Source organism: Astatotilapia calliptera, chromosome 4 (assembly GCF_900246225.1).
Source record: "Astatotilapia calliptera chromosome 4, fAstCal1.2, whole genome shotgun sequence".
Classification (NCBI taxonomy): Eukaryota; Metazoa; Chordata; class Actinopteri; order Cichliformes; family Cichlidae; genus Astatotilapia; species Astatotilapia calliptera.
Genome location: NC_039305.1, coordinates 26,262,366 through 26,507,518, shown reverse-complemented (window position 1 = coordinate 26,507,518; position 245,153 = coordinate 26,262,366). Strand labels below are relative to the sequence as shown.

At 41.4% G+C, this 245,153-nt stretch overlaps 9 protein-coding genes, 1 long non-coding RNA gene and 1 other non-coding gene across 20 annotated transcripts; 8 read left to right on the top strand and 3 right to left on the bottom strand.

The window, feature by feature from the left end:
• The first annotated feature begins 57,363 nt into the window (after positions 1-57,363).
• junbb (JunB proto-oncogene, AP-1 transcription factor subunit b) lies at positions 57,364-59,209 on the top strand. Its single transcript, XM_026165818.1, has one exon. The coding sequence runs from the start codon at positions 57,719-57,721 to the stop codon at positions 58,706-58,708; it is 990 nt and encodes a 329-aa protein (XP_026021603.1). The 5' UTR covers positions 57,364-57,718; the 3' UTR covers positions 58,709-59,209.
• Positions 59,210-71,090: 11,881 nt separating this feature from the next.
• rtbdn (retbindin) lies at positions 71,091-83,079 on the bottom strand. The gene is made up of 6 exons (XM_026165826.1): positions 82,818-83,079; positions 81,760-81,921; positions 81,541-81,640; positions 80,614-80,742; positions 79,674-79,770; positions 71,091-72,495 (listed from the first exon to the last, which is right to left on the bottom strand). The coding sequence occupies exons 2-6, from the start codon at positions 81,917-81,919 to the stop codon at positions 72,148-72,150; spliced, it is 834 nt and encodes a 277-aa protein (XP_026021611.1). The 5' UTR covers positions 81,920-81,921; positions 82,818-83,079; the 3' UTR covers positions 71,091-72,147.
• A 3,545-nt stretch (positions 83,080-86,624) lies between these two features.
• Positions 86,625-89,387, bottom strand: LOC113021274 (uncharacterized). Its single transcript, XR_003272274.1, has 2 exons — positions 89,057-89,387; positions 86,625-87,671 (listed from the first exon to the last, which is right to left on the bottom strand). It is a non-coding gene; the product is annotated as an uncharacterized LOC113021274 (long non-coding RNA).
• Positions 89,388-107,673: 18,286 nt separating this feature from the next.
• Positions 107,674-162,592, top strand: LOC113021230 (microtubule-associated serine/threonine-protein kinase 1-like). Of its 3 annotated transcripts, none has more exons than XM_026165764.1 (27): positions 107,674-108,586; positions 116,743-116,771; positions 133,082-133,176; positions 134,824-134,899; positions 137,381-137,453; positions 140,357-140,517; positions 141,594-141,669; positions 142,366-142,575; positions 145,755-145,856; positions 147,714-147,846; positions 148,309-148,376; positions 148,758-148,834; positions 148,954-149,162; positions 151,479-151,617; positions 153,235-153,367; positions 154,157-154,322; positions 154,454-154,555; positions 156,709-156,831; positions 157,020-157,129; positions 157,236-157,396; positions 157,518-157,777; positions 157,885-158,106; positions 158,192-158,421; positions 158,632-158,754; positions 158,855-158,988; positions 159,078-159,265; positions 160,157-162,592. In XM_026165764.1, the coding sequence occupies exons 1-27, from the start codon at positions 108,548-108,550 to the stop codon at positions 161,755-161,757; spliced, it is 5,040 nt and encodes a 1,679-aa protein (XP_026021549.1). In that variant the 5' UTR covers positions 107,674-108,547; the 3' UTR covers positions 161,758-162,592. The 3 variants fall into 3 exon arrangements, with proteins under 3 accessions (XP_026021549.1, XP_026021548.1, XP_026021550.1); XM_026165763.1 differs by having other exon boundaries at positions 116,740-116,771; XM_026165765.1 differs by lacking the exons at positions 107,674-108,586; positions 116,743-116,771 and adding an exon at positions 123,868-124,028.
• A 2,208-nt stretch (positions 162,593-164,800) lies between these two features.
• Positions 164,801-173,679, top strand: LOC113021251 (cysteine protease ATG4D-like). 4 transcript variants are annotated; one of them, XM_026165808.1, is made up of 12 exons: positions 164,801-164,990; positions 166,723-166,814; positions 166,883-166,973; positions 167,079-167,162; positions 167,277-167,450; positions 168,860-169,148; positions 169,231-169,298; positions 169,520-169,647; positions 169,832-169,910; positions 170,007-170,080; positions 171,768-171,887; positions 172,089-173,679. In XM_026165808.1, the coding sequence occupies exons 4-12, from the start codon at positions 167,129-167,131 to the stop codon at positions 172,257-172,259; spliced, it is 1,137 nt and encodes a 378-aa protein (XP_026021593.1). In that variant the 5' UTR covers positions 164,801-164,990; positions 166,723-166,814; positions 166,883-166,973; positions 167,079-167,128; the 3' UTR covers positions 172,260-173,679. The 4 variants fall into 4 exon arrangements, with proteins under 4 accessions (XP_026021593.1, XP_026021595.1, XP_026021592.1 ...); XM_026165810.1 differs by lacking the exon at positions 166,723-166,814 and having other exon boundaries at positions 166,872-166,973; XM_026165807.1 differs by having other exon boundaries at positions 166,723-166,973; positions 167,280-167,450.
• A 983-nt stretch (positions 173,680-174,662) lies between these two features.
• On the top strand, positions 174,663-189,880 carry smarca4a (SWI/SNF related BAF chromatin remodeling complex subunit ATPase 4a). 5 transcript variants are annotated; one of them, XM_026165766.1, is made up of 34 exons: positions 174,663-174,915; positions 176,536-176,798; positions 177,048-177,180; positions 177,807-178,256; positions 180,312-180,410; positions 180,502-180,757; positions 181,192-181,318; positions 181,460-181,633; positions 181,761-181,934; positions 182,072-182,245; positions 182,331-182,381; positions 182,490-182,620; positions 182,764-182,827; positions 182,905-183,017; positions 183,122-183,269; positions 183,402-183,565; positions 183,678-183,744; positions 183,866-183,976; positions 184,075-184,317; positions 184,397-184,510; positions 184,624-184,731; positions 184,822-184,908; positions 185,044-185,090; positions 185,174-185,340; positions 185,422-185,585; positions 185,692-185,958; positions 186,532-186,609; positions 186,704-186,922; positions 187,290-187,552; positions 187,651-187,756; positions 187,884-187,985; positions 188,118-188,250; positions 188,346-188,485; positions 189,187-189,880. In XM_026165766.1, the coding sequence occupies exons 2-34, from the start codon at positions 176,577-176,579 to the stop codon at positions 189,217-189,219; spliced, it is 4,929 nt and encodes a 1,642-aa protein (XP_026021551.1). In that variant the 5' UTR covers positions 174,663-174,915; positions 176,536-176,576; the 3' UTR covers positions 189,220-189,880. The 5 variants fall into 5 exon arrangements, with proteins under 5 accessions (XP_026021551.1, XP_026021554.1, XP_026021553.1 ...); XM_026165769.1 differs by having other exon boundaries at positions 174,664-174,915; positions 185,692-185,919; XM_026165768.1 differs by lacking the exon at positions 174,663-174,915 and adding an exon at positions 174,947-175,159.
• Positions 189,881-196,559: 6,679 nt separating this feature from the next.
• On the top strand, positions 196,560-205,072 carry ldlra (low density lipoprotein receptor a). Its single transcript, XM_026165781.1, has 18 exons — positions 196,560-196,820; positions 199,251-199,376; positions 199,481-199,603; positions 199,687-200,067; positions 200,174-200,296; positions 200,376-200,498; positions 200,613-200,732; positions 200,937-201,062; positions 201,942-202,113; positions 202,197-202,424; positions 202,509-202,627; positions 202,742-202,881; positions 203,012-203,153; positions 203,396-203,539; positions 203,683-204,027; positions 204,130-204,210; positions 204,299-204,456; positions 204,599-205,072. Exons 1-18 carry the CDS (start codon positions 196,763-196,765, stop codon positions 204,653-204,655), a joined length of 2,766 nt encoding a protein of 921 aa, XP_026021566.1. The 5' UTR covers positions 196,560-196,762; the 3' UTR covers positions 204,656-205,072.
• Positions 205,073-211,498: 6,426 nt separating this feature from the next.
• Positions 211,499-218,482, top strand: kri1 (KRI1 homolog). The gene is made up of 18 exons (XM_026165789.1): positions 211,499-211,784; positions 211,922-211,998; positions 212,094-212,196; positions 212,282-212,384; positions 213,245-213,302; positions 213,386-213,435; positions 213,514-213,616; positions 213,712-213,789; positions 213,896-214,008; positions 214,097-214,325; positions 214,431-214,601; positions 216,170-216,245; positions 216,406-216,521; positions 216,620-216,782; positions 216,857-216,987; positions 217,504-217,568; positions 217,651-217,746; positions 217,830-218,482. Exons 1-18 carry the CDS (start codon positions 211,700-211,702, stop codon positions 218,317-218,319), a joined length of 2,307 nt encoding a protein of 768 aa, XP_026021574.1. The 5' UTR covers positions 211,499-211,699; the 3' UTR covers positions 218,320-218,482.
• On the top strand, positions 217,319-217,417 carry LOC113021583 (Z30 small nucleolar RNA). The gene has a single exon (XR_003272316.1). It is a non-coding gene; the product is annotated as a Z30 small nucleolar RNA (small nucleolar RNA).
• A 624-nt stretch (positions 218,483-219,106) lies between the features above and the next one.
• Positions 219,107-222,999, top strand: spc24 (SPC24 component of NDC80 kinetochore complex). Its single transcript, XM_026165831.1, has 6 exons — positions 219,107-219,189; positions 219,683-219,857; positions 220,021-220,165; positions 220,246-220,350; positions 222,628-222,704; positions 222,806-222,999. Exons 2-6 carry the CDS (start codon positions 219,692-219,694, stop codon positions 222,910-222,912), a joined length of 600 nt encoding a protein of 199 aa, XP_026021616.1. The 5' UTR covers positions 219,107-219,189; positions 219,683-219,691; the 3' UTR covers positions 222,913-222,999.
• Positions 223,000-224,490: 1,491 nt separating this feature from the next.
• Positions 224,491-226,930, bottom strand: s1pr5a (sphingosine-1-phosphate receptor 5a). The gene has a single exon (XM_026165828.1). The coding sequence runs from the start codon at positions 226,807-226,809 to the stop codon at positions 225,673-225,675; it is 1,137 nt and encodes a 378-aa protein (XP_026021613.1). The 5' UTR covers positions 226,810-226,930; the 3' UTR covers positions 224,491-225,672.
• Between the last annotated feature and the right edge of the window lie 18,223 nt (positions 226,931-245,153).

Here is a 245,153-nt window from a genome sequence, read left to right as displayed (position 1 = left end):
ACATGGTCATTTGATATTTCAAATTTCATCTTCTCACCAAGCTTCTTCCAGTCTTGTGCAGGTCTACAGTCTTTTCCCTGATCTCCCTTGATAGCTGCAGTGGTGGTGGAGAGGTTTGAATGGAAGACATTGATTCTGTGGACAGGTGGGCTTTATGCACATTACGAGTTGAGATTAGGAGTATCTGTGATTGATTGCAATCTTAGTGCACACAGTCAATCAATAGAAACCAGTAGTTTGGCTGAGTGTAGGAGATCAAATATTTATTTCACCAAATGGCATGCAAATCGAATTGCAGTTCACTTTTGTATCACTTTTTTAGCACACATCGAAACTTTTATGGCTTGATCTAGTTTCTATGAAATATGTTTACATTGAAAGAATTAGAGTACTTTGAATTTCTTCTGGTAGGATGTGCAGGAGGAAGCTTTGGCCTGTGGCTTTTCTATGGAAATCTGGATCTCCCCCAACAGCAGATGCACTTGTGATGAATCAGCACTGATGTCTAAAATTTGTGGATCCTGCACATTAAAATGCACGAGCTTTTAATTATACCAAATATAGTTTAATTATGCTTTAGTTAAAATTACTAAATAGAAATAGAACAACAAAATTAAAAATAAAACAATCATCTTCTCATACCTGCAATTTAAACCGGATTTCCATGTTCTCCTGTTTGAGTTCCTTTATATCCTTCTTCAGGTAGCTGCAAAACCTTTTCATAGTAGCATCCCATTCTTCCGCTTCCTTTCACATGATATCATCTAACAAGTCATCACAGAGTTTAAGCATGGCAAGAATTTCTGGTGGTGTGGGGACTGAGTGCACGTTGATCAGATCGTACATTTTGCATACTGATTTCAGCTCTTTGTTAGCAAAACGAGAAATGGAAATATGGAGTTGAGTAAATCAGAAAAAGAAAACAAGCTGCTGTGTTTTGTTGGTTTATCACATTTAATTGTTAAACAGGAACATCTCACCGTCTCCTCAATCTCATCCAGAAATGTGAGAAAGTCAACCAGCTGAGCTGTAGTAGAGGGACTGATCTGTCCTTCAACTTTGGCCTCACGAACGTCAGTGATTATGGCCTCAGCTTTCCTCTTAGCGAGTTGGGTGAGCGTGTGACTGATGACCTTAAATCACATTTTATGGTCAAAAACTTTCCAAATTTCCAAAAACAATCCACAGTAAAATGTAGGAAAAAAACAACAAAAAACAAAACAATAATGACAAAAAATGTAAATTTCAATGGAATAAGTAATAAGTTAATAAGCACTGCATCCAAATCCAAACTTTCATTCTCCTTATAGATTCTCAGAAAGTGCTCAAACATGTGTGAGTACACGTTCGCAGCAGCAAATACAATCTGGAATGGTTTTTGAAGGAGAAAAATACATCAGGGCAATTCAAAGCTGTCAGGCATCTAAGGAAAACAATGCAGTAAAACCACCCGGATGCTTTGCTTGATACTTTGCAGGTAGACGTCATTTTTTAGGTTGACTTTCAAAGAGGGTGCGTTTTCATATTTATTGCCTATTTATATATGCCTTCCAGACACATATAAAAACATACAAATATACAAATAAAATCCCATGTTAATTTCTAATTAAAATTCAACATAACCAGAATAGTTCAATCATATCCAAAAATCTGACAATTTTTCAATGCATCTGAAAATAGAAATACAAAACACAATTTTTTTTATAGTGACTCCATGGCCAAAGTTATCTTTTTGGCACAAACATTTTTGTGCCAGACATCGAAGGGTTTCCATAGTCTGTAGCGTGCAAAGAAGGGGATGCATAGCAGCTTGCACTGGATATTTTCCCACTGCTTCACAGTTAGAAATACTGCATCATCATCATCATCACACTGCAAAATCACAGCTTGACTGTCGAGGTCAGTACTGATGTACTCGTGAAGTTGACATTTGAAGGTAGGGTCCTGCTGTATGGGAAACAGCCATCTGGGGAGAGGAGGGGTTGACATCACATCCTTTAAGGACTGAGAAAGGAAGGGAGAAGGTACGTGTTCCTGTTATAGTGGCAATTATGACAGAAATTTGCTTTAGACATACTTGGAACTACCTTATCACTGTAGACTATATATATTGTTTACTGATTGACTACAGCACTATATTGTTTTTTATTGTAAAATATGCTACCATGATCACAAAATTTCAAAGATCTGGTTACAAATTCCTCAAATTCTTTCTAGCAGCCTCTTTTTTTCAAAGTATGACACACTAGTTACTTTAAATAACACAATTTTGTAATGGCAAGCTTTTCTAAAATCATACCTCATCTCATACCTGTTGGTCGACATTTTTGGTGGATGGCAGAGGAGGTAGGTGGATAGCATCATGGTGCCGTTGCTTCAGACCTTTGGTTTGAATGACTGCTCACAGGCTTTCAGGCTTTGGAGACTTGGTTTCTTTGGTTTTACAAGTCTCTTTGGCACTGTCTACATTAAAGGTAAGCAAAGACCAAACTGGTTTTATTCAGCAAAGACAAACTTTTGAGAATATAAGAAGATCACTACATGCACTAGAACAAACAGCTAGGGACAAAATCAAGGCTATGGTTGTGGGCTTAGATGCTGAGAAGGCTTTCGACTCAGTTAGATGGTGATTTCTTTACAAAGCACTGGAAAAATTTGGTTTCAAGCCAAATTTTATAATTTTAATAAAGACTCTGTACAACAAGACAAGCGCCTGCATAAAGATAAATGGGGATCTTTCGGATTCTTTCATCCTGGAGAGGGGAACAAGGCAGGGCTGCCCGATCTCTCCCTTCCTTTCTTTTTGCCCTATATTGAACCTCTCGGTCAATTAATACGACAGTGTGAAGCTTTTAAAGGCATCACGGTGGTGGGCGGGAAACAAAAAGTGGCAATGTTTGCAGATATAGCATGAAACTTAAATATATAAAATGAAACTTGCATATATAAAATGAAACTTGCACATATATCTTCTTAATATACTTAGTGAAAATGAAATGTGTTTTTATCTCTTATCTTGGCCTTCCTCTTTGAGATGTAAAATGGTATAATGACCCATACCATGTGCTTCAGCTTCTGCTTGAAGTGTTCTCTCAGATGACATCTCCATCAGTGATTGATAAATTCCCTCAAGAATTTTGCATAATCTCCTCCCAGAAACATTTTGTTGAACATTATTCATAAGCAATAGAAATTTTGCTGAATGAATATATGATCTTCAAATTGACGCAATGCAGAATCCAAATTATTTGTACCATTTGTAGTTTTAACAGCTATTGCAAAATAGTTGTCACAAAAAACAAAGCTCTACAAAGTACTGACATAGTTCATCTGATGAAATTTTGTAATATAAATAATATTTTCTTAAACGGCATTCCATAATTCATATATATATATATATACACACACACACACACACACACACACACACCTACCTACCTACCTACCTACCTATCTATATATATATATATATTAGGGGTGCAACGATACTCGTATTGATATTGAACCGTTCGATACAGTGCTTTCGGTTCGGTATGCACATGTATCGAACAATACAAAACATTTAATTTATTTTATCAACTTTTCTTCTGACGATGCTGTCTGTGTTGAGAGCTCAGTGGATCTGCGTTCGACTACTCCGCCTAGGCTGCACTGTCGAGAGCAGATCCACTGAGCGCAGCACAAGCGTGTAGCTTTTATTTTGGAAAGAGCCATTTCTCTGTAATAAAGATGAGTGATTTCTGGATCAGATAGATTTATTTTTTTTATTACTTTGTTGTTTCAGCATTTGTTGTTTAAATTTAAAAACTGCACTTTTGAGTTAAAATATTTATTTGTAATTTTAATAAATGACAAATTAAAAAAGCATGAGCATTTTTTTGTATCGAAAAAATATCAAACCGTGACACCAAAGTATCGAACCAAACCGTGAATTTTGTGTATCGTTATATATATATATATATATATATATATATATATATATATATATATATATATATATACACACACACACACATATACAGGGTGGGCCAATAGGAAGAGGGTTTCAACGTAACTTTATTCTTTCATGAGTTATTTACAAGGTTCTGACCACTTATAAAATGTGTTCAATGTGCTACCCATTGTCTTGGGTTGTCAATGCAACCCTCTTCTCCCACTCTTCACACACTGATAGCAACACCGCAGGAGAAATGCCAGCACAGGTATCCAGTATCCGTAGTTTCAGGTGCTGCACATCTCTTATCTCCACACCATAGACAATTGCCTTCAGATGACTCCAAAGATAAAAGTCTAAGGGGGTCAGATCGGGAGACCTTCGGGGCCATTCAACTGGCCCACGACGACCAATCCACTTTCCAGGAAACTGTTCATCTAGGAATGCTCGGACCTGGCACACCATCTTGCTGGAAAAACTTAGGGAACGTGCCAGCTTCAGTGCATACAGAGGGAAACACATCATCATGTAGCAATTTCAAATATCCAGTGGCCTTGAGGTTACGATTGATGAAGAATGGACCCACTATGACAGCAATATGTGAAGATGGGAGAGTTTGAATCGGGGTATTTGGGCATTAGCTGTGGAGTGCCACAAGAATCAGTTCTGGGACCAACTCTATTTAACCTTTATATAAACGACATATTTAATGTATCAAAGTTATTAAAATTAGTTATATTTGCTGACGACACCAATATTTTTTATTCTAACGACGACCATAGTGACCTAGTACTTAACATTAACAATGAGTTAAGGAAATTAAAAATATGGATGGATGTTAACAAATTATCTATAAATTTGAGCAAAACCAAGGTAATGTTCTTTGGGAATTACAATGTAAATGAAGATACTGTAATAAAAATAGATGGTGTAGTCATAGACGTAGTATCAGAAATAAAATTCTTGGGAGTAATGATTGATAGCAAATTATGCTGGAAATCACACATCAGACATATACAAAATAAAGTGTCCAAAAGTATCTCAATCATAAATAGAGCCAAGTTCTTCTTAATGCCATGCAATGTTTTTGTTATACTGTGTACTAGTCCTACCATACTTGACTTATTGTGTAGAGGTGTGGGGCAATAATTACAAAAGTTCTCTGCATCACCTGCCTATACTACAAAAATGTGCTATAAGAATAATGTATAAGGTAGGATATTATAGTCACACTAATATTTTGTTTTTGCAGTCAAAACTATTAAAATTGATTGATTTAGCTGAATTCTCGACTGCTCAACTCCTATTTAAGGCAAATAAGGGTATACTGCCAGAAAATATCCAAAAGCTCTTTACACATAAAGAAGGAGGTTACAATTTGAGGGGATGTAATAACTTTAAAAGGCAGATAGTTAGAACTACCAGGAAAAGTTTGTGTGTGTCTGTGTGTGGAGTGAAACTTTGGAACAGAATGGATGTAGAGCTCAAGCAATGTCCAAATATTCATCTGTTTAAATCGAGGTACAAAAAATGTAGTTAAGATTAACAAAGACTAACACTGAGCAGTGCTGATTTTCTAACACTGGAATATTTCTAACATTTTGAGTTATTTTCCAGTGTTAGAAAATCAGCACTGCTCAGTGTTAGCCATTGTTAATCTTCAAAACTGACTAGGTTACTTTTAAACATATAACACTGTCAAAAGTGTTAATTTAACACTCAACAGTGTTTTATTTAACACTCAGAGGTGTGGACCCATATAGACACTCTCTAGTGTTAATTTAACACTGGAGATTTTGCTGTGTAATAGGTGATGTGAAATTAAACTTGCTGGAAAAATGCCATTATGAAATTAAAAGAAGCAAAGAAACCACTGCACATCTGAAAGAACAACCCCATGCACGCTGAAGACAAAATTGCCACAGAGAGGATGACTGAGTGGTGGATGAGATCACAATAACTTCATGAAGCATCTGTGGGAAACAAAACATTAGCAAAAACAGCAGGAAAAAACACTGCTGGCAGCATCCAGGAAATTCAGGTCAAAGGTCACTACTGAAGGAAGACCAGGAAGGACGTTTTCACGCCACTGACCAATCGAGTCATAGGCAAGTTGGGGGAACGTGTAGATGGAAATCTACACGTTCCCCCAACAGTCCCTGAGTCTGCTTCAGCAGGAGCTCTCCTTTGAAAATGGAGTTCTTCATCCCTACTGTCACCAAATGCTTGCTCCTAAGGCATCTTCAACCGTTCTTTTCCTAATATCACAGTGCCCTGAGATAACTGTTAGGTTTAATGTTTCTTTTTAAATGAAAATAAATTGAACTTGGGGAAAATAATGCCACCTGCACTTGCATTATTTGCTGATGATAGCAGTGAGATGTGGTTGAAAGCTCTAAAAAGCTCGAAAGTACGCCTCGAAAGTATGCTGTTCTATATTTGGAATCTCAAATAACCGTTTAAGTGCTTTGTAAACAGTGTGTTTGTGCCTCGAGGCATCAGAAATGTCTGCAAATGCTATAGAGGTCAAACAAAAAGGCTTATAAAGTTGCCAAAGTGGTTTAAAACAGTCAGGTCTATTGAAATCTCTTTAGGAAACATAAAACTAAGCAGCTCGTTTCAGCTGATCCCACTTATCCGGTTTAGATTAACAGTGAATTAATGCGGCAGTTGGTAAATCCAAACCCTCACCAGCATAAATCACTGGTATAAAAGGCCCGGTTATGATGAGGCACAAAGACTTATCTGTTTCACAAATGAGCACTCCAGCTACTCAAGCCCTCCCCCGCACCGCTAACAAACTTTCACGTCTGCCTCACATAATTAAACACGTTTGCCGGATTTGCCCCTACCGAGAGGGATGAAACAGTCCCACAGACAAACATTAACCCAGGCCCTGACCCCGCAGCTTGTCAAGAAGATGAACGTCTGAGACTGGAGGGAAAAAAAAAACAAAAAAGCAGCATTCCATTTCCAGTAAACCAGGAAGGGGGAGGGAGAGGGGGATTTTGGGAAGTTTGGTGAGTCATCACTTTTTCTTTTCTGCCGACTCTTCCCCCATTTGGCATCGCACCGCGGAGTTTGAATACCTCCACGGCAGATTGGCCCATCATGCTTTGAATGACTCCCCTCTTAAGTTTTGACAAGTGCCTCATATTGTACGCTTCTGGTAGGGGGCTGCAGCTGTCGGCACGGCTGTCAACCAACGCGAGAGCTCTTTGTCGGCGCCGGCGGATGCCTCGCTTTGAAACCCGAGGAGATAACGAGGCTTACAGTGCTAGGAAAAAGAATGTTAAAAAAAATAAATGATACAAGCAAGAACTTGAACCTGTGCTCGCGCGTTCCTGTTCTTGTGGGCGTGCGCGTGTGAGTGTGTTCGGGAGGTTTTTAAGCGATCGGGTCAAATGCAGTGGGTGAGATGAGTCAGTGGATGTGTCTGACCGTGCACAGAGTTTATTACTCGCTTAACTTCATCTTGTGTGACAATAACATGCTGATGAAGGCTTGTAAAAATGATGACAGTGCTTAAAAATAGGAGCTTTTGCAGCAGTTTCAGGAGCGCACCATAATGGAAAGTAGTGAAAAAAATCTTGTGGAGAAAACCACAGCTTTTATTGCGCTACTCTCTTCTCCTATTTTTTTATTTATCCCTTTTGTGTGACCACTCAGTCATCATCAAAGCCCTCTTTCCCACTAACTGATCGTCGACATCATTTTGTGGTTGGGGACTCTCCCCAGCTGGCCCCCTGCACACCGCACAATAACACCCTCAAAACCTTCTATTAGGGGCCCTTTAGCGCGAGGGACCAAGCTCCTCTCTCCCCTCCACTCGTTACACACGCACACACACACACACACACACACACATAAAAGGACATTTATCACTCTTTAATGACAGACTTCACAAAAGATGATGTCACCAGCCGCAACACAACAACGTACAACAAAAGGGTGACTGCCCCACTCTCCTCTCAGCTGGACCGCAGTGACCTCACGTGATTGATAGGCCTCAGTCCTACTTACTAGGGCTCTTTGTGCTGCTGTGGTTGTCATGGTATGTGGTGTTACGCCCCTAGTCTAGGCGGGTAGGGACGCACATAAGGTTGGAGGAGAGAGAGACCAAATCCCCGCCCTGGTTCCCAAGCCAAACATCCAAACCAGTTGTAAGTAAAAAAAGTGATTTTATTTAAGGACAAGAAGCATAGCTCCGGGGTGAGCCCAGGCCAAAATAATAAACAAAACCAACTAAGTCCCACCAGAAAAGACTAACTAAACCCTAAGAAAGAAAAAAAGAACAAACAAATGACAGAGCTATCCCTCGCTCCCTGACCAAGAAAACAGGAGAAAACGATTCCAAAAGAAAAGGCAGCTCACCCCTTCCGCTTCAGCCCACGAGTGCCTAAGCTTACAATTCACACTCCCACAAATACACAAGATAAACGCAGGCTGGGAAAACCAGGGTCAGGACTGCGACGGCTGTCAGGCTACTCGCTCGTTCCACACTCTCTCTCTCTCTCTCTGGAGCTGTCAGAGCGGCTTTTTGAATGTGGTCACCTGTTCCATGGTCCAATCAGCTCACTACTCTTCATTAGGGGAGGTACCTGTAGAGAGTCTTAAGCACAGTAAAGAGACACAGAACAAACAGCCCACACAGTGTTCTTATGGCCACAGCCGTAACACCCCCCTTCCCAAAATCAAAGACATCTCCTTTGTAGATGTTTTGGACAGTCATGTTTAAGGGAAAACACGGGATAGGGCATCCGCTAACACATTCTCTGTGCCCTTTTTATGACGGATTTCCAAATTGAAGTCCTGCACCAGGAGGGACCACCTCATCAGCCTTTGGTTCGAGTTCCGCATCCGCATTAGGAATACCAAGGGATTGTGGTCGGTATAAACAATCACAGGCGAGGGACTGCCACCGACATACACCTCGAAATGCTGCAATGCAAACAGCAGAGAGAGGGCCTCTTTCTCAATCGTGCTGTACCCTCGCTGATGGACATTGAATTTCTTTGAGAAATAGCCGATTGGGTGATCCACACCATGATGGTCTTCCTGCAGCAATACGGCACCTGCCCCGTTTGCACTGGCGTCCACTTCCAACTTAAAAGGGCGTGCAAAATCAGGGGCGGCCAGCACTGGCGCACTGCACAGGAGAGTCTTAACAGCCCGGAACGCACTCTGACACGCAGAGGTCCACACAAAAGGTCTCAACACACTAGTGAGGCTAGTGAGAGGCGCGACCACGTCCGCGAAGTTTTGACAGAAACTCCGGTAGTAGCCCACCATGCCGAGGAAACGGCGAAGCTCACGCCTAGTCTGAGGGGCAGGAAAATCCAGTATGGCCTGGATTTTGGCCGAGATAGGGCGCACTTGCCCCTGACCCACCTGCTTTCCTAAGTACGTTACCATGGCTTTACCAAAATCACACTTGGCGAGGTTGAGGGTGAGGGATGCCCTTTCCAAGCGATGGAACACATCAGTGAGTGTCTCCATATGCTCTGACCAGGTGTCTGAATAGACGACAATGTCATCCAAATACACTTCACACTTGCAGACGCCGCCCAGCACGATATTCATGAGCCGTTGAAATGTGGCGGGAGCGTTGCGCAACCCGAAAGGCATGACAGTGTACTGGAGAAAATGGTCAGGAGTAACAAAAGCAGAGATTTCAGCCGCACGTGATGTTAGGGGAACTTGCCAATAGCCCTTTAACAAGTCCAGCTTGGTAACGAAGGTCGCAGAACCGACCCTATCAACACAATCCTCCATTCTGGGCAGAGGATAGGAGTCAGGCTTGGTCACACTGTTCACCTTCCGAAAATCTGTACAAAACCGTGGGGTCTTATCCGCTTTAGGCACTAGGAGACATGGGGAACTCCACGCACTAGAGCTAGGGACAGCAAGACAATTCTCCAACAGATAAGAGACTTCTGTCTGGAAAAGAGCACGCTTAGTGGGATTCACCCGGTAGGCATGCTGTTTGATTGGAGGATGGTCCCCCACATCGATATCATGCTCCAACACGGTGGTACAGGATGGAGTGTCCGAGAAAAAATTAGGATGATTTTCAATCAACCGACACACGTCATTTCGGACATCATTGTCTACCCCAGTTAAATGTGACCTTAAATCACGTAGGATTTCAGAACTCCTAAGTCGTGCGCAGCCCACAGCACAACCGAAAACCAAATCGTCACCTACTGGGTCATACCGAGTTTCGGAAACCGGCACCCCCACAGTCGCAACTGTTGACACACCACCAGCAAAGTAGGGCTTCATCATATTAATATGACACACACGGCACTTTTTCCTCCGCTCTGGGGTGTCGATGACATAATCTGTGTCACTCAATTTCGCCTGCACTGTATACGGACCACTGAACTTGGCCTGGAGGGAAGATCCAGGGACTGGTAAAAGTGTTAAAACTTTATCACCAACCTCAAATTTTCGCTGCACAGCCTTCACATCAAACTTCCTCTTCATCCTACCTTGTGTTGCACTGAGAGCATCCCGTGCAATTGCGCACGCTTTATGCAAACGCTCTCTGAAAGAGCTCACATAGTCTAACACATTTTCCTTAGGGGCAACAGTGTCGGACAGGAAGTTCTCCTTAAGCAATCGCAAGGGGCCACGCACTGTGTGACCGAACACCAGCTCAGCAGGGCTAAATCCTAACGACTCCTGCACACTTTCTCTCACTGCTAAAAGAAGCAGCGGCAACCCCTCATCCCACTCCTTTTGAGACTCAAGGCAAAATTTCCGCATCATCGATTTCAATGTCTGATGAAACCGCTCGAGCGCACCTTGCGACTCCGGATGATAGGCACTAGATTTCCGATGTTTAATGCCAAGTGACTGCAAAACCTGAGCAAAAATCCTAGACATGAAATTAGAGCCTTGGTCAGTTTGAACAGCTTTTGGTAAACCAAAGATAGAGAAAAAGTTCACCAATGCCTTAACAACTGGTTTAACCTTAAGGGTGCGCAACGGAATTGCCTCGGGAAAACGGGTAGCAACACACATCAGAGTCAAGAGGTACTGGTGACCCGATTTTGTTTTAGGGAGCGGACCAACGCAGTCGATGAGGATGTGTTCAAAAGGTTCCCCTAAAACTGGAATAGGGTGTAATGGAGCGGGTGGAATGACTTGGTTAGGCTTACCACTAATCTGACAGGTGTGACAAGAACGACAATACTGAGCGACGTCATTCTTCAATCCTGGCCAAAAGAAATGACGCAGAATGCGGTGATAGGTTTTCCTAATACCTAAATGTCCAGAAAAACTGTCATGGGCAAGACCAAGAACTTTGGGTCGGTACTGTTGAGGCACCAGAACCTGTTTAAACACATTCCAACCCAAATCACCAGCTGTAGGCGGATACCAAGTACGCATCAACACGTCATCCTCGACACTATAAACACGAGGGTACTGGTCGCTAGAGTTGGCCGCGGAAAAACAACTCACAAGAGTTGGGTCACTCTGCTGTGCCGAAACCAACTCCTTTTTGTTGATTTCCAAAGACAGTTGAGGTGTCACTGATGGGCTAATAGGCAGCATCGCCTCAGAGTCGCCCGTCAGTGGAACACGGGTTTCAGATTCAGACTCCGGACCACCACCAGCACAGAGAAAAGAATCAGATAAATCCACGTCACCGTACTTGCGCCTATGCGCACGAGTTACCGCGCAAGCAGGAAAAACAGAGGAGGAATGCTCCTCAGCGACAGGGTTAGGTAATGAAATATCAGGCACCGGTATCTCAACCACTCTCGGGGTAGAAAACACTTTTCCGTTAGCCAAATCATTCCCCAGAATCATCGCAACTCCGGGCACTGGCAACTGGTCGCGCACGCCAACCGGTACCGAACCCGAAACGAGCGGCGATTGAAGAAACACCTTGTGCAATGGCACACGTAGTACATCCATTTTTACACCCCAGACAAGAGCATCCGAACCACAAAAAGAGTCATCAGAAAAAGGTAGAATACCCTTCAAAATAAGAGTCTGCGCGGCCCCAGTGTCACGCAGAATCATGATCGGCACCCGATCCTCCTCTTTTTCATTCAACGAAACAAACCCCTCCGACACAAAAGGGCGGTAGCTCTCATCAAAGCCTTCACTTCCCACTCCATTGCTAGGTGAAGTGGAAGCTGACATAGAACGAACGAAACCCACACTTTTCGGCTTCCTCACCGTGTTGGCCTGCTCCCTGCGCTGTAGTGATGGGCAAGCAGCAACGAGGTGCCCGATTTCATGACAATAAAAACATTTGCGATCTGACATAGGAATAGCAGCAGAACGTGTCTGGCGCTTAGGGGAAACCCTATAACTTCTGACAGGACGAGGTGAGGAAGTGTACTCACGGCGCTCTGTCGAAAGTGCAGCACGATGAGTTAACACAAACTCGTCGGCAAGGACCGCGGCTTTAGACAGTAACCCCACCTTCTGCTCGTTAAGATACACGACAATGTTTTCAGGGAGACATGTCTTGAACTCTTCCAGCAGGATCAACTCCTTTAGCTGAGTAAAGTCCTCCGCGTGACTGGCAGCCACCCACTTGTCAAATAAGACAGTTTTCTCACGTGCAAATTCCACAAACGTTTGACTATCAAACTTGCGACAGGCACGAAACTTCTGTCGATACGCCTCTGGGACAAGTTCATAAGCCCGCAAAATAGTGGATTTGACAACCTCATAATCCAAGCTGTCCGCAATAGAAAGACTCGCACAGACCTCCTGCGCTCTTCCCATTAATTTGCATTGCAGCAACAGACTCCAGACGTCCTTTGGCCATTTTAAAGTGGTTGCGATGCGCTCAAAAGCAGTGAAATATGAGTCAACCTCTCCTTCCCTAAAAGGAGGTACCAAAACAACCTGTTTGCTAGCGTTAAACTGGTCTATGGTGGGAGTGTCGGGGAGGGTACTTACAGGAACGGGAGCAGCGTCACTCGCTCGGGAACGATCAAGCTCCATAGCTCGAATGCGGAGATGCATGAGCTCGACTTCCTTAGCCTTAGCCGCCAACTCCACCTCCTTCAAGCGAAGGGCAAGCCTGAGATCCTCCGTCACCAAACCCGCCCCAACCTGGCCAGCCGGGTCAAATACAGGAGACTGAATGGCGACAGGAGCTTCCGCCCCCGACGGCATCCGCCCCTTGGAAGGCTTCGGGACGGCCCCAGCAGCTTCCGCCCCCACTGCCGTCTCCAAACTCCCAGACCCACTCGGCGAGGTTTTCTGCCCCCCAAACACTCCCCTGTCCACCAGTCTCTCCACCAAACAGTGTTTAATTTCCGCCTTCTTAGCATTCAACGGAACATCCACCCTGAATAAGTTAGCCACTACCAACAAATCTGCTTTTGTGCACCGCTCCAACTTTTCAATGGAGGGACGTTGCGCAAAATCATCCATGTCAAACGACATCACGAGCAAAGCGAAAAAGGAAAACACAACACCGCAGACACCCAACCGCATCCGCGCACTCCAGAGCCGCAAAACTCGCGCACGACGTTTCCCCCCCACCACAAACGCAAAAAGGAAACGAACCAATCACACGAACGAAAAGGGACGAGCCCCCATTTATGTTACGCCCCTAGTCTAGGCGGGTAGGGACGCACATAAGGTTGGAGGAGAGAGAGACCAAATCCCCGCCCTGGTTCCCAAGCCAAACATCCAAACCAGTTGTAAGTAAAAAAAGTGATTTTATTTAAGGACAAGAAGCATAGCTCCGGGGTGAGCCCAGGCCAAAATAATAAACAAAACCAACTAAGTCCCACCAGAAAAGACTAACTAAACCCTAAGAAAGAAAAAAAGAACAAACAAATGACAGAGCTATCCCTCGCTCCCTGACCAAGAAAACAGGAGAAAACGATTCCAAAAGAAAAGGCAGCTCACCCCTTCCGCTTCAGCCCACGAGTGCCTAAGCTTACAATTCACACTCCCACAAATACACAAGATAAACGCAGGCTGGGAAAACCAGGGTCAGGACTGCGACGGCTGTCAGGCTACTCGCTCGTTCCACACTCTCTCTCTCTCTCTCTGGAGCTGTCAGAGCGGCTTTTTGAATGTGGTCACCTGTTCCATGGTCCAATCAGCTCACTACTCTTCATTAGGGGAGGTACCTGTAGAGAGTCTTAAGCACAGTAAAGAGACACAGAACAAACAGCCCACACAGTGTTCTTATGGCCACAGCCGTAACATGTGGCACATGGGGCCTCAGCGCTGCTGCTGCCGCTGCCGGTGCTGCTGCCGCTGCCGGTGCTGCTGCTGCTGCCGATGACTAAGAGTGAGTAATCAAAACAGTCGTAGAAACTGGCCTGCCTCACAAAGATGGTTGTTACCATCAAAATGTCATCAAACACTTGATATAAGGCCGTGTTTGTGCTTGCGGATAAGCGTCTATCGCCTTTGTCAGTTGTGGTATGCTGCCAGGCTGTTTGTGTTGTGTCTGTGCAGTTAGTTAAAAGCACTACGTGCGCACAGGCAAAATATGTGGCTTGAAATCTGAACATGTGTGTGTGTGCTCTATGTTAGCCGGTTTAGATGTGACATGTTGGTCTTATTGGCTTTGTGTCACCTGTCGGGTTCCATTAGCAGACATGCCAGTTGTTGTCATGGGGAGTTTGTCCATCATCAGTCCCAATAACACACTGTATTCATAACAACAGCTTATATGGTGCCCCAGCTTCAAAATCCCCTCTCCCTCTCCAGTGTATCCACTTCAGAGAAGTTATAATAAACAGACATAAAAAAATACCCTTTACACACACATGGTACCAGCCTAAGACTTCCATCCTGGCAACAGTTCCCCCTGGGCAGTCCCCAAACGCTGGCAGTTTGATCCTTCCAGTAGGATCTGGGGCTGTGATTGAATGTCCATGCTCACTGGAAAACCTTAAAAAGAAGGCACTGAGAAAGCACCCCAGATTTCTGAAACTCCTGAAACTAACTCTGACCTCCAGTCAGATATCGAAACACTATTATTGATCAGGTCGCTAAGTAAAATATCTCGACCGTTTGGTAAGTGGTTGCTGGCAGTTGAAACTGGTAGGGTGTTGCACTGAAAAACCTCCATGCGATTTCTTTGGTTTTTAGAAGGGAGTGTTTATTTTGTTGATCAATCATTTTTGCGAACAACCTTTTTTCCTGATGAAAACAAGACGATAAGTTATAACTATGTAAAAACTAATGGGCGAGGACAAAAACTATGATGAAATGTATTCACCCAATGAATCTCAGTGAATAAAAACTAGATGAAAATGTTCTGGAAAGATAATATCCAATCAGAACTAATTCATTTGTGTAGAAAGGCGGGATGAGTTTGGAAGGGATCCAATCAGATGTATTCTCCCTGTACAGTAAGCCACAACTTTTACTTTGAAGGTGAGCAACCACTCTCCAACTGATTGGGGAGTAAAAGTACCAAAGGGACCAGTGGTTGCTCTGTGAGGCCTTAGCCGTCTCATCCTTACGGATTTTACCCAGAGCTCCTCGAACATAGACTGACTGGTAAATTGGAATCTTTTCGCTTCAGCCCAGCTCTCTCTTCACCACAACCATCCATTAATTCTTTTACCATCACCAGAGAACAAGACCCCAAGAGGCCTGGAGACAGCAACTCTCTGACAACCGAAAAGGAGCAATCCAATGTTTTTTTGGCAGCGAACAATGACCTCAAACTTGGAGGTGCTGACGCTCATGCTGGCCTCTTCACACTCAGCTAGAAACCGCCACAGTGCATGCCAGAGGTCATGTTCTGATGAAGCCAAAAAATCCCATGTCATCTCCAAAAGAAAGCAGAGAGGTGCTTCTGGGTTTCTGTAACTAGACACCATACTCACCCTGTGAAAAATAAACTTATTTTAGTAGAAATAATTTAGATAAGGTTCTCTTTATGTCACAGTTTGTAAGTCTGCACAAATCCTGTCCCACAGCAGTTACTCACGATCTTCCATCAGTTTCCAGTAAATGTAAATAACCTCAACAGCATTTCTTTGAATGAGTGTTCTTATGCATAAACACACATATTTAACAAATACACTCATCAAGACTTTCCGTTTGAAATATATACAATACATTTATATATATGTAAAAAAACAACAACAACCTTTTCTGTGGTTTCCCTTCAAACGGGTGCGTTGTAAGCTGACTCACTGGCTCAACTACAGCAGATTTCCACTTCCACTTTGGCCCGTTCATCTGAGACGCTGCAGAAAAGCAGAGAGACAGCAAATAGTAATGGAAGGAGGAAGAAAAGGAGATCTGGAAGCCATTAAAAGCTGGCAGCTGCGGCCTGGAGTGGCTGATTCAGAGGACGAGAGAGAGGAAGAAAGAGAGAAGGAGGGCACGCCACATGATTGCCATAATGATTGTAATATCTGTGCATGTGTAGGTCATTAATGTAGAGCCTTGTGATTTAACAGTAGGGAACATGAAGACTGTAAAAAGGCATTTCCAAAGGAAGTCTTTACTCTTTAAATCTCATACGGCTCTGCCTGCATTTCCTCTAGGGAATTATAAAGTCTTATCTGTTCGTGTTTATCCATCCTCTCCAATCAGATGTCTTTTTTTAAAAATCTCTTCCTTCCTCTCTCGAAAGGTTCACAGCTACCACATGAGCACGCACACACACACACACACACACACACACACACACACACACACACACACACACACACACACACACACACACACACACACACACACACACACACACACACACACACACACACACACAATCTCTCTCTCTCTGGCAACCACCGCTGTGTCTTTACTGTACACAAAAAGGAGAGAGAAAAAGAGAAATGTAAATTGTCCATGTAGATGGGATCATTTGTTAAACCTCTCCCCAAAACAGGGGCTGTCCGATTATATCCTAGTAACAGTAACCAGGCACAGCAAAGCTGTCAAGCTTTAGGTTTTCAAAGATTTCAGCAACTGTGTCTTATTTCAATCATCCATTCAAAAAGACATCTGATAAATGGTAACATACCTATGCTTATAACATGATATTTGTCGTTATAGAACCGACAGTAATGGACCAACTAATAGAGTGTTTTCTGGGCTGATGCTGAAACTATTTTTATGAAGTATAAATTCATGATATTATCATATACAGCGATATCCTTCATGTCCTCTGGGAGTGGTCTGGATTTACAGTAAAGAGAGAAGGAATGGGTCAGTTCCAGTATTTAGTGTTATCTGTTACAAAGCAGAGTGTACCATCAGATTACTTTTTCCTTGTGGAGGAAGTGATGGCTGTAGCTCAGGAGGTAGAGCAGATCAACTATTAATCTCTGCTAATTGGAAGGTTGGTGCTCGAGTCTGCCAAATATCCTCAGGCAAGATGCTAACCCCAAGTTTCTCTCTGATGCATTAAAGTGTGAATGTTAGATAGAAATCACTAAAGCATAGAAAAGGTGCTTGAGTGCTCAGGTAGAGTAGAACCAGTCCTGTTAACTTGTAACAATTCATTTTTAGTAATTGTGTAACAAATGCCTTTATACAAAACACCATCTGTTTCTATTAAACTGTTGCTGCAGTGGTGAAATATATTCAATCCCGTGGGTGTGTCAGTCAGCATGTTAAGGTCAGACAGTGGTATTTACATTATTTTGTGTTGGAGTGATGCTGTCAGCTGTTAAGGAGCTCTATTTTATATTTTGATAATTCCAGAAGCTTGATGAAAAGAAGAATAATGCTGATGCCAAATTTTCAAAACTGCAAGAGCTAGTTTTTAGTTAAAGCTGTCACTTTGAGAGAAATTAATAATTTTGTTGTTGGGAATTTGCTACCAATATCAGTTTGCTATGCAATAACATAAAGTCAGGGCTATCAGGGAAAAGGTAGGCTACACACCCTTTGCACAAGATAACCAGGCTGCACCAGCTAAATGCAAAGGTATGTAACAGATTCCTTTTAAATGACAGTATTTTTGTGACGCAACAAGTCACTTCTAGCAATATATACTGATCAGGCATAACATTATGACCACTGACAGGTGATGTGAATAACACTGCTTATCTCTTCATCATGGCACCTGTTAGAGGGTGGGATATATTATGGAGCAAAGAAAAAAAAATCCTCAAAGTTGATGTGTCAGAAGCAGGAAAAATGTGAATTGTGATGACTAGACATCTGAGTGGGAGCTTCCCCAAAACTGGAGCTCTGGGAGTTCCCAGTCTGCAGTGCTCAGTATCTCACAACTTACAGGACTTGAAGAATCTGTTGGTAACATCTTTGTCCAGACACCACAACATGTTTTGATGTTAATCTTCTACATGTGCTGCAGACTGTGCTGAGAATATAGTTGGTATTGGAGTTCAAGGTAAACTGTGTGACGACCCTATTTCTAAATTTAAAAACGTTTTTATTAATATGGGATATACATGAAAACTATTTGCGATGAGCTGTGATCAGTCAATATATTGGTTGGCTTAGGTTAGCACAGCAGTTCTGTGAAGTGCTATTTTAGGCAACTGAAAGTCGGTCTTAGCTTATGGTACCTAGCCAGAGCTGATAAAATCTATTAGCAACATTTCTCACTTGCCCTGATAGCATCTTCAATAATCATCAGCTAACAGTGAAAAGCATGCCTTTGTTAACTGAGCGGAATAATTCCCCCCCAAACCATTATCATGTGTCATAGCAGTAACTAAACTAAGCAGGGCTCTCATCCTGTAACAATCATCACGTACATTCAACTCCGAGACTGATCAGTAAGCATAATCCGGTGCATCCATGTGAGTCAGGTTAGTGCCAGGAGAGGAAGTGCAGCGGGTTGCCATAAATAGAGAGCAGACAGATTCCAGAGGAACAATTCCAACTCTCCAATATCCTGTTCAAAAAGCAGCGGGTTAGCCACCTCGTATGATAGGGGACTCTGGGTTTTCACCCATGACTCACTGCGACTCACTCACACGGACCCACATCGCTCGACTCATCCCAGATTCAAACACATAATCTTGCATATTCAAATAAGGGGTAAAGCTAATATTGCATGTTATGTATGTACATATGCAAACAAAATTATATAAATACACACAAAATATGGATGTGAGTCTTCATAGTGATATCAGTTTTTGTGATCCAACACAGCGACAGTCAGTGATTAATGGAGAAAATCGTAAATGTTTGTTGCAGGTCTGCCATCAAAACTAAAAGAACTGCACACAGAACAATTCCTTTATTTGGCATGCTATCTTCATCACTATCTCAACTCAAGCCACTGCTTTCAGCCTGGTTAACCACTTTGTTCGGTGGTGTGCAACATTAAAAGCTGGGTCAGTCCCATTTCATTGGACAGTATCTACTTTTTAAATGTGCACAGTCAGCTTCTCTCCACATGGCCGATTTTCAGTTAAAAATCAACTGAATGAAGCACTTCTCTCCCTCTGCACTTTTTTTTCACCTCTTTATTTTCCCATTAAGTTTTTTTTTTCCTGTTTCTCTTCACCATCTCTGGTGGTCTGACATTAACACTGCGGTGGTCAGACAGCCATGTGATCCACCAGGTCAGCAAAGGGAGAAGGCAGACACTGACTGGCTCACAGAGCACACATACAGAAAGAGAAAGAGAGAGGGGTTTTCACCTGTTATCTAGGAAGAAGAATATTTATGCCTCTCAGAGTGAAAGCTAAAATAAAAGCCACAGTTGTAGCTGTGGTAGAGTAAGTATGATCTGTAGATACGAATAACATGCTTACTTTACATTCTGTAACGATTAAGGCTTTTTAACCTTTTGATGTCATACAACTCCATCCATCCATCCATTTTCATCCGCTTTGTCCGGGGCCGGGTCGCGGGGGCAGCAGCCTAAGCAAAGAGGCCCAGACCTCCCTCTCCCCAGCCACCTCCTCCAGCTTATCCGGGGGAATACCAAGGCGTTCCCAGGCCAGCCGAGAGATATAATCTCTCCAGCGTGTCCTGGGTCTGCCCCGGGGCCTCCTCCCGGTGGGACATGCCTGGAACACCTCACCCAGGAGGCGCCCAGGGGGCATCCTTGTCAGATGCCCGAACCACCTCAGCTGGCTCCTTTTGATGTGGAGCAGCAGCTGCTCTACTCTGAGCCCCTCCCGGATGGCCGAACTTCTCACCCTATCGCTAAGGGAGAGGCCAGCCACCCTTCGGAGGAAGCTCATTTCTGCCGCTTGTATCCGCGATCTCGTTCTTTCGGTCACTACCCACAGCTCGTGGCCATAGGTGAGGGTAGGGACGTAGATCGACCGGTAAATTGAGAGCTTCGCTTTTACACTCAGCTCCCTCTTCACCACGACGGACCGGTGCAGCGTCCGCATTACTGCAGCTGCAGCCCCAATCCGTCTGTCGATCTCCGGCTCCCTTCTCCCATCACTCGCGAACAAGACCCCGAGATACTTGAACTCCTCCACTTGGGGCAGGAACTCATCCCCGACCCGGAGTGGGCACTCCACCCTTTTCCGGCTGAGAACCATGGCCTCAGATTTGGAGGTGCTGATCCTCATTCCCGCTGCTTCACACTCGGCTGCGAACCGCTCCAGTGCGAGCTGGAGGCCCTCACCCGATGAAGCCAACAGAACCACATCATCTGCAAAAATCAGAGATGAGATTCTGAGGCCACCAAAGCGAAAGCCCTCCGCCACTTGGCTGCGCCTAGAAATTCTGTCCATAAAAATTATGAACAGAACCGGAGACAAAGGGCAGCCCTGGCGGAGCCCATCACCCACCGGGAACGAGTCCGACTTATTGCCGGCAATGCGAACCAAGCTCTTGCAACGGTTATATAGGGATCGAATGGCCCGTAGCAATGGGCCAGACACCCCATATTCCTGCAACACCTCCCACAGGACACCCCGAGGGACACGGTCGAATGCCTTCTCCAAGTCCACAAAACACATGTAGACTGGTTGGGCAAACTCCCATGCACCCTCAAGTATCCTGGAGAGGATAAAGAGCTGGTCCAGTGTTTCGCGACCAGGACGAAAACCGCATTGTTCCTCCTGTATCCGAGGTTCGACTAACGGACGAACTCTCCTTTCCAGCACCCTGGCATAGACTTTCCCAGGGAGGCTGAGGAGTGTGATCCCCCTGTAGTTGGAACACACCCTCCGGTCCCCTTTCTTGAAGATGGGGACCACCACCCCGGTCTGCCAGTCCACAGGTACTGCCCCTGATCTCCACGCAACATTGCAGAGGCGTGTCAACCAGGACAGCCCTACAACGTCCAGAGCCTTCAGGTCATACAACTCAAACTGCAGATACTTGAAATTTGAGAAAATCCAGATTTTTATTTTGAAACTAGATGGACCTGATTAAGAGCTTGTATTGAGCTCTGGCTACTAAACAGCATTAAGTGCATGGCCTATATCATAAAAAGTCACCTGGGCCCTGTATAATCACAGCAAGGCCTTAGTTCGTGTTGCTGGGTCAGGCTTGTCCTCACCGAGTGTTTAACTCCTCCACAGCTGGAGGGTGTTGGGTTCAGGATCTCTTATTTGCTCACATAAGGGTGGGTGGGGCAATGTGTCACAGAGGTATCACCTATTAGTCCGGGTGACGGGAATGATCTGCATCCTTTTTCACACCTTGTCTCATGTGAGAACTCATATTATCGATAGTGGGTTGACGACCCTCAGGAGCATCTGGGACAGCCCCAACTAGTGATTTATTACCCGGGACTCTCCACCAGTTGTTCTAGCACTGTAGAAGCCTGTTGGATGAGAGGCGATGCATCCTCGATAATCTCAAGAAGTCCAGTTGTCTTCTTTTCAAGCTCTCAAGATCTCATCTTTGCTTTTTGCAGATGATGCACTTCTGTCAACAGTGACCTCCAGCTTGCACTGGGGTGGTTTTAGGTTAGGAAAAAATGAGCACCTCCAAGTCTGAGGACATGAGTGGCAGAGTGGAAAGAGGCTGAAGTGCTTACTCCAGGTTGGGAACAAGTTCTGACCATCATCTATTTTGATGAACTTTGGGACAGTGACCGAAGAATGAGACTGCATATACAAGCAACACAAATGAGCTTCCTCTGAAGGGTGTCTGGGCTCGCCCTTATGGCTGCTTTAGACTTAATCTTGAAGAGCTGTGGCCGATATTGTTGCCAGCATTAATGCTTGTGGTGCTGATTACCTTGTGGCTGTGATGATGTATATGCTATGTCAGCCACAATAGAAACGAATAAAAAAGTTGGGACATTTTTCCTTGTATGGCATAGATTACATCGTAGGGTATCAGAGGGCCCTGCAGTCAAGTCAATGGCATATTTGAACACAATAAGAAAAAAATATATATATTTTTGTTCTTGTGGTGGGGTGTTCCTGGTCTCCAGTGGTCAGTATTTATCCAAAGTGGTCAAGGAAGGAACGGTGATGAACCAGTGACAGGGTAATGGGTCGAGTGAAGGTCCAATCCAACAGACGAGCTAATGTAGCTTAAACTGCTGAAAGATTTAATGCTGGTTCTGACAGAAAGGTATCAAAATAGACAGAACATCACAGTTTGTTGTGTATGCGGCTGTATAGCCGCAGACCAGTCTGTGTGCTCATGCTGACCCCATCCACCATCAAAAGCACCAAAGATGGGTATGTGATCATCAGAAAAGGACCATGGAGCAATGGAAGAAGGTGACCTGGTCTGATGAATCACATTTTCTCTTACATCATGTGGATGACGGGCTATGTGTGCATAATTTACCTGGAGAACACCTGGATGCATTATGAGAAATTGTGATGCGTTTGACAATCTTCTGCTGGGAAACCTTCGGTCCTGCCATCCATGTGAATGTTACTTTGACATGTACCTTAACACGTACCACCTAGCTAAGCACTGCTGCAGATCATGTACACTCTTTCATGGAATCTGTATTTCCTGATGGCTGTGGCCTCTTTCAGCATGATAATGGACCCTGCAACAAAGCAAAGATAGTTCAGGAATGGTTTGAGGAGCACAACAACAAGTTTGAGGTGTTGAGTTGACCTCCAAATTCCCCAGATCGCAATCCAATCGAGCATCTGTGGGATGTGCTGCACAAACAAGTTCATCCATGGAGCTGCATCTGGTAAACAAGAAGATTTGGCATTTGGGATAATTTTGGAAGGTTGTCAAGCATAGGACTTTCACTCAAGAGACTACCTACCACTGCTACCACTATAAGATGGATGTAAGACTTGCAGTGATTCATTTCTGTTGCATGAAATTTGGTGGAGCTGCACAGATTTTCAGAACAGGTTTAACAACATGGCTGACTCACCTTTTTATGGCTGGTATTTACTCTCTTGATTACAAGAGGAAAATTGCCACGATAACCGATGATAAACTGCATTATAAACGCTTCCAAGCGTCCTTAATGCTTTAAGCCTGGGGTTTTGCAGGTGTTACTGAGCATTTTAGTTTTTTTTTCCCAACAATGACACATTCGAGCTTAAGGAAAACAGAATCCCCCAATACTGCAGCTATATCACTGCATCCTTTTATTTTCAGTACAGTTCCGTTTACGTCAATAAAATAACATGATCCCCCATGAACAAACACCTTTAAGCAGTGGGAAGGAAGAACTCCACTTGAACAGTGAGAGACCTTGGGCAGAACTGGGCTCAGCGAGGGACAGCCGGTTGGCAAAAGAAGAGGAAAAAGAGGACCATGAACAACAAACAGAACAAAACACAATCTCTTGAAATATACAATATCCCCATTATTTTTGACCTAGAATATCTCTGTGCTGTTCTAAGAAGATAAACAGCATATTTGTGCGCCCAAACAAGAGGTGCACTGATGACCCTGAAAAATGCTTTTATTACAGTGTTTGAATGCTTTGGATGATGTAAGCTAGTCTGAATCATTTTAAAAGGACATTAGGAACAAAACATGCCAAAACAAAACATGTTAGTTATATGTAAAACTTAATACCAGCCACTTCAAAAAGTATTCAGATTCCTTTGGTTTCACGCACATCTCATAGATGTGTAAACTTATTTTCAAATGAATAGAACTGGCATTTTTTTGTTCAAAGCCCCCTTTGCTTTCACACTCCTAATTGTGGTCATTTGCATCTTGTTTGCTTTAATCAGTCTTGAGGAATTCAGCAGAAGAAGATTCAAAGCTGCTCGGGTTCAACTCCATGTCTGCGCTTCCAGTTCTATTTCCTCACAGTGAATATATAGGTTTAGGTGCATGAATAGATGTGACAGACTGGTTGCTACAAGTTTCAAATCTATGCCAGTAGATTTGCATATACTGTTCTGGCATGAACTGAAACCAGCAGCTTTCTGCAAACACCATTTGCAGGCAACCATCCAGATCATGGAAGAACATTCAAATATGAAGCATCAATCAGTAAGTCAATAACTTTATTTGTGCAACACCCAAAGCATGGTAAGATCTTGCATAGATAGAAAGATTACAAAGAAAAAGACAGCAAAACGAGATAAGACACAAGTGTATAACCACAAACTGCACCACAAGGCAGCAAGACATGTCGGTCATAATGTTAAGGACTTTTTTTTTTTTAATCAGTCACTCATTGCAGCATTTCTTGAGAAAATTGGGAAAAAGAGCAAACTATTGAGAAATATAAACACTCAGCCGCTACTGATTTCGACTACGATAAGATGACAAAGCTACTGACAAAAGGAGTGTCTTGAAAGTACACTTAGTATGTTATATGAAATCTTTCTAGATTTGTGTGATATGTGTGAAACTGGTAACAAATGCTTATGGGAGTTTAAAAACAGCATTTTTTTTTATTAAGGTTTATAACTCAGAAGATGTGTACTGAGAATATAACCTGGAGACTAACTTTGCAGCTCTCACTGCTTTACACACTTGGAGCACATCTGCTGTTGAATGTTGAGTGTTTTGAAAGCGACTGGAAACCATGCATTACTTAATTTTTCATATGTTTTTCTTTTCTTGTTAATGTTTGTATCGTTAAAGAAAAGAAAGAAGAAGAAAAAACGCTGAGGGCTGAACTGAAAAGCAGCCGGTCTGATTGGTGATGGGTCAGTAGGCAAAGAAGCAATCATACCTGCTGACATTTAGAAGGTGTTGCCATCTGTTCAGAGGCTGTATTGATTAAGAAAGTAGGCAGGAGTCATTGAAGCACCTCTAATATGTTTCTCCCTTTGTCATACACCCTTCCAGTGGTACAATGGTTACGTTTCAGGATTTACTCTTTTCTTCTTTTTCTAATGTTGGCTTTCTGTAATGTCAATGAGGAGTCATCTCAGGAACACAGGTGTGGCTGTGAGCACATCATCCCCAACCTTCTGTTTGCTAGTGGCAGCTATTCAGAAAACAAGATACTGTCAACATCTGGTGGTCTGACATCTGGTGGTCCTCCAGGTCAGCGAAGGAAAAAGACACATTAACTGGCTCACAGAGCACACGTACAGAAAGAGACAGGGGGTTTCACCTGTGTTGCCCAAGTTTGTTATCTAGGAAGATGAATATTTATGCCTCTCATAGCGAAAGCTAAAATAAAAGCCACAGTGGTAATGGCGGTACAGTAGCTACACGAGTCCACAAGTTATCTTGTATCTACAGCTGCAAGATAACTTGCATACATAACATTAGCATTTCTGTAATGACTGAGGCCCTTTAAGCACTTTAAGTATCTCTGTATGTGTAAAGTGAAGCTGTGGAACAGACTGACATCAGCATGACTCAGTTAAAAATGTTGTTCAAAGATATGTTGTTTTTTTTTTGCAAGGTAAACACTATGTAAGCATACAAGTGTATGTATGTGTATGTATATATATATCTGTAAATATGCGTCTCTGGGTGTGTTACTGGGGTTATAAAACCAACTATATGTAAAGAATTATAAGGGAGGATTTATGATTGGATAAAGCATTAACAGGAAGATGATTATTAGTTACCAAATATCAAAAAGGGGTGGGATTAAATGAGCTAATCCTTCTTCCTACTCCTTTTTGACCATGTTACCATATTTATTATGATTATTATTTTCCTTATAAACAAATATTTACCCCATAAACCCAAGTCATACAGTACACAGCAAACTAGTTCACCTGCAATATTGTCTCTGACTTGGTGTAAGTCTTTGATTACGGTTAATTTCCAAGTATGGATCTTTGTGAATTGTCAATCATGCCAAGCTGTATTAGTATGGTTCTCAGATTAAAGATACACAGCTGGAAATCAGCAATAATAGGACCCCTTTAACACTTGTCAGCAGGTTTACTTTAATAATAATAATAATGGATTGGATTTATATAGCGCTTTTCAAGGCACCCAAAGCGCTTTACAATGCCACTATTCATTCACTCTCACATTTACACACTGGTGGAGGCAAGCTACAGTTGTAGCCACAGCTGCCCTGGGGTAGACTGACAGAAGCGAGGCTGCCATATCGCGCCATTGGCCCCTCTGGCCAACACCAGTAGGCGATAGGGTAAAGTGTCTTGCCCAAGGACACAACGACCAGGACAGAGAGCCCAGGGATCGAACCGGCGACCTTCCGGTTACAGATACGCTTCCCAACCCCCTTGAGCCACGGTCACCCCGTAACTCTTTAGAAGAGTTGTAGATTCAGATTAAAACTAAGAGGTGGCTCCTCATAATTCATTTACTATTTGACTCTTTAAAGAAAGGGTGGAAGACATATGACATGGGTGACCTTCTCTTTGTATTGACGTTGGTGCTGAGAATAGGAAAGATATCACTTCCCTTTGTGTTTATTATTAGCAGACTCGGTCATGGAATACACCAAAAATAACTTTGTTATGGTCAGATGCACCCATGATCTTCGCGTGCTGAATAGCGGTTGGTGCGCTAAGATGATCGAATGGTTTATAATCTTTTTATTAAGTCATTGCTGTGTTGTATTTTTGTCACCCCCCCCCCCCCCCCAAAAAGAAACAACAACAAAAAAACAAACAAAAACCCCCCAAGAGATCATGCCACACCTACTGTATCAGTAATTAAGTAATCTGGAGTCATTTTCTTCTGAAGTACAGTGGCCGCATGATTTACACAACGCCAGGCTATGTGCACACATTTTTAGGCAAAATACAAAACTGTAAATATGTGATTAAGAAAGTTCCCATCATTTGCAGTCTATGACTACGTGCCTAGTGCCACTCTTTTCTCTTGGAAAAATACGTCTCAGCAGCCTGATGATTATAACGGGAGGCTAAACCTTGCTCTCCTTTCTAAACGGAAACATTTACGCTACACTTAACTTTGTACCGTGACTCTTAAAGCTCTCTTCCTCTACTAGTTTGCCCGAACCTGAACGAGGGTGAGGTCACGACTTCCATCGGTTGTGGTTTCTGAAATGATTGAGCAACAATGTTCATTGACGCAGATATCTTTAACTGTGATGACTCGACTACTGAAAAATTCTGGTGTGCCTGTGTCAAGTCCAGCAGCGCATCACAAAGGATTTAATCAGGAGGAGATAGTGAAATTCTTGGTAGTGGAGGAAAAGAAGCTAAAAAAATCATTAACTATGATCATAACAGTGGCAGTGACATCATCATTGTCACATCAGTGCAACTATGGGTAGAAATGACAAGCATTAGAAAAGATGGTCTAGATATGGTTCTTCTGGGGAAAAATGCTGCCGTACCGTATTCGTCACACTTACATGTTTCAGATCACCAAGCAAATTCTAATATTAGTCAAAGATAAACAGAGTAAATACAAAATCCAGTGTTTAAATGACTATTTAATTTATCGGGGGGGGGGGGGGGGGGGGGGGGAGCTATCTAAACTACCTGGCCCTATGTGAAAAAGTAATTGCTTCCTAAAGCTAATAACTGGTTGTTCCACCCTTGGCAGCAGGAACTGGCAGTGAGTCTTTGACATGGCTGTGGAGGAAATTGGCTCACTCTTCTCTGCAGAAATGTTTTAATTCGGCCACATTGGAGGGTTATTGAGCCGCAACGGACTTTCTGAGGTCACGTCAAAACATAATCATTACATCTTCCTGAATATTAAACCAATTTCCACGTGGGTGGTTGGTTTTTGTTTCTGATATCCCCGTTTTCTACAGTGCACCCTAACTATGTTTTTGCTCCACCTCCCCAGAAATTCCTTTTGGAATTTGAAGAATGCTTCAAATTCAAATTCAAATTCAAATTCAAATTCAAATTTTATTTGTCACGTACACAGTCATACACAGTACGATATGTAGTGAAATGCTTGGACAACTGCTCGTGACCTAAAGAAAACAAAAAAGGAAAAGGCTATGAATAAGATAGGAAATAAATATGAAAAATTAAAAAGGGTAAATTTAACTAGGAAGGAATAGAATATAAATTAAGGTTAAAAATGAAATAACTGTACAACACAAATTAGAATGAAGGGTAAATTTAACTGGGAAGAATAAGATAAAGATAAATATATAAATTAAAGTTGAAAATAAAATAACTGTACAACAAAATACACAATACACAATATAGAACTATATAAGAATGTATGAAGAAATCTAAATATAAATAAATATATACACAATAACAGCAGCTGTACAAGTATTAACCGGAAATGAAGAATATAGTGACCAGTGTTGTGCAAAACCAAAGTCCAGAAAGTCCAGTGTGTGTGTAAGAACTGTATGTGTGGGTCAGTACTGTGTGGTGGTGTGATTGAGAGACCGTATCGCCTGCGGGAAGAAGCTCCTCCTCAGTCTCTCTGTGTTGGTCTTCAGGGAGCGGAATCGCTTTCCTGACCTCAGCAGAGAGAACAGTCTGTTGTTGGGATGGCTGAGGTCCTTCACGATCTTCCTGGCCTTGGTCCAGCACCGCCTGCTGTAGATTGAGTGCAGGTCAGGGAGCTCGGAGCGGATGGTGCGCTCAGCTGACCGCACAACCCTCTGTAGAGCTCGTCTGTCCTGCATGGTGCTGTTCCCGAACCAGGTTAAGATGTTTCCCGCCAGGATGCTCTCTATGGTGCACGAGTAAAAGTTCCTGAGCACCTTGGAGGGCAGTTGGAAGTCTCTCAAGCGTCTGAGGTGGTAGAGACGCTGTCGGGCCTTTTTCACCACGGTGTTGATGTGACAGGACCATGACAGGTCCTGCGTGATGTGAACTCCGAGGTATTTGAAGCTGTCCACTCTCTCCACTGGGCACTCGTTGATGACGGGGGTCTGGTAGTTCCTCTCCTGCTTAGTGCTGAAGTCCACTATCAGCTCCTTTGTCTTACTGACGTTTAGAAGGAGGTTGTTCCTCTGGCACCAGTTCTCCAGATTCCTAATCTCCTTCAGGTAGGCCGTCTCGTTGTTATCAGAGATCAGGCCCACCACGACGGTGTCGTCAGCAAACTTGATGATGGTGGTGGAGCTGGTAGTGGCCACACAGTCATATGTGTACAAAGAGTACAGCAGGGGGCTCAGAACACACCCCTGGGGGGCTCCAGTGCTGAGAGTGGTGGAGGCTGAGACATGTCCGCCCATCCTTACTGCCTGTGGTCTGCCAGTTAGGAAGTTGGAGATCCACTGACACATAGATGAGCTGAGTCCCAGATGCTCCAGCTTGGTGGTGAGTGTGGAGGGAATTATGGTGTTAAATGCAGAGCTGTAGTCTATGAAGAGCATTTTAACATAATTCCCCCTTCTAGTGTCCAAGTGAGTGAGTGATGTGTGGAGGAGATGAGAGATGGCATCGTCTGTGGAACGATTTGGACGGTAAGCGAACTGTAGTGGGTCCAGTGTGTCTGGTAGTGAAGAAATGATGAAGTCTCTGACCAGGCGTTCAAAGCACTTCATCACTACTGAGGTGAGGGCTACAGGGCGATAGTCATTGAGAGAAGCAGGGTGGGGTTTCTTCGGGACAGGAACAATGATGGACTCTTTGAAGCATGTGGGGCATGTGCTTTACAAATATGCTTCATATCATTTGATGCTATGGTTTTATCACTAATAAGGAGATGTTAGCATGCTGTCATGTTAAATTACAAGTGACAAACATGAGGCTCAGGGGGCAGATTTGGCCCGCCAAAGACTCCAATCTGGCCCACTGAAAGGGGCAAAGATGTTGGACGTCCAACTATATTTTTGAGTTGTACAGCTTTTCTTACTGATTGAGACAACCATTATGGTGATTCATACTATGCTGCAGTAGCTAAGTAACAGAGAAACGTTTAACTGACAGAGTAGTTCCTGTTTTTCACCGTCTGCAATGGAAAATTCTAGTATATCCACAGTAAAACAATAAAATAAATGAATAAATAAAAATAATTAAATGAAACAAAAGCAGATTTTTTTGTGATTTGACAAAAATCTGACAGCCAGAATTTTTTTCTGTGATTTTAATTCATCTATTTCAAAAAAGATTTCCTCAATTTATCACAACAGCACTTCTCTATTTTGTAGAAAAACTAAGACGTAGTGCTGAAACTGCAGCTCTCTTTTCTTATATGAAGCTATCGCAGGGTTTCAATGTGTAGTTAAGCTTATTTACACTGACAGAAACGTGGGTTTTACTGATCAGGCCCCTTTTAAAGACAAAGTGAAAGTATGTGAACCACAATGTGAAATAAATTTGATATCTCTCTGCTAAATCTTGTGGCTTTTCTTCGACATGCTATCATTTTCAGCAAACTGTTAAAAAGCTTGAAACCCCATCCCAGATAGACATAATTTAATTTCAAAATAAAAGATGAACATATATTTAAACAGAGCCTTCAACACCCCACTGATAAAATCTGCTTGACCATCAGCCACACCGCTGACAGAGTCTGTGCCGATGGTGCGTTAGGTTGTGTTACTGTCAGGTGAATTATTTCTGTTTTGTCCTGCCATCTACACAACTCTGTTAACTCTGTTAACTCTGTTCACACCAAAATGTTTTCGCCTTGGAGCATGCTGCAGTCGCCTTTGCTAAAGTGGCAGTGGGAGTGAATTGAGCTCGGCATCCTGCCACGGGAGCTGCTGCTTTCGGGGCCTTTCTCGTAAATCCATTGTGAAAGCTTTGGGGAGTCTGACCGGGCGAGGAAAAATGAAAGTATGGTTCGGCTGCTGTTTGAGAGAAAGACGGAAAAATACAAAGACAGGAAAAAAAGGGTATTTGCCAGTAGAAGGGGAAAAATCCTTGAGCTCTGTTCCTGTGTGGTTTGAAGCAGCGCTCGGCTCCCAAGGGCAAGAAAAAAATGCTTTTGATTGAAGTCCTTTGTGAATCAGTGATACTATATACAGTAATACATGACATGGTGATACGGAGATCACATGAGAAATGATGTTGTTTGAGATTCCTTTCCATGCTACCTGATTCTCACATCTCATGTTCTTATGTTCGTGTGTGTGTGTGTGTGTGTATAAACCCAAAGCTTTAAAGTGCTTTTGATAGACTCCTGTTTGTTTTCTCGGCACGAGATCAAGGTCAGGTAGCCTTAATATTAGCTCTGAGGGGTTTGTATTGTATGTCACCGGTGAGAGAGGAGAGTGAGCCCTTTAATGTCGATCCAAAAACCAGCCTTTCCGCTCTGTAGCACCATTTCACAGGTGAAAGCCGTGTCAGCCTCCACGAAACTAATTACCACAGCGAGCCCTTGCAGTAACACGGTGAATGCTAAGGTTCGTCCACATTAACTTCTGTGGATAAGTGCTCTGAATTCCCGTTGTGGATGAAATGGGAGGGCTGCGGAGGCAAAGCTATTCTCAGTGACAGAATCGGATTATGTGACGATCCATATGCAATCACTTTATGCCAAGGGAGAAGACAGACGTGGAGGAGAGATGGTGGAGAGGAGGCAGAGGGATGGGAGATGAAGAAGGAGGTGTGGGGGTGGGTGATGGGGGGTGATGTGGAGGGGAGGTGTGGGAGAAATAGCAGGGTTGCCAGGACTCTGAAGCTTGTCTGTCATTCCGTGCGTCAGTCAGCCTATTCCCAGACTCAGACGCAGGTAGCCCACAGTATTTGCGCAAATGTGAGTATATTTACACACACACAAGAAGCACACAAAAAACACTCTTTCTCACTCCATCAACACAAGCTGGAAGAGGGAAATATTCTGTTTTTTGTCCTCTGTCATAGACTAATTAGATTCCACCACCACAGCAATGCTTTTCCTCTCTCCACAGTTTTTTCTTCTTTTCTTACCTCACTAACACTCTCTGCCACACTGTAGCACTGCAGACCTTCTGGCTGTTTCCCTGGCAACAGCTGCTTCCTGTTTGTCTGTCTGTCTGTGTTGCCATGGAGGAAGGGGTAGGGCGATGTTGGCGGCAGCAGGCGGCTCAGTAATGACAATAAAGTGGCACTGAAGTGGACTTAGGGTTCACTTGATAAACATTTGTTAGAATACTTGCATCACACGGAAGTGGCACCAGGGCCTTGTTCGTCTATTCTAAGGAGTAATTAAATCATTCAGGAGGGAGCAGTAATACACTAACCTTCATTTTCTTCCCCCCTTTGTTTGTGAAGATCCCATTCACCCTGCTTTACAGCTCTGCCTTCAGTTTATATCAGGGTTTCTCAGGGCCGATTAATTCTCCTGACCCAAAATGACTGCCCAGTACTCCCTTCCCCACTTGGATACTGTTGCTATGTCTGTCAAAGTTTTCTGATTTTGCACAGTACACGTGTCACATTTATAATTCACTCGCAATTCTTGACTAAACAATAAATCTCCACATATGAAAAAAATCTTTCAGCTTTCAGCTAATTCATATCGAAAAAGGTTAATAATAATGCCAACAGACTGAGGAATCTTTACCAGACAAAGATCCATGTAGTAGAAATAAAAAATGGAAATAAAGGAACAGGATTAAACAAGTATAACTTGTTTAATAGGAGGATCAATTAATAAAAGCTACTTTCAGCAGCTCTCTTATTCAGAAGAGATTACCAGAGTGGGTAGCTCCACATATTTCATTTTTATGCCCTTACTGACACAACCCTAAAGGAATTTGGATCTCCTTCCAAAAGCGAGCTTTAAATGCTGGGCAAATGTGTACATGACTACACTATGTATTTTACAAATGCAGCAGTGTATTTCTTGGAGTAACAGATGTGTTGTTTTTCTCATACCAACAAAACTCTAATATTAAGAAACACCAACTCCACTCAAGGCTGGCACTAAAAGCAGTTGAATTCCCATAAACTCTAATGTTAAAACATCCATGTTTACAGGAAAAATAAACAATACACATAGCTCAATTTTAAGTTAATTTAGAAACATTTTTAACAACTGTTTTAATTAATTAGTATTAGGATCAGAGATGGGCAGTACCGCGTTACTGTGGAGGAAGGGATTACTTACTTTCTGTGGAGTAAGGGATTACTTACTTACTTTGGAGTAAGGGATTACTATTGCAAAAACGGTAATTAGATTACCGTTACTTTCCTGTAAGCACGCTGCGTTACTGTGTCACTAAAACCGTGATTTTTTTGCAAGAATGTCTCATGACAATGACGTAAGCGAGTGTGACGTTCGTGACAACAGCTGTGTGCAGATCAACAATGGATAATATATCGAGTGCGGGAGAGAGTATGAGCGTGCAGCGTTTAAAGCGTGGAAGTACTGACCTTACTTTGAGTTTGATTCCATAAAAAGTGACAAAAACATTGGTGTCCATTGTGCGTGGGAAGAAAACTTCTTTTTACAGCGATGGGAAATGGGAAATTCACAGAGAAACTCGTGGATTCTTCCACTGACCGCTGCGGCACACCTGCACCAGGGCAAACATCCGCCTACCACACTCCTGCTTTACAGGTGAAGATAGAACAACAGGACTGCTAGTCTGTGATTTTATTTATTTTCCGCTGTGTTTTACTTGCATCTATTTGAAAGAGTGAGTGTAAACACAAAAAAATATTTTATTTTATGTGCTGGAATGTGCAGAAAATAGGTTTAAATGTTAAACAAATTTCTTCCAGTCAGAGAATGTTGCATATAATTAAATTTTTGCTTGATGCATAAAGTTAAAAGATTAAAACTAATAAAACAAGTTTTAAAAGGAGACTTTTCCATTTGATTACATTTTGTATGATGGATTATGCAGAAAAAGTAGAATTGGGCTGAAAGATCTATCACTTTATCACCTATTCAGGTTGTAAATCGTGTTTTTAAAAAGTAACTAAGTAACTAAGTAATTAATCACTTTATCACCTATTCAGGTTGTAAATCGTGTTTTTAAAAAGTAACTAAGTAACGAAGTAATTAATTACTTTTGAAAATAAGTAATCAGTAATGTAACAGGATTACTTTTTGGGGGAAGTAATCAGTAATTAGTTAACGATTACTTTTTTCAAGTAACTTGACCAACACTGATTAGGATAGAGGTTGCTTTGAGCAATTGGTGTCTGTCTCCAAGAACCACAGCTAAGCAGTAAAGGAATACAAATTTTCCATTTACTTTCATTACGGCAGACAAATCTTGAGCAATGTGAGCACGAGATAAGAAACCTCAATACTGTTGGTCATTTTAATTGAAACCTGGTGCACGGTTAATTTAACAAAAGCCAGTCGATGACCTTTTGGTGAGTGAAATTCAAGCATTTTAATGGTGCTTGTTGGTATTACTTAGGAGCTATCTGCAGGTTATTAGCATTAGCTCATAACTTGGCATTGTCCAGATGTGGTTACTTGTGATCAAAGCCTAAGCTCTTGTGCAGTAGATGTTCCATGCCTAAACACGTTTGTGTCAACTAACAACGCTCAATTTGCGTTTATGGTCAGTTGGAAGCTAGTTAGCCAAGCATGCTAAAATTTTCAGCTTGGGTTAAAGCAAACAAACCCACTGGTTGTTCTTTAGCGCTTATGTTTTTAGAGAGAACCAGTGAAGGAAAAAGACAACATGCTTCATGCTTTTTAGTATTTTGTATCCTTGTTTGTGAGGTTTTTTTTTCCATCAGATTAGAAATCAGAAAACACCACATGACCGCAAAGTTTAAAACCCCCATTCTGTTATGGATGACTAATTACAGGATGTGTTTTGTGATTTGTCAACAAAACTTTGCAATTTATTTGAGATAAACCAGCCTGTGATATGAGCTGCGTAATACTCCAGTGATGCACAAATATTGTCCTCTTCTACATAGCCCACACAGATCATCAGCATAAATAATCATTAGTAGCATCTGTGCTCTGGATACATAAATGCAGCACACTGCTGACAAACCAGATGAAGTAGCTTATTGGAGTGAGGAAGGTCAGCACAAAGTCAGCTGGACCAAATTAGACCTCACAGTTCTTTTAAGAGAGCAGGTCATTTCTGCTATTATTGGCTTACCATGCAAAGTATCTATCCAAAGTAAAGGATCAAATGATGTAGATGACCTGCTTGATGAAGACTCATGTACAAACACTGTATATTATTTGTCAGTCACAGTTTGGATAACTTCCATGTAAATTTGTATGCTCTGTTGACAATGCCTAAATCCTTGCAGTTCCCAACACGATGTTGGCCTCAGAGTTTATTTAGTTACTGCTGCATTGTTATCGGTAGCCAGCTGGGAATTTGCACAACAACCTAATTCAGTGGAACAGTCATCGTAATGTTGCAACACCTACGTCACAGAGCACATTTGATTTCTCGTCAACCTGACCTGTGTCGAAATTTTAATATCTGAAAAAGGATACGTCAGCATTAGTGGATTGTTTGTTCTTGCATGTTTGAAAAAAAAATGAAAGCATTTCTCATAACCTGTTTGTGAATCGCTTTTATGTGTGTGAGCGGAGCTGAAAGTCTTGCCGACAGATGAAATGAGCGTGTCTTTGTACAGCAAAAAGCCAAGATGGCATCTTGTCTAAGCATACCAGAGATGACTGAATGCTGCTTCATCTATACAAGTTGTTCGGAAATTCGCCCAGAACGATATCAACACTCTGTTCCCGAGGCATTTGTTTCAAGTACTTGAAAACCACTGCCATTTTTTTTTTGTTTGGCAAGAGCTGGGGGTATACCCGTATCTTACAAGAAACAATAGCTTCTATTTGAGAAACAATTCAAGTTCACAGGTACAACACATGGTAAATAGAGCATGTGGGCCAAGTATCTTGTTCCACACTGGCCCGATTCCCTCCCAGCTCGCACACTGTCAGAAGATAAAAGAGGAAACACAGCAGAAGGAGAGTTTGAAACACAGAGCGACTTCAAAGCTGGAGAAGAGTTTCTTTAAACGTAGTTCTCTGAAGACCACATCAAACACAGGGAGAGGCGAATGGGGGAGGGAGAGAGCTGTGTTGGGTTCATGTACACATGCAAGAAGATGTGTGTGTGCGTGTGTGTGTATGCATCACAACAAAGTTGAAGAGATGCATCGAGGCTATGCTGGTCCAACCCAAGTGTAGAGAAGAAAAAGAGGCTGTCAGCTCTGATAAAGAGTTTGGAGTGTGTGTGCGTTTCTTCTCGTTCTGGGAGGCCTCTTCAGCACCCAGAGAGCACTTCAGCACAGCGGCTGCCAAGGAGATGATCAGAGGGTGGCCCCTCAGCCCACACACACGCTCACGCATACTCACCCTGCCGCATCAGGGCTCCCATCATGTAAGCGCAGAGTCGCACACACACATGAAGCCACACAATTCATGCTGTTTTATTGTGTATAAACCAGAGTGGGTATTGATTGTTTTAAACAGAGCGTTTACGACGCAAATGCTATTCCTAGGGCTTCGAGCACACCCACACATGTTTTCCCCGATGGTGTGCATCCACAAGCAACATTAGCACAAATGCACACACATACACACACACGCACACACATAGGGACACATTAAAACAGGCATTCTTGACATTCCTGTGAAAACCCTGTGGTATCATCTGCAGGCAACACCACACCATCACCTCTGACTCAATGAGCCTTTGTCAGAGAAAAACATGACCTTTCTCCTGTTTTAGCTAAAGCTGCCATGCAGTTCTGTAACCAGTAGTTACAGTAGTGGGAAAAGACAAGCTGCTTTAATTGGAAACAGTGTAAAATATTCCAGTCTGGTGTTTGTGTAATGTCTGACCCGGTGGCTCCTGTCTTTTCCTTTCTTTTAATGGTGTTCTTCCTATTTCTTCCTTATTTTGGCACTCTTGCAGAAAATTCATTGTGGACTTGCCTCCTTCCTGTCTGCCTTGTTCTCATCTAGGCTCTGCCTCCCTGGTGCTGTCTCTGCCCATCGGTCCGTCTGACTCCACGTCTGCCCGTCTGTCTGTCTTGCTTTTGTGTTCGTTTCCTTCTAATCTGGCAATGATATCTCCACCCACCCCTATCCCATCTAACTGATTACACAGCTGTGGGATCAAGCTGATGTTTTTAGATAAGCTTAAAAATGTATTTAGATTTTTTTTTTGTAAGACTTCTAGTTTACATCCATTCTAGCAGCTCAACAACAAGTTTCCCTGATTTATATCGCACATGGCACCAGTGTTGGGCAAGTTACTTTGAAAAAGTAATTAATTATAGTTACTAGTTACTTCTTCAAAAAAGTAACTGAGTTAATAACTGAGTTACAATATTCTTAAAGTAATTAATTACTTGAAAAGTAACTATTGCGTTACTTTAAAAAAAAAACCTCTGGGGTCCAGGGTATAATGGGCCATTTTTAACTACTTTTGATTTTCCCTCCACATTTTACCTTTAAAAACTATTTACTTTGCCTTGTTTGGTATCATTCTTTTCAGCACAACCTCACAGAGGTGGGACCAAGTCATTGTTTTGCAAGTCTCAAGTAAGTCTCAAGTCTTTATCCTCAAGTCTCAAGTCAAGTCTCAAGTAATGTCAGGCAAGTCAGAGTCGAGTCTCAAGTCACTGGTGTAAAAGTCCGAGTAAAGTCACAAGTCTGAAATTTTGAATTTCAAGTCCTTTCGAGTCTTTAAAAAACCCCCGAAAAAAAGCATGTTGCAGTTATGCTAAATGTAAATATTAGACCATGTAATTTTTAAATCTGTGTTTTTCTCAACACATGACAAAATAGTGAACTTAGAAAATATACACAAATTGTGAAATTGCACCTCTTTAAAATGCAGCTCAATTAAACCTAGCTCCAAGAATAATTTTCACCGACAGTTCTGAGATAAGCTGCATGTTATTCTTGGATGCGGTTGTAGGACTGGCTTTAAAATCGCATGACAAAAATATCATACATAAATAAATGATATTTTTTTTAAAATATCATTTAAAAAAAACTGCATCACCAACGTAGACTGGAAAACATTTGCTAGTTAGATGAAGTCAGCTATCTCATCGTAGCATATTTATATGCATATTTATAATTATATGGTTCTTGGAGTGAGTGCATACACTCATGAAGTTTAGTAACTTCTGGTCACTGCAACAAGCCCAGGTACAGTTTACCGACGGATGGGTGCAGGACCTTGAAATGCACCGTGTAGAACGAAAGACCATCGTACGTATCATAAGTTTACCAGTCTCACAAATCGTCGTCATAAATACACATTCGTTAACCGTTTATTAATAGGACCTTTGAGCTCAACGGTAATTAATTAGCAGTGGAAATAATTTCTGGTAGCATCACAGAAATGTAGCAGTGACAATAATATTGTATGCTGTAATCGCACTGGGCAATTAGTGATACAAAAAACCTATTTTATCCTGTGAATAAAAGTATATGTTTTTGTCAATGTACCATAATAACAGAAGCGAAACGCAATATTGTGTCAGGACAATTCACTATTTATGCACAATAAACACAATAAATAAAGGAGCATAGCGCGACAATTTCTGTTCAGCGCCAGACTTGCTTGTAACCTATAGGGCTTTGGAGTTGACGTCACGCCGCAATGCATTGTGGGAGCGCAGCTCCATTTTCGGGGTCTACGAATCAAAACAAACACACTGTGTTGGAACAACGACGACAAGAAACATGCTTAAAAGCAGCTCAAAAGAAAACGGACGGTATAGAGACTGATTGCGTCCAGAGGCGAAGCAGCGGTACTTGGAAAAAAAATAGAGTGCATCGCAAATCTGGACCCATATGAAATACGGCAGTGGAGTAAAGACCCAGACGACTTACCGCCACTGTCCTACCCCGATATCTTCACGTATCTTGTTTGTGGAGTAAGCGCTTACAATGCGAACCAGTTTCGTAATTACAAGTCACTGGAGGCGCACATCCAATTTACAAATGGCTGGGTGCAAGATTTGGCTATTTTCAAGCCGCCAAACTCTGAGTACGTCGTCAAAGTAAATCAGCTGGAGTGCATCGAGTGAAATAGCCATTTTCCACCCCCCACCATAATTAATGTTACACATTTATCATTGAACTGCTAAAATATCGTTATCATATTATATGCCCATAATTGTAAAGTACATGCAAATTAACACATTGATAATCGGGCAAATTATTAACGCCAATTTGTGTCCTTCCTGTCTCATTTCATTTATTGTCTTTACATCAACCAATCAAGTCACTCCATTCTATGTTTGATCGCAATTTCTATAACTTCCGAGACCACCAACGATGATATTATTCAGCTATAAAGTGTGATGTGAACATATTTAGAACTTACCGGAATGAAAATGTCTTGAGCACACCAACTGATATCTGGAGACGTAACAGAACTTGATATCAGCTCGTCTCACGGCTGCTATCCAGGCTAGACGCCTTCGTTTGGTAATATCCAATACATGAGCTCCTTCATGTTGCTTCCAGGTTGGGAAAGCATAAAAAGACAATCGAAACTTATTCCCGTGCCGGTCGTAAGATCGAACATTGCAGCCGACCACACAGCAAGTACGAACCATGGCTATGCTTTCGCTCCTTACTTAGACCCCCAAAATGGCGGATCGGGCCAAAATCCTTTCCACCCCCGTGACATCACGCTCCAAAGCCCTATATCACCAATTATGTTAAGAAAAATGACGCATTAACTACAACAGCAGACTGACCTTTGTGTAAATGCTTGGAGCAGACTAACCTGTGAGCTGGAGTGTTCTAGGACGTTATATTTGGTCTTTGAATGGCTGCAATCCAGTCGCCTCTTTGTTACTTCGGAAACATGGCTCGAACAATTTCTCTTCAACGACGTAATCCGATAACAACCGATCTCTTTACTCGTCGGCTTCCCGTGGCTGTCATTCGACCGGCTATTGCAGTTAATAATACAGCAGCTTCTTGACATTTTTGTGTTTCTTTTTATCGCTGTATAACTGATTTTAATTGAAAGCCTGCGTGCGCTAGTACCGCTTGCCACGAGTTCCCAGAATCCTTTGCGGTTCTACCCGTGAATGACGTCACATTTTCAATCTCTATATAATATGCATGTTAAATTTTATATTTGGGGTAAAATATCAAGTCTTTTCAAGTAAACCGGTTCAAGTCCAATTCAAGTCCCAAGTCATTGGTGTAAAAGTCCAAGTCAAGTCACAAGTCTTAGAACATTTTTTCAAGTCAAGTCTAAAGTCATAAAATTAATGACTCGAGTCTGACTCGAGTCCAAGTCATGTGACTCAAGTCCACACCTCTGCAACCTCAAGTGTCTGAATTTACAGTTATGTTTTCATTGTGACGTACTTTTGACACAATTGATCTAAAATCAGACAAAAAACATAAAATCAGAGTAGAAAACGTTATATTTTTTACTGTAACAACCACAAACATGTTTAATGAATCATATTTCACAACTTTAAATGCAAATATAAATTGTCAATTTTAAAATCATATGCACAAGTTTTGCAAACAACAAAGTTATTTGCATCCATTTACCTTTTACCTTGATTTTTTAAATAACCATTTCAAACTATTTACAGAACAATCAGCTGTTCTGCATTCAATAAGATGCCACACAAATTATTTGTGCCACTCCAAAACAATAATTTCTGTCCACTATAAAGGAGAAAATCACAGCCTGATACCTGCAGGTCTGACAGCAGCAGGTGTATCACTCCTGTTTCTACCTGGAGACAGCAGTCGCCTCATTGTTCTGACACACAACACAAAACTATCCACAACACTAAACACTAACTACACAAGACAATACATTAACTACACACTCCAAACACGCTAAACGTCACAAATCTCTCACATCTCAAAACACTCTCTCTCTCTCTCTCTCTCTCTAAAACTTCCCCTGTTTTTTTGGGGGTTTTTTGGCTCATAAGCAGAGAGTGCTCGCTGCGCTGTCCTTAGACAGTAAACGTGACAAAACTATTGAGGAAAAACGCCGCATATATATTGTTTATCATGACTCTGGTTTTACGTGGCTTATCAACACAATTTAAAAACTGGTATATGTCACCTTGTTGCTTTGTCTTTAAGTGGTCATGTGATTTGCTTACCACAACTACTTTATTCTTCCTCAGTCAAACAGCAGCGCTCATGCGATTGCTTTGCCCCCCCTTAGCTCCAGGTGTTGTGCTAGACCAGGGGTGGGCAACTCCAGGCCTCGAGGGCCGGTGTCCCTGCAGGTTTTAGATTTGTCCTTGAACCAACAGACCTGATTTAAATGACTAAATTAGCTCCTCAACATGTCCTGCAGTTCTCCAGAGGCCTGGTAACAAACTAATCATGTGATTCAGGTGTGTTGACCCAAGGTCTGGAGGCCTGGAGTTGCCCACCCCTGTGCTAGACAGTGATCGTGATTACCGTCCGCGGGAGCGCGCACAGCTGCTTAAAGCTGTAGCGTCCAGATTATTTACGTAGTCAGCTACTTCCATGCAACTGATATAAGATGCGGTAAGCTGAACACAGCTTCAACCGTCTATTTGTGGAAAAATAGTAATGGACTGCATTTCCTTGTTAGTAACTGTAACGATAGGAATAGTAATTAGTTAGATTACTCGTTACTGAAAAAAGTAACGCTGTTAGTAACGCCGTTACTTGTAACGCCATTATTCCCATCACTGCTTGGCACAAGGCCTAACAGTTCACTAGCGATCCACATCACACAGAATCACACAGTTTATCCCAAAAAGAACAACCCCATGTGTTGTTAGTTGACTGACTCTTGGGCTTGTATGAATAATTACATGTAAAGTGTTTCTGAGGCCTCACCTTTAAATACTACTGAACTCAGCACTTTGATAATATAAAAAATGTAGCGTTGAAAATATAAACGTCTCTAGCTTAAACCAGGGGTGGGCAACTCCAGGCGTCGAGTGCCGGTGTCCTGCAGGCTTTAGATGTGTCCTTGATCCAACACAGATGATTCAAAAGGCTAAATGACCTCCACAACATGTCTTGAAGTTCTCCAGAGGTCTGGTAATGAACTAATCATTTGATTCAGGTGTGTTGGCCCAGGGTGAGATCTAAAACCTGCAGGACACCGGCCCTTGAGTTTGAAACCCCTGATCTACACAAAACAGATTCATTCAAGCAGCGTTGGGCCTAGTCAAGTCACTGTGCCCCCTCTGCTGAAGTCTAGTGATACACATGAACTATAAGTTAAACTGATTCATACAGTTTGCTTAAAGAAAAAAACTGAACACCCATAATTTTTCAACAACAGTAATTTCGTGCTTCTGCAGCAGTCATGGTAACCAGCATGGCCGAGGAGGACACTGAGCAGATGGGCCAGTGCACGTCAGACTTTGGGAAGTACCCCTCATGCCTCTTTAAGACTAAAAAACAACTCATTCAGCTTGTGAAGTTAGTCTTAAAATGTGACCCTACTCAAAAATTGCAAAACAAATGGAAATGTGTTGAAGTTACCATGTGCTCACAATCAGCTGCCCTAGTGTGTGGTGAGTTTACTGACCCACTTCTGCATCGGAGAAATTGTCGCTGCACTGTAATCTAAGAAATATTTTTTTACACTTTTATAACTGTGCTTACATTTCTCTATGAGTATGTCTTTATGGTTGTAAATATACCAAAGAGAAGAATAACTTGAACCAAATTCCCCCATGCCATAGGCGGTTGCCCTTCAAGTGTATATGATCTGCTGCTGACCCCGTTCACAGGTACCAAGTGTGTTTAAATATGAGGCCAAGAGTCTATGTGTGAGAGCTTTGGAATGCAACCCATCTGGCCGTTGCCTCGACTTGGTGTGTCACAGGTTTGGGCAGTGGTTCTCAAACTGTGGAGTAGGCCTCACTGGTAAAGGCGGGACAAGATTTGCAAAAATATGAAGTGAAACTGACTTGAGCAATCTCATTCTTATTCTTTTTTTCTTTTGTTTTTAAGGAAACTGAACCAACAGGACTTTTTCTGATACTATTGCACTGGTATTTATTCGTGCAAAATTCAACTTCAAACCCTTTTTAATAGTTCTTAAAAATTACCGGGTGTGAGCCATGAAGGTCTTTTTTTCAGCATCTGAATTGTGGCATGCCAAAAAATCTTTTTAAAGCCACAGGAATTGCATTAGATAGGAGTAAAGATAGTTTGTTCTGATGCATGTGTAAGTCACATTGACATACATGTGGGCATCGATGCACATACTAGGCAATGAAATTTTAAATGTTCACTTGGGTAATCGTGCTAATTGAATTTGTTAGCAAAATGCAGCTCTAACTAATGAGAATGTCTTTGAGTTGCAATTATCTGATCGCAGATGATCATTTTTTTGACAGCTTCTGCAGATAGTGGTTGCAGCCTATCATGGGCCAAGAAGTAGTTGACCTGAAAATGAACTCCATTACATTGTTAATATCAATATTTCTGTCCCAGTCTCCTAGCCCCGACAAACATGATGATCACGTGACTACAGTTTCAAAGCTGTTTCTGATGCTCCTGTGCTTATTTTGAAGAAAAGATAGTAACTCATCACCCCCAACCGGATGTGACAGATGGCTGCTCCTCCATTAGCCTGGTTATGTTGAAGGTTTCTTCTTGTTAAAATGAGTTTTTCCTTTCCACTGTCGCCAAGTGCTCGCTCACAGGTGGTTGATTGATTGTTGGGATTATTTATCTGTTATTGTAGGGACTTTACCTTACAATATAAAATGCCTTGAAGTAACTGTTGTTGGTGCTATATAAGTAAGATTTAATTGAGTTGACCACTCCAACATGAGCTCCACCTCTTGACCCATGACAGCTGAGATAGCCTCCAGCTGCCCCTGACATGACCCTGAAGTGTATAATTGGTTAAGATGACGGATGACGTTAACAAGTACAAAATCCTTGGTTGTAATTAACAAGTAGGAGTCGGAAAGACTGACCTGTCTTAACTGAAATTCAGTGGCTTCATAAAGTGAAACATCTGTCTTTGAAGTCAGCAGCGAAACGCTGGAAGCTTATCACAGGCACAATCACTTCACACGTTCGACTTTACGTTTGCCATTTATCGTTTGCGTCTTCCACTGAATGAAAAACAACACAGCCACAAATACACGCAAACATTTTCAACCACAGGATGCGATGAGGGTTCGAACATCCTCTCTGCCCCCTCAACATCCTGTATGAAAACCTTACTACCGCAGCAGCACAGGAAGTCACGTCTGTGAAGAAAGGACATTGGGGTTAGTCGGGACATGAGAGAAACTAGCGGGCTGAGCTGAATGAAAAAGCTGATGCATACGTTCTGATCAATATAAATACAGTTTAAGTTCAATACAACTTCCTGCTCGCAACAAAACAGGCCCGGAGATGAAAAGTGTCTGTCTAGAAAGCATCTATTCATTACCGAATGAGACACTGAGCCAGCCGAGTGTAGTAACCTGCGTGAAAGAGTCTTTACTAATGTGATTAGGCTTGATGCTGCAGATGATTTGCCTCGGGACATTGTTTTACTCTCTGATCCTTCATAATTGTTGCACAGATGTGGGTGGCTCTGGCTAGTTAGCGAGGCAAGGAGGAGGAAGATGAAGAAGAAGGAGAGGAAAGAAAGGAGGAATGATACACGCGGTGGAGACGGGTGAAGAAGCACCTGCTGAGTACACATGGCTTTGAATGACCCAGTTTAAGTGGCTGCACTCACGCACGCATCAGTCTGAAGTGCTGCCCCTGCTGCGAGCAAATGCGGTTGCAAGCACATGGTTCCTCTGATCAAGGCTATTGGCAAGATGGTTTGTATTATCCAGGGGGCAGAGCAGAGATAGTAAGCCGGTTGTTTGGTCTGAGAGAGTTGGAGTGCAGGTGCATGTTGTAAACAAGGATAGTTAAAGATGAAATGGGGTGGAGAGGGACACATTCCACATTATGCAAAGTCCCGTCTGACCTTTGTAAAAATCTGTGCACAGCACTATAGACTGTATATAAATGATGCACACATCCACCGAAATGTCAGTGGTTTGTTTTGATGCAATAATGTTAGCAATTTTGGTGCTACCATGATGATTTCTTGGATTCAGAATGAAGGTAGTAACTTAGCTAACTTAGTTAGCATGGTGCATGTCAGATTTAATGCTAGTGTGCAGCCCAAACGTCTTTGGCACCACAAACACAGATGAGATTTGACTAATGAAAGGTGAGGACGAGCAGTCAGCTACTGGCTACAGTCACTGAATCTACTGACCACTGGAAAAGCTAACTTTAAGTCTCAGCTAACATTAAAAGGCTACGTTTCACCTTCCAGTGGGACAGTAATGTTACAAGTAACAACCTCTTAAAATGATTTTGATATTGTTAAAAACAATGTTAATTTCACATGATGTATTAATGTGGGAGTCTGTGAGGATTGACTTGCCAGCTTTCTTCATATACTTTCTTTACGTGCTCATATTAGAGACAGTAGCATGAATTTATCAGCAAGCATCACTTCCTCTGCACTGAGGGATTTTTCCCCCTTGACAAAAATACCGTCTTTACACCACACAGACCTACAGTATCATTAACTCTTTAATAGTCATCTTCCAGCTCATCAGATTTAGTATTCAAATACTAATCTGTCAGCCTGTGCTGCACTGTGATACTGCTTCTTCAAAGGGAATCTTTATATGTAGTAATGTGAGGGTATGCAAATGTGTGGGTGAAAGAAGCGGATGGGGGAAGATAGCCGCCGTATGTGTGTGTGCGCGCACGCGCTCAACACTCTCAACAGAGAGAGAAACATCTGTGTTTGTATCCCCTTGCATACAATAATTCACGCACAGCATCCATTTTTTGTCAGCATCATAAAGAACTCAATCTGCTTATACAGCACCACATTTAAATCCCCCAAATTCATCCCTTACCAAACGTGTGCCCATATAGTCAGGATCAGATATCAGATTTCCGAGTTACATAATATGAACGCGTGTTATCTTGGCAAGAAGTCAGAGCTGCACAAAACAGATGAAAGTGTACAGTATACATGCAGTAAAGTATCCAGTATACACATGCAGCTGGAGCAGTGCCCTGGGTGATTAAGTGCAAAAAGTCAGAGTCAGTTAGCCACACGCTTGAAGTGGGACGAAGACAAATCTAACTGACTGTGAAGATGCTCGGCCACGTTTGCGCTCAAAGCTTCCAGTATATATGTGCCACGGAAACTCGTTTCCCTCTTTACTGTTATGGGGTGTTGCAGCTTTTCAAATAGATGAATGAAGATACTCTCAAACAGTCACTTTACACCGCATCCTCGTCTCAGAACGTCAATGGGATGAGAGAACTTTCGTTATTACTCACCGCAGAAGAGAAAGTTGACGGCTCCTCGCAGACGCTCTGTTTTACTGTGACGAGCCGAGATGCAAGAATATAATATATTCTTACACGTATTCTTGCAAGATGCATGGATCTGTCGCCGAGTGAGATGCAAGCCTACGTGCTTGTAAAAAGATGAATAAATAGAGAGCAGCTTGGCTTGTAGTGTAGTAAGTTTGTGAGTTGATGATCAGAATCAGTCTCCTCTACTACTATTACTGTGAAAAACCCAAGAAGCCATAGAGAGTAAAGATAATCATAAAGTAAGAACAGACTTTCTCAGTTATTTTAGCTGCTTAGTACATGTTTAGGGTCATGTTGTGTGTTTAACTATGAGTGTCAAGAAGTGAAGCGAAAACAGCAGCAGCAGTAGCAGCGCATACACCGCCAGCGTGCTTGTGTGTGTGTTGTGCAGATTGCGGGGCAGCTGTGTGTGTGTGCATATGCAGTATGAGGAGAGTGCTAGGGGGAGACCACCTACACTTCCACCTGCTATGCCTTTTAGAGGGGCCTCTTCAATCACAAGGCGGGGGTCATTATAGATGCGAGCCTGTAGCCGCCAGGCATTGTTTAGCTATTTCTGTCCTTGCGCTTTACAGCCAAACATCGAGCAAAAGCTCCATTAAAAAACCTGCACTTCAAAACATGTGCAGGAAGCATCGTGGCCCCCGAACACGAAGCTCTCCCTTTTTTCTTTTCTCGTGAAAAACACAAGACCGATCTGAATAAGATAATTCTTCAAAATTTCACAGCGACAAACATTTCTCAGTCACGGAGGTAGATGTGGTTAGAAATACGGAGACCTCTTTGCCCAGGCTGACACGGCGATGAGGAATGACAAAGCAGCAAACTGTTTGACAGGCACTGTGAAGATGACTAAGTCCAAACTTTCAGAGTGAGATATGAAGGGGGAAGATGTTGTTTGTTCTTGACTTCAGGGAAAACTATCTCAGGGCTTCGATTTCTGTCTGTTGTTCTGGTGGTCGTGTGCAGCTGGTTTTCTTAAAGTCCCTGACATTTTTTTAAATGACTTGAAAGGTCTATGCGAGTTGAAAGGTTAAAGAAATGTATTACATGTACCTCCCACATTAAAGGAGTAGTTTCACATTTGCTAAAAAGCCAGACGAGAAGATCAAGCCTGCTTGTGTATACTCTAAATATGAAACCACAGCTAACAGCTGGTCTGGTTTGTTTAACTGGAACTGGAGGGCTGGTGGTGGTGGTGGTGGTGCAAAGCAAAGAAATTACACCCAGACCTCTACAACTGAAAATGTCAGTAATTAACAAGTCTTGTTCGTTAAACCTGAATAAAGTATAGATAAAACTGTTATTTCCATATGTAGTAAAATATAATGGGCGGTATCCCTCTGTTCTGGGACCTTCCCACATTTGCGCAGTCATAAGTAGAAAGCATACAGCAGGGAGAACAGCAGTAAGACCCCAGAGCGGGCATCAGTAACAACAGATATGACTGCAATTAAGTCAGACAGGACAAAGCAAGGAGCTGAGCTGGAGGTGGGTTGCAAAGCAGCTTGCAGGGGCAGCAACACCTATGCACAGGCTAAAGCAGCTTAACTAGAGCCATATAGGAGATTAGCCCAGTGGATGTGCATGATGGTATTTACCTGAGCCAACCAGAGGGTGTGGGCTGGCTATGAAACCAGACTGACTTTGCAGCTCACCTGAACTTATGCTTTGCTTGATAAATGTCACACTGTGATGTTAGCTGATGATAGCTGAGGACTCAATCTTCTCTATCTACAAGTCTTCTCATCTAATCGATCTAATCTAAAAGTTAATCAGTTCATTTCAAAAAAATGTGCAACTGGAGCATCCTTTAAATCTTTCAGTGTCAAAGGAAGCCAGACACCACTCTCTGTCTGAAAACTAGTAAACAAGCGTGCCTTGCAAACAATTAGACAGTAATTTGTGACTGAAGTAGACTTCCAAATAACCCAGTGAGAGTCTATATTTGGTTCAGGGCCTCCTAAATGCACTACTTAAGGTAAACTACATTAAATGTGAGAAAATTAGTGTGCCACTAACAGACCACAAAGTGCTAATTGTGCTGCCTGTGGCTGCCTCTGCCTGCCTTCATCACAACCTGCAGACGGCTCTTAATACCAACCCTCCGCTTCTATTTAGCAACGGGATCTTTGTCCAAGTGCGGCAAACAATAATTGTCAGCTGAGGGCGAGATACAAAAACATGCCTGATAGCAGGCTGAGCTGAGGCACAGGGCGCTGCGATTGGTCCAGATATGCTTTATATATCTTGTTTTTTAAAAAGAAAAAAACCAGGTGTATTTTAATTTCTGCTTTGAGCAGATCCTCGTAACGTTGTTTTTGAAATGTGCCGTATGAATACATTGTTGCTGTGTGAGCATGTGTGCTCAGTTCAAGCTGTGTACAAGGTGGTGCACCAGCAAAAGTGCATTTACATATGTGAGTAAGAGTGTGACTGTGAGTGAGAGCGGTGTGCCGCGTGTGTTTGTGTGTGTGTGTGTGTGCACGTATGAGTGGATGAAATATGTGGGTGTTTGTGGGGGAGTTGGATGATTTTTGCAGGCACTGATTCACTCCAGGGCATCCATGTCCAGGCTTGTTGAAGACATGCTGGGTCCTGGGCATCGGGAATGGTGCTCAGTTACAGGATCACGCAAAGGCTCCCTGAGGCTTAACAGGAGTTGCAGACGCAGACAAAGTCAGAAAATCTGCGGTCTTTTATGTTGACAGTAAAAACTGCGTGTGAGTGTTTGCCCCAAGAAAGTGCTGTCACTGCAGCTTTTCTCTGAGCTGCTGCTATCCTGAGAAGATCTCGGTGGATTTCTATCAAACAAACACCTGCACACAAACAAACTAACAGCACTAATAGTTGCATGTTAAAGAGTGGCTGTGCTGTTGTTCAGGTGTGACATATGAAAGTGTTTGTGTGACTACAAACTTACTCACAATATCTGGAAGCTGTACCTCTCTGTTCTCAGTGATGTCATTCCCATCAAGGTTGTGACCTTCATTTATAACCCCTCCACCCTTCCCTGAGGGATTCCCCAGTCTGGCTTTAGCCACGTTATGACGTCCCGCTGTCTAGAACTGCAGAGTTGTTTTTGTTAGGACTGGGAAGGAAACCGGGAAGTAGATCAGACAGTGAAGATGAGCCTCGGCACAGACAAGAAACAACTGCTGACAGGCAGCAAAGTGGAAAGGGGAGTTTTGGGAAGCATATGTGATTATTCACACACACACACACAAAGATTTCTGAAGGAGAATTTATTCGTTATCAAAGTGAGAGCGGAAAATGATGGAGTAGCGGCTTTCCAATTCCAAATGATGATTATGAGCTCCAGGGAGGCCGACATGGCAACGCACAAGACGAGTTTTGTTTTATTAAAAGCCAAAGCCATGTTTTGACCATGTGGCAGATAAAGAACCAAAGGAAAACACACACTCAGCCGAGCCGCTGCGGCTGGCTTACTGAGCCAAACCATAACTGAGAGGACCCACTCAGAGAAAATCTCAAAGTTGTTTGGCAGACGGCAAACACACTGAGATCAAATGTGTGTAGACTTCGGCAGAGAAGAGGAATTCATGCAGTATATTTTATTTGCCACTTCAAGACTGTGAGGATGAAATGTCAGCTACCCCCCCTTCCCCACCCAACACACACACACACACACACACACACACACACACACACACACACACACACACACACACAAGATGAACAGATGCACTCGCACACACACAAGAAGCAGTGAGGAAAGATCTGGAGCCAATTGTTCTCTCATGCCACAACACATTCACCCCCGCATTCCCCTGTGTTACATTAAATGTCCTGGCTTTTAACTTATGACTCTGAATAGGGAGAGATTATTAAGAGCGCACTCAACATTCATTACCGGGGTTGCGCGTTCCTGCACTGTAGCCTAATCAACAGAGAAGGAGGGCAGGGCAGTGTAAACAGAGCAAAAGAGGGATGAGTGGAGCCAGGGGAGAAAGGCGAGGCGAGCGAGTTGACCTCTGGCGCTAACATCGGTGACCCACACTTTTGACCAACAGCTTTTTCTATCACTTCTTGTCTCTGCATTACATGGCCCACTACCTGCCAGCAACTCTGCACCCCGTAGCTCCGGTCGGCTACCTGACTCACAGCTCCAACAGGCGGTTTCAGGTTCACTGAGCATGACGGCCATGCGACCTTGCCGAGGAGGTCTCAGAGTCCTTTCGATTTGCATGGCCAAGGACGGCCCTGCGCACAAGACCGTGTGGCTGTATGCCAACAGGCTTTTTGCCTCCCTCCTTTTATCATAAATAAGAACAAGGAGGCTGTTCCCAGTTTGGGATGACCCACACTGATGTTAAAAAGTCTTGCAGTCTTGTATTTGGGGTAAAAAAGAAAAGAAAAGAAGAAAAACTAGCTTTTCCTGGGAAACCGTAAAACGTGCAGTGGTTCGGTGCCAGCATGGATTTCCTGGCATACATTCGTTGTGAGGAAAGACGGACAGTCTTTTAATATTAGTGACATATAATGTACAACTTGTCTTCAAGTGATAGATATACAGATTTTTCCACTCTGGCTCATTTGGACTTGTCATGCACTCCCTTGGTACACTGCCTCGGGCATGGGTGTAGGCGCGAGGCTTCTTCCCTCCAACTATTTCCTCATGTAAGATCAGCAAGTTCTTTTTTTTTTTTTTTTATTCTGCTTTTGGCAGTAGTTTAAGTTTTTTATGTGTCTATCACCAAGTCTTACATATATCTGGTGTTAAACCTGGTGTAATTGATGATTCCAGAGCAACTTGTGTTAGAAGCGAGTTATAAATCCTATTTATAAAGTAGAAATAAAATACTAAAGAGTTCGGCCCTGGGAAATAAAATATTCCATCAATAATTTAGTTAGTCTTTGTGAAATGCATTTTAAACGTGGTGAAATTGTGCCGTGAAATAGGCACAGAGTTTCTGAAGTGCAAACAAAGCTGGAAATATATTTGGTGAATAGTACAGGAATAGTACTACAGTAATTTATTTAACGACTGAACGAGCTTTGTATTTAGTTTCTCACTGTTGGTTTAATATCCATCCATCTGGACTGGAGCCTATTCCTGCTGTCATAGGGTGAAACATGGAGGTACACTGGGTTGTCTGTCTATCACGGGGCTTCATATTGGTCTGTTATGTGAAATTAAACTAAATAATCTAAAGAAAAATGCTGTATATTTTACGTAAGTTCTCTAAAAATAATGGGATGTTGCAAAACCTCGATCTTTTATTGAAGCTGCCAGGCAGCGTTGGACGCAGTGATGCGTCCTCCGATAAAAAGTTCATGAACTCTAGCCTTCAAATTAGTGGCTCATGAAAAGGTTGAAGATGAACCAATAATAGATCAAAACAGGCCATTTGGGTTTGACAGAGTGAAGAGGAGGAAAACATCATCAGACCATCATGTGATGCTGATGATGATGCAAATGATGATGATGATGGATCACTCTATTAATAGACCTGGCAGTGAAGTGACCATAGTCACAACAGATTAGAGCATCGCCTTGGATGAGAGGCCCCATTATGTCCAGAGGAAGGAGTCAGCTGCTTTGTCAAGAGGGCACCTCACAAACAAACCTCATTTGACTGAGCCCGTCTTTCTCTTTCCCCTCACCCTCCCGCTCTCTCAGCTCTAACCCCGACTCTTTTTCTGCTGAGTGGGTGTTTTTGCGAAGTTTTGAAGGTCAGAGAAAGACTCTAAAGCGTGGAGCGAGCTTGGGGCTTTGACCTCTGATTGCCACCCCCCGCCCCCCTTCCCCTGCTGCCCTGTCTTCTGTGAGTCACATAGACGGAGCCATCTCGCCCAACCAAAAGGACGACACGTTGCGGAGAAGCAGACGACAAGTAGGCTGGCAACCCGGCTCTGACAAAAGAAGAGTTGTGCAGAGGTGGCGAGGGACAATGGGACAGTTTGAGAGGAGGAGGTGAGGAGAGCTCAGTCCTCACAATAAGTAGGCTTATTGTGAAAGCCTGCTCTGTTGAAGGACAGAGTTTATAGGGTGAAGAAATTATGGGGATTATCCAAGGTAAGATTTGTGCACTAATAATGCAAAATATATCTAGAAATCTGCATAGATACACATCTACTGAATCAAATATTTCAAATGCACAAAAATGACTTTCAGTCAAAATCACAAATCTGAAGATTTTCACTGTGAACACCTTAGTCTTTGTTATAGCCTCCCTTCTTGCAGATGTTCACATTGTGGTTAAAAAAACACCACACACTCATACTCCACCCTGAGTGATATACGTGCTTGTTCACACACACACACACCACACACACACACACACATACTTAAGACACATACACTTTTCTTATTCTTACCGTAAACAGCTTCCTCCCACCCTCAGGCTTTGCCTTTCCCAAACTCACCCAGGAGCCCGAGCAGGTAACACTCAGTTGGTTTTGGCAGTCATCCATGTGATCCTGACTGTTTAAACCGAGTTTGTTGCCAAGCAGCTCGTCCTGCCCTGGAACTCTTTGAAAGTTTGCCCAAAAATATGCATAAAAAAATATGAACACTAAATCGTAGAGCTGGTTTGGGGGTATTAGTAGAACTCCTGTACAAAAAAAAAAAGCAGAACTTGAAGGAATTTCTATACTAGAGTACACAGAAGAACTCACAATCTAAACAGACTAAACAGAGATGTGACTAATCAAGATGTGACTAAGATGTCGGACACGTTTTTTTAAAAAGATTTTTATTGTTTTTGCAAAAGATGCAACCTGATCCCTTCAACTAATCACCACGTCATCGCTTAGAGCTAAATCGACCCAAATTTCACAGCTCTTCTGTTTAGAATTGAGGGCGGTGATTAATAGAGATTGTTCTGAGCAGAAACAAAATCCCATATTAGACATCTGTCGCAACGTTCACACGTTTGTCTCTCCCACTGCTTAGCAAACATTAGTGCTTTTGACTAACATTTGGCAGGATGGCACGGTGCCACCTCACGAGTGTTCCCGTAAACACTCACCGCTCTGGACCCTGTGCTGTTGTTCTGTGCCAAAATGTCACTGGAAGTGTGGTCAACCTCAAACCTCAGTGCTGAATAAAACCTAAACCCAAGCAACAGCAGAGCATCAGAAACAGAGGACAGAATTTATAAGGGAGGTGGCAAAGTGGAGGCAAGACACTGCCAGGAATTGTTGTTTTCCTCTGTTTAGCCATATTCCCATGGATACTCACAAAAAGGCATAGAGTTAAAATAGTTGTTCTGAATACCAGCAAATTACCTGAGATGAGGTAATTACAATCAGGCATGGAGAACCTAAAAGTAGTGATTTCAGTTAACTTTCCCAGTCATGTCAAGAATATAGCAAACGGCTGTCAATGATAAACATTCTCCTTTCTGTGACAGGTTTAAAAACTCTCTCCGCTTTAGGCCTAAACAACACGGATGATGAGTTTTTAAAAGGCAAGTACGTAGTATTACAGGGTGGTGGCTGTCACTATTCATACCCAAAGGGAAAACCTGTTGAAAGCTTGATCCAGCCCCTTCCCCCTGCTCTGGCACAGGTCGGAAATACACTGAGAGGTATTCTGTGGATGAGAAAGTCACAGATTAAATAATCAAAGGTGTGGCTGTGCTTGTTTTGAAATATACAAATATGACTGTACTCTTGTGTAATTCTTGTGCTGGGTTTTGTTTTTGTTACACAGCACAGCCTAAACCACCAAGGTGTAAACTTATACTTTTCTAGGCATGCTCGTGGGAAAGTTCGGCTAATCAACTCTGTTTTAACTAACAGATGGAAAACTGAGAGCAGGGGTTAGCTTGCTGTCCCCTCACAGCAAGCTAAGGTCCTGGGTTTGAATCCACCATCTGGCTCGGGCCCTGGGAGTTTGGATGTTCTGGGTTGTCTCCAGGTACTTCCACTCACAGTCTAAAAAAAAGAGCATGGGGTTAGGTTAACTGGTGATTCAAAATAGGCCGTAGCTGTGAAAGTGAGTGCGAATGGTTGTCTATGTCTTTGTTTTGGCCCTGTGACAGATTTGCGACCTCTCCAGGTGTGACCTACCTCTCTCCCTTTAACAGCTGGAGTAGGCTCCAGCCTCCCTGTGACCCTGAAGCGGAGAAGCAGAAGCAAATGAATGGAGGGAAAAGTGATAAGAGTAAGAGTAAGCAAATGGTTGATAATTGCAATAATAAAGGTTTGTGTTAATGTGACGCATAAACTGTTCTATATAGAAACAAATCTATACATTTATTAAATAACAATAAATAGAAACAGCTATCTTACTACGATGGATAAATGGGTGAAACATCCACCTTTTCCAGATTTAAGAAGTAGTCACAGATCACTGATTTTAGACTGCCTGTTAAAGTCTCAGCTTAAAGCTGAGTGTGTCCACACAGGAAGTGACTAGCAGCTAACTGGAAACCTGAGACCACAGAAAGTCAATGACATTCGGTCACTTCAAGTGAAAAAAACGGTTGAAAAAAACCCTTGTGACGCACAGTGGGCGCGTCCCAAGATAAACATTTCTCAAATTCAACATGAGCTGCTAAAGCTAGCTCACTTGGTTACCAAACTGCAGATATGAACAATTAAAATGCTATTATTTTTCTTACCAAAAACTTGCACGGTCCTTACCTTACAGAAGGCAATATTATTTATCAGGCAGTTCCATTAAAACTTCTTTAAAATGACATGAACAGCGAACACAAGAAAGCTGTTAGCTAAAGCTGCCAATGCTAGTACACTCATTAATATGAGCTGTCATAACTTTCATAATGCAAACGGATGCGTTATGAAAAAACTTAACAGTACAGATGTTATTTATGTGGAAAGTCTCCATAAAGACCAGTGCCCTTCGTTATACCAGGATGGTTTTTAATGTTGTAAGCTGGGTATTTTAACATGGAGGTTTATGGAGATTGGGTCACTTTTAGAAAGCGCCTCAAGTGGCCATTAAAGGAACTGCATTTCTGCACTGTCATTCTTTCTGAGCCCTGGAGGTTGCTGCCTGGTAGATGTAAAAATGGAAAAAAAAAAAATTATATATATACATAAGTGTGTTGTGGTTGTATGTCTCTTTCAACAAGTCAAGTTTCAGTTTAAATTCAGGTCTGTCCAAGCACATATAAATAGTAACATATTCAAAGGAATTTGACACTTTTGGCACCAAACTTCACGTCCACGTCTGAATATCTGACCAAATCTGAAATGCAGTTACAGTCTCCCTTTCTGTTCCTGAATCACGAAACTGAAAGATTAGAGGTTATGATCTCACACTGAGGCTGACCTCTGACCTTTTAGAAATTAAATGTCAGAATAGCATCCCATCAGACATTTGTGTGCCATTTAATATTTCACCTTAGAATTCTTGAGTTTTGGCCAAGAATGTGTTTTTGCGAGATCGCCAAATTCAAATCAGGTGAACCTTGAGTCCAAACGGATGTTTGTGCCAAGTTTGAAAATACTTCCTCGAAGCACTTCAGCAGACAATACCTGCCTTTATTAATTGTTAAGTAATATCTATTTTATAATCCTTTTAATGGGAACACATCTGGAGCATGGTGGGTGGTGTGAATATTTGATAGGGTTATAGGCGGTTTGTCACACTGATCATCTGCACATGTTGATGAAGATTCGAGAGCCAGTTTTTGTTATATGCTTCTGTTATTGTAATATACATTCTGCCACGGCCTTGTCTTCAGTACACAAGATCAGAGATTCATCCCTCAGGAGCAGCCAGAGGATTTTGCAAAGCATCCTACCTGACTTGATTTGTGTGTAGAGGGATGTGGGATACAGTAGTGAAGGCAGTGGTGCTTGATTGTGTGGGCGTTGGAAGAAGTACAAACAGGAGACAAAGGTTTCCTTCTCTGCTACTGAGACAGGTGCTCTATTGAGGAATCATATTTCTTTTCTCTCAACGCCAGATCCTACCGAGCAAATCACAGCAACTCTACTTGTAAATCTAAACAAAAAAAAGAAAGAAAAAAAGGTGGTTTTTTTAATGGCCTTCTGACATCAAAAGGGTAAAACACTATTTGTGAATCTTGCCCGGTGTAATCCCCCCTCTTTGGCTGTGTTGGACAGAATTTCCTCAGTTTCCTCTATTTCATGATCAAAGCTGTTTACTTCAGGCAACATGGCCAACATCAGCATCCTATCAGATTACTACAGGAGGAAGTGTTTGCTCTGTGGCTGATCACAGTTTTCTGCTCTGCTGATGTGTGTCACTGCTGTGTGCTTTCAGGCGTCACTTAGAAGTGGAGCAGTCAAATCATTTGAATATATCATATCAATACCTGTGAGCACCCCCCAAAAATATATGAATATTAACACAAGTTAGGATGTTTATTTTTATTTTTTAAAGATGGTTCATATTAAATAATTAATGTTATTTTTCTAGAAGAACTGAACTTATCGTCTGAGGCAGAAAGTCCCTAACTTGCCTAGCCACATGGATTTAGACTGGAGCAGGAATGCTGCTGGAATGAGGCCTGGAGTGGGCCTGGCTTCCCGGTTGTCCAGAAGAGGAACTTATACGTCAGTGTGCCCATATAAGGAGTCTCGACTTCCTCCATGGGACCGATTGCAGTAAACAGCTGATGTTTGTTGTATATTTCATACCCAATGGATCCAACAACAGATTGCGCGTGAACTAATGGGCATCCCATGAAGCTATAATGACATAAAATGAACCCAAACTGGCGCATTTAACGCAGTTTTAAGACACATTAAAGAACCTACAAATGAATTAGAAAAGCAGCGACTTGCTCTAACGGAATAATCTCACCTCCTCGCTTACCCAACAACCACTGATTCAGCCCATAAACGCGCAAAGTCGTGCATAAATGCATCGGACTTTTCTATTTCTGACATCGGTCTCCGCTGCGAGCCCTCCTCGGAGCGCTCTCTTGCCTACAGGCTTGTTTACAGTCGCCTCTTCCCGGCATTAGCGTCACTTGACGACGCACTCGATGGGCGCGGAGACACAGACTCTGTCCAATGACAAAGAAGCACCGTATATAAAACGGCGCACATGAACCCGCCTGAACACACCTCAACAAGCACCAAGACAAACACAGCGGCAAATAGGAATTGCGAGAAAGAAGTTTTGTTTCACAGGATTTGAAGGAAAAAACCACAGCAAACAGGCTCCGGGAAAGACTTTTGAAATCCGCTGATACTGAACTCTTGCTGGACTTTCACTAGTTTGTTTCCTTTGCTCTCCATCCTCGAGTGATTTTCCTTTTTTTTTTTTAATTTGGAAACACTGTTTAAGAGAGACTACAAGTGCCCGATTTGATGCATGCTCTCTGCTGACACTGACTTTTGTTGATTACCCAGAGACTGTGTTTCTGTAAGCGGCCGGTAAGCTCACTTTTTTCCTACGACTTTATGTCTACAAAGATGGAACAGCCTTTTTATCATGACGACTCTTTTCTGTCGGCTTACGGCCACTCAGACGCGCCAATGCACGACTGCAAACTGCTAAAGCAGAATATGAATTTGAACTTGACAGAGCCCTATCGCAACCTGAAATCCCAGCTGAGAGCCGAGACAGACCTGTACCACGGGGGCCAGCAAGACGTGGGGTCCCTGAAGCTCGCATCCCCAGAGCTCGAGAAGCTCATCATCCAAAACAGTAACGGTGTGATCACCACTCCCACCCCGGGCCAGTACTTCTACAACCGGGGCATCACCGATGAGCAGGAGGGCTTCGCTGAGGGTTTTGTGAAAGCATTGGACGAGCTCCACAAGATAAACCAGATGCCCCCCCCTAACGTGTCCATCGGAGCCGGTGGAGTTACGACGTGTTCGCCGGCGGCCTCTAGCGTCTTCGGCTCCGCCTTGCAGCCCGAGCCCCCCATCTACACAACACTGAACGCCTACTGCCCGAACACAAACTTATCTTCATCATCCAGCTACCCCACAGCCACCATCAGCTACCTGCCGCCGCACCAGCAGAGCCACCACCAGCAGAGCTCGATGCACGGCGCGCATGCTTTCCAGCATACCCTCCCCGTCTCCGGACTCCATCCGCAGCGGCTGGTCTCTCTGAAAGAGGAGCCTCAGACCGTGCCCGACCTCCTCAGCAGCGACGGCTCGCCTCCGATGTCCCCGATTGACCTGGAGACCCAGGAGAGGATCAAGGCGGAGCGCAAGAGGCTGAGGAACCGACTAGCCGCTACCAAATGCCGGAGGCGCAAGCTCGAGCGCATCGCGCGGCTGGAGGAGAAGGTGAAAGTTTTGAAGAACGACAACGCGGGGCTCTCCAACACGGCGTCGGTGCTCCGGGATCAGGTGGCTCAGCTCAAACAGAAGGTCCTGACACACGTGAGCAGCGGCTGCCAGCTGATGCTCACGAGCAAGCTGGAGGCGTTCTAAACACACCAGAGACTACTAAGAAGAAGAAAAAATGACTGAAAAGTGATAACACTGGAGTCATGTTCTGCATGCGCAGCACTGGAATTACCGGCTCGTGTGTAGTCAGCATCACAGGGCCAAGGGCCAGGTGTGGACGATACTAAAGGCTGTTTTTGGGTGAAAAGACTGATTGTAATGGTACTTCCGGATGCTGGACACTCCTCACAGGACCATTCAACCCTAGAATCCAGGGCAGCATCCAAACTGAGCAGACACTGAGCAACACAGTGGGCACACATGCCCATAAGTCGGGTTTACTAATGGTAGAAAATGGGAATGATTATTTGTTTTACTTTGTACCATCTTCCTTTTTCATTTTGTTTAGTTTTTTGTTTGTTGGCTGCATTTATTCATTGTGTAAATTATTTCATGTGTCCGGTTGATCCAGACAAACTGATGTCCAATGTTTACAGTGTCTCTTTTTAAAAAAAAATAATTTGTGTTGTATATTTAAGTAAAGTGTCTCAAAAATGAAAAATGAAATGGTGGAGTTGAGCGTTTTTGTTTTCACACATTTACACACAATTTAGAATAACAACAACAGCAGCAGCGGGAAAGAGTGGGAAGAGCAAACGAGGTTTTCTTTCCTACCATACTGTAACCATAACAGTTACTATAGCTCCCAGTGAGGAACTCTTACACAAGCACATTCTGGTTGCGGTGTTTTTACGCACAGAGCGTAGCTTGCGTATGTAGGCCTTTCCTAATTACGCAGGGGCTGTCCATATATGGGCATACTGGTGACTACTTCGTCACAGGGGAGGATTTCTGGGAACCCCCGCCCAGGTAACGCAAACAGGTTCCTTCTCACTCCCTCTATATACCGTATCGATAAGATTTGCGAACTTCATGAGGGTGGCGGAATTTCCTTTTGGTTATTGTGCAATTGTAAAATAAAGTGTTTAAACGGGAAGAGAGCAAAGTACGATCCTCTTATCTCTTATCAGCTAGACAAGCTAAACAAGAGCTTGGCGTGATAACAGGAAGCAGTAATAAAACGGCTGTGATCGTGGTGCTTTTTAATATTGTTATTTTTTAATATATTAAATGAAGATTCTTAAACTCATACGCTAGCCAACTATCGGCGGCGCTCGAGCCTCAAAGTTGTTGCAGCATCTTTTAGGTGTCAGTGTAATTGAAAGATCGCACACGACGGAAAGTGACAGTGACTTAGTACCTTCAGGAATGCCGGGGGCGTCTCAAGATGCCACGCCGGTTGGCAGAGCAGTAGGCGAGAGTGGGCGTCCGGAGCGCGCAGGAGCATCTGTGTGGATGGATAGGGCTGTGCGCGCTGCCAAGGACAACATTCTGGTGGGACGCATCAGCGGCCAAATATGCGCGGCAGCAGGATCTCAGAAGATGGAGAGAGAGCGAGAGGGGGGAAAAGTCCCGTGTTAAGAGGATGTGAATGAATCATTAAACACACACACACACACATATATATATGTGTGTGTGTGTGTGTGTGTGTGTGTGTGTGTGTGTGTGTGTGTGTGTGTGTGTGTGTGTGTGTGTGTGTGTGCTATAAGGTGGTGGGTTGAATGGTGCGTAGCGAACTATCTTCAGCTTCCACGGAAACCAGGTCTTGAAAAACTTTCCTGACCATGAGACTACTGGCCGAGAGAGCAGCTGTGTACGACGTGGTCTCAGGAAAACCGAAGGGGGATTTCTGTCCTGTGAACACACTCGGTGACGTACAAATAATCAAGACAGTTGGGCGTAAATACACGATTTCTCTCTCTCAGTACTCACGAAAGCCACTTCAAAAGAGTCTAGGAGGTAAGGTTGCGGTTTTGTGCGCGCACTCTCACCTCAAGCTGTTTTGGAGAGGTAGCCCGTATTTTCTTTTAACTTGACACGTATTTGAATACTTAATTTCCATCAATAACAACTCCACTTGTTTTTTGCCGTTTGGACGTGGAAACAGAACCGGGCTCGCCCACACAAGTTCTCCTTTTTCTGTGACTTTTTGTTGTTGTAATTATTATTATCAAGAAACCTATATTCAAGGGGATGTACAATGAGATCAGTACATGTTTCCTATATTTCAGCAGTTTTGTGTACAGTTACATATGTACAGTTATATATAAAGTGTGAGCAGTGAAACAGACCATGTAACATCACACCGCTATTTTCATGACTTATATACAGCTCCAACTCTCAGAATGAGTACTTTTAAATATCACTCCAGCGCTTAAGTCTGTATTTACGCAGTAGGCAGGCCTACATATTACAATGCAGGCACACACAGTCCAAAAAAAGAAGAAAGACAAAAAAAAATAAATCCAATTTCAAGCCATACTGGCTCTCCACACGCCTCGGCCCACAACCCACACTGAGTGTCTGTGGGAACATCTGTGATGTGAACGGTGACGTATGAAGAGCCCTGGGTGGGTTTGATTTTCCTCTCCACGAGCCCCCTTCCCCTCCCACAGACACTCGCAGGCCTGGCTTTCTCTCTCTCGCTCTCACTCATTCTCTCCCTCTCTCCGATCTTCTGTTATCTTCTCGAGAACCATGAATATTCCTCCCACCTTTCGGTGGCCATCTGAGGATCCCTCAGAAGTTGCGTGGCTTGTTTTGGATGGGTAATGAGAATTAGGAAAAGTTTGTGGCTGTCATAAAAAAGCACTCGGATTGTCCACATAGCGTTTATTTTTTTGTTTATTTTAGCTTTGTAACGTGTGTGCGTACACCTGGAAATGACACAGAACTGGCATGGTCTATGATATAGTCTATACATTCATCTCTTAAAATAACAACAACAAGAAAAACCGTGATTAATTAATTATCTGTGTCATGTGTGCTGCCATTAACAGGACGGTAACAGGGCCTCACAGAGGAGGCCCTCTGTGTTACATAAGACAGAGCTGTGAAGGTTGTAGCACACATATACGGGGAACGTTTAAACAGCTTTGGCTGGATTGTGCTCATGTTCTGATATACTGTATGATGGCGCGTTAACGCTACAGCAGAAAGGTGGCCTGGAAAGCAGCTCGAGATTCACACATGCACCGAGTCACTGTCGTGACGCTTCTGAGGGGTTTGTAGACGCACATCTCCATCTACTGGAATTACAACGGAAGAGCATTTGAAAGCAACACCGTCCTTCGTGTCTTTCCCTGGCCAATGAAATTCTTACTTAACAGAGGTGTGGCCATTATTTTACCCTTACCTTAAACCTTTATAAAGCATAAAGCATGGTTTCAGAATCAAATGAAAAGAGGTTTATTGTATTAAAAATGATACTGGTTCCCTAAAATGTAACTGTGTAAAGAGCAAGGTGCCCACAATGTAGCAAAAAGAAAAACACACAATCTGAGGTACACAATGCAGTAATCTACACATTTTATATCAATGCAAAGAGTATTATCCATCTCATTTGTTAATGAGTTCTCGAGCTTTTTTTTTTATTTAAAAATTGACTTTTGTCACATTTACATACGTCAGATCATCAAAGTAATTTTAATATTACAAATACAATCTGAGTAAATGCAAATTGCTGTTTTTAAATGATGGTCAGCTTTTGTCTCGTCAGTCCACGGAATATTTTCTCCCAAAAGTCATGGAGATCTTCAGGATGTTTTCCAGCAACTGTGAGATGAGCCTTTGTGTTGTTTTGGGTCTCCATTGGTTTTCTCCTTGAGCTCTCACATGGATGCCAGTGTCTTTCTTATTGTTGAATCATGAACTTTGACCTTAACTGAGGAAAGTGAGGCCTGCAGTTTTTTTTTGTTGTTGTTTTTGTTTTGTTTTTTAATGCTGTTCTGGGTTCTTTTGTGGCTTGTTGGAGTAATTTTGGTTCACCACTGTTCAAAGTTTTCTCTATTTGTGGGTAACGGTTCTCACCGTGGTTCACTGGAGTCCCAAAGCCTTAAAAATGGCTTTGTAAAGCTTTCCAGACTGAAAGATGTCAGTGACTTTGTTTCTCGACTGTTCTTGAGTTTCATTGGATCGTGGCATGATGCATTGCTTTTGGAGATCTTTTAGCCCAGACTGGTTGTATCTGGTAGTAATCAGGCCTGGTTATGGCTAGTAAAACTGAAGGCATGCCTTCCTTTCCAAAAGAGTGGGTAAATCACAGGTAATTTATGATTTAGCAAGGTACAGAATAGTCTAACACTGATACTGAAATTTGTTTGATGATCTGAAACCTTCAGGTTTCACAAAAGGGCAAAAAACTGAGAAAAATTAGAAAAGGAGCAAACCATTTTCATTGCACCAACCTTTTAAAAAGTGTGGTTTTGTCTGTGACTATATATGTGTATTTTGTCACTAACACGTCCTTATTTCGATTATCAAATAAAAAACATCCCTGTATAGAATTCAGCATCTTCTTATTTATGCTAGCCAAAGAAAATTTCCTAAATAGAAAAAAATTTTTGTATGTGCATTTTGCAGAAATCAAAGTGGAATGTTTTACAAATAACACATGTTTGTACCTGGTGCCGGACTGTTTGATCAGGAACGAATGCAGTTTAGAAAACTGGTGTATAAAACAGCTTTGTGCATGCCAGTGCTCTTACACAAATAGTGTGAAAATTGATTGTGTGCAAGAGGGCTACCGCAGAAAAACAGACAATCACAGCTACAGCCAATTTAGTATTGCCAGTATAGCTGAAGAGTTCACAGAGAGAACCCACACAGGCACGGAGAGAGCGTGCAAACTCCACACACAGTTGGGGAATTTGAACCCAGGAGCATTTTGCTGTGAGGCGACAGCGCCAATCATTGCACCACCAGGTGGTGCAGTCACAAAGCAGCTGTAGATTACTATAATTACAAATTTAAATAGATATTTTGGTGCTCCATGCCTTCTTTCTTGACACACCCCTGGATGTGCAGTAAAGGTCCCACCCAATTCATGGACTGCTGCTGAAGGTGTTTTTGCTCATATGGTCAACCCACTGGGTTCTGTAGAAGGATGTCTGTTCATTACCATCTCAGGTCTGAACACCGGTCTGTCAGGATATTTATTAAGCACCTGATTTTATTCTAATCAGGTTTTTGAATGAGCACATTTTGCTTAATGTGTCCAAAATGGTGTTATTTCCTATAAAGATGATATATTTGAAAATGCCTCTTCTTCTATTAAATATATATTTATACAGAATATCAATTTATAATGTAGACATCATGCAACTTTTAAGTTCTGATTACAGAGTTATTCACTGACCCTCCCAGACCTGGGACACTTGCTTGTAATATAACACCAGCAAACCCGCCTGTGTGCAAAGTGTCAGGATTACAGCAGCTATTTATTTTCAGTCAGAAACAATGTAACAATGTAAAAACTGTTCACAATCACGAATAAGAAAAGTCTTTGCTTTTACTGTTCAGCATGTTTTCCATTTTGTATTGTATGCAGCGTTATATCAAACGCAGCTCACCACAGAAAGTTTCCCTTTGATGTCAAGGTAATCCACTGTTAGAGGGTGTGAATGGAACAGGGATGCACAGAACTGCCATTCAGCTGCACCGTGCATGTATTTCTGAGAGAAGATGAACTTAAGTGATAGGCAGAGGAACAGATAACTTGTGTTCTGGCCTTTGAAGGTCAGATTTTGATTTTGCGAAACAAAACAAAAAAGATAATCTCATTTATGTTACAGTTTGTTTCAGACACGAGCCTTGTCAATAGTCAGTAATGACCCAAGCTGAAAAGATAAACACCGCCGCAATTATGTCAAAGTTTATCTTATCGCTGAAGTGCTGGCACACTTGCAGTCATCAGCTCAATTCCACGCGGAGTCATTTGTGAGCCTCTCTGTTCTGCTCTGTCATTTACTGTGATGATGATGACTTTCACAGAGGACATGTTATTAGCTAACATCATCAAGAGGCACCAGTTCACCGCAGAAATAGCTGCAGTGAAGAAGTGAACAGCCACACACACAGTCGCTCACATTGTGCCTCATTGTCTGGAGTTTCAACAGACAAATGTCAAGTGCTGTGTGGCATTATCGACATGACGCACAGATTGTGTTCTCTCCATTTTCACCTGCAGAGGGAACCCACTGTTTGACAAAAGATGATTTATGTGTGAAATCCACAAATTAGTCATTTTAAATTAGACAGTGTTATAGAGAGATACGCCACAGTGTCACCATAATCACCTGGTTCTGATTGATGTGCATAGTCATGGTAAAAAAGAAAGTACAACATCTTCCAGTTGTGAGGTTTTACACATCAGGATTTTGTCTTTAGCAGGTCTCAAAATAAGGTAAATAGAAGCTCAGATGAACTAAAAAATATGACATATTACACCGTGTCATTATTTATGCATTAGAAAAAAGCCAAACTGGAGAAACAGTGTGTCAAAAACTTGTAGAACCACCTTTAGTAGCAACAATGTGGAGTTCTTGTTTTCTGCTGGACTTTTTTAGTTTCTTACTTTGCAGTGGAGCAACTTTGGCTCAGTCTTCTTTACAACATTCAGTTCAGAGTTTTTCAGGTTCATTCATGCAAAGCTCTGTTAAGGTCCCACTACAGCAGTGAGTTTCAGCCAGATTGAGGCGTGCACGTTGACTCGACCAGTGCAGCACCTTGGTTTTGTCCCTTGTCAGTTGTCCTGTTGTGAGTGTGCTGCTGTGCTGGGGATCATCGTTTTGGTGCACGATCCACTTTAAGCTAAACTTTATCTGCTGGACAAATCGCCCCACGGTTGTCTCAATGTGCCCGGGCTCTGTAGCAACAAAACAAGCCCTCATCACCTTTGTGTTTGACGGTTGGTAGGAGGTGTTTGTGCTGATAGGCGGTTTGGTTTTTGCCAAATGTGGTGCTTTTCATTTGGTCTGATCTGTTTTGGTGGTCTAATTTGTTCAGATGCAACTTTGTAAACCCAGTCTGTGCTGCCATGTACCTTCTAGACACAAAGATGCTGTATTGATGCAGCCTTTTTCTAATTGGACTGTTATGAACCTTAAAAGAGTCTGAGATGTGGCTATGTTTTTGTTTCTTTTCAGTTTCTCTGAGGATTGCGTGGTCGTGGTGTGACCTTGGGCTGAATTTGCTCCACTCCTGTAAAAATTGTGGCTGCAAACCAGCAAAGTGACAGAACTCCTGCCTTATATGGGTGCTCACACATGCTGATCATCAGTTAATCAAGTGCATTTCATTTGTTGCACTAATTCCTAGAGAAAAGAATAGAATAGAATTCAACTTTATTGTCATTGCACATGCACAGGTACAGGGCAACGAAATGCAGTTTGCATCCATCCAGAAGTGCTTTAGTGATACAGATATATTACAATATATATTAGCAATAATATAGATATGTGAGTATATTACAGAAATGGGTCTATTATGGCATGTTATAATGTACACGGTATGAAGTATGTTGTGAATATTCTATAACTATAAGTATGTACAGGCTGTAGTGAGTACAAGCTACTGTATGTACAGGATATGAACAGGATATAAATATGAAAAACTATACAGAATATGAAATAAATAACTTTACAGAAATCTGAGATATACAGCTATACAGAAATGGGAACTATGCAAGTTGTAAACAGTTGTAGGGTTAAAAATTATCGAATGTACAGAATGATTATTTACACAGAGCTATACAGTAGTGCAGTTAAGATGAGTGAGATATAATTCCTACAGAGGCTATATAAAGTGCTAGTGGTTGTGAGTGGTGGTTCAGTCCATGTTCAGTCCAAATAATTATGTACTTAGGTTTTCATAGGTTTTAGCTTAGTTTTGATTAAATAATTCTATGGTATAATTAGTCATATTAAAACCTGTCAAGAACTGCACAGTTTTTATTTTGTCCTAATGTGTAAAACCTTAGAATCGACAGACTGTACCTTGACCATGACCAGTTCAGGCCTGAATGTTTTCTGTTTAAATGTTTCTAGTGCTAGAAACATTGATGCAAAATGTAGAAAAGAAGTTTTCAGTATATGGACTGCTCATATTTCTTCAAAGAAACTGTCTGATCTGCAGGATCAGGACAGCTTGCTCCAAGAAACAAGATCTCGTTATACTGATACTCTTGGAAATGTCCTGGAATCAGCACTGGTGAGAATATCGTTTAGATGCGTTAGATGTTTATCCCTTAAGTTTCAGCAACCCCAGATATCTTGTCTCTCTGGCAAGTGTTAAGATGTCCTCGCACTTCTAAAACACGATAGTACAATTGCACATGAAATAAGGACATAAAGGACACTGACATCAAGCACATGACTAAAAATTGTTTACTAAGTAAATAATTATACCACTTGTTTGTTGAGAAGCACTCTGCTACATGTATTCATTATAAGAACATTTGGATTCCCTCAAAGTGATGGGCTGGAGACGGGTGAGAGAGTGACAGCTGTCTGGGTGGGAGGGTAACCACACTTGACACGAAGCATCAGCAAATTAGGGGCTCACAGTGGTGAGAAGACATCTCACAGACAGAGCGGTGGAGGAAGAGGTGGAGGCCACGCTTTGAGATGCTGATGCTCCAGGCCTGCGGTGATGAATGCTTCTCCTGGGTTGACTTAATGAGTTCAGGGACAGAATGATGTGAAAATGAATCTTTATTTAGCCAAAACAACTTTTCCTTACTCATGAAAAATTAACACATGGGAATATAATTGGTGATGCGCGAGAAGGTAACGCTTCAGCTCAAACATCAGCGAGCAGCAAGAACACAGAAGGAGGAAGTCAGCTGCCGCAGGCTGTCTGTTTCCAGAGCTTTGAGGTTTCCGATACACGACGCAGAGATCTGTGCGTAGCTCTGCTCAGTGGGGGTCCTGGTATTTGAAGGAAGGATTGCACTGCAGTATTTATTCACAGGGATACTAGATGCAAATTTAACCTCCTCTGATAAAGGCAAGAAATGTTCTGTGACACATTTTTAAACTTTCCTCCATCAAACCACAATCACTTTATCACAAGTCATCCTTTATAAAATGTTAATAAGCTGTAATTAAAGTAAATAAAGCTTTACTTTCCCTTCATAGACTGATGTTGAGCTATTGATATTTTTTGAAAGCTTGTGGAAAATCTACTTCCCCAGAAATCTTTGTGTTATTTTAGTCCTTTAACCCTTTAATCAGAAACCCAGCGAGTGGGCATAATCTAGAAAAGGGCTCCAGGACAATGGTGTTGATATGCATGCAAAACTTAATATAGTAAAAATGCATAACACTACAAACCCTTAAGCACAAAGTAATTAAAAAACATTAAAATGCCTGAAACTAAAAACTTTTTTTTTTTCATTTCTCTGATGATTTCTTTGTTTTTGAGTTAATTTAAGGGCTTATTTATGATCAAGTTGAACTAATTCAGTAACTGTGATTTCTCTATCATTTTTTGTATTGTTTTCACACATGTGACACCATCGTTAATGTGTGTGGTGATGGGAGATGTGAGTCTGTCAGGTGGAAGAGAGTATTGCATATACAGCCACTAAGGAAAGAAGTAAGACTGGAGGAACGGGAGTAAAGCTACCAGCAAGTGACGCCTGCTTTTCAGCTTCAGCCTTCCCTGCCCAGTAATCCTCTGTGGGCTAAGTCATCACACCCTACCCTACCCTAAATCTCTATATTGGAGAAAAGTGTGCAAGACTTTTGTGGAAAAAAAAAAGTTTTTGAAGTGTGTTCCCTGATTGCCATGACTCAGAAGAACAATTTAATCAAAAACAAAAAAGACATCATCTAATAATGACATAAAGGGATATGCATGCCTTTAAAATGGACCGCTGTAACACGCTGTTCACCAGAGTCAGTCAATCATCTCTTGTCTGTTTATTATTAGTCCAAAACGGTGCAGCGAGATTGCTGATTGGGACATAAAAAGAGCGATCGTGTTACTTCAGTGTTAGCAGCCTCGCACCAGCTCATTACACAATTGTATAAAGTGGCATTGCTTGTGTTTAAAGCTTTTAATGGTCCTGTACCTGTGTATGTGGTACACAGGCTGTGCCCATACGCTCCATCCAGATGATCAAGGGTATCTTCTTCATCACTCCTGATCATGTCGTGGCTGAAGCTTAGTTTAAAAGGGGCTCATGCTTTTGCTGTTGTTGCACCAAAACTCTGGAATGACCTCTGAGTGACCTCAGACATCAGCTATGACTGCTTTTAAATAAAAACTGAAGACAAACTATTTCTGACTAACCTTTGGAAAGAGTCTATCTCAGCTGCTAGAAATCTATTTATTATGTTTTATTTTAGTGTAAAGCAGTTTGATTTTAAATGTGCTAAAGAAATAACATTTACTAACTGACTTTCTTATTACCCCGATTGCCTAGGTTTAGTGTTAGGGTTAGGGTTGTACCCTCAGTGGGCGTGTTTGCGGAGTTCTAGAGTGCTCTGTGCTTTTCAACGATGAGAGCAGGTTAACCCTGAGCTCATGTGATAGACATGAAAGGGTCTGGAGAAGTCATGCTGCCTGTAACACCATTCAGCATGAACAATTTTGTGGTGGATCAGTGATGGTCTGGGAAAGCATATCGATGTAGGGCTGCACAGACTTCTGCAGGGCTCTGTGCCATTCGAACCCTGTCTCTAGCTGCCTTTTGCAATGTGAAGTTTATTTAGTAGTGCGTGATCAAAGATGGGACTTTATAGAACAGCTAAAATATGGTTTTCATAACTTAACTAGCCAATACTTTAGTTTAATTTTTGCGTTATAGAAGAAACCAGTTGAAATGTCATTAAAAAATAATTAAAAAAAAAACTTTAATAGCTTTTAAGATATTTATGTTCAAACATTACATCAGATTTTAATGAGCATGAAAAAGGGGTGCCTGAAAACAGCTGGTTGGAACTTTGTAAAAAAACAAACAAAAAAAAAACAATATCTTGAAAAGTATTTGATACATCAAGTACCATAAAATGGGAAATGGTATATGGTCGAGCAGAAAGTGAATGTGGTGCAAGGAGAGAATTCCAAAGACGAGAGGCCACTCGACCTAAAGTTTCGAAGCCCGCGGTGACCACTCAAGCAGGTGGTGTAATAGGAGTAACAGGTAAGGAGGATTTCAAAATAGGGAAAGGAGCGGCAAAGTTTATGGAGAGACCTGAAAGAGTCAAAACCTTAAAAGCTTAAAACTAAAAAAAATGAAGATATGAAAAGACCTGTTTCCAAGTCCCAAGGTAATCTCCTTCACCCATAGTGAGCGAGACAGCCCTGGACAGGACCCCAGACCATCACAGGGTTAACACAAGCCTACAGTCGTAAATATTAATGGTTAGTTTATACAGTTCCCTGTTTTTCCACATTAGGGACTCTTTCTCTGACGGTTGATAATGAGTATATTGGATTTATTTGATCCCTGTTAAATATAAAAGAGTCACTATAGCTAAAAACTGTTAAAGGAGGACTTTTCAATAACCTGGAAATCTCGAAATTGTTGATGATATATCACTCCAATAATTCCCAACTCTTTTCTTAACTGCTCATCTAATTCTGACCTGTGAATTGTTTGCACATTTGCATGAATAAAGCCAACACTTTTCTAAAAGGCGCTGTGGATGCAGATACAGTGGGGCAAAAAAGTATTTAGTCAGCCACCGATTGTGCAAGTTCCCCCACCTAAAATGATGACAGAGGTCAGTAATGTGCACCAGAGGTACACTTCAACTGTGAGAGACAGAATGTGAAAAAAAAAAAATCCATGAATCCACATGGTAGGATTTGTAAAGAATTTAATTGTAAATCAGGGTGGAAAATAAGTATTTGGTCAATAACAAAAATACAACTCAATACTTTGTAACATAACCTTTGTTGGCAATAACAGAGGTCAAACGTTTACTATAGGTCTTTACCAGGTTTGCACACACAGTAGCTGGTATTTTGGCCCATTCCTCCATGCAGATCTTCTCGAGAGCAGTGATGTTTTGGGGCTGTCGCCGAGCAACACGGACTTTCAACTCCCGCCACAGATTTTCTATGGGGTTGAGGTCTGGAGACTGGCTAGGCCACTCCAGGACTTTCAAATGCTTCTTACGGAGCCACTCCTTTGTTGCCCAGGCGGTGTGTTTTGGATCATTGTCATTTTTTTTTCACATTCTGTCTCTCACAGTTGAAGTGTACCTCTGGTGCAAATTACTAATAATAATAATAATACATTTTATTTAAATAGCGCCTTTCAAAGCACCCAAGGACACTGTACAACAGATAAAAACTGGAAATATACACAATGATAAAAATAGAAGATAAAATTACTGACCTCTGTCATCATTTTAAGTGGGGGAACTTGCACAATCGGTGGCTGACTAAATACTTTTTTTGCCCCACTGTACCTGCTGTTACCAGAAAGCATGTATGAAATCTCACCTACTATATAAAGTAAACTAAAAGAAAAAAGGGAGAGAAACCACAAAAAAGGCACGTGAAACATCGGGAATGTTTAGAAATGTTTTTATTGAGAATGAAAAGAAAAGCACAGAAACACCCATTTCAGCAAGCTTATGGTAAATCAAACAAATTAGTTCTCCCTTTTTGTTTTCTTATAAAACATTTACATCTAACAGTTCCCAACTGTAGAAACACATGGCCTACTTATAAAACACCCACAGTACATCAGTGATACATGACCGAACTACCGGAGCAACCTTATCTGGCACGGATACGGCCCCTGCTGATTTACTCCGATGTTGTTTCTGAATACTAAACCTTCCCCTCAGGTATTAGGCGCTGTTGTTCTCATACCAGAACACTTGCTTTCAGGTCAGTTAACTGTGTTGGAAAAATCTCAGATACATTCAAAATTATGATTAAAACTTTTGACGTTCTCCACTATCATAAACTCCATGACAAGCAGACTGCACATTATGGAATCACAGGACTAATTAATGCATTTAACAAGTGACTAAAGCACAAATCAAAGCCAGCTAGTAGACAGTTGAGATACGGTAAGTAGCGGGATGGTGATATATTGTTTTCAACATTGTCATGAAATGTAGTACTTTGGGTTTGACATGTTTGACTCATGCAGAAGTGCTAATACTGCAGGACTTTTACCATGTGACCACATGTTACACTGAGCCATAAAAGCAAATTCCCACTAAAGATGCTCTTGATAGCTGGCAATAAAAACATTTTGCAGCCATCATGGGATGTCTTAAGTGTATTTGTTATTGAGCCCTTTCAAAATATTGAGACTACTCAGCTTTGAGTAGTCTTCTTAAATTCATTTGAAAAAATTTTCTTGGTGTTTCGTTTAATCCTGGCTGTTCAAAGAATCGATCGGGTGTTCATAAGCTTGTCACTTAAATCAGATTATCAGATCATTTTTGTAAATCAAAGAAGTTATGCCTGCGATTTGAAGATAGTAATGAGAGCTTAAATTTGTATGGTTTAGTTTAGTTAGAGGAGAAAGGATATAACTCCCTTTCAAGGGATTGATTTTTGTATATGACGATCTAGAGGATTATCACTAAGAATACATGTATCACCATCTACAAACCGCTGCCACTCCCCTCCACGTCTTCCACTTCCACCGAGCGCTTACGCAGCACGGAGTTTCCCATTCTGGGCTGCACGGGCAGCTTGGCCTGGCAAGGGGCCCGGTACTGAGGCAAGCCGGTCTTGGTGGTATCCAGCTCCTCCGGGTCGTCTTGCTGGGCTCTGAGAGCGGCGATCACGTCCTTGTCCGAGGGGCTGAGAGTCAGGCAGCCGCAGGGACGAACGCCTTCGACATCCACTCCGATTTCTCCGGCCTCTCCAACCTCCTCCGGCTCATCCTCGACCGTCATGAAGGCATCACCCCACAGGCTTTCGCAGAGATCTCTGCCGTGCTGGTACATCTGTAGGTGTGCAGAACACAAAATTTATGCAGATTATTTTTCTCTGCCATCCACAGAGATACAACCTTGACTTTTAGTGCCAGCATTCAGAATTCAGCTTTAATACCAAATATTAGAAAACAAAAAGCAAGTGTTTTATTACATCTTTATCATTTCTGCTGGTACCCTCAAACAAACCACAGAGAAGCTTTATACTGCCTCTCTGCACTCACCTCCAACAGAACTGAGGTTTCATCCTGTTAAAAGGGAGTTTTTACTTCCCACTTTTGCTAATTGTTTGCTCATTTGATTGTTGGGGTTTTTCCCTTTGCATCTGTAGGTTCTTTACCTTACAATAGAAAGCTCCTTGAGGCAACTGCTGTGATGTAGCACTACATAAATGGTAGGCACAAAAAGTCGGTACCTTACAGTTACAAGACTGAAAACACCCATGTGGACGTGCAGACCTTTTAATTAAAAAAATAAAATAAAATAATGAAAAGGGGAAAATGTTAACTAGATACCACCGCAAAGCATAAGGCGATTATTTTTTTCTATTCACAGTTTTCTGTAATGTTTAAATATTCAGATTCAGCACAATCTACTAATGCCCAGATTTGCATAAATTTCCATAACAGAAATCTGAACACTGGGTAGAGCTGGCTTCAGAGTCAGCGGTTCTTCATTTTGCTGGCACATTACACAAAGTTTTTCTTTTTCTTTTTTTTCCCACTGATAGGATTTTGTACATTTTTTTTTAATGTAAATCAGAGGAACAAGGCGAAAAATCATTTGTTCTGCATGGTTTTAAGATTAAAAGAGTCTGATTTATAGAATAAATTAAACCCTTCAGCATACAAACAGTGCTTTAAAAAAAGATCTACAAAAATATATATTTTACTTTTAAAAAAAAAAAAGGAAACTATTATTAGAAGGCAAAAATACGAAATGACAGACAACCTCCTTTTGAATAAATTAAATTATGTATTTCTTGTATTATATGTAATGTTTTATTTAATTTGATTAAAGCATTTAAAGACTAGCTTGAATAAAATCCTAGGGGAAAATGTAACATTTAACTCTTTAACATGTATTATATTTGAAGCCTCTACATCATCAGTGTGACTTTTAAATTGCACAAAATTCCAGGTATAACAAACATGATACAATTAAAATTAAATAATGCAAATTTATGTTTTTTGGTTGTTCTTTTTTTAATTTGTCAGAAGGTTCAATAAACACTCCCACTTTAAAAAAAAAAAAAAAGATTCTGGCAATTATTTCAGGGTTCAGACTTTACAGGGTTAAACAAACATCCAAATGTGCATTTTTGGACACATTTTCTTAAAAACAATCTCACGTGTCTCGTATACAAAAATGCACCAGCACATTTAAAAGCAAAATGTTTTTTGCCTTAATGCAACTAACAGTTTCAGCTGCTATTAAATACATGTATCGAAGTAAAACCTACAACTTACCACTGAACAGTAGTGTACAAGTATTACCATAGTAACTGTTAGAGTCATGCTCAGTATTTAAAAGTGAAGCTATGAATCCTTCATCTTGCCCAGGTATGCTTGGAAAGGAAAGCTGTGTATTCTCTTACACAGCTTTTTGCTTTTCCTCCTAATTTTCTAATTATATGTCAGACCTGCAGAATTATGTTACTCTTAACTCTTTCCCCCCTAAAAAAAAACGACCTCCCCATGTGCCCTTAATGATGACATTTGACACCTCAATATATGCCAAGAAACATGAATTGACGACCAAAGGTGAGCTTTAAAAGCAGAAATCGCTAACGTCTGATACACACCCATTTTTTCCTGAAAGCAGGCCTGAAATGTGATAAAAGATGCTCGGTTCAGAAAAGAATAACAAAGGTTAACTGTTGTTCAAATAAAACAGAATATATTGCAAACACAGCATTTCATATGTAGCCCAGCAGCACAGCAGCGATCGTGGCTCAATAGTTGGGTGTTCGTCATGTAATTGGAAGGTTGCCGGTTCGAGCCCCGGCTTGGACAGTCTCGGTCGTTGTGTCCTTAGGTAAGACACTTCACCTACCGCCTACTGGTGTTGGCCAGAGGGGCCGATGGCGCGATATGGCAGCCTCGCTTCTGTCAGTCTGCCCCAGAGCAGCTGTGGCTACAACTGTAGCTTTCCTCCACCAGTGTATGAATGTGAGAGTGAATGAATAATGGTATTGTAAAGCGCTTTGAGGGTCCCGAAAAGCGCTATATAAATGCAATCCATTATTATTATTAACGAGCAAGCAAAATTTCAGATTCTGGGATTTAATCTTGCAAAAGATGTATGATAAAGGGCATATGTTACACTATTTATGTGAAAGTGTAAAATCCATTAACTGAAGCATTATTGTTACACGCTGCTGCTGTGTAACATTAGCATTTATTGACTTTTCCATCTCAGAGCAGCACTGGCCTTGAACAAAGCACCTGTTCCAGGTGTAAGAGGGGAGCTGCAGGCGCCGGGCAGCTGCTCTCACAGGCTGCTTTTGTCTGCCTCTCCTGCCTCCCTTCACCTACACCAGCCTTGAAAGCAAATCACAAGACACGACCTTGAAAAGCTCGCACTTGTATCTGAAAGAATTCATCTCGGTGCCACCTTTGCAGTCCCCGACAAGCCGCGCAGAGCAGAATCTGAAAAGTTTGCTGGCAGCACCTTTTGTGTCTCCGTCTGACAGAAAATTCATTACAGCACTCTCTGTCTTTATAAAGTTATACTCTGAGGGGAAAGTCTAGTTACTGCTGACATTAGCACCAGAGTTTCTGGGGCGTGAAAAGAGGGGGGAAAAAAAAAGGAAAAAGGCGCTCCTCTTCTAATAAGACACAAATACGGATTAAAGGGGGGATACTGCACAAGTAACACCAAATCACAATTCAACATTTAAGCCGTTTAGCTGTAAATGGTTTATGCCTACAAGCTTAGAAATAGTTAGGAAAGCAAATTAGCAAAGTTTCAGTTGCGCGCACACACACACACACACACACACACTCGCTTTTCTGTGTTTAAGCTCTCGATCTCTCTCCCCAGTGACAGCCTCATAACCAGTCATTAAGATGTGCTGCCAAGTAACCATCACCTACTCTTGTACCCCTCCCACCTCCACCGCCCCTTGCTTTTTGCTGCACTCACTGTTTGTACATCTCTCCCCTGTTTCTCTGTAGCACACCCCCACCCAAACGTCTGCTTCCTTTCATCCTCCTGTCTGTTGGGGGATTAAGACTGAGTCACGCAGAGTGCTCAGAGAAGAAGAAAAAAAAAAAGTAATATGTTTACCGTGTTGGAAGGACAAACAGGATGATGGCTATTTCTCGCCACTACAAGCTCTCTGTCTGACACTTAGGTCTTATCGCAGCAACCCTATAACACATACAAAGGTATACACACACACACACACACACACACACACACACTTCCACTATTCCTCAGGCGGACGTGGTTTGCTGCCAAAGCTAATTCAGTATGAGCACGAGTGGCTTTAGATGACATGGTGTGATCAAATAAGTGAGATACAGAAATTTCCTGGGGCTCTGCGCTGTCCTCTTCGCCCTTATTTAATTCTGCCCTTCACCATCCGAAACCGAACACATTACACCTGATGTGCAAAAAAAAAAAAAAAAAAAAAAAAAAAGCAACAGAAGAAATTATTTTAGCTTTCAGTCATGATCAGAATGAGTTTTTTGACTAAACCAATAAAAACTAATCTCAGTATATGAATGACTGAAGAAATGAAATTTGGAATAATACTATTAGAATCTGTGATCAAATTATTCATAGCATAGTACAATGACAGTTGTAATGTCCATTATTTGAAAGGATGGTGCTTTTAAATCAGGGATGTCAAACTCATTTTACAATGTGAGCCACTTTGATCTTAAGAGGGCCGGACCAGTGAGAAACTCGCCTTTCTGTCTGTGTAAATAAGTTTCACTGGACATATCTAACATGAGAAGAAAAGTGCACAAAGAAGAGCAGTTTCAACACTACATCTCACGTTTTTGTGTGTCATAAAGAAATGCTGCTGTAGCAATTTAAGAAATCTGTTAGCATGACTTTTTGGGCTGAAATTGTAAGAAATACGAGGTAAAATTACACAAAAGGGTCTTGTAGCTCATTGGACAGAATTTTCTGTAATTTAAGAAAATACCCGCCCCCTTTTCTTGCAAGTAACTGTTTATCTATTGGTTAATACTTTGGTGCAGTATGAGGTCTTCATCATTCGAAAAACTATGAAAATACTGTTTCCAAACATTTTCCAAAACCGTCCAGTGGGGCAAACTGGTGTCTTTACCAGATTTTGGCTCTCGGGCCTTATTTTTGACACTCCTGCTTTAGATCTAAGCTGCTAAATGACAATACGATAATTTGAATTAATGACATCATGACAAATGTGGATGATTGGAAGAAGAAGCGACAAAGAATTACATTTGTTTTTAAGGCTGACTTAGCATTACTGTATTGTACTTAATTACTTTAGGTAGACTTAAGAATGGGAACACAGGTTAGATGGAGCCATGAGACAGGCAGATAAAATGATGATGGAAACACCACCACTTTTATAGAAAAGCAACTATGATGAACAACAACTAAATTCCTCAAACAACACGTCATTTTCCCTTTGTTTTTAGATGAAAAATCTGAGCCAGGGTTGATTCTTATTTTTCAATGACAGAACACTAGACCAGAAGAAAAAAAAATCCTAACTGCTGTGTAGGTTTGTGGTTTCTCGTTTTCCAATTTTTCAGGGCCACAAACTTACAAAGCAATGCAGTGAATGGAAGATGCAATATTTCTGCTATTACTAAATGGCTATTATTCAGCTTTTTTGGCCATGTTCACATAAGAACCTTGTATGAATATTGCAAAATAAAGTATTACTACTATTTAATTATACAGGCAATTTAATAGGACACAGGTCCAGCTAAATTTGCTACCATTTCTTCCCTTTTATCCAAGCTAAGCTTCTACTGGTATCTTTGAAATCTATAGCATTTCCCCCCAATCCCTACAAACCATTAGTTCACTATATCTTATCGACAGATGCTGTTGTTGTTGTTCAAGCACAGACGTTCTGTGCTGTTCTTTGTAGACATAACCTCATTCCCACTGCATCAGGAGCAGGGAAAAAAAAGTGTCTAATGCTGAGATAAATCAGACCTTGGCTGGCAAATAATGTAACCAATGAGTACAAAAAGAGAGCGAGACAGTGAGCGTGCCAGAGGGATTTTTGCATGCAAAGGATGTGTCTGCGGGTGCTTATGCATGCTTTTAAAAGTATCCGCTTGTCTCTATGCAAATCGACATCTACTGCTTTCAGCTTTTACAAATAATAACTGTATGGGTGTGTGTTTATCCAGCAGACACCCACGTGCACCAACATTGGGTGGAGTGGAGCTGAGAGTGTTTTAGTGTGATGTCTGAGCGGCTGCTTGTGTGCAGCAGGTCTGAGGTGAAATCTCCCATCTCTGCTGGCTGAGGAGGAAAACACAAAGTGTTACCGTTTTGACCTCCAAAAACGGGAGGCAGCCACTTGTTTGTGGCCCCTGTAAAGAGGGCTAGTTTGCTTGAATGCACTGAATGCGTACCGACGAGCTGTCTGAAACACTCTGTTTTGAGAGCTGCTTAAATTTATTGGAAGTATTTTTTGCACCATTAGTGTTGCCCTACATTAAAATGGGCCAATAAAAGCACAGAAAACACACCGTGACAGAGACACACTCAAACACTCCCCAAACGTCTCTTTTTGCTTTTACTCTCTTCTCACAAATGTGTAATTTCCAATAATCATCTAATATCCCCCAGACAGCCTTAATAGGCCTGGCGGCTGTGGGTGTGTGCTCATCTGTCACTGTGGTCCTCTCGCTCTCTCTCCCTGTGCTTGTTTGAGATAAATGCGAGTGAAATCAAGAGAAAGCACACTCTCGGATATATTAAGATATATGAGTGGTGTATGGTGTATACCTACTTATTTTCTAGCAGGCTTTGCATATATTCACATCTAAATCCCCTCTGATGCACAACAGACATCCTGACATTGGAGAGTGCAGAAACAGGTAGAAGTGCTATTTTTTCCCCTTCTAAGTATAGCAAAGGCATGATATCCCTGTCTGATGTTGGGAAGCCAATCAGAGGACCCAGGAAGTATTTGCTTCTCTTCAGATAGTCAGAGAAAAAAAAAAAAATCAATGGAGAACAGTCAAGTTTCACTTTAAAACAAGATGAGCTAACAGCGACAAACTCTGGCTTATGCTAAAAACTACAGTACTTTATTGTATACTCCCAACCTTCAACAAGTCACTGCAGATGACCCCACCTCCTCGAGCCTGGTTCGGCCAGAGATTTCTTCCTGTTAAAAGGGAGTTTTTCCTTCCCACTGTCTCCAAGTGCTTGCTCATAGGGGGTCGCCTGGAGTTTTCTCTGCATTACTGATGTGACTATTATTGTGTTTGGTGTTATATGTATAATTTCATTGAAATTGAATAGATGTGCAAAGTGAGAGAACAGATGTCTAATTTTCATGTGTATCAAAGGAGGAGAAGTTTGACATTGTAGAGAAGGGGAATGTGAGCCCATAAGATCCACCCACCTACTATTTAAACATTTTTATTATGAGGAGGAGCCAATCAGAAGAAAGCTTGCCTGAAAGATGTGAGAGGAGTTAAAACGACTTGTTTCTTGCAGTAGATGGACTAAGAGATTGCACCAAGGTTGAAGATGGAACAGATATTTTTCTGAATTATGAAATAGGTGAGAGTCCAAAAATAAAAATAAAAATGTGAGAAAAAAAAAAAACAGGTCCCTTTATGTGTATATTTACTTCTTCAGGCACCACTGCACCATTGGACATGGTCTATAGATAGAGTGTCATTGCCTGTGAAGCGTGAGTCATTTTGCTGCTGGTCTCAGCTGCGCACACCAGCACCCGTTTGTCACTCTTTTTCAATCACCCAGCTGGCCTCTGCCCACTGAAGCAGGGCCCAGCCTTTTCACACTTCAGCCAAAATGAAATTTATTTTATTTATTGATTATTCTCTGCAAGAAAATCTAGTAGACTAATCAGTTTTATTATCCATTTTCTATTAGTTGCCATGTAACCAAAAAAACCCAGTCTAAAGACAAAAATAGCTTTAGGTTCAATATATCCGGTTAACTTGTTAATCTTGCTTAAAGCCTACCTGCTGATACTGAACACAGTTTCCAGTGCAGTTCTGTCCCCTGGGGTCTCTGGCCCAGTTACGGGCACAAGTCAAATCCATCCTGCAGGCATCAAACCTGAAAGAACAAATGTGAATGTTGAAAAATGTAAATGACAAAACAAACAATTACTCTTTTATTTAAATGATTTCTCTTGAGATTTATTTTTTATTTTTTACCTGAGCTAGATAAATTTAACAAAAACCAATAAAAAAAAAAAAAACATCTTAGCGACTTTCTTTCGGAGCTTAAAATGAAAAGATTTCACTTTCATGCTAAATATAAAGTTACCAGCAGCTTCTTACATAAGCTGAGTATTAAGACTGGAAATAGCGCATCGTAAGCTTGTTAATCCTTATGTTGTTTGTCTAATGTTCACAAAAATCCAGTGTGAAAGCGACAAGCGGTGTTTTAATGAGCTGTTAGACTCTAGGATCTATAAGTTTCTGGAGTATCTTTCTGAACTTATATATATTTTTCAAATGTACTTGAATAAAGCCACATTTTCTAGTGTCTGTGCTAAGCTAACAAGCTTCTAGTAGCATCATTCATCCTAAGCCAACTCTTAACAGAAAAGGCAAAAAGAATATTTTCCAAAATGTTAAGTAATTTTTTAAGTATTTTTGCAGAGAGCAGCCCTTTAATTCTTTACAACACTCTTACACTTATCTTTCCAGTGTTGTCTCATTTTTTCTTTCTTTCTTTCTTTCTTTCTTTTTTCTTACATAGGACCCATGAAATGAAGCTGTTTGTGTTAGGCTTTGTGTGTTTGCCACCTTCTTAAAAAATAAAAAAAATAAAACATACAGTTTTATTGGACACTCTATCTTAGCACAGTATGCTGTTGTCCAAGATAGGGATCCCTTCGCTGACAGGGGATTTAGACTTTAGTTTGTTTGGTAACGTGCTTGGCAGCCTCACCAATCACGGCAGAAGCTATGGCAGAGAGGAACAGCCTGGATGTATGAGCTGCGCTGAGGATGAGGCCAGCGAGCAGCGTCAGGGGAGCAGCGGTAAAAACACAGCACGCGCTTCAGGAAGCCTTCACACCTGGGAAGACACAAGAGGTCATGTTTGTTACTGACCAGCGAAGTCTGTATTAAACTTGGAACAGCCGGTCACAAGACAGGTCAAGAAAACAACGTTAAATAAGATGGGGAGTACGAGCAGTTGATTAGTATCATTGCTGCTGTTGATCCCTTAAGTATGTTTGCCCAGCTTTGGTTAATGCTACTTAAATGCCTCTTTCAATTTGACCTACTTGATCATGTGTTTGCTGTTGCTGTCTGTAAACTGGCAGCCTCTTTGTCTAAGGTGCCGTTTGTTATTTCAGAAAATCCATCCTTATTGGCTCCACTAACACACTAAAATTCTGTACTGACTACATGCACAGGCCCTTACTGTTAACGATAGATTATACAGAGCCAATGAAGAACTAGATCAAACACAAAGCCATTAAATGTGAAATAAGCTAATAAAAGCAAGCACTAGTGATTTTAAGCTAATATGTAGCAATAAAAACAACTATAATATTGACTTATTTTACATATTATCTCTCGGCTTAAACAGCTCATGTTCAAACTTGTCATTTCTAGTTGTATTTCTGGACACCTGATGACTTTAAATTCAGTAGTGACTCTCTTTTAGGTCAATTTTTGGTCTCCACCAGTCATTAATTGGTGGTTTTTAGCTTTTTCCTGACAACAGCAGTCTGATGAGACTGAAAATACTGATAAAAATACAAATGGATAACTGAAGCAGTAAAATATCACCATTAAGAGGCAACAACGGGCTAAAACAGCAGATGAATAAAATATTGAGGACACTAGAAGGGTGGTTAAGGCTTACTCAGGGCTGAGGGACCCACACTTGTCCCAGGGTTCATTCTGATTATTGGCAGAAGGAACATGAGAGATGTCCTGGATTTGTTCTTGTGTGCAGCAGCTATCTGTAGCAGCAACAAGAGAGAAACACATCAACGTGGGCCTGTTCTTAGATTTAATTTGAGATTTAATTTGTTCTCCAACATCTCCAAGATTTACAGACTATGAAAATGAGATCACTCACTGTCTGCATACAGAGAGCACTCCGTCAGGTGTGGCTCCGGGCTGGGCGTGGCCTTGTGTTTACCATCTTGAAGACACACCCCCTCCGAGCGGGTCCCGCCAATCAGGGCGGCCGCCAAAACCACGCAAATTAATAGCGAAGAGGATGAGGTGAGGTCCATCTCTGTAGATACAAACACATGAACAAGAGTGTTCAGCATAGAAAAAAACAACACACACACACACACAGTCCCGAATCATTACAAAAACAGAACTAAATGGTTTGCACTACGTCAAATAATAATAACAATAATAACTGAAAGGTTTGCTAGAGGGGTGGGAATCAAACATAATGGATGCAAAAGGCTGCAATTAAATCTGTTCCATCCACCCACAGAGTCAGTCTTATGGCATACGCTGAGTTACAGAGTATAAGTGAGATACCAGCGCCGGCTGTTTAGCTCCATGTTGAGCTCTCTGTGTGGTGACCTAGTATAGACAGGGTGAGCCTAATTAGTTGGAACTAAGGCACTGTGCTGACATGGCTGACATGCGTAGTCGTTTAATCTGACAGGCTTGCGGTCGATGTGTTGCCTACATGACGCGATCAAACAAATCTGCTGAACGCGGGGACATGGCCCCGAGCAGGTGGCCCCGACTTTACGCATGAGAGAGCCGCTGAAAATATAATGTAGAAATAACCTTTTTCTCTCCTTTACAGCTTTTCAGAATTTTTTTTCTGTCGGTTATTAAGAAGGAAACAAAGCACACGTGAAGGCTTCAAAACTACAACTAAAAGTCTACGCAGATCATTTTAATGCTCCAAAAAGCTGCGAGTCAAAGATTTTAAAGCGCAGTTATGGGGAAAGGGGGGTGGGGTCGCGGGCTCATTAGTGAGTTTATAGACAGGAGAAGACAAACCCCATCTGCTACAAAATATCCATCCAACATCGCGCGAACAGGTAGGCTAAGAGGTGTGACCCTCTGTGCTCTGTGTGGATATTCTTCTTCTAAATTGTACCTCAAGATTACAAAAACCCGGTGGAGCTTAGTCTCTCCGCACATCCATGTGGGTTTTACCTGTAGGCGGGAATAAATGCGGCTCCGTCCGGATTAGTTTGGTTGTGTTCGCGGGTCTCCTCGTTGTGTTGCTGTGGCTCCAGTCACCGCCGTGCTCGGTGCTTCGGTCTCCTCTTCTCGGTCTCTGCGTCTGTGTACTGGCTCTGATCTCTGCCGCCCGGGGGCCCACTGCTCGCCACTTTGTCACCGGTTTATATGAAGGACGTTTCAGTCCCGTCCAGCAGGCAACTCACCCCCTCCCTGCTCTGCCCCATTCTGGGAAGCCCTCTCTCTCTCTCTCTCTCTCTCTCTCTCTCTCTCTCTCCATCCCTCCCTCCGTTGCATGCGCGCACGCACACACACACAGAAAAGACCGGACTCCCTCTTTGTTAATCTCCCAATAGGATGTTTACCAAATCCTCCTTGTTATCAGCTTTCCTTCTACCCTTCCGAGTAATGCCTTTGGTTGGAAAAACGGGAGAAATGAAATGTCATGAAAACACGCGAGCGTTCAACTTAACTGCCCTTCATTTTTACAGGCTCAATCGCAGGTGGTGCTGAGTCACACCTGTCCTCCATATTCACATACACACAGTGAGGTCAGGACTTCTTTTTTTTTCAGATAACAGGGTCAGAGGAGGGTACAGCTGAGATTTAATACCGCATGATATGCTGAGGACAGTGAACACAAATCTCTGCGGGAACAAAACACCGTGAACTCACCGCGAAGCTGCTGCGCACTGCAAACTCAAAGGCAGAGTTTAGTGCACCTTATTTTTCTCTTGTGTTTTAGAGGATGCATGTGGGTCATTTGTGTGAAAGAAAATAAAAAAATAGGAGTCAGTGACCTTACTGGAAGTACTAGCAGAGGTTGAATTCTCCAAAAGCATGTTATCAATTTTAGATTTGCTCAAGGACTGCCTCGTAGTTTGGGTAGACAGACATGACTTATTTCTCCACCGTGTGTTTTATTGCTCCTGGCTTTTAATCTCACCTCCCCTTGGACCTGCTGTACCAACCTAATCCCTGGCTGGATGCATCTCTCTCTCTCTCTGAGTGCCCTCCCAAGGCTTTCCACCAAATAAGAGCAGATGGAGAGTGTCTTGTGGCCTAGATACATCAGCCTAAAACCAAGACTGTGAAACCGGTGACATGTCTTAGACATGATTGGTTTTGGCAACAAAACCGTGCATGGACAGGAAGGGACCAGACAGACTGGCCGCCAAATAATCATACAGATTGAGCGCAGATGAAATGGTCTCGGTGGAGACTCAGCTGAGATGCGAACTGTACCGGACCCTCATTGCTGAAGGAGGCAATGAGGGTTAGCCGGGGCCCTTTTGTCCACCAGACTGTTTCATAACTGCTGAGGGTCATCACCACAGAACACTTTATTTCTGGGGGTGAGAGCGCAGTGAGTGAGACGTGGACAAACAGCTCTTCAGCTGGTAATTAGAGAGGGAATAACAATATCCTTTGTGAGGAGCTATTCAGGGAAGGGAGAGAGAGGGAGGACAGAGGCTGCTCTCCGTGTACCCTTGTTGTCGTTCTCATTTAACAGGGTTGGGTCTCTGCCTGCGCTTGAGCCTTTAGGCTGGCCCTCAGCTGGCAAAGCAGCATCACCCACCGTTGTTGACTCACTGAGTGCCAAACATTCATTTCCACCATTTAGGGCTTCTTTGATTTGATACACTGACCGATTACTCCCGGGGTGGCAGACGCTCTAAGCAGTCCTGCAGCTGCATGAAATTTTGGAAAGAGAAAGGGTGAGGGGGTTGAGAAGCTTTCTAAAAACTCTTGGTCTATGTTGTGCACAAAAGCCGTTTTTAACAGAGGGTGCTACAGTGGCCAAGGGGGCACCAGAAAGGCTGCGCTAATAGCTCAAGTAGCCGGACTGAAAATTGCATTTGTGAGTTCATGAAAACATACCCAAATAACTGGACAAAGACGTGAAGTAAACAGGAAAACGTGAGTGCAGAAATCGACAACAATCAGTGTTTCCCATCAGCCCGAGTGCATGAAAGCCAGTCAGCAAATGAGCAGAGTTGAGCTATAATTGAGGATGCACTCACAAACAGTTTTTATTAGCAGCTTGATGGCATGTGCAAAGAGCAAACAATAATTGCAATTAATATTGGCTGTGACCACCAACATCACCAGATCTCCTCAGTACACTCGCACACACCTGTGGATTAGGGCTGTCTCTTTGTGTGACTCCATGGTGCTGCTGCTGCAGACTGATCACTGCTCTCCCTGATAATCAGACTGATCCCAGGTGATACTGTGTCATCAGAACCAATAAAGCTTTTGCACAACACTGTAGCACTTGTGCAAATTTACCCAAGGCAAATAAACCAAAGCACTGAAATGCTGGCTGTGTGGGAGGTATACCATACAGATATCCACTCCTCTGTGCTTAATAGTATCTAATTGTCCTAACTGTTAACACAGTGTCCACAGAATAAATTTCAATCAATCTAAACCCGGTCACTTAAATGAAATGTTACTATAAGGGCTTTTTCCTCCCACTGTGCTGCGTCATCCCTTCTTTTAACAACACTCGAAGAGCTTTTTTCTCATTATTACTTGATATACAATTTCAGCAGCTCAACAGTTTCCCACCTCCTTTGTTGCTTTTTTCGTTTCATAATGTGCCAAATGTGCTCAGTGAGTGGCAGGTCTGGGCATATTTGGACTCTTTTTTTTCGCTGTTGGAATGTCATTTGGCACCGTCTTATGAAGCAGGCAAGAGAAAAGATGTCATCTGGAGGACAGCATCTGAGTAGGATTAATGGTGCCTTCACAGATGCTCAAACGACCTGTGCCATGTGCTCCCATAACTGTCACAGATGCTGGCTTTTGAACTGTGCAATAAACGATTTTCAAAACAAATTTCAGGTTTTTGGGTGCTTAGACTTCAGTCTACCTTTAAATGAGTTCAGACCCAGAGAATCAAGAGGTTTCTGGACCTTATGTATACAATGATGTTGTATTCATATAATGGAAGTGCAACTTGTGTGCCAGTAGTTAGCCATCTGTCACTTTGTGACTACTTACCCCATAGCAGGGTTTGGTTGTCATGATGTGGAGTTGGTTCTTCCTATAGTTATCAGTGGGGTTTTAGTAAAAAAATGGCATTTGATAAATGTAAATAGACTTTAATCAATACATTTTCACTGCCTATTTATCCCATGAGTTTAAACATGTTTTTTTGTATTTTTCACAAGTGTCAGTCAAAATGTGATGTCGACAGAATTCACCACTGTCCTCTAATGTGGCGGTAACGAGCCACGTGACAACCAACCTCAGCCTACTCTCCATGTGGAAAAATAGAAGCCCCGTGGTTTATATGAAGACAACATCAGGATATCATTATGTTGTAAACATGGGGAAATCATTCAAAGCTCCTTCATTATTTAGGAAAAAATGATCTCGGCTTATATTCTCAGTGAGGCGTCGTTTATAATAATTTGAACCGTTTAAATGGTACAATGAACTGCTGCTCGGTGCTTTTTCTAACAAAAGGTCAAATTCAGTGACCTTTTAGTTGACAGAAATGTCACTGGTCAAATACCAAATTCTTGTTTTTTGTTGATTTTTTTTTTAGAAAAAAAAAATTAAGTTGCCATTTTTTGCTAACAGGACACATTTCAAATGTCACCAGGAGTCCAGTGTTTGGCAGATGGATGAAGACAGAATCACACTATGATTCATTTGTTCATTACATCAGGAGTCAAAGCACCTGTCACTTTGTGTCCTCCAAATCTTTTTCATTTATATACGTGAAATGCTTGCTGGATTGAACAGAAATCAAAAGAGAAATCTTAAAACTGGAATATATTTGATCATTTATTTAAAGTCAGTGATTCAGCACAGCATTACAATAATTTTCTGTCTCACAAGAAACACTCGAGCGACCTGACATTTTACAGTTTTTACAGTCTGCTGTCACACAGGCTTGTTTTAAACTTAAAAGGCAACTTTCTGATGATTTAAAAAAACAAGAAAGAAACTCATAATACAAGAACAAATTATCAGAGTTCTACTTGTTAGTCACAGAACATCGACATAGCTCTAATCATCGTTCTTTAAATGCATTTAATGGGTTGAGAAAATGCCACTGTCTTTGTTTTTTAATGTCTGAACTGTCAGACACATTCAGCCTCTAGTGGGCTGGTGGCTCGTTGTCATGAAGTAGTCCCAGTTCTCCACCCTGTGGTCACATGGCAGCAGTGCATGTGATGTATTCACGTCCATTTGTCATCACTCATTTATGATAATGACCTCAGGTTAAGGTGAAAGGCCACCTCCCAGCTTCAGAGAGGAAAGTTGAGATGAGTTGAATGAAGCACCAAAGCTGAGCCCAACCATTTCTGATCTCTTCCGGGCGTTGCTGCCGACATCATCACAGGGTGAAAGCAGTGAGTCCGGGTCTCTGATGAGGCCATCTTTAGTTGCCGTTCGGTCTTGATCTTCGTTCCTGTATTTTTTTCCCCAGGTTCATAGTCAGGGTGGTGACGGCATAAGTGGCCATGATCATCATGGTGCTCCCCACGAACTGCGATGAGGCTCCCCGTTTGGTCACAAACCTCCACCCACGCCTCTGCAGATGAGCATCTGCTGCCTCCATGGTCTGAGAGATGGGCTCCATACTGCAGCTGCTGTTCAGACACAACGAAAAGCTCCTTTAACTCCCGGGAAACAGAAGAATTCAAATCTTGGTGCTTCTGTTTCTCGGATTGGTGGACTGTCTTTCTTGCAGCAGCTCAGCACACCTGCTTACCTTCTCTCGAACATGCTTCTTTATGTACTCTACCTTGTTTGCACACGTCAAATCCTCAGAGCGAGCTCGGTGCCAGGGTACGTCAACAGCACCTGTTGAGACAGAATTAACAAGGTCTGATGCCTGCAGAGCAAGCTGTCCAGACAGGGCTCAATAACAGAACACTGAAGTCAATCAGTCTGACCTTCTCTGTATTTCTGGACCAAGGACAACACAGAGCAGGGAATACAAGCTTTTATGAGCAAGATCCAGATTTGTCCAAATGTGGTGTGTTCATTAAGAAGCCATCAGTAAACAACCATCTACTCTGCACCAAATTAATCCACAAAAAGTCAATTGTGGTCTTTTAACACTTTAATGGTCATAATTTGTTGTTCTCTTGCACTCCACTTACACCCAGAACCCTGAATGATTTGTGGTTTTCTTCTTTCAGTATCGTAATCTAATTACTTTGCATAATATAATGATAAATCCCATAAACCTGATAATGGAATACGCTGGTGATGATGCAGTATAAAGGACTTCTTTTTTGCACATTACGTAACAAGTTGTTACATTTTCTCCACGCTGATACATCACGAGTATAATGGCAACATTTTTTAAATACAAATTTAAACTCTCATCTACTGTGCATGGTGTAATCTGTACCATCAGTTCCAGCCCATCAAACACATTATAGTCTCCATAATCCATAATCCACACTCAGAAAGTATTGATTGCATTCAAATTTTAAGTGTTTCATGTATTCTGGAAAACACTACTGAAAAAAAATGAAAGGGACACTTTTTAATCAGAGCACAGCATCAAGTCAGTTAAACGTCTGTGATGTTGATATTAACTGGTCAGTTTAAGTAGCAGAGGAGTTTCTTAATCAGGTTTAGCAGATTTGGTGTTAGTGGAAAAAACAACAGGTGCACTAAAGGGGCAATAATGAGACTCTGCTGTTTGTGTAGGGACGAACGGATGCACTGCCGGAGCTACAAAACGACCTCCAGCAGGACACTAGTGTAAATGTCTCTAAATAATCAGAAACAGGCTTAATAATGGTGGCCCGACATCCTCTATTTGGCGTTCATCATAGAATACCAAAATTGGCAGATCCACCATTGCAACCCTGTGTTTGTGAACTGCCTGTGACGTCGTTCAGCGTGACAGGTTTGGCGGTAGGTCAGTGATGGCCTGACCCACCATGGAGGGCATCTTGAATTCAGCCCTCTGTAGGTTAATCATTTTCATTTCCATCAAGCAGCATGGCATCCTTTCATTCCTAACACTTTACCCAGTCTGTGAAAATATCCAGCATAAACTTTTTTCCCCATTGAAACCTGAACCTGTCACCAAGATGACATGAATAGTTTGTTACACACTGAAATGGCTGAGTGTGAGATCCCAGCTGGTTCTATAAGTTATGTTCTGTTGTTTTTCCTCTCGTTGCACATTTTTCATCAGTTTTCATGTGTCTCACTTTGTCACTTACCCTTGTCTTTTATCTCAGGTCCACCTCCTCGCTGCTCTCCTGTGTGATTACCTTCCCCATCCTAATGTGTTTCACCTGTGTCTAATTGTCTCCCCTGTGTATTTAAACTGCGTTTTACCTCGGTTCTGCGCCACATCTATCACATTCACAGTGGCTCAGCATTCTTCTTGTGACAGTCTGTGCGTGTTTTTGACCCAGTTCAGTCCCCTGGTTTTTGCTCTGCCTGCTCCTTTGTTTGTTCTGCATGCTCGGTTGGATTGATTACTCCTGTGCCGAACTACAGTTAAGACTTTGAACTTTTACCTCCCCTCTGACACTCTGAAGCTCATCGCTCAATACATGGAGGTTCTTGTTTTGTAGGTGTCACTGAATTCTCTGTCCAGCCCATTCATGTGTTAAAGTAAGAGGCAGTGTTTTTCATTCCTTGTTTTTCTTTTCTATTAGGGTTAGGGTTCAGAAAACATTTAATTTGAATAATCCAAAAATCTATTTTTTGTATGTAAATGTCATCACTAATGAGGATAATATGGTAATAGTGATTCTAGTACCACACATCTAAGCACAGCAGTTATGAACTCTGTCCATTACTTGGAGATACTTATAGGTAAAGACTAAATTGTCAGTAAATACAATGTAATAACTGATAAGTGATTATGAGGATAAACGCTACATCAGATATTATTAGAGGGACTGAAGCTCATGCTAAATTTACTCACACGGCTCTTTTAGAAAATATTTAAAAAATCACTCTTGGGATTTATTTTATAATATTAAAATGTCATATTTCACAGATATAATATACATTTTTTTTAAAAGCGAGGCTTGAAAACAACACTTTGCTGTAGACAGTCTTGCACTATATTAACAGCGTTTTCACTTACTGATGCAAACTTTATGCCAGCTGATTCTTCACATTGTTGTCTTCATCATCACCCTCACCATAACCAGCCTATTGCTTTCTGATGGGACACTGCTGTTGATCTAATCCTATTCACTCTCCTAATAATGAAATCACCAGAAAAGTGAGGTCATACATAGAGGGCAGGGGTGTTAAACTCATCCTTTTACATCCTGGATCAATTTGATCTTCAAAGGGCCGAATCAGTGAAATTTCACTTTCTGTGAAGAAGTTTACTTACACATTTAATTACTTACACATCTAATCCTTTAATAAGTTCAATAGTAGATACGTTAATACTTTGATGTAGTATGAATGGCTGTGAGGGAAGTCTTCATCCATAGGAAAGGTTGTAAAACAAAAATGAATTCCATCCTTCGTGTGTTCCAAAGCCGTCCAGGTGGACAAATCAGTCTTTCCAGGACCGATTCTGGTCCCCATGCCTTATGTTTGACATCCCCGACATAGATTCTTCCTCTATCTAGAGTTATGAGCAGATATGTTGATGAAGCAGCATATTTGAAGGGTCAAACTTTTGACCCAAACTAAAGGGTTTGAATGCCTCCATGTGCACAGCTTTGGGAAAATCTATCACAGACATCAGGTCAGATTCATGTCTGTATTACAAGCGCAGGCTCTACAGCTGTAGATGGATGGCTATAGAATCTCCTGACAAACAGCACTGTTTATCCCATTATTCTACTTCTGAAATGACACCTCAGTGCAAGCAGATCAATAGACAAGATAAAGCATTCCCCTTTAATTTTTTTTTTTTTGCCGCAGTTCTGGCCTCACGCCTCTTTGCACCATCTAATCGCTCCTCTACATGAGTGATACAATCCACTGCTCATGTGATTGTTTTTAAAGATCTCAACTTTCTGGGAATTTTAGTGTATGTCATTAACCCTGATTTCTTAAAAAATGAACTGCAAACAGGTGGAGAACATGTAAAGGTCCCAGGTTCAAACATCAGGTGTTAGTCTAAGCACAAAGTCGCATCTGCGCACTGTGTTTTGGATGTTACTATATATTCTTGCACGACTCTTTTGGTCACTGTAATAGGCTTAGCTGTGTGTGTGTGTGTGTGTGTGTGTGTGTGTGTGTGTGTGTGTGTGCGCGCGTGTGTTTTCGTGTGTAAGTAGGTCTGTTCATCAACTGTCTGAGGGACTAAAATCACTAGCTGGATCTGTGCCAGTACTGCTTTGAAGCCCAATTACCCTTCATATTGTATCAAACACACACACACACGCATGAACACATGCATGCGCGCATGCACTCACACACACAATGCCATAACTTTGATCAAGTCATCATCTCGCAAAACAACCCCACATTACTCTGATAACATCTTCTTTTCTTCTGTTCTCTGTCACTTTGTTAACAGTTCTGTCTTTTTGATGCTTCAGCTAAGTCCTCATGATAACACCTGATAACACAACAAAAATACTCCAGTTTCTCCTCTCTTCTCCTCTCGGTTTATCTCCCTGCTCAACTGATGCTGTACAAAAGAGACAACCAGCTCTTTCTCAGCATCATTCTGTTGCAATGCCCTTCAAAGAAGTACTTTAATAATCCAAATTAAACTGGAACAGAACCCTGCACAGTCTATTCAAATCAAACAACATCTACACAGTGGTCTAGTTTGCATCTTAATCACTAACTAGTGTTTTTTAATAAGTTCAAGACCAAACAATAACAATTCGATATGGAGTTCCCCATAGTTCAATTCTGGGTCCTCCTTCATTCATTTTGTATATGCTTCCTAGTCCAGAATATTTAGTAATTTCTGAATATCAGTTTTGTCTTATGGAGGGATTATTGACTTTTATATATAATTTTGCTATTAAAGAAAGAAGAATAAACATTTAGTGCACTGAACAGATTGACTGAAATCAGTGATGCCATTAAAGGAGATGTTTATATGTAAAATATGAATACTCTTAATAATAGAAGTTTATTATTAAGAGTTTGGGTAGGTCATGAAGTTTTTTAAAGCTGCCTACTGGTGTAATTGATCTATATAAATACATTGTACACATCCAGGTATTACATTTCTGGATACCTATATTTATGTCTGTGCACAACTTAGGAATTAAGTAAAGGTGTTTGTTAACTTGCTTCTTTGCGTGCTGTGATTATGAATGGGCCTGTCCTCTCACTGAGTGCGTTTGTCCAAAGCACAAGCGTGTAATGTGGTACTGATGTGGGTTTAGGGATGTCCTGCTGTGCAAAGCCTTTAGACTGCCAGCTGGAGAAGCGCCTTCTGATTCAGAATAAGACACTGAGACCATCAGGATTACCCACAATGCCTGCTGCCACCGTCTAGCCTCTAATTGGTGACGTCTGTCCGTGGGTGTGTAATTAAAGCACGGAGCATAAAGAGAGAGGAAGTAAAGATGGAAAGATAAAAAGAGGAAAACAGAATGGGATAAATACTTTTATCCTCCGTGACAGCTGTTCCACATATGGCACAAAGAATTTCCACTTTTCCAAACAGGAACACGAGACAATCAATGACTTAAAACTATCTACACCAACATGGACAAATTTGCTTTAATTTGATCTTAGGTGTGTGTGTGTGTGTGTGTGTGTGTGTGTGTGTGTGTGTGTGTGTGTGTGTGTGTGTGTGTGTGTGTGTGTGTGTGTGTGTGTGTGTGTGTGCGCGCGCCCTTAATGTGACCCTGTGATCGTCTTACAGATTAAGTTGTGCCTCTGGTGCTCAGTCTAATTTATTTGATGCACAGAGTGACGTGTTCTTTTCAATGAGTGTGAAAATAGACCCAAACCTTTGCTCTGACTTCCTGTTGACCTAGATAAGAATTGTTTCCCCAAAGGATAAGTCGACTAAATAAATAAACAACTAAAAGTGAAATAATCGATTAAAAAAGGCAATCAGGAAATTGCTTTAAACAATTCAATTCAGTGCATTCAGTTTTATTTATACAGTGCCAAATCACAACAACAGTCGCCTCAAGGCGCTTTATATTGTAAGGTAGACCCTATAATAAAGCAAGTGTGTGACCAATCTTCCCCCACTTTTTTTTGTAATTCAGTAGAAATCCTTGCTCTTTTTCTTCTTTGGCATGTTGTACGATTACTTGCAATGTCTTGGCATGAAATAAACCAAAGGGAACCTTTGCAAGCACACAGAGCACCATGAAACACTGAGCAGAGTTGAAGATGGCTCGGCTGCACTGCCTCGTTTGACCACAAGGAGTCATGATGGTGATTTACAGCGGAGTGAGAGGGGGGCATTACCTCAATGAAATAATGGAGTTTCACATTACTGCTGTGTACTAATGTTGTAGAATTGCTGGGGGTGGGCCAGTTAACAAATAACAACAGTCAGTCAGGCTGATAGCTGCTTAAGCATCCACACACATTTTTTTAAACAATCCTGTAGCTGATGTTTCTTTTTCTGTTTGTATTTCTCATACCTAAACTGATCCATTTATCTATGGGAGATATTCTAAAATGTTGGCACATTTATATCTTAAATAATATAATTAATTGTGGTTTTCTATCTTTTTCTATCCATAAAGGATTAAGCTGACTGTTATGCGGATTATTGCTGACACTGATCTCTGTCAGTTGAGCTGTTTTCATTGTCAGTCTGGAAATAAAGTATCTGCCTTCAGGCTTCTGGAGCAGTAAGTCTTGCAACTCTAAGACTGTTACATTAAAAAAAAAAAAGAGAGAGAGAGAGAGGAATGCAATGGAGTGCTTACATCTCCAAACAACTTTCCATTATCCTTGCCCCAGCAATGGGCCAACTCCTGTCTAAGATTATGAAAGATTGTTGTGTAATATGTAGTAATATGACTGGGGTCATAAAAGACCTCACTATGGGTTACTTGAAGCGTAACCGAGTGCAGTACAACATAAAAACCAAAAACATCTATCAAATCTAAAATATGTGACAAAAATGAGCCTGGTGCAGTGACAAACTGCAGCTGTATGTTTTTCATTTTTTGAATAACGCTGCTGCTGCTGGATGAGGGAGGAGGTTATGGAAAGGCTCGCTGTTCCCATCTGTCCACATCCTTTTTGTGTTTTTGTAATGTCTATTTGTGCGTGTGTGTGTGTGTGTGTGTGTGTGTGTGTGTGTGTGTGTGTGTGTGTGTGTGTGTGATATACAGTCACCATGTGTGCTTTTACTTCCTTGGGGCAGGGAAAGAAACATCACTCATAAGTCACATCACTGAATCACTGCGATGCTTTCTGAGTTCTGAGCTGTGCATCTCCGTTGGTGTCACCTTCAGGGAAAGCGAGGGCATTTGGTTTGGTCTGTGATGGGAAGGGTTTTAAAAAATGTCGTGAGTCTTATTTTATCTTACTTTAATTTATTTTATCTCCGTATTTTTATTTATTTTTATTATTTATTTATTTTTATATATATATAGTTTCATTTTGCAGCCTGTTGGAGATGGAGGTATGTTTTTTTCCCAGTAGATTGGAGGGTTTGTTCCCTGCACCTTCTGGTCGGGGAACGGGTCCTGACTGTCATCTGCACTTATGGGCCGAATGACAGTTTAGAGTACCTGGCCTTCTTGGAGTCCCTGGGTGCGGTGCTTGAGGGTGCTCCAACTAGGGAGTCTGTTGTCTTACTGGGAGACTTCATTGGGTAATGAATATGAGACCTGGAGGGGCGTGACTGGGAGGAACGGTTTACCAGATCTGAACCCCATCGGTATTCTGTTACTGGACTTCTGTGCAAACCACAGTTTGTCCATAACAAACACCATGTTCAAACATAAGGGTGAATATGTTTATGAATATAATGCTGGACATACCTGGGGTGGAATGAGGGTGCGCTGGGAACGCCTGGCAGATTCCCCTGTACGCGAAATCTTAGCTCTCACCTCCGGCAGAGCTTCAACAGCATTCTGAGGGAAATGGGGACACTGAGTCTGAATGGACTGTGTTCAGCATCTCCATTGCTGAAGCTGCTGCACCGAGCTGCGGCCTGTCATGGTGGTAACCCCTGAACCAGATGATGGACACCAGAGGTGAAGAGAACTGGAAGGTGGCTCGTGTAGTGGCTTAATATAATATCGGGTGTGTGGCAAGCTGTCAGGCGACTCAGAAGGGCATAGTGGTGCTCTACCTGCATGATTCTGTTCATAACTTTTATGGAGGATGGCTTCCATTTGGGGGATCTCAGAATCTCATCTCTGCTTTTCGCAGATGATGTCGTTCTGTTGGCAAACCCAGGACACACTGGAGAGATTATGTCTCAGCTGGCCTGTGAAAGCCTCGGTGTTCCCCCGGACAAGCTGGAGGAGATGGCTGGGGAGAGCGAGGTCTGGGCTCCCTGGATGGATGGAATTAATTATTTTCTTGTTTGTTATTTCTAATTTAATGTGTCTTAAAAAATGCTTTACCAGTCTAAAGGCCATGTTCTACCCAAACAGCTCAAAAATATTTGTTTTTTTACAACAGCGGGGGAGAAACAGGAATTCGCACATAAGATGGAAATTTAGGAGAGACAATTTTTGCCAGTAATGAGCAGGAGACGAAGATTGTTTGCGATCTGTAATTTCACATTAACGCAATCCTGCTTTAAAGGCAAGTGTGAGTGCAACACAGGCTGGTGGTAGAGTCTTGATGTCCTTTGGAGATGAACAAAACAGCAACATCAGCTCGTGTTCCAAACAAAACTGAGCAGCTGTTTGTCTCAGAGCTCAAAGGGATTATAAAACCATTATGTAAGAAGCTATGAGAGCCACATCCTTTCTGCGTTCAGTGGATGCAAAGCACCGGCAGTTTGTCCTAAAGCAACCATAATGACAGAATCATGAAACTCACAGAAGCATGTCTTCCAGCCAGACTTCCACATACTCTTAAGATTTTTAACTGTAGGCTCAATCCGGCCTTTGCGGCAGGACAGGCTAATGGCCTCTGTTACCTGCTATGTGTCCTCTGGCTTTATTGCAGCATAAGGGACATTCAAAGCTGTAACAGAGCTGAATGGGAGTGGGAGGACAATAAGGCTTTGTGTGCATGAGATGTTGACAGTGCTGGGACAGTTTTGCCTGTTTATCAGGGTTCAGGCAGCACATCGGCTACAGAACAAACCACTGCCATCAGCACTGAGATGATCTGGCTCTGTGACTCCCAGCCAGACGACCCTGACAGCTCCATTTAATCTAACAGCCCGCTTACAGGAGCCTTTTTTTTCTCTGAAAAGGTTTCGCAAACATTGTGATACTGCAGAGAGATGTATTGTTTGATTTTACAGCTTAGACATTTGTGACATCTACACTAAGATCTACACACATAAGGACATTTAAGAGTGCTCGCGTGCATTGTGCTACTTCTGTACCACAGAGAATAATCAGAAATGCTTCAGACAGCTAAAGATTTTACTGTTTTTACAAAGTCAATAGGACTAACTAAAACAAATGTGCAATGCATGATTATGCCTGTTTATGTGTGACTGATAGCAGACACATTTGGACCTGATTTGGGCAACTTTCTGCACTTCTAGCTCAATTACAAGCACTGGCAAGTGTCCTTTAGGCCAGACGTGGCTCAGAAATCATTAGCTGGCCCATATCACAATTTACATCCTATCTTTCGCATAAATGCTGGACTTTAAGACTCACGATGACTTAATGTGGTCAAGTAACAGCTACATGTGGCTCGGTCATGCTGGCTATCATATATATGTGTGTGTGTGTGTGTGTGTGTGTGTGTGTGTGTGTGTGTGTGTGTGTGTGTGTGTGTGTGTGTGTGTGTGTGTGTGTGTGTGTGTGTGTGTGTGTAACAGCTACAGATGTGACAGTACAACAGTGCTAGTACCCTGTGTTCTAGATTTGGACACGCATTTGAGCTGATTATGGTTATAAAGGAAAAACTAAGGGATCACCAAAGTTCTGCCAGTGAGGGCGGCATGGATGTATTTCAAGCATTTGCAGCAATCTGTTTTGTTTGTTTGTTTGTTTGTTTGTTTGTTTGTTTTTTTGGGGGGGGGGGGGGTTGGTGCTACAAGAAGGCTCTTCTTCTGGAAACCATGAATCCATTTACAGTATTCAGGGCTGGGCCACAGTGATGGATATCCATAAATACAGGTATGCTGTTTTTAATGTAAAATATTGGTTTACCTGTTGAGAATAGAAAAAAATCAGCCAATATTGAAGTCAGATGACCTGTTTGTTTATCTGAGAATCTCGCATATGAATTCTCTGCAGATGGACTGTTCTTGTCAACAGCATCCCCGCAGCCTTCCTGGCCATTTCCTTTTGGATGGACCAGTGTGGGCAGAGTTTGGATGCTTCAATGCTTTGCAGCAGATATCCTGCTGTGTCTGGCACGGATGAGACCATGCTTGTGTGGGCAGTTTGGACCATATGTTACATAAAAACTGTGTGAAAGTCCTAATCTCCAGCAAAGCATTACGCAATGACTTTGCCAAAAGGGGCACCAGTCTGTCTGTCTCTGAAGGATGGTAATGGAAGGAAATCTTTTTTCCCATAACACCAGCATTAACCAGAAATGATGCCTTTTTCAGATTTTGATATACATTCTGACAGTTATTGTGTGGATGCTTTAAGCATCCACACTATTGAGTTCCTGTTTCTCTTTATTCTTTATACTTTATTATTGTGTGGATGCTTTAAGCATCCACACTATTGAGTTCCTGTTTCTCTTTATTCTTTATTATTATTATTATTATTATTATTCTTAGGACTTCCGTACACTTTTCGCCGTTTAACTACTTCCACAATTTTCAGCCGATTTTCACCGTTCAAATTTTAAACTATTCAGCTATTTTTGCTCTTTCCTGCTATATCTTTTGGTATTTTTAACTATTATACTTTTTAAAATATTCCACTTTTTTCCTTTAATTTGTCCCATTGAAATGAATGGGAAACTTCAGCAATTCTGCTAAAATTTGCTTGTTTTTGAAACTTAACTACTTCCTCATACTTTCACCTAGAACAACCATTCAAATTTTAAAATGTTCACAAATTATTGGGCTATTCAGGTATAATTCAGCTTTTTCAAATCTTTTACTGTTTTACTTTTATGCCTCTTAAAGTTTTGAGTTGCAAAATTGTGATTTTTCACAAAATACATGTGTTGTTATGGTTGCTATGCTCTTGGCTTCCAGTGTGCCACTGAAGGTTTTGCAATTTTCACTTCATGTCCGAACAACTGTTTGCTACTTGCTCAATTTTCACTCAACTTCCACAAATTATACATCAAAACGTAGGTATTTTTGCTGGCTTTCAGAAAATGTCACCATCATTGTTGTGGGATTTATAGAATTTTTGCAAATCTCCTCAGACTAACACAAGGTCAGAAAACTCTCCATATAAAGTGAATGGAGAGCTTGTTCAAAATCACCGCTGGATTTCTGTAATGAGAGGCATATTCGAATCGTCATATCTCCTTAACGAAGCAAAGTTAAGACATGAGGCTTGTCCCCGAATATCTTCAGACACCCCTGACGCTCACAATTCAAGAATTTCTTTCTCACCTATTACCGTTCTGAAATGAGTTGGACTTGTTTGAGGGTAGGAAATTCGTCCTTCGCTCAGATTTCTTCAGATTTCAAACTGTGGAAATGAACCACTTTTTTCTCTCGTCATAACTTTTTGTTGGATTTCCACAGAGACCTGAAAATTTCCATGATTGTTCACCAAAGCCTGCTGTCTCTTACGGTGAAAGAATGATATCGATACTCCAAATAGATTTCAAGTTACAAAGCGTTGTTTGAGGGCAAGTCAAGGCAGTTTTTGCTTCGCTCTACTCAGTTATGGTGCATTAGAAGTCAAATATCTTTAATAATTCATATTTTAATGATAAATTGTAAACACTGGAAGATTCCCCCATCTCTTCTGAACAAAACGGTGTAAGAATGACCGCTCTAGCCCCTACTGTTTGGAAATTATGGTCATTTGTTTGAGGGGAGTCCTCACTATGAGAAATAGGCTGCAATAATCCTGTGCCTCTCTGTGCTGCGTGTGTAAAAAGAGGCACATGTTTTGGCGGGAAAAAGTACACAGGCTCTCTGATTGGTGGATTCAAATTCAGCAGCTCCCAGGCTGACCTAGAAACTTACTTCTCTCTCCCTGTGCATTTTTTTGCTGATTTTTTTCATTTAACAAGTATATTTGAGGGACCCTCAGCATGTTCAGCATTTTTTCAGCTGTCCATTTTGCTTTTCCAATTTTTCTGTTTAACTTATTACTATTGTGCTAAATCATACTGTTTCTGCTATTTTATAAGATTTGTGCTTAATATAGTATTTCTGCTTTTAATAGGATTTGTGCTTAATATAGTATTTCTGCTTTTTATAGGATTTGTGCTTAATATAGTATTTCTGCTTTTTATAGAATTTGTGCTTAATATAGTATTTCTGCTTTTTATAGGATTTGTGCTTAATATAGTATTTGTGCTAAATTATAGTATTTCTGCTTTTTATAGTATTTGTGCTAAAACATAGTATTTCTACTAAATGTAGTATTTATGCTTAATCATAGTATTTCTATATATTTCTGCCTGGTCCCCAGGCAGCCAATCCTCTGTGAGGACTTAGACATTCAAATTTTCAAATCAGGTCCTGCACGGTTTCCCAGCCAATCATATATGTGTCCTGAGGCATTCAAATTTGCATATTGGGGACTTCATGGCTTCTAAGCCAGCCAATCATATCTGAGGGCTGAGGAATTCAAATCCACAAATCAGGGCCTGCACAGCTTCCCAGCCAGCCAATCATGTATGTGGGCTCCAGGTATTCAAATTTGCATATTGGGGAATTCGTGGCTTCTAAGTCAACAAGTCATCGGTGTCATATATCTCTAAAAATTCATATTTTAATGATAAATTGTAAACACTGGAAGATTCCCCCATCTCTTCTGAACAAAACGGTGTAAGAATGACCGTTCTAGCTCCTACGGTTAGGAAATTATGGTCATTTGTTTGAGGGGAGTCGTCATTATGAGAAATAGACTGCAATGATCCTGTGTCTCTCTGTGCTGCGTGTGTAAAAAGGATGCACCTGTTTTGGAGGGAAAGAGTGCACAGGCTCTCTGATTGGTGGATTCAAATTCAGCAGCTCCCAGGCTGACCTACAAACTCACTTTTCTCTCCCTGTGTGTGTGTGTGTGTGTGTGTGTGTGTGTGTGTGTGTGTGTGTGTGTGTGTGTGTGTGTGTGTGTGTGTGTGACAGAGAGAGAGAGAGAGAGAGACCAACTTTAGGGCAGCATCTCATTGTTGGAAAAACATATAATATATTTAGACTGGTTGACTGGCATAGACCCTCTGTGTGTCTCTCTCTCTGTGCATTTGTGTATACATATTTGATTTTATGTGTAATTGTTGGCTGTTCCTTCTTGTTTTTTAATTTATTTTTATTTCGTTTTTTTCCACATGTGAACAACAATTAGTTTTGAGGGAACTTAACCATATTCTGTTTTTTTTTTCATCTTGTCATTTAACTTTTCCAATATTTCTACTTCAGTTATTGCTATTCTGCTCAATCATAGTATTTGTTCTAAATCATTGTTATTATGCTATATTGTAGTATTTCTGCTAAATCATTGTATTTCTACTATATTATATTTTTCTTTCTAAATATAGCATTTCTGCTATATAATTGTATTTCTGCCAAATTATAATATTTGTGCTAAAACATAGTCTTAATTTAAAATTACAATATTCATAGGTCATCACAGTGTCTCTGGTAAATCACAATATTTCTGCTCTGTTGTACTATTTTTCTAAATCATAGTGTTTCTGTAATGTTTAAGTATTTTTGGCTAAATATATTCTTTCTGTTATCTTATACTATTTCTCCTAAATTCTTGTATTTTTGAGAAGTTATCATGTTTCTGGTAAGTTACAATATTTCTGCTAAATTCTGCTATGCTATTGTATTTCTGCCAAGTATTATGTTTCCTCTAAGATATTGCAGTTCTGCTAAATTATTACATTTTAGCAATGTTCCTTTGCTTCTGCAAAGTTTTTACAATTTCTGCAACTTTTCAGCTTTTTCAGCTACTTTTTGCATACAGCTTCAGCTTTAAGCATCCACACTGCATTTTCGCAGGAAATGCAAATTTTTCTAGTTCTAGTTGCTTCCGTACACTTTTCGCCGTTAAACTACTTCCACAATTTTCAGCCGATTTTCACCGTTCAAATTTTAAACTATTCAGCTATTTTTGCTCTTTCCGGCTATATCTTTTGGTATTTTTAACTATTATACTTTTTAAAATATTCCACTTTTTTCCTTTAATTTGTCCCATTGAAATGAATGGGAAACTTCAGCAATTCTGCTAAAATTTGCTTGTTTTTGAAACTTAACTACTTCCTCATATTTTCACCTAGAACAACCATTCAAACTTTAAAATGTTCACAAATTATTGGGCTATTCAGGTATGATTCAGCTTTTTCAAATCTTTTACTGTTTTACTTTTATGCCTCTTAAAGTTTTGAGTTGCAAAATTGTGATTTTTCACAAAATACATGTGTTGTTATGGTTGCTATGCTCTTGGCTTCCAGTGTGCCACTGAAGGTTTTGCAATTTTCACTTCATGTCCGAACAACTTCCTGCTACTTGCTCAATTTTCACTCAACTTCCACAAATTATACATCAAAACGTAGGTATTTTTGCTGGCTTTCAGAAAATGTCACCATCATTGTTGTGGGATTTATAGAATTTTTGCAAATCTCCTCAGACTAACACAAGGTCAGAAAACTCTCCATATAAAGTCAATGGAGAGCTTGTTCAAAATCACCGCTGGATTTCTGTAATGAGAGGCATATTCGAATCGTCATATCTCCTTAACGAAGCAAAGTTAAGACATGAGGCTTGTCCCCGAATATCTTCAGACACCCCTGACGCTCACAATTCAAGAATTTCTTTCTCACCTATTACCGTTCTGAAATGAGTTGGACTTGTTTGAGGGTAGGAAATTCGTCCTTCGCTCAGATTTCTTCAGATTTCAAACTGTGGAAATGAACCACTTTTTTCTCTCGTCATAACTTTTTGTTGGATTTCCACAGAGACCTGAAAATTTCCATGATTGTTCACCAAAGCCTGCTGTCTCTTACGGTGAAAGAATGATATTGATACTCCAAACAGATTTCAAGTTACAAAGCGTTGTTTGAGGGCAAGTCAAGGCAGTTTTTGCTTCGCTCTACTCAGTTATGGTGCATTAGAAGTCAAATATCTTTAATAATTCATATTTTAATGATAAATTGTAAACACTGGAAGATTCCCCCATGTCTTCTGAACAAAACGGTGTAAGAATGACCGTTCTAGCCCCTACGGTTAGGAAATTATGGTCATTTGTTTGAGGAGATCGTCACTATGAGAAATAGACTGCAATAATCCTGTGCCTCTCTCTGCTGCGTGTGTAAAAAGATGCACCTTTTTTGGCGGGAAAACGTAAACAGCCACTCTGATTGGTGGATTTAAATTCGGCAGCTCTCTCCCTCTGTGTCTGTCTGTGTGTGTGTGTGTGTGTGTGTGTGTGTGTGTGTGTGTGTGTGTGTGTGTGTGTGTGTGTGTGTGTGTGTGTTTAGTGGGAGAGAGAGGACCCTGCCCTTATTTGGCAGCATGTCATTGTAGGATTTAAATTGAATATAGTTAGACTGATTGACTGGATTAGAGCCTGTGTTTGTGTGTCCCTCTCTGCATTTCTGTTTCAATATGCCTCCATATTTGTAATTTTGTAAGTTATTCTGCTAAATCATAGTATTTCTGGTACTTTTTGGTACTTGTGCTAAATACAGTATTTCTGCTAAATTATAGTATTTCTGCTTTATTATACTATTTGTGCTAAAACATAGTATTTCTACTAAATGTAGTATTTCTGCTTTTTATACTATTTGTGCTAAATTATAATATTTCTGCTTTTTATACTATTTGTGCTAAATTATAATATTTCTGCTTTTTATACTATTTGTGCTAAATTATAATATTTCTGCTTTTTATACTATTTGTGCTAAAACATAGTATTTCTACTAAATGTAGTATTTCTGCTTTTTATACTATTTGTGCTAAATTATAATATTTCTGCTTTTTATACTATTTGTGCTAAATTATAATATTTCTGCTTTTTATACTATTTGTGCTAAATTATAATATTTCTGCTTTTTATACTATTTGTGCTAAAACATAGTATTTCTACTAAATGTAGTATTTCTGCTTTTTATACTATTTGTGCTAAATTATAATATTTCTGCTTTTTATACTATTTGTGCTAAATTATAATATTTCTGCTTTTTATACTATTTGTGCTAAATTATAATATTTCTGCTTTTTATACTATTTGTGCTAAAACATAGTATTTCTACTAAATGTAGTATTTATGCTTAATCATACTATTTCTGCTTTTTATAGGATTTGTGCCTAATACAATATTTCTGCTTTTTATAGGATTTGTGCTTAATATAGTATTTCTGCTAAATTATAGTATTTCTGCTTTTTATAGTATTTGTGCTAAAACATAGTATTTCTACTAAATGTAGTATTTATGCTTAATCATAGTATTTCTATATATTTCTGCCAGGTCCCCAGGCAGCCAATCCTCTGTGAGGACTTAGACATTCAAATTTTCAAATCAGGGCCTGCACGGTTTCCCAGCCAATCATATATGTGTCCTGAGGCATTCAAATTTGCATATTGGGGCCTTCATGGCTTCTAAGCCAGCCAATCATATCTGAGGGCTGAGGAATTCAAATCCACAAATCAGGGCCTGCACGGCTTCCCAGGCAGCCAATCATATATGTGGCCTCAGGCATTCAAATTTGCATATTGGGGGAATTCGTGGCTTCTAAGTCAACAAGTCATCCATGTCGTATATCTCTAAAAATTCACATTTTAATGATAAATTGTTAACACTGGAAGATTCCCCCATCTCTTCTGAACAAAACGGTGTAAGAATGACCGCTCTAGCCCCTACGGTTTGGAAATTATGGTCATTTGTTTGAGGGGAGTCCTCACTATGAGAAATAGGCTGCAATAATCCTGTGCCTCTCTCTGCTGCGTGTGTAAAAAGATGCACCTGTTTTGGCGGGAAAAAGTACACAGGCTCTCTGATTGGTGGATTTAAATTCAGCAGCTCCCAGGCTGACCTAGAAACTTACTTCTCTCTCCCTGTGCATTTTTTTGCTGATTTTTTCATTTAACAAGTATATTTGAGGGACCCTCAGCATGTTCAGCATTTTTTCAGCTGTCAATTTTGCTTTTCCAATTTTTCTGTTTAACTTATTACTATTGTGCTAAATCATACTGTTTCTGCTATTTTATAAGATTTGTGCTTAATATAGTATTTCTGCTTTTAATAGGATTTGTGCTTAATATAGTATTTCTGCTTTTTATAGAATTTGTGCTTAATATAGTATTTCTGCTTTTTATAGAATTTGTGCTTAATATAGTATTTCTGCTTTTTATAGAATTTGTGCTTAATATAGTATTTCTGCTTTTTATAGGATTTGTACCTAATATAGTATTTCTGCTTTTTATGTGATTTGTGCTTAATATGGTATTTCTGCTAAATTATAGTATTTCTGCTTTTTATAGTATTTGTGCTAAAACATAGTATTTCTACTAAATGTAGTATTTATGCTTAATCATAGTATTTCTATATATTTCTGCCAGGTCCCCAGGCAGCCAATCCTCTGTGAAGACTGAGACATTCAAATTTTCAAATCAGGGCCTGCACGGTTTCCCAGCCAATCATATAAGTGTCCTGAGGCATTCAAATTTGCATATTGGGGCCTTCATGGCTTCTAAGCCAGCCAATCATATCTGAGGGCTGAGGAATTCAAATCCACAAATCAGGGCCTGCACAGCTTCCCAGCCAGCCAATCATATATGTGGCCTCAGGCATTCAAATTTGCATATTGGGGAATTCGTGGCTTCTAAGTCAACAAGTCATCCATGTCATATATCTCTAAAAATTCATATTTTAATGATAAATTGTCAACACTTGAAGATTCCCCCATCACTTCTGAACAAAACGGTGTAAGAATGACTGTTCTAGCCCCTACGGTTAGGAAATTATGGTCATTTGTTTGAGGGGAGTCGTCACTATGAGAAATAGACTGCAATAATCCAGTGTCTCTCTCTGCTGCGTGTGTAAACAGAAGCACCCGTTTTGGTGGGGAAAAGTGCATAGCCTCTCTGATTGGTGGATTCAAATTCAGCAGCTCCCAGGCTGACCTAGAAACTTACTTCTCTCTCCCTGTGTGTGTGTGTGTGTGACAGAGAGAGAGAGAGAGAGAGAGAGAGAGAGAGAAAGGCTTTTAATGGGATGATCTCATTCTAAGATTTAAATTCAATATATTTAGACTGGTTGACTGAATTGGATCTTGTGTGTGGGTCTCTCTGTGCATGTGTGTTTCCTCATGTGTACATATTTGTGATTGTATGGCTGTAATAAATTTTTTTGCAGATTTTTGTCATTTAACAAGTATATTTGAGGGACCCTCAGCATGTTCAGCATTTTTTCAGCTGTCCATTTTGCTTTTCCAGTTTTTCTGTTTAAGTTATTACTATTGTGCTAAATCATACTGTTTCTGCTATTTTATAAGATTTGTGCTTAATATACTATTTCTGCTTTTATAGGATTTGTGCTTAATATAGTATTTCTGCTAAATTTAGTATTTCTGATTAATTATAGTTTTTCTACTAAATCATAGTACAGTATTTCTGCTTTTTATGGGATTTGTGCTAAAACAAAGTATTTCTACTAAATGTAGTATTTGTGCTTAATCATACCATTTCTGCTTTTTATAGGATTTGTGCTTAATATAGTATTTCTGCTAAATTATAGTATTTCTGCCAAATTATAATATTTGTGCTAAAACATAGTCTCAATTTAAAATTACAATATTCATAGTTCATCACAGTGTCTCTGGTAAATCACAATATTTCTGCTCTGTTGTACTATTTTTCTAAATCATAGTGTTTCTGTAATGTTTAAGTATTTTTGGCTAAATATATTCTTTCTGTTATCTTATACTATTTCTCCTAAATTCTTGTATTTTTGAGAAGTTATCATGTTTCTGGTAAGTTACAATATTTCTGCTAAATTCTGCTATGCTATTGTATTTCTGCCAAGTATTATGTTTCCTCTAAGATATTGCAGTTCTGCTAAGTTATTCCATTTTAGCAAACTTCTTTTGCTTCTGCAAAGTTTTTACAATTTCTGCAACTTTTCAGCTTTTTCAGCTAGTTTTTGCATACAGCTTCAGCTTTAAAGCATCCACACTGCATTTTCGCAGGAAATGCAAATTTTTCTAGTTGATATCTGATGCCGGTACATTTATTCTCCATGCACAATAATCCTGTTTTCTGCGTCACAGCGTGGATGAAAGGTCAGAGTGGTGCAACCGGAAATGCCTAAGAGTTTATATTCATTGCTTTAGATCAACTATCAGAAGACAGATGACATCATTTGTATTTTAAAATAGTTTTTTGCACATTTCAATAAAAGCCCAAGAGTATGCAAATTATTGGTTGTGTGTGTCTTTGCGAACAACATGCATGTAGAGTTGTTCGTGGCTTGTTTTGATTGTGTCATGTTGGGAAATCTGCCCACAGGTGTTATTATTACTACTGTAGAACACATTTATAGAAACTGAACGCAACCATTACAACAATTAGTGAACATGGAGGCTTGGACAAACATTTTACAGGAGGAACACCCTGCACATGGAAGAGTAGGAGCGGTAAGTATGTTTGGAGCAGACAGCAGAGTATACTGAACTTCAGGAGAAGGTAGAGGATGGGTGCAGGACATATGGCTTTTCTATCTCTTTAAAGCTGCAATGCAGAGGATTAGGTCTAAGACCAATCAGAAATTGTGGCTAAATAAAGTGTCGGGATGTCAAATTATCCAGCTCTGATTACACTGTGATACAGAATAATGTGCAAAAGTCTTTAGCCTCATGTCTTTACACTTCAACATAGCCTGATCTCTGAACTCTTTCTTGACAAGCAGTCTTCAGAAATACTTCTCCACAGTTTTTCTCAGCCTTCTCTCCCTGTTTCACTTCTTTAAGATTAGTTTCTTGGCCACCCTTCCACTGAGACCATTTCTGTTGAAGCTTCCGTGAATATGGACCAACCAATGTGTTAGTTTTTTGCTGGACACACTGCACACCTGCTGAGATCTTTTTGGGAATCACCTTGTTGGTACAAAAATACAAAATTTTATCTGCCATCTTTAAGATTTTTTAAAAAATAGATTCAACTAAAGGAATTTGAGCAGAATATGTGTTTTTTTTTTTCAAACAGACTACTTGTAACAAAGTGCCTTGAGATAACATTTAAAACTGGTTCTTTGCTAAGTTGTCTGTTATGTGTCGACACAACTGGTTCACCGCTTTTTATGCTTCACTTATTCATAAGTAAGCGTTAAATGTCTTAAAAAAATAACTAAGAAACTAACTTTTAAAAATGCTCTCACATGAGAAATGAATGTGCCAAAGCAAAAGAGAAAAACTTGAATCCCGTGTCGCTGTCTGTGGTGCTGATTTAGGCTCTAACAGGCCTCTTCACACATCAGCTGAAAAACTGCCAGCTCCAATCTAAAACTGTCTTTCAGGAAATTAAATCAAAACAGCAATTAGGGCACCACTACAGCCAGTGTGTGGTCGTAGCCTGCTGGGCTGGATTCTGTGGAAGAGTGTTTGGATATTCCTCCATTCATCCCGGAGAGAAGAGCGTCTCTGTCGCGCGTAGGAGGAGGAGGGGCGAAAGGGAATCCCAAGAAGGGGCTACAAATATCGCGTTGCTGCGGTGCCATAAGTAACCGCTTCACCCGAGAAGAGAGAGGGTGGAGGAACGACGGGTGGGTGAAAGAAACGAACAAGAGTTTTACTTAATGTGTGTGTTTTGTTTTTTTGGAGGGGACGTGCGCGCGCTCTCAGACACGAGGTGATGTTGACCGAACCGGACAGGCTCCTCCGCCGCGAATAAGCGGCAGTGACACCCTGACCGAGGGGCTGGGGCACGACGCGCGTCCGTACCACCGTGCAGTTATGTGTAAAATAATCGAGTGTTTGTTTTCCCCCCTCGCCGAGCCTTGAACGCGCTGTCCTTTGTGGCCACACGTGGAGATGAGCTCACGTTTTCTTCGTGGAGATTGTCGTGAAGTGACCGAAGTACTTCAGTGTTTGGATCGGCAGATCGCACATGGACGTTGAGTTCTCCGGGCCTTCGAGTCGCTCAGCTGGGCAGCATCAAAGCGCACGGACCACTGGGAAAATGTCAAGGATGCTCCTAGAAGGAGCCGCGGAGAGAGCGGCGTGATACTCAGCCGAGGAGACAGAGGACGCCGATCACAAGTGCAGCTTAGAGAATAACGGTCGCTGATTTTAAGGGGCTTTTTTTTTTTTTAAATAAAAACAATGGGACCTCTTGGCACGTTTTCGTGGGCTTCTTCGACGTGACACCGGACACACAGGAACTCTGTTGCTGCTGCTGTTGTTGTGTTGGTGTTGTGCAGTTCGGGCGTGAAGTGGAAGTAGCATCCTCACTGGGTCACAACCCAGATTAGTGTAAGGTGACAGAATTGTTTTAGTGAAGGGGAATCCCGACCGAGAGCCACACGGCTCGTCACTGCACCATGGATGACTCGGGGATAATACGGCGGCGGAGGCTGCAGGTGAGCTGGTCTGGGCTGGAATCCGATTTTTGTGTTAAATCCATCCTCTTCCAGTTGTAGAAACACAGTCATACATGATTACTACGTTCAGACAGACTTTATTTTTACTTTTTGGTCAGACTCTGTCATTGAAGCCGAATGCAGTAGCTATACTTTTCCAGCAGACACTGCAAATGTTTATCACTAAAAGTGAAAAGTTAACACATGTGTTTCATAAACCCAGCACTCATCATTAACCTGTAAATAAAGTTGTTGGGTTTTTTTTAGCCATTATAGATGAATTGTTGCACTTTAACTTATTATTGGTGGGCCTTATATTAAACATGGTTGAAGTTTCAATCAATGAAGTCAGCCTTGGCTGAAAGTAATCTGTGTGAGCCAAACAATCGAGCTTCAGAGTGCTCTAGATGCTGGCTTACAGACAGTTTTTTCTGCTCCTGGCTCTGTATGATATCAAAGAATGGGGACATCCCTAATATGGGCATGTTGGGATTGGAGAAGCCCCACCCTCTTGCTATTCAAACGTTCTCCTGCAGCTTGTTTCAGACAGAGGATGAACTGAGGGGTACAAGGAACTGATGTTTATTTTGAATTGTGAATCATGCACAGCTACTCTAGCAGAGACAATGAATGGAAAAAAAAACATGTTGTTGGTAGGCCCTTCCACAATGGATGGATCCACATGTTTGATCTGGCACAGATTTTACTCTGGATGCCCTTCCTGATGTAACTTACCCATTTATCCCAGCTTGGGACCAGCACTGAGAGTGCACTGGCTTGTAATGCCTTGAGGCTGGATTTGTGTCTCCTACTAGTCCCAAACTGAGAATCTTCTCTGTGTTGGGCGATTATGTTAACAAAATGAACAACACTGTAACAAAAGTCTTGTTCCTCAACCTCTGATTTTTTATTCATCAAAGGTTGTGGAAATAATATTCTTTTTAAACTTTGCATTTTAAGGCAATCAGAAGAACAAAAACTGTGTTAAACTGTGTTACATTGTGTAAAAGTTGCCTTTCACGTCCTGTCAGTCAGCTGATTTAATTATCCTTGTATTGTTCTGGTTCTCATTACTGTAGTTCTTTAAGATAAACCTTCATAAAGTTTACAACAAAAATCAGTTATTTCTCCATCTGTCCTGCTGGAGACTCGCAGCGTGCCTCTGGTGTTGAACATAGTAGCTCCACTACACTCAAACATATATATTTTTCATCATTCGTATCATATACGTGTCATATTTTAATAGTAGCTTTTCTGTTGTATAGTCAGTTAACATCCTCCTGTGAAGCTCATGTCAGGATCACACTCATGTACTTTTTAAAAGTCTCTTTAATGAGATGTTGTAATGAATGGCCACTCATGCATACTGATCTGCTGTGCTCAAATGACTGCGTTCATCCATTATGAAGCAGCCTGCTTAACCACAGGTCATACCCCCCCCCCCCCCCCCCCTCCACACACACACACACCCCACAATCTTTGTTTGATTCAGTCAAGTGAACTGTGGAGAGATGAGCCTACAGGCCAGGCAGACTGCAGCCAGCCTCCTGTGGGGCTTCTGTGCACGCTAGTGTGATTATGCAGTCTGTGCATTTCATTTCTCTCATTCATTCGGTTCATATTCTGCCAGTTTCGTTTACCAAGACGAAGGATTGTAAGCACGCACTCTGAGCTCCTTGAAGCCAAATTGACCCTCGACTCTGTGAAAAAGAAAAAGAAAGGGAGTGGGTATAAGGGAATGAGGGGAGGATTAGTGGTGAGGTGTCCCGATGGTTTCATGTCTCATCATCCCCACTGCTCAGCTCACTGCTCTGCTGCTGTGATGTATGACACGAGCTGTAAGGGAATTAATCATCATAGAGTCACACTCGCAAAGTCCCTGGCATTTTATAGATGGAGGCAGGCCAGCTGATTGATTTAGTGTTTGTATATGTGAGGGAGGGTAGTGTGGTAGTGTGGTAGAGGGAGGGACAACGTAGACTTCTAGTTTAATATGCACATTTGGGCTATTTGCACGAGTTTTATTCTCTAATGTGTGTGTGTTTCTGAAATTGTGCGTTGACATGTGATTGGCTCTGTAAGTCCTAATCAGCGGCTTTGTCAGTCCCCTGGGTCTCATCATCCCAGCCGTCACTCGCTCCCTCTTTCACACACAGACACACACAATCATTCTCTCAGCACCATATGGTGACACGCCCCACTCCCCTGCAGTTGCAGTCAGGGGTCACACCCGTGATGCATCGCTTCAACACGGCAAACATGAAAAAAACCCACGATCTTTGCTCCTCGTTATGCTGGCTCCTCTCTGACACTACAACCTCCAATAGGCTTGCTGGCAAACACGCAGAAGATATGTCAAAAAAAGCCTGGTTCATCAGAGATGTGTGAAATAGCTACAAAACAAACTGAAATTTGTAATTTCCACATTTTTTGGTTTGTTTGTTTGAAGGAATAGTAACTATAATCATTCCACAACTACAGTACAGAACAACGTTTTGCAGTACTCACGGCTTAACTGAAATGAATGTTTTTGATGATGTTGAACTGGTTGAACTGGTTTTCTCACTCCTCCTTTGCAGCTGTTTCCTGTGTAAAATATCTGTGTTGCATGACTTGATCAAACGATACTTTAGCAATCATTAAGAAGAAGCTAGGCTGCCATTGTACCAACGTTGCCATGTTCAAGAAACCAGAATAAGATGACAAGCACCCATTAGAAGACGATCACACTGTGGTCATAAAGGTCAGCAAGTAGACTGTGGTAATTAAAAAGTGCTTAGCTGGTACTAATTGTTCTATTGTGCAGTTTTTGGTGAGCCCAAACCGTGGCCTGAGTTTCCTGTTTGAAGCTGACAGGAGCGGCACTCAGTGTGGTTTTTGCTGCTGCTCTAGCTCATTCGCTTCAAGGCTTGCCTACATACCTTGGTTCTACTGAATCATAATTTGTGATACTATTGTCTTCCTATCAGCTTGAAGTAATCCGTCCATTCTCCTCTGACCCCTGACATCAACAAGAAAACTGCTGCTAAAGAGATATTTTCTCTTTCTCAGACCATCCTCTATAAACCCTACAGATGGTTGTGTGGGAAAATCCCAGTAGATCAGCAGCTTTTGGAATACTCAGACCATCCCCTGAAGTGGTTAACACATTCGGTTGGCAAGTGAAAGGTTGCTGGTTCAATTCCAGCCAGATCTACAAATCCCCTTTGGGGTTGTGTCAGAAAGGGCATCTGGTGTAAAACTGCCAAATGAAACATGTTGAGCTACTCTCTGTGGTGACCCCATCTGACAAGGGGAGCAACCGAAAGCACTTTCTTCTACTTCTCCTTTACATATATCACAATGTTACACCCCTACAATACGTTTTTCTTAGACCAGCTTCTTACACTATCATATAACCCTAATGTAAAAAACAAACAAACAATATATTTAATATCTTTTTTTTACATGTCATTTTTTATTCAGTCTTGTTGTTTTCACAAATCACCAGACCATCTTTTCTTATGCTTGGCATGCCTCGTCCTCAGCCGCTCTGCCTTTTTGTCAGCCTCATATCTGTGAGTCAGTCACTGCTGTAGACAATGGCAGGTCCGGGCACTGTCTCCTAGCAGCATGACATCCCTTGATTGATCCCTGTTGTTCCTCCCCTGCCCGGCTCACCACCATTTTTCTTTGCAGTGTCTACAAAATGATTGAACTTGCTGGCGCATCCCCACCGAGCAGCAATGTGCTTTACAGGCATGCGGCTCAACTAATGCCATTTCATTATCACTGAGGCCTTTAAAAAAATTGTAGTGCAGCCAATATGACTTGAAGGACACTACAGCAAAGGCATATTTTATGGCTGAGTTACATGAGCAGCCAGTGTGTGTACCAGGAGACAAAATTCACTGGCCTTTCAAGTCTTTGTTGTTTACTGCCTGCATCAGGATGCTCGCCCCTGACTGGCTGTAGCTTAATGAAACAGCAGCATCCAACATAATTTAAAAAAGAACACAAATTTGAACATCCCTGCACATTTTAGCCCTGAGCTGTGAAAAACACAGAGAAATTTAAAAAACAACAATAAAACAGGCCTGGACTGTGAATGCAGGTTCTCTGCAGGTTAGATATTAAACAGCCCAGCATTAATCTAAATGCAAAATGATTGTGCATAAACCACAGTTATTACAAGACAGTGGCACAATTGCCCTGCATCTAAATATTCATAGATACAAAGTCCTGAAACACAGACTCCCATACTGTCTTGTCAACTGTGTGACATCCTGGGACTAAAGGGGATCAGACAGTCATTCATAAGCTCAAACTTCCCTTTCGTTCCCTAGAGGACGCACCCAAACCTGGATAATAACAGTGTAGTTGCTCCTGTTTGAGAAGCCAGCAAATACAGCACAGGATTGTGTAGCTTTCTAATCTGTGATTGGTGAGCATGACATGTTTGTGACAGAGCCTCCCATCTGTTGTCAGTCACTGCTCACCACCGCCAGACTTCATTAGCGGGACTCGGGGAGCGTTTAGTTTGAACATCAGCCTCGGACGGTGGCTTTTAAATCAGCCTCTGACGTAGAAAACGCAACCATGCAATGAGCAGTAAGCCTTGCATCAAACTAATTATGCCACAGGAGAATTAAGGCACAGGCTTCAGATCGGAGTGAGGATCATGTTTCCTTAACAACATATTATCTTCTGGAAATGCTGCAGTTAGGAGTCACAGGTCGATTTCGGAGCATAGTGGTGCGCTTGTGTTCTGGCACACTGGTCACTGATGAAGCAGAGACTGGAATTAGGAAGTCAATTCATCACCTTGTAACCTTTTAACAGATTAAAATGGAATTGAGGATTAAGAAGGGAATTCAGGTAGATACGATGTGACAGCAATGCCTAAGAATTACGGAATGTAAGTGAAGGTGACAAAGAACTATTTGATTGGATTTTCTGAGGTTAATAAAGGCCGTTTCATTCAAAGATTGAATAATTATCATCTACAGACCTGCAGATTCACTCCACAGTTTGGACTCCCAGGTATAATTCTGAAAAGCAGCAAAAGATATTCATGGTGCCAGTTTTTTTCTCTCAGACATGAATAGATGGCTGTACTTTGTTTAGTGTGCCAGCTGGTTCTTTTTGTCTAGGCATGCCTGAACAAAAGAGGTGTTCAGGTGCTCCTCTGTTACATTTGGACTTTATTCTTGTTGCTGCTAAACTATTTCTGCTTCTTTAGCAGACGTCCCTACTATCCACAAATAGTTCAAGCGAATTTGCAACATTTTGGTGATTTGCTGCAGTGAATGTCACTGAGAACACTGAGGTCATACGTTGTTGAATGGTTCGTTAATTAATTCGTTCTCAGCTATTCTGAGCACGTGTTTGTTTGAAACATTTTGAAAATAAAACTCTTAGCCTGTGCATGTTACATCTCGTCCTGTTTGAGGATTTATATTTTCTGCAAGATGGTGGTCTGATCTGGCCTAGTCAGTCACAGCTGCTACCTAGATCATTGTTACCTGATTGTTTTGGGGTCTTGGACTGACATTTCAAGATGTCACTTTGAGAAAGTGTGATTCATTGATTTATCTTAAGTGAAAATCAAGAGATTTAGGGGCTATTCTGCTCTTAGGCATGCCATCACCAGCTCTGCAAATTTGGCTCAGTTAGCGCACTAAGCTAACATGTCTATTTGTCTGTTTGCCTATTTGAGTCATTCATAATGTAGTAATTTAGAATATATGATTAACCTTTGGGACTGAACTAAAGCATGCTTGTAACAATTCTTCATCAGGTAAATCATCTTTCAAATCTGCCTTCCATGCATGCAGTATAATATCAGATGATTCTTTGCAGTTACTTACAAATAAATCGTATAAAGGGACCCCTTCCCTCTAAGATGTGAAAAACTTTAAGGTGAAATCTTCTAAGGTAGGTAATATAACATTTTGGAGATGAAGATATTTTAAATAATGGTTTTCATTACTGCCGTTGTAGTTGTTTGAATTACTCACCTCAAAGTTGAAATATTTTGACCTTAGTACCCACTTACTGTTACTATAGGTTAGTTGTCACTATAAGTCACTGAATTCCATTGACATCCAGGCGCCCTGCTCACTATAGCAATACTGTTCTCCCCTGTGTCGACGCCCGTTAACATGCTAACAGTGATAATGCTAACAGGCTGATGTTTAGCAAGTGAAACGTTTAATATGTTAAGCTGCATCTAAACTGGAAGCGACCTGCTTTTCACACGAAGTGAAGCTACCAAACAATCTTTTGCAGGCATTATAGATTCTGGTTGCCTAGGCACCCTGTAATGTATTTACTATCAGCCATATGTCAGTCAACAGTATTATTCAGTATATTGGTAGTCACTTCACCAGGTAGCTAAGAAAAGTTCATTTCATGCCTCACATGCTTCATGCTGCTGGGGTGTGAAGTTGCAGAACGTTCATTAATGTCCATCCGTTTTATTCCCTCCCAGTATGGACAAAGCCTTAATTGTTTTAGCTTAGCGCATTAGCATGCTAAATTCTGCTCAGTTTAAATTTTGACCTGATGCTGTTACTATATGAAAGACAAGTGATTAGAATTGATGAGGGCTCACCAAGTCATTCAAATCCATCCAGAAAATTTTCACAAAAATTGAAGGTGATATTTTATCTTAGAATAAAAAAGCAGACCTAAATAGTGAGATTAGCATCTACGTTGCCACTTTGAATCTCCAGGGAAAAGGTATTACACTGGTGGACCCTGGACTCAGCTTCACTGTCACTAAAATACAGCACCTTGCAGCTTGTAAAGAGTTTTTATGTGGTCATTTCCTCTGGATTAAATTGCTACTCTGCAGCAACATTAGATGTCAAGTGTAGTTAGGGCTTCTCTGTATAGGTAACCCCCCACATCGCAGATGTTCTTCATGCCTTTTGCTCTTGTAAGTCATCTCTCTTTTCATCTGACAACTCAGGGTCAATTAGCCTGATCAATGAAGGACAAAGTGAAAAAGGGATCAATGAGCTGAATATTTAGTCGGATTTGTTAACGTGTAAACCCTCGGGACATTCTGTTGAACAGCCGTGCAGCCTGCATCGTGCGTCTGATCCTGAGATGAGGAGAGGACCAGTTTAGTGCTCTCTGTTTAACTAAGAGTTTTCCATTTGGCTTGACAATTATCATCTGTGTCATAGGCTTAACCTTGTGAATAGTGGCAGGGGCTCTCAGGCAGCAGCAATGTAAAAATGTGTTCTGGCATATATCAGTAGGAGCAGGTCTGCACATCCCCATCCATTCGTTCAGCCTTTATTTGAAGGTTAACTCAATAATTACATTGACTGTGGTCAGCAGGTGGTCAATTTTATGCTAACAGCACCTTAACAACTTTACCCTGTGTGTGACAGGAGCATGTGTGAAGCTGCTAATGCATTAATTGCATCCATTTCCAAACACTGAGTAGTATCTCATATCTGACTCTCAAGCACCATATCTTGTATGACGCACACAAAGACACACAGAGCTGAAGGCCAGAAGACTCCAAGATAAGGTTGCAAGCATAAAAGCATGTTTCCCCACGGTACCATCCACCTCTCACCCACCTCTCCGCCGCTTGTTTAAACTCTCCGTCTCCTCTCTGTCCTCCTCTAGTTTCATGTGAAGGGTTTGTAAAGATCCAGGCTGTGCTGGTGTGAGATCTGCTTATGCTCATGCTGGGTTTTTTTTTTTTGTGTGTGGTGCAGTTGGTGTCTGCTGCTGTCTCAGCCCAGTGTTCCTGTCCATCTGGACCTGGGAGGTGGGGGGTGGAGGGTGGGATGGAGCAGTTGCCATAGTTTCAGAAAATAGCAGGAGTAGTTTGAAAACAAAGGCAAAAATTAACTGTGAAACATGCACACACAAAATGAAATGAATCGGGATAAGGTGATGAACTAATTGTTATCAAACTTCTCCAGGACCAGAGCTTTATTATACTCAGGATATAGAAACCGATGTGAACCCCTACCACAATAACAAGCCATATTTCTGAACAAGCTCAAAAGGTGCGCCTGCTACTGTGCTCATGTGATGTTTTATTTATGCTCTCCCCAAATTTCGTAATATCTCATAAGAAAGAGTATGTTTCTATTTTCTGTACCTGATCTCTCTTTTTGTCCTTTTCTTTGTGTTTCTACCAGAAGGATTTGCCACTGCCTCGCAAAAACAGCAGGTGAGTGTTACCTTTGTTTAACCCTTCCTTTCTTCTCTCTATCCTCTCTCTCTACCACCCATCCACTCCCTGGGGAAAGCACAATCTTCTTCATGGACAAAAAAACAATCATACCAAGCTGTGGTACATCTTGTTTATCAAAGCCTCTCTTCCCGAGCGTACATGAGGCTGGGAAGCTCTCTGGGATCACAAGCATGCTTTTCACATTCTGTCTGAAAGCTATGAGGATGCTTCAGTAGTGCTTAGGGTGTGGAGTGTGGATTTCTTGTGTGAAAGAGGAGGATGAGGTCTCCTGAAGTAATGCTGGAGTGTGTGGAAGCCTTATTAGGCCAGTTGGGAGCTCCCGGCGCTGTCCATGGTGCTGAAAGCCATGCCGCATTCTCCAACTTATTCCAAATTGTCAAATTTTTGCTATCTGCATAAAGTAGGTACATTTATTAAGTATTTGGTTGAAATATTATACTGTTTAATGGACTACAGTTAAAGAGCCAAAGATTTTCATTCAAGGGTGGTTTACCAGTGACGAGTGACCTGTTTGAGAAAACGGTCACTGGAGACACAAATTACTTTTGGGCTTGCGTCAGGAAGGGTATCCGATGTAAAGGTCTGGCAAATCAAATATGCAGGGCTACCTGCTGTGGCAAACCCCTGTGAGAAGGGAGCAGCTCAAAGTTGTTATGTGACAGAAACATAAAAAAAAAAATAGTTAATACAAGTTTAAGCATTGTGCTGATGATTTTTTTTCCCGGACAGGTCCTGTCACGGCGGGGTGCGCCGATGTGTGCGGAAACAGGACCCAAAAGCAGATGATGACGAGGAATAGTAATGATTAACAGAAAAGTGAACCTTTATTGCGATGACGGCAGGAAATGAACCAAGAGACCAAAGCAAACAGGCAAAACACTAAGAAACAAAACACTGAGCTGGCAAAACACTAAGAAACAAAACACTAAAGGTACTAAGACCAAAAACTATAACTATGACCGAGGTGGAAAATAAACAGGCTAAGACTATGACTATGACTGTAACTCTGGTGAGAATAAACAGACGAACTGACAATGGCATGAAGAAAACAAAAGGCTTAAATACAGACATGAGGTGATCAGGGGAAGTGGCGACACATGGGGGAAAACAGCTGACAGACATAAACCTAATGACAGGACCAGGAGAGGAAAGCTAAATACAATGAACAAAGAACACATGACATTGTCAGAATAAAACAGGAAATGACAACACAACTTAACAGACCTAATACGTGATGAAATAAATAGAAAACCCCAAAACATAGAAAACCCAGGAACAATAACTGCCTAAACTAAAGGCAAATAGGAAATAACACAAACTAATAACATATCAAAAAATACAAAGAAAACTCAGAGTGCTGGGTCGGAGACCCAGCCTGTGACAGAGCCCCCCCCCTTAAGGGCGGATTCCAGACGCCCTAAAACCTCGAAAAACAAAACCAAAAACAACCCACCAAGGGCGGGCGGTGGGGGTCCAGGACGGAGGGCCAGAAACAAGGCCAAAAAAACAAAAAAACAAAATGTCCATCAAAATCACAGGAGCGCAGGGAACAGTTCATGGGGGCCGACCCGGAGGGTGACGGTCCAGAAAGTCATAGTTCATGTGATCAGGGGGCCGTCCGTGCGGACGGCAACGGCGGCGACACGGAACGGTTCAGGGGGCCGACCTCGACGGCGGCGACACGGAAACGGTTCAGGGGGCCGACCTCGACGGCGGTGATGTGGAAACAGTTCAGGGGGCCGGCCGTGCGGAAGGCGACGGGGCGGGAACCGTTCAGGGGGCCGGCCGTGCGGAAGGCAGCGGCGGCGCCCAAGTGTCAGGCGTACCGGCCGAGGCTTGGAGGGCACAGGACCAGGTGACGCTGAAGCAGAGGCTGAGGCCGGACCAGGCGTAGCAGAAGCACAGGCAGAGGCCGGACCAGGCGTAGCAGAAGCACAGGCAGAGGCCGGACCCGGCGTGGCTGAAGACTCTGACGAGGCCGGACCAGACGAGGCTGAAGACTCTGACGAGGCCGGACCAGACGAGGCTGAAGACTCTGACGAAGCCGGACCAGACGAGGCTGAAGACTCTGACGAAGCCGGACCAGACGAGGACGAAGACTCTGACGAAGCCGGGCCAGACGAGGACGAAGACTCTGAGGCTGGGCCAGACGAGGACGAGGACGAAGACTCTGAGGCTGAAGCCGGAGCCGGACCAGGTGGAGCAGGAGCAGCTGATGCAGAGGCCGGACCGGGCGAGGATGAAGGCTCTGAGGCTGCAGCTGACGAAGCACAGGCTGGAGCTGCGGCTGACGAAGCACAGGCTGGAGCTGCGGCAGACGAAGCAGAGGCTGAAGCTGGACCGGGCGAAGCACAGACCGGAGCTGGTCCTGGCGTAGCAGAGGCAGAACCAGGTGACAGTGAGGCAGCCACAGGTGGTGAAGCAGAAGGTGGCCAGACGGGCGCCTCAGGCCCTCCAGCTGACGAAGCATGAGGCTGAACGGGCTCCTCGGGCCCGCCAGCTGATGTGGCGTGAGGCTGGACGGGCTCCTCGGGCCCGCCAGCTGACGTGGCATGAGGCCGGAAGGGCTCCTCGGGCCCCCCAGCAGACGTGGCATGAGGCTGGACGGGCTCCTCGGGCCCGCCAGCTGACGTGGCGTGAGGCTGGACGGGCTCCTCGGGCCCCCCAGCAGACGTGGTGTGGTGCTGGACGGGCTCCTCGGGCCCCCCAGCAGACGTGGCTTGAGGCCGGAAGGGCTCCTCGGGCCCCCCAGCTGACGTGGCATGAGGCCGGAAGGGCTCCCCGGGCCCTCCAGCTGACGAGGCATGAGGCTGGTGTGGTTCTCCTGAACCTTCAGCAGACGAAGCATGAAGCTGGCTGGATTCTCCTGAACCTCCAGCAGACGAAGCATGAAGCTGGCTGGATTCTCCTGAACCTCCAGCAAACGAAGCATGAAGCTGGCTGGATTCTTCTGAACCTCCAGCAGACGAAGCATGAAGCTGGCTGGGTTCTCCTGAACCTCCAGCAAACGAAACATGAGGCTGGCTGGGTTCTCCTGAACCTCCAGCAGATGAAACATGAGGCTGGCTGGGTTCTCCTGAACCTCCAGCAAATGAAGCATGAAGCTGGCTGGGTTCTCCTGAACCTCCAGCAGACGAAACATGAGGCCCTCCGGCTGACACTGAAATTGGCTGCACCAGCTGTACCTCCGTCTCCGGCTCCAAACCGGCCTGGATAGCAGTACCACAGCAGCTTAGCTGAGCCTGATGGCTAGCTTTTCCAGGGCAAACAGTCTCTGTATAGCCGGGCTCATTAACCGGAAAAAGTAGTGTCAATTTCAACAACTTCCTGAGAGAAAACATGAGGAGCCAAAATGTAATCACTCACTTGCGTTTGTGATACGGAGCGTCGGTGGCGTGCACGCCGCTTTTTCTTAGGAGTGGAAGACGGCGGAGCGATGGGTGGAAGTCCCTGGTAACTCCGAGGTCCCCCGAGAGCCAGTCGAGTTCCCCGGAAAGAGTGCTCGTGCTCCGGAATGAGCCACGGCTTCCACCGGAGCTCCTCCTCCAAGAGAGCGCAGAATATAGACTGGCGCTCGTCGTCGTCCAAGTCTATGGTGTGCGGCGCTTCCTCGCGCTGAACTGTGACAGGAGTATGGCGAGACTGTGATGAGGGCGTGGAAACTGGTGAGCTGAGAGGTGGTGACGCTGCGGCGAATCTCAGCGAACCGACACGAACACACTCAGGTTCCGGAGGCAGCAATGGAGATGACTGATTGTGGGGTTGTTGTGACTGGTGGGTGCTGGAAGCCATTTCCTGACTCGACAGTCCCTGGGCCTGCAGCATCTCCTTTATCCTCGTAAAGGCATCAACCATGGCAGGTGAGTCCGGGAGCTGGAGAAGGTGGGGATCCATCTCCATAATAGCTTCAGCAGCGTTAATCATTACCAGCTTGCTCTTCAAATCGGGCACTGTAAAGAAGCGGTCGAGGATCGCTTGGATCCGAGCAGTCTCCTCCAGACACTTGGTGAGAGCAGAATCCGCTGGGTCCATGACTGGTCAGTTCGTTCTGTCACGGCGGGGTGCGCCGATGTGTGCGGAAACAGGACCCAAAAGCAGATGATGACGAGGAATAGTAATGATTAACAGAAAAGTGAACCTTTATTGCGATGACGGCAGGAAATGAACCAAGAGACCAAAGCAAACAGGCAAAACACTAAGAAACAAAACACTGAGCTGGCAAAACACTAAGAAACAAAACACTAAAGGTACTAAGTCCAAAAACTATAACTATGACCGAGGTGGAAAATAAACAGGCTATGACTATGACTGTAACTCTGGTGAGAATAAACAGACGAACTGACAATGGCATGAAGAAAACAAAAGGCTTAAATACAGACATGAGGTGATCAGGGGAAGTGGCGACACATGGGGGAAAACAGCTGACAGACATAAACCTAATGACAGGACCAGGAGAGGAAAGCTAAATACAATGAACAAAGAACACATGACATTGTCAGAATAAAACAGGAAATGACAACACAACTTAACAGACCTAATACGTGATGAAATAAATAGAAAACCCCAAAACATAGAAAACCCAGGAACAATAACTGCCTAAACTAAAGGCAAATAGGAAATAACACAAACTAATAACATATCAAAAAATACAAAGAAAACTCAGAGTGCTGGGTCGGAGACCCAGCCTGTGACAGGTCCAGACTACCCTTTCCTTGTGAGAAGTGTGGAGTAGTCTCCACACTTTTTGAAGGTTCAAAGTTTTTCTTGATTCATTGGCTTCTTTTTCACACACTGTCAGTCCAGTTCTTGTATCTGACCATTTTTAGGAGATTTTAGAAGAAGTTTGTTAAGTCACTAATAAACATCACAGACAATTTAGCAGATAATCTATTTTAAAGCCATTTTGTCACAACTTGTCATAAAAGCACATAATTTGTTTCTATTTCTTTCTTAGTTGAATATATAAAATATGCTGAAGATAACACAGCTCTGCAGGCATAAAATAGTATTTCTGCACCAGCAAGCTGGTTCCCAAAATGCTAATAGCCAAGAACTTTCCATATCCAAGCATGGGATGCAGTGTGTCCTTAAAAAAATCTGAGGAAACTGGACAAATAGAGTGGAAAAGAAGTGACAGGCCAAAAAAACTAAACGAATAGTGTCTGGAAGTCATGTCCTTAAGAAATAGGAACAAATCTAGCACAGGACTGGAGAGATACTTCAGTTGATCCATCTTCTGTTCAATGAAGCATCATCAGAAATGATCCTAGTATAAAGGTAGAATGGCTGTCAAAAGCCATTTTTAAGAAAGGAAAATAGGAAGAAAGGGCTTAGATTTGGCAAATTACACAACAACTGGATGGAAAATCAGTGACAGCTGGTCTGATGAATCCACATTTGGTTAAAATCATTGTCAGTATATACAGAGGAAGTCAGGATGATAGAGGCTCCGTCATGGTTTGGGGCTGCATTTCAGTAAGTTGTGTTGGAAGATCTTCTCAAAACTGATGAAATTTTGAATGGAGAAAAGTGATGAAAAATGATCCAACATGCAGTACCATTAGTGTCTGATTGGCAACAGCTTCATCTTTCAGTATGACAGTGATCTCAAACACACACTGCCAATACAGTAAAAGCATACTTAGACAGAGAAACACCAAGAGCACAAAACACAACACAATCAGTCACTGGACCATCCAACTGTATTTGTGTTGTTGGTGCTTTTTAGTGTATTTTTGATTAATTTAAGTGTCTGATAGATAACATAGCTTGCTTTCCCAGTAGCAGACATATTTGGGCCTGTGGTGAATGTTTACGTGGGCAAGCCAGAAAGTCATGAGTCATGCTTGACACACAGCAAGGCAGGTTCTGGGTGGGGCAGATTTGGCCCAAATGTCACAACATACTTGACATCTGTCCCTCGTATTGTAAGCTGGCAGCTGAGTTGCGGCAGCCAGACTCAAGCTGAGTCAACACCATCAGTCAAGGCCATATGTGGCTCATAGAAAACTGCAGATGTGGGTCACATTTTTGCCAAGAGTCTGTCCAAGAAGTCTGTGTTTCGGTTTTGCTGAATAAAATTCTGGTTTGTAATTTTTTTGTATTACATAAATAATTAGAAGGTGTTCGTGTCTGTATAGCACACCTGTGCATTTTTATGTGTGTCTTACTGAAGTTTGTACTAGCTGATGAGTTAGCAGGCTAGCTTTAACTAAAAACCAAAACAAAGAGAAATAGAAAACTATAAATCTTTAAAATGAGAAACCACAAACCAGTGGGTGCTATCACCGTGGTTACATCATCTTTTATGTATTGTCGCACTGACCTGTCAACAGTCTCTTGTGCCCACTCCCATCTACACTCAAGCCATCCCAAGTCACCATGGATAATCACACATGAAATGATGGCAGGGATCTGTTTGTTTCCAGACCATTTTCTTCAACCATCTCATCTTTTCCACCTCCTCTCCCTTATTTTACCATCTGAATTCAGTCTGTCACTGTCTCCTCTGCATCACATCCCATTTGCCTCTGCAGGACACCACCAACCCACTATGTATTATAGATGAGCTCACTGGAGTTGGCTTCAAATTCAATCTGCCTACTGCAACCATTCATGGGTAAACACAGCCATTGATAGTTTGTGTGTGTGTATGCACGTCTGGCATACTACATCAACATTAGCTCCGCTTTTTGATCCCATTCAAATTGTTTTTTTACTTATGTAACTGTCCACATGTCCTTGTCCTTTGGTCATTTCTTTAGTCGCTGCTGAGATAAATTAACCTGCCTGTACTCTCCTTCCTTCATTCATGGAATAAACAGCCTGCAGTTAAAGCTTTTAATTTCGCATCGACTTCAGAGGAAAACACAAAACAGAAGCACAAGTAACTCATAAAACCACATTGTGTACTATGGCACCTCAGCCTTGAGAAAATGACCCATAATCCCCTGCCGCCTTTTGTTGTTCCTTTCTAAAAGAGAGACCCACCCTTCCTCCCTGCATCCCTCCCTCTGTGCTGTGCTCCCTCTCTCTCTCCCTCTCTCTCTCCTTTGGTTCTCTTGCACACTTGCCCAGACACACAGACACCAGCGCACCTCTAAAGGTGGTGGGAGCCACAGTATGCGTTGCATTGCGATAGCATTTTGCCAGAGACCTGCTGCTTTCTGACTTCTCATCGCCCAGCTTTCAACTACACCGAAATACAAGCAATATGTTCCGACGCACTAAAAGGTACACCGAGAGGCTCGAGACAGAGCAGAGACGATTCAGTTTCTGTGATGTAGGGTGTGGTAGGACCGGCTATCTGTTTAATCTCCTGATCCTCTGTCCTTTTTCCTCTTTCCTACAGTTTCTGCAGTATACAGATAACCTCTACTCTGATTTAAAAACTGCTCTTACTGAAGGTAGCCTGCATGGAGTTCAGTTTATAAAATGTTGCCATTAGAGGCAATGTAAAAATTAAAAGTTGCATGAGATGCTTTTATGGTTTGCTGTTAAAGTGATAATCAGTCCAATTAATTTAATGCTGAACCATCTAAAACGATCCAGCTGCTTCAGCGGAGACCTGACACATGCGTTCACTTTTTTATCTGTGCCTTTTGAGAAAAAGCTAGTAGTGAAATATTATTATTAAAAAATAATAATGCATCTGTCTTCTTGTTGGGGATGGCCAAAGCATCACGGATCTACTGAAAATGAAAAGTTAGTAAGAATCCTGACTCTTGACATCTTGACATATATATTGTATATAAGGCCCTCACTAAAGATTTAGACCCTGGCAAAAGATAAGTTGAAAAGTTGCATCAGTGACTCATCACAGTGACATTTCTAGAAGCACAGCAAGTAGACCGATTCACATTTGAAGTAATCAGTCAATAATTATATGAGCCAAAAATGAGTCAAGCAGAACCCTACGTTTAAAATGGATTTTTATAGACTGTGATTCACCGATGCTGAGGTATTTCTCTGGACTTGGATGATTGGGTTGGTTATTTGGGGAAAGTGTTCTTTGTAAGATATTGACTTCCTGTCAGGCGTTTTTACTTTCATTTCAGCTGCAATTATATTGTGAAACACAGCAGCTGAAAAGTGCAACTATAAAGAATAATGTCATTATCACATTTTCTGAATTAATAGTCCGAGCCCATAATACAACTCGTGCTTAATAGATACTTTTAATCACTCCATTGTCAACAACCTGACAAAGTGAGGTGACATTTGGGCACTGGGGGTTTTCTCTTTAGTAACAGCAGCAGTGGAGGTCATACTGACTCGCTTAGTGATTTTTTTCTCCATTCCTGATCAGGGATTAAAATAGCTTCTATTACAGAAGAGAATAGACTCTTGCTATGGCCCACCTGAGCCCAGACGCACAGGCAGACAGATGGGAATATGCCAAAGTCTCGCCATTTTAGTATCTGCCACACTCCTGCAGTGATACTGAAGCCTAGCGCGTGGATTTAGTTAGTGAAGAATGATCGGAACACGACACTTTTAAACACTTCCCTTAAAAACATATTTCTGAGGGACTAAAGCAACGAGATACGGAAAGAAAATCCCAGTCAGCAAAGACGGAAGAAAGGCATTGGGTGATTAAGACAAGGAAAGTGATGGAAGTTGAAAAAGAAAGAGGTTGTGCAAGAGGTGAAAGGGGGAGAGACTGAGATAGCATGCAGGGCCCTGGGGTGATATCTGTGTCTGCTCGTCCATTAGGGACCAGCTCACTAAGGTTACGTGAGCGCGTTAGAGATTCATACTAGCTTTGACTGTCCTCTCTCACTCGCTCTTTATTTCTTTTTCATCTCCCTGTCATGCACTTATTCTGGTCGTACATGGGGCATGTTAAGTAAGGAAAAAACAGTTTCTTCAGATTGAAATTTTGGTTTTTCTTTATTCACGTGTGTATAAGTGTACTTGAATGGCTGAATTTGTGGGGACCTGCATTTTAGACCTTGGAAGTGGGGACATTTTTGGAAAGTGAGGACATTTTGGCCCGTGCTTACTTTCTGACACATCTTAAATAATAATAAACAAAGTTTATGTGCATGTGTTGTTCTCATGTCATGGGGACGTGAGAATATGTGTTGGTTGCATTAGGGGACCTGACTTCTTTGTGTGATGATAAAGGCCCTGTAATGTAAAGCGGTGTGGTGTGATAGTCGATTTATATTCTTTTTATGTAGTACACTTATGTATACTTACTTGTGCAGTGCATGAATTGTAACAATGTATTGTTCTCTCTACTCAGTGATGGTAATAGTGCCCGTAACATTTGACTGCTAGACACAGCGTTTTGGGAACATAGGTTAAGTGGGTGATTTTTAGGATGTCAGGAGTCAGGATGCTTTCTCTACAGCTAAACCCCTTCCCCACATGGGAAATGTCCAACCATAATATAACTGCCATATGCAGACATAGCAGATCTCTCAAGGTTTCTGTAAAATTTCTTTTCCTGCCCCCAAAGATGAAGAATCTACGGTTTGAAGTATTCTCATATAAAAGGTCTCCATTACTTTTATTACTGTCCTGACATATGTAGTGTAGCAAGACCCAGTGTTACAGGCATCAGGCGCTAGAGGTCAGAGAGAAGTGAGTGGAGACGATGTGCAGTAATTGGTGAGTGTTGTGCATGTTTACCTCGGGTGCTGTGGCTCAGGTGCTCTCACAAACAGAAAGACATAATCACACCCGGTGCATGTGCGTCCACATTACACAGCTTTGAGACACACACATATTGTGTCCTCTCCACACACCACCATGCTGCCAGCTATACCCCCATCTTCTCCTCATAAACACGTCTCCTCTGTAACTAAATAAACCCATTACGCGTCACTTAACCAATTATGTGCAAACCAAAGGAGGTCCGTGGGAGGCTGAGGCACCTGGGTCTGACTGTAGCGTGCATCCTACTAAGTGATGCAGTTTACCCCCAAGAGGAACCTAAAGTTCAATACCTACAAGCTCATACAAGTATATCTCCTATTAAGCCCTGCTTTCAGTGAAGGGCACTCTTTCCTTTAGTGTTAGAGTAATGGGACTCTTACAGCCTTTGATCCTCTTCCTCCTCCACTGTCTCCCTCTCAGGGCTCCTCTTACAGAAATCTTGCTTGATAGATCCTGCTCCTGTCTGCTGCTCTGTACTACTGCAGACTGACAAGAAAAGATTTGAACCTGTTAGAGTAAACAAAACAAAAAAAATATATATAAGAGTGTTTCATCCTTGCTGATGGGCTTTGAATTCCTCTCAGGGAGCTTTGGGACCCCGGAGAGCCGAGGAAAACCGGAAATGGAAAAAAAAAAGGAAAAATAAGAATGATGGTGTCTGTTTGACTTTTCTCTTGGCCATGGTGCATTCAATGAGGCAGTGCTTTTGACATTTAGCACAATGCTTGGTGTAGCTGAGTGGAGATTTGATGGAGCCGCGTGAGGACAGTGTTTTGCCCCAGGCTGTCTCCATGACCATTTTACTGTCTGTCCTTGCCTTTTTACTGCTGGTCATGTGGCCAAATTGACAATACTGCCAGACCTACCTACTTACAGTTTAGATGGAGGAAAACGATCAATACACTCTGTCCATATCCTGCACAAAACCCACTCTATCTACTGTATTTAATAAAGCCTGATGTCATACCCTAATCTTACTGCAGAGATAATAGGATTAATTGCTTACTCAGCTAAATGAATCACGATTAATGGTAACTTAATACCAATTTCCTAGCTCCTTGTTGTGGGAATTTTCCTTCTTCTGTCTGATTTTCACGAGTCCCCTTGGACCCAATGGTGGTTTTCCAGTCATAATTTAGTAACTATATAAAGTCATAGAATGTCTTACAACTTTTCCATAGCAATTAACAAAAGAACATAAATTATAAGGACTGGATTTAACTGTATGTGTATCTGCTCTAACACAGGCAGGATCTCAGTCACTGTCTAAATAGGGGAGGATTCACAATCTCAGTTTCCTGTTTCGTAGCTTGGTTAGTGAAGTTTGAAGCCTTGAGTTAAGTGTTTTGACTGTTTCCATTATTCATTTTCTTTAAACAGACATTACATGCAAGGGTGGCTGTAAATGCACGCTCACATAGTAGCAGTAAGTCAGACACAAGGGAGCTCCAGTTTAAAGCATGCCCTCCTCTACAGTGTTTGATTTTTCTGTCTAAGACTTTATTATTTACTCAGGCCATAAACATATGAGGGACATGTTGGATTGAAATAGTAGATATAGTTTGATTTTAAGGTTTTTTATGCTGCTTTAAATGTAGAAAAATGCCTTTCTATAAAGACGGACCAGTCAGGATTGACATAAGCGATATGAGAACAATCGCTTTGAGTCACCATAACAAGCTGCTTGTTTTATAGGCTGACATGCATCAGCAGAAGGCTAGTTTTATGGGGAAAATAGATTACCCTGTCACAAAACTATGTTTATCTGGTTAAAATTCGTTCAGAGCACTGGTATGAATTTTGTGCTTTTTGTGTCTACTTTTGGCTTCTCTTGTCTGGAAGCAGATGATATATTATACATGATATATGAAATATTAGCTGTTTAGTGATGAGAGAAGTGCACTGTAGCTGTAAAGCAGCATTAATAGGGAGTGAAGCGGCTCTCTGTAGATTAGCTTTGAAGACCAAAAACCTGCTGTTTCACCCTCCTTTGGCACAGATTCAGCCGAGTCATTTATCACGAATCATTTGTTAGCAGCAGCCAGACGAAGAAGCTTTAAGAGTTACTCAGTGAGATTTTGTATTTCGATAGAGAGATCACCTCCCAGATGTTGTAATCATTTTATATTTGCTTGTATGTGTAACCCGGCCATAAATTACATATTGTTATAATTACACAAATTTTATTTTCCAGTTTATACCTGATTTTTAGGACCTTCAAGCCTGTAGTTATGTTCTTTATCAGTTGGAGCCCCTCATCATTGTTCTTCTTCTTCTTTGGTGCAACCCTATAAATACAGTGTACCCTTTTGGTCTCTACCCTTTTCTACAATTCCCCTGTGGAAGAGGTTGGTGTCATTTCTTTCCAGACATTGTACAACACACATATAATGTATATTTAGCCACCATGATATTTCTGATTGTGTGTCTTTAGTTCAATTATTGTCATCATTGTGCCTGTTTTTGTTAGATGTTAGAAATGTGTAGGCGCCATTAATGCTAGCATGAATATATAATTCTGGCTAGCTTGGGAGTTGTGGTGGGTTGAGCTAATCCTCTCCCCCACTGTTTGTATTTGGTCAGAGGAGCTGGAGCGAGCAAATTATTTACTTGGAGGTCTTTCTTTCTTTTACCTTTCTTTGTCAGACACAATGCAGAAACACACCGGTTACATATGGTTTGGTTGTATGTATGACATTTTTATTCATTTTTTACATTTACTTTATATTTTTGTGGTGAGGTTGTGGTTCTCTTCCCTGAGTTATCCCCCACCTCATAGTGCTGCGGAAAAAGTTACAGAGCTTTTTCTGTTTCATCATTTTCATTCCAACCATTTTAGGAAGGCCACTTTTATTACTAAGTCCCTATTGCTTAATTTCCTTTTACAGCTTACTTCTTTGTTTGCCCAGACTCTTATTTCACTCTCCCTCCCTTCACCATAAAGCAGTGAACTTCAGTGGCTTTTTCCCCCCTTTTCTTCTTCCTCTCTGTGGTCCCGACTTGGTCTTATCTTATATCTCTCTGCTGCAGGCTGCGTAGCAACAACCCATCATGTGACCATGACTCCCTCCTCTCCACCACATTCCCTCTAGAGTTATAAAGCTACAACCTCAGTAACTTAGTAACAGAAATCTGAATCTTCATTTGTCTTAAGCCATTAAATGGTTCATAAAGAAAAATAAAATGTCATCATCCCATTTCCTCCTTTTCTCTGAATCATCCCTTCATTATTTACCTCCTAATGCTCTAAAGGTTAGCTCTCCCTAGCGCTTCATCAGCAATACATTCCTCTACCACTTAAATCCTGACTTTTCTGGACTGTCTTCTTCTTCACCAGCGCCTCAGATCTGCTTCTATTTAACATTTGTAGAATCTCTTGCGAATGGTGTGGTTTCATCAATATGAAGCAGCGGTGGATAGCGAGTGTTTGTTTGTTTGGTTTTGTCACACTCTATTCTGTATGATCTGCTCACAATGTTCCTCACGTGCTCTGTTCATGCTACGAATATATGTAGACTGTGTATGTGTGTGTGTAAAATGGTTTAAAAAAACTGGGTCATATCTACCATGTGTGTGGGTAATGAGCACCCCTGTGAGCCCTTTCAACCCTCCCTGCATCTAACTCTTGTTTTTCTTCTATTGAATTTGCAGTCAACTCGTTTCCCGAGGCGTTCCCTTTCCCTTATTTTACTTTAATGTCATGCTTGTTCCAGCTAGCCCCTCCATCTCTCTCTCTCTCTCGCTCTGTGCATCTCCTTTCTTGCTGCAGCATCCATTCCTTAACCACCCCCTCCCCTCCACCCTCTCTTGAGCCACTGGCTAGTGCAGCCCATATTTGCTAAGTGTATTGGAGTGCACCTCACCCTTTCCTCCCACCCCTCTTTGATCCTGATTGACCATCCAGGAATGGGAAAAAAAGCCTCTGTTTTCTGCATAAGCAATGCCACAAAACAGAATCGCTGGATGTGTATTAAATAAGGTTCTGCATGCTTAAAGCATTTATTTCATGAACTCTACCAGAAGAAGCTCAAGGCCAAGTGCTGTGTGTTTACACCCAGCCTCCATTGATTTCCTGCAGCACTGAGAATTCATTAACCATGTGCAGTCCTGCTGCCGAGTTTGTCTTTATATTAATCTTGTAGCAATCATCTTAATGAAAGCCTGAAACTATAATCATACACTGGGTTTGACTTAAAATACATGCATGCACTCGCTGAGATGGTCCCTTGCTGGGATCAGCTCAAGGTCACGGTGTGTGTCACAGCGAGAGCTTTAATGTGATTATCGAGATACAATCAGTCCAGGTTAGAAAGTGTGAAATGGCAAAATAGCGGTTATCAATTCAGTCTATTGGCATATGTGATCAATATCCGAGAAGCTACTTACACAGCTGATCGATCAGCATTCAGGTAATGAAAACAGATAGGTGAGATAAGATGGAGCTTGCTCAGAAATGTGAGCCTTTTACATTACTCTACAGAGACATATCGCAGAGTCACCATCAGACTTAACTAAACTGAATGAATATAAATATGTTTATTCAAGATGAGCAAATAATGTATTCTGCAAAGTCACTGTAGCAGTGGAAGGATGCCTGATGTCAGCAGATCCACTTAGGAATGTGGAGAGTGTCACCAGGAATGGACAAACATGCAGTCACAGCTCCTTATCGTTAATTCTGCGCAGGTTAGGCTTGGCTTTACATAAAAGTCCAACACTGAAAACTGTCACTTGACAGCTTGACAGTAGATGGAAATTTATGAGTTCAAATCAAGGCAGCTTTTTAGATTTATATCAGTCTGCTATCTGCTAGCAAAATGAGCCTGCCCTTCATCCAAATGACCTTAAACCTGACACTCCAATCACTCAGGTTTCCCAGCAGTACACACACCAAGTTTATTGTGGATGAAATGAATGGTCGTTCATTGGCCATATAACATAAGTGAGATTGGATTTTCTATAAAATTAGCCCAGACCTCCTCCCACTGCATGCACTGCCTCCATAAAGTTGTGTACCAAAATAAATACGATTGTAATTTGTATTCATAAACACATTAGCAAAGATAAAGCTTCTATTTTATTTAATCATTCAGTATGGTTGGGTGATAATATTCCTAGGGTTTGGAGGGCTTTCACATAGTGTGTTTTTTGGGTTGGTTGTGCAGATGTTAAAGCTTCCTCTTGCATAGACTCACAGAAAGTGCTGGAACCTTCCTGTTACCTATTGTATACCTATGGTTATCTATTACAGTAAGTAATAGGTTTGGACCAACCTATACAGCAAGGATAATAATAACTATAGTGCCACACTACAGTATCACTTTACTGTCAGTGACATTAATGCAACTGAAACGAATCATGGGTCTGATTTTTGTACAAATATAGTGGTTCAACTTTACATTTATTTTGGGGAGATTAGGGCTGAATTAAGGCCCTCTGGTTCTCCATCTTGAGTGTACTATTCATATAACCCAGCAAATCAGAAAAGATGGAAGTTGGATGGATGCATGGATGGAAATCGATCACTAAGTGTTGTGACCAGAAAAGATACTGTCACAGTCATGTGTGACCTCATTCTGACATCACCAGTTATCAGATATGACATCATTTATGTTTATAAATAAACTGCAATGAATGATTTCATCAATAATGAAAACTGGAAAAATTCTAAAGTCATTCTGAGTCTGTGACCCTGCTAATGCTGCTTTATTAAGGTGCTGTTTTTGCTTTATATATTTATATCACACTTATATCTGCATATATATGTGTGTGTGTGTGTGAGAGAGAGAGAGAGAGAGAGGGAGAAGAGGTGACACCTCTCCTCCTCACATGTGACCCCATGTGACAGCGGGCTGAAAGGGAAGAGAGGGGAGACCAGCTCTCCTCTTTATCTGGCAGCAGCAGAGATGAGATGGTGCTGCTTGCGTTTTATTCCCAGTTGTATTTATTTGCAATTATTCATGCCCCATGCTCATGCCACCTTGAAAAGCACATTGCTTTTTTTTTTGTTTGTTTGGTTTGTGTTTGTCAAAATTAAATTACTCTGCTCCGGTGTGATTGTGACAAAGTAAGTGGATCTAGTGAAAGCAAACAACTTGCTCTGTTTACTGCCTAATGGCAGAGTTAGAGATAATGATATCATGTGTGACATGAGGAACCCACAGGCAGGTTTGAAATGAGTCAGTGTGGTAGTGACTGCTATTAAGAGACCCGTAGTAAACTGAGGTCATAAAAGTGGACATTTTTGCAGTATTTCTCTCTCCAGTTTTTAAAATTTTTTTTTTTTTAGAAATATCACCTAAATCCTCTCTTCTTATCTTGCTTGTTGCCTCTCTCTCTCTCTCTCTCTCTCTCTTCCAACTTTGGCAATCCCTCCCTCTCTCTCTCTCCTCCTTTCTTATCTTAGCTGAGGGGAGGCAGACAGGGATGGATGGCTGAGGAAATTGAATTCTCTGTATCGCCGTCGCGCCCCTGCAGTGAGCTGCTTCACGTGTCCGCCTCTCTTCCATCCACACTTACAGCTGTGCATGCATATATTTATGCACAGACACAGTGCTTAGTCACAACTCTGTTGTGGTAATGTGGATGTGAGTACATTTACATCTTCTTTTTCTCAACAGCTGTCGTACAAGCAACAGAAAAAGTCTGATCCTGACGACCACGTCCCCCACGCTCCCACGGCCTCACTCCCCTCTGCCCCTCCCTGGACACCTCGGTATGTACCACAAAAGCCCTAACGCCTCCCCTGTGAGCTTGATTTTAATTGATTTTGATCAAAAATATAGGTGAAGATATTCCGACCTCTCAAAAAAGGGTTATTCTACTGGTTCATCATGTGTTTACAGTTTCTTAGTTTTATTCTTTTTCACTTCACTGCAGAGAGTTAGAAGATCGATCCCTCTCTCATGTCTGTATGGTTAAAATTAAGTTAGAGCTAGTAACAGGATAGCTTAGCTTAATATAAAGTCCACTTAAGGCCAGCGCCAAAAGCAAGTCAGTTGTCAAAGTCTTCTGTGTTAACATGTCCAGCTTTACAGAAGAAATAAGAATGAATAATTCCTGCTACTGTTTGTGGTTTAAAACGAAGAAATAATTATTGTTTTTGTGTCTGCATGCTACTCCCATTTAATTTATGCATCTTGCTAACTAAGCTTGCTAGCATTAGCTCATAATTTTATCACTCATCCGTGTCATCTAAATTTACTTTAAAAAAACAAACAGACAGATATGAAGGCCAAAACTGGTAATGTTCAGACATCAAAACTCGATTTTATAAATTAATGTTGATGTCACTGAGCTTATGTCTACTTTTTATATACAGTCAATAGGTGAAATGATTAGCCTTTGAAGTTGTCATGGTAATTTTACATGGAGGGTGAAATCAAGCCCATTTTACGGTGGCCCTGAGAGGCCAAACGGACTGCAACTTAAGAAAACACCAACAATAAGAAAAACGCTTCAAAAGCACATAAAACACAACGGAAATAGGAAAAAACAGATTTCCAAAGGCACTAGGGAAGTGTTTCTGGGGAGACAATAACCCGACAGACCAGTTGCAGGAACCCAAAACAAGCTAGATGTGTTTTATCATGATTCATATAATACTGATGACGGATTTTTTAGGCTAATAGTTAGGCTAACACATCCTGTGTTTTCTTTTTTCCTATTTCTGTTGTGTTTTGTGTGCTTTTGCAGCGTTTTTCTTATTGCTGGTGTTTTCTTAAGTTGCAGTCCGTTTGGCCTCTCAGGGCCAACGTACCATTTTGATCTTCAGTGTCTCAGATCAATTAACTTCCACTTGGTGTCAGTGTAAAGAAGTTACACATTTAATTCTCTAGACGAGTTGTTTCCTTATGTTTTCCGTCTTCATGGCAAACTAAACACGTCATCATAGCAAGAAAACAACAAAAAGCAGTATATTTCCAACAATGATCTCAAAGTTTACTGAGCTGAATGTGAAAACACAGCTCCCATATGAGGTTGATTCTGTTTTTGTCTGAAATATTTTTGAAATTTGGATATATATGTAACTCGCATTTGTTCCCTGTCGAGTTTCACTAAAGATCAAAGATAGGCCCTTAGGTTTAAGAAAAAAATCTTAGTTTACATTAAGTTTTAAATCGGTTTACTCCTAAAAGCGTTGCCTACTTATTATGAGTAGTTATGCTGTGATATTGAACTAAAGGAGCAGTGGGAGACAGCTCTGCGTCTGCACCTCACAGCACGTCACTGGATTTCCTGTTGGGACTTGGCCACAGGATAAAAGGCACAGTGGCATGACATACTACCACTTTGACCTTCTCCTACACTCGTGCCGTTCTTTTGTGTCTCATTCTCAATGCATGTCTTGTTGTCCCACCAGGAAGCAGCCCACTGGACAGCCCACGAAACTTCTCTCCCAGCAACCCAGCCCACTTCTCATTCGCCTCCTCCAGAAGGTGACTGCTTCCCGGCACTGCAGACTACACACTGACTGTGATTGCACCTGTTTACTCTCGGCCATATTTGCACAAGAGGTGTGAGAGGGATAGAAAGTGAGATAGAGACAGATAAGAAGAGTCGGTGTGAGGCAAAGGTCACAGAGGGGAGAGACACCGAGCAGGTGTGAGCTCCAGTGGAACAAGAGGTGCAGATGTGTTGTTGAGAGAGATCTCACACATTCTGGAGAGCCTCTCGCTGCACTCGCAGGTTCTCACAGCGTAACAGGGTGACTCATGTATGACAGGGCCAGGCCATTACATTCACAGCTCCTCTCTGTTTAGTCACGCTTGTTGCCTGTGTCACACATCTACATCTGTTCATGTTAATAGATTTTAGATTTAGGCCTTCACGTGGTTGCTTTTGTCTTTAGGCTAAAGACAGCGTGTAACAATATTATAAACACTAGTTCACTTCAAACACAACAGTTTAGAGAAGAAGGCCCTTTTTTTCTCGGGAGGCGCAGGTCCAGAAAATAAGTTGTTTGGCCTTGAGCCATGAAACAACGGCTGCATCCATGTAGTCACATTCAGAAATCTTATGGCAGGTTATAAGAGGATTAGAAGCAGATTCATGGCATCACGTTTCATTTTAATGCTCAAATGTCTGCATGCTTTTAGTCACGAATCACATCGTCCTACAGAAAAATACTTTAAGTGGATCATGTTCACTACAGTCTGTAATTTGATACTGCTTTTTGTGGTAATTTGTTTTTGCCATAAGCTTCAAAAATAGTTGTTAATTTTGAAAATATGTCTTCAACTGTAGCTCTCTAATCTGCATTGTGTGAAAAGCGTTAGATGTATTCTATGGTTGTAAGTATTATCTGGTAATATGTATAAATATTTAATATCAAAATGCTAACTATGTATTGTAGTGCACTGAGTGAACTATTAAACCTGTGAGCTGTGAGTTGTCCCAGAGTGGGAAGTGACAATAGTAATAATACTACATTTTATTTATAGGCCCCTTTCGAGTCCCTCAATGTCGCCTCATATTGGTGCAGTAATTTAAACTTGCATACACAAGAAACAAACAAAAACACAGATTAAAACTGATCAGGATAACAATGGGCTACAATGCTGTTTAATTATGTTATAATGAAGGGTGTGAAGTCTGAATGTGATGATGGGTTTTGAAATGTGATTTAAAAATAGAAGGAGAGTTTATGGTCCTGAGATCAGGTATTTCAAAGTCTTGGAGTAGAGCAGCTACAGGCTGTCAGGCCCCATGGTGGACAGTCCAGGTTATTATAGCTAACTAAAACTTCACTAAAAACTAACACTAGTTATGGGGGAAAATGTAGTTAGCTGAAATTAAAATAAAAATGTGACTTTTGAAAAAATATAAACTAGCTAACTATTTTATGAACTTGGAGAACTATCCATCCATCCAGGGTCGCGGGGGGAGCTGGAGCCTATCCCAGCAGTGATAGGGCGAGAGGCGGGGTACACCCTGGACTGGTTCACCAGACAACCATTTGCACTCAAATTCACTATCGGCAATGGGCAATTTAGATTGATCAATTAACCTGTCCCCACTAACTGCATGTATTTGGACTGTGGGAGGAAGCCGAAGACTTGAAGAACTAACTAAACTAAAATAATAACTAAAATATTAAAAAGTATCCTTAGTTTTAGTATTTGTTAATTTGCTAAAAAAATGTAAATACAGCTTGCCTGATGAGGCTTTGATGGATGTATTTATTCCGACTTTGGACGTCTGCACTAACGTTCCTAGATCTTAGACATTTTCAAAAAACCTAAACCGAAGCGAGCTAACCCACTCTGGACGCTAACTCAAACTTAACTGAATACAGAACAAAAAGAAATGAAATAAAAGTAGAAAATATGAAACTATAATAACTCGGGGATCGATGCAGACAGGGGGTGTAGCTGGGATTTAGGTGCAGCATTTACAAGATGCACTTTTTATGGCTGCATTTATGCTACAGGCAGACACGAGTTAAGTGCTTGAGCTCGCTCTCAGGGTTTGCTTATTTACCTTACACTAAATACAACGCCTCACGTCATCCACTGTATTAAAAACAACGAGGCTCCATCCACACTCTCGTGTTCAAACAGCAGAGATGTATGTAGGCGGCCAATTAGGCTGTTATTTACTTCCGTCTCTCTCTCATGTTGGAAGTCGAGGCTCCTATAAAGCCTCTGTCCTTATTTATCAGATCTGTCTGCCTGCCTCTCACTGTGAATCTGAGTTACAGAGTCACAATGCAACTCACTAGAACATGATTTTCTTCAGCTGAATTAAAACTTCTCTTTGTAGTTAATGAAATTAGGTTAGCTGGGCTTTCAGGTTCATTATCTTGATTTTTGTCAAATCAATAATAAACAACAGAGAAGCTTATGTGATATTGATTTTATAGCACTACAGTGCAGTGGGTATTAAATGAAGTGCAATTTGTGTTTGCCATTCTGCAGGGCCGATGGACGACGATGGTCTTTAGCGTCGTTGCCCTCTTCTGGATATGGTACCAACACTCCCAGCTCCACGGTAAAATATACATCACCACTTTTTCACTGTATTGATCATAAACGTGTGTGTAGGGGAGCAGCTATGCTAGAGCGTATTTTTGCAGTTATGCGTATGCGAACAACTCAATTTAAGCAATCCTTTCAGTTGCCAGTCAAAAAATACACTAGTTATAACCAACATAGTCGAAGTTAAAGCGTAGACGAGGAGCAATATTTGCAGGACGTTGCCTCTCAGCACGAGTCACGATAATTTAGAATGTAAAACAGTCAAAAGTATTGGATATCCATAAGAAGTCATATAGCTTCACTATAAAACTAAGGTCACGAAACTCCAAGTAAAACATCGCTGAAGCAATTTGCACTCCTAGTCTACTGTATGAAAAACTCTGTAAATATGCCCCATTATATAGCGTTAAATAAAATTCATTTGATAACTTATTTCTAAGTATTTGGAACATGAAGAGTACCAACATTATCTTTGAAGGCTCCTTTTACATCACAATTTGGTTGTAACCCCATAAGCATTAGCTTAAATGTAAATTGTTGGCTGCTGGGTTACTGTGTAGCTAATAAACTTTTGATATAACTTATAAGTAGCTAATAATTAATGGGTTGATTAGCACTGATTAGTCTGTTTATACCAAATCTGTTTGTTTTCCCTCTATGAAATTAGTTCTGGTGTGAAATGATACATGGACGTCTTTTTCTGGCAATTCAGACTTCAAGTACCAACAATGCTGTCCTGTCCTTGAAAAGCTTATGGGCACTGTGACAGGTCCTTATTTTAGGCAAAGCAAGACATTGGTATATGTTCCTGCTTTGGATTTTACATTTTGATACATTTTATTCAAGTCAAATAGAAAGCAATACAGTCTTTGATATAATTAGTCTACTGAGGTTTCTCACGTCATGTGCATATTGAGTTGTTCACCGTACTGGAGGTGATTCAGCAATCGATTGCTTGTGAAAAATGTGTCCTTCTCAGTTAGTTGGAAGTGTTTCCTATCTTCAATTTAAAAGTTGCGCTTTTAATTTGAAGGGTTTGAGTTGCAATTTTTATGGAAAGTAGCTGGCCGGCGTCACTTCCATTTAAACTATGTAAATATGCCAAACACCAAAGCAATCACAAGGATTCGGTTTTGCCAACCTTTGCCAAGTCTAGGGAACGTGCGCTTCTCTCTCATGACCGGTGATTGCCAGATGAGATGGACCGGTCTCCAGGCCTATTTACTACTACACTGTCACCGTGATTGTCACACGTCAAAAAGACAAGTTATCGTCACACAGTTAGTGGTCACGTGTCTGAAAAAAATCAAGTAATAAGTCTTGTTAGGATAGCGCAACACCATCTGGACAGACAGCTAGCAGAACAGCAGTGCAGGGAATTATAGAACCAATACTAGTTATTATAGGGGATACTTTTAGATGCACTCTTTATGATGACATTTACTGATGATTATTTTGGAAAGATCCTTATGGTTCCTTATTATAGCAATGCAAAATTTGTATTCCTTCTAAATTACTTGAGGGGTGGGCTTATTGATCAGACCTGTCCCCACAGCTATATGATGATTAACCATAATTATAATGATTATCGACCCTTTCAGCATACCAGAACTTTCCCCATGTAGCATGTTAGATATATCTATGAAAGCCAGTTTGTATTAGCTGAATATACATTTTCACTTTAAGATAACAATTAAAATGTATCCATCTCCAGCTCGTCACTTCTACTTCTTCCCCTGCCTGTCCTTCAGCATGACGTGTTGCATAACAGTGATATCAGGGGCCTGGTTGTTCTCTCCATCTGGCTGTGGATGGAGGCTTAGATGGATGAAGGGAAGAGAGCAAGAGGGGAAAGTGACGATCGCCAAGCCGGTTGGGACGAGAGCGATGAGACACGTGGTGTAGTGAAGAGACGTCTACACGAGATAGAGCACATGCGGTTCCACGCTAATTTAATCAGAGACCAAAATAAGCCAGATACTATGAATAGAAACACAACAATAGTACATTAAACAAAAGGCTGTGAATGTTACGAATCACACTGAGCTGGCCCCTCAGTCTCTGCTCTATTTAAAGTAATTCTCTCACATCATACCACAAATTCATAAATACTGAATGGAGTCATTTTCTTGCCGACAGCGTTACCAGATTATAGCTTTGTGGAAAGATCACGCTGATCATGATGCTCTATTTCATCTTGTTTGCAAGAATTTAAAATTTTGGGCCCCAAAGGTGTATTCCTAACCATTTTCCAAGAATTCCCCGTATACTTGGAAAAACCAGTGAACAAGGAGAGAAGAAGACCCAGTTTGTGCTCATCAGACTGTAGCCAAAAAGACACACACTTGAACAGAAATATAAGTAACAGCTGGATCAGTTCAGCAGATGCTCTCTGGGAAAATAATATGCAACTCTACCAAGATAGAGGAAAAAATCTTGACATCCACACATAAAATAAACAAAGGGAGGAATCTGCATCCTTACTTCACTCTTTTCACTTAGAAATGTAAGAGGAGGCGGTCTAGGTCTCATTGTCCCTGTTTGAGGCAAAGGAAATAGGAGACAAAGTTTTACTGACAGATGGATTTAAGGTCTGGCCCTGAGGCGTCATTATCTTTCAGTTCCTGGTTTGTCGTCACACTGTCTGGATCCATGAGGAATAACAGCTGTAGACTGTCAAACACTTTAATAATTTAGCTTTCAGATCGTTATCTTCTGCAGTTGCTGGACGTCATTTGGTGGAGTTTTGTCGTTAATTTTCTGGCACTTTCTCTGTTTGATCCTTCCAACGCCTACTTCCCTTTCTCATCTGCCATCCCACCCCCCTCCTCCATCATCTTAATTCTCTCCCCTTCACCGTCTGCTTCCTCTTCCTCCTCCACCCTCTTGGCTCCCTTCCTCTTCTCCCTCTTCCAGTCCTCCAGCTCTTCTCAGGAGCGACTGCACCAGCTGCCCTTCCAGCCCACCATGGATGAGCTCCACTTCTTATCCAAGCACTTTGGCAGCACAGAGAGCATCATGGATGACGATGGGGGCCGCTGCTCTCCCCACATGCGCCCTCGCTCCCGCAGCCTCAGGTTAGACACAGCAGCGGCGCTCATGAAATTAAACAGCAGCGTCTGCTGCCCAGCGCACTGTCCTCTTTTCAGAGGCACTACTTAAAAGCAGATTTGCCGGGTCACCAGTGGTTGAGCTTACTGCTTTTATGTAACATCTTTGTTTTTATCGTTAAAGAGGCCTTTAACCAATAAAAAAATATTTTAGCTTATATAGGATCACAAGTCAGAATATTTTTAATTGGACATAAAATCCATGCAGAAAACATCAGTTTTAGGCTCATGACCTGTTATAATTTTTATGTAAAAAGTGATCTTTTGTTGGATAGTTTAAAAAAATTAAGCTTTTTGGATGAAGTATACAAATGATAATCCTACTGGAGTAGATTAATAATGCATAGGTTATATAATCACAATATACTCAAAGTAAATAAAGTAAGTAAAAGTACTTCTGTGTCAAATTACACTTTTCAGAATTTGATACATGACAGTAACGGATGATAATTATGATTTATTAACGTGTAGATCTCATTATTGTTGCAGCTGGGGATTTAAGTACTTTTAAATGGATTTATAATAATCCAATAATCCTGATAATCCAAAACTTTAAGATAAATAGTACGGAGTTCAGAGTACAATACTTGCATCCAAAATACATAAAAAGAAAGCAGCATGACACGGAAGTACGAGTACATTAAACCTCAGTAAAGTCATCAAGTAAATACGTATATAAACCAGTACTGTCTTTTAGTATTGATTAGGTATTAGAGTATTGAAATGCCAACAGTTTATGGGCAAAACACCTCTATAAAAAAACAAAATGTCAGTAATGTCTTAGTTAACTTTTCATGTATAGTCATCACAAATAATTTTGAAAACTATGATTGAATTTTGTCTTTTGGTGTGAATAATTACTTTAGTTCCAATCACTCCCTTTTATTGAAAACTATCTACTGTTTTTTTCATTTTACAGTGCGTCTTGAAGCCTATTTTAAATGTATTTCAGATATGTCGATTATAGCATTGATCTCATTATATAACAGTTTTCAGCCCTTGCTTTGGAAAAGCTGAATTTTTTCCCCTGTGTCCCTCTGCAGCCCAGGACGCTCCTCCTCCTGCTACGATAACGAGATAGTCATGATGAACCACGTGTACAAAGAGCGTTTTCCAAAGGTTAGACACACACACACACACACTAACACAACATACACACAGAGACTTGCAAAGAGCCTTCACGATAACATCATATTCTGTTTAAATGCACACAATAGTAAACTTTTGGAGCCTTTTCGGTGCTCAGTTACTAATTAAAAACAGTTAAAGCTCTGCAGTTTGTGATTAAACATTATCAGAGATCTGTGTATGCAAATGTTTTATATCCTGCATCCAAGAAACTGGGAAAGAACCGTAACCATGTGGGCTGCTAAACCATAGCAAACAAGATTATGAGAACGTGCCAAGCTCCATTCACCCCGTCAGTGTGAATATTACGTTTATTCAGTGCATGTAAAAATACCGCTCCAGTTATGAACAGTGAAATAAAGCCGGTCGGTGAGGTCGGTATCAGAAGGAAAGAAGCTGAAAGCTTTGACAGTGATAAAAATCAAACCATAGGAAATTGAGCATTATAGTTTAGAGTTCATCTGCGGTAAAAGCTCTTTGGGCTTGTTCTCACACAAGTGAAATGAAAAAAAGAAAAAGACATTGTGCTGAAGTCTGACTAAATCAGCAGAGCCACGCTGTCTGAATCGCAAATGAAACGGCTTCCTGAACTTTCTCTCGCATAAATCCGGCCGAGCTAAGAAAATAAATCTTTTCCTAAACCTAATCTCCTCTGCTGTCTTCTTACGCCACCTTGTCCCCCACCAGGCCACGGCTCAGATGGAGGGGAGGCTGGCTGAGTTCATCCAGGCTTACTTGCCTGAAAGTGTTCTTCCGCTGGCCGATGGAGTCCTCAGCTTCATCCACCATCAGATAGCAGAGCTGGCCAGAGACTGCCTGGCCAAAGCTCGCGAAGGCCTCATCACCTCTGTGTACTTCTTCGAGCTACAGGAGAATCTGGAAAAGCTGCTTCATGATGTGAGTTTTTGGCAATCGCCATCTTGTTTTTTTGAAACTGGACGTCCCTGGGTTTGACCGAGAAACCGAGGAACGCTGCGCACTCATAAGTAGCAACTTGCCAGTCACATTGTAGCCACACACTAAATCATTTCCTACTAAATAGGACCATAATTTACAAAATGAACATCATGCTGGATTTAATAAGACTTGAAGTTGGAGATTAAGACCACAAATTCATCAAGAAAGTATTTACTAAGGCCCATTTTCTTTACTCAATGGGACTTCTTTTTGCAACCAGACAACTTAACTGCTCCTCTTCACTGGAAAAGGTTTAAGGCACAGTTTACCCCAGCTCCACTGAATTTTAGCATCTTTTATCTATTATATAAAGCATGTGTTGTATTCTTAGTACAGTGGCTTTGTCATAAATAGGAACAGATTCAAAGGTGACAGCCAGTAGCTTTTTTGGGATCGTGTGGATGACGGTACATTTAAAATGACTTTATAGAGGAAAAAAATACCAGTGCTGTTCTCTGAGAGTGGTCAGTAATGGTGAACATCATAGAGAAATCAAGGGGGGGACAGAGACTTAGAGATGTACTGTATGGTAAACTGAATCTAGACTGCTTAGAACTGAAGATGATGCTTGCATATATGCAGTATTGGGCAAGTTACTTTGAAAAAGTAATTAATTATAGTTACTAGTTACTTCATCAAAAAAGTAATTGAGTTAGTAACTGAGTTACAATATTCTAAAAGTAATTAATTACTTGAAAAGTAACTATTGCATTACTTAAAAAAACCTCTGGGGTCCAGGGTATAATTGCCCATTTTTAACTACTTTTGATTTTCCCTCCACATTTTACCTTTAAAAACTATTTACTTTGCCTTGTTTGGTATTATTCTTTTCAGCACAACCTCACGTGTCTGAATTTACAGTTATGTTTTCATTTTGACATACTGTAGTAACACAACTGATCTAAAATCAGACAAAAAACATAAAATCAGTAGAAAAAGTATATTTTTACTGTAACAACCACAAACATGTTTAATGAATCACATTTCACAACTTTAAATGCAAATATAAATTGTCAATTTTAAAATCATATGCACAAGTTTTGCAAACAACAAGTTATTTGCAGCCATTTACCTTTTACCTTGATTTTTTAAATAACCATTTCAAACTATTTACAGAACAATCAGCTGTTCTGCATTCAATAAGATGCCACACAAATTATTTGTGCCACTCCCAAACAATAATTTCTGTCCACTATAAAGGAGAAAATCAGAGCCTGATACCTGCAGGTCTGACAGCAGCAGGTGTATCACTCCTTGTTGCTTTGTCATCTTGAAGTGGTCATGTGATTGGCTTACCACGACTACTTTATTCTTCCTCGGTCAAACAGCAGCGCTCATGCGATTGTTTTGCCCCCTTAGCTCCAGGTGTTGTGCTAGACAGTGATCGTGATTACCGTCTGCGGGAGCGCGCGCAGCTGCTTAAAGCTGTAGCGTCCAGATTACTCACAGTTACTTCCATGCAACTGATATAAGATGCAGTAAGCTGAACACAGCTTCAACCGTCTGTTTGTTGAAAAATAGTAACTGTAACGGCGTTGTAACGATAGGAATAGTAATCAGTTGGATTACTCGATACTGAAAAAACGCCGTTATTCCCATCACTGCATATACGGGTATCACCCTATCAATTACAAGCAAACATGCAGCTTCCATGTGTTTTTTTCCTAGAGGAAACAGATTAGCAAGATTACTGATTAGCATCACACCCCAGTAAGATTTACGAATGTAAAGTGTAAAACATGTGAACTGTGTGGTCGGATCCATCATTCCTGTCGCAATCATCAAACACCTGGGTGAGCTTTTGTAAAGAGCAATATCAAAGAGTGACCAATGGGAACATTTTGGAGAAAGGCTGAGCGGTGGTGCCGTATCCACTTCTTCGAATATATCCATGAATTGTGTGGCTCACAACTGAGCTCCTTTAAGTTTCTCTTATTTGGCCTTCATCAACCTGATTCTTAGCCACAACAGGCAGCTGTTTCCAGCTAAAATGGTTGCCAAACCCAGTGTGATGTACCAAATAACATGCCACACCAAGTAACAGACTGAGTGCTGAACATAGTGGAGACTCCTCATAAAAGAGGCACTGTGATGTCACCCAAGTGTTTGAACAGTCTGTATTTTAAATCCTCAAGCAGAGCAGTTTCACTGTTGCCATATGGAAAGTGTGCAGGTCATATATGACTGTAAATCAAGAGAATGCGCTCTGATATGGGACATAAGACATAAGGTACATCTGCACTAAAGCAAAGCCTGCTTTATTGTTCTTCTAGACATTAAAGAGGTCTCAAATTTACAAAAGAAACTACATGCTGTGCTTAATATGACTCGAAACTAGGGACCAAAACCACGAACTCTACAGGATGATGTTTACTGAGGTCATTAAATCAAATGAGCTGCAAGTTCCTTTCCTCGTATATTTCTATGCTAGTGGACTTCCTTTCTGCAGCCAGATTAGTCGCCCCCTGCTGTTCATTAGAAAGAATGCAAGCCTGAAAACAGCCATTTCTATGAAATTAAATAAAAATATAAAAATTAGACTTTTTTCATTTATATTTGTATTAAACAGTTTCTTTTTCCATAGAATGCCTTTTTTTCAACAAAAGTATTCAAATAGTGAGCAGGAGAGAAAGGTGAAGCAGATGAACTGCATAAAGATTAATTTGTAGATACGCTTTGTGAGTAAACATCAATAAAACAGATCATGAGCAGATCAGGTACAGGTGATGGGGATATGCGAAGCTTTGCAAGATTTGTGATTAAGTGATTCACCTCAGGTCTTTTTAATTAGATTCAAACACACAAAGCCTTTGGCGAGAGCCAAATTGGAGGCTAATTTTGCATGTGATTTGCCAGAGAAGATAACAGGTATCTGCGAATTTCATAGAGCCCATCTTTACAGCTTGATTAGATTGCTGTGATTACCCTGGGTTGCCTGGATTAGGTTTGATTGGATCAGCTTTTTGATTATGTACCTTCGTGCCTCCGTCTGTCTTTTGACTGACAGATTTTCTCTGTCTTGTGTGCATGTTTTATTGTTGTCAGATGTCACTTTTTGCAAATGTTAAAAATGCTGATGCATATCTGTCTTTCTGCCTCTCTGTGTGTCTGTACGTCAGGCATTTGAGCGCTCGGAGAGCTCCGAGGTAATCTTTGTCACGGAGTTGGTGAAAAAGCTTCTGATCATCATCGCCAGACCTGCAAGGCTTTTGGAGTGTCTGGTAGGATCACACTCACACTTATCAGTATTTACCCACCCATCGACTGCTGCGATGATCACAATCCTCCTCCAGCCCCATGATTCATCACAGAACTTCTCACAGCTCCTGTGACTCGAGGCAAATTGCTTTATTTTTAAAAAGCAATCATCAGCGCAAAAACATATTTGTAGCCCCTTATGAGCATTTTAACAGTCTGATTTTATACACAGCAGGAATGTGAAATGAAAACAAGCAAACCAGTCTAAGACTTGGTCCAGTCTGTCTGGATGGCGGAGACATTTGCATTTAGATTAAATTTGCCTTCCCAGAGTACGGCTAATACCAGGCAGTAGCCCCCTGCTGCTCGGCTGCCTTCCAGCCTGCCTCAAACATACCGTGACCACGTTGTCGTTTAAAGTTGAAGGATGTCTGTGTGTGTGTGTGTGTGTGTGTGTGATATGGTTTTTGTCTATGGAGCCTGCTGTGACTTGGTGTTTCGTAACAGGATATCAGTTGTGCATCCCTGCATGAGTCATGCCAAGCTGACGTGGTTCTTGATTGTGAGAGACAGCTCAGACGGTGACGTGGAGAATTGATTCATTGGGCTTGTTCCAGTCTCTCCTGGCGAGCACGCCTAATTGAAAATTAAATTATTCTTTACGTCAAACTAGTTTATCTGAAATCATAACTGTAAAAATAAGCCGAATTTAAAATCCTTCTCTTCACATGCAAAGTCCCGAGTGATCATATTTTAGAGCGTGTGTGCTTTGTGGAATGGGAGGCAGATTCTTCCGCTGTAAGGCACCTCTCCTCAGGAACCAGCTCCCAGTTTAAGTTCAGGAGACAAACACATCCTCTCTGCTTTTAAGACTCATAACTTTTTGATAAGACTTGTAGTTAAAGCAAGATTAGGTGATATTAGTGGTTTTGCTACAGGCTTACGCTACAGAGCACTAAACTCCCTCTTTTTTACTCACAATGCATTTCTATGCCACTACAGCTTGTCATGAACTTTTTCTTTCTCTTTTTTCTCCCATAGTTTTGCCGCATTTCTTGTTTGTCAGCTCTTCTTTTTTGTCTTTTCTTTAAAGATTCTCAGCTGAGAATCATTAAAGCGATGATTAGAACTTCCAGTCAATGAATTAATTAAAACAGATTAATGTGAATTTCAAAATCTTATCTGGTTTTCATATGAACCTATTTTCAGTGACATCGGCTTCAATGCCATGAAATTAACTAGGCTTCGAATTTTTTTCTTTCACTCTTATTTGCCAGATTTTTCAAGTAACCTATATTTGACAACAGCTTAATAAAAGTGGAAATTCTGTTTTTAGTGTGCCACAAAAATATTTTTACCGGCCCCCATATGGCGCCCTCTATAATAAAAAATTCTGGAGGCGCCCCTGCTTTTCTTTTCCTTCACACCCCCTCCCCTACCCCCACCACCTACAAGTCACACCTAATGGCCACTACACAACCTAAAGCACTTTGAAACTACTGTTTGTTGTGAATTGGCATCATATTGATCTTCTCTGTTTATGCACAGCAGATTCTCAAATGTGACACGTGGTATTAACTTTTGCAAGGAAGACGAGCTGATGCTTCTTTTCCCTGCCCCGTTCTGACCACCACCATCAGTTCCTCAGTAGCAGCACAGACTACAAAAACAAATCCTGGGCTGATCCAGAGGCAGTCATTCATGAAATGACTTGGATATTTTATTAAATTCACAACCAAATGCCAGGATAACTCAAAGGAAAATTAAATCACCACAAATCACTCTAATTTAATGTAGCTGATTGAATAATTATTGGATGAGCTCCAAAACTTTATACCTGATGACATCAGCTACTCAGGTTTTATTGTTGTTCTCTGCAGGAGTTTAACCCCGAGGAGTTTTACCATCTGCTGGAGGCAGCTGAGGACCACGCCAAAGAGGGTCATCTGATGAAAACAGATATCCCTCGTTACATCATTGGCCAGCTGGGGCTTACTCGAGACCCGATTGAAGGTGGGTAGAGGAACTTTAAACAATTAACAGGTTTAAACAGGGCCTATTATGGACATTTATGAATTTATAGTTTTATCCTTAGTTTTATCACAATTCCAAATTATTCTTATTTATATCATGCTGGGCCTTGCTGTAGCCACTCATATCATATGGTGCCTGATACAAGACATTTTAGCTTGTCTCCAGTGAGGCCTGTCCCACAGTTTGGGAACCACTGCATTAAGCCAGCTTTCTTGGTATTGGCTCTTTCTCATAAACAGGTTTAAATAACAGATGTGTGGCACTTCTGGAGTCTCACATATACCAGTCTGTAATCTGAGCTTGCATAACTACTGGCATGTTTATTATAAGCTCAATAAGAGCCCTTTTATATGACATAAATAAAGGAAAGCAAAACAGTCTCCTTATTAGAAAATAAAATGACTACCAGATTTTTTTGATCAAACATGTGTTTGTCATCAGATATGGTTTACTTGGAAAGTTATGACAGCGAGGGACCAGTGACACCTGAAACAGATGACTCCACAGAGGTGAGATCCAAAATGTTCCCCAGTCTGGTCGTTTCTGCTGGCTGAACGTGGCTGAAAGGTTGTTGAAAATGTTTTCATCTGCTGATGACTTGGCAAACAGGCTTGTGTCCATTCAATTAGCTCATTTGCACTGAGGCTGTTGAACCCAGATCCACCCCTTCCTTGAATCACATGGCCTCCAAATTAGGATAAGCAGACAAAAAACTACAATAAAAAACAGGAAGGAGGACATAGGAAATGCCTGGAGCAGGTTCTGCTTATCTGTGCAGACAATATAAATGCAAAGACTAATTTAACAGGTGACAAAAATGATATAGAACGTGCTTTCTATCCTCCCACTGGATGATATTTAATCTTTGCATTGTGATCTTTGATCCACAGGGTAAGATGAGAGCAATGAAACCACCAGGAGAAGCAGACTTCCAGACCATCAAGCTGATAAGTAACGGAGCATATGGGTGAGCAGAGCTTTTCTCCCTCACATATGTGCTTTTTTTCCCTTTACAAGCACACAGAGCCGGTGAAAATAAAATGGTCAAACTGCATGCCTCTCTGGCTGTGTCTGCATGTGAACCAGCGCTGTTTACCTGGTGCGGCATCTGGAGACACGGCAGCGATTTGCCATGAAGAAGATTAACAAGCAGAACCTGATACTGAGGAACCAAATCCAGCAGGCCTTCGTAGAAAGAGACATTCTCACCTTTGCAGAGAATCCCTTTGTCGTCTCCATGTTCTGCTCCTTTGAAACACGTCGGCACCTCTGCATGGTCATGGAGTACGTAGAAGGTGAGGACAGGTCTACATGTGCAAAACAAAAAGTAACCCAATCAGTGACAGTCGTTTTACTCAGACAAGTTTACAGTCTGTCTAGCTAATATTTTAGCAACATTTTACATTATAGTATTTAAAACTAGAAAATGCATTTTCTGAAGAAACTGCTGTGTGAATGCTGCTAGCTGAATGTTTTGAGCTGAAATGAAATAATTGCTGAATGTTAAGTTAAAAATGTTGAATGAGATGAAAAATGCAGAATTTGTCACGTGAAAACAAAAGTGTAGAACGGTTGAAAACTGACGTTCACACAGAAGAAGAAGTTGAAAAGTAGCTGAACATGTTTAAAATATAAATTAGAAAAAGCTAAGTAATTACAAAAGAAAATTTAGAGTCAGAAAGCATCTGAAGTAATATTAAAAGTTCATATTCTTTTAATCACTGAATGACTGAAATGCGATCCCTCTATTTGGATCCACACAGTTTAAAAAGTTTACATCTCTGAGCTTTGGAAGACACGCTGTTGGAAAGAGAACAACAATGGCTACATTTTGAGGGTAAAATGATAGCTGTAGAGCAAACGCTGTTGACACAGCAGCAGTTAAAACAGAAGTTTTTAAGATTAATCTTGGCAGAGTGACAGACAGAGCTCATTTAAGGATGCAGGTGTGAGCCTGGCTGCTATAGTGACTCCAGCCAGTGGCACCAGAACAGAAAAGTGACTCTCAAACAAATGCTTCCAAAGACAAAACTACAAGTTGTATTGACAGAATTCCTTCACCGTGAGCGGCAGCAATGTCGAGTCTACACAATTCTCAGTTTTCATGCCTGTGGAGTTTATTATATGGACGTGGTGACAGTGTAAAGACAGCCTGTACTTCTGACTTTTAGACAAATTTTGGGAGCCAACTCTACTCTTCTATGGAAGAGTTTGATGTAGGAGGCTGTGCATTGGTGACATTTATGAAAGAACCATACCATCTATTACAATAATAATAACATTGAATGAAAGAGGGCAACAATGGCTACGTTTTGAGGGTAAAATGATGGCTGTAGACCAAAAGATAGCGTACAAAAAACGTACGGAAGATGAAAAGTAGAAGAACAATACTGTGGATGCTTAATCAGCATTAATCCAGCTATGGAGCACATATGTTTTCTAAGCCAGCGGTCCCCAACCTTTTTTGTGCCACGGACCGGTTTATGCCCGACAATATTTTCACGGACCGGCCTTTAAGGTGTCGCGGATAAATACAACAAAATAAAACTAGTACTGGTACCGAAAAAAAGAAAATTTATTCATAACACACGTGAAAAGACCCAGGAAAACCGAGTAAACGATAACAAAATAACGCTGAAAACCGACAAAAACTATACATTTCACACCTGAGCCTCAACTCTCGCGGCCCGGTACCAAACGACTCACGGACCGGTACCGGTCCGAGGCCTGGGGGTTGGGGACCGCTGTTCTAAGCTGTTAACTGGTTAGTGAGCTAAATGTTCCTGTTTGTATACACCATAACCTAAATCCCACCGTATATTGACTGAACTGAATATCATGACACATTTCCTTAAATGTAAACTCAGTGTGCTTCCCAAAGTGGCACAGTTATCATGTGCAGGCCTGTGGAAATGGTTTTGAGTCTGTTTTTGAGACACAGTAGTAATTGATCTGAGGTCAGCAGGCAGCTTGTTCCAAATAATAGGACCAGAGTAACTGAAGCGCTCTCAGCAGATTTAGATCTGATTCTGGGAACAAGTGAAGGATCAGCACCTGCTGACCTGAGAGGTCTCATTGGGTTGTAGACACTGAGAGCTTTTTGAAGAAGTAAGGATTTCATTTATTTATAATCCTCTATTGGAGACTCGTTTGATGCTTCTGTTTAACTAATGTCATTATTATTACTAAATATTAGTGATAAAAGGCTTTAACAAGACGCTCTTAGAAAGATGTAGCACATTTTGGGGTCAACTTGAAAGAAAGGAAGATGTGAAATGTAGGTCGGTGAGGTCAGAGGTCAAAGGTGACATGATATTTTGTAACATTTCCTAAATGTTCCCAATACAATACAAAGGCAGCAGCAAACTTATGAAAGTTTGACCTTATTTGACCTTGAAGAAGAGGTCAGAGGTCCAGTGTAGGTTCCCTGTGTGCCTGTATGTTGTCAATACAAACAATCACAATAAGAAGCATAGTTTTAAATAACTATATAGCATTACTATGTGTGCTTGTCAGCCTAAATAGGAGTCTAGCACAAAAGCCACCAGGAGCCAATCATTGTAACTGGTGAGTACCCGGGACACTAATCAAATATTGAATTGTGTTGGCAGGTGGGGACTGTGCCACCCTGCTAAAGAACATCGGGGCTCTGCCCGTGGAAATGGCACGCATGTACTTTGCAGAGACAGTCCTAGCGCTGGAGTACTTACACAACTATGGCATTGTGCACCGTGACCTCAAACCTGACAAGTAAGATGGAGCTAGTTTCTGTCACACAGGGGCAAAGAGAGCAAGCGCCAATTATTTGCTAAGATTAATTTGTACCAGAGGTACACTTCAACTGTGAGAGACAGAATGTGAAAAAAAAATCCATGAATCCACATGGTAGGATTTGTAAAGAATTTATTTGTAAATCAGGGTGGAAAATAAGTATTTGGTCAATAACAAAAATACAACTCAATACTTTGTAACATAACCTTTGTTGGCAATAACAGAGGTCAAACGTTTACTATAGGTCTTTACCAGGTTTGCACACACAGTAGCTGGTATTTTGGCCCATTCCTCCATGCAGATCTTCTCGAGAGCAGTGATGTTTTGGGGCTGTCGCCGAGCAACACGGACTTTCAACTCCCGCCACAGATTTTCTATGGGGTTGAGGTCTGGAGACTGGCTAGGCCACTCCAGGACTTTCAAATGCTTCTTACGGAGCCACTCCTTTGTTGCCCGGGCGGTGTGTTGTGGATCATTGTCATATTGGAAGACCCAGCCTCGTTTCATCTTCAAAGTTCTCACTGATGGAAGGAGGTTTTGGCTCAAAATCTCACGATACATGGCCCCATTCATTCTGTCCTTAACACGGATCAGTCGTCCTGTCCCCTTGGCAGAAAAACAGCCCCATAGCATGATGTTTCCACCCCCATGCTTCACAGTAGGTATGGTGTTCTTGGGATGCAACTCAGTATTCTTCGTCCTCCAAACACGACGAGTTGAGTTTATACCAAAAAGTTCTACTTTGGTTTCATCTGACCACATGACGTTCTCCCAATCCTCTGCTGTATCATCCATGTGCTCTCTGGCAAACTTCAGACGGGCCTGGACATGCACTGGCTTCAGCAGCGGAACACGTCTGGCACTGCGGGATTTGATTCCCTGCCGTTGTAGTGTGTTACTGATGGTGACCTTTGTTACTTTGGTCCCAGCTCTCTGCAGGTCATTCACCAGGTCCCCCCGTGTGGTTCTGGGATCTTTGCTCACCGTTCTCATGATCATTTTGACCCCACGGGATGAGATCTTGCGTGGAGCCCCAGATCGAGGGAGATTATCAGTGGTCTTGTATGTCTTCCATTTTCTGATGATTGCTCCCACAGTTGATTTTTTCACACCAAGCTGCTTGCCTATTGTAGATTCACTCTTCCCAGTCTGGTGCAGGTCTACAATACTTTTCCTGGTGTCCTTCGAAAGCTCTTTGGTCTTGGCCATGGCGGCGTTTGGAGTCTGACTGTTTGAGGCTGTGGACAGGTGTCTTTTATACAGATGATGAGTTCAAACAGGTGCCATTCATACAGGTAACGAGTGGGGGACAGAAAAGCTTCTTACAGAAGACGTTACAGGTCTGTGAGAGCCAGAGATTTTCCTTGTTTGAGGTGACCAAATACTTATTTTCCACCCTGATTTACGAATCAATTCTTTACAAATCCTACCATGTGAATTCATGGATTTTTTTTTCACATTCTGTCTCTCACAGTTGAAGTGTACCTCTGGTGCAAATTACTGACCTCTGTCATCATTTTAAGTGGGGGAACTTGCACAATCGGTATAAATAAGGTTTAGACTGCTCAAATGTAACTTTTGTCTTTCTGTTCTCAGCCTCCTAATTACCTCAATGGGCCACATCAAACTGACTGACTTTGGCCTGTCGAAGATGGGTCTGATGAGCCTGACCACCAACTTGTATGAAGGACACATAGAGAAGGATACTCGAGAATTTTTGGATAAACAGGTATGACCAAAGCGAAGTCAGATACACAGCCATTTACTCAGATCTTAATTTGTTTAAATAAAGTCTGACAAAACATCTGAATTTTACAAAAATTAATAAAACTCTCTGCTATATTAAAACTAAGTATCGAGCGAATGTGAGTCAATTTAAATTAATTGTACTGTACACATCAGGACAACTGTGTGTGTGTGTGTGTGTGTGTGTTTTATTTTATCAGCATTAAAGTGTAGACTACAGTATGATCCAAGCAAAGTTTCACCATCAAATTTCCTTTGAATGCTACATTTCCATTGTGTGGCAGGTGTATCTGACAAATATGGCACAGTTGGCACAACAGTAGACCAGCCTTTCCTTGGTTATAATAATTTCTCTTTCAGGAAAGGCTTATATTTCCAGGGCTTTTATTCAGCACTCGCTTTGAATTTAAGCCTCATTATTTCACGTGCATTCATCACGTCGACCACATATGTGTTAGGATTCAGTGCATGCCCATCTGCACATGAAAAAACACCCACCGGGGCTTTCATCTTGTCTTGGCATCTTTGAGGTGATGGCTTGGCTAAGCATAAATATGCATGCTCCCCACATGCTGTGTGTTTCCCGCTCTGTGACGACTGTAGGAGCGACTGTACGGTTGTAAATAATGAATACACGATTCAGTTAGATGTGAAAGAAATGTTATTAGCAGCAAAAATGCACACGCCTGTAAGGATGAGTGGGTCCCAAGTAATTCACAAAAATCGGAGGTCATAAAATTTAAGAAACGACCGATTGCTGCTTTACTTTAAGGTGTGCGGAACTCCAGAGTATATCGCCCCAGAGGTTATTCTTCGTCAGGGTTATGGAAAGCCAGTGGACTGGTGGGCGATGGGCATCATCCTGTATGAGTTCCTGGTGGGCTGCGTGCCTTTTTTTGGAGACACTCCAGAGGAGCTGTTTGGACAGGTCATTACAGGTGAGAGATCAAAGTATCTCAGTAGAAATAGCATCATTGGACACCGAGCGCAGCTGATAAGTAAAACAAACTGTTAGTCATGTACCATCCACCATAATCTCTCTCTCTCTCTGTCGGCTTGTTTCTGGTAGATGACATAGTGTGGCCAGAAGGAGATGAGGCTCTTCCTGTTGATGCCCAGCACCTGATCTCCTCTCTTCTGCAGACAAATCCGCTGGTTCGATTGGGCACAGGTCAGTCTCCTACAGCAGAGCTTCTGGCTTCTCCAGGATTCAGATGAAATCGTGTAGTGATTCCTCACCACCTGAAGTTATTTTCTATGTGCATTCATTTAAATTTGAATCAGACTTGACGCAGATTTATGCATCACAGATATTTTATGGTTCCAATATTTTTGCACTATTCTAACCATATTTGTTTACTCTCAGCTGTGGTAATAATTGATTTTTCCGCTCAGACCTCTCTGCTAGTTTTCATTCACTCTTTAGTCCAGTGTATGGTGTAATGCTTACATGTGGAAATGATGTAGGCTCACCAGCCACTTCATTTGGTACACCTGTTCAACTCCCACTTAAAACATCTAATCAGCCAATCACATGGCAGCAACTTAGTGCATTTAGGCATATAGACATGGTTAAGGTAACCTGCTTAAGTTCAAACTGAGCAAACTGAACATCTCTATGGTTTACAGCAAATGCTCTAAAAAGAGAAAATATCCAATGAGCAGCAGTTCTCTGGGTGAAAATGTCTTGCTGATGTCAGAGGAGAATGGCCAGACTGTTTTGAGCTGATAGGAAGGAAAAGGTAACTCAAATTTTTACAATCAAGATATACAGAAAAGCATATCTGAATGGACAACATGTCGAACCACCAGCAGCCAAGACCACACCGGGTGTCACTCATGTCAGCTTAATAACAGGAAACTGATGACTGGAACAGGAAACCGGACAATAGAAGATTTGAAAAAACGTTGCCTGATGTAATGAGTCTCGATTTCTACTGCACAATGAGATGGTGGGATCAGAATTTGGCATAAACAGCATGAAAGCATGTACCCATCCTGCCTTTTACCAACAATTCAGGCTGGTTATGGTGTTTCTTGGCCCACTAGAGACACTATTTTAAAACAGTGCTAATTGAGCATTGTTTAAAATCCTCAGCCTACCTATTGCTGCTGACCATGTCCATCCCTTTATAACCACAGTCTACCCTTCACCAGTCATCTTCTGATGGCTGCTTCGAGCAGGATAACAGACCATGTCACAAACTTCAAATCATCTCAAATTAGTTTCTTGAAGTTGACAATGAGTTCAGTGTAACCACATGGCTTCCTCAGTCACCAGATCTTAATCCAACAGAGCCCTTTTTGGATGTGGTGGAACAGAAAGTCTAAAAATCTGCAGCAACTGTGTTATGCTGTCATGTGAACATGGAGAAAAATCTCCAAGGGATGTTTCCACCACCTTGTTGAATCTATGTCACAATAAATTAAGGCGGTTCAGAAGGCCAAAGGAGTCCAATTCAGTACTAGCAAGGTGTTGCTAATAAAGTGGCATGTATATTTATTTACATTTGAAGATACACTTGGGAACCTTCCCTGAACAATTCTGTAGCAGTGTGCTTGAATAGTTTGCTTCTATCCCACTGCACACTTTCTGAGCTACTTTTGTTTTACATCTCGTTCTCCTTTGATTTTTAGCTGCAACATTATTCTGCAAAGATTAAGATTAACTTTTCTGAGAAAATGCACAAATTTGAATGATTCCTGATGTATTTGAATCCTAAAATAGAAATGCCGCAGCCTGATGTGAAATCTTGCAGTCTTCTGTGGTCCACTCAAACTTTTAGTCACAGTTCCAGTTGGCCCACCAAACTGAGATTTTTTTGTGTTTTCTTCTTTGTGTTTTCACAGTCTCATTGTGGTTTCCTGATGATTTCATTGTTTAGGCTGACTTCCTGTTAACAGCTTTCCTTTATACCATCTAATAAACCTTACTGTACTGGTCTGTTTTCTCAGCAGTGAAACAAGACACTGTATATGCTTTTGTCTCTATCCAGGACTTTTGTTTGTAGTTCAGTTGTTTTTTTGTGGGTTTTTTTACTGTGCTGTATTAGTACTTTCATCTAAGAAATGCATATGAATACTTCTTCCACCACTGCACATCCCTCTTGGGTACACCTAACCCTGACTGGGGCTCGCTGACCTAGAACAATAACTGTCATCGTGCGCGCTGGCTTACGGGTTCAGTTTACCCAAATAAGTCAGCTTCATTCAGGGTAGAAATGCCTCCACATGCTTGAGGGCTGCTATTACTACCTGTCTGTCATCGCGCTCCCTCATTCTCTCTTTTTACATCCACCTCCTTTCCTTTGCTCTGCCCCGAAGGTGGTGCTTTTGAAGTGAAGCAGCACTCATTCTTCACTGAGGTGGACTGGAACAGCCTGCTGAGACAGAAGGCAGAGTTCATCCCTCATCTAGAGTCAGAGGAAGACACCAGTTATTTCGACAGTAAGTTCCCCTTTGGGAATGAAGGAATGGTATTGAAGAGAATGAATTCCAGCACAGATCCTTTAAACCTTAGGAATTTCTTATTCTTGGAAACAGGTCAAGGTCTTTAACTCTCCCATGTAAATGTTAGCATAAAGCACATTCAGTCAGCAGTGGCTGACTGAATGTACATTACTTCTCACCCCCAGCTCGTTCAGAGCGCTATCACCACGTGCATTCATACGATGAAGACGATACCAATGACGACGAGCCCGTGGAGATTCATCGCTTCTCGTCGTGTTCCCCTCGCTTCAGTAAGGTCAGGACCTAAACTTTTATTTTTCTGTCAGCGTTTATTCATCAGTCTACATTCAAATCAATCAAAAGAACCCAAATATTTACTGTTATGCTGCACCGATGTGAAGGTATACAGCAGTATGGAGCATCTGTCTCAGCTGGAGCATAAACCCCATGGCGTGACTCTACGGGAGCACAAGGTCCCCAGGGAGGATCGCTTAGCCAAGAGAGAAAGCCTGGGAAGTGTCACCCTTCGAGATAAGAGCTGGAGGACTGGCTCACCGGAGATGTGAGTAAAAGCACAGTTAATAAAAAAAGTGCTATCTGTGTTTCCGTTTGTTTTTGATCTTCTACCTGGGTTCATTGGCATTGAAAGTTTATTTCAGAATATAATTGTCTTTGGTTTTCAGGAAGCGTTTATCCTGCTCAGAGTCCTCCTTCACTGAGAGTGATTCCAGCCCTCCGTCTGGGGCACGGAGGCGCTTCTCTGCTCTTATGGATTCTTACCGATTGGCCTCCCCTCTGGAGTTGGACTCTGAGCTGCCTGTCCCGGGCAGACAACCTCCAGTGAAGGCCAGGGGAACGTCTCTGGAAGGAGCCATGAGTACCATCTCTTCTCAAGGCGACCTGAGGGCATTCCTTAAAGAAAGTAATGGCTTTGCAGCTGCCGGTAAGAAAAATGAGGAACCATCTCATGACTTGAACAATTTCATTTGTCACCCCAAAACATGAAAACATATATTTCCTATCACCTTTCATGTCTCTGCCTTATTACAGACAAACTGTTGAGACCTGCTGATGCATCACTGCCCCTGCCAAGCAGTGCTACCATTCTGGGGCTCCCAGACCCACAGGGGACTTGTGGGGCCACCACAGACCTGGTGCTGCGAAGAGTTCGCCACCAGCAGCTCTCGGAAGGAGAAAAACGCAGCTCAAGACCAGGAACTAAAGTTATCAAATCTGCCTCTGCCACTGCTCTGTCTGTCATCATTCCAGCAGGTAAAGGCATTTCTTTTACTGCATTAACAAAGACATTTTAAAAAATAGTGTTTAGAAATGAATCTTTTGTGCTTTCTCTCCTCAGTGGAACAACACGGTGCATCCCCTCTGGCGAGCCCCATGTCGCCCCGCTCCCTCTCGTCCAACCCTTCCTCTCGTGACTCATCCCCCAGCCGAGGCTACTCCCCGATGGTCAACATCCTGCATTCTCCCATTACCATCCACCGCTCTGGGAAGAAGTACGGCTTCACCCTCCGAGCTATCAGAGTCTACATGGGAGACAGCGATGTTTACAGCGTGCATCACATGGTCTGGGTGAGAGAGCAAAGCAAACAGGATGCAGAAATCTTGATTTCTCCCTTTAAAGCAATGCAGAAACAAATGTGATTATTACTATTTATTCGCATAGCGCCTTTAATGTGATTCTGCAGAACAGCCCATGCAGAGTACCATACAGTATCTGAAGGTAACTGGGCTAATATACTTAGTAGTCAAATCTGTGATGTTTTTTTGTTCCAATCACAGCATGTGGAAGATGGAGGTCCGGCTCAGGAGGCTGGACTTAGTGCTGGTGACCTCATCACTCATGTAAATGGAGAGTCAGTCCACGGTTTGGTCCATACAGAGGTAGTGGAGCTGATCCTGAAGGTAGGAGAGATCTATCCATCTAAAATAAAAACAATTTAAAAAACATCTATCTATATATTTATGTACTAATATAAATCATATAATTGTGCATCAACTGCAGAGTGGGAACAAGGTGACTATTACAACAACTCCTTTTGAAAACACCTCCATCAAAGTGGGTCCTGCCCGCAAGTCCAGCTATAAATGCAAGATGGCACGACGCATCAAGAGGACCGGAGCCAAGGACGGACAAGAGTGCGTCACTGCAGCATTCCAAGAAAACGTATCCCTCTGTCATTTAGATGATTTCACTCTAGTCATTCGGCTTTTTGTTCATCTTTCAGTAAGAAGCGCAGCTCCCTGTTCAGGAAAATTACCAAGCAGTCCAACCTGCTCCACACCAGCCGGAGCCTCTCGTCTTTAAATCGCTCCCTGTCGTCTGGAGACAGTCTCCCGGGCTCCCCCACCCACAGCCTCTCTGCCCGCTCGCCCACTCAGAGTTATCGTGGCGCTCTTGAATCCCCACACCTGGGTTAGTATTTAAGGCGACCAGCACGTGTGCCTGTTATAATCTCGTTTAAAAGCAAAAAACAATTGGGGAGTAATGCGATGGAGGAAGATGCGTGTAATGTCTTGCCTGTGGAGTCCAGTGGGGAAGACTAAACATTAATCATTTCTCTATTAGTTATTGGGGAAGGAAATACTTTGAGTGTTTTTTGTTACTAACACTATATTTAGTTTAATTCATTTTTTGTGCTAGTTCACTAAAGCAGTTTCCTAATAATAATGAATTACAGTGGTCAAGTTAGAAGTAATGAATTCATTAACTAGCCTTTAAGCATCATTCTGAAACAGGATGTTTCTAATTTTAGAAATACCGCACAAATGACTAAAGGCTTAAAATACGCACTGAAGGACATATCTGGTCAAAAATGACTCCAATATTCACTGTGATATATAATCACAGTGTTACTGGAGGGCAGGGTAATGCCATAAAAGCATCTGGTAAGACATAATGTTTCTAAGATTAGGGCTGAGTACAATAATGTCATTTTATTTGAATTTAGAAGCAGGAAATTAGAGGTTGTGCAGGTCTTTAAGACATGCCTGTACTTTAACTAAACGATTTATATCATCTGGCTTAATGAATAGATAAAACTGGGTATAGAAATTAAAATGTATGGAGTGTTTTCTAGTAATATTGCCTAAGAGAAGCATATATAATGTTCAAAAGAAACTTTGTTTTGAGAAAAAAATAAGGTGAAAGAGCTGCGTTTAACATTGCAAGTATGTTTCATGTGTTTCATCACACTTATACTTTATATAATTTAGCCTACAACTCAAGACACATGAGTAGAAACACACACATATTCATTTTATTGTGTTGGGAAAAAAATATTCCAATATTCTTCTTTTTCCTCAGGTACATCATCCCAGAGCAGCTCCCCGGCCTCCAGCACCCCTAACTCACCTGCAACCACTCACCACATGAGACCCAGCTCCCTACATGGGCTGTCTCCCAAACTTCACCGGCAGTACCGCTCGGCTCGCTGCAAATCTGCTGGCAACATCCCATTGTCTCCCCTGGCTCACACCCCGTCCCCGACCACCTCTTCTCCTCCACCTCTCACTGGGCACACGGTAGGGAGCTCCAATACCACGCAGATGTTTCCTGCCAAGCTGCACTCCTCACCTCCTGTTGCCCGCCCACGTCCCAAGAGTGCGGAGCCACCCAGGTCCCCTTTGCTGCAGCGGGTGCAGTCTGCAGAGAAGCTAGGAGCACAGATTTTGCCTTCTTCATCATCATCATCGCCCTCTCCTCTGACAGGGGGGGTGTCATTACGCAAGCATAGCCTGGAGGTGACACACGGGGACTACAGGAGAGAGTCCTTCCACTGTGAGCACAGTCTACAAAGTCTGCTAGAGATGGAAGGAGAGAACGGACCCGCTCCCCCATCTCCTTCATCATCATCCTCCCCCTCTCCTCCTATGGGAGGGGAGGTTGGAGGCCTAAAGCCTGTGAGACGTCTGGGAAGGCAGGAATCGCCACTCAGCCGTGACACACTCTTAACAGCAAGAGAGAAAGAAGTCCAAACCACAGAGTCTGAGCTTGCTGGGTCACAAACTGAGAGTGCAGCTTCTAAAGCAGAGTCTAAGATGAGCGTCGTTGACACATGTAAAACGTTACTTCCTGCTGAGGTTGCAAAGAGTCATGGATGTGGAGCTGCAGTTGAAATCAAGTCCAGTGCTTCATCTTCAGAGGTTAAGCCTGGTTCTGGCATCAAAGCTCCAAGTTCAAGCCTTTCCGGTTCTGAGGCAGCAACTTTTAAGAGTAAACCCAGCGAAAAAATGTCTCCTTCAGGCACATCAAAGGGCCTGCTAAAGCAAGACTCCAAGCAGCAAAGTGCACAAACAGATAGTGGACCTGCAACAAAAGCTCAGGAGAAGACTGAGGAGAAGGCAAAAGGCCCTTTAGCTGCACACAAAGGGACCTTTCAGAAAGCACCTACAGAGCAGCTCAAGCAGCGTAAAGGTACAGACACGATAGAGAAAGGAGCAAGCTATAAAGCTAGTGATACCACCAAGCTCAAAGGACCTACACCTGTAATTCCAAACCAGGGTCAAGCCCACGCTGCAGCCAGATGCAAAGAGGAGAAGCCAACAAACAGAGGAGTCAAGGAGGAGAGGCAACACCTGGAGGTCCTGGAGGAGAACCCCATGTCGCCTCCCTCGAATGCAGCCTCACCCGCCTCGAGCAAGTCACGGCCCATGTCTCCAGGGGATAAAGCCAGCTTCGTTACCCAGCTCACAAGCGTGGCCAAAACAGTCCTCGGGCCTATGAAGGGGGGATCACAAGAGGGAGGCAAGGTAAAAGACATATCCAAGTCTGGCGAGGAGAAGCGGGGAAGCGCTGCAGGAAAAGGAGAAGCTTCGTCTGGCAGTCTCCGCCGGGGGGCTCAGACAGCAGCCAGCACTATCCAATCTGATAAAGGAAACATTCGCAGCTCTAAGCATCACTCGTGATAAGAGCTTCAGAGGGAGTGCGATTGTCCCATGCAATGCCTTTTTAACTGTAGCATCAAGCTAACATATCATGAATTTACACGAAATGTAAATGGAGAGACATGCTGAAAAAAAGACCAAAAAAGATGACAGAACAAAGTTGCATCAGCTGACTCCTGCTGGAAAACATGTGCACATGGTGTCCTAATGTAGACCTGTGTATGTACTGTATGTTCATCACATTATGTTGTATATAGTACAAACAAATGCATATGTCTGAATGCATGTCTAACACTGTACATGGGAAATGAAAGAATATTTAAAAAAATTAAAATTATACAGCAGACCTTAAGGTAGAGAACACTGTGAACAACTTTTCAACTGAACACAGCCACATGCGCAGACAGGTCGGAGTCTGTTATCCTTGTATGGGGGTCCAGTAGTGCCAAAATTATGTTCACGTGTTTGCCGTGTGTGTCGATTTGACATGTGACTAAATATTTTTTATGTCGTTTCAAAGACTTAACTCGTAGCAGAAAGAAAAAACTGTGAAAGACAGAATTGATTTTTTAAATGCTCTTATGTAATAGCATTTTTATTGTGAGTCAGCTCCACAATATGTTGAAGATTACTTTCTGTTATGGATCTCAGGCTCTGGAACAATCTGTGTAAGGTCCTTCCAAACAGCTGATAATTTTAAATAACTTTTAGAGACCCAACAAATTGTGTTTGCTTTTAGTCAAATTTGAGGCGTTACATAGTTTTTGTCAAGTCTCCTGTGAAAAATTTCTTACTGCTTGTTTACTCGGTTGCTGTTTGTTTCTATTTGTGAATTTTGATCAATTTATTTTTTACACTTGGGTTTACATTTCATGTTATTTATTTATTTATTTTAAATTAATTTTGCCTTTCGTTTATGCTTTTCTTTTAATATTTAAACAGTTTTTAAACATCTCCTATTTCTTTGCTTTTAGAAACTCTTGGGTTTATTTTGCAGTTTGCTTTAGGTCATTATCCAGCTGCACCGTGAAGAGCTGTCTGATCAGTTTTGCAGTGTTTGTCTGAAACCGAGCAGAAAGCATGTTCCTGTACACTTCACTAAATGCATCCTGCTGCTTCTTTCAACGGTCACATCATCAATAAACACTAGTGCCTCAGTTCCACTGACAGCTAAACATGTCCATGCCATAACACTGCCTCCACCATGTTTGACGGATGATGCGGTGTGCTTCAGATCAGAAGCTGTTTCTCTTTTTCTCCTTATTTTTCTTTATTGATTATTCTGATCCTTCTGTATTTCATATTTGTAGGCTTTGACAACCTTCACAAAAGGGTTCCTAGAAAAGAAATCTGCAATCATTCACTTCACTTGTGTTTGAAAATGTCCCAAAAGCTTATGGAGCTAACTGTATGCTGGTTTCTACGTTTTGTATTTCTGCCCTGGACTGTTTCAAACATAACTTGACATGTTAAGCAGACATAAGCAGTGAGCATGTGAACATAATTTTGGCACACATGCCTCATTTAAATGGGCATTACATTACATCGGCTATATCATTTAGTTCAGTATGACACGAACTGTATTTTCTTTAGTCTTTAGTTACTAAAAGGGATCAGACACAGAAAGGTTTTTCATATGTCGTGCACTGGGGGGTCAAACAATCCTGAACTCTGGACCAAGATACTGGAATGGGGATCAGCTTGTTTGTTCCAGATGTGTTTAAGGGCTGGATTTTGAGACACTGGTGAGGTGATCTTGCACTGGGACGCTATGCAATGTGTTAATGATGTGAGTTTTTCTCTGTGTGTGTCCTCAATATTACATTTACATTGTGCTCTAGATGAGAAAAAATAAGGGGAAAGGGTTGCAATAAGTCAAGCATTTGGTTTAAATAGCTGTCTCTGCTAGTCATAGTGAAATGTGCAATTACATATTTTAACCTATTAAGTGAATATATAAGTGTGCTCAGAGTGTGGTATGGAGATAAAGTGGAGACAGAAGCGTAATGAAAGTACAACTTAGAGGAGATTTTGCGGTTTCACTCGCTCTTTGTTATTTATGCAGAAGTACAGTTTATAGTGTAATAGGTGTGAAGGAAAGTGCCAGTGTTTTCATTTAGGGATAATGTGATGTTTTTGTTGGTTTTTGTACTTAAATGTGTAACAATATGCAATCCAAAAGTGCCCAGTTCCATAAAACTGAGCATCCTCGTCAGTGAAACCGTAGTAGGTTGTACACAGGAGTAGATCTGTCAAGAGGATTTTAGTGTTAAGGTGATGTTTATTGTTGTGTGTTCAAGTGATCTTGATAGATTCTGGACTCCAGGTCCAAGACCTGGTTTAGACTGCCACCTTGTGGATGAACTAACTTGACACCAGAGGACCTGAGGTACACAAAAAAACTAGTGAACATTTAATGAGCAGTCTATCTTCTGCCTGTGGATCTTTCTAACCCACACATTATAGTTCTGATTGATTAATGATGAACATCTTTGAATCAGATTTATATGACGTTTAGATGTTTAGACATTAAACAGTGGTGGTTTATGTGTGATGTGAGGAAAAAAATGCACTTTATGTTGTGTCAAACTTTTTATTTTTTCTTATATTTTTTTCTATTTGTTGTATTTAGTAACTTTGTATTTATTTCAAATTCTGATTTACTACTAATATTAGTTCATGTTCTGACGCTGATTACGCTTAGAATGAGAAATTTACCAAATCTATGTGGCTAGCCCATCCTGTGCAGTTTTGACTAGTCTTTCTGTTAAGTCGGAAGCTGTGATGTTGCTGTCACATCTATTTTTGTCCAAGTGTTAGGCGTGTTTACGAGAACTTTGCTTTCTCAGACTATTGTTGTCCATTACATTGTTACATACCTAATAGCCACTGTCGTAAAAAAACAATGCAAAAACAAACAAACTAAAAAAAATAAAAAATAAAATAAAAAAAAAGCCTATAGTGCAGAATAAAATGCAAAAAATACTTCCTTTGTCTCACTTTTTGAGTCTAACATGAACGTCCGCCCTGAGAGTCGGGTCTCACTGTTATTGGTCCTCCGTTGGCCAATCACAGGAGTGACAACACGTGACCTGTATAAACAGGAAGTGAGCGCAACTTCACTTGACTGCTGCTGTTCGAAGACCGAGCAAAACTGAGCCCAACAAAACGAAAACAGACCGGCACACTTCATTCACATTTGTTCACGGACTCATTCTTATCACCGGAGGTAGAATGACACTACCGAAATGATGGTAAAATGTATTTTTTTATATGTTAATTCGCTTAATTTTGTTTGACAGAGGTGTCACTGGTGTATTCACACAGCGCTGTAGTTTACTGTAAACTAGTTTGATTCCGTGCCACTCGCCTATGGAAGGTAACGTTACAATTTAAGTATTCGAACTTAAAGACTTAATGCTTCTTTAAAATTAAAAAACAAAACACGTGAGCACATCATAATAAGCTGTTCAGTATTAAACCAGTTTCCCAAGCTTTACCGGACTTCTGAAATATTTCAATTGTGAGACGTTTGAACTGAACGACCGAAGAGAGAGACTACTAACTAAAACTCGTAGATCATGGTTAAACTTTTACATCATGCGGGCCAAATACAGCTCACTTTGACCTTAAGTGGGCCAGACCAGTGAAACTTCCCTTTCTCTGAGTGCAAAGACATTTAACTAGACATTTAATCCCCGAGATGCCCATGATTTAAGAAAAAAAAGGTGCAATTTAACAGGATGTATGTCTCAGTTGTTTTGTTCATTTACAGAAAATACAAAACACAAAAAAACAAGACATCTATAGTAGATACTGAAAAACGGTATATTTTCTCTTATTTAATTGTTTGCTTAACTACTTTGGTATAGCATGAAAGGCATTGTGGGGGAGCGGGGTGTCTTTTGTCAGTAATATCAAACGTAAAACTCATGAAAATACAATTAAAAGTCCAAAATCCATGCACTTTTTCACATTGTTCAAAGGTGTCCAGTTACCTGGACTGGAGCCTCTTGTGGGTTGATTCTGGCCCCTGGGCCTTATGTTTGATGTCCCTTTTTTAAATGGTTCCGTTTGAAACTAACTGTGAAATACACACATTCAACTGAAATATAGAAGGTTAAGAGGTCAAAATAATTACCCTTTTTTCAGTTGAGCATTGTGTTGTTTCCTTTCCTACATCATTTTTATCTCAAGTTTTATCTTGTTCCCCATCTAAGGAGGCCCTTAGCCTGAACTGGAGAGGCACAAAACTAAGCTACTGATCTGTTTATGAAGTTCTGCTAACAGCAGCAACTTGGTCTCATCAACTCATTGATTAACAAATTAACATTAGTATTAACAAACTCATACAGCCAGTTCCACGGACATAGATTAAGCCTACTCCCAGAGTAAAAGAAAAATCAAGGATGATCTCCACTGAGGGGGGAAAAATAAGCTTTTAGTGTAAGGCTAGGCTGGAAAACTGACCCATGATTCAGAACATGAAAATATATCAGTCACTGTGTCAATTTGTGAACAGTACAAGCACATTTGTTTCTGATAATTTACTTCATTTTGCTTGTTGTGCAGATTTTTACACTGTTGTCTTGGGACTTTTACACTGTTTACTCATCTAGCCGCACAAATTGCATGAACATGTAAATGCAGCACTTTGCCAAAAATCCGTTTTCTAAAATTTCAGAGTTAGTGGCCAAATGTTAGTTAAAATAAGAAACCAGCAAGTCTCCTGCTGCAGTTAAATAGGCATATCTGAAATTCCTTGAGTCACAGGGTGCCGTCACGTGCTTCGTGCTTTCTTTTTCCTTACTGACATGGATCATTAATGGCTTTGCTGAGTGTAACATTAGCTTCTGAGATCTGCTAGTAGAGTTTGTGTGTCGCAAGAATGCATCCTATAATTATTGCACATGGGTGCATCATCCATGGCTGATTGCGTCATATGTATGTAACTGGGCTATTATTTTTTTTTTTCTTTGTGTGTAGGCTGCTGTGATGATAATGAGCAATTCTTCTTGCTCCATCGTGGTCATCTCTACATGTTATGAAGCCTAGCACCTCCTCTGCTCAGTTTGTGGGTCAGTCTACTGCTGATGACCTCATGGATGATTGGGTCTTTTTCTCTACTGAATCAGCTGTTTCCCAGGGCCTAGAAGACAGCAGGGATGACCAGGAGGCAGAGGACAAAGGCAGATTCAAAGACAAGTTGGTCTCAGCATGGAACAGCGTCAAATATGGTCAGTTCTTTTTCTGTCAGAGACTGAAAATAAGTGATGTGGTGAGCAGACCTGCTTGTCCTCTTTATTTTTTGAAAGTAAACAGTTACCGTTTTTCCCTTTCAGGCTGGACCTTGAAGCAAAAATCTAAATTTAGCAAGCGCTCTCCTGTGTTCATGCTGGGGAAATCCTATGAGCTCAAAGATGAAGGTGAGGCATTTTGTAGGAGTAGAGCATTTGTCCCGCGTAAACCCTGAAACGATCTGTCATGTGACTGTAAAAGCAAAGGAGAAAATTGTAATTGCGCCTCTGTAATTGTTGCAGTAGATCAACAGCATTTCCGTTGGTGCTTTGCATCGCTCCTGTGGTTTACATACAGACGAGGTTTCCGTCCGCTCCCCGGCTCCTCTCTGACCACCGACAGCGGTTGGGGTTGTGTTCTACGCTCCAGCCAGATGCTGCTGGCACAGGGCCTGCTACTGCATCTGATGTCACCAGGTGATTACACACTGTCCTGCTACAGTATCACATAGTCTGATCAACAAGTGAAAAGACATCCAGAGATTATTTTCATTTTCATTCAAACAGACTGGCTTTACTTGCAGTCAATATTTCTCTGAAATCTAAAGTCAGGTACACTAAACAGTGGGTTCCTCCTTTTTAGGCCTTTTATTGCTGTTTTCAGTTGTTCCTCAATCTGGGGTCTTTGTGCCTTCACTTCTGTCTTTGGCAGGTAAAATTCAGCTCGATTGTTTTGAGTTGCTCAGATGATCGACTCAGCCATTGTTGAGTATTTTATGTCTTTGCCTTTAAACGTTTCTAAAGTATTTTTAACAGTGTGTTTTAGGTCATTGTCCATCTGTGCTATTTAGAAACACTGTCCAGTCAGCTTTGCTGCAGTTGGCTGAATCTCGGAAGAAAGTTTAGCTCTATGCACTTCAGATTTCATCCAGATGCATCTGTCTTCCGTGATCACCCATAAACACTAGTGATCCAGCATCAGTGGAAGCCAAGCATGCAAAACATCATGCTGACTGCTCTGTGGTTTACAAAAGGATGTTGTGTGATTCGGATTACGAGTCTAATTTTAGTCTCATTTCTCCAAAACATGAAGAATCAGTTCATTCATGCTGCCTCCTGCAGAAAGTTCTTTACTTGGCTGTGTGGCCTAAAGAAGTTTTGCTTTGTCCTGAAATGATGCTCCATCATTTTTGCTTCTTTTTTAATGCTAGGAAAGTTGTACTTATGTATTTCGTCACGATGTAAATGTTGATTTGATTCATACTATTTGTGCGGTCTTTCTGGTTCATTTGTTTTTGGATGGACTGTTTGCTTAACTTGCACTGGAATCTCCTTTGACTGTTTAGTATGTTGGGGTTCACAGTTTTAGCAGCTTTCATGCCATGATGGGAATCACCTGCTGACATTAATCTACTAAACTGGTAAAGCACCATGACGCAGCCTTAGATTTAATTGTCCAGTTACATTTGAGCACCTGCAAATGGGAAACGGTGCATAAAAGTGACGGCAATTCCTCTGAAATAAATGCTATACGCTTATTTCACAGTTTAACTCTGTTCTACTATAGTGAGCTATAGGAAATTAAACAAAGTTGTCTGTGTACACAACGAGCTATTTTTCATTTGCCCCATCTTTAGAAGTTGTTACAGAATTTTAAATCGCATCAAATTAAACACAACAAATAATGAACATACAGTAGGTAGAATGGTATATAGCTCAATAACATTTTACAGTATGGCAAAACAAATATCTTAAGAAAAAAACTCATCTGAAAAAAAAATCATTTTGCCACAGATGAGAACAGTGGAAAACTGCATTTTACTTCTCAGTGAAACAAATATACAAACTCTTCAATAACGACTGTCTTTTTTTTTTTTTTTTTTAAGGTTGCACCTGGTCTGGGAACCAACGTGTTGTCAAAGATGACATGGACCTGATGCACTCTGTGAACGATGGATTTAGTTCGAGTGAAAGGGAAAGCAAGAGAAGTCGACATTTGAGCTGGGGGTCCATCCTGGATAGACCCGTGGAGAGTACACACAGAAGGATTTTACGCTGGTTTGCAGACAACCCCACAGCTCCCTTTGGCATACATCGGCTTGTAGAACTGGGCAAAAGCTCAGGGAAGAAGGCTGGGGACTGGTATGGTCCGTCCATTGCGGCACATATCCTCCGGTGAGACTTAAATTGATGATGCAAGAGAGCAGCCGAACTAAAAAGTTTATCGTCTCTAACAGTGAAGGTCATTCTGTTTCAGGAAAGCTGTGGAAGCTGCAGTAGTGGACCTTCCCAATCTAGTTGTGTATGTAGCACAAGATTGCACCAGTGAGTGTTATCTTTATAGTGTTTGCAACACAACATATTTTATTTTTTAAGAAGAGGAGATTGTGGATAAACTCTTTTAAAAAAAGTTGATTCTTTTTTCTTTTCTTTTTTTTTAAAGAAAATGTGGGTTTTTGTTGTTTGTTTTTTAAGAGCTTAAATTGGTGTTGAAAAGATTCAATGAGTCAAATGGACTTTAGATGTCTCTTTCCTTCTTTGTTCAGTCTACCTGCAGGATGTGAGGAAGTTGTGCGAACGGCCTCTCCCTCAGCACTGGAAATCTGTCCTCATCCTGGTTCCTGTGCGTCTTGGCGGGCAAGATCTCAATCCGTCCTACATCACCAGTGTCAAAGTACAGAACCAGTATTTTTACGTAATGTAATCTGGGTGCCTTACTGAACTTAGAGATATGTCTCTAAGGCTTTTGTTTGTGAATATTTTCAGGGAGGGGGGGTTTGTTTTTGTTTTTTTTTTGTTTAAGGAAAACTGGATCTCTGAATGGGAAAAATTCAGCCGTTCCTTTTGTCTTTCAACAGAAACTCTTGATGTTGGAGTGCTGCATCGGGATCATTGGCGGCAAACCAAAGCACTCTTTGTTCTTTGTTGGCTTCCAGGGTAAGCCGAGTAAATTGTGTGTTATGATTATTGTGTTGAGCCATTTCATGTCCATCCTTACATTTTCTTTCTTCCTCTGGCACGTTTGTACATAAGATGACCATCTGCTGTACTTGGACCCTCACTACTGTCAGCCCACAGTGGATGTAACAAATAACTTTCCCTTGGAGGTATGAGCAACCATTTCTCTTCTTCTTTCTGGCTTTCTGTTTTGTTTCCTCTTGTGATCACTTTTAAGTAAGGTGAGACATGCCACCACAGCTCCACAGTACCTCTTTTCCACTGACTTGGGCCTCTGCTTGTGCCAAAGTCAAAATGGATTCGAAACATTTCTGTTGAAAAATAAATAAAAGTTGTGTTTCAGATTACTTTGCTATGTATTGTTTGCCTGTGGAACTTTTCAAAATCTAGGCTGGTTTTTAAAAGGGTAACAAGTAGAACTGGCTCAGCAACTTTGCAGAACACCAGGTGTAAGATGAACCCTCAAATTACTCCTTCATCAGTATCACTGCGTTTTCCTTATAGGTCATTTGAATTAATTTTAACCCGGAACACTGTATGAAATATTTTTAAAATTTATATGTCTTTGAATAAAAACCATTCAATTATGACTTTTTAGAGGTTTTTCCATAGTATAGTTGTTCATATGTTTACCTGGCAAGCAAAATATTGCACTTTTAATTCCAGTCAGAGACACAAATACCTTCAGGGATTTGTCAGGTAAAAACCCAACATGTGGCGCTACTTGCTGTAGCGACCCATTGTGACAAGGGCGAATTTAAAACTAGCACTTAGATGCTGAGCTTTTAGTGAGCAAGGACTAAAACTGAGTAAAAATAAAAGCACGAAGATGGACAACAGGGATGAGGTTGGGTTCAAGTCGGTGTTCGCAGACTGAAAGGCATGCCACCTTGGGGTTATAACGACGCAGTGATGTTAAATATTCTTTTTCTTTTAATTAATGCAATATACAAACACTTCAGGGCTCTTGAAGAGAAGAAGAGCCATACCCTGGTGTTGAGACAAGAAATGGACGACTAAATAAATGATAATAAAACAGAAGCACATGTGAGTCCTTCAAAGAAATCTCGAAAATATTTTGAGAACTTTCTTCCGTCCACTTGAACTTTGCGTGTTTTGATTTATGCAAAAAATATTGTGCTTGCATAAATCAGATTAATTACCAGTCCAGTTACCCCAGTTTTCACTCACATACTCATAGTGAGCAAACGTATTATTCCGAGTGAAGCCAGTTTTAAAAATCATTCCAAAATTCATATTCATGTTTTACATTGAAAGAAGAAAACATGTTCCACAATTTCTGTCTTCATAACACTGGATAAGACTGATATATCTATACCCTTTTTAAAAATTAAAAAAATGTAATTTTATTATATTTTTTTTGCATCACACTCGCTATATAGATCATATTTGCTTTTCAGTTTACCCGGGTTGTACTTTGTTGACAAAAAGTTTATTATTAACTTGTTAGAGTCGGATATCTTTCAGTCAGTGGCCTCGATTCTGACACAATCAGAATCGGTTGAATTCTTTTAACTTTCTTCCATATCTTGGGCCATGCTGGGTTGGCGCTTAACCGTTTCTCTTCTCCTTTTAGTTAACGTCTCTACTTACATCCTTGCTAGCATGTTTTCATGCACTCTCGGTATATGGACTGGATGCCCATTTTGTCTATGAAGTAATGACTTCTGTTAAAACCTGGCAGCTGCAGTAGCACCACATGGTGTACAAATATCCACGTGTTTGTTGAATCGTCAGTGTGAGACGTTTTGAGGTTTCTCCTCTAAGCCTAATGAGATTTTTGTGTGATCCCATTTCTGTCCCCACTGCTTGCAGTCGTTTCACTGTAAGAATCCCAGGAAAATGCCTTTCTCTCGCATGGACCCCAGCTGCACCATCGGATTTTATGCAAAAGGACAAATGGAGTTTGAGTCGTTGTGCGCAAGTGTTAATGAGGTATGTGCATGGATCATTTGGGCTTCTGTTCCAGGAGCCTTTTATTACATGAAATATAATTTGTGTTAGACCTGATCTAAATTTGTTTTGTCCTTTTTTTTTACAAAACAAAAAAATGATCAAGTTAATTTGAAGGAATTATTCTACTCTCCACTGACTGCTTATTGTTATTAGTTCTAGTTCACCTTCTGTCTCCCACAGGCTGTGTCAGCATCTGCAGAGACATATCCCATGTTTATATTTGAAGAAGGAAAAACACGGGAGGAAGCGAGAGCAAACACGCCCACGCACAGCGTCACCTTCCTACAGAGGAAGACCCAACTGGGAAGAGTCGATACAAACAACAGCATGGATGAGTTTGTTCTATTGTAAACATAAAAAGATCATCTCTGCCCTGATGGAGGTCCTTCACTGAATTTTCAACATAGCATTTTGCACCTTTTGGAAATTACTGAGCATAAGAACATTGTCCTCATCATTCACACACAGTGAGGTAGATGGACTCCTAAGTAGTTTCATGGGAAGTGTTTATGCATCAGTACTGAGAATTTTATATTTTATTGCAGTTTGTATTTATTTTTTTTTATGTTTTAGAGGTAAATGCTTTAATAATTTCATCAACTCTCGTCATTCTAATTGACTTGAGATTGGCCAAATATCCATGAGGTCATGGCCCTGTGTGCTACACTTCAAGTCGACTGTGATTGATTTCGCACAAGTGAATAGATTAATTTTTTCTTGAATGGGTTTTAAAAAGTTACTCTCACTGGAAAATGACGATTTACTGAAAATGTTACAGGTTGGCTGGTTTTTTGCTGTCTAAATAAACAGATTAGGAATGACAAAATTAATTTATGAAAAAGAAATAAGTATTCACTGTAGTGCACTCTTACTTTAACTACTGCATTTCCTGTTGGTACTGACCTTATGAAAACATCAGGCTTGATTGAGAAGAGGAGCGAGAACAAAAAAAAAAAAAAGATTGCCATGAAAGAATAATTGTTTTCAGTCTCAGTGATGATTATATAGTTCAGTTCACAACGATGGTCAACTCATGGAGCTTTAAAATGTAATATATTACCCCACAATAAGAGAGACCTACAATGATATGACCATCCTTGATAAGCAACTGGTTAGTGATGGTACGGAGGTAAAACTCCCCTTTAACAGGAAGAAGCTTCCCACAGAACCAGGATCATCTTGGGGCAGCCATCTGAAACAACCATGTTTGGTCAGGGGGAAGAGAGTGTTTTGGTCAAAAGGAGGAAAAAATGTCTGCATGTCAGGATGTATCTGATTAATGTGTTTTTGTCCCCCTCATCTTTTCTAAGCAGCCATCGTGACAATGTTGACTCAGTCCCTTGCATGTAATACAATACAAACGGTACTAAAGTTCAGGTAGTAATGGTTGCTCAGAATCCTTGCTGTTTTTCAGTTTGCTTCCCCTGTATGTGATAACCCAGGTCATCAGTCTTCCGGAGGGGGCCTCCAGTTCCCTCAGGTGGCACCTTTACTAGCCACAAATTTCCATTTCAGTCTGTCCTGGAAGGTCTCAGGAGAGCAGAGCATACCTGTGCTGCCTTCTCCAAGAACTTGGAGAAAAACCTAGCCAACACATTGATTCTGTCCTTCAGTAAAAAGGAGCATGTGTTGATGTGAACGTAGGCCATTTCTTGGTTCAGCTTCAACTGCACCCCAATGAGTGCATGAGGCTTAAAATAAAATAAAACACTTTTGTATTGATTATGTTATAGTTGAAATAATGGATATTTATGGATTCTGATGCAGTCTTCTCTTCCTTTACAGTGACTGCATGGATGTTTGACAAAAAGACAAGTTATATTTGGGTATAGTTTGTACAGCTGCAAAGAGTGAAACTACACCAAAGTGGGGGAGTTAAAACAGAGCGGTAACCTCAAGATCCCTGTAAAACCTACCACGTGGTTAGCTCTAGTCTTTTTGGCCAACCAGTGAGACTCATCCCTCAGAAGTCCAACCTGACTCTTACTTTGGGTGTTTCCCTTTTACTACCATACCGAGCACCTTAGCATGGGATTGTGTCCAATCCAGCTTAAGGACACAGTCATGACCTCATGTTCCTTAAGTTCCTCAGTCACATGTCAGCTAGGTTCCACCATGTGACAGTAAATATTCTTCTTGATTATGCTAAAAAGATTGATGAGCAGTTGAAATATTTTTAAGCTCATAAGTATGATTTAGAATAATGACAACAAATAATATTAAGGTAAATTAAAAGTAGATGGTCCCTACATAAAGCAGAAGAGCATGGTCGTGCTTTATCTAAATAATGTATGGTATATTCAAATTATTTAGAGTACAACTATTTTATTCATCTTAATATATAGTTTGACCCAATACAATTGTCTTTACAGCATTTTAGAGGTTCACATGCCTTTGTTTTCTTTGTTTCATATTATAGTAGGGTTACAGTGTGTCTTTACATGTATCTTTTTTAAGTATTTCCTTTCGTAGCGTAAACGGCAAACCGATCATTAATAATGTGTCTTAAATGCTGATCAACAACAAGCATTGGCCACAAGGTTAGAAAGATATATTATAATTAAATACAAACAAAGCAATAATGACATGAAAGAAAAGTGCACTCGACACCGTTTTCGTGCCACATTTTATTTAATTGTGGTTTCTCAAGCGTACTAAGAGCATTTGCGTACTTTCACGTTGATACGTGTTGGGTTAAATCATATTTCAATATACTCGTCCATAATACAGTGTTTGCCTCGTTCACCCATCCCCCATGCCGGCTTCTAGGGCTTTCGTGCCTGCTTGTATCTCAGAGGCTGCACTGAGCATGCGGGAAGTGAGCGAGGAGCCTGCGCAGAGGCGGCGCTGTAGAGCCGCACAGGCCGGTCTCCGCGATACAATCTGCTGAGAGGGGGGGGTGAAGGAAAAAAACCAACTGGGTAGGTCGCTCTTTGTTTCTGGTTAGGAGGAAAACGAAGAGACTTTGCAGCCGGCGACACTTCAAACATCAACTTCCACCACTTGTGTAAGTTCGCTTTAATTTTTCTTTGGGCAGTAAGGGAGTTTTGTGTGCGTTTCACGCTGCTGTTAGAGGATTGTTGAGCTTTCGTGGGTTTTTTTTCCCTCTTCGTTACAGAAAAGGAGACCGACATTACCGTGCCGCTGCTGTGGCGCGACAGTGTGTAATGAATGAAAATTGTTTTTGGAAATGTGCTAAGAGCAGAGCGCTGAGCCAGGGGTACGGGAGGCGCGTTGGATCAATCAGCTTGGTAGATGAAGGGATGCTCTAACCTTTCACATGTCGCCGCATCTCGGCCACTATCTCGCAAAACAACACGTCTTTTTTGCCCTAATTGGCCTCGGAGAGCATGGCCGGCTAGGCTAACTGAACTAGCTCGCTAACGAGCCAGCCGACAAGTCTTAAATCCGGGTTGTGTTCCTTGTAGAAATACTATTGTTTTAGTGTTATTTTCAGACGGAACCAGCAACCCGGTGAATACCACTACAATTGTGTTGCATTACGAATTGGAGAGAGTTAAAGTTAACATATATAATGTAACGTAAACTTTAAATTCTGCTAGGCCTGGCTAACGTTAGCCAACAATAGCTAGCCTAACTGTTATTGGCTTATAAATGTAAACATTAGACAACTGGACTTTGGCAAAGTTTTTATTATTATGCTGTTCTCCCGTTGATTTAAGAGAGGCTCTGTTTTTTGTTTTTTTGTTTTAACCAAAGGGTTTAATTTGTGTCATAATAGGGCCTCTTCTAGCGGTGTCTCGTAACAGTTTTCTTCCACGAAGTGATGTTCAAGTTAACTAATTGTGCTTTAAAAAAAAAAAAAAAAATCCAGACAAAGTTAAATCCCTTGTGTGACACACTTGACCTTTAAAAGTCAGATATTCAGCAAAAAGTATATGAATTATCTAGTTCCTGTCAGCAGCTGCCCATCTGTACACTTCAGCAGAACATCCAGGAGTGGACATTTAAATGCTATAACGGCATAAAAACATCAGTCAGCTGTCTGTAGTTCATGTTTAATGGTACTAAGCACTACGACTTGTGTATTACACCAAGTGGGAAACAGTGACGGTATCACTTTTATTTTAAGTCATTTCACATCTGCAATGAAGCATCCAATATTGAACGGCTTTATAAATATACTATTGTCTTAACACAGAGCAACGTGAAACATGTGAGACTGTGATCAGATGTAAAGATGTAACAATTCAGATAACCAGTTATTCATTTAAGTCAGCAGGCACAATGAAATAATGTGCTCATTTATTCTTGTCTCACCAGTGCTGGTTTAAAATATTCAGTTTGGATTATTGGTCAGATGAAATAAGCATTTGTAAAACATTTTGACATTTGATTTCAGGCCATAACAGGGGAAATTTTTAACTTTTAAAAATGTTATAGAGTTTCTTCATCTTCTTCCTTTTTTCTTTTTTCTTTTTTTCAAAAAAGCACTGAAAGATTTCCATTTAAATTTTTCTATTATTTCATTTAATTTTAAACACAGAAAGTTAGTTGTATTTTTTACTAGTGTCTAGAATTTATTTGAAACACCTTTCCTTTTAAGTAACTAGAGTAACATGCATACATGTGTTTTCTTAATTCTTGTTGTAATGTCTCTTTTAAGGGTACTTCCTGCAGCCACACATTCCCAGTTCCCCCTTAGAGATGTCCACTCCTGACCCCCCTATGGGAGGGACACCTCGCCCTGGTCCCTCCCCAGGCCCAGGGCCATCTCCAGGAGGCATGATGGGGCCAAGTCCAGGTCCCTCACCAGGCTCGGCCCACAGCATGATGGGGCCTAGCCCAGGACCTCCAGGATCTGGACACCCCCATCCTCCACAGGGACCCTCAGGATATCCTCAGGACAACATGCACCAGATGCATAAAGTAAAACAAAAAACGACATTTTGTCAAATAATGCAATCTTGTTGTTAAAACATGCATGTGATTATTTTGAATAGCTTAAACACAGTAATATTTATCATTAGATAAAGTGAGTGGTTGTGGAATCATTTCTGTACTTTACATACTTTACGTGTCTTTCCTGTTAATTGTTTTGTGCAGTGTGTTCCAGTGTCACACTGCACAAACTTCAGTGTTTGTTTCATTTATGATTATTCGGTTTCATTTATGCAGCCAATGGAAGCCATGCATGAGAAGGGAGTGCCCGATGACCCTCGCTATGGCCAGATGAAGGGCATGGGCATGAGACCAGGGGGACACAGTGGGATGGGACCCCCTCCGAGCCCGATGGATCAACATTCCCAAGGTATGTTGTGTCACACAGAAAAGTGCTTCATGGTAATGTGTGTCAGGACTAGAGAAAGGTGAAACCTAAACTAACACCATAGTGTCATGTTGATACGTTTGTGGTAAAGTCTGCATCTTCAGTCCTCTTCTAACTTGAGTTAATGCACACTGAGTGAAGAAAATTTGAACTCACGGAACTTAGTTCTGGCCCTGAAATGCTCTTTGCAAAAGAAACCAGTAATGCAGTTGTGCTGGTATACAATGTGCGTGTGGAAACCCATCCAGCCGGTTTCTCCTCTTGTGTTGCTGTTCATGTAGCAGCAGTAGCAGACAGCGCTGGGCAGGGTGACAGGAGGGGCGGGGTTTAGGGGCTTCCCCTTTCAGACAACAACAAAAGCAGCTGCATCTACAAAACCAGTCAGCAAGCAACAGAGGTTGTTCAGAGGGAGGAATATAGAAGACACCACAGCAGTGTTCGAGTTTATCTTTAGTACATGGAGATACAGCCACCTGGTTCTCTTATTATCCTTATTCAACATATTTTTCTTGTTTGTTTGTTTGTTTGTTTTTAATTACAAAAAACCTTCTTTAACACTTCAGAGATAACTTTTTGCCATACCCATTGTGCCTCTGTTCTGTTTGCAGGTTACCCCTCTCCATTAGGAGGCTCGGAGCACGCACCTAGTCCCGTCCCAGCCAACGGCCCTCCTTCTGGTCCCATGATGCCTGGAGGCCCATCTGGCCCGGGAGCAGGCCCTATGGAGGGAAGTGGAGACTCAAATCAGGGTATGGGTCAACCGAATCGTGGTGGTCCCCAAGGGCCAGGGGGCCCCCCTGTTGCAGCAGGTGGTGCAGGTGGACCCACTCCCTTCAACCAGAACCAGCTACACCAACTCAGGGCACAGATTATGGCCTACAAGATGCTGGCACGCAGTCAGCCTCTACCAGAGCACCTGCAGATGGCTGTGCAGGGAAAGAGGCCCATGCCAGGGATGCAGCAACAGCCAATGCCTAATATGCCACCTTCTACAGGGCCCGGAGGTGGCCCGGGTGCTGGGCCGGGACCAGCTCCAGCAAATTACAATAGACAACATGGTGAGTTAGAGGGGTTTTTTTTACGTTAATTTATTGTACACAAGTTAAGGGAAGTTAAAGGAAAATCTGAACCTTTGATCATGATCAAGGTTATTATAGTTAACTAAAACTAAACTATCCAATCCAAATTATTTATAAAGCACTTTTTAAAGACAAAGCAGCAAAAAATTACACACAAATCAGCAGCAACAACAATAGTAGTAGTAATAATAATAAATAGAAGGTTAGAACATGCCACTCTCGTTCTATGATAAGAGCCAAATAATAAAGATGAGTTGTAAGTAGGGCTGCCACAAACGATTATTTTGATAGTCGACTAGTCACCGATTATTTTTGGAAATTGAGCTGGGCTGCGCTATGAATTCTGGGACAGAGCTACTTCTTCTTCTTCGGGGTTTAACGGCAGCTGGCATCCTTGTACATGCAGTGCTGCCATCTTCTGTTTCAGTCTGTTATTACACTCTTAAATCCTACTACTTATTCCTGCGTCTTTTCTGATCTTACAAAGCTTCAAATGACGCGTCGACTATTAAATCAGTCGTCAACGATTTTGATAGTCGATGTAATCATGACTAGTCGACTAGTCGTGGCAACCCTAGTTGTAAGATGTGTTTTAAAAACAGGTAATGAAGGAGCCATGCTAACATGGGCTGGGAGTTGGGGCGTAAAAGGCTCGGTCGCCCCTGGTTTTCATCTGCATAAAAACAGTAGCCAAGGCCATGTTTTTTGTTTTTTTTTTAAATCAGGCTCATGGGAAGAAGGTAGAGAGAAAAAATGACTGGCCAAGGTTATGTGTTTGGTAGATGAAGGGCCTGAACCTACCTGAACCACTCTACAGCTCTACCTTTGATTCCCACATGGTGTTCTCTTGCTTGTTTTTTTAAAATTACATAACCATATCAGTCTTAGTTTTTAAGTGCATCAAAAGCAGCAGCAGTAAAAGATCATTAAGAAATCTTCAAAGTGCAGATTCGGTGCTGTGAACAGTTTTAAAATGAGACCAGGAAGTTTCCAGAATCCTCTGAGAGTCTATGAAAAACTGCAACTGTAAAAATACAGTTTTTGCTAAAACGTTTAGCCATAAAAGGCAATTTTGAAATCAGTCTAAAGTTAGAGAGAGGCATCCATGTTTGCTTTTTTTAATCAATGGATGAACCACAGATGTCTAAAACAAGTGGGTACAACACCAGAAGTGAGTCTGCTGTTAATGATAGATTGGACATTTGGACCAATAGTCTCCCAGAGCACATTAGTGGGGCAAGATGCTGGTTTGATCTGAGTGACAATTTTCTTCAACTGGGGAAGAGACACAGGTTCAAACTGGTAAAAAGCAGTGTAATTTAAGTGATCTAGGTAGCTCTGTTTTGGAAGTTCAGTTAACGCTAGAACTGTGCTTTGGAGTTTGTACATGTTTCGTCTCTAGGGGCCACCATAAATATTTATATATAAACATACATAAAGAAAACCACGTTTTTTTTACATTACTAATTCCTTTTGTGCATAATTTTATATTGTTGTTGATAATTAATTAATTAAAGCAAAAAAACCAACCTGAACAGCCGGTTGGGAGCCGAAAGAGCCAGCTCTTTTTAGTGAGCCGAGCCGAAAGAGCCGGTTCTCTAAAAAGAGCCAGAAATCCCATCACTACTGTGAATCAACTGCTTTCAAAAAGCTCTGGTTATATTTTACTATCTGTACTAATTTTCCCAAATCTTGCTCCTGACATATGCCATAAATAATTATCAAACATTAAAATTAGCACTGAAAGTAAATAAAAACTAAATATTTTCAAACAATAAAAACTAAACTGAAATGAGCAAATTCGCTCTAGAAACTAACTGAAACTAAACTGGATTAAAAACAAAGTTGAAACGAAGTAAAAATCAAACCTAATAATAACTAATAAAAAAAAAAAATACAAAACTATAATAACCCTGCTCTTGATCCCATGATAATAATAATGCATCTATCTAAATGGCAGGAGAGATTGCACAATGTTCAGCATTTACAAATTATGTCAAAAAACAGATTAATATTATTCTGTTTTTGTTTTAGGTATGGTAGGTCCCAATATAGCTCCTCCTGGACCTGCAGGAGTTCCTCCAGGTATGCAAGGCCAGCCTACGAATGGACCTCCCAAATCATGGCCTGAAGGTAAACCCAGGTTAAGCACCAACTTCACACATGTGTATTTTGTTCATACCTACAATTAAAAATAATCTTTCCTAAATTTCTCTTTTTTTAGGACCAATGGTGAACGCTGCTGCCCCTTCCAACCCTCCCCAGAAGTTAATTCCACCCCAGCCCACAGGCCGACCTTCTCCTGCTCCTCCCTCAGTGCCTCCAGCAGCCTCCCCTGTTATGCCCCCTCAGACACAGTCGCCAGGACAGCCTGCACAGCCCCCTCCCATGATGCTACACCAGAAGCAGAATCGCATAACCCCCATCCAAAAACCTCGTGGGCTTGATCCAGTGGAGATCCTCCAGGAGAGAGAGTACAGGTGAGGAAAGGGAAACGACGTGGAATGGCAAACAATACTGAGCTACACAGCAAATATTTTGTCCTTGAACACGAATGATGAAAATTGTCAGGAGCCCATTTCTTGCTCCCTCTAATATGACAATTTATGTTTGGTGAGTGTGAAGGAAAAAGAATATCGGCCTAGATATCGAAATATCACTAAATATTGGCGTCGGCCTTAAAAAGTCCTGTACTGCTCGGGGTGTAGTGGACAGCATAAAAGTATTGGCATTATAGTAAGATTAAAAAAATCTGAGAAACTAGATGTTTCCAGTTTGAATAGGAAATTAAATCCCTGAACTGATGACACACAGCCATCCATCACTTTGAGGGTTCTTCTACTTTTGTATGGAGGGAGAAAAATAATGGTTTCAACTTTAATCTTTGTAATATTTCTATTTTTAAAATTTTCAGGCTTCAGGCTCGTATTTCTCACCGTATACAGGAGCTTGAGAACCTGCCTGGCTCTCTAGCTGGTGATCTACGCACCAAAGCCACCATCGAGCTTAAGGCCCTTAGGCTGCTTAACTTCCAGAGACAGGTAGATAAACGTATCTGCTGCTACCTGCAAATGTGTTTATAATCCAGACAACTGAACTCTGCATATTTAATCAGCTTTCTCTTCTCTTCTTTACTTTTCCCAGTGAAAAACTTATATTGTCTTCCTTTTCTGTGCTTGTAGTTGCGCCAGGAGGTTGTTGTTTGCATGCGTCGTGACACTGCTTTGGAAACTGCCCTTAATGCTAAGGCCTATAAACGCAGCAAACGGCAGTCTCTACGTGAGGCTCGTATCACTGAGAAGCTGGAGAAACAGCAGAAGATTGAACAAGAGCGCAAACGGCGCCAGAAACACCAGGTACAGACGATTTCTAAAAGATCTTAAGGCGTCTAATTGGATGTTTTATATTGTGATATTTGTTAAAACAAATATGATGAGGTGTAGTTAATGTAAAGAGTCTAATTTAATCATTTGTTTTTCAAAGGAATACCTCAACAGCATCCTGCAGCATGCCAAGGACTTTAAGGAGTATCACCGCTCCATCACAGCAAAGATCCAGAAGGCCACCAAAGCTGTCGCCACCTATCATGCCAACACTGAGCGCGAGCAGAAGAAAGAGAATGAACGCATTGAAAAAGAGAGGATGCGAAGGCTGATGGTGAGACTTTCTCAGTCTGTCAAAATGAGTCTGTATCTGCCAGAAGGAGCACAGTCTCTGAAATGAATGATAGGAATTATATTTGAAGTTTATTTGTGTCACAAACTGATCTGACCTCTGTGCGAATCTCCTCCCAGGCTGAAGATGAAGAAGGTTATCGTAAACTTATCGACCAGAAGAAAGACAAGCGCCTGGCGTACCTGCTACAGCAGACAGACGAGTACGTGGCCAACCTCACTGAGTTGGTGCGCGCGCACAAGGCTGCACAAGCACTCAAAGAGAAGAAAAAGAAGAAGAAGAAGAAAAAGAAGGTACATGAATTAAATATAGAAGAGTGATGTAAAATTTCATCCACGTAAAGAGAAAAAAAAAACTAAAATTATTTGATGCTTTCAGAAGCCCGAGGCTCCAGAGGGAGCTGCTCCTGCTCTGGGACCTGACGGAGAGGTGAGTGTCAAACAGTAAAATCACTTTAAGGGAACTCTACCATAGAGATCACGCCCATTTTTAATGTGTATCTTTTGTTGTTTTGGTTTCCCTCCTTTCCTCTCCCAGCCTTTAGATGAGACTAGTCAAATGAGTGACCTGCCAGTCAAGGTCATCCATGTAGACAGTGGAAAGATCCTGACGGGTGTGGAAGCACCCAAGGCCGGGCAGCTGGAAGCCTGGCTTGAAATGAACCCAGGGTAAGCGTCAAGTCTGTCTTGATTTCTGTAGAAATGATTTAAATTCAGTGTCTGGAATATCTGTGCAAAAGCAGTGTTTCATCCTCCAGCAAAACAACAAGGCACTCGCTTATCTCTTTTTCTATCCTTATGTTCCTTTTCAGATACGAAGTAGCGCCACGCTCCGACAGTGAAGGCAGCGGTTCAGAAGACGAAGAGGAGGAGGACGTATGTAATGCAGCTTCAGATTGTGTTTGTGGTGGTGGAGCAGCTTTCTGACATCCCGTTTTGTTTTGTATCGTCAGGAGGAAGAGGACGACCAGCCTCAGACGTCTTCAGCTCCAACAGAAGAGAAGAAGAAGATCCCCGACCCCGACAGTGAAGATGTATCAGAAGTGGATGTCCTGCACATCATTGAGTAAGACAGTTGTTGTACTTTATAATTATCCTCTGTTTATAACTGGTTGGGTAATTATAATATTATGAAATTTACATGAATCATGTCTTTTCTGCTTCCATCAGACACGCCAAGCAGGATGTAGACGACGAGTACGGCAGTGCAAGTTTCAACCGCGGCCTGCAGTCCTACTATGCAGTGGCTCACGCTGTCACTGAGAAAGTGGATAAACAGTCCTCACTGCTGGTCAATGGGCAGCTCAAGCAATACCAGGTAGCCCATCAGGACACAGAAAAGAGCAGCATAACATTAGCATTGTTGGATTAGATTTTAATGGTGGATTATATAAATAAATGTTGGATAATCTGAGTAAACTGAATCTTATTTGAACCATTTACTGTTCAGATCAAAGGTCTGGAGTGGCTGGTGTCACTTTACAACAACAACTTGAATGGCATCCTGGCTGATGAGATGGGTCTAGGCAAAACGATCCAGACTATCGCCCTCATCACTTACCTCATGGAGTACAAGCGCATCAATGGGCCCTTCCTCATCATCGTACCTCTCTCGTAAGTGTGAACGTGTCTCCTCGGTTCCCTGTTGAAAGCATCGGCTTAAAAATGACAAATGCACGTAGAAAAGGCTGCTTTTCCTCAATCAGAGATGTTCTTTTGTTTACAGAACTTTATCAAACTGGGTGTATGAGTTTGATAAGTGGGCACCGTCTGTTGTGAAGGTTTCCTACAAGGTCAGTGATGTTGCATTAGTACTTCAGTCACGCTTTGCTCGCAACATGACGAAAACACTTTATACCAAAGACCATTTTTAATTCAGTTATTCGGTTTACTTAATATCTGTTTATCTTTCAGGGGTCTCCAGCTGCTCGACGTTCATTCGTTCCAATTTTACGTAGCGGAAAGTTCAACGTGCTGCTGACCACATATGAGTACATTATTAAGGATAAGCAGGTGTTAGCAAAGGTAAGACAGTCCTGTCACGTCTTCTTCCAGATCTAAAGCTTGCCTTTTAAATGGTAGTCAAAAGCACGCTGAATAAATGCCATATCTTCTTCACAAAGATCCGCTGGAAGTACATGATTGTGGATGAAGGCCATCGTATGAAGAACCATCACTGTAAGCTGACCCAAGTCTTGAACACACACTACTTGGCGCCACGACGTTTGCTGCTCACAGGAACTCCGCTGCAGAACAAGCTCCCCGAGCTCTGGGCCCTGCTCAATTTCCTCTTGCCCACGATCTTCAAGAGCTGCAGCACCTTCGAACAGTGGTTCAACGCCCCGTTCGCCATGACTGGAGAGAAGGTGCGTTTACAGTCTGGTCGGGATTGTTGGAAATAGTTGTGGAGACTTTCTTATCAGCGTTCTTCTCTCATGTTTCAAGGTTGACCTAAATGAAGAAGAGACCATCCTGATCATTCGACGTTTACACAAGGTGCTCCGACCTTTCTTGCTGCGGCGACTCAAGAAAGAAGTCGAGGCGCAGCTGCCAGAGAAGGTCAGTGTGCACAGCTTCTGCCAAAACATATTCAACACTGAAATATTTCTGCTCAGAACAGGTCAAAAAATTTAGTTGCCCTGCTGAGATTTCCCCTTGTTGTTGTTCTACAGGTGGAGTATGTCATAAAGTGCGACATGTCAGCTCTGCAGAGGGTTCTGTACAGACACATGCAGGCCAAGGGAGTCTTGCTCACAGACGGTTCAGAAAAAGACAAGAAGGTGAGCTGATGTCTCAAACTCGGTTCTTTTGTGGTCATTTAAAGAAAATTTGAAATAATAGACGCCTAATGTATCCTCCTCATTTTACAGGGTAAAGGTGGCACGAAGACCCTGATGAACACTATCATGCAGCTGAGGAAGATATGCAATCACCCCTTCATGTTCCAGCACATTGAGGTACCAGACACAAACACCACCATTTAAATCATGATACCAGTAAATCTTTTTAAAAGACAGTAGAACAGATGTTTTAAAGCTGAAATACAAAAACAACATATGATATTAATCATTTTTACTTGTTTGCTTTTACAGGAGTCCTTCTCGGAGCATCTCGGTTATTCTGGTGGAATCATCACAGGGTACGTAAAGCTAAAAACTGTGTCTGTGGATAAATGTTAGGTGCTCGGTCAGTGTCACTCATATTCTCCTTTTCCCTGTCCAGCCCTGACCTGTATCGTGCCTCTGGAAAGTTTGAGCTGCTGGATCGTATCCTGCCCAAGCTGAGGGCCACCAACCACAAAGTGCTGCTCTTCTGTCAAATGACCTCACTCATGACCATCATGGAGGACTATTTTGCGTACCGCAATTTCAAGTACCTGCGTCTGGATGGTGAGAACCTTTTGGCTGTTAACTATAAGAGAGTCATATTGAACTACTGGGAGTCACTAACAAAGCGTGATGTTTTCTTAGGTACCACCAAAGCAGAGGATCGTGGCATGCTGCTGAAGACGTTCAACGACCCCGCCTCTGAGTACTTTGTGTTCTTGCTCAGCACCAGGGCTGGAGGTCTGGGCCTGAACCTGCAATCTGCTGATACTGTCATCATTTTTGACAGTGACTGGAACCCGCATCAGGTACTTTATGTGCACAAAGAAGTTCAGGAAATGGCCTGTTTGTTGTGAACATGTTTGCTTTCTGCACAGCGATTCCACCTAAACTGTCTGTGCGCGCTCCCTACAGGACTTGCAGGCCCAGGATAGAGCGCACCGTATCGGTCAGCAAAACGAGGTGCGCGTGCTGCGCCTCTGCACCGTCAACAGCGTGGAGGAAAAGATCCTGGCAGCAGCCAAGTACAAGCTGAACGTGGACCAGAAGGTCATCCAGGCCGGCATGTTCGACCAGAAGTCTTCAGGCTATGAACGTCGGGCCTTCTTACAGGCTATTCTGGAGCACGAGGAGCAGGACGAGGTCGGGGCTCGAGGAGGCTGCCGCACTAGGGGGGCGTGGGTGGGTGTGATCTAAACCTGTTCCCACATCGCCCACCCGCCCACGTCCGCCTGTGCGCTGCCCCACCTCTTCATTCTCTCCCTTTCCCCCCCTTCTCCTCTTTCTGTCTCTTTTCCTTATTTTCCCCTCTTTTCTCAGGATTTGTGAGCTTTCATCAATCCAGACTTCTCCCTTTCTCCCCTATGTATTTCTGCTTCTGCACAAACCTTTGATGGTTAATATGATACTTTATCCTTCACTCTAACATAAAAGCTTTTCCCGTTTTATATTTTCTTTCCTTTTCCCCTCTTTATGGCTTTAAACTCTTTCATGCAAAGTTAAGGATTTGTTTACCTTTACTTTTAGTATCAGTTTCATTTGCACAGCGTTAGTCATCTAGTGCATCCTGTAACTGCAAGTGATATTTAGAGTGTCTACGTAAAGCATAGTAATGTTCAATGAATTGCTAGTAATTCATATTGCTGCTTGGCTTTCCATTTGTGCTTGAGAGTCATTAGTTCAGAGACTTGGGTCTGAGGTGCCACAAATCTGCAGTCAGCCATCGCTCATTCAGCCCGTCTCATTTATCTGCAGGAGGAAGACGAAGTGCCTGATGATGAGACCGTCAATCAGATGATCGCGAGGAGCGAAGAGGAGTTTGAACAGTTCATGGTTCGTCTTGGTTTCATGTCAGTTATTAGACACTTTAACATTTTTTGAATCTGACTCTAATCGCACTGTTTTTTTGTTTTGTTTTTCATTTCAGCGTATGGATCTAGACAGACGCCGCGAGGAGGCCCGTAACCCTAAGAGGAAACCCCGTCTGATGGAGGAGGACGACCTGCCCGGCTGGATTTTGAAAGACGACGCTGAGGTTGAGAGGCTAACCTGCGAGGAGGAGGAGGAGAAGATGTTTGGCAGAGGGTCGCGCCAGCGCAAGGAGGTGGACTACAGCGACTCGCTCACAGAGAAGCAGTGGCTCAAGGTGGGATGAGTCCCAAATACTGACAGCTGAATCGATATTAGGTCTTTTTCACTAGTTCAGCCTCTACTTGGTTTCGGTCATTTTTCATTACAGTAGAGTTCCACCTAATGTGCGTAGGGTTGCTATAGCAATGCCTCTGAAAGTCTGTGATGTCATTTGTATGCGACACAAACAGTACACATCAATAGAGCACATTGAGGCTACAGTCTATGGCTTATTGTTGGTTTTTGTGTAGCCATTTCTCTCGTTGCCGGGTTTTAAAAATGCCAGTTCTGGCTTTCGTAAAAGAGTCGCTCTTACAACTCGTGGACCTACAACTCACGTGTTTCTATTAAATGAGTTTTCAACTGTATTCCTCTTTGAACAGGCCATAGAAGAAGGCAATCTAGAGGACATTGAAGAGGAAGTGCGTCACAAGAAGACGACCAGAAAGCGCAAGAGAGACCGTGATCACGACGGTGGCCCGGCCACACCCAGCTCCAGCAGCGGCCGCGGGCGGGACAAGGACGACGATGGAAAGAAAGCAAAGAAACGGGGTCGCCCACCTGCTGAGAAGCTCTCTCCTAACCCTCCATCTCTCACTAAGAAAATGAGGAAGATTGTTGACGCTGTCATCAAATACAAGGACGGGTGAGGAGACCGCTCTTCTGAAGAGCGCAGGATTAGCAGAAGGGGCGAAAATTTAGTTTGATTGCGTTTTTAACTAACTTGTCTCCTCGTCTTTGCAGAAATGGCCGACAACTGAGCGAAGTCTTCATCCAGCTCCCATCTCGCAAAGAGCTTCCCGAGTATTATGAGCTCATCCGCAAACCAGTGGACTTCAGAAAGATCAAGGTGAGGATCAAAAATTACCTCATCAATGGTTTTTTTTAAATATATATATGTATTTCTTTTTTAGATTCCAACTTATTAAATCCTGCATATCTGACTGCTGCCTGTTGTTTCTCTCTCCGTGCATCAGGAGCGGATCCGCAGCCACAAATACCGCAGCCTGAACGACCTGGAGAAGGATGTGATGCTGCTGTGTCAGAACGCCCAGACTTTCAACCTGGAGGGCTCTTTGGTGAGTGATGCTAGCAGCACACGCTCACCAGTGTTTGATATATTCAACTCATTTAACTTACAAGTTTTCCTATTTTGGAAGCTAACTTTGTTTCTCTCTTTAACCATTTATTTATTTATTTGTTTTTTTTAGATCTACGAGGACTCCATTGTGCTCCAGTCCGTCTTCACCAGCGTGAGACAGAAGATCGAGAAGGAGGATGAAAGCGAGGGAGAAGAAAGCGAGGAGGAAGAGGAGGAGGTGGATGAAGGCTCGGAGTCTGAATGTGAGTATCGGAGGGGCACGGTAGCTTTTATAGCATCAGCGGGCGGTGAGGCTCACTCAGCATTATTTTGTTTGCAATCTTTGATCCCTCATCAGGTCGTTCAGTGAAGGTCAAGATTAAACTGGGCCGGAAAGAGAAGGGGGAGAGAGGAGGGAAAGGACAACGGCGGCGGGGCCGCGGAGCCCGGGCTAAACCCGTGGTAAGCGACGACGACAGCGAGGAGGAACAGGAAGAGGTGAGAGCAGAACAGGAGAACGAACACACACACACACACACACACCAAAGCTTGAATCTTCTGCATTCATGTTAATGTATTTAAATGACAGATTTTCCCGTCACAACGACAGAGCTTTGAGTTCCCTTTTAGAACCTGTTGGAAAGAATGAGCAGAAGAACGGTTCTGCATTCACTCTCTCAGATGTTTTCCTGTTTTAAATCATTAAAACAAATCCTTTTGTGACACACAAGTATTTGACACAGGGGCTTTGTTTTAATGAATATATTTTACATTTGAATTTCAGTTACACAAGATTTGTTTTTAAAGATATAATCTGCATTATAAAACGCAGCCAAACTGACCATGATTCAAATTCTTGATACTATTGAGCAGCTATTCTCTAACAACTTCTCATAATCATACATTTTGTGATGGTAAATAATGTTTTCTTGTTCATTTTACAAACTTAAAATACCAAAATCAAATACATTGATCATCATGATGATTGCCACATCTTTAGTCTGGTGTGCTGGTAATGGAGATTCCCTTCAGACAGTTCACAACAACCCAGTCATTCTATTCTAGGTCTGAGCTGGGATCATTTCCACGCCACTCGTGTTTTGTGGTGTTTGCGGTACTTTTGATGGGCACTCTGTGCTTGTGTAGTCTCAAGGTCTTGTTGAATAGTGAAAGTAAATCTTTGTTTCCGTTTCCTTCAGGAGCGTTCAGCCAGTGGCAGCGAGGAAGACTGAAGTGATCCGCCTCCTGATTGGAACAACGACCCACTGAGCCCTTGACTGGACTTTATATATTTTACTTAGATACTGCAGATTGAGTGGACAGGCCTAGTTTTACCTAGATGAGCTGATTTTTAGTGAGACAACTGTATTCTCATTAAAGCATACCATTAATTAAAAAACATAATAAAAAAAACTAAAATATGAAAGCTATGAACCCTCCACTTCCATATTTAAACCATTTTCCCATTATGAATAGTAGTGTGTCTCTTTGCCCTTGTTTTTCTCTTTTCTGTAAGTGGGAAAAATGACAGAGCCTGAATTATTATAGACTGACGGCCATAAAGACAGCAAACTGTTTTTTAAGTGGTATTAATTTTGTCGTCTTTTACTTTTTGGGACAAGAGCGTACGTGTGAACCAGGACTCGCTGCGTTCTTTAAAAGCCCTTTTTGAATGCATGTCGTGCGTGTCTGTTGAAATGCACCTGGATGTGTCTTCATTATTATCTGTGTTTAATTTAAGACTACAAGCGGGATCACGGTACACCCCCCCCCGCCCTGCAGACCCTTCCTGTCAGGCTGTTTGTATTGGGGGAGGGAGGGATTGGACCATTTTTCTCGTGTCTGTGGCACTGGATTCCAAAAAAAGTACAATAAAGGCATCTCATAATTATTCATTGTTGTCGACTGTTTCAAATACACGCTTAGCCTACAACCAAGTGTTATCAAGCCTGGCTGTCTGAGTGTATTTATACACTGGGACGGTTAACCACAAAATCAAACACATTTATTAGTTCCCATTTCTTAAAAGCATGACTTTCAGATACAGTTCATGTGTTGTAGATATTTTTTCATCAATAGCTTCACTATGCGTCTATTTATAATCTATTCAGTAATAGATTTTTGGTATCATCCTATTGGTACAAACAGGTTGCTATCAACAAAGTGCCCAGACATACCATTTAAAATGTGTTTGTTTTTTGTTTTTTTGAGTTCATATTTAATGCTTGAAGTGGTTTAAACAACAAAGGTGTTCCTTTGAAATGATCGGGTACGAGGACGGGACTGAAAACGAGTGAAAAAGCAGCCAATGTCCAAAGAACTTTGAAAGAGCTTCAGAAAGCTGGAGAACTTTTCTCAACAGATTTGGCTCCTTGGAAGCAAAATATTTGAAAGTGACAGGAGACTCAAGACTTTTGGGCGGTGTTATAGAAATTCAGATAGAAATATTAAATTATGATGTTAAAGCAAGGGGTGGATGGATAGGAATAGTGGAATAGTATTAAGTCGTGCACTCTGTCACTTCACAGTAAAAGGTTTCCTGGTTCAGATTCCACTAGGGGGCTTTTCTGTGTGGACTTTGCATGTTCTCTTTGTGCCTGGTACTGTGGTTTCATCTCACTGTCCAAACTCTAAATCAGCCATAGGTGTGAATCTTTCTATGTACACTCAACAAAAATATAAACGCAACACCTTTGTTACTGCTCCCATTCCCCATGGGATGGACGTAGAGACCTAAAATTCATTCCAGATACACAATATAACCATCCCTCCCAAACAGTGGTCACAAATCAGTCCAAATGTGTGGTAGTGGGCACATCTGCCATATTGAGATAATCCATCCCACCTCACAGGTGTGCCACATCAGGATGCTGATCTGACATCATGAAAACTGCACAAAACTGCACATTCCAGGGTGGCCTTTTGTTGTCAGATCAGCATCCTGATGTGGCACACCTGTGAGGTGGGATGGATTATCTCAATATGGCAGATGTGCCCACTACCACACATTTGGACTGATTTGTGACCACTGTTTGGGAGGGATGGTTATATTGTGTATCTGGAATGAATTTTAGGTCTCTACGTCCATCCCATGGGGAATGGGAGCAAAAACAAAAGTGTTGCGTTTATATTTTTGTTCAGTGTATGTCTCTGCCTTTTGCTTTCTCATAGCTGGGACAGGCCCAAGTTGCCAACTGCCCTAAACTGGACAAGCAAGTAAGAAAATTGATAGATTACATATAAAATACAATATTTCAAAGTCAGCAAAGCACAAACAGAATCAGAAGTTGCTTATTAAATCCAGTAAATGCAGTTTGTGTGTGGAATTTATATTTGAAGTTATTGTAAAATCTTCTGAAAATATATTCAGAAATTAAAATGTTTAATTCAGTGTCAGCTCCCCTCCCTGCTGCCAGTGTGTTATATCATTTACTGTAGGCAAAAAAAACAAAACCATTAGTTTTCTACTTCCTGTCAGTGCTCGAGATTACCAGTGTTGCATTAAAAATGTGCCTGACGTCTTTTAGCAACATATAGATAGATCTAAATGTTTATTGTGTCTTTTTGTCATTGTTACAAAACAATATTAATCTGAGGTGTAGCACAGATTTCAGGGACCCTAATAGAGACTGTCTCTGTGAGCACAGTTTGAAATCTCCCCACACATACTCACCATACGAAGTCTACAATTAGTATCAAGCTTAACAGTGTTATTTTCTTTGTGTATAAAATGAAATTCTTACACAAAGAAAATTTCCCCTGAACAAAGACATTCAGTTGCATCCAGAGAACAAGGCGTCACTAGAAACATGACTTGCAGAAACAGAATAAGCTTTCATGACATTTTGAACTTTTACAGCATCGGATTTTTGAGTCATTACTGGAAGTATCTGCAGTATATAACATGTTTGTTAGCAACTAAAACAATATGGCAGTAAGTACCCTATTAAGTAAGCAAGTGCTGTTTAATTCTAAAAAAATAATTTAACACTGATGTTTTCATTCAGTGCTCATCGGTTGGTTGGTGAGGTCTTGATGCTTGGGGTGGTGGTGTCACTGTTCATGCAGGATTGATCTTCTCTACATTGCATGTAGTGAACAAAACAACGTCTTCTTCTTGTTTTTTAAGATTCTGTAATACATTACAGAATCGGTCTTCCTGCCGATGCAGCTCCAGTTGTGTGAGCTCTCTTTCATTGTTCTCTGTTTAAGGGGATTGAGTATAATCTGCATGCCATATAGACAGGCTTGATGTTATCTGAAAAAACGCACAGCAGACTTGAGGTTCCCTTTTGTGGCTGTGGTGCTGCCAGCTGCCAAGAGGCACCCTTAACGTCTTTCATGAGACCCTCAGCCAGGTGTCAGGCAAAAGCTCCCGCTTTGATTGGCTGACACAGCTTCCAGTTCAGTTTCAGTTCTTCCTTCTGCTCCTCAAGATGCTTTAAGGAGTTGCAGGAATACTTTTGAATTTGCCTCCTTGCACGACAACGTGAACGTGTGCTCCACAGTCTCATTTTCACAGACCTGTGTCTCTTGGAGCCAAGGTTAGGAACAGTTTATCTCGGAGTTTAGAAATTTCCGCCAGGACACAGTGAACAGTTGAAGCTTTTTCTCTCTGGGTTCAGACTCTGACATTCTTGAAGGAGTGAGTCTTCAATTAAAGACAGGCTCAAAGTATTAGTGCCAACAACCTGTAAACTAAAGAAGGAAGACCATCGGAATACCGTTAATTCTAAAAAGATCAACAAGAAAGAAAGTTACAAAAAAATACCAGAACCTAAAAAACAGATCTAACAACATACAATGTGTTTATTACCAGGATCCCACAGAAAAGTCTTTTCTTAGAAGAGTGCTGGCAGATCAACCTCACCAAGGAGAGGCCATGAAGCAGCTCCTCACAGGAAGAAAGAAATGGCAGGAAACATGGTTCTAGTAAAAATGTATCATTTGACTTACTTAATAATACCACAGTAACCTCTTAAATCTCTGTGTTCTCCTCACATCATGTCTGTTATGTGATGGAAAAAACAGGAGATTGAGGGAAACTACAGATAAGAGAGATTCAGGAGAAGGTGCAGACACAAGAGGGAGACAACCCAACCACAGAAATACATTAAAACACATAGAGTATGTGCTCAGAGACACACAATATGTGTGGTACACTTGTACAGGACTCTGTCTACTGTCAGACCAGGGAGAAGAGGAGCAAGGAGACCATGGCTTCAAAAATGAGGAATATGATCTCACCCCAACAGACAAATCCTATTCCTTGTGGATCTGCAAAATATAGAATTTAAATGAGATATTTGAGAAATGTATTTGAGATATTTGTACCCTCATCCCTCCAATAACTAATACAGCTTTGTATAATTTTGCATGAATAAAGTAATAAACATTTACAGTGCACCTGTGTCCAGGGCTGTTCACTCACTGCTGTATACAAATGTGAGCACATTTATGCAACGAGCCTTGTTCACATGTATGTTTTACTATGTGAAAAATACACCAATACACCTGTTATTCATACGAGGATTATTGTATACATTTCTTAATCTAATAAACAAATCAGTAAAAGTGAAAAAAGTAGGGAGCAGCAGACACAGACCACATTCATTCATTTATTAATTCATCTGTTAGTTAAGCATTACTAATCATATGATATTATTTCCTCTTACTGCGCCCAGGGGCATTTGTGCTTTTGCTGCGATGTTTTGATTTGGTTAGCATGTTGGGGCGATGTCCCAGCCATAGACTGCAAATGACAGAAGGATGTAGCCCTTGTAATATCCCCCTTTGGTTTGTGCAGTCCTGTTTTGAAGCTTTAAGTTCAGCATTCTGTTTGCCTCCATGCTGGTTTTCTGAAATGCCACAAGTGGAGTTGATCTGACTGAGAAAACCGCCAGTTGACATGATGGTGACTTTCCACTCATAAGATAAATTGTACTCAGCTTTGAGTGCTCCTAGCTGACACGAGTGGCACCGGGTGTGGTCTTCTGCTGCTGTGGCCCATCTGCTTCATGGTTCAGCATGTTGTTCATTCAAAGATGCTCTTCTGCACATCTTGCTTGTAACGACTGTAATTACTTTTACCCGTCTGGATATTTTCCTCTGACTTTTGGCTTTTTCTCCCAGCGAGCTGCTGCTCGCTGAATGTTTTGTCTTTTTCAGACCATCCTCTATAAACCCCATAGATGGTCATGTGGTCATCTCAGTAGTTTCTGAAATATTCATACCAGCCCATCTGGCACCAACAACTGTGTCACATTCAAATCCACCTAAATCCCCTGTCTTTCCCTTTCTGATCCTCAGTTTGATGCAAAACATCTTGACCATGTCTGCATGCCTAAATGCATTGAGCTGCTGCCTTGTGATTGGCTAATTCGATATTTGCATTAAGAGCAGCTGGTCAGGTGTAAAAAAGTTGCTCCCGGCTGGCCGCTAGCAAGACTGAAGGTTTCACACACTTATGTACTCTCTTTTGTGGTTGCTATTTCCTTTTTGCAGTTCCCCTGTAAATATTGTCTGTTGAGATGTATTTGTATCACTCACTTCCTGTACTTCCTGTACTACAGGATATTTTAGCTTGTAGTTACTTATCTTATTTTCAGGAGAAATGTATCTTCTGCCAAGAAAGTAGTTATTGTGCACTACTGATCCATGGAGCCACACCCAGCCATAACAACATTTTAAAAAAATTCCAGTAATGTGTCCTCGCTCTGGCAGCAGTTCCACTGGTGTAGCTGAACACACAAAACTGTTTCTGAAATAGTTAATACAGCTAAAAGCTGTGACTTCTCTATTGTCCCACTGTGGTGTCAGAGCAAAGGTGAAGCCGAAAACTTGCTTCATCTGGAAGAACCAGATTTAAGGAAAGTAAAAGTAAAAAAGGGGGGTTGGAGATGAAAATTTGGTTAGTTTTTAGGGAGAAACGACGATTGAGAAAAGGGTTGTGGAGACAAGAAGAACCAGAAATTGTTGACAGAAGGTCGGGAGGTTGGGATTATGCATAACGAAAGAAAAAGAAGGCAAATCTGTGCTGGCGAAAGGCCATGTGTGTTTTTGCTAGTAAAAAAAGAGAAAGAAAAAAATGCCAGTTAGCATAACTTACTGACATAGTTTCAGCGATAGGGTGTGACACAAGCAGAGGATGGGGGTAACTGCTGTTTGTAGCCGCTCATCCAAGGAAGTTAACAAAGGTCTGAAAACAATGCAATTAAATGCAGGGTTAAAGGTGTGCAGGCTCAGTCTGAAGGACTGGGCAGAAAATGTTTAGTACAGGACGCTTGTGCTTAATAAACTACGACACTACGTGGTTTTATGTTATTGTCATAATTTTCCATTTTCCACCATTAGCGTGTGTGTGTGAGAGGTCCTGAAAGATCCTGTTCTTGTGACTCACAAACTGAGATTAATACCAGTTTGTTCCCACAGTGTCGCACACGGTTTCCCCCAGGCTTTAAATGGACACTGTTCATGCTACACATACTCTATATTACATGTCCACCAACAAACTTGATTGTACACTTCCACATGTAGTGACTGTGACGCAGACTGTCTAGTTTTTCGTTTTCAGAATTCCTCTTGTGGATCTTTTAGCTGTGACTACACATGCTGGTGTTCTTTGTGTGTCTCTCTGACTTTTCTTTTCTTTTTTTTTTTGTACAGATTTATTAGACAATATAAATGTTAAAATGATGAAAATACTTTTTTTTCCCCATTAGATTTATTGACACCCATTATTACCACTATTATAGAAACATCTGATATTTTGTGTAGCTGAAATTTTAAATTTTGGTTGTCAGATTTACATTTTTATAATGAAAAATTATTTGTGAGGGGGGAATCAACTTTGAGGAAAATATTTTAGAAATAAGCTGAATATTTTAAGAAAAGATAAGGATTGATTTTGATTTTCAGGATTTGACAGCTGGAATTAAATGTGAATCCAACTTTCAGACAGTCACACACATAATTATCCATCCTGTCCTGGCATTAAACCAGTGGTTAGACAGCTGCTCTGAGTTATTTACCTTTTTCATTTGGCAGTAAAATTAACAATATCCTCCTGACAACAGGTGAAAAAAATAATTTTCCCATTGAACTGTTTGATTTCCTGCCTCTTTGGAGGCCACACTAATACATGAGAAATCAATGGGAAGGCCAGGGTGTCCTCTGTTTAGTACATCAGGACTTAGTAGGCTATCTGAAATAGGTCAAAAGACGTTACACTAAAAACACATGTCCATTACAGAGGATATTAATGAATATGCTGGTTCTCCGGAGGATATGACTCTATTCTGTAATAAATAAATAAATAAATAAATAAATAAAATTCTCTCTCACAGAGAGGAGCTTTAAACACTCCCCGCTGCCATCATGATTGCCAAATTTGCCTTCAAGGAAAGAAACCGGTGTGCGTAAACACTGAAAGGGTTAACTCATAGTAGAAACCCATCTGCACGGAGCTCCGCCTCACAATTGTTGAGGTTGTGCGCCTCAGAAATCACACCACTCCAGGCCCCGCCCCCTCCCCACTCCCCCGGATCCCACCCACAGGCTCCTGGACCACATTGAAAGGGGCTCTGATGTTGTCACAAGCTATAGTCTGCGGAGCTCCATCATCAAGAACTTCCAGCAGGAGCATCTCTGTAACAAGCAGACCGCAACTACTGTTCCAAGTGCCCCAGCATTCCCACTATCCCCAGTGTTACTGACAGGCTGGAAACTCATCAGTGTAGGCTTTCAGTGGAGCATCTTCCAGAGCAGCTGCCAAGCATGAGATTGCTGTGTTGCGCCTCCCTGCTGTTTCTCATCAACTTCGTCTTTCAGACAAGTAAGTTCTGAGATTTGCATCCAAACTTTGTGAATTTATGCAGTCCGGACTACTTTTACAGAGTGTGTGCGTGTGCGCTGTGGTGCTCCAGCTTGATGCCGTTCAGTGAAGATATGTGGATCAAATCTTACCGCTTGCGCTTTCTTTAAATGTAAAGACTTGAGGAGGGTGGGGTGATGGTTGAAGGGGCTTCTGTTTTATCACTTAAAAATCAAAATTTTAAATCGTTCATATATCATCATTGTTCATATTTTCCGTCATTAGTGTCTGTGCAGCCTTTAATTTTAAATATAATTGTTCTCCTTGACTTTCCTTGCCGGTGTGTTTTTGAATGAAGCTGCATTTTTTGTGCCTTCATTTACTGGCGCTCAGCGCAGCAGCTTCTGCAGCCAATCAGGTTTGAAGTGTGTGTGTGTGTGTGTGTGTGTGTGTGTGTGTGTGTGTGTGTGTGTGTGTGTGTGTGTGTGTGTGTGTGTGTGTGTGATTGTTTAAAAAAAAAAGTGTCAGGTGGGGTTTCTGAAGAGCCGGTTTTGAAAGTCGCTGTCATTCATAGTGATTCAGAAAGAGCGCCTTTTGCGCAAAACCCCAAACGTGCAAACACCCCGGGCTGTTCTGATTCAGATTTGGATGAATTACAGGTGCACATAAACTCCCTACAATATCCTCCCTGTTTGCAGGAGGGTGGAATGCCAGATACCGTGAAACTGACTGGATTCTCTCCAGATCATCCCAAACCACAGTCATCTTCAGGCTGAATTTCTCACAGCTTTGAAAGCCACACAGTCACACCTGTTCCCAACATACTAGTTCGAGAAAGTAGTGTGACAGGAACATGTCGGAACTGGTTGTCGCCCTTCCGCATTTCCTCAACAGTCACAAAGAAGCCTTGTGCTTAAAAGTTTCAAATTTCGACAGACGACCTGCATTACCTGCATTTCTGTCTCTGTGATGCAGAGACGTTAGATCTTATTCATTTTTAAAGGTGTGTTAATATAAGTTTAAGTCTGAGCACTAAGGGGCATCTTATTTAACATCAGGGTCAGTGACTGACATACATCGGATGTCAGAGACTGGCAACCTCCCCCCTCCCAAAAAACAAAAAACAGGCATATGGGCACATATTGTTGATTTGCCCTCAATCAATAACCCAGTCATTCAGTCCACTTTGTCTTTCAAGGTCTGAACTTTAAGCCCATTAAGTAAATAACCAGCGGGTCTGACCAACATTTCACTGGATTCAGGGAATGAGAGCTGATGCAGAAATAGCAAAAGTCCACTGAGCAGCCTTAACATTCAGAGAGAAGAACAGTTTTATTACCTGCAAGGAAATCCTCAGAAGCCTGTCAGTATGAAATAAATCATTATCTTTATAGCGATGGCAGTATTGCCATTGCCATAAATATTGTGTCATAAAAATGAATAGCTAATCTCTCCCTGGTGTAGATGTTTGCAAATCTGGAGTCATAAAAATACTACAACAAGAATAAACTCAAGGAAAGCCGTCACCTTATTTGATGACCGCGTAAACACCAGCTGTTTGACCTCTCCGAAGAGTCCATTATGATTTACTATGCATGAGATGTGTATGTAAGCATACATAATTTATGATTAGCTTTCATTGAGCTGCTCTTATGGGGGACACACATATGAAAATGTACATTTTGGAATCCGTAGTGAGACGCAGACTGTTGGTTTCTTATATAAATCTGGTTATTTCAAAGTTTCAGAGGCTAGAAGTAGGAAAGGCCTAAACTACCAGCTCTTGTGAATTTCTGTTAACATTCATATGCACTCTGATTGGTTCTTCTAGCTCAGAAGCTTTAGTGCTTCCATTAAAGATGAGGTTTTGGAAGAAGAGTTTGTGCCTTCAGTTCTTTTTCTACCAGGAACCATAAATGCCTGAAGCTTCCAACTGCGATTATGAACTGACTACATCAGCATATCCCTGATAAAGGCACCTTGCCCTACTCACATACATGCTGTAACTAGATTAGCCATTTATCTTTTCTCTAAATAACACTGACGCACTAGTGAGCTGACACCAAATCTCTCGGGATTACCTGATATTTCTACTCCAACAACAGAAATACTTTTAGCCACGCTGTTGATGTGGCTCTGCGTTAGTCTGTCACTGGGTTCGTCCACCTGTATAACCTTCAACTGCTATTGGATTTTCTTTCTATTTATTGTGTTTGAATGATATTACATTTTACACACCTATCCTCAGCATGAGGTCTAGCCTAAACTGTATTTGGTGTTGCTGCTAATTACCTAACATGCTAATTTTGCTAATGGTTGTGTGATGGATCGTGTGGCGTGGAGTGTGGAGTTTAGAGCTCCCAGTAAAAAATGGTGTGTGAGGTGTAGCAGCTTCATAAACAATTGCTAAAAAAAATTTTTGAACTTTTTTTTTATGTCCGTCTTTCACAGATGCACTGATAACATGTGGAACCAACCAGTTCCAGTGTGGGAATGGGAGATGTATCACACTGAGGTGGGTGTGCGATGGCTCTGATGACTGCGGAGATGGCACAGATGAACTTCCTGGTACCTGTGGTGAGTACTCCGTGACCTGATCTGTGAATGGACTTTCTTTGGTGCTTCCACAATCCCGCAATCCAAGACCTCAGTTAAGATTTTCTTTGTTGTGCCACTTCCAGCGGTCAAAACATGCAAACCAACAGAGTTCAGCTGTGCAGGGCGTCTTAACCAGTGCATCCCGAGCACGTGGCACTGCGATGGTAAAGCGGACTGTGAGAATGGAGCTGATGAGGTGAATTGTGGTAAGTCCGAGTTCAGAGCCCCATGCATTACCCAGCTTCCTACGTTCGCTAATGTTGCTTCCTTGTTCTGATCGACCTGTCAGCGGCCAAGCAGTGCACGGGGTCCGAGTTCCGCTGCAAGAGCGGCCAGTGCGTGTCGTCCTCCTTTGTGTGTGATGACGACCTGGACTGCGAAGACGGCAGCGACGAGGAATCCTGCCCGCCCGTCACCTGCAGTTCCGCTTCCTTCCAGTGCAACAACACAGTTTGCCTTCCACACCTGTGGGCCTGCGACGGGGACCGCGACTGCACCGACGGCTCGGATGAGTGGCCCGAAACCTGCGGGACAAAGACTCCTGACCTCGTGAGCATTCATCACTGCTCCTCGATGGAGTGGCTTTGTGGCAGTGGAGAGTGCATCCATGTTAGCTGGAAGTGTGATGGACAGGCTGACTGCCTTGATCAATCAGATGAAGCTAACTGCTGTAATTATGAATTTTTTTTTAAAAAAAAAACTATCTCTTTGTCCCTTTTTATGAATTCATTAGCGCTGCTATTTCTTACAATCTCTTGTCCTTTTCATCCCCCTAGCTCATGCCACCTGTTCTCCTGACGAGTTTGAATGCAGCGATGGTACTTGCATCCATGGGAGCCTGCAGTGCAACCATCAATATGACTGCAGGGACATGAGCGATGAGATTGGCTGTGTGAATGGTATGAGTCCCACCTTTTGGACAGCCGTGTGAATCTCTAATCTATTTTTGCTGAACTCGTCTTTTATGTCCATACACAGCGACCCACTGTGAGGGCCCAACCCTGTTTAAATGCCGCAGCGGAGAGTGCATTAGTATGGAGAAGGTGTGCGATAAGAAACGTGACTGCAGGGATTGGTCAGATGAACCTCTTAGGGAATGTGGTGAGTACCCCTCATAAATAACTGTCTGATTATTTCTGCTTTTTTGTGCTTTTAATAAGATTTACTATACTTTATGAATTCCAATGAAAAAGATCCTTCGTCTTCTTCCTTCAGACTCCAATGAGTGCCTGTACAACAACGGTGGGTGCTCTCATATTTGCAAAGACCTGAAGATCGGTTATGAGTGCTTATGTCCCCCTGGATACAGCCTAGTTGACACAAGGCGCTGTGAAGGTAGGCCACACTATTACAGTAAAAAATGTGAACTTCAACCAGATTAACAAACGGTGCTAATAATCTATTTACTTTTGACCCTTTTACTGGCTCCGCTTTTAGATAAAGAAGGATCTCGTAATTCCATGTGTACACAGTGACTCGACATGCTCGGACTCCTGGTTCATTGAATTTTAAAGACATTTCTCTTTTCATTCGACTCAGATATCGACGAGTGTGCCAACCCAGACACCTGCAGTCAAATCTGCATCAATCAGATGGGCAGCTACAAATGTGAGTGTGAGGAGGGTTACCAAGTTGACCAAGCAACTAAACACTGCAAGGCCATTGGTAAGTATTCGAGCTCTCTGTGTTCTGCCCATGCTGTTCTCTTGTGTTGTTGTGTAATCATTAAATGTTTAAACTTGATGACTAAACCGTTTCGCTGTTACACTTCGGGGGGGTGGGGGTTAAGGATCATTAAAGTCCTTTTTAAGCATAAAATTAGATTTATTTATATAAAGATAATTATGCATTTGGTATTTGTTTTGTTGAATGTCCATAGATATAAATAAGATTGTGTTAGAATAGAAATAAAATTAGATTTTTGGCACTTTTTCTATAAGAAAACATAGAGTTTATATTTCACACAGTGTCACAAGTAGAAGGTGCAGACTGTATATAAAAGATGTAAAAAGATACCATGACATCACTAACTGGTCTGTGGATTAGCACGAAGCCTTTAATTTATGCTCATTAGCAGCCTTTTTTTTTTTCTTTTTTTGAGCCAGAAGTAATCAAATTCAGTTTATCAGTTAAAGCTAGCAAGCTTATTAGCTCTCTTGCTCTCTTTCGCATGAATGCTGTTTAAGTGGCAAAATTGTATTAATTATATTCCTAGAACGCCACCACTTATCTTCCAAAGCTAGGATACATATTGTATTCGTATTAGTGCTGTCAGCATTAATCTCGTTAAAATGACGTTAACGCTATAACCGCGTTAACGCGGCAGTTCTCTGTTAGCACGGTTAGCTCGTTAGCGCTGTCCAGCCCCACGCACAGGGTGATCCGCGCTAACTCGCTAACAGAGATTTGCCGCGTTAATGTAGTTATGGCGTTAATGTCATTTTAACGAGATTAACGCTGACAGCACTAATTAGTATCATTTAATTTCACTTTTACTTAAATAGGAAACTGCAAAATAAAATATACCTCATTCTGTCCTTGTAGGAACAATAGCCTACCTTTTCTTCACTAACCATCATGAGGTCAGAAAGATGACTCTGGACAAAAGTGAATACACGAGAGTAATCCCTCGCCTAAAGAACGTCGTGGCGCTCGACATGAACATAGCCACCAAAGAGATCTACTGGTCAGACATATCCCAGAAGAAAATCTACAGGTGAGCAGGAATGAAACCGGAGCGAAAATATTCTTTTTGTTCATGATACTCTTATTTGACACTTGTTTTTACTTTCTACCCAGAACTCCAATGAACTCGGCTGAAGACTCCACTCAACACCACATCGTGATCGGTAATGACATCGATGCTCCTGAGGGAATTGCCTTGGACTGGGTCCATGGTAACCTCTATTGGACTGACAGCGTTCGTGGCACGGTCTCAGTTGTAACTGCTGACGGTAGCCGACGTAAAACCCTCTTCCACCAGGACTTATCGAAACCCCGCGCTATTGTGGTAGACCCCCAAAGCAAGTAAGCTAATAGCACTGGTAATAGCAGTGATGCCTATATTGTTTGTTACGCGTACGTAACAGAACTATTTTTTTCACATTCCAGTTTTGTTTACTGGACCGACTGGGGGAATCCAGCTAAGATTGAGAAGGCAGGTCTTAATGGAGGAGACCGCACCGCACTGGTCACTGACAACATCGTGTGGCCTAATGGCATCACACTCGGTAAACTCAAGCACTCATGTCTCTTCAGTTTCAAGTTTTTGATTATTTATTCATGTAAACGTTAACACCAGTGTTCACTCTAGTCTAACTTTCCCCAACCCACTTCCTCCCCAGACTTGCTAAACCAGCGGCTATACTGGGTGGACTCTAAGCTGCACACCCTCTCCAGTATCGATGTTCAGGGCGGTGGTCGACGCACCCTCATCATTGATGAACACAAACTCGCTCACCCACTGGGGCTTGCTGTATTTGAGGTACCAATTTACCAGCTGATAAACCCAGAGACGCATGACCAGTACATCTCATAAACAACTCGCTGCACATGTAAACTGTAGTGTTTATCATATCTCAAATATTCAATCTTAACTGTTTCTGTGTTTGCAGGAAAAAGTGTTCTGGACAGATGTGAGTAACAGTGCCATCCTCAGCGCCAACAGACTGACTGGTGAGGACATTGTGCCGCTGGCGGAGCACCTATCGTCACCAGAAGACATTATTCTGTTCCATAACCTCAAACAACCTGCTGGTAAGAGAGTTACAGTACTAAAAGACTTATTTTTTAAAGGTAAGATGAAGTTAAGTCGGGGCTTGCTTTTTCTATATTGATATTAGAAATATTGTCAGCTAAACAGTGAGATTTGCATCTATTAATTGGGTGCTTAGCCCAGCTCATTCACTTTTGTTTAGCATACAGACATGAGAGTGGAAGCTATCATCCAAAGCGTACATTCCAAAGATTCCACTGTTCTTTTTTTTTTCCCATTGCAGGAAGAGACTGGTGTCAGGTGTTCAATGGTGGTTGTGAATTCCTGTGCCTGGCAGCTCCTCAAATAGGAAGACATCCCCCCAAATATACCTGTGTCTGTCCAGATAACATGACGCTAGCCAGGGATATGAGGACATGTGTACCAGGTATGCTAGCAATAGTAATACGAATCACGATAAAATAGTTGCTACAATGTTATATGTGCATAATATATAATAATATAAGTACAATATTTAAGTCGATCAAGCAGCCTTTACCTGACTCCCTGCCTCCTGTTTCTTTTTACCAGCTGTGCCAACACCTGAAGCTACTGGGCTGCCTCAAGTTCCAGCCACAAGTCCTCCTTATCTGCTACCAGTATCACCCAGCACCACACCGAGAACAATACTCAGGACTACACCCAGGACCACACCGAGGACCATACTCAGGACTACACCCAGGACCATAGTGAAGCCTAAGTTTCACACAACTACTACAGTGCCGGGCTTAACTCCCAGCACTGTCGCCAGACCAGTGCTACGGCTTACCAGTCCTCCATTCAGGTCCACCACACCACAACAAAGGATGCCTTTACCGCAGCCAGGAAATCCTAAAGTCTCCCAGACCACCACTCAAGCTCCAGTCACCTCTCCATGTGAGTTGCCAAAGTGCCAAGAGAGTTGTTTTGCAGATTTCAGATAACAGGTTCAGCTCTATGTATCACTAACTTAAAATATTGTGCTTACCTTTGCATTAGATATCCGACCTGAATTTGCTGAAGTGCTAACCGAGACTGTGTCTACCACCCCAATAGCACTTTACGTTATACTACCTCTTGGTAAGCTCTTTAAGCTTTTGCTCATTCACTGAAAACCCAGTACTGACATCATGTGTAACTAGCCTCGGCATCCGTTTCCATCAAATAGCGATCATCGCTCTGGTGGCTGTTGGTGGCGTTCTGCTCTGGAGGAACTACAGGCTGAAGAACACCAACACAATTCACTTTGACAACCCCGTTTATCAAAAAACCACTGAGGAGCAGGTGCACATTTGGAGGAGGCTTGATGGTTACTCATACCCAAAAGTAAGTCTAAAAGGTGGTAATTCTACAATATAAATATTAATATTAATCTAAATGTAAAAAAATGCTGTTAAACCTTGTTTTGTTGCAGTATCCATTTTGCATCTTTATTTCTAACTTTATTTTTTCTTTGCATTCCTCACAGAGACAAGTTGTGAGTTTGCATGAAGAGGCAGACAATCCAGTCTTTGCAGAGAACTGAAAAATGATGAGCAGAGTGGAAGGAGGTGCCTTAATGATAAGCTACCTTCTTCATCGTTTAGCATTGTTACCTCACGCAGCACAAAGATATGGTGATCAAAGCCTGTATGTGACAACCTTAAACCACTATATCCTCAAAGATACATAGACGTTCTACTGTGAAAATACCAGTTAATTTTTTTTTCTTATCAAGGCGTACATTTTTTTCTTCATTACTCACCAAAACATACCCGATCATCAGATTGAGAAGTCCTTGATGTTGATCATTTTTAGTTGTTATTATAACTGCTTTGCTGGCAGTGTAACTGTGTCATCTTTCAAGCCACTTGCCTGCTTTTGATAATATTACATCTTGCACTACTTATCATTTAAAATGGTAAATGGCCTGTATTTATATAGCGCTTTACTAGTCCCTAAGGACCCCAAAGCGCTTTACATATCCAGTCATCCACCCATTCACACACAGGTGATGGCAAGCTACATTGTAGCCACAGCCACCCTGGGGCGCACTGACAGAGGCGAGGCTGCCGGACACTGGCGCCACCGGGCACTCTGACCACCACCAGTAGGGAACGGGTGAAGTGTCTTGCCCAAGGACACAACGACCGAGACTATCCAAGCCGGGGCTCGAGCCGGCAACCTTCCGATTACAAGGCGAACTCCCAACTCTTGAGCCACGATCGCCCCGATAAACAACAGTTTCAGGAAATAGTCTATTTTCTGTAACCAAATGTTTAGCTTTCGCCTCCTGAGTTGCTAACTTTGTTTACCATAATGATTGGAATCAGGCGAAAGCAGCTAGCCTAGCTTTGTCAAACAGGAAAATCATCTCTAGAGCTTTTTTCTTAAGTTCGTATAAAAACAACACTGAAAAGTGACGTGTCAGCACCTTACAGGTGTTATGTAGTAAAATTAGCAAGGTGATTGCTACTTCTGTGCAAAACCAGGGAATGGTTTGCTATCTTATGCTAAGCTAATCTAAACTGCAGATAGTAACAGATTATAGTTTTTCCTTTAGAGTTGAGTATGCAGCAGGCGAATGTAAATGCTAAACATGCCTCATTCACCCATTCATACGAGCACTGCTTCTATGCAGAAGCGCTATCTAACATTCATACATGCATCAGAGAGCAACTTGGTCTTGCTCAAGGATATTTAGGATGCAGGCGGAGCAGCCAATAATGGAACTACCAACTTTACAATTTCTAGATGACCTGCTCTACCTCTTGACACATGTAATATTATGGGGGCAACACTGGGAGTTACATGCGCCATTGTGACCCTAGAGTGACCTCAATATGTCAGACTGATAAGTCATCATACGTCATACAATCTGCCTTAGTGTTGTGCAGAAATATAGTCCAAAACAACCTAATGGTACCGCTTCCATTTACCTAGAAAAGAATCTCAGGACACTACGAGTTTGTGCCTCAGTGTGCCTTTTCAGCTGTCCAATGTCTGTGCTAGAGAGGCATCTTTAATTTTTTTTTTTGCATGTAGATCCCTCATGGGGTGTAGTACATTCCTGAAAGGCTGAAAAGCATTGATTCAGACACATGTGACCAAAAGCGGAGTGTATAGTGCTCTGTACCAAGTCACATGTGTATTTAAGTGCTCCCTCAGGACCGGCTGCCTTATACCAGCATCGCTGACAAAAGAATGCCACGTGTCCAGACAGATTTCCTTTGTGGTTTATTGTCATATATTTGTATTGTTGAGTTTCTTTTTTTTCTACAGATTTTGTTCACATGTTTATGTTGGTGCTACTGAGTGGATTTGTATATATGCATATTTACAGCATGTGAGATGGTGTTAGGCAGTGTTACAGTGCTTAACAACTTTAAAAGAGCACGATTGAATGGAAGGTTTTAATGCTACAGCTGCTCTAAATTATCAGTATTTGTAATTGGAAAAATCCTTTTTGCATATAAAAACATAAATTCAATGTGTTATTTGCCTGATAAATAACAATATTAATGTTTAGATTGACAGATTTCTAAAATATTTGTGGGAGCTGGGTTGTTTTATCACAGGTGATCTAATAAATGTGTTAAGCACTGTACCTGCAAGTGTGGTTATGCTAAAGACTATAATATCGTGTGGGTTAATGTCTGTTATCTGGATTTCAAGCTGAAAAATAGTCATGGGTGGAAATAAAGCCATACACTGAGTGACGGTGCGAACTAAGGCTGTAAATACAATGTTCATAAAAATGTACATATTTGCTCCTAACCCTTGTTGTTAATATTGTTTCATCCTTTAAACATTTACTGTACAGAAATAAATGCTTATATTTATTATGAAATCAGTTATCTCTGTATTAACAAAATTACAGATGTTGTTGAACTGCCGCAGCTGGAATGCTGTGGAGGGATATTAAGAGAGCTGTGTATAAATAAATCCCTGCAAACCTGAATGAACTGAAGCAACGTTGCAAAGAAGCAAATTTCTTCATAACAATGTGAGACACAACAAATGACTACTACAAGTTAATGCTGTTAAAAGTCGATCTAGAAGCTACTGAATCATGGAGTCTACATAACTGTTGACACATTTTGGGTGAATGAAATACTGACACAGTGCAGGACGGCACGCGTTGATATTCACCTGAGGTTGTATTTTCCTAATCTTAAGAAATGGTAGGAGACATTTTTATTTTGCTCCATAGGTAAAATCTGAGAATTAAAAGAGAATGTGTTTTCTTTTTTACCACGACTGTGTGCTTCACATTTTCAGTGTTGTCATCGTGGTCGTATTGTTTTTATAAGCGAATCCGGCTGAAAACATGGGTGTTTTTTTTTTGTTTTTTTTTGTTTTTTTTGTTTTTTTTTTTGCTGTGCTGAGGCTGCTATATAGGTCAGTTGAAAACAAGACCCATTTCGTAGAAAGTCCGCGTCAAAGCCAAAAGCGACACCCCACTATTCTCCGAAATTCTCCAACACGCCCACAAGTAGGAAAAAAACAACTTCACAATCTTTTGTTTATTTGTGTCAAATTAAATCGGTAGATAATAACACCGGTATAAGAGCTATAAAGTATTTTGTAAGAGAAACTTTATGATGTTAAATGATTAAGAAATACTTAATCTGTGTAACGTTCGCATCGTTAAACTTAGTACTATAGTGAATTGAAGTGATTTAATTAATTAGCGAGCTTATCTGTATTTGTAGAAGAGTGAGCAGATGTAGGGAGGTATGCTTCTAAGTATTCTAAATCAGCTGTGGGACTAAGTCACAACAACAGTGACCGGGTACAGCTCTGTCCACGAGCGGTCAAATCCATCAGCAGACATGTGCAAGGTTCAAGGCTGAGTAGCAGCGAAGTGCAGAGCTGATAACAGGAGCCAGAAGATGCTAAAGACACGTGGGTAAACACAGAGCCACACAGGGATGCGAAAACAAGCAGACTGTCAGATGTTCCTCAGAGGAAGTGCCGTAGTGTGCGTTATTATGAACATATTGCATCATTATTTCATCCAGTGTGGGCCAATTTCCTGAGCTGACATCGGGCACACATCGTCCCAGACTCCGTGCTGTTGGGAAACAATACGGTTTGTTCTGTTTTCTAAATAAAGGTTTTATCTAAATACCTTCTGATCATTAATCATTAATTTAACCACTGTGATTCTTTTAGTTTCTTCCACAGATGAACATGTATAAGTTCAAGCGCCTTTCTGCCGTGTGACTCGTTATGTTTCATGTTTTTTAATATTTAATTTGATATTTAGGCTCTGTGGTCGCATAAACAGGATGGCTACTTTTACATAACTCCATTAATTAGGGTTAAATATTATTCATATGACAAATTTGACCGATGGTTCCTATAAAAACACCGAATGCTTAAGGGATGTTGTCCCTGAGTGGGTTGGGATATGACATTACTGCTCACCTGATACTGAGTAAACAAACTCTGTCAGCTGGGCAGACAGTTCCTGGACCAAACACTGACCTTTGCTCAGATCGTGTTTTTTGGAGACACACAACCCATATTTGAAAGGCACACACTGTTCACCAGACAGCAAATTTATCAGAATTGTTAACAATAATAAGAAGTGCATCGACTTTAAAGTTTTTAAAAAACATTTTGTGTTAGGAGTGCTGTCGATGCCTAAAACTTAAATTTATTTCCTTTTTTTGAATGATTTGTGGGTATTTTATCAGACATGAAAACAGGATCTCTTATAACCGCTGTATACTTTTTAAATAAATTAGAATTACTTATAAAAAAGCAATGAGGCAAGTTGTATAAAGTACTCAGTGCTCAGGTAGAGTATAAGAACCAGTCCAGTCCATGCATCACTGTATGAGTGCTATTTTAATTGTTGGTTTGGGTGAAGCTCTTTTTCTGAAAATAGCAAAAATATCACATATCCTCAAACAGTATGCAAATAGCTGAAAGTCTATTTAGTCAGTCTTTTTCCTGATTTGTTTATTTACTATTTGTTTGAGCTATACTTATAACAAAATTTGTTATAACAAAACCTCATTTATTCTTTCATAATGTTTTGTGTTCAAATTCCTTCATTTGTAAAAGTAACTGATAGCTAAAGCTTTCAGATGAGTGTAATGAAGTACAATATTTGCCTCTAAAACATTGTGGAATAGGAATAGAAACAAGCAAGAAACAGAAAAGAGTCATAAAACACAGCTAGCTCAAATGTGTATTTGAAGTAAATCATACAAGATAATGTCTGCACTTTACAACCAATCATTTGTCTAAGCTTTAGTTATAATGACTATTTTCTGTTAGTATTTGTATACTAAGAATTGGGGAGATATAAAACTTCATTAACTATATAAATTACCCTTTTTTGTCTAGCTAAAATATTTAATGTAAGATATTGCTGTTAGCTTCATATTTAGAAGCTTTACCTGTCAGTTCAGCCTCTTATGAGTGTATATGTACGTTACAATGACATTGGGTAAGATTTGCAATTCTATCCTATGAGTCACCTGTGAGAAATCATTAATATAATAAATGTTAGTGGACTTAATATCTAACCGTGTCGTAGGGCCATTGTAAACCTGAGGTTAAACATTAGGTTTAATGAATTACACTGACTGCTTTGTAGAAAGATAAACAGAAAGCAACAAACACTCTACTTTTTTTTTTTTTTATCTTTAGGCTTCATCAAAAGGTTTTCTCTTATTCAGTAACTTAATTATTTTGGAAAGGAAAATATCAAATCCAAAAGAAGAAACAACAACATCTCAGAACAGCCTCATATTTCACACAGTCTTGCCCTCCTCCATCCTGTTCAGTAACTTCTCTCACCGTTTTTTGTTTAAACTAACTTTGCTCCACAGAAGTATTATTTATGTTTTGATGGTATCCATTTATGCATTTTCTGTTGTTGAGTCATAAACAGTTGCTTTACCCTCAAACTTTTTGAACATTTGTCTGAGTTTGGGACGATTTTTGAGCCCAGTAGATTTCATGCATATTATTTTTAAAGACTTTTTATCTGTAACTGTGTAAAGTTCCTTTCCAAATCATGGCTCTTTGCAATTTTCTGTTACTTTTCAATGTTTTAGCAAAGCATTTGAACACTAGTGTAGCTTATGGACATGTCTGCAATGTTACTTCTGTTAGAACAAACATAATCTGGTGAATAAAGCAGCATAGATGTAAATTCCTTTAAACGGGAAACTATTCAAAAATACAGTATAATCAATAGGATGTAAAAATGTAGGCCACGCAGTCCAAATAGGTACACAAAATATGTACTTACAGAAGAGCTGACATCAGGGGCGATTTTAGCCCATTTTTGGGGGTGCTTCAAAGCACCCCCAAAGATTTCTTACTTTTTTTGACAATATTTGCTGTTTGTGTGACACACTACTAAAAATATAAAAAGCATACAATACTTGGTTGACATGTAACATTTTAACAAAAATGTTACATGTCCCCCCTCCTCCCAAAATGTTTGTTCCAGCTCACCTCTCCCCTGCTCTATAGCACCCTTGCTGCCAGAACGATGGTGGCTGGCTGAGATGCAGCGGAGCGGAGGTGTAAGTGCCTGACTTAAAACAGGACATATTAGCTGCATTTAATCCTCAGTTACTCTTTATGTAGTTAGGTAGGAGTCACACCATGTTTCTTTCTAGCTGACCGTCCTGTTGCTCCCATTGAAAATTATGCAGCCTATTTAAAATCTAAAACTTAAAATTGTTTTAGCCTACTGTTGTTGCCACTGTCCTGATTTAAATAACCTTTATCAGATTTGATGGTTTTGTTACAGACTTAAAAAAAGTGTTTTGCTTTTCTTTCACAAATGTGGGGATTAAATTGTGTTAAAATGTACAAAACAGTGATGTCATGTTTTGTGACGAGGACCCAGGCACAGAGAGACTTGATGAATTTAAGAATCTTATGATTTAATCAAGAAATTTGCAGACTTGCACAGAGATGGTAAAATTATGATGGATGATAACGGAGAAGAAGACAACAGACGATGAGGACAGGGAGGATGCAGGGACTGACAGAGACAGGGAAGAAGTCTCATCGTGACGAGTAAAGTTTATCTTGCCTGGCTGGGCAGCTCTCTGGGTGCCCAGCACCCCCAAAACTCGGATCCTAGAATCGCCCCTGGCTGACATAATGTACAAATATGGATAAAATTAAATTAATTCAACTAGTTCGTGCAAAGATCTTTTAAGGGGATAAACATTTGTAAATGAGTGCAATTTGTTGCTTCATATACGAAACTTTGTTACAATTTAAAATAACAAAAAAAGAAGCACTGGCAGTGAAAATGGTCATTTAAATTTATTGCGCAATTTATTCAGATTTTTCAGGACAGAAAAAAAGTCACAAACTCATGATACTTGGCGTTACAGTTACAGGAAGCGCGAGGATTTTGGGCTTCAACTCATCAAACTGGTAGTCGCGCGCTCCCTGCCGGCCAATCGACGTAACGCACGAATCGTACACCGGAAACCACGTGTTCCAGCGTTACCATGCTTCTGTGAGCGACCTGGATTACTTCTCTTGGCTGTGTTTACTTGTGAGATTTAAACTACAGGGGACTTTTTTCTGTGAAAACATGTCGGGCAAGTCGGAGCTGAAGATTAATTCTCAGTTCGCGCAGAAATATGAGAAGTATCGACAGAAAGAAGAGCTGCAGAGACGTAAGTGTGTCACTAGCTAAGCAGCGTGTTAGCATCCCAACGTGGGGAAGTATTGCTAGCTTTAAAAGTAGTTGTTTTCTCCAGGGAAATGTGAAAGTCGCTATTATAATCTCTGCGTTCACGCTGTGTTTGTGCAGTGAAGGATCGCTACGGAGACCGAGCAGATGAGAGTGACTCGGGGTCTTCAGAGTCCAGCTCCGATGACAGTGAAGTGGTCAGTTAGCATCTCTAACTTTTCTTTTGCTTCCACTCCTTATCAATGAGGTGCTTGTATACATAACTGTGTGTATGTGATTTTCTCACCTTCAGGAGCTGGACCCTGGTGTTGAGAGGGATTTTTATAGGACTCTGTCGCTGCTGAAGAAGAAGGACCCAAAGATCTATGAGAGAGATGCTAAGTTCTACTCAGAAGGTGATTGTTGGGTATTGACATTAGCGTTGTTGTGATGGTTAGTAATAATCTTCATGCAGTGAAGTGACTTACCTGTTGCTTTCAGGCGCATCCAGCAGTGATGCAAAACCTTCCACCTCGAAGGAGAAAGCAGTAAAGCCCATGTATCTTAAAGACTATGAAAGAAAAATCATCCTGGAAAGGGAAGGGTGAGTGAAAGTCTGTTTAACTGCATCAAATAGCGTGAGACTACATCAATCAGGGATATACAGGTAGTACCAAATTAGAGCCTGACTAATGTGCTGGTAAGCCGCTATTACTGTCTGATATTGACACATCAATATGGGTATTGATGGATATGGTGTCTGATATGAAAAATATTTTACTTAATGCTGAAAAGGTTGAGGTGTTCTGGTTGGGAAGTGTCACAAAATGACATGGTAGGGATGCAATATACACTCATATACAATCATACACTCACTTAATTAGTTACACCATGCTATTACCTGCTTTCACCCTTGTTTGCCTTCTGGACTGCCTTAATTCTTTGTAGCATCAATTCAACAACAATCATCAGAGGTTTTGGTTCATACTGACATGACAGCATTAAACATTTGGTTCAGATTGGTTAACCCCACATCCATGAAGTGAAACACCACATCCCAAACATGCTCCATTGGATTGAGATCCTATGAATGGAAGCCATCTGAGTGCGGCGAATTCATTGTCATGTTGAAGAAACTTTCACATCTTCAGAGTCACTTGAATTACAATCTTCCCTGATTCTGATGCTTCGTTTGAGCTTCAGCAGGTTGTCTTGACTATGGTCCATATGTCTAAGTGCACTGACTTCCTGCCATGTGATTGCGCGATTAGTTGTTGAACAGGTGTGCCTAATGTATTGGCCAGCCAGTGTATTTATAATTAATTACACAGATCTTGTAAGATGCCAAAGAAAGCTAGTCCCTGATTTGCTGCTTAGTGGGTCAGGAAGCATTTGGTGTTTTCCTCCTTCATGTGTTTCCTGTTTAATTCTCTGCCTGTAACACGTCTTGTTCTTGTTTTGCAGCAAATATGAAGATGATGACGACGACAGCGATGATGAGGAGGCTGTCAAGAGAAAAGAGGTAGGCAAAGTTCTTCACTAATATGTCTCCTTAGGAATGAACAAACTGATGCTTTCATTCATCACCTCTGTTTTCCTTCAAAGAGAGCCGCCTCTCCCAGCTACATGCAGGAGCAGAAGGAGCTGAAGGAAAGGTAAGTTAAGAGACACCTCGTGCTGTCCTGCTCTCGCACTCAAAGGCTTCTTACTGAAGTCGAAATCTCTCTCTGCAGCTTCCGGAAGTTCATCCAGGACAGCGATGACGATGATGAAACTGGTGAAGCAGACAGAGCATCCCAGCTGCTGACCAAGAGGATCAAAACACAGGAGGAGAAGGTCAGAAGCTGATACCTGGTGCTCTTCATCTTTAAATTGGCGTCATTTACAGATGATTTTCAGGTCAGGTTAAACTTATCTGTGGATGCTCGTAGGATAAAGAAGAGGCAGATTATGTGGAGTGGCTGAAAGGCCAGGGAGAACTCGAGGGTGCAGAGGAGGTGAAGGACATGGTGAGTGTGTGTAAAAAAGGCTGGAGAGACTTCAGGAAGTTACATTTTGGTTGAGAAAGATGTTTGTGTTTAACTGACTGGTTATAAATGGTTTGTGTTGATATAGAAATATTTAAAAGACTACTGGAATGACCCAGAGCTGGATGAAAAGGAGCGTTTCCTGAGGGATTACGTGCTAAACAAGGGCTACCTAGATGACGATGATGATGATGATGAACGGTATGTGGAGGACCAGTTGGTTTATGTCTTACTCGTGAAGTGAAGAAACACTGCCAGCTTTAACAATGACTTATTGGGCCACATGCAGGATCCCAACCTACGATGAGGTGGTCCAGGATGACGTGGAGGATTCGGAGGAGGAGGGGGAGACTTTCTTAGAGCGCCAGGAGAACTTTGAGAGGAGCTACAACTTCCGCTTTGAAGAGCCCGATTCTCAAGAGGTCAAGACCTACCCCCGAAACATCGCCACCTCTGTGCGCACCAAGGACGACCGCAGGAAACGCAAAAGGGAGGAAATTAAAGAAAGGAAGCAAAAGGTGTGGATCATGTAGGAGAAGGAAGGGAAAAAAACCCCACAGGAATCCAAGTTGATCCTTTATTCGTTTGTCAATATTTGACCCCTTTCCTAAAATTTACTTCAGGAGAAAGAACAGAAGCAGGAGCAGCTGAAGCAGTTGAAGAACCTGAAGAGGAAAGAGATTATGGAGAAGCTGAAGAAGCTCCAGGAGCTGACGGGGAACGAGCAGCTCGCTTTCGATCAAGCCGACCTCGACGGAGACTTCGATCCAAAACAGCACGACCAGCTCATGCAGGTCAGTGTACACACACACACACACACACACACACACACACACACACACACACACACACACACACACACTTTATTTATATATCCCCAAATATCACAACAATAGCTGTCTGGAGGTTCTTTATATTGTTAGGTAAAGCTAGCAATGCAGTAATACAGACAAAACCCCGACAATCAGATGATCTCATATGAGGAAGCACTTGTTGACAGTGGGGAAGAAAAACTCCCTTTTAACAGGAAGAAATATCTGGCAGAACCAGGCTCAGGGAGGGGCGGGGCCATCTGCTGCCATGTTGTATATATGAAAACTGAGAGTCTCTGTGGAGTTTACTGTGGCACATGCAGATAGTCCAAGGTGTGGTTCTCTGTAATCCCAGGCTTTTTAGCTTTTATCATGACAACTAGCTAAAAAAAAAGGTTAGATTTAACCTTTATCCTGTACAAGTACATAAGCTAATCATCCAAACAAACTTCAGGCTTTACACCAGTGAACAACAACAATTGTTCGTATTTATTTGGTGAGGATGCTGCTTTTTATATGCATAACGTTTTACCACGATGTAATCGTAGAGTGAATAGTATTAGCTGCTAAAGCTAAAAAAAAGGTGCTTCACACTGCAATGATAAAGCATTAGGATAGAACACGTTAATCAACAAAAAAAAAAACCATGTAAAATAAACATGCCAGAATTTAGCTTATTTTTTTATAAAGCAAAAGAATTGTAAAAAAATTCTTTTATGTCAGTTTTTAATGTTTGGTGTTGGAGAGGGCAAATTCACCTGTGTTTTAATCGGGATGTAGGGACAGCTGGGAGCATTTGCTCAGTACAACACACTGATCTAGTGCGAGTGTGCAGGGTTAAACCTTCAGAGAGGTACGGACGTGCCAAGGCATGCGGTGACTTGAGAAGAAATTATTAGAATCTGCTGTAAAACTTACCAGGACTTGATGTAAGGAAAACACATTTGCGGCACCATAAATCCTGCTACACAAACACACACTGAGGAGATAAAACCCACATATACTCTGTTGGGAGGAGCCAAACAATCAGTGGCATATGATTGTGGATCACAAAGGAAAGTATGAAAATTTACTGCTACCCACATTTAGAGGACTTCTGGTTTTATATTCCAGTGATAAGTAACAAGATAACAATGAAACAACTTGATGTCATATAACATTTGAAAAAAATCTTTTTTGGGGGAGAAATTTCTGAAATCTTGTTAGGGTTGATCTGAGACTTGAGAGATTAAACAGAAGGATTATAACCCAAAATTTGGACTCATTTATGGAAAATGTATTTATTTTTTTTTCAGTCGTAGAGAGAGAAAGGGGGGGAAGAGTGGCGTAAACAAGCTACCTGCTATGATTGTAATATGGATAAAGCTTCACATCCAGAGCAGGAGCAGCAAAGCAACAGCTGTCGGCGTTGACCTTAACGATGGCCGGCCTCCGGCGGTTCACACAGCTGCGTTGCGTTTGGCAGATTTCTCTGCTCCAGCATTTAAACCAGGAGGTCGAAGGAGGAACTGAAAGTCTCGTTTAACTTCACCGGCAGTTTGTGTTTGCAGAAATTCTTTGGCGATGAATACTATGGAGAGGAGGAGGATGAGAAGCCTCAGTTTGAGGACGATGATGAGCTGGAGGGTGAGCTAACTGAGAAGCCAGTTTTAATCAGATTGAAGCTAACATGTGCTAAATACACATTTGTGGGTTGCACTGAGTCATGAGTAGAAAGTTGATGTGATTGTGGCGCTCAGTTTATTTTTTGCATAAATGTCTGAACACAACCTCCTGTGTGTGACAGAGCACTGGAACTGGGACACTTGGACCGGAGAGGAACGCGAGGAGGACTATGGCGAGGAGTATGATGGAGAGGAGTACAGTGCTGCTGAACCCTACTGCGAGGATCAAGACTTTAATGTGAGCTTATGCTCCTTACTGATCAGTTGTCTGATGCTGATTGTCCTGATCAACAGTCTCTCTCACTAAAAGATCTTTGTTTAAACCTGTTTCTGCAGATGGATGCAGACTATGACCCCAGTCGGCAAACAGTTTCCAAGAAGAAGAAGAAAAAGGAGAGGAAGATGATGAAGAAGGAGGATCTGCCTCAAATGGGCAAGAAAAAAAAGAAGTCTCACTTTGCAGAGGTCATCACCAAGAACAAACCTGTGTTTGATCCTCGTAAGTGCCGTTAAAGCTCGCATGTGCTCTCTAACACAGCGTGGATGTTGTCTAATGGAGCGCTGTCGTTTCAGAGGAGAAGAGCTTCGAGCAGTACTTGGACGAGTACTACAAGCTGGACTACGAGGACATCATCGATGACCTCCCGTGCAGGTTTCGCTACAGGCAGGTGGTGCCCAATGACTTTGGCCTGACCACAGATGAGGTGAGAGAGGTTGCACTTGCAGGCTTTTCATTTTTGCGCAGTGGCAGGTTAATGATGATTACCACATTAAGCTGAAGTCAGCTCACTTAGCTGTGTCCTCAGTGTTTCAGTCTTCTTGTAGCCTCCATATTGGCTCTTAATGATGTCATGGATGTGTTGCAGTAGCCATGTAGTGATAATCTCATTTGCTCTCATTATTTGATCTGGCCATGCATGAGTCCGGGCACATGACACCCAACTCTGTTCTGTTCCCACATGCACCAGCATATAGAAGAGTTCAAAGCTGCAGAGCATGTGCGGGAGACGGTGTTTAGGCTGTAGGTGAATTGTTCTGCGGTGATGAGCCTTGGCTAGATTGATCTGGTATTGCTTCCTTCTGGGGAGAGCTCTGACCAGGGAATGATCTCAGCTTAATCTTCTCTCTGAGCAGACCACACAGGGATTTAATGAAGTGGCAGCAAATGCAAAATTATCCAAAAATTGATTTGAACTAATGAGGCTGCTTCCTCTCCGCAGATTATAAAGGCTAATGACAAGGAGCTGAACCGCTGGTGCTCTCTGAGGAAGACGTGCATGTTCAGGTACGCTGGTTCTGTCTTCTTTTAAGCGTTTCGTCCCTTTATCTGATGTCTTTTGTTCAACTTTTCTTCTTTGTTTTGACAGGTCTGAAAAGGAAGAGCTGAGCGATCTGAAGAACTATAAAATCAAGGCTCAGAATGACAGGAAGAAGAGAGAAATCCTTAACTCTGTGTATCTGGAGTGAGTAACATATTGATCTACTGTATTAATGAATGTGTTCCAATCATTTTATCAATATGTGACTATGTTAATTTACCCTACAGAGGCGATGAAGATGTGATTGAGGCCAAGACAAAGGTGGGCAAGAAGCGAAGAGATCGTCTGAAGAACGCTGAGAAGCAAAACACAGAAGCAGAGGATGGTAGTGCAGTACCCCCTGTGGACTCTACAGAACAGACTCTTGTTCAGGCTCTTCAGGAGGCCGGGGATGCCATTGAGGATGAGGAGGAGATTCTGATTCCCAAGAAGAAGAAACATAAAGGAGAACCCCAGATTACAGAGGAGGCGGTGTCAGCAGCTAAACCAGAAGAAGTGAAAAGTGGGACTGCGAGACCGAAATGGTCTAAGAAGAAGCACAAGCATTCAGGTGGTCGTATCCTCTCAGGAAGAATCGGGGTGAAGATAGGTGGCCGGGAGTTCAGTAGGCAGAGACTGAAGGCCTATGGCCTGAACCCCAAGAGACTGTACTTCAGACAACTCGGCAGACAAAAACGAAAAGCTCAGGAGAAGAAGGAGAAGCAGAAAAAAGAGTGACAGCTCTGCCACTGTTTCAGATACAATCCTTCATAATCATGGTGTGAAATACAGCACGGAGAAAAATGGCAAATTTTCCAAATGTTTCACTTCTTCACATTGACCCTTTTGACTGTATAATGTAAATAAAATGTGTATTAAATGGTAGCTATGAAAACCTGAAGCTCCAGTTCTGTTGTGTAATCTTGCATTGGTTGGAGTCATTTGTGCCCGCTTATGTTTAGGTGTGGGTGGTTTTTGTATGTCAGGCATTTATGACTCAGATCTGGCAGCAGCTCATTGATGTACTGGACCCCTGAGAACCTGCATGACTTGCTAATTTCTGAAACCCCAATGGCATTGTGGTTTGTTTTAAATGTCATCCACGGGGGCTCTTAGAAGTGCATCATAGCTCTGTGCTCAAAACAGCCTGCTGGTCGGCCTGTCTTATAACTGCAAAATCAATTTGCTGTATTGAGTGGGTTGTATCTTTTGTTTTGGCCAGTTTCAAAAGCGAGTGGTTGGGGGAAAAAAACATTTCCAACTATAGTTGGAAAAATAACAAGGGGGAACAGGGTTGAAAGTGTATCAATACACAAAACTTGTACCTTATTCAATTCCTCATGCAAAGCTGTTTTAAGAGGTCGACATCTGCAATGTTAAATGATTAACCAGCGTGTTAAAATCACTTAAAGTGGGAAATTTAAAGTAAAATTACAACAGGAATTTCTGTAAAGTCAAGTAGTCCTCACATGTTTTGTCATTTGACTGGTGTACATTAGGGGGCGGTATGAGCTTAAGGCCGGTCTGAAAGTCAGGCTACTACCAACGAAGAAGAAAAGAAGCGGCGCGCTCAGCGGATGAATTTGAATCCTGGAGGAGTGCTAGTCGGTATGTTTACTGTTCTAATTTGACCTCAAAACATGCTTCTTCTTTCCATAGCCCTGTTGTTACTTGATTGACATACCCTGGAGGATATTGTTGGGCACTCGTACTGTGTTTGTTAGCATTTTTAGAGCATGCTAGCTTGATACGCAACTACCGTTCAAAGGAAGCTTTGATTCGTAAACGTAAACAAGTCTTTATGGGCCTTAAAATTTCACCTATAGCGCTTAAAATGGAAAGTAATGTTTTCTAAGCTTTTTAACGTACAGTTTGTAACAGGAACGTATGTCCAAGAGCGAAAATAATCTCCTCCCCTTGTTAAACGGAATTATCAAGATACTCAAACTTTACTTTGTGTTATTACACAGTCAGACTAACTCATCTGGGTGTTTCTCACAGTTGCATGTTTACCCCTGAAGCTTAATGAGTCTTCATAAACTCTTTCACAGCATTAGCCGACATGTTTTCACTTTAATGTAGTATCTTCTTTGCTTTCTAGCTGCCCACTATGGCTCAAGGTCATAAATTTCAAGACTTGGAGGAGACTGGGGAGGCTTTGGTGGGATTCATCAACAGCAGTCAGCCTGACAAACTGAAAGGACTGAAAGATGAGCATCAGGCTCTTTTTGATCAACACACAGAAACAGCGAAGATTGTCACACAGATTTTAAAAGGTAAGCAAACAGCCCGTTTGTTCCTTTTACACCATCGTGTGCATTTTCATGGGCACATGAATCCAAAGGGAAGGCTGTGAAATTTTGTGGCACTCGTGTAAACTGTCTGTGTCAGAAAAACTTCATTGTATTCCCTCTGTGTGTCGCTGTCCTCCATCCTCAGATTTGGCTCAGATTGAAGAGAATGCAGGTCAGAGGCTGTTGGACATGGAACAGGAGAAGATGCGAAGGGAAAAGGAGCTGGAGAGCTTGGAGGAGCAGCTGAGGCAGTGCACAGCGAAGAGCCAGATCACTGACTCAGAATTACAGTATCCTTTTTTATAGGTGTGTTTGTCGTGAAGAAAAACGGCTATAAAACAAGTCCATTTTATCCTGAACCCTCCTCCAGGTTTCTTCAAAAAGAGTTGGAAAGTCTGAGAAACGCTGAAAATGAGCTCGAGATTCTTCAGAGTGAAGTCGAAGAAGACACCACCGAGGTCATCCCTTCAGCAGTGTGAGTGTGGTACAGTTAGTTAAAGAAGGGTTTCATCTCAAATAAGATTTAGACAAGTCTAAGAATATATGTGTGTGCAGTTGTGCATCAACAGTAAAAGTGCAGATGCTCTCAACTTTACATGTTACAACAACATTCAGTGTGAACAGTGAAGACAATCTGGATATTTTTTAATTCTGGGATTTTTCTTTAAATTCTTTCAACTTTTTTATCAGGATGGATGTGAGATGGTTCTTAAAAAGTCATGTTTAAGTTATTGAATTCTCAGAAATGGTTCTCATGGTCTGGAAAGTTCACTTTTTAATGTGTGTTTGACTTGCACAGATGGATGGTAGTGGTGGTTCAGTTATGCAGTCATTCCAAAAAAAGTCACATTAATGCATAAGCAAGCATGAGATTAGAACTGTGAGCATGTGTTTCTTTGACCTTAGTTGCTGAGGTAGCTAAGTAAATCATTGTTTTTCACGAGCAGAGATCACCCCAAACAGCAAAAACATGATCATAAAATTCATCTTGCCTGACACACCAGCTTTATGTCACAATCTCACTGTGCTGTGCATGCCTAACAGGCTGCACATAGAGCAAAGTGTGAACATCAGGGTTTTTTTTTGTTTTGTTGTTGCATTCTAGCATCAGCATTGCCCTATAAATATCACAGAGAGGAAAAAAAGCAGCAGGCATGCCTGTAGTTGCCAGAGATGTGCACAGACCTCTGCAAAAATAATTTCTGTTTACCTTTTTATTTAGCATTACAATATTCAACCATTAAAGGTGATTTAAAAAAAATCACTTTACTGTCAAATATTTAATGCAATGAAGACACATCTTGACAGTCAGGATTAACAAATAATCAGTTATGACAATAATCAAAGTTTTGATAAAGTTAAATGGAAGAGGAAGTGAGTTTGTTGCCTGTGGGTGTTTGTGGAAATCTTTCCTCTGAATTTGCTGCAAACCTGCACTTCCAGTTGGCTGTTTTTGTAACTGCTATGCTTCTCCAAACGGTTGCCTTTTAATGTTGCCCGGGCTTTTGACAGCTCTGGAGTAAACAGCATTTCTTATTATGCATACTGGATATGAATGATCAAAGTTTGAATATGCTTATATCAGCTATTGAATTAAGGCTTTACAAAGAACATTTTAATAAATAATAAATTAAAATAGTCAGGGAGTATGACAAATAAGAGGGCTCATCTCATGCACCACCTGGTATAATGTTGGCTGAGCAAACTTGCATTAAATCAACACTGGTTACACTTAGCTTGGCAAAGCTACCTCCTATTTCAGAGCAATCTAATGGCTGAGTCACACAACAGCAGTGTTCTTACGTCTATGTCGGTGACTTCCTATTGATTTTTTTTCGCATTCTGCAACTTGTGGTGACTGAGTTGCGATTGCACGGTTCACCTGATAGGGGGCAACCTTTCTCCAAACAGTTGCACTCTGACTTGGACTGACCGCAGTCACTCAGAGAGATTGTTGAAGGTTTGCAGATAACTATCTGATTTCTAAATACAGATTGCTCACTGCAATAATTAAATATCAATTTTTGTTAAATGTGAATTTGTCTATGTAGACAGCAACAGTGATTTTTGAAGTTGTATTACAATTAATTAGTGTATTATCCGAAATAGATTGCATGTAATTGCCAACCTGACCCCATTCAGTATCAGACTGATTGCAGACTGATGCTGTCTAATGGCAGGTTTGAGTGTCAGTGTTGGTATGTTTGATAATATCATCTTTCAGCAAAAAATAACTGAAGGGAGAGAACTTCAGTTTTATCGCATTGGATAAAACTGACAAAGTTGAACTTTGAGCACATCATTTGCAGTTGAAAAAGGTGCTAAATCACAATGTAAGGTACTGCAATAATCAGCAGATCCAGAATGTTAAAAATCTCAATATTATTGTATCTGATTATTCCCACCTCGAGTATTTCACTTTTTATATGCTTTTTAAACAATGTTGTGAGTTTGAATAATTACCACTATGACCAGATCTTGATGGGGGTTTTGTTTTTTTTTTTTTTTAATCAATTGTTTTTTTGTTTTTTTTTTATGGTATCGGTACTTCCTTTTGTTTTTATATTCTAACCCTTTTATGGTACTTCCTGTTAAAATAGAAAAGGCAACATGTCTGTCTACATGTCTATCATATCTGTAAAGAGCTTTAAACGCTGCACTGTGCAGGCATGTAATCAGAGATGATCTGAAGCACTGACTGTTTGTGAATTCTGTTTATTCTTGTTTCTTTTCTCTCTTTTTTTTTAAACAGATACGTGGCTCAGGTCTACTACCTAATAACCAAGATCAAGTGGGAATATGACACCCCGGCGAACATTTTAAAAGGAGGTACAGTCATGTTTTCTCATTTTTAGTGTACCATCTTCTCTCTACTTGAAGTTTGGTGTTGATGTGGCTTCAGACCATCAGCTTCTTTCCTTACATTGCAGTGCACTATGGTGCAGACCTGGCAACCCCCATCAACATCGACACCACCTCGCGCTCTCGCATTGATGTAAGCGACCAGCTTTGGGGCTTCGTCAGCACCGAGTGGTAGCCGAAGGACGGATGTGAAGTAGTCAGAGGTGTTGAGTGTGTTATTTTTGTTTGTCTGTGGAAGTGCGTGTTCTGTTCTCGTGTTTTTAAAAATTAAAATTGTCACACCCTTGGATTTGTGCCTTTTTTGTTTAGTGCCTAAAATGTTGGTCGGGGTGCCCTCAGTCTAATGTGTTTCAGTAATGAGGATGGGATGAGACTGAGTGGTTTGACGGTCACTAGATGTCGCTGTAGAGTGTCATCTACAGCTTTTCTAAATGTCTTTAGAGATGGCATTTTGCTTTACTGAGTTGTATAGTTTAAAGATTAAAGGAAAAGGCTGTTGACAGATTTAAAAAAAGATTTAGAGGTTAAATCAGTAAATAAAGGTTTTCATTTTTTCCCCTTCATTAACGTCACCATATCAAGGTAGTCTAATTAATTTATTATAAACTGGGTGTCTTAGTATTTAATTTAATAGCTTTACTTTTCAGTGTAATTTTATTATCAGAATCTAGTTTGATTTGGCAATCACGCTCATCCTGTAATTTTAGCTCTATTTAGTTTTTATTGATCACCTTAAACATCCAAATAAAAATATCAACTTTAGTTATTTTTTTGAATTTTCCCCTCTATGTCCAGTCTGCAGTGGCTGTTGTTGGGCCTTTCTTTTTCTTTTTCAAAAGTAAAACATGAACTACGAGGCCATTAAAATCCCCCCAGCATCATTTATATGTGGCTTTGCTGAACTAGCAAGTTGTGCATTTGCAGCAGGAGAAAGATTTTCAAATATAAAGTATCCTGGTTGCCCACGCATGACACTGTGGGTTGTGTTATATACCCTCAGGCCTTGTTCTACAAGAACTAAGTCACCCCTTTCTTTGCAGGATGGTGTTTGGTTTAGAGTGGGCAGGATGACATATACAGACTTAGGGAGACATAAATTCACAGCTACCAGAATGTGGTTTCCTTACGGTAAACAGAGCATTAAGCGCACAGTTCTGTTTTTTTATTTCTGCAACTTCATCGATACCTCTGCCTCAGCACACATCATTCGGTGGTTTTGGCAAGTGGTTTCCATGGAGGTGGGGTTTTGTCACTTAAGCCCGCGTTCCAGTGTAGTATTCTTGAGCTTTCCTTTGATGATGTTTGAGTAGGTATTTGAGCTTTCAGTTCTGCCGAATTATTTAAGCGATGCTTCTGTGTAACTTGGTAAATGCTCCACTTATGGTCGGTTTAGGTATTTTAGTATCAATTAAGTAGCGGCGTGATAATTTAAGACCAGCTTTAGTAAGTAACGGTGTTGTTTCGTCTCAGAGTACCAGAAATGTGTCGAATCAAACACAAAGTGCTACAAGCACATCATTTATTGCGTGACTTCACATTTTTCTCCATGTACAGTAGGTGGTAGAGAGGTGACATTTTTAAACCTGTCTATTACTGACTTTTTCTTATATCTCGAGTTGGTAATTTTATTGTTTTCCTATTGTATATGTCAGGAAGTGCCAGGTATAAGTAGATATTTTCGTAGCGAGAAACAGGAAGGATGTCGACCTCTTGTGAGACTTGTGAAACTTTAGAAGACGCAAAGACCTCGATGTAAAAATCGTTCACATATTTTTATTCAGTGCACTTATAAAACCATCATAACTTAAATGACAATTATACAAAAAAATACTACGCAAGTAGGTTAGAAGTATTTACAAAGTATACAAAAAACTGTAAATATATATTTTACTCTCATTAATGTACAGTATTAAAATAATTACAGAATTAATTCACCAGGTTGCACACACTCTGATGGGTTGTGATCGGTCGCTACTGTTACTGCTGCATCAGTTAAAGCTGAGGGGGGAAAAAAAGTTTACATCATTTCATCAAACACAACGAGCTCGAGCTTTCTCCAAAGTCCACAGTAAAACATCTCACTGCCACATACTGCTCTGTCAAACCCAGAAGGCGTCTGCAAGCCTCCGCTGTCAGCTTTTATTGCTTTTAGGTATTCATCTTGTGTCGCTACATATGTTAAAAGGACCTCCAAAGCAGCGAACCACCCAGCTCAGCCCCCCCGTATGACGTCCTCTAGGCCGCTGAGCGTATGATGTTGGCAGAGGAAAAGGGGGGGGGGGGGCTCTACTGAGCATTGCCACTGACCAGAAACTCATATGGCAGAAATTACATGGGTTTGGCAGCAGCTTTGCTGGGTGTGGATGCTCCACATTTATGACAACATATCATTATGTGCTACACAGGCTGAGGAGAGATAAGGATGAATCTCGTGCTTTGGCTTTGGTTTCACTCTATCAAAATGCATTTATGTGAAACATCTGCACACACTCTTTGATTTCTCTGTACGTGCAAACACTGCTAAGTGCTCAATCAGAATACTGGCCTTGTTAAGAAGTCAAAGGAAGAAAAAAACTAATGCTGTTTTTGTTGTTGTTTTCCTACATGAAACTTAAAGCTACTATTTAAGGCACTGATGTTTCTGTTAGTCACTGTCACACTTTTATATGAATTGTGAACATAAATGTTTATATTTTTACACTGAATGCTTAACTATAAAGGTATTTCTCCCTGTTTGGACATCGCCACAAACATGTTGCACATTCTTTAGATGAGAACTGAAACAATGTCAGAGTGCACAACACAAAACTTCAACTTCTGTTGCATAGTCGATAATGCGTCTTAGTTCATAAGGGGTAATCGAATCACACACTAGAGGCAAAGTTCTTAGTCCGAGTGCTTGCTGTCAGTGTTAATTCAAGAGCGAGGCACAGTGTCATGTCCTAGATATCCTAGGATAAATGGCTTTAATCGTCGAGGGTGTAAAGTTACCGGAGGAGACTGTCGTGTCCAGGCCCTCCAGCCTGTGTGAAGCTGCATCCGTCTGCGTCTTAGTGGTGCTACAATCCAGGAAGGGCATCCCGATTTTCTTCACCTGCCCGTCTTCTGTCATGAGACAGGGTCGGCAGAGCAGCCTGATGATGGCCCTCCTCATGTCCTTGCTGGTCAGGGTGTAGATGATGGGGTTAAGAAGAGAGTTGATCATAGCGATGCCCAGGAAGTAGTCTGCCTTATGGAGCACCTTGCACTTTCCGGTTGGGCAGGAGAAATCCAGCAGGAGGAGGATGAAGAGAGGCAACCAGCATGCGATGAAGACTCCCAGCACTATGGTGACTGTCTTCAGCAGGGCCATGTACTTCTGGGACTTGCGGTAAAGACCTTTCCGGTGCGGAACCGAAGCGAGGCGTTGAGTGTTGGCCTTGACGATGCGGAAGATGCGGACGTACAGGACCACGATGGACATGAGGATGGCGCTGAAGATGGTGATGCAGAAGAGGATGTAACTCTTGGCGTAGAGTGGCAGGACTGTGGAGCACTGGTCCAGTTTACCCATGCAGTGCCAGCCGAGGACTGGCAGGACACCCAGGAATACAGACAGCACCCAGCTCGCTCCAATCAGAGCGAACATGCGCCCCTGTTTATTGCCCTGGTACGGCTTCATCCTCACCATGGTGACATGGCGCTCGATGGCAATGGCCAGCAGGCTGATGACGGAGGCGGCCAGCATGATGAACACACCACCTTCACGTAGGAAATACATCACAGGTGTCATGTTTAATGTGTGGACACCAGACGTAATGATGTTCACCATGTAGGTGAAGCCTGCGAGCAGGTCAGAGAGAGTCAGATTGCCCAGTAGGTAGTACATAGGAACGTGGAACTTCTTGTTCTTCCATATGGCCAGAAGCACCACAGCGTTTTCTGCAACAATGAGCAGACAGACCAGCAGGAACGCAATGGCCTCGGGTTTGAGTCCATCTTGCTGGTACTTCTCATTGTCGAGCTTGCCCACGTACCTGTAGTGCTCTGTGATGATAGTCTTGTTCTGGTACTCACTAAACATCACAGACATAGTTGCAGAGGTAAGCCTCGGGGTAAAAGATGGGGCTGCAGCAACACAGGCAGCACGTTGTTGCGTTTCCCAGAGATTTTTTTTCTTTGCCTTTTCTGATTTTAGGTTAGATCCACAGATGAGGTGTCATACAGTCCTCCACCTGAGCATTGTTTCTTCTTTCGGAACTTAAATATGCAGGGTGGAAAGCCTTCCTTTGATGCTATCACTTAGGATTTCCTGTGGTATGACAAAGTTTCCTCCAAAAATCAAAATATTCAATGCTTGGGGCGCGCACTAGGAGGCGATGATAGCGAACCTGCATAAAACAAGAGGAAAAAGTAAACGTGAGACGTGAAACAGCGGAGGAAAGGAAACAGGGGATCACTTAAACTCCAATATTCGAAAATGCAACAACAATAATAAAAAGACTACACTCGATTGGAATCACATTAATGACTAATGAGGACAGGAAGTCTCCAGCGGGAAATGACCATTTACTGTAACAACTTCAAAATAGTTGTAATGAATTCATCGGGGGAAATGGTTTAAGCTTGAATGGAAATAACGAGGAAGCTGTAATTGATCATTTTCCTTAATTCGTTGCAGTAGAAGCTATAATTTTCTGCTTTTTAATTTCTTAAATTAATGTTTTCTTTCACCGCTACTACACATAAAAACTTCAAAGTGGCTCCCAGCTCATAGAGAGCCATTTGCCATTCATGCGTAAATATGCATTAACCTTTCCAAACCTACAAGTCCTATAGATAACATAATTAACCCTGTGCTTTTTGTATTTTATTTCATTTACTTTGCCATTTATTTATTTAACAACTAAGTCTAGCCTTAATTGCCATACGTAAAATAACAGCTGGCCAACACACGATATGAAGTCAAAATGAACTACACTGATGAGTTTTAAAGCGAGTCATACATTTTACGCAGAATAAAAAGAAACAAACTAAAAAAAAAAGTTGGAGAATAAAAACTTTAACGCACCTTAAAAACGTTGAAATATCCAGTAAGAGTTTGAAATGAGCCCTCGGCAGGAGGAGAGGACGCAGGCTCTGCGATCACAGCGCACTACAGCCACACGCGACTGTGCTGTGGGAATAGAGGAGGGCAGGACTGAACTTGCTGCAGTGGGTTGGTCTACGACTCTTTGTTTCAACGAGATTTTTTCTCCCTCTTTTGCCTGACCCCTTCATTTTATATGTATATATATATATGTGTGTTTGTTTGTTTTTGCCGTTATGATAAATTGCACCTCTAAGACAGATTGTTTCTGTTTTCACGGCAACACAAGAAGAGGAAGAGAGTGGGATTTTTTTTCCACCTTATCAGTTTGTCCCCAGGGTGCAGCTACGCGCTGCTGTAACAGAGCTGCCAAGTGGATTTTTTTTTTTAATTTCAAGTGTGTATGGAAGTGTGGCTCCGTCCTGCTCCTCTGGTTTTGTCTGATTTTCTCCTTCACTCGCCCTCTCCTCTCTCAGTTCCCCACAGTTCATAAAAAATAGAGACTCCGAAAGGGAACTCAAAACTCCAAAGTTAATTTGTCAGTGGAAAAAACAGTCATTCTGTGCAGCTGGATCTGTTTAACAGTCCAGAAACCCCAGATTTCAGAAAATAACTCGGTCAGATAGGCCTCGGCTGTAATTATCTTTTAGCTCACACATCAAAACTCAGCTTTTCTTTTTTTGGCCAACATGTCATCTATAAAGCATTACAAAAATCCCTTTCAACCATGTGTTTAGACAGAAACATGTTTCTGCTTTGAGTAATAATTCGTCTCTGATATGGGTTTTCAACACACACACAAAGTTTTTGTCCTTCTCTGTCATTGAACAAGCCCGACTGTTTGTACATAGAGACATTTAAGTGTCTGCCATACATTACTCACTTCCAAAACACAGAGAAAAACCCATAACTTGTAATATCTTCCGTTAAAATTCACACATCTCACACCTTTCATCCAGCCCTCTATCATTCACTCAACTGATTTGAAACTGCAGAAAAGGGAAAAACTTTCTTCTCTGCATGAAATGTATTTTAACAAGCATTTCCTGAAGTGACTGCCAGCTACAGATGACAGAAACCAGCTTACTTATGCTTAATTTTTTCTTCTTAAGCACAAAAACCACCAAACATGCAAGGTTTACAGCTATTTCCTTTAAATCAAAAATAAAACAAGGAACTTGAAATCAAGCGTCTTCTTCAAATAATTGGAAGCTAAATGTCATTTTGATGTTCTGTAGACTGAGCAACCAGCAGCATGAGTCCCGTGGCTCTTCATCTTCATTCTGAGCTGCGTCTCCAAACAGAGGGCAGCTTTCATCGGGAAGGTTTTGAAATAAATAGACTTCACTTCACTCTTTTTTCAGCTTTATGAATTCACTAATTGATTGTTTTCTTTACAATAATGAAAGCGTATCATTCCCAAAACCCCAGGAGGAGTGGACTTTGTGCAATGTGAGGGTGGGTGAGCAAAGGACTGGACTCTCTAAACAGGAAGCTGCTTCATTGTGCCTCGAAAGGAGAGGGATATCCTTGAGAAAAACACAGATGAAGTCACTGGTCGGAGATGACACACGGTGAAGCCACGCTGTGACTACAGATTGACGTGCAAACAACTCTTAGTGCATCTTACTCATTTCCAGATTTGAATGACTAATTTTAGAGGTTAATGAGGCCTTAAGTGGCCTTTGGCTGCAGAATTTAGGGTCTAAAATAACTAATACAGGCTTTATTTGTCATTCTCTTATTCCAGCCTCATCAGTTGCACACCTGCTGGTCTGGGGACTCTTTTAACCGCCTTAAGTGATCATGCAGTTGGTGTCTGCCTGGGCTGCGGTCGAACGGTGCCCCTGACTTATCTCTTCCCCTGCTTCCTAAAGCCCACCCAGTGATAACCAGGCTGAAGCTCTCCTTGTGAGCCTTGTCAGTCAAATGGCAGTTAGACCCCCGTAGTGACACTGTGACAAGTTCTCACTGTGCTGCCACTGATTAGTTAACACACAAAGCCAACGACAGCAGGGCTTTCTGCTCTGTCTTCTTTTCCTTTTTTTCCCACAGTAGGGAGCTGCTCCTTCAGCCCTTCCTCCCTCAGGCCACAGGCAGGCTTTTTAGCAGCAGAGTGACCAGTCGTGACCCACCCAGCCGTCTCTCTGCCTGTGGAGGCTTTCTGTGTTTGGTATGTTCTGTCCAAACCGCCAAGCTCGGGCTGATGTTTTCCTGTGACGTTAAAGCACTTGCAGAAAGGAAGTCAGTCAGTCCTGCTTTTGTCGTGATAGCTCCCTTTAGATTTGCTGCTGCTGTTTTGAACACCGTCTGCTTTGCTCTGTTTATCTCTGACTGAAAATGATTGTTTGGCCTCACAAACATGAAACAATCAATTTGAGTAAGATGCAGCTGAAATATATGAAGTCAAAGGGTTTGTTTATTCAAGTACTTCATCATTAAAACATAAGCTGAGTGTACACCAATCACGTAAATTTCATTTGACAAGATTTTATTAAATATAACATTAAATTAAATTGACATGCAATCAAATCACTTAAAGTCAGTGTTTTGGGACGTAAATATTTTTTTGCGCATATGTTTGAAGTAAATATTGTTAAAGCGTTTGTTTCTCTTTTATTTATTTCACATCAGAAACGAAAGTGGTTTTTCACACACTTTATAAAACACCTCTTTCACGATGATTGTGTTAACGCACTATGAAAACCTGTTGCTCTCACTGTGCTGACAAGTTACTGGTGGCACACTGGTGGTGCAAAAATCACACCTCGAAATGAGATTCTCACCTTATGCTAACACAACACACAGATGCCTTTAATGTTATTTAGTGAACGCAATGAAAGGAATTCACACCCCTCTAATTCTAAAGTTAGTGCTTTTTGTAATGTAGAGATGCAGTGCGCTTTAAATAAGAAAACATAAGACAACTAAGACAGGCTCATTAGTGAAGTAATTGAATCTGCGTTACAATATATATATATATTTTTCCCCTTGAGCATTAGCTTCCCAGAGTCGCTGCTGTATTTTGCAGTGATCCAAACAAGATGTAGTTTCTAAATCTATGAGCTTTAGTTGAAGTGTGCTATGCAAACCTGCTCCGACCTGCAGTTAGGTTTGGCAACAGATATGAGAGTGGTTCTTATCTCACTATGAAGAGCAGATGGGCAGAGTCACTAGTTTCATTTAAGATTAGATGCAGAGTTCTTTGTGGGTCAGGAGTGTGGATACTGTACAAGGAACATTGCAGTTCTTAAAAACCCATTAGTAAGGTTGTTTTTTACCCCCACTCTTATGAGGGAGCAGATACTTTTTCCAGCACGAGATAAACTGCGAGTGATGTGGTTATTGTGATTGTTAGTGTGATTGACCAAGATATGAAGGTGCACCGACTGATATAACAGCAGGAATTCATCACCAGCATCTCCAGTAAAAAGAAATCTTTGTTTTTTGGTGCTACTTTAGTATTAATGCTTCATATTAGCCATTATATATATTTTAGCATTTATGTCCTAACACAAGACATAAAAACCTGTATCCTGTTAAGCTTTTAAAGCATATAGGCTGTGCAAAAGTTCTGAGCCCCCATTTCTTTATACTTTGCTAACAAAGAGCCAGACTTTCTCATCTCATCAGACTGGCTGTCTGGCGCAAAAGCTCTCCGGGCTTATTTAAAACTCGTTTTCTGTCCAGTCCTTGGACCTGACCATTTTCACAGAAAAGCTCTGTTGTTTGTTAAGTCACTTAACACTGACCTATGAAGCATTTGAGCATTAAAAAGGCACTTAATACAAAGGACTAACCAGTGTTGTGTCTGCACAAAACAAATAACTTAGGAAAGAACAGATTTTTAATTGTATCTTTAGGAAATTTGTGACAAGCAGCCTCCCACAAAAACTCATAATTTGTTCCAATTGTTTTTAGATGAATCTATAAAAATGCCAATTTAGACAAACATAAAAAAGTATTTGTACCAAAAACTGATCCTCAAAAAGCTAGAAAATGAAATATTGGCATATCTCAGCTTGATGTGCAGTGTATCTTTAAAAACTTCAGGAATCTGGAGAAGTGGAGGACAAAAGAGGAAGTGGTGGGCATCAACAGATAGCTGAAAACGTTATGTCCTTAAGAAACAGACAAAAGACCGAAACAGGACCTGAGAGATGCGTCTAGACCTTCAGTTGATCCATTTAAAGAATGAAGCCTCATCAGAAATGGTCTCAGTGGAAGGGTGGCTGTCAAGAAGTCAGTCTTAAGGACGGGAAACAGGGAGAAAGGCTGAGGTATGCCACATTAGACATTACAAAAGCGCTGGACTAAAAATAAGTGGCAACAGGTCTTATGGAGAGTTGAATTCAAACTGTAAAAAAAACAGGTTCAAATCTTGTCGATAAATACAAAAGAGGTGAGGAGAGAGGCACAACAGTGAGTGTCCACAGCCATCTGTAAAACACGGCTCTGTCATGGTTTGGGCTTCATTTCGGTCAGTGGTGTTGGAGATCTTATTAAAACTGATCGATATATGAACACAGAACAGTGACATCAGATTTTGATCCACTATGCAGGAAAATCTGGAAAGTGTCTCATTGACAAATATGTTTTTAGCATTTTTCAGCATGACAGTTGATACTGTGAATATGGGTAAATAGAGGATTTCCATAACGGCACCTGGGAGTTTCCAACAGATGTTCCCAAGCATTCACAAACCCAAAGAGGAGCCACAAGGCCACTAAGGAGCCTGATTATGTAAGCTTTTGTAAATTAATTTAAGATTAGCAATTACAATAACATTTCTAAAGGACATTGCTGAAAGGCTGAAAGGATTGCAAGAAAATAAAAGACCACATTGAGCATTAAAGATTCATATGCAGCTGCTGACTGGATATCACATCACTTCAGAAAAGAATGTGTCCATAAATTAGCTCTGTCTGTTAGTATCTATTCTTTTGGCATTCTTCATCTTGGAATTCCTAAGTTATGTATTTATCTTAGTTGCGTATGCTTTGTGTCCCAGTTCTTGTCTTGTGTGTTTTTTGTCTACATTTCTCAACAGTTGAGTTGACTCTAAGGTCAAGATTTTGCTCCTCCTGTCTGTTTGCAAATAAATCAATCTGAATCTGCAGGGAATATATGGAAAAACTACAACACAGGACTATTACAAAAGAAAAGAAAGAACGAGGGAAACAAACCAGAGCTGTATAAACTCAAATGTCCAACATTGTTGGTGCTGCCAGAGATTTATGGGAGCCCTAGAAATAGCCTGTCTCTGTCCAGCTTAACTGCCACACTGTTCCATGTGCAGCTGTCCCAGGCAACATCCATGCTTTGAGCTCCCAATAAGGAGAAATAGGAAGAACATATGTAAAAACTGGATGTGTTTCTACAAGCCTGCTTCCATGTTGTGTGTTTCTGTTCAGTCTCCTCACACCTCAAACCCAATCATGGCCACAGCATGGTAATTAGTTCTGCATTTAATCTAATTGTGCTTACCAACTGCATGCAGACTGATTGGAGTCTTTAAAGTTGGCATCTGATTGGTGCAAAAAGTGACATTTACATAGAGTGTGCATTACACAGCATAGAAATTCTTTCAGCAGAGCTGATCATCTAATAATGCTTTGCTTCTATTCAGCCCATGTTTGTTATTTTTAGGCAGAACTGTTAAACCCTTTCCTCCTTGTTGAAGCAAAACTGAAGGCCTCTGCAGAGCAAAATGCACTATTTTATTTCTCACATTTTTCAATTTATTCCCAAGTCTTCAGAGTCAGGAGGCGGAAAAGCTTTGTTGGTTGAAGTTGATATGGTCAGTGGGGATTTTCTGGCATAAATAAACACAGGAAGAGGCTGCCTTTTGGGACCATTCTGATTAGACATTATACGGAGCATATGTGAAAGTTAGTTATGTCCATATGAAAACACAAACATCCTCATTTACTATGTAAACCTCCACCAATTCTCACCGTAAAGCTAGACGAGCTGCAGAAAAATTATCTGTCATTTTCTCCTTATTCACAACTTTGTCTCAGCTCGCTTGCAGCTGTGTTTACTGAACTCCACAGTGGTATGAATGAAACTGAGCTATGCAGAAGGGAACTTTAGCTGACCACTCCACTGTCTTGGCCTGCATGAAGAATTAGCTTTGTATTTATATTTAACCCTCTCAGGCTCAAATTAAACTTTTTGTTGCTAATGCACAGCCAAGTCCTGCAGTCGTACTTCTGAGTAAAAAAAACTCATAAAATATGTATGTGGGGTAATCAGGTTCTTAGTTTTTAACTGTTGCAAATCGGCAACGCCTGCCTTGAGAGGGTTAATGGCAAACAGTCTGAGCGGCATTGTTGAAGCCAAGCGTAACACCTCATTAGTGAAAAAAGCTGCTTTTTCTGCCATTTGAATCTCAATAGTTTGGGTCACTTTCACTTGCATGGCTTATTGCATTGGCCTGCCTTTTGTTTTGTTTGCAGTTACCCTAAGGCCTTTCAGAGCTTTTGTTTGCACGAGAGGATCAGGACCTTTCTCATGTCTGTCTGTTAAAAAGATTTCTTCTGGGAAAATTGTTCAGAGTTGATAAGCGCTGACTGGGACTGTTGTGGAGCCACATCAATGAGCTGAACTCAATTCGAATCTTTATTTGCTTGTCCGACATCACAGATGATGGAGCTGCCATTTCTAAATGATCCTAAATAAACAACAGTGGTAATTTATGTTGTTCAGCAAGTCCTACAAGTAAACAGTCATACCAGTTTAAAAAGGCCCAATATATTAATTTTGAAACTGCAAATAAGAATCTAGAAGTTACCTTATATATGAGATCTCATACATTAATTTTGGCGTTACATATTTTTCATTTGAGTATTTCAAACAGGCAAAAAAGTCTAGAAAAAGTCATTAGTGTTAACCCGACTCTACCCCCAACACGAGCCCCAACAGGTTGAATGAGCTGTGCATTAAGAGGTTACTTGGTTACCCATTTATAGCACCAGCTCATGTTAGAAAGCTCAATTCTTTGGTTATATAAGGGTGTCAAAGTCTGCAAACTTTTTTTTACACACTGGAAGGTGTAAAAGCCGTTTGATTATGAAAACACCTTCTTGCCCTTCCGCTGTAAACCAACTGGCAGCCGTAAACACACCTGTTTTTGTTATAAGATTAAGAGGAAAGAAATACCATTTTTTACTATCTTGCTAACATATCACAGGTTACGCTGTCTTACTAATGTCTGCAGGCAATAATTGCAGCACAGTGTTCCTTACTCAGTGACACCTTCATCCATCTCATCATCCTCAAGCATTTCGCTCTTCTAATGAATTTAGACTTGCTCTTTCCACAACTTGAGCATCAGTGATGTGACCTGTAGCCTATCCAGTAGCTGTCTGCTAAGCCTTGCATTGGCTAATTGGAGATACTGAACTGCCCCTGCCAACTGCATTTGTAGCTTTTTGAAGATTTTTAATGAACTTACAGCCTGTTCAAGACGTTTTTGCTTTAGTTTGGGTGGGTAAAATTTAGGTAGTGTATTATTTAGTTACTTAGCAGTAATTAGCAAATATGTCTACGCACAGATTTTGACCGCGGTAAAGTGAGCCGTCATTGGGTTGCAGCTTATGAGCAAAGATTTGCAGATAAGTTAGCACTTTACTCTCAACCAAACGTGTTTACTTCAGTCTGTGGGTGGTTTCAGATGGCTGCAGAGGTGTCAGATGGGGTCACTATTAAAAATATGTGGTGCAACCGGTCTGTTGGCCGCTCTTGCATGTGCTGTTGTTATCTCCACGGCTATCAGTGAACCGTGGCCATAAGGGGAGACCTAGCATTCAAAGAGCTGAACTAAAATGATAGTGTCCACTGCATTTTAGTTCAGCTCTATAAAAAGCCTGCACTTTTTATACTGTATTTTTTTTTAAAGAAAATCTTTGATATATTTTTCACACGTCTCCTGTTCCTGGTGTTCTAGAAAACACCTCTTCTAATGCGATAGCATAAAATAAGCATTAGGGACCAATTTGCAAACATTGAGGCTTTAAATTAGTCCAGAAACAGGTGATGTCACTATGGCTACATAACTATTACCCTGTACAGTCTATTTTCTCCATGGTTTGTGTGGAATCATTGCATATTGCACTATTACTTAATACAATGATTTCCTGAGGTTGCCCATTACACAGCGGTCCCACAGGAAACAGGGCTTTAGACAATGAGCAACACCCCTCTCATATGTGTAAAAATTGTGGTTGTGCAACCAACGGTAACCACTTTTTGCTTTATAAATACAAACACTCACAACAGATTAGCATGGCAGATTATTTCATGAAGTAACCGGAAGGTAACAGGCACAAGAAAAAGGACTCCAGGAAGTTCTTGCCCACAAATCACCCCATAAAACCATTTATCATTTTTGTTCAGCTGCCTGCGTATCTCTGGACTTTAAGCTAATCTTCTCCTGGCTGGACTCATAAAAGACTCATAAAAGAGTCTTGTCAGCTACACTCGCAGCAAGACGAAAAAACTGTAGAGCTGTTGCTTGAAACTCAGATCGTCTCGTCCTTTTCTGTGTTTTACCATGCTGTGTTTCTCGGTAACAACGCCGCAGCCTCCAATCCTCCCACAAACCATGGAGGCTTTGTTTCCCCTCATGTTCCACTTCTCAGACATTTCCTTCTACCGGTCGCCACATTCCTACATTTCAACATTTAACCTTCCACCTTTTACCCCCTTGGTTTTCTGCATTCTCTGATAAGCCTCAGAAAGTCATGGGGTCACCTTTGATAAAAGGGCATTCTTGCCTAATAGGGTTCCTCTGCGAGAAGTTTTTTAACTCTAACGATTCTGTAGTCAAACCCGAACCAACGATGACGTAATCCCATGTCGGTTTCATGAGCGAAATAGAAAAACGTAAAGTTGTAGATCGAAACTGAAAGGCTGACATTTGAGATGTTTCCACGGTGACAGTGTGCTCCACTGAGACTTTGGTGCCCTGCTCAGTGACTGGTTCGCTCATGTTTTAATCCATATGTATTTTTTTCCATATTAGCTGTTCGGAGGGGTGACATGTGAAGGGGCAGTTTTATGAAAGCTCGTTTTATTCACAGAGTAGTGGTTTTTGAGATGAGTTCATCTTGGAGGCCAGAGTGGAATAAAGAGCAAAAAGAGCATTCCCACATCGGGGAAGAAAAGGAGAGAAAAAGAGTGGGCGTGGGCGGGGGAGGGATGCATGACAGGCTGTGTGGTTGGGGTGAGTCATGAGAATTACTAAACGGTCTCTGTGAGATTTATTCAAACTTTTTCAAATACAGGCCCGCCAGCAGCCCACCAACACTCTCCACCAAAGGGTCAGACTCTGGAGCTCCCTTCACTTCCACACAAGGGGAGCGTGGGCATGCTCGGCTGCTCGGGAAAAGACAGATGATGATTGTTGATGATGTTTTGGGGGAATTCAGCATCTCTCTCCGGGAAAGATCCTTGAGTCTTTGTCTGGGTTTCATCATTGGTCAGGTACCCAATGATGATCAAAAGATGTTCAAGATCAAACATAAGATTTATAATGCTGTAGATGTTGTTTACTAGTCTGTCCTGGGCTGCGTTGTCTGCGAGAACACACACAGACTACATCTGCTGTGAGTTACTGACTGCTTCTCCCAGTACAAACTACTGAATTAACTTCCAGCACGGCTGTAGTTTGTGAATGCAAGTCTGAATAGCTGTATAGATAGAAAGTGAGGGGCACAAACAGGTAGGGGCAGATTAGTGATACAATAGTCACTCTTATATGTCCCCAAAAAGTGACACAGGTATGAGTAGACAGATTGTGTGGCTCGAGACAGCAAATGACGTAGAAGTCATTTCAGCGTAGTTAGCACAGCGGTTAAAAATACCCCATTACACCACCCCATTGTCTACATTCAGCACCTCCTACCTCTCACCACATACTGACCAGTGGCCACACGCACACTTCTGTTCACCCAACTATTGTATCTGAGCTTCACCTCTAATAAAAACAAGGCTGTAAATTTCACAGGCCACAAGCTGGACTTCCTGGTAGCCTTTTTTGTTGTTTTTTTTTAAACTGAAAACTGCAACAATCATAAAGAAGCTGATCCAACGACGCGTACACACTCACATCGGGGAGATCATACATACATCAAGTCTTCATTTTTTCCCCTCTAACTGGTTTTTAAGTGTTTTGATTTTTGGTCCTCTATAACAATGCATTGTTTTGTTTTGTTTTCCTGTCACACAATGTTGCACTTGTAGGTTACACTGCAGGAAATACTTTTAACAACGTTCTGCTGAACATGTCATCGCACAGACTATCTTAACTTTTTTTCTTCTCTTAATTCTTACAGTTTATTAAGATTTCTACTATTTATGAAACAATAGTAGCATGCAAACGTTTGGTCAGCACTTTCTTGAAATTTGTTAGTATATAAAGTTGACTACTGTATGCTTTTCCTTCATTTCTGTCATGCTGTTGCATTGTCATATATTACAGAAAGAGTCAAATAGTAGAATAAGTATGTGCACGATGTACTTGGCCTAAAAGTTCAGTCTTCAAATTGATCTAAATGCTCAGTTTTGTAGTTTTCCCCCTGCTTTTGCATTTTTATGATTATCGCATGTCTGTGCCATCTTAGGCCCACAACTCTGGCTGCTGCACAGTAGCTCCTCTTTGAAGTACCACTGAGGGTGCCTAACCACTCTTTTGTTATTTCAGGGCATTGCAGAAGAGCCATATTTGGTTCCAGTTACCACCTTTATTTTCTGACTCTAAAAGAAGTGTGGCCTTAAAGTAAGATGAGCAATGACTTCTGTGAAGCAGTCGATATATTGAGGGATTCTACTGAGACCCAGTATAAGTTACCTGAGGTTTATTTTGAGCTGTGAGTTATGCAAACCTAATCTTGAGTTTAAGAGTTTCAGAGGAGCTGGGGTGAAATACTACATTTATTTTATTTGGTATTATTATTTGTTTTAATGTCTTAAGCAGGTATAGTGTTTTTTCTGTACTATTTTAGAGTGAAAAAGAAAAGTGACACCATGCAAAACATGCAAACATTACAATTTAGATATCACTGTTAGGAAATCCCCAAGTGACGCAAATTTCAAATATCTATAAGCACACTCCTCAGCACCCTCCAAGCACCTGCTTAATATACTTAATGCAAAGAACAGTGGCCTTTAAGAATAAGAAAAATGCCCATGGGAAAGTTAGAAAGTCAAACCAAAACTGGACTGACTCAAAAAAGGGCAAGCTCACGCCTAGATATCATAAAAGACATTTTCTGGATTAGTTCAGTGCATGCAAGACCACCCAAAAAATCTCACAGATTATTTTTTAATAAGGACTTTTAACTGTTACAAAGCCCGTTTCTGTTTTTGTTGGCATGAAAGACATGTTTTATCTTCGACATTAATACTTTTGAACATGAAGTCTTCCTTTGCTACCTTAAACATTTACAGTAACAGAAACTTAGAAACCACTGTAAACGCTAAACACCTCCACAAACACTCATCATAGCATACTGGTTAAACTGGCTCATTAAACAAATGTCATAGTCAAACACAGCTTTTCATACCGATGAAAGAAAATAATGAGGTCTGTGTAACCTCAGAAACCACTATTATTAATGACATAATATTGCACAGTTGCGTTGGAGTACATCTGCATTCATTATTACTGTACTGTGTGTGCGCTGTGCGAGAGACATAAAATTGATCGGTGCTAACTAATAAGGAATAGAGTTTTTCCTTTGTAATCATGCAGTGACAGCTAATGGAAAGGTTTAGACAGCTGTTTACATGAGCGTGGTTTTTTGTTTTGCATGAATTTATATTAAACTTGGCTGTAGTTGCCTGATGTGGTGAAATCACTTCCTGTGGCTATTTATAACATAGTTTGTGGTTTCTGTATGTTCTATGCCATGTAAATAAAGACAGATTTTGCAAACCACAAGAAGATTTTTCACAGTTGCGTTTCATTATAACTGTTTGTTTGGCATCTGTTGATTAATGCTGCAATTATTTATTACTGCATGTCTGACAGGGACGTTATGAGCCTGTTTAAACATCTTTGGTGTTACAGTGCAAGTGGATAAGCACTTTTTACTGCTGCAGAACAGCCCTGTGGAAAATATTTAACTTGCTGAGCATAAAAGAAGATATGCAAACACTATAAAGGCTGACATCCACCCTCGACCCATGTCTCTGCTTATATTTGAGACACACGTTCTTAGTACATATATAATCTATACATTGTTCCATAGGGGTTCCCTCTAAAAAAACAAACAAAAAAGCAGCCAAACAGAAACCCTTCATTACGAGCGAGATCTGTGTGTGTTGTGGGCCTGCAAAGGGGAAATCGGGAGGCTTTTTGGCTCGCCCAGACCATCACAGAGGCCAGGCTGGGTATGTTTTACTGATGCTGTATTTAACTAAGACCCAAAGTATTGTTATTCACTCTCCGGTTTCATCTGCGTCTGTCGTAAAAAAGAGGAGGGAGAAAGAAAGGGAATACTGGACCACTGGTAGGAATTCTGAATTTACTGGCGTTCCAGTGTTTTACTGTTAGTTGTGCTTCATTAGTCCAAAAACTGTAATAAAGAGGTGATTTTTTTCATTACTGGCTTGTAGGGCTTTCTCCACTTTGATTGTGGACATTTATGGATCAGATGTCATGTTTAGCAGCTTATGTTTAGTTTCACTGACTCACCTCTTTCTACTGTGTTTCCTGTGGCTCGTACAGGATAGATGCGTGTGAAAGTATTATCGCAGTACAGTATCCTTGCAAACACAACCAGCAGAACAGGTCAGGTCTTTGGCACTCGTAGCATTGATAACCTGGTGAACACAGGAACTGAATTGCTCAACGTTTTCTAGGTGCTTGTGTTTTTATTGGCTGACACGCGTCAAACCTCTGGAAACTATTAAAACCAGCTCGGCCTGCCTCGCAGACGATCACACAAGTGTGCGCTCACTCACACGTACTGTAGACACATAGCGAAACACCCCGTGTTTCACAGTGTGAGAGCTGAGGTATCGAGCGTGTCCGCCAGCTGAGCGCTTAACTCGCGCCCCCAGTGTGATTTTGATGTAGCGACGAGCTCGACTTCACTTTTATCTGCAGCACAGCCAACTCAGTTCGCACACCCACACACACAGAGACACACACTTACACACATAAACAGACTGATGTCACGGCCAATGCCAGTTCTTACAAAAAGAAACTCAACCAAGCAGTGAGTAAAACCTTCACTCTAAACATTCCACTGAAATTACCCCCAAGCCACAATTACTGTCAAGTAATCTTTTGTAAACTTTTGTAGCAACTGAGGATTTTATTTTATCTGAAAAAAGCGAAAAGACCAGAAGAGCCCAAAACCAACAGTGAATTTATCCTCCTAAATGAGCCAAACTGAGCATGATATATTACTTCTCTGCACCACAGGACTTCGTTCTTTTTAACAAACTATTAAAAATGAATCAGTGAGTCACATCATTTCACTAAGTGACTGCAGTTTACTTTCACTCAGTCACACATGTTTCTTCCCACTGCTGTCTTTTTCTGCAGCTGAAAATAGTCCCCAACTTTCTTCCCTCTGCAAAGCAAATGATGCTTTTTTACAGGAAAAACTGAAAGAATAAACAGTCATCAAGTGAGCTAAGGGTTGGAGGACGTGTCTGCATTAGAGAGTTTGCATGACCTGGAGTTTTACATTTGATTTTACATTATAAACTCTTTAACTGAAAGCAGAAGTTATTAAAACTCCAAATGTACGGTGGAATAAATGTAATTCAGTGTCATCTGGTCTTGATGAAGTTGGGATCTTATGAGCTGGAACTTTAACGAGCATGAAATGCAGCTGTCAAGTTTCAAATCTGAGCTTTTCATCTCTACTCAGACTTTGATTTTACTCTTCTAGCAGGAAATATGCAGGGCTGCAAAATATGGTTACGTGTTTTTGAAAGTATATTAAAAAAAAACCTTCACCAAAACCAGGCAGCTCACAAGGATTGCATTTAGTATAGATTCATTTGGTTTTGGTTTTTCATTTGGTTGGTTTGTTTTTTTTTAACTTACTTTAAGACGTTAGCAATGCAGTAAAAATCAAGTAAGAGTAGCATGACTGATGTTTACTTTGAATACATATAGAGGAGGACGCATGTTGGAGCATATGATTATTTAGGGGTAGGAATTTGTATTGATTTTTAAAAAGGCTGGACATGAATGACTTGAGTTTGTTATATGATATTATACTACAGTATATTTCTAACTTGGCACCTCATTCTTTTTCTCTTAAACATACTTTCTTTAAACACAACACATTCTAGGTTCAACTTGAAAGAAAGGCAGATGTGAAATGTTAAAGTGAGGTCAGAGGTCAAAGGTAACATGATATTTGGATGCGAATTATATGAGATTTAGAGTCTGCATATAGCAGTGTTATTTCCTAAATGTTGCCAGTTCAAACAAAAACAGCATCATTTTAAAGATAAAAACCATTTTATGAAAGTTTGACCTTATTTGACCTTGAAGGAGAGGTCAGATGACATCATAATTTAAATCTTTATATGGTACATTCAACATGTTGACAATATAAGCCACACTATATACATTACTTGAATCATAGTTTATAAGGCCTTTTGTCCGTTTTGGACCAATAATCATTAAGTTGACTTTAAAGACATTGGTGGATGTAAACCGAATTTGAATGGACTGTTGAAATGACTCTAGCAATAAATAACATCTTTATGTTTTTAAAAATTTTAAAAACATTTCATCATCATGTCAATAATATGTTTTTTCACATGTCAGGTTCAACATACGTAACAGTCACCAAGGTTTTCTCCTACATTGTTAAATAAAGTGTTATATTTTCTAAAAATGTTCTATATTATCTCTTTTTTATATAGATTTTTAAAAAATTATTCCATAAGGAAGAAAAAGTCAAGTATACTATATGATATTACCATAAAATGATAAGTAGACAAATGTTACAGAATGATTAAAACTCATATAAACATAGTACATAGGTGCACACAGGTACATATCCTTGGAGTACCAGTCTTCTTTATTTTTTAAAGCTTGGATTCAGCAAAACAAAATCTATAAAAAATGGCACATTTTATTTGCTGACCAATGATATCAGGTTAGCATAGTTCAGTCCCTTCCAATATTATTATCTGCGATGATGACTCGATTGTTGTAACTGTCTCCAAAACATTTCTAATGTAGTGTAGTTAATGCAGTTTTAGAAAAGGCAAAACAATCATAGGTGTCAGAAGTGAGATGTTGGTATGTGTCTAAGCTTCTGCTTCGTCAATTTTTAAACACTTTTGAAAAACAGCTTGGTGCAAAAATGTTTTCTATTTATAGATTTTCAACACCTGCTGCCATTAGCTTTCTGCTATCACACCCATGCTAATCCAGATCACTGAGCTACATCTCTCAACCATGTTTGTGCTGTTAGTGCCGTTCATAGCATTTTAATTATCTGACAAATAATATGGCCTAATGTGTGCTGCAGCCCATCCAAAAGGCAAGAAGAAGGTCTGGTGAGAGAAATTATGGTATTCTGACTTTGTTTCTTTGATTAGTAGATATGTGAATTTGTGCAATATACTCACGTTAATGGATGTATCTAGCTAACTAATACCTCCACACTCCTAGCATTAGCTGATAACGTAGCACGGCATCTTCTGGTCTAAATATGGTCCAAAAAAGCACTCACTCAAAAGAGATCAGAAACATTACATTTACAGTACATTTAGGCTGTGGCCATTTCTTCTGTGTATAAATCTGTTTCTTCTGCATTTAAAAACATTTCTGTGAACACTATATTTTTACATATTTAAATATTATCAGCACTTAGCAATAAAAGTTTATGGGTTAAACAAATACTGATATCTGTATTTTACATTTTTACCTCCCAGTCACCCAAACACTCTGAGTGCATCTATTTAATTTAGACGATGTTACGACCCGGCTCAGCTAGGCGAGAGGGGAGGTAACATAAATGAGCCCAAAGCCAGTAAGGTCAGATTAAAAAACTTAAGGTTTATTACTGAAACTAAAAACCATTAGTGAAGCGAATCACTAGGCAAGTAAATAAAGCCAATGTACTCTCACATGCTCAAGCAACACGTTCAAATACCAAGAACACTACTCATAAGGGCTGTAAAAAAAGTATAATATGGGTTGATGAGTCACTGGCGCTCACCTGTGACCATTGACATCAATACTGAGGTGAGTTTTTGAGGATCTCCTCAACTTTTCTGTTTGTAAGCGTTCCTGTGTTTGTTGTTGTTAGCATCAGTTAGCCTCTGTTAGCTACTGTTAGCTGGTGCAACTTTTAGGACATTCAAGAAGCTGGCATAATGTTAGCTTATAACCAGCTGTTGTTGTTGTTAGCCGCCTCATTGTCAGCTGTCAAGAGATGGGAGTGTCACATGTTTAAACTGCTGACAATAAGTAATTGTATGTTAATGCACATTTTTGTGTGTTAGAGCCCAGATTTTAGGCTTGAGGTGAGGACAAAGAGGATGACGTTTTATCCAGACCCCTGTCGCGTTGTGTCTTTCCTCCATGTTCCCACTTATCTGATGAAGCGGACCCCTTATCAGATGATAAAACACAGGTGTGATCCTTCATATCTTATCGGATGATGAATTAAAAATGAACGCCTATGAGTTTTTTCTCCTTTGGAAATGTCTAGCCATGTATGTAAAACATGAGTCTGAAGGGTGATGTCGATCTCAACCACAGTATTCAAAACAGCAGGGCAAGATGGCGGCTTCCCTGTACCAGTGTCCACTCCACAAGTTCATCCTATAGAAGGAAGACGTAATTACACAGTAATCTGTGTATATTTATGAGTACTACATTCTTTTTTCTATAAATAACCTCAAAACCTGGTGCTTTAAGAGTCAAAAATATGGAGTCCACAAACTTAATGGGTGACAGTAGTTTTGTCCATCGTTTAAACACCATCTATGTTTGTGTCTATGTTATGGCTTGTTTCAACATAACATAGACACAAAATCGTGTGAACTGGATAAAAAAAAAAATTGAGAAATTTACTAAAATTAGATATATCAAATGTGCTTTTTGACTGGCACTACACTTTGATAGACTACTGGCCTCTTGTGATACATAGTTTCAAGCAGTAGGTTTAAACAGTTGTCCCAAATTCCTGTCAGGGATACATGTTTTGTGACTCTGGACAGTGTAACAGTGACGGGGAACAACACATGGTGACAAGCGGACCTCATCCTACTGGCTTGAGTAGTGGCTGTATAACTGCAGGCTGTGAAGTTACGTGAGGTATCCCCCTACAAAAAAAACAGACCAAGCAGGA

Bases quoted from the DNA above. Each gene is read 5' to 3' on its own strand.
- junbb (XM_026165818.1), top strand. From the start codon at position 57,719: ATGTCTACAAAGATGGAACAGCCTTTTTATCATGACGACTCTTTTCTG.
- rtbdn (XM_026165826.1), bottom strand. From the start codon at position 81,919: ATGGACCTCACCTCATCCTCTTCGCTATTAATTTGCGTGGTTTTGGCG. The intron at 81,641-81,759 runs GTGAGTGATCTC...TTGCTGCTACAG, and splicing joins GTGCTCTCTGTATGCAGACA to ATAGCTGCTGCACACAAGAA. The intron at 80,743-81,540 runs GTAAGCCTTAAC...GTGTCTTCCCAG, and splicing joins TGTGGGTCCCTCAGCCCTGA to GTGTGAAGGCTTCCTGAAGC.
- LOC113021230 (XM_026165763.1), top strand. From the start codon at position 108,548: ATGGATGACTCGGGGATAATACGGCGGCGGAGGCTGCAG. The intron at 142,576-145,754 runs GTGAGTTTTTGG...TCTGTACGTCAG, and splicing joins TGGAAAAGCTGCTTCATGAT to GCATTTGAGCGCTCGGAGAG. The intron at 154,556-156,708 runs GTCAGTCTCCTA...TCTGCCCCGAAG, and splicing joins GCTGGTTCGATTGGGCACAG to GTGGTGCTTTTGAAGTGAAG.
- LOC113021251 (XM_026165806.1), top strand. From the start codon at position 166,781: ATGAAGCCTAGCACCTCCTCTGCTCAGTTTGTGGGTCAGTCTACTGCT. The intron at 169,648-169,831 runs GTACAGAACCAG...GTCTTTCAACAG, and splicing joins CCTACATCACCAGTGTCAAA to AAACTCTTGATGTTGGAGTG. The intron at 171,888-172,088 runs GTATGTGCATGG...TGTCTCCCACAG, and splicing joins TGTGCGCAAGTGTTAATGAG to GCTGTGTCAGCATCTGCAGA.
- smarca4a (XM_026165766.1), top strand. From the start codon at position 176,577: ATGTCCACTCCTGACCCCCCTATGGGAGGGACACCTCGCCCTGGTCCC. The intron at 183,018-183,121 runs GTAAGACAGTTG...TGCTTCCATCAG, and splicing joins GATGTCCTGCACATCATTGA to ACACGCCAAGCAGGATGTAG. The intron at 183,745-183,865 runs GTCAGTGATGTT...TTTATCTTTCAG, and splicing joins TTGTGAAGGTTTCCTACAAG to GGGTCTCCAGCTGCTCGACG.
- ldlra (XM_026165781.1), top strand. From the start codon at position 196,763: ATGAGATTGCTGTGTTGCGCCTCCCTGCTGTTTCTCATCAACTTCGTC. The intron at 200,068-200,173 runs GTAATTATGAAT...TCATCCCCCTAG, and splicing joins ATCAGATGAAGCTAACTGCT to CTCATGCCACCTGTTCTCCT. The intron at 204,211-204,298 runs GTAAGCTCTTTA...TCCATCAAATAG, and splicing joins TTACGTTATACTACCTCTTG to CGATCATCGCTCTGGTGGCT.
- kri1 (XM_026165789.1), top strand. From the start codon at position 211,700: ATGTCGGGCAAGTCGGAGCTGAAGATTAATTCTCAGTTCGCGCAGAAA. The intron at 212,197-212,281 runs GTGATTGTTGGG...TGTTGCTTTCAG, and splicing joins TGCTAAGTTCTACTCAGAAG to GCGCATCCAGCAGTGATGCA. The intron at 216,783-216,856 runs GTAAGTGCCGTT...CTGTCGTTTCAG, and splicing joins CAAACCTGTGTTTGATCCTC to AGGAGAAGAGCTTCGAGCAG.
- spc24 (XM_026165831.1), top strand. From the start codon at position 219,692: ATGGCTCAAGGTCATAAATTTCAAGACTTGGAGGAGACTGGGGAGGCT. The intron at 220,166-220,245 runs GTATCCTTTTTT...ACCCTCCTCCAG, and splicing joins ATCACTGACTCAGAATTACA to GTTTCTTCAAAAAGAGTTGG. The intron at 220,351-222,627 runs GTGAGTGTGGTA...TTTTTTAAACAG, and splicing joins GAGGTCATCCCTTCAGCAGT to ATACGTGGCTCAGGTCTACT.
- s1pr5a (XM_026165828.1), bottom strand. From the start codon at position 226,809: ATGTCTGTGATGTTTAGTGAGTACCAGAACAAGACTATCATCACAGAG.